Below are 288358 nucleotides of genomic sequence, written 5' to 3'. Positions count from 1 at the left end.
TGCTTAATGAGCCAGCCCTTGAAAATGGAGGACACCAGTTTCTTTCTTTAGCATCCTGTCTGGTCTGCATAGAACTCATTCAAGCCAAGCAGAGACCATCAAAAGTATTCACATTCAGGCCAGCAGTGGAGAAGCAACAAAGTAGCATTTCACAGTCTACGATGCTACTATTGTTCTGCATAAGATCTATAAATTAACTAAGTCTCAAAGCTTCTCAATAAATAAAGGCTTTTAAATAAGTGCATTAATAAAACTACGGCTTTAAAATGAGCAGTTTTCCATAAGAGTGCTACTGTATATTGGCGATGAAATGTATCTTTGTTTCTCATATTCCTGGGTTTCAGGTTGATTTTATTTGGAAACCTGTGACAAAAAAGCCTCTCTTTTTTCCAGAATGGATAGCAAAAAGGTAAATTTAGGAGGCGTCTTGAGCTTTTGAAGAAGGGAAAGCTCAAGACTTAAGAGGGCTATAGATTTTAAGCATTTTCCTGTGATATTTTTTGCAGATAAGCGCTGCTTGAGCCAGATTGTTACCTGAAAAAGATGGCAAATGTTGCAATGGATCCAGAATGACAGACTCGGCCCCTTCTTCTTTGATACCCAGGGTGGAGGTGGGGGAAGGCATGGATTGACAGCAGGGAAGGCTGATACAGCTGGCTTATATATCAAAGCTATGAGCCACACATTTTTGTTTTGTTTACTGATAACTCTTAGTTGTGAGAAGTTAAGAGCCAGGTTCTGATATCAGCTAAATCAGTCAGCTAAACTGGGAGTAAGTCTACAGACTACTCCTGTCTCAGCTTGGTGAAACTCAGATCAGAATCCTAAGTAAGATCATTCTGTTAGGAGGTACAGCCATGAGGGTGGGAAGGGCCCAGCTCTCATATCCCTAGATATGTTCAGACTACACTGATTTAGCTCTACATTCCTCAGAGGTAGGATATTTATTTGACAAGCCACACTTCACATTGTAGTGGTCATTGTCCCATGGCAAAAAGATGAATTATTAGCTTCCCCCCAACGCCTGCCGTCTCTCCACTCACAGGTTTGAACAGCTATCGTCTGTATAATTCAGACCAAACCACAAGGATTTGGAAAAGCTTGAGACTTCCTGTCAAAAGAATCTACTGAATTATGGCTATGGGAGCATCTTCTCTTTGATTCTTCAAACAGATCAAATACGCTGACTGACTGGGAGAAACTTTTCTCTTATTCTCACAGGTGATTTGTGGTAGCATTCCAGAGGCGCACCACTCCCCTATAACCCCATCAAAATGTTAATTGCTAAATGGGGTATCTCCATATGCATCCTCCCTGTCCCTCTAGGGGCATGTCGACACTAGGAAATAATTTTGGAATAACTAAATTCAAAACAATAACTCCCAAAGCAACAAAATTGAATTAGCATATCCCCACTATGGGGAAGCCTCAAAATTAGTCCAAGGCAGGCTCCATTTTTGTGGATGTGCTACCTCAACTTAGAGCCCCAGGAAGCACTGGGGAGTAATTACTTCAAATTACTCTGTGGAGTAGTTATTTCAAAATAGCAGCACTGGATCGGCCACACTAATGCTATTTCAAAATAACAATTTCAAAACTAGCATTATTTCCTGAGGAAAGCAGGAGTACAGATTTTGGCCTGTTATTTTGAAATTAAGGGGTTGGTAGTGTAGACGTGACACTTATTATTTCCAAAAAAGTGGGGTGTTATTTTGAAATAACTCCCTAGTGTAGAGCAGGGCTGGGTGGCCTTTCCTGCATCTCCTCCCCCTGCAGGCACTAGTTGCTAATGCTTACTTCACCCATTTTTACAAAGCTACTCCTGTGGTTTGCATACCCACGGCTTTTCCTCTCTGCAGCCCTCAAGTGTGGGGACAGATTAATGAACTGTCCACAATTAAACAAAACAGCTATCCTGCCCACACATACAGATTTGACTCCATATGCACAACTTTGCATTCCTTGGTAATTTCATTTCATGCATTAAAAAAAAAAATCAATTATTGCCCCTCCCCCCCAGCCTCCCTGGAAAGCCATTAGGTATGTGACATTTCCACCCAAACAATAACGTTTTCAAATGTTGCCAGTGAATGTTGGAGGGTTGAATCAAAGTGACAAAAGACAGATGTGAGCAAGTTAACAGCTTATTTCCCTAGCTCAAGGAAACCAAACCAAGTAGTATCTCCTTTCAAAGAAAGGGACTTGCAAATGAGTTTCTGAATGTCACAGTAAGCACTTATTGTTCTGTTTATTTATATATGTCTTAGTGAGTGTGTTTTCTGTCAACTGGCTTGTAGGCCTTATCTAATTCAGCAAAGTAAATTTAATTTAATTAGTAGTTTGCAATACTAGCAATGATGGAGAGATTTTTGATCATTAACGATGCTACAGAAATAGCTATAAATACATTTAAATGTTCACTCTTTTGTGTTCTACTTGTTACCCTGGAGCTCAGGCTTCTCAAAAAAGCCAGTCTGTTTGTTTGTGTGTTCCTAACCTCTCCCTATTATTACCCATTATTATTAACCATTTACACTATACTGGCACACAGATTCCCCGGGCAGATTGGGCCTCCATTATCTTGGGCTTTGTACAAACCCAGATAAGACCATGTTAACCCTGATAAGAGAAGGGAGCATCACAGTTGTAGCTCAATTGCCTTTTCAGGTCTTGCCTTGAAGGTGAAGACTTTTCTGGGGGCGTTGCAGACCTGGAGCTGATTTCCCCACAGCATGTTCTTTTGATATCAGAATTTGATCTTTTTTGGAATTTGGCCCATCCTCAGGCTGACAGAGCTATGCATACATCCAGCAAATACAGTTTGGCTATGGCTACACTCGCGGCTTCTTGCACAAGTAATATGCAAATGAGGCTAAGTGTGGAATATCGCCGAGCCTCATTTGCATACCTAATGAGCCACCATTTTTTTCAGAAGAGGCTCTTGCGCAAGAAGGAGCATCTACACTGCCCCTTCTTGCACAAGAAAAACCCTCTTGCGCAATGCCGTTCTTTCTGAAAAGTAATAAGTTTAACGGCATTGCGCAAGATGTTTTTTCTTGCACAAGAATGGGCAGTATAGACACTCCTTCTTGCACAAGAGCCTCTTCTGAAAAAAAATGGTGGCTCATTAGGTATGCAAATGAGGCTCGGCGATATTCCACGCTTAGCCTTATTTGAATATTACTTGTGCAAGAAGCTGCAAGTGTAGACATAGCCCTAGGGTTTGTTATCCCTATATATACATACATTTTTAAAGTCAGGCATTTGATCCCTTAATCTGACCTTCTGTAAGACACAGGTCACAGCACTGGTCATCAACCAGTAGTTTGGGATCTACCAGTGCATCTTGGAGCCTCTGACAGGTGATCCTAACCAGTTTGGCGAGGAAGCTATCAAGTGCTGGAACATCAGTTGTTCCTCCCCCCTGCTCTCATGCTGCTCCTGCCCTCTGCCTTGGACCCTCTCCCCTCCCCCCCCCGCCCGCCCACCTCCCCCCCAGGAGCCTCCTGCTTGCTGTGCAGGGTGTGGAAGGGAGAAGGGGGAGTGCTGATATAAATGTAGCTCTTCCTCCCCTACTTCTGTACCCTATTTCCACACAGACAGAAGGGGATGGAGGGAGCTTGGCAATGCAAATCTCTGTCACTCTCACACCCTGTGTGTGTCTCTGTCATTCTCACAAACGCACACTGTCCTTCACACTAATTTTTTTGACTGGTCTGTGCATTTCATGATTTTGATTTCTCTCTTATGATTAAATGTAATTCTTTGACTAGTGAGTTCTAAAATGCCTAACCTGCCGTGGCTGGAGGAATTATCCCTGTGGTAACTGCTGCTCCTGGAAGTGGCTGCCAGGTCCCTGTGTCCCTTGAGAAAGGCAGGGCAGGGGGTCTTCACATTGATCAATAACAGGACATTTTGGCCAGTAGAAGCTGTGGGCTTAGTGCCTGTAGATGAGGAACAGCACATGGCACCATGGAGCCATTACTGAACATGCCAGCTGCTTTCAGGAGTGGTGCAGGGCCAGGGCAGGAGTAAGCCTGTCTTAACCCCACTGCTCCATCACACGGAAGCCATCTCAGTTAAGTGGTGCCCAGCCAGAGCCTGCTTCCTGAACCCCTGTCCCAGCCCTGAACTTCCTCCTACACCCAACCTCCTGCCTCAAATGTGAGTCCCCCTGCAGCCCAACGCCTTGCCAGAGCTTGCACCCTAAAACCCCTCCTGGAACTTGATCCCCCACCCTTGTCTAAGCCCGGAGCCCCTCCCACAGTCTGAACCCTTTGGCCCAAGCCCAGAGCCTGCACCCCAACTCCCTACCCCAGCCTGGTGAAAGTGAATGAGGATGGGGGAGGAAGGGGAATGGAGCGAGAAGGGTGAGGCCTCGGAGAAGAGGCAGGGCCTCAAAGAAGGGGCGGGAAGAAAGTGGGGCAAGGGTATTTGGGTTTGAGGTAGGTCTTGCATTGCTCTTAAATTGAAAAAGTGATCTTGTGGTTAAAAAAGTTGGAGACCACTGGGTCACAGAATACCATCCTCCTGTATTAAGCTGAGTAACCTGTACTTGGCTAAGCCATTTCTTCTGCAAAGATTTCCAATCTTGATCTGAAGATGTGAGGAGATGGTGAATCCACCCCTGCCTTCAGTAGTTTGTTCCAGTGGCTAATCACCCTCACTGTTAAAAAATGTGTTTAATTTCTAATAAGCCTTATTTACCTGGATCCTCTGTTATCCTACGAGGTCATGTCCCCTGCTATCTTCTAAAGATGTTGAAAATTGCCCTTAATTACCATTGCTTATCTGAATGTATTCAATGGCCTGAATTATTCAGATAGTCAAAGATAAAATGTAGTGATAATAGCATTAGCATTTCAGAGGTGAATGACATTAATTCCCCAGCCTTTAATTAAAACCTTCCTCCTTAATTATAAATCTTTAAATCAGCCATGGTTTAGTTTAAGCTGTTTACCCAGATATGGAAAGGGGTATAAAGGAATGGGAGGCACAGATAAAGTAATTTGGACTAAGGCAGTGGTCACCAACCAGTAGATCAAGATTTTCTAGTGGATCTTGGAGTCTGACAGGTGATCCTGACTGATTTGGCTTGGAGGCTATCAAGTGCTGGCATTTCAGTTGCCCCTCACCCACTGTCATGCTGCTCCTACCCTCCTCTCTGCCTTGGAACTGTCCCCACTTGGAGCCTCCTGCTTGCTGTGCAGGGTGTAAAAGGGAGAAGAGGGGGCCACTGATGTAAGGGTGTCCCTCCCTCCCCCCATTTATGTACCCTATCTTCATTCTGAGAGAATGAGATGGAGGGGACTTGACAATGCACATCTCTGTTACACACACACTGTGTGTGTCTGTTATTCTCACAAACACACACTGTCCTTCACTCTCATCTCCCAACCCAACAGGTACATGGAGGGTTGTTGTTACTTCTTCTACTGCTTGCAAAGTGGGTTATTTTTGGTTTTTGACTGGTCTGTGCATTTTATAATTTTCATTTCTCATTTACGTTTAAATTTAATTCTTTGAGTAGTAAGTTCTAAAATGCCTAACCTGTCACAGCTGGAGTAATTATCCCAACGTGAAACGAGGCTTACAGGATCTGCCAACAAAGGGTTCTGGAGTTGGCAGATTCCCATCTAGACTGCCGCACTGTGCCGACAAACAGCTGATCACAGCACAGTGGCCATTTTGATTTAAATGAAGCGGCGATTATTTAAATCACAGCTTCATTTCCCTTTGTCGTCCTGCCTCATCTACATGGCTCCGTTGACGGAGCCATGTAGTCTAGACGTACCCCAAGAGATTAAATGACTGGTCCACATCTTCGTAGCCAGACTGTGGCAGAAATGTGAATAGAGCCCAGATTTTCTAAATCTAGATCCAGTGAACTCCTACAAGATCTTCCTTCATTCCCTTCTATATAGGTACTTATACCAAATTCATCTGCACAGTATTTGAGTGCCTCCCATTATTACATTAAGCTCATGATTAGTATACAGGAGGCCCCTGCTTTACGACGGCCCGATTTACGCCCCCCCCCCCACTTACGACCTTTTCCGTAAGTGGGGAAGGGGCTGAAATCCCCCCACTTAGGTCCTCAGCCCCTCATTTATGAAATGGTACGATGCCTGTCATAAATGTAGGCTTGAGTTATGATGCCCCTGACTTGCGACACTATCCTCGGAGACGATCGCGTTGCAAGTCAGGGACAGCCTGTATTTAATTGCATTGTTCTCTCATCTGATTCTCAGGGGAAGAAGAATGTAATGTAGAGTGTTGTGTTTTAGAAGGGCTTTTTAAAAAATATACATGTGTGACACCGTGCTGTCACAGAAGTTGCCTTGGGGTTGTTCCCTGGTCTGCTGATCATGCCACTGACATTGCCTTCCTGCTTTGTGGGGCTTCCTACCACTCTGTCCTGCTGGGAAAGCTCTTCTGGACTCCCCCAGACAAGGCACAGCATTGGGGTAACTGCTCCCCTCACCCCCCGCAGAGCAATACAGACACTGAATCACTTCATTTCTGGGAGGATGCAGTACTAGGGAATGCTAATCAGGAAATCAACCCCCCAAAGAGATCTAAACCGCAAATAAATCCATCTTTGTCTGTGTAAAATTTGTATATAGGGAATGAGGATGTTTGCCCTCTTTATCAATAAAAGAGAGATATGCACAATGGTGCATATCTCCCCCATACCAGTTATTTACACTGGCCATGATAGTAAACAAAAATGTTTTTCTTAAGTACAAACAAATAGTATGTAAGTGATTGCAAGTGAAAACATACAGTAAGTTACTAAATTAAAATGAAAAGAAAACGCATAGCTAGTTCCAATCCACAAAGAATTTTACTGCATGCAGATTCTTACCCTAAAGAATCATTTTTATTTCAGACATAATCTTCAAGTCAGAGACAAATTCTTTTTCTCTGACTTGGGTCTCCAATCCTCTTTGTATCCTTTTAGTGTGTCCAAGGTTGCTTTTCCAGGCCAGTCAAAGACAAAGGGCTGATAGCTTCCCATTGTTTAAATAGTCTTTCTCCCAGGGTGAGAATCTTATATTTTACATCCCCCTTCTGTGGAAAAATATCACCCCTCTCCAGCAGCTCAGCCCCTGTCCCAGGTCACAACCCTCTCCTGCACCCAAACAACCTCTCAGACCCTGCATTCTTTCTGCACTCCAACCTTCTACACCAGATCACAACCCCTTCCTGCACCCAAACTCCATCCAAGACCCCAACATCTCTCCATTAATATACAGTAGTAGAAAAGTGCAATCCTTGACCACTCACCAAATTTTTGGAATAGCCTCCCCTGATAAAATTATTACCCATCCCTGCTTTTATCTGCTCTTAAAAATCTCTAGTGATGGAGATTCCACAAGCTCCCTAGGCAATTTGTTCTAATGCTGCAAAATAAGCCCATTGCTTCTTGTCCTATAATTAGAGGTTAAGGAGAATAATTTTTCTCCCTTCTTCTTGTAACACCCTTTTAGGTACTTGAAAGCTGCTATCATGCCCCCTCTCAGTCTTCTCTTCTTGGGCACGTCTACACAGCAAGGCTAAAGCTGAAATAAGCTATGTAATTTGCTCTACGTCAATTGCGTAGTTTATGTTGAAATAGCTTATTTCAGCTTTTGGCGCTGTCTACACAGCAAAAAGTTCAAGGTACTCCTACTTCTCTCACTCCTTGTAAAATGAGGGCTACAGGAGTCAACGTAAGAAGTCCTCCATTCACCACTATTTGGACATTATGTCAAAATAATTGCTTGAAGTGTAGACATGGACTATGTTATTTTGGAATAATGTCAGTTATTCCGAAATAACACTTCTGTTTAGACAGTACCCTTCCAGATTAAAACCAAAACCATTTTTTTTCAATTTACCATCATAGGTCATGATTTCTAAATCTTTAATCATTTTCATTGTTCTTCTCTGGACTTGCTCCAATTTGCCTACATCTTTTCTGAAACGTGGTACCCAGGACCAGACATAATAATCCAGTTGAGGCCTAATCAGTGCTGGTGATAGCAATAGAATTACTTCTTGGGTCTTGCTTACATCCCAGAATGATGTTTGCCTCTTTTGCAACAATGTTACACTCATATTTAGTCAGAAGCAAGTTAGTCTTTTCTGATGTCTTGCTTTTTCAAGGCAGCAAGAAGGAAAAGCAAAAGGAAGGTCTGAGAGGAAAGCTACATTTCTTCTACAGAGAAGTGAGGCATATATCCTGAATAAGATCACTAACTCAGAATTACATGTCTTCAAGGTTTCCTTTGGCTTTATCAAGATAACATGAATATGATGATTGAGTCAGGAATCTGAACAAGTATTGGCAAGTCAGGGTACAGATTTTGGAAGGATAAACACAATAAAGCCAGAGGAGGGGAAACAACTAAGAGAAGCGGTGCAAATATTTTGGCTGACACAGAAGAGACCATGTAATGGAAGTTAAGGACAACAAAAGAATTCTGGGATTGTTCAGGTGGTTCTGGGATGATTTTATAGACCTCCAAAAGGTAATGAGAGGAAATAGGATAACAAATATTTACACAAGATCTAAATATTGAAGCGGTTTTTCTCTCTCTTGATGCACATGTGGAAGGAAGCTTCTGCCTACAGATCTCCCCACTTCCATGGAGAAGAGCACTCAGTCATCTCCATGGCATTGTTCCTCTTTTTCCTAGGCCCTGTGGCTGGAGGAAGTGGGAATTAGAGGGTTGGGTTGAGGAAGGAGAGGACAGCATTGGATACAACACACAGAGACTCCCTACTGACCGTATGGAGAGAGAATGGGATCCCTCAAAAGAAAAATAATATTGCCTGGGGCTGTGGTATAAATTCTGTGGATGCCCCTCTGTGGTGGGTATCCCTCCTTAAATGCAGTCCCTGGAACTGGGATGAATCTCTGGAGCTGCAATTGTAGGGGTCAGCGAGCGATCAAGAACCAGAGCTGCTTGTAGGGATAGAGGGCTGTTGTGCAGATGGCCATGGTTTCCTGCTGGACCTTGAGGATCTTTGGGGCCAGGGGCCAGGTCCACAGTCTGTTCTGTGCAGGGGCAAACTACAGCCCCGGGACAGAATCTTATGGGGTGGCCTCTGTGAGGAGATCTTTGCAGATAAATCTGCTACCTTAGGCCTCCTCCCACAGGTTTTAGGGTAGGAAGTGGTCATCTGGCACTTGTCATGGCAGTTCCGTACTCAAGTAGTGTCTGGAATAATAACTAAGCAAAAACTATAAGTCAGATTCTGCCTTGTGTAGCTGAATCTGCCAGCAAAATTTTCCCCTAAAGCTAGACATGAGAGGTAGCCACATATGTTGTAGGGGCTTTAACCATGGTTTCCTGGCTCAAATTTCAGCATGGATATTCTGCCTACTGAGATCTCCCCTTTAATTTCCATTGATATTCTTCTTCATTTACTTCCCTGAACAGTTGTGCAGAATTGCTCTACAGTATTAAATAGTGGGCATGATTTCTGTGGAAAGTGTGAACTGATCCTCGTGTTTTCTCCATTAACTCACCCCCCTCAACATTGCAAAACCGTTAAGTCTGCAAAAATGAAGCACTCAACATTAGGAAAGTTAAGTGTGCCTGCACAATCTTTACTGTGCCTTTTGCATATTCATAATGATGCAGTCATTCATTCTATAGTCACAAACCAATATTTCTCCAGGATATTCTAAACTTGAGCTTATAGGAAAATGAGAAAGTTTTGTGCAATTATTTTTAGGAAAAAATATTCCTTTTATCCCCACGGAATATTTTTTAAAGTAGAACATATTTTTTCTCAGATTTATTAAGACTGCACCCTGGATGAGATTCAATAGGGTAAGTGTCACAACTGTGTGAACAGTCCCATATGGCACACACGATACTCCTCACTAAAGCCTGACATGTTCCAAAATAGGCTTTAAGGGGTGGGGGGAAAGCTTTTTAGAAAGCTTTTTACAAAGCTTTTTGCTAAGGCATGAATTTCATCCTGAATTAGCAGCAGTTTGATGTTGATTTGTATCCACCCTCTTAAATGAATCTACCTTAATCATAGTCAGCTCTCCAACCAGCAGACTGAGGCAGAGATAGGGTTCACCCTCCAAGATCATATGGAATGGTGCTGAGCTCCAGTAAACACCTGAACCTCGAACAAGGCAGGGTTTTTTTTTTTTTTTTTTTTTTTGCAACTAATATGAATGATCTAAAACAAATGCTCTATCAATTTGGTCTGCTGGAGCCTACGGAGGAAGCAAGTTCAAGGCCTATGCACCATGTAAATCCCTCCTAGAGCTTATTTTGAGGCCTCCTTCTGTCACTCTGCACAGGGTGAATGTCACCCCCATTTATCAAGAAGTTTGTGGAAGAATATTCTGGTGGTCAGAGAGTCTTCTATAAATGTAATTCTAAGAAATGAGCCACGAGTCCAGTAAGTTGGAGTTTGATAGTGCATCAGGTGTTCACAATATTATTAGATTTCAGTGTCTGGGTGGGGAAGGATTGGAGAAAACATAAACATTGTGATGTTAGACAAGAAGCCTTTGAGGTAATATGAAATGGCTAATCATCTCAACTTGATTTGAGTAATGGGGGGAGAAGGGATGGGAGGTACTTTTAAAAAGTGTATTTGCCAGAAGGCTGCAATTTAAGTTCAGTTGTAAACAGGGGGAAGAGCAACAAAGGCCAATGTGGTTAGGTACAGATGTAAAGAGTAGTATCAGCAATAGCTTCAAGGCTTTTAAGAAATATAAACTATCTGGTAAGACAGAGCATTGGGAGAGCTATAAAAATAAGCAAAAGGGAGCTAAAAGGATATTATATTTAGAGGAGAAAGTGAAATATTGAACACTAAAATGTAGTGAATATTTTTACCAACTCTAATGGATTCTTCAAAAAATATTTGCATTAGACTACAGGGGAAAGAGAAAATTGGTTTTCCCCCTCTAAAGACAGCTGGGAAATGGAGAATAGGGTAAGAAAAGGAGATGTATTAAGTCATTCATTTTGGAACTTTATTTACATACAGAGTTGGAGAGCGGTGTATGATAGAAACTGGTATAAGCAAGGGGGAGATAGATGGTAGTGCATAAACCTAGATATGGGAATAAAAAAGTTCTGGGCCCCTCAGATGAGACAAAATCTTGTATCTAGTGTGTGTCTCAGATCCTTACAATACCCATATGTGAAGAATAGACATGAATCAGTTCTTCATAGAATGTTCGTCTCCTGATGTTACCTGCACAAATTTCCCTATCCCTTCCACACTGTAAGGTACGTCTACACTTGCTTCCTAGTTCGAACTAGGGATGCAAATGTAGCTGACAGAAATTGCTAATGAAGCGGGGATTTAAATATCTCGCGCTTCATTAGCATAATCTCGCCCACGCGCTATTCCACTCGCCAGCTGATTCGAATCAGGAAGTGCGCTCCGGGACGTGTTAGTTTGAATCAAACCCCTTGGTTCAAACTAACGTTACTCCTCATTTTTTGAGAAGTAAAAAATTAGGAGTAATGTTAGTTCAAACCAAGGAGTTAGTTCAAACCAAGTCCCGGAGTGCACTTCCTAGTTCGAATCAGCTGGCGATCAGAATAGTGTGTGGGCTAGATAATGCTCATGAAGTGAGGAATATTTAAATCCCTGCTTCATTAGCAATTTGGGTCTGGTCGGCTACATTTGCATCCCTAGTTCGAACTAGGGAGCAAGTGTAGATGTACCTGTAGGGGGACACACTTTTACACAGTTCCTAGGGCTCAAGGTGCAATCCTGTTAATTTACACACCCACCTGTACCTAATTCCTAGGGCTCAGGGCATAACTTCTGTTATGTCGTGTGGAGTTCCACAGTATAGGAAGAAATCAATGGAAATACAGAGAGCTTGAGTAGTTGCAAGTGTACATTTTATTACATAATACAGAACTAACTAAAACAAGCCCAAAACTGACCCCAGTAACCTAACTCAGTTACTATAACAACAAGATCTATATCTACAACCCAATATATAACATATTCCTCCCCCCATAATAAAACGTCCCTTTAAGAAAACAAATACTAACTATGAAATGAGGGTAGACTGCTTCAAGTTCCCAGCTAACCTTGGGGATTATTTTGCCCCATCTGTGAGTTAATCTTAACTCAAGGTCCAGCCGTTGAGGAGGACCGTCTTTCTATAGGTGGATTATGGCGGACGTCTGACTGGACGTTCTTCTACCCGAAGATGTTATGGGTGCGGGCCTGATACTGGGATGGGAACTTGAAGTGTGAACAGGTGAGGCTGTCAGATCAGCCTGCTCAGGGAAGGGGTTTATGTTAGCCGCAGGTGGTGATAGAGGAGGAGAGTCAGGAGCAGGTGATTCTTGACACGGTAGCTCACCAGCAGTGGGAAGGATGGGCAACTCAACTGGAGATGTGTCTTGGGGGCAGACATAATCTGTTAATAACTGATCTACAAGCTGCCACCAGATGAGATCCTTCTCAGTCCAGACAGCATAGGAAACAGGTCCTGCCTGAGCAATAATAGTGGCAGGGACCCATTTAGCTCCAGGAGCATAGTTCCAAGCCAAAATTGGCTGTCTAGGACTAAAGGTTTGATCTTTTGCTCTGGATGCACGCCTGATGACTTGACCTTGCTGCTGATGTTGCACAATTTGTCACGGTTCCAAAGGTTTCAGCAAATCAAAGCAAGTGAGCAGCTGACATCCCATCATTAGAAAAGCTGGGGACATTTTGGTTGTAGCATGAGGAGTGTTTTTGTAGGATAGTAAGAAGATGTCCAGATGCTTTTATATAATGTCCTCTAGCCAATTTCAAAGCTTGTTTCATTATCTGGACAAACTTTTCAGCCAATCCATTCGTGGGTGGGTGATATGGTGCTAAAGTGATGTGATGGATCCCATTTGCTTTCATAAAATTTCCAAACTCCTGAGAGACAAACTGTGGACTGTTGTCACTCACAAGTTGTTCTGGAAGACCAAAATGACAAAAGATTCCCCATAGTTTTTGGATAGTACTCTCAGCAGTAGTGCAAGGCATTATAAAGACTTCTGGCCATTTGGAATGAGCATCTACCACCACCAAGAACATGCTACAGCCGCTCCCCGAGTTGCGAACGGTCGAGTTATGACCGTTCGCACTTATGACCAAAGCTCCCATGGAGCAGTCGTAAAGGTGGTCCCCAAGTTACAAACACGACCCGCACTTACGAACAGCGCGGTCTCATGTAACTCAATTGGGTCTGAGTTACGAACAGATCGAGTTACAGCCAAGTGATTGGTCCGTAACTCATTCATAACTCAGAGAGAGGCTGTACTTTCAAATGAGCCAGCAAAATCAACGTGAATACATTGCTATGGTTTTTCAGGCCAGTCCCATGGGTGTAGAGGTGCCAGTTGAGGTGCATTCCTCACACCCTGGGAAGAAATACAAGCATAATGAATTTCCATTTCCTTTGGGTCAAGCTTTGATCTCCACTGTCCATTATCCAGTATATTGCCTTGACACAGAAAGGTCATTCAGGTGACCTCCCTCTTTCCAGCTTCTTTGAAAGCTTTTGGTTCCATCTGCTTCAGGTACCAGCACCTGATAACTCACTAATCTTTTGTAGCTGCCGTACCAAATCTGAAGGCGAACTGCAACATGTACATTTGGTTCTGTGTCAGCTCTGTTGTAATATAAGTCATCAGTCTGGCTGCCGCTGCATTTCCTTTGGTGCTCATGATTTGTTTGCTGGTTTTATTTCATTGTTCTATTATTCACTCGTATTGGCTTACTCCATGCACACAGTACATGGATGCAAATTGTTGCTTTGTACATGTTCAGATGAAGAATTGTTTTCTCTAGAAACATTTCTGTAATGGTGTATCTTTACTGCAATGTTTATTCCTGAGGTTACAGTATGCATCTCTCAAAGTAGCTTTTAGTATATGAAATAAGCAAAGTATCTTCCTTCAACTTTTTAAAAGGAAGCTAGAAAACCTCTGTGCTATTTTCTCTCCTTAGATGATCCTTTAGATTAGCTTTTAAGCCCTTCAGGCCAGTGCATCTGGGTGGTTTGGCAGATGTTACAGACAATGATTTGAGCCAAACATAAGCGTAGCTTGCATAACATAAACTTGTGTTAAGCAGCAGAGAGCTATAGGCCAACTGTCTATAGAGTGAGAATCCACTCTGATTTATTCAGAGCACTGCATATACTCATAACTTTTTCTCTGGTGATTTCTTAGTAGAGGTGCATCCATATCAAATCCTAGATCCAAACTTTGACACCAGGCCTCCATATTTTATGGAAATATTTTGAATATGAATATGCATATCTTGAATATGCTTTATTCAAAACAGGTCAAACAACTTAACATTCAAGAGCCTGTGATTCCCTTAATGTGTATATTCTATTTGCCTACTTTGTAATTTGTTTGTATTAATCCTTTGTCATTTGACCTAGTTTCTGCTGTTTGTAGGACTCTATTTATTTATTTATTTTGTAAAGATCTCCTGGGTAAACCAAGGGGGTCTCTTGCCATACTTCCTATTTTTCTTGTGCAACAGAATAGTTTGCTCTAGTGCCCTTAATAAATTCTCCTTGGAAAACTGCCAACTGTCATCATCAATTGTTTTTCCTCTGAGACTTGCTTCCATTGGTATCTTACCTATCAACTCCCTAAGTTTGCTAAAGTCTGCCTTCTTGAAATCCATTGTCTTTATTTTGCTGTTTTCCCTCCTACCATTCCTTAGATTCCTTAGAATCATTTCATTACACTTTCACCCAAGCCACTTTTCACATTCACATTTTTAAACATTTCCTCCTGATTTGTCAAAATCAAATTTAGAACAGCCATTCCCCTAACAAACTAATTATTTTGGAATATATCTCAGTGTAGAAAATAAAGGATGTTAAATGTTTAAAAATTCTTCCAAGTGAAACATTGTTACTGTAACCCACACGCCTACTAGGTGTGGTCACTGTCCCATGTAGTGGCACTTAGACCATTTACTGAGAAAGAGCTAAAGAATGAGTTTGCTCTTTAGCCTTACCTGAGACTCAGGTGACTTTTAGCTCAAGTGGTAGAGGCTCATGAATTTAGCGCCAGTGGTGTCAGGTTTGGTTCTACCTGTCAGTGTTATACTATGAATAAATACCTGGGGTTAAAGTGATCTTTAGTTTTAAATGGAGTTCCTGCAGAGATTAATTTTGAGTATATTTTTCATCAAATTGTGTTAATTCTAAGCATTAAAAAAATGCAAGCAAAAACCACCCCCAACAAATCCCCATTGTGTAATATAATTAGCATTCAATATTTTAGTATTTTACATAATACCTGAGCCAAAGTATTTCACAGGTATTGAAAAAGCAAACTCAGCCAGAACATGTGGCATTAAATTTGTCACCGGTGTAAGGAAGAGCAACTTGACTGAAATCAATGGAAATCTGATCTGGGATGAATTATGCCCAGCATGTTTATTACAAGAGCCACATTTAGGCTATTTCTAGACTGCGTGCTATTTTCAAAAGAGGATCCTTCTGATCTCACTTTAGAAAGCAGATCTTTCGAAAGTGAAAGTAATCTGGATGCTTTTTTTTTTCCGGAAAAAAAACCCTTATTCAAAAAAAATCACTCTTCCTTAAAAAATGAAGTTTGCACATTTTTTTCGAAAAAGGTTTTTTTCCCCAAAAAAACTGCGTCCAGACTGCTTTCACTTTCGAAAGATCCACTTTCGAAAGTGAGATCGGAAGAAGACATGCAAATTCCCCGGGAATTTGCATATCCTCTTTCAAAAATAGAAGGTAGTTTACGTACACTAAAATTCAACAATGATCCAGGGCACCTAAGCCTGTCCCTTGGAATTCATTAGCAAACATCCCATTGAGCTCAGTGGCAGCAGTCCTTAAGGATTTGGGCCAGATTTTCAGGGCCAGGATTTATTTCCTAGCCTCACTGAAGTCAATGGCAAAACTCCCATTGACTTCAGGTGAGCCAGGATTTCACCTCAGATTTTCAAAAGGGTTCATCATGTTGTGGGGACAACTTGAGTGGGGGCATGGTTGGTACCTATGGGCCACATCACACCTCTCTGAGCCTCCTCTGCTGCAGATAGACATGCAGAGACCCTTCCTTGGTCACTAGGTTCAGATCTAGGGCAGGGGTTTTGCAGCTCTTCTTTCTCCTGCCCCTGCCTACCTGCAGCTGGTATAGGCACTCCTCACAGCCTTACACCTTTTCCAAGGCTTCTGCAAGTTTGCGAGGGGACACAGGGTAAGGTGAGCCTGATGGAAGTTGGAGTACAAGGGAGAGAGCTTGGCAAAACAGGCATGGTGACCTAGTGTTGGAACAATTTTGGTTAGATGTTAGGGGAGTCTGTGCGGTTTGGGGAGTGAGAAGAGGTTGGCTGGAGCAGCATGTGGGGACAGTGCCGTGTCCCCTGGCTCTCTCAGGTCTCTGCATTTTAATCAGGCAGCTTTCTTCTTTGTACTGCCTCAGTGCCAAAGGGATTGTTTGGAGAGCACGGGAGACATGCTGACAGTTCTGAAGCCTTGTACCAGTCTGGATTGCAGTAGGCCAGATTTCCAGTAGCAAGGAAAGTCTTGCTCAGTCTCAGACCAGAGTATACCTAGAAATAGGGTGACTACCTAGCCCTAATTGGGCAGTACAGTTCCAAAATACGCATTTCAAGACTTGGTCCCATGTTAAGTAACTCCAGGACAGCATTTTTCTGGATTTTCTGCGGCACTTCCCCACAGCTGCCTGAGGATCAGGAGCGGTGCCAGCCTCCTCCTGTGGGGGCAGAAACACTGAGGTGGCCCTAGAACACAAGGTCCATAGTCCCACACCCTTCATCTACCCTGGGAAGCATGCTCCGAAGGATCGGAGGCACAGGCTGAGGGCTACTGTTGGCTTGCCCTGGCTCCCTTCCAGGCCTGGGTTCCTTGGACAGCTCTTATCATTGCCCAGCTTCTGGCCTGGCCAAGGGGCAGGGCCCAAGGAGGAAGAGGTGGAGCAGGGGTGCTACCACAGAAGGGGCAGGGCTCCAGCTCCGAAGCATGGGGACCTTAAACTCCTAAACATAAAGGTTGCCCAGTTTTTTCAGTATGGGTGAAGCTATGAAGCCATTTTGACTGATTTTTATCCCCCAAAAATTCAGCCTGAGTTCAATAATCAGAATAGAAAATTCAATCCAAGTTGTTAAAACTTGGCAAAATTATGAACAATAGAAAATAAGGTCTTATAATGGGACATTTCAGGCAACCTTAATAATTGGCAGTTCTACTAGCCCTGCCTGTAATTCATATACATAACACAATTTTATGATTGTATTGCTTGAATTGTTCTGTTTCACCACTCACAGCTCTTTAATGTATGTGTGAAGCATTTTAGATTAGATGGACTAGAAAGTGTAGAATGATTGTGGAAATTCCTAATCTGACTTTGATTCTCTAGTAGTTTGACTCTGAATCAGACAAGAACGGGCTTTGTGCTTTTAGGATTTCTATCTCAATAAAATATTTTCTAATGAAATATAAAAATCTTGGGAATCTTCCCAAGTTTGAATTTAATTACTAAAATGTGATTTTTGACTTGACATAAATTAATCCATGTTGTTGTCCTACAATTAATGTGTAAGATTTGGCAGTTACACAAACTAAAAAGAAAGCTATATTTATTTATTCTTTGATCTATAGCTTTGGAGAACCTAATCCATATTTGAACAAGGCTTTCTGGCATTAGTTTAATTTGTGGGGACCTTGAAGCAACATTATTTTCACAACATTTATAACTTTCACTTCATTCTTCCACATTCATTTTACCACATAAGCTGGTAATGTTTAGCAAAATAATTAGATGTGTGTTAGAGACCAAAGAAAAATATACATCAAATGCTTTCCTGATTTTTTTATAGGCATAAATGAAGAAATGTATTAACGGGAAAGTTACTCCACAATTAGAATGTTGTCATAATAGTACTTTATTTTATTTTGTTATTGCTAATGGTTGAGTGTTAACTAGAAATGGCTTTTGAAGCTGAAGTTCTTGCACATTATCTTCGTGAACTGTTCTTCCTATATTGAAAGGATATATCTACACTACGGGATAAGGTCAAATTAAGATACACAACTTCAGCTACATTAATTGCGTAGCTGAAGTCAAAGTAGTTTAACTTGACTTTTGGTGCTGTCCACACTGCAGGAAGTTGAAAGGAGAACACTCTCTCTTTGACTTCCCTTACTCCTCATGGAAGCAGGACTACCAGAAATTCCGTTGGGATTTCATCTGCTCCTGACTGATTGTGCTGAGGGCTTTGCTCTGTTCTGCTTATCTCCAACACTCTGGACCCCCAGCTACCAAACCATCTGGGAATCCTGATCAGTTCAAACTTCACAGAGTGGTGAGGTCTCTCTCTCTCTCTCATGCACACAAACCACCTCTCTCTAGATACAGCCTCCTGAGCTTGCGTTATGTGATCAGTTATGGTTTGCTAGCCCTCACATTTGTGATCACAGTTAAGTTAGATTTAATATTGTAATTGTTTTGTTTGTCTCCCTTCGTATGGTTACTACCTAGGAAAAAATAACTTTCATAGTTAAGCTGATTGCTTTTCCCACTTTTCCTCTCTTTCTCATTTGATCTCCCTCAGGGGTGTTGTTTTGGCTTCCACATTCCCTCTTCAACAGCGCTTCTTGTACCTAACCTAAATGTAAGTGGGGGAATGGTCCCGCTATTGTGGAGAACTTTCCTGGCTTCTATACCACCCCAGTGAAATGGACCAGCGAAAGGATCTGAGTCCCCGCTCCCACTTCCTTTACCCCACGGCTTCCCTGATCCTGAGGGCTCCCCCTCCACTCTCCTGAGTAGCAGAGTCCTCGAAACCCAAACAAGGCTGGGCCCAGGTTTCCTGGGGCTTAATCCCCGACCTTGTAGTCACTAGGGGCAGGAATTAGGGTGTCCCCACTCCGAGGTGCTCTCTTTACGCTGCAGGCCTTCTTGGCCCAGTGATCATTTCATTAGGTTCAAAGCAAATACAATTTATTAAACATCAACTGATTAAAGAGAAAAGAATAAGAAAAAAATGAGAATGGTTAAATGAGAACACACAGTCCTGCTCTGTAGCACAGGGACATCAAAACAGCAGTCTGCAGAGTGTAAGGACAGTCCACAGTTTCTTCCTTATAGGCCCCTTAAAGGCCCTGGATGTGCTGCGAGGGGGGGGGGGGGGGCGGCGGCTGCAGGCTGGACACGCCTGCTGTGGCAGTGACCACACAGCCTCAAGCTCTAAGTGTCCAGACCCCTCTCCCAGTCTGGCCTGCTGAGCCTCTTGGCTGGTGATATCTCCCTGCCCAGAGCCTCTCCCCACACTTTGCTGGTCCCAGCTGCTCACTACACCCAGCTGCAGGCTGTGCTGCCTTGCCAGTCTCCAGCTCCTTGCATTGCTTCTCTGTCCCTTTTGGCTCTCTGAGCACTGCCGGTCTGCTACTCAACACAGGGTCTGCGCTCCTTGAGCTGTGTGTGCCTGGCTCTGTTGCTGCAAAACTGCCCCTCAGCACAGCTTGCACTCCTTGGGCTGTGTGTGCCTGGCTCTGCTGCTGCAAAACTGCCCCTCAGCACTGCTTGGGCTGTCTGTGTCTGGCTCTGTTGCTGCAGGACATGTTCTCCACACAGCTTGCTCCTCTTAGCTGTCTCTCAGCTCTCTCCTTGCTCAGAGAGACCCAGAACAATCCCAGCTCACAGGGAGGACAGGGCCTGGCCTCTCACTTTCCTCACTGGCCTGTCCAACCTGTCAATCAGGCTGAGCTGGAGTGTTGGCTGCTTTCCATTGTCTCTGGGGTCTGTCAGTCTCATGAACCCTTCCCCTTTTGATACTGCCAGCTGGCAAACCAAAAACTCCCACAGTGTTTTAGTAAGGGGCTAACAGTCCCCTTACATAAAGATCCCTGGAGTGCCCAAAAATCCTGTGGTGTGTGCTCACCAAGTAGGTTACAAGCAGAATGATTGTGGTGTGAAAGTGGGGTAGGGAGGTGTTGAACCTGGGCCCATGTGCAGGTGGCAGCTTAAAGTGCTGTTTTACCCAGTCCTCTGAGTCCAAGGACACATGAGGGTCTCACAGCTTGGCATTACTGTACAACCCAGCCTATTGAGTCTTACTATCTTACAGAGTGCAGGGACACATAGAGGGTCAGCTTGTGAATGCTGATTAACCAGTTTGCTCATACATGCTCTGTTAAGGGATGTGAGTGTCTGCGTGTTGTCTGATTCTAGGGTGGGAAGAACCCAGTTCTGGGGAACATTGTTCCTGCAGGAGCGCTCCATGGGCGGGGAGGAAACTGGCAGAAGGGAGAAGTGAAGCTCCATATGAGAGCACAAGTAACACAAGTAGAACACTGATGTAATTTTTAACCTTCTCATCCACCAGTAGAGTAACCCTAATAAATGAGCATATGGGCAAATCTAGTAATACAGAGATACAGTAATTTGTTTTTAAGGTAGAAGGCCAGGTCCTCATTTGCTGTAAATCAACATATTTACCTGATTTATACTAGCTAAAGACCTACTCCAGAGTTTTTAAAGAACAAATACTAAAAATTACTACCCCTAATAGACTCAGTCTGTTAGACACATATTTGTTGCCCCCCTAAGAAACTTACTCAGTTTTATAGGGTGATGTTGTAGCTGTGTTGGTCCCAGGATACACACAAGATGGGGGAGGTAATATTTTGTATTGGACTAACTTGTGTTGGTGAGAGAGTGGAGCTTTTGATCTTACGCAGAGGTCTTTATCTAGTCTGGAAAACATAGTCAAAGTGTCAGGTGGAGCTGATTGTTTAGCATAAAATAGGTAACATGTTTTAAGGGATAATTCACAGTGAAGTGGCCGCTTAATAACCCTCTAGACAAAGAGGGGGGGGAAATGAAGTGGAAGGGAAAGGGATTGTTATTGGATTATAGAAAATTGTCATAATCCATAAATCCAGTGTCCCAGTTTAGACCTTGAGTTTTAGTGTCTGGCAAAGTTATGAATTTAAACTCCCAGGCTTATCTTCCTCCTGTGCTGCTTCGCCTCTTCCACATGTCAGACAGCAAATTCAAAATGCAGGGAGCCATTGCATAGGACTTGTCTCCATTTTGAGCAATCCTGGGCAAGTGTCTCCCAAGTGTCAACTTCAATGTTGCACTTCTTTAAATTATCCTTTAGCAAGTCCTTATAAAGCTTTTGTTGTCCTCCCACGTTACGGTATCCTTCTTTCACTTGAGAAAACGGGACCTGTTTGAGAGACAATGGTCTGGCATCCAAAAATGTGACCAGTCCAGTGAAGCTGTTGACAGATGATCATTGACTAGATACTAGTGGTCTTTCCTCTTCCAGAACACTGGTGTTAGTGCGCATGTTTTCCCATTTGATCTTCAAGATCTTGTGGCGGATGCATTGGTGATACCGTTCAAGGACTTTCAAGTGAAGTCTGTAGATTGTTCCAGTTTCAGACCCATACAGTAATGTTGGGAGAATGACAGCTTGATAGACAAGAAGTTTGGTGTCTGTTCAAATGTTGTGATCTTCAAAAACTCTGCTGTAAATGAGCAAAGGCTGCACTGCCATAGCTCAGACAGTGCTGGATTTCTACATCAATATCTGCCTTGGATGAAAGATAACTTCCAAGGTAGGGAAAATGATCGACATTCTCCAGTGCTTCTTCATTGATTTTAATAGATGGGGCGCATAGTACCTCATTTGGAGAGGGCTGATGGAGCACTTTGGTCTTCTTAATGTTGAATGAGAAACCAAGACATGCGTAAGCACTAGCAAACACATTCAAGATAGCCTGAATAGTCCCTCTAAGAGTTCCCATATGTGAGTGGAGTGAGGTTTGTCTTGTGCACTCATATTGACATCATGTGCACTTATTCAGATGTATGCCAAGGTTGCACCCACCAGTTATTAACACACACACACATATACACACAGAGAGGGTAAGGAACGGCTCAGGCCACAGGGCGAAGGATTTTGGGCAAGGGGGAACTCAGGATGGGGGGCTGAGAGGTTGGGGAGTTGGCAGCTCGTCACTGGGGGTGGAGGCTGGAGCTGGGTTGCCCATTCTTCTGGCAGTTCCTTGCCGGACTGGGCTGTTCGGTCCCCCCAGAAAGCTGCTTGTTGCGGGGGAAGGCGGAGCTGAGCGCTGTCTGATCCCTGGCCAGCTGGCAGCTATTTATGGGAGGAAGGACTGGGGCTGGACTGCCCAGTTCCCTCAACCCATAGGCGAGGGGGAAGCTAGGGCTTTGCTTCCCAGTGCTCCCAGTGCTCCCAGTGGCTGACTGGAAGCTCCTGGGGTAAGGAAGCCAGGGCTACTTGCTGCCCACCTGGACAGTGCTGCTGCTGCCGCCTGCCAATAGGCAGCTCCAGACCCATTTGGGGCTGCCCGAATAGCTGCCTCTGGCCACGTGGCTTCATCCCTAACCAGAGCTCCAGCCCCGGCCTCACAAGCAGCTGTCCCCAAGCCATGCGGCCCTGCCAGCCGGGCCACAGCATCTTGCCTGCCATAACTGTAATTGGAGCAAACAAGGCCAGCATAGCTTGCCCGCCATCACACGGCCCCCACCAGATCACCACCGCTACCACTCACCTTCCAGTCCTGCTGCGCAGCTCTGCAGGTGAGGTGCATGGGCTTAAAATCTATTGTGCGCAGCCAGGCAGGCCCGCAGCTTAGAGGGAGCCTTGGCCTGAAGATCTTTCTCAGAGTGGGCAAAAATGGCATTGTAATCAGCACACTGACGTGCCATGATAGATATGGTGGAAAACTTACTCTTAGTTTTCAGCCTGCTAAGCGTAAGCAGCTTTCTATCCATTCTGTAGATGATTTCAACACCAGCTGGGAGCTTCCCAGCAATTAGGTAAAAAATTACGGCAATAACGTCTACAAACATGGTTGGGGAAATGATACAGCCCTGTTTGTAATTTGAAAGGTTCACTTTGGGAGCCAGTGCTGCATGATTCCAGGCAGTGTTGCTCTGGGGGACACTGGAACACGCAAGCCTCTCTACCACTACCAGGTGATGGTCCATGGAGAGGACGGGTAACACTAGCGCCATTTGGGAGACTGGGAAGCTGAGACATGGAGGCTACGTCTAGACTGGCATGATTTTCTGGAAAACTTTTAACGGAAAAGTTTTCCATTAAAAACTTTTTCGGAAAAGAGCATCTAGATTGGCAGGACGCTTTTCCACAAAAGCACTTTTTGCGGAAAAGTGTCTGTGGCCAATCTAGACGCGCTTTTGCACAAAAAAGCCCCGATCGCCATTTTCGCGATCGGGGCTTTTTTGCGCAAAACAAATCTCAGCTGTCTGCACTGGCCCTTTCGCACAGAAGTCTTTTTCCAAATGGGAGCAGTATAGTATTTCCGCAAAAAGCACTGATTTCTTACAGTAGGAAGTCAGCGCTTTTGCGGAAATTCAAGCGGCCAGTGTAGACAGCTGGCAAGCTTTTCCGGAAAAGCGGCTGATTTTCCAGAAAAACTGGCCAGTCTAGACACAGCCGGAGAGATTAAGGCAAAAAAACATTTTTTAAGAAAGTGCTTAAAGATAGGAACCTAAATACATATTTAGGCACCTCCACCTAAATCCTAATTCTCTGAGGTACTGAGCATTTGCAAAACCTAGTGAATTCCTTATGAGTTATAAGGGCTCAGTACCTGTGAAAATCAGGTCCCTTGTAATTGGAGCAAACAGGGCCAGTACAGCTTGCCCGCCATCACACGGCCCCCACCAGATCACCACCGCTATCACTCACCTTCCAGTCCAGCTGGTATCATGACAGATTTAGGTGCCTAATTTTATTTAATCACCCAAGTTTTAAAATCTTGACTTTGATATCTGTCAGCCACAGTCCTGAGTTTTGGAAGAGCCACAATTAGAATCCAAGATTCTCCACTATGGCTGTGTCTATACTACATGCCTCTGTCGTCAGAGGCATGTAGATTAGACACATAGGCAAAGGTAAATGAAGCCGCGATTTAAATGATCGCAGCTTCATTTACATTTACATGGCTGCCGCGCTGAGCCGACAAACAGCTGATCAGCTGTTTGTCCGCTCAGCGTGCTAGTCTGGACGCTCCCCTGCCGACATCAAAGCCCTTTGTCGGCAGCCCCGTTATTCCTCGTGGGACGAGGTTTACCGGGGCTGCTGACGAAGGGCTTTGATGTCGGCAGGGGAGCGTCCAGACTAGCACGCTGAGTGGACAGACAGCTGATCAGCTCTTTGTTGGCTCAGCGCGGCAGCCATGTAAATGTAAATGAAGCCGCGATCATTTAAATCGCGGCTTCATTTACCTTTGCCAAAACAACAAATCTACATGGCTCCGTCGACGGAGCCATGTAGTTTAGAGTCTTGTGCCCTATTCACCAATTTAAGTCATCCTTAGCTGACAAATATGAAAAAATATAAAATTCAATGACACGTATTTATGATTTACCATAAAGTTCATATAGCAATGTTTTTGGCTTTTAAAATAGTTCTCCTTAGTCTTCACTGAACAGCCAACTCTCATGATGTTTCCCAGAGGCAGCTGCCCTAAGTTCCTGATTTAAATGTTAAACATCTGATTTATGGCATGTATTTCCTGAGCCTTACCATTTCTCAGACACACATACTGTAATGTATCCTCATTCTATTACATTACTACTCAAGTATATTTGGATAGCGGTGGACTAAAGTGAAAGTGGAGTATGTTGAGTTTGTTACGAAGGTCAAAACACATTTTTCTGGCTGTTAGTGTAGCTGCTGCAGCCCACAGCTCAGAGCAGCCTAATTAGCAAGTTTTGGGTATTATTGAAACTCAGTCAAGCTTACTGTCTTCACTAGCATTTGATCCTGCTTTGAAAATGTATGCATTCTGGACAACATCCTAATCTGAGTTGGAAACAGTTCCTTTTCTGGATGATTGAGTAAATTTAGCTATTCTTTTTCTCGGCACAAGAAAGATCAGTGCCACTACCAAACTTACAAAAAGTGTAACCATGAAAGCAAAAGCAGGTTGTTTCAAAATCCTTTTCTCTATCCTCCCATTGTCCATCCACGTTAATTGATCACCTTTGTACTTTGTTATAAATGGCTTTTAAGGGCCTAATGAAAAGGCCTTTGAAGTCAACACTCATTAATTGAAATGTGGTTTTCATCAGGCCATTGATGCACACATATAAACACAGTCAAGTGGTGAGTTAAAAAGCACAACCTGTGAGGATAGTGCATCTTTTTGATTGTTTTTATTCTATTTCTACAATAGTGGGCCACATTTAGACCTACCAGCTGTGAGTGCTATACCACTTAAGGCCACAGAGTTGCATTTTTCTTCTGTGAAGAATTGATCTTCTTTCTGCTGTTACCTATGTTTCGGAAATATTATCAAGGGTCACACAGATATAAAACAATAAATGCTGTGATTTGTAATACAGGGAATTATCCATTTCATACTCACTTTTAATTGTCTGCAGGCTGTCTACCACTGTCTGCACATATTACTTATAGCGTTGTGTGTGGTTGCACTGGATACAATTTGAGCTGAGTTTAACAGATCAGTCAGCGTTGGTCAGTGGTCAACAACCAGTAGATTGGAATTTACCAGTAGATCTTGGAGCCTCTGGGTATGTCTACACTAAGCTAATTCGAACTAGTGCAGCTAGACCTAAAAACTAGTTCAAATTAGCGTTTTGCTAATTCGAACTAGCATGTCCACATTGAGTGGACCCTGAACCGAGGTTAAGGATGGCCGGAAGCAGTGCCAGCAGGGCATCAGATTAGGACTTAGAGCGTGGAGCTGCTGTCTCAGGCTAGCCGAGGGCTGTGCTTAAAGGGACCCGACCCCCACCACGGACAGACAGTTCTCAGGGGTTCCCCGCTTGCTTGTCTACCTCGATGAGGGACAGCAAAGCAGTCCTGGCTTGGAGTGCCCTGAATGCCCACACTTGGCACATCACAGCACTCGGACATCAGCCCGGCTGCAGTTGATGAAGGCTGCCATCTGGGGGGGGGGTGTCAATCGGGGGGCTGCAGGAGAGCTTCCACCCCGAGGAGCCTGCAGAGCCACCCCAGTCCTCCCCATCGGGGGCTCGTACCCCATTCCTGCCTCACCTCCTTCCACTTACCCCTCCTTAGCCCCTCTTCCTGATGTACAAAATAAAGGACACGTGTTCAAAAATAGAAAGTCTCTTTATTGAACAAAACTCGGGGAGACTGGGAAAAGGAGGTGGGAGAGGGGAAGAGAGAGTGTGGGAGAGGGGAGGGCAACTAAAATGATCAGGGGTTTGGAACAGGTCCCATATGAAGAGATGCTAAAGAGACTGGGACTTTTCAGCTTAGAAAAGAGGAGACTGAGGGGGGATATGATAAAGGTCTATAAAAGCATGAGTAGTGTAGAAAGGGTGCATAAAGAAAAGTTCTTCATTAGTTCCCATAATAGAAGGACTAGAGGACACCAAAGCAAATGAATGGGTAGCAGGCTTCAAACTAATAACAGAAAGTTGTTCTTCACAAAGCAAAGAGTCAACCTGTAGAACTCCTTGCTGCAGGAGGCTGTGAAGGCTAGAACTATAACAGAGTTTAAAGAGAAGTTAGATAAATTCATGGAGGTTGGGTCCATGGAGTGGTATTAGCCAGGGGGTAGAAATGGTGTCCCTGGCCTCTGTTTGTGGAAGGCTGGAGATGGATGGCACGAGACAAATGGCTTGGTCATTGTCTTCAGTCCATCCCCTCCAGGGTAGCTGGTGCTGGCTGCTGTCGGCAGACAGGCTACTGGGCTAGATGGACCTTTGGACTGACCCAGTACGGATGTTCTAAGCTCAGGGCTCAGGGTCGGGGGTCTCAGTGGACCCCCTTGATTTTCATGCAAACCTGCTCCTGGGTGGCCAGGCTGGCAGCTATCCTGCCCTAGATGGCCACTTTCCTGTGTCTAGTGTGGATGTCGTGGATGAGGTCCACGATCTCCGCACTAGACCAGGCGGGCGCCCGCCTCTTGCGGACCTGGGCAGGCTCCTGGGAGCCGCCAGCCTGGTCCCGGGAAGAGGCGGAGGGCTGGGTGGCAGCGGGTGGCTGGCTCGTGCCGTGCCAGGTGCAGGGTCTGCTGGCTGGGTGCTGGCAGGCTTGTACCTGGCACGGGCACCGTAGCCAGACCGTGCCCCTTTAAGGGCTCCGGGGCCGGGAGGGGGGCAGACGAGTTTCCCTGGTGGTGCGCAGAGTGGCCACCAGGGCAAGCTGGGGAGGGCTAGCCTCCCACTAGTTCGAATTAAGTGGCTACACAGCCCTTAATTCGAACTGCTTAATTTGAACTAGGCGTTAGTCCTCGTGGAATGAGGTTTACTTAGTTCGAATTAAGCGCTCCACTAGTTTGAATTAAGTTTGAACTAGCGGTTTGTATGTGTAGCGCCTATCAAAGTTAATTCGAACTAAGGTCTGTTAGTTCGAATTAACTTTGTAGTGTAGACATACCCTCTGACAGGTGATCCTGACTGGTTTGGCCAGGAAGCTAACAAGCGCTGGCACTTCAGTTGCTCCTCCCCCCACTGTCATGCTACTTTTGCGGTCTACCTTGGAGCTGCCCCCCTTGGAGCCATCTGCTTGCTATCCTGGCTGTGGGGGAGAGAAAAGGAAGTGGCGTTGATGTCTCCCCCCACTACGGTACCCTACCTCCACACAGAGAAAAGGGGAAAGAGGGAGCTTGGCAATGCAAATCTCTGTCACTCTCACAGTGTGTATCTCTGCCATTCTCACAAACACACACTGTCCTTCACTCTCCTCTCCAGACCCAACACATACGTGGGGGGTCGTTGTTACTACTCCTACGGCTTGCAAAGTGGGTTATTTTGGTTTTTGACTGGTCTGTGCATTTCATAATTTTCATTTCTCGTTTACGCTTAAATGTAATTCTTTGAGTAGTGAGTTCTAAAATGCCTAACCTGCCGTGGCTGGAGGAATTCCCCCTGTGGTAATTGTTGCTCCTGGAAGTGGCTGGCAAGTCCCTGCAGCACCCTGAGAAAGGCAGGGGATTTCCACATACTGTCCTTGCCTGCAGACACCACTCCTGCAGTTCCCGTTAATCAGTCACAAGGAACAATGGCCAGTAGAAGCTGTGGGCTCAGCGCCTGTAGATGAAAGGCAGCATATGGTGCCCTGGAGCCACTGCTGTACGTGCCAGCTGCTTTCAGGAGTGGTGCAAGCCCAGGGCAGGAGTAAGCCTGTCTTAATCCCACTGCTCCACCAACTGGAAGCCATCTGAGTTAAGTGGTGCCCAACCAGAGCCTGCTTCCTCAACTCCTGTCCCAGCCCTGAACCCCCTTCTGCGCCCAACCTCCTGCCCCAGGCATGAGTTCCCCTGAACCCAAACTCCTTCCTAGAGCTTGTACCCTGAAGCCCCTCCTAGACCCCAATCCCCTGTCCTGGGCTAAACCCAGAGCCCCTCCCATACTCTGAACCCTTTGGCCCAAGACCAGAGACTGCATCCCAACTCCTTACTCCAGCCTGGTGAAAGTGAGTGAGGTTCAAGGAGGAAGGGGGGTGGAGTGAGCAGGCTGAGGCCACGGAGAAGGGGCGGGGAAGGAGATGGGGCAAGGGTATTTGGATTTGAGGTAGATCTTACATTGCACTTAAATTGAAAAAGTGATCTTGTGGCTTAAAAGGTTGGAGACCACTGGCGTAGGTCTACATTTCAAAATGTTACTTGCTCTCACATGCAACAAACTGTTCACAACAAGTTTCATGTATCCAACTGTCAAACAAAATCACTCTAACCCGATGTTCTGGGTGAGATGTTTCGTGCACCCTTAAAGGATTTCAGGGCAATTAGTTAATCCTGAGGTATAGGTGAGTATAGTTACACCCTGCCTAACTAAAGCTAGCAACCAAATGGTGTCTGGACCCTTGCATGTGGGAGCACATACAAGGAGAGAGAGCTAACCAATATAGTAGCTTTTTGACCAACACTAGTGATGATTATAGTCTCCCCTAAAAGGGAAGGTGGTGTCATGGATGTACCATAACCATGGAGTTGGTAGGCTACAGAGTAGAGCACAAGTCATGCCCTCCTTTAGCCATTAGAGGTGTGTCTAGACTGCAAAAGCTACACACAGAATTAATGTCCCCTCACATTTCTTTTCTCCACAGAATATATATTCTGCTGGAGAGGTGCTACAATTACATGTTTTGCCCACCATGTTTTGCTTTGGTGCCAGAAGACAAGGCAACCAGCTGCTGTAAGGGGCAGGGGAGAGGGGACAGGCAGAAGATGGGGAGAGGGGAAATCAGGATGGGAGGGGGAGGAGACCTTGAACTGGGAGGGGGAGGAGCTACTCCTGGGAGGGGTGGCCCCTGCGACTGCTTCTGCGGGGGCAGACCTGCATATGGGGGGCAGGCAGCATGGGGAGGAGGGCAGGAGGGACAGGACCAGGAGCAGGAGGGGCAGGGGCAAGAGGTACAGGAGCAGGAGGGGCCATTGAAGGAGGGGCAGGGACAGGAGCAGGAGGGGCCATTGCAGGAGGGGGCAGGGGCAGTGCTAGGGGAGGGATGACAGGGGCATGGGGCAAGGCCATGCCATAGTGGATGGCATGGCCAATGTGTGCAGTGAGGGTGGATATTGAATCCGCCATGAGGGTCTCGAGGCCAGAGTCCACCATGACGGGTGAGGAAGATGTTTCCCCACCTCCCAGGATCTGGTGGCGCTCCTGGTAATAGGGGCAGGTGTGGGGTCCTTCCCCTGAGTGTGAGTTGCATTCCCTGGCCCTGACATATCCCTGACGGAGCTCCTTTACCTTACTTTGGACCTGTTCCTAGGCCCGAGGTGGGTGTCCACGCTCCGCCAGGGACTCGGCCATGTTCAAAAGTCTCAGTGTTGAGGTGCCTGGAGCAGAGTTCCTGTAATGTCTCCTCCTTGCCCCATAGCTAGTGAAGAGACAGGATTTCCACTCTGGACCAGGAAGGTGCCTGCCTCTTGGTCCCCCGGGTGTGTCCTGGGAACCCTGGGGCTGCTCCCTGCGAGGGCCAGGAGGGTCGCGGGGGACTTGTGGCTCCGCCATGGGTGGCAAGGCCTGTGGCAGGGAGAGCTGTGTGGTCAGGGTGCTGCTTTCAGGCTGGCATCCTGCCACAAGGCTTGTCCAGGGTGCCTGCAGCTTTAAGAGCTGGCAGGAGACAGGAACTATAGAGTTATGATTAGTATGGACAGAGTGTCCACCAGGGCACCTGTGCTATTTCCTGGAAGCTTCTTCTTTAGAAAGAAAACCTTCCTCCCCATTCACACATGCCTTTTTCTGAAAAAGCTCTTTTGGAAAAAGGCTTCTTCCTCATAGAAAGAGGAGTACCAATGCCGGAACACCCCCCCCCCCCCACTCCCCGTTCTTTCAATTTACTTTTGAAAGAACGCGATTGCAGTGTGGATGTAATGCAGATTTTCTCAGAAAACAAAACTCTCTAGCGTAGACATACCCTAACACCTACCTTTTTGCTTTCTGGGGCTTCCCAACATCCTGCTGGGCCTGATCCTCTGGTTTCCCCCAGACAAGACACAAGGTTGTGATTACCACCCCCCGAAGAACAATGCAAACATGGAACCACTCCAGCCCTGGGAAGAAGCAGTTCTAGGGCACAGCACCCAGGAAATCAACCCTCAAAAGGGATTAAAATCCCAAATAAATCCATCTTTCTCTTTGTAAAAGTTTTACACAAGGAAAGCCCTTGAGGATGTTTGCTCTCTTTATCAATGAAAAAGAGATATGCACACTGGTGGTTTCCCCCAGTTAACAATTATTTATTCTGAGCCTGATAGTAAACAAAAGTGTTTTATTAAATATAAACAGTAGGATTTAAGTGGTTGCAAATGAAAACAGACAGATCAAAGTAAGTTACTAAGTTAAAATGAAAAGAAAACACATAGCTAGTTCTAAAAAAATACTGCAAGCAGATTCTTACCCTAAAGAGCTTATTTCAGTCATAGTCTTCAAGACAGAGACAAACTCTTTTACTCTGACTTTGGTCTCCCGCCCTCTTTGTGTCTTTTTGGTGTGTGCCAGGCTAGCCAAAGACAAAGGGCTGCTAGCTTCCCATTGTTTAAACAGACTTTTCCCCAGTGTTGGAATCTTTTGTGCTACATCTCCCCTTCCATAGAAAAATACAAAGGTCAAAATTGACTCCCAGCACCAGGTGGTATGGTCACATGTCTTACTAATCCAAACACCTTTCGACTTACAGGACAAACAAGATTATTTACAAGTCATTAAGCTGATTGCAAAGTTGTTCAGGCTTCCAGGGGGCACCAGTAATGGCTCTCATTGGAATATTTAAAACTATAAACAATCTCATAATTCATAGTTCTAACTTTACATACAAGAACAATATGTGCACCAAAACAGGATATAAAGAACCAGTAGACTATAACATTAAAATTGATAGGCTACATAAGATATTTTTTCCCAAACATCTGAGTTATGCATATTTATATTCATAAGACAATTTTCATAAAGCATGGATGAGAGGAACAATCACATGTGTCATGGGAAAAAATTTCAGGGCGGCATCCTTGACCCAGGCCTCAAAGCAGATCAGTGCTAGAGCCGGGAATAGAAGTCAGGTCTCCCGAATCTGTGTCCAGAGCCCTGCTGATTGGATCATACTGCGGTCTATCTCTATATATATCACCAGACATTAGATGGATGCATTTGAAGGGGTCTTGATCTTCCCCACTTGGATTTCTATTTAACTTTTTCAAACTAATCTGTTAAAGGGTTTAAAGTATTGCTCAAGGAATGGGAATTTGTTGGATACCTTTCCTTGGGAATATAATACTGTAACATGAGAAGAGGGCTTTCCATATCTTTAGTTAGAATCCCATGGGTCTTTTTGCTCTCATTTTATTTCATGGAAATTCCATGGAAATATCTTACTGTGGCTTATTTGCAATGACACACTGTCTTTCTCATTCCATGTACAGTAAGGCAGATAAGAATCTGATCTAATGATGTTCTTGATACAAACAAGACTAATATTAATGAGTAAGGTTTGAGCTACATGACTCAGTGTCTAAAACGACTCTTTCCCCTTCCAAATGCTGGCATTCTGTCATTTCCTCGCTGCTGCTGCTGCTGCTGCAGTTGCAGAGTTCTGTAAATTCTTTGTGGAACTCCCACGCTGCTGAATTGTGGACTTTGTATTAGCTTTAGGACTATTTGAAATACCATTTTGATGTCCTAGTGAAAGATTTTACTGTTTCTCTTTGGTCTCCTCTCTGTCATTTCCTCAAAATATTCTGCCAGATTTTCACTCAAGAGTTACCCTTTGTGAAGCCATGATGAGTAGGGTTTTTTTTAATCTGCTCTTATCCTCCAGATGTTTTGTGATCTCATTTCTTGTTAACGTAGGGAAGAACTTGCCTATTACAAAGATCAGATTTACTAGTCTATGGTTTCCTGACTCCTCTTCAGTTCCTTTCTTAAATATTTCCCAGAATGGATTGTGGTACTGAGTCTGGATTCTTGAGGCTTGCACTAAGCATGGGAATGAATGAGCGAAAGGCAATGGATCACTTGATGATTGCCTATTTCTTCTGGGGCACCTGGCAGTGGCCACTGTTGGAAGACAGGATACTGGGCTGGATGGACCTTTGCTCTGACCCAGTGTGTTTATGTTTTTAAGCACACATCAGGTCCGCTCAAGGGGGGAGCAAAACCAGGGCTGGCCTTACTATGAGATGAACTGAGACGGCCGCCTCAGGTGCCAGACTGTGTGTGTGTGGGGCGCCACTAGGACTTAGAGTGTAGAAAATTGTGTCTGCTGCTGGTGCGTATGTATTCTCTTTGCTCTAGATGCACAGAGATGGTGGAGTGCTATGCTAAAGGAAGGAGGGCACAAGAGACATAACAGACAGGCAGGAGAAAAAGGGGCATGGAGACGTCATTTGAGCTCCCTTCCTCAGGTGCCAAAATGTTGTGGGCCAGCCGTGAGCGAAAAGGTCAATTGCCCCAGTGCCCAGCAATGCAAAGAGGCCTAGGGCTCCTAGCCACCATTGCTGCTCCTAGTGATGTTCTTTTTCCCCCCCGGCCCTGCCCCTTCCTCCTGAGGTTCCACCCATTCTGGGAGCACACAGTCCCCATCTGGGTTACCAGATGGTTTCAAGAAAAAATTCTGTTGAGGGAGACCAAAGATATTCAGCCAAAAAAAAAAAAAAAAAAAAAAAAAAAAGGACCCCCAAGACACATTAAGCAAAGTAATAAATAAATAAAATAAAACATAATTAAAACAGCATGGCCCCTTTAATTGAGTGCAGAGACAAAACAGGGATAGGAAGAGGAGGGTTGAGCACTAAGACCCAGGGAAGGCATTGCTTCCCCGGCAGCCATCTTGTTTTCTTGGTTGAGCCACAAGGGAGCTTCCCTGTGGAATCAAGTAAGCAAGGGGCTGGGCCTAGGGTTGCCAGGTGTCCGGTATTTTCGCCTCCTGGCAGGGAAAAAAACAGAAAATACCGGACATTTTAGGCTATCCTCCCCCCAAACCTGGCCCAGAGGCCAAAGGAGGATATCAGCACTCCTGACACACATAGATTAAAAAAAAAAAACGATTCGCTAATTCTTTTTGTGTCCTTTTCTGAATAAAAGGGTATAACTTCCATAGAGAATAATTGTTCAAGTTCTGTGCCTAGGGAATCAGTATAGTCCTACTGAACTGGGGTCTCAGGGTATGTCTTCCCTGCAGTCAGACATGTCACTGCAGCAGCAGGTGTAGACATATGTGAGTGAGTTGAATCAAGCTACAAAGTTGCAGCAGCAGCTGGATGGGCTGTACAGCTGGACCATGATCTTGGGTTCTAACTTAGGTGGCTATTCTGGATTGGAGTCTGTGCTGCTGAAACTTCACTGTTTTTAGTACTCACGCTGGCTCTAGGTAAACTAGCTCGTAGATGTCCACATGTGCGCCAATCCCACCTCTTTTTGAGGTATAGGCACAAGTGGTGCATAGGCTTGCACAGGCTTTCTGCAGAAAGGTGAGTTCCACCCTAAATGCATTTTTCATCCATTGGACTGTATGTGCCAAAAACCAGAGGAAAGATGCATGCATATTCACTATAAATCAGTGTCCGTTTCAGCAGCCCTTGCTTGCACAATGAGCAGCACTTACCAGTGAAAGCTGTCTCATTGGCTGGGGACTAATCCTAGACATCAATGTACTGTGATTAAGAGTTGAAGAATGGAGCTCTCTTGGGTGCAGAAAGAAGCCTCTGCATTACTTAGATCTAGGCTTTTCCTTAGCTCCCCATCCAGGGAGGGATTTCAATCTTAGCGAATAAAAAAAGAAGACTCCTGAATGCTGTCACCATAAGGTGGCTACTACTATTCCAAAAATATCTGCAAAGGATTATATTCAAATGTTCCCTCTAGAAATGCTCCCCTATAACTGCTTTTGCTCTTCTTGTAAGAGATTGTGATTCTGCTAAAACCCTGCATTTATTTTCATGCTAGCTGCACTGAGAGTTTCTGCTGTGAGCGTGTTCAGTACCATATACCTCCATAGGAGACCTTCTTGTGCCTTGTACACTATCCGTGCTATTCACTCTTCATTTTAGCACCCAAACATTCCAAAAACTTTGCAGATCACTGCAAAGAGAGTTAGCCTAGACCCTCAAAATCAAACTCCAGAAGATTGATTGCCGTAGCATAGGTCTTCTCCCTAGTGAAGACATGGCCTTAGAGGTGCACAATGTTAGCACAGGGAAGGGAGTGCAGCTGAAGCATTCTGTTCAAGATGCCCACTAAGATGGGAAAGTGGTTTTCCAGCTCTCCCATCCCTTGGGAAGAGAATATAGTGTTTGTATAATTTTCTAGAATCAGCCTTTTCAAGCAAGGCTATCAAGCTGCTAGTAAGGAAGTTTGATTCTGGCAAAACAGTGGAACACATAAACCTATCATCTCTTCTCCTTGCTGTCAGAGGTATGACTATACTGACACTAAGTGGCACAAATCCTTCCAGATTCCCCCTCCCCACTTTCTACTGGCAACCTTGCTACACAATCTCAAATCTACCAAAACAGATGTCAGGAAATGTGCTCATTCCAATGTCTGGATGATTTCGGCATGGAGTTATGATACTGGCATCCTTCTTGTGGAACAAAATTTTACTTTTACAAATCCCAGTCAGGACGGCAAAAATCTCTTTAAAAATGACTGATTTACTCTTCTCTTTTGCAAAGTATTGCTGCTGTAGTCTTGTCTTTTTTTCGGGTCTTATATAGATTTTCCAAAGGAAGGAATGAGATCTGAGTAAAAAGGGTGTTAGCAGGTCATAACTTAAATAGCATCCCCCCCTACCCAAAGCATTTATTTTTATAGATTAAACCCAGTGGTTTGTGATTCGTCACATTATTCTTCTAATGTCATGACCTGTGTGTCAAAGCGAGAGGTTGCTTGTGGATTTTTCTTGTCTTTGAAAGCAATACTTTTTCCAGAGACAAAGAGGCTCTTTTTAGTACTCTCAGCTATTGCCACGAGGTGGGAGATACAAACCCAGCAAGCTTGGGCAGTATGCATGCTGACATTTTTCATTCCTAGTGTCCCACAAGTATTTCTCCTTCAACAGAGCTTCTGTGTCAGTGAAAAGGAACTTTTTTGTTTCTTTGATTTAGTTCCACTATGTTTGAAAATTCCTCCTAGACTCTCAGTTTGCCTCTGGAAGCTGTTCTGCTCACAATATTTTCTCTTACGCACCTTCAAAAAATAGCTAATTTGTGTTGTTCCTCCCTGCCCACCAACAACTGAGCAACAAATTTCCTCTTCTTAATTTGCATTTGCAAAAGCCTTGTAAGTGATTTTTCCACAGGAAATGACTCATTGCTGTGCACCTCAACAATGCTCAAATTGGCAGATTTGGCCTACCAAAGAACACATTTTTCACAAAGGGACACCAAAATACAGAAGAACGTGCCAAAGGCAGTAAGGAGAAATAAGTGGTGAAATACATTTGAGAGCAATCTAAACAGGTTTTGGGGGAAATGAGAGGATGCAAATAAACAAAGTCTAGGTCTAGTTAATCTTATGGTGAGAATAGGTAGGTTCCCTGAAAGAATATAGCTATTTCTACAGTAACCTTTCATCCCTGTAATTTCCTACTGTTGGTTTGTCTGTTTCAGGACACTAATGGTGCATATGGTGCCAGCAGCTGGTGATGTTTTAGGCCTCCATTGTGCAATGCAATGAGCACTCTCAATTCCTGTTGAAGACAGATGTTAGCCATGCCATTTAAGGTACTATTGGAAGGTGACCTGACACAATGGTGATGATAAGTATGGTCTAAGAACCTCAATAGAATAGAATAGTATCCGTGTGCGTTAAGGGTGTTCAGACCCTTTCATGATCATGCTCTAAACCTGGGAGCATGATTAATGACACAGTGCTCATAAAGAACCAGTGGTTAATAGAATCTTCTCTGCTAGTGCACCCATCATTGCTGTGGTGATAGAACTGGTGATAGAAATGGTGGAAAATTCCAGAGGGGGAACCCAGTGTTGACACAGCTTTGGGGGCTTTGAAAACACAGAAAAGGAGAAACTTTGACTCACTGATTAGATTTTTTTATATTGGGCCTGATTCAGCATTACCTTTAATCATTTATAGCCTGTGTCAAGAGAGGGCAAGTGCTAATGATTCATCACATGTCGGCAACTGGCTAATATGCATTATTACTTCAGTTTTATTTGTTGATGGACAGCACTATGCTCTGGCTAGCATAGGCCAAAGAGAAGGCAAGGAATTTGTCCTCAAGAGGTTGACAGGTTTTGAATAGATGAACAAGCAGTCTATGACTTCAGACCCTAAGGCTGCGTCTAGACTGGCATGGTTTTGCTCAAAAGCAGCCACTTTTGCGCAAAATCTTGCCGCCTGTCTACACTGGCCGTGAGTATTTGCGCAAGATCACTGACTTTGTAATATACAAAATCAGTGGTTCTTGCACAATTACTCCAACGCTCCCGCTCAGGGATAAGCCCTCTTGTGCAAGTATTCTTGCGCAAGAGGGCCAGTGTAGACAGCCACGTTAATTTCTTGCGCAAGAAAGCCCAATGGCTAAAATGGCCATCGGAGCTTTCTTGTGCAAGAGAGCATCTACACTGTCACGGAAGCTTTTGCGCAAAAGCAAATATTTTGCGCAAAGGCACATGCCAGTATAGACGCTCTTTTGTGCAAATACTTTTAATGGAAAAACTTTTCCGTTAAAAGTATTTGCGCAAAATCATGCCAGTCTAGATGCCGCCTAACAGGGAAGTAAAAGGCCAAACATGTCTACTACGTCTAATACTCAGTCTGGCTGCTCCTGGCTTGGTTTCCAACCCAGGCTGTCCCCTTAAGTAAAGCACATTTATATAGAGTTTGCTCACAAATTCAGCTTAATGGTGGATATTCCTTGTGCTGGCATAGGGTTGAATTTCACAGAGGTTCAGGGTTATCTCAAGTGGAAACGTTGCATGAGTAAGGTTTGCAAGATCAGTCCTATTCCTTAAGCAGTATGCTGGCTGGCATTGTAGCCTTGGTATAATAGTCCCAGGGTAGTATCTCTTATGGAAAAAAATCTAACCTGAAACCTTTTACATCAATTTTCTTTTTTTTTTCATTTGTGTCGCTGCTTTTCTTTATGATTTCACTTTTGCTCCATGCTACTAGCACATACCAGATGAGTGTGTCCTTCAGCATTGTGTGTGTGATTCACATTTATGAACATAATTCATGCGAATTGGACAGGGTTGCATTTCCGGATATGATGATTCAGCCCTAGAGAATTTACTTTTGGCTTTTCCAGCACTGAAATGTCATTCCTTACAAGTAGTGCTTTCTAAAGGATTCCTGCTGGGAATCATGTTGTAGGATAGGAAACTCCCCCTAAAAAAGTACCCTAATGTGGGGTACTGACACAATTTTACCTGTTTCTCTACCAGCCAGCCCAGCCAGCTTTCTATAGAAAAAGGTATTTTTGAGCCTTCGCTCAAAAAACAACTAAATCCCTATACTAATTTAAACCAAAGGTGACATTTACGATTTAGGGATGAAATAAATTATTTAAAGCCATAGCCTGCCATTCTGTTCTGCACCGAATTGGGTCAAGTGATGTGTGAGCTAAAGCAGACTTTTATGTTCAAGATCAAGGATGTCATATGATGGTTGATATCATGTGAGTCTGCCCAGAGGTCAGTAAAGACAATCCAATGATCTTAAGCAGTGCAGTGAGAGCATTTCTTTGTACACCAAAAGCTGGGAAGGAGGGGCAAATGTTCAATACCTATTTGGTAACCAATTCATGCTGAGTGATCAGTGTTTGCTTGGCTTTTTTCGAGTTCTTTGGGAGTAGGAGGGAAAAGAGTGGCAAAAGCAACCTTTGTGGTCCAGAAGTCTCTGATCCGGCAACATCCGTGGTCTGGCAGGATGTTGCTGGACTGGAGAGCCCCATCGGCAGATGTTGCGGGTAGCTCGCAGTGGATCCAGCTGAGGCAGAGCCAGCAGAGCACCAGCACCTGCAGCCAGCAGGGCAGGGAAGCTGACAGAGGGGCTGGAGCTCGCAGAGTTTCCAGGGCAGCCATGGCTCATAGGGCAGCTAAGTCCACTGCTGGAGGAACCGTGAGGCCAGCAGGGAGTTCCGACAGGGCTGCCACAGCTCACGCCCATGGGAGGCTGGGAAGAAGATGCTAGGGAGAGGAGCCCACCAGAGAGGCTGGCACCCTCCTTCCAGACCTCCCCTGGTCTGGCAATCACCCTTGTCCAGGTCTGGTCATGTCCTAAGGTGCCAGACCAGGGAGGTCCAACCTGTAGTCTTCTTTTATTTATATATCTCCAGCAAAATAAAAATTAAAATGAAGACTAAATCTGTAAAAAAAGGCATGAGAGTAATAATTCCTTGCAAACTCAAATATCAATATTTCCGAGACGCACAGGAAAAAACAACTAAAGAATAATAATTATTCTGTATCACAAACGGCGCTGTTGAACTGTACAATATTGATTTAATTTCTCTCACACTAATGTAAAATACATTATACAATGTATCACAGTTAACCTTTACTCTTTTATAATATATAACAGACATAAACTGTCTATTCTCTCTGTGTAAAGTGTGCATGTTAATACAGGTTGGACCTCCCAAAACTGGGACTCTCTGGTCTGGCAACATCCATGGTCCAGCAGGACCATGGATGTTCCTGGACCAGGGAATCCCTGGTTGGGAGTCCCAGTAGCAAGAGGGCTGGCAGCTCAGAGCCCAACGGGGTTGGAGCTGGGACTGGGGCCGTAGCCCCAGTAGTGCAGCCAGGCTGCAGCAGCCCCAGTAACAGGGTTAGGAACGCAGCAGCTGCAGTAACAGGGCTGGGGATGCGGTGCCATGACAGCCCTGGTAGCGGAGGCAGGGACGCAGCAGTCCAGGCTGCCAGGGCTGCAACAGCCAGCAGCCCAGCAGTGGGGTGGCTCAGGCCGGCAACAGGGAGGGAAGCTGGGGGCCAGTAACAGGGGACCTCTTCTGGTACAGCAAATTCCCTCGTTCAGGACCGGTCAGGTCCCGAGGGTGCCAGACCGGAGAGGTCCAACCTGTAGGGGTTTTAAACAATCTTAAGCACCGAACCCGGCTCTTCCGGGTTACAATCTACTCGCCATGGGCGAGTAGATTGTATAATTTGTCGAGCCCTGTGTGTGTGTGTGTGTGTGTGTGTGTGTGTGTGTGTGTGTGTAACAGGACTACTCATTTTAAAAAGTTGTTTCTAAACAATACTGGTCAACTTTAATATGACATATTTTTTTCCTAGCTACTGTCATTTTATAGGAGACAGATTCTGGAGACAAACCTTGAGGGTTCCAAAACCAGTTTTTAAAAGATGCTGGTAATAACCAGGTGCGAGGTATTTGAGGATAATCTATGTATCTTGTCTATTTTAATCCTCTTTGAATCACTTTTCTTGGATGCAGTACAATTTTCTTTCAGCTTTTGTCTGTCTGTTTTTGTCTTTTCAGAGTATAAACTCTTGGGAGTGAGGACTGTATCTTCTTTTGTGCTTGCAAAGTGCCTGGGCATTCTGGTTGCTGCTTGAAGCAAACAATAATACTAAATGGTCTTTGTTAACAAAATAATTGTTAATTATTGGATTTGAGCAAACTTGAACACATTGTTAGCACTTGCTAATAGAAAGCACTTTTTATCTCAGGGCAAGTCTACTCTACAAAATTACATCAACCTAAATTATACTAACGTACAGCCATTGCATTAATTGAATTGGTTTTACACCTCCATAAAATGCACCTTGTGCCAGGGATGTGTGTCCTCATTGATTTAACTGCTGGTGTGGAGCATTGTGGGAGACTTTCTAAAAGGCAGCAACAGTTGATGTCAGCAGCATAGTGTCTGCACTGACACTGCATCAACCTAACTACATCAACTTTAGCACTACACCTCTCATGGAAGTGGAATTATTAAGTTGGTAGGAGTGGACGAATTAATTTGTTGGGAACCACAACTTAGTGTAGTTAAGAGAGTTAGATCAACATAAGCTGCCTTACAATGAACTAACTCTCATGTAGACCAGGCCTCAAACAGTGAACCAAAAGGAGTAATGAGTCACATATAAGTACTTTATAGCTAGGCGATGATTTGTATTTATAAGTTATGGGTACAGCTTGAGCTATAACTTTGCTTTTTAGAGGGCCTTATTCTGGTCTAATTTAAATGACTGGAAGTTTTTGCCATTGGCCTTTGGTCAGTATTTGGCTCAAAATTGTTTATTGTGCTTAGTGTCAAATCCTAATTCCACTAAAGCCCATGGCAAATCTCCCATTGACTTAACGAAACCAGGATTTGGCCCTTAGTAAGCAGAAAAAACATTGTTAAGTAAGGGGGAGGATTCTCTCTATAAATCCTGAGGGACTGGTTTATGTGCCACAGATATTAGCTCATGCTCCACCCTTACACATCAGCTCCAACCATTAGATTTATAAGACTCTGAGGGGGGAGTGTTTGCAGAAATTATCAACATACTGCTACACGACAGATGTAAGCAGTAACGAACTTTTCATCATGTCGGGTAGGGACTTCAAAGTAAATAGTCTCATCACCATTACATGGATCAAAGGAGGTAATTAACCCCCTCAAACTGTTTCTTGCATATTGTTAAACATATACATGATGTCACATTTAAATTTATTTTAAGTTTCTCTTTGCAGAGATCACAATTTTCAAAGCTGGGTACCTAAAATTAGACTGTTAATTGAACATTTAGGCATATAAACAACTGCTGTTGACAGTCACGTGCTCGGTAGGTGAGGGTAGTTCAGGAAACAAGGACTTACTTCCTGTGTAAAATGTGCCTCTCAGGGCTTCACACAGATTTCTATTATTTTGAGCTCTGGATTGGGCTGCACATAGTACATGGGCAATATTCCTCACCAGAGATAACTAGTGCCTGTGGGGGGAGGAAGTACAGGGAAGGACATTCAGAGGAACAGGAAGTAGGCATGAGGAAGCACTCCATTTAGCAATTAAAATGTTGGCAGGGACACAGGACGTGGTGCATCTCCCGCCTGCTCCCACAAATCGCCTATGTTCCTCACACTGTTTTTGGCATGTCTGTTACTAAGTAAAATATTTTACTTAGTAATATAAGTGCTTCGCAGTCTTTAATGCATTTAACCACACAACACCCATGTGAGGTAGGGAAACACTTTTATCTCTATTTTACAACTGGGAGCTAAGGCACAGAAAGACTGAAGCCAGTTCTATATTACAGACTAATATTGGTATAAATGCATCACTAAAGGGGGTGAAAACTCCACACCCCCAGAGCAGTGTAGTTATATCGGCCCTTATGTAGAAAGCTCAGTGGCAATAGGAGAACTTTTTTACATCAACATAGATATTGCCTCTTGGGGAGGTGGTCTTATCATGCTGACCAGAGAAGAAGCTCTCTTATTGGCACTGTATTGCCTTTGCTGAAGCGGTGCAGCTGCACTGTTGTACATGAAGACAAGCCCTAAATGATTTCCTCAAGGTCACACAGGAAGCCTGCACTGAAACAAGGAAATTAAACCGATTCTCCTAAATCCCATGCTTACACGTTGACTACTGGCCCATTCTCCCGCTTGTTGCTTTCTATTTCTAGTAAGAGCTGAAAGGTGCGGAGAGGTTTAACGGGGATTTTGATTATTTTCCATTATTTGTTGACAGCAAAGCTGGTCAAAATATTTTCATCCAAACATATTTTGGATGGGATTTTGATTGTTTCTTTTTAAAATTCCACAGTAAATGTTAATTGTGGACAATTCTTTTCACTCTATTTAAAGAGAAATCAGAAACTGATTTTGGTAAATTTTTGGAGGGTTCTGTAGAATAGTTTGGGTTTTGGTTAAAATATTTATTTAGGGGGTTTTCTGTTACCAAAATCAGTGTTTTAAAATGAAAATATTCCAGTTTTAGTTCCAAGCTTTTATAAAGGCATGATGGGAAATTCATTTTAAAATTAAGCATTTTCAAAATTTTTCTTAGAAAAAAATTGGCAAATTTTTGCCTGGCTACAGCTGACAGTCAATACTACAGAGACATAAAGAAAGACTTTCCCAAGGATTTTACAATGTAAGGGACCACATTCAACTGGCACACTTGTGTAAATCCAAAGTAACAGCAGACTTTGGCTTGATCTTGCCTAGACTAAGCCTTGATGCCTTGTGACTATTAAGTTCAATGGATGCAAAATCAGGTTGTAAGTTGTGAATGTGATTTGATTTGCCAGGGGAATGTTTCAGTGGAGTTCTCATTTGATCTGAATCAGTTCACCCATCTTTAAATATGGAACCAAAAGAAATGGCCCTCATTGATTTCAGTGAACATTGGATCAGGCTGTGAATGCTGTTGGGTTTGATTACCTTTCTAGTCAATGCCTGGACTTAGCTTGGATCTGAGAGCCTAGCCTCCCAGTCTCATTAATTGCCTAGCTGCTATTCTTACATTTTCTTCATAAGGGCTTTTTAGTCTATAATGTTAAGCAATGATTCAACATTTTAATTATGTACTTTACAGCTTCTGAGATGGGAAAATATACATCACCCACCCCACTTGGACATATTTATACTATTTGTGGTTCAATTTAAGGAATTCTAATAGGTAATTGCTTATAACACAGTTTATGAAATACATATATTATTGTAGCACTTGATACATTTCACTGGAGTTAACATATCCAGACCTGTAAGGTGAAGAGATGCTAAATTCATAAACCTGCTGCAGGTACAATACTGTAAAAAACAAAACAAAACAAATGAAAGCCATGAACAGGCACTGAGGTAAAAAAATGCAAATTGTCTCAAATACTGTTCACGGTCCCTTTCCTTCTCTTCTCGTGATTATTTGCACTTGTGTAATTATTTGCCCTTGTGTAAGACTATTGATGGAAACAGAAGTGCTACATGGAAACACTGCTGCATGGAAATACATGATCTAATAGGTTTTTGCACAAGAATTCACAAGAGAAGTATTCAGTATTCATGCTGAAAGTGTTCCAGGGATTTGTCCACACAGGGACCTGTGATTTAGGTGAGGAGTTATAGACTGAATAGATACACTAAATACCTATAGCAACAGTTGGTAATTTGCAAGCAATGCACAAGCTTAAATATGTTCACAGAAACACTCATTAAATAATGAACACATTTTTAACAAAAGAAGGTTAGTCACAGATTATGTGCCAACATTCATCAAATGTATTCTTTGCTGTGCATAGGGTGCAGTTTACCTTGTTCTACTGCTGGCCATGAGAAAATGTTGCTTGTACCAAACAGATAAATCTGGGGTTTTCAAGGCAGTCTGAGGAGATATGGGGCTTGAATTCTATTGCATTTCAGTGGAAGCTGGGTGCCTGGATTCCATAAACCTATTGAAAATCACAGCCTAAGGAAACAGCATTTTGGAAATTTTCAAAGAAGCAAGGGAGTTTTGTGTCAGAATGATTTTGGCTACATTTGATCTGAGAGTAAAGAAATTATGATTTGTTATTTGGCTGGTAAATTTTAGTTCCTGTTCTGTTATTTTCTAGCCATTTTAGTCATGTGCAACAAGTGAGAAATTTGTATGTGTTCTGAAATGTTCCCTTTAGTACTTCAGGGATATTGTGTTTGCTTCAAACTTCAACACATTTGTCCTTTTATGTGAAAAGCTTTTATATAATCGGTGTAGAGACATACAGCTTGCACTGATTGAATTTTAATTGCCCAACACAAAGAGAAATCTAAGCTACTTGTGCTTTTCAACCAAAGGTTTTGCTCATTACTGGTGAATAATCTCTTTGACATGAAACTCTTCATTGCTTTCAATGCACCTGGATGGAAAAGTAGCAAAAGGTAAAGGTGCTGGCAAATTACTGTGGTCTCACTGCAACAGAAATTAATAAGGCTCAGGTTATGGGTGATAGTAGATATGTCTCTAAACACAAGTATGATGATCAGATTATTCCAGCAGAAATCAATTGATCCAATTGTTCTGCAGCTTGCAATGTCACACAAGCAACCTTAGAGACAAAACAAGTTTATTCACAGCTGTGTAAAACTTTGGCTGTTGCATGGAGGCAGAGGAAGTCTGCTTAGATTCCAACCATCTGGAAATATTAGAGCCTAAAGCAAAACATCTTTCCAGTTTCACTTGTGGAACAAGTAGCATGTCTTTTCAGTAACTCAGATCTGCAGGGAGAAAACAGATGGCCTGGTAACAATTGTCAGGCGTACGCAAACGTCACCTTTCAACATTTCTTGAGAGACAAGAGTGAGCTTAAAAATGAATACTGAATGTAGTGCTGAATATATGATATGCAAAGATGTCCCTCTTTGTGGGGTTTAACACTGAAATAGAACAAGTCATTTTCTCATGGGCTGTGTCTAGACTGGCCAGTTTTTCCGGAAATTCAGCCGCTTTTCCGGAAAAACTTGCCAGCTGTCTACACTAGCCGCTTGAATTTCCGCAAAAGCACTGACTTCCTGCTGTAAGAAATCAGTGCTTTTTGCGGAAATACTATGCTGCTCCCGTTCGGGCAAAAGTCCCTTTTGCGCAAAACTTTTGCGCAAAAGGGCCAGTGCAGACAGCTGAGGCGATCGGGGCTTTTTTGCGCAAAAGCGCCTCTAGATTGGCCCCGGACGCTTTTCCACAAAAAGTGCTTTTGCGGAAAAGCATCCGTGCCAATCTAGATGCTCTTTTCCGAAAATGCTTTTAACGGAAAACTTTTCCGTTAAAAGCATTTCCAGAAAATCATGCCAGTCTAGACGTAGCCATGTTGTCTAATCCAGGAAGCAGGGCATCCAGTAACTCTCTTGTCTGCATGGAGCCACCATGGTCTGTTGGGCAGTTGCACACAACAAAGATAAGCTGCTGTATGTTCTTGCGAAGGTGGGCAATCAGGAAAAGGTATTTTAAAAATACATCAGACTTTTAAGTGAGTGATCAGGCTTCTAGTCTTTGCAATCCCTGGGCAGTGGGATTGAAAATTGTGACCAGAGAGATCACTGTCATAGGGAAGGGGCATTGTGGAACAGTGACTGGAGGACTGTTAGAATCATCACAGTTCGTGCTTATGCTCCAATACATCTGTTAGTCTATAAGGTGCCACAGGACTCCTTGTCGCTTTTGTAGCTCCAGACTTACACGGCTACCCCTCTGATACTTGACAGTTCATACAGGTCTACACTCTCACTACAATGACCAAAATACGGCAACCATGGCTCTATTCTACACTGTTCAAGGAGGTGGTCTTACTGTTTTTCAATAATGGAGCTTACATCAGCCAGAGACAAATCCGAGTCTAGACACATGCATAAATAAATGCCAGGTGACTTACATTAACGAGCTTTGTAATGTAGAATAGGCCTTAGGCAATGCGCATTCAAATTAAAAATCTGAATGAATATTCAAGGATATTTTTTCTAGCATTTGCTTGGCTCATTCATGGATAAATATTTACACTTTTAATTCACAAACTCTCAAGATGAATCCCCAGCTGTATATGTTTTAGCTGGGTTTGGTTGTGAATTAATGTTAGTCCTATAAGACACTGATTAATGGTTGTTTATGGAAGAAGTATATTCAAAGACTTTGAGCGAAGTGGGCAGTGTTATCCAGTTATTTACTTCGTTAATGTCAGTGAGTCACTTTAAGGAAGCATTTTTAAAAACTTTTTCTGCATTAGATTTTCTCTTAGCTGGATTCAGTACAACTCTGTAGAACAAGCTTGGTCTTCTCAAAGTCTCAAGGGACACAGAACCTTTGGAGAACTACTGATTCAGCTAAATATGGAGGCTTTTAAAAATCTGATCAGTGTCTCCAAACCATGTGTACACTCCTCAAAGGCAGATAGACAATACTCTTGTGTACATATATGGGCTCATCTAGACTACGCTGAAGTTTCGAAAGAGGATATGCAAATTTCGTGGGAATTTGTGTATCTTCTTCTGATCTCACTTTCGGAAGTGGAGCTTTCAAAAAATGAGGTTTATGCAGCTTTTTGAAAAAGGGGAGGGGTGCCAAAAAAACCCACAGAGCTTTTGAAAGTGAGATCCGATGAAGATATGCAAATTTCCATGGAATTTGCATATCCTCTTTCAAAACTTCAGCATAGTCTAGACATAGCCACAGCCTTCTTCCAGCTCTTCCCCACCCAACGTATTCCCAATTCCTACAATCCCTTTCTCCCTTCTGTGCTCCAGGAATTCACTGTTGATTATAGTGGAGTAGGAAAGTTTTCCCAGCATGTGTAATTTTTGGAGGTTTAAAAAAAATAATGTGCATGTTCTGCATTGCAATGAAATTGAGCCTTTGGAAAGTTTTCATGAACAATCAGAGTCAGGGCAGCCTAGACTAACCCATAACCCAGTGGTTTAGGGCATTTAGATAAGATAGTGAAAAACTATGCTCCAGAACAAGACTGCGGGGGACTCAGATCCCTACACTGCCTAATTTGGAGCAGCAGCTTGAAGCTGGATCTCTCCCAATCCAAACCACTGGGCTGCTGGGGGTCTTTCCAGTCTGGAGCTGGGAAACCCTGACTAAAGTTTCATAGAAATGGATTCTTTCCCATGAAATGCTTTTGTCTAGACTGTCACAGATCCACAAGATGAGTGCAGTGCCCCAGCTTTTAAACAGTCTCTTGGAGGAGCCTCTTCAGGATGGCAGGTCTCCCCTTCCCCAGCATTCCACTTTTCCTTCAGGTTAGGCCCCACCACTTCCCAGACTGAGTCCCTGAGCTCCAGCACTCCTGTTTCACACCACGCGCTCTGCCCATCAAGTCCTATGGAAACAGACGCCTGGTTAGAGACTTGTACCCAGTTGTGCTTGTCATCCATTCTGTGTCATCTGTTAGTTCCCTGCATCTTGTCCATCCATGGCCTTCTTTCTTCTCCTTGAGATTCCTTCCTAAACCACCAGCCTTAGAGGAATTGATCCTAGCTCAGTCTCTTCACTCAGCCCCATACTAAAGAGTTATACTATGAGATGTTTTCTCCTTCACTCACTTAATATTCACATGATCTGATTAGGAGAGGGAACTTGTCTTACTCTAAGGCTGTATCTACACTAGGAAATTAGGTGGGTATAATTGTTACTCAGGGATGTAAAAAAATTACCCCTCCTTGTCGCGAGAATCACAGGTCCAATGATGAATACCCAAGGGGGGAAAGATAGAACCAGGTGGACAGTTTTATCAAATAAAAATTATTTATTTATGACAGTGGTGAATTTATAGTATTTATTCTAAGATTTTTAATAGACAATGTTAATAATGAATTTACAGTATTTATTTATATTTATTCTATGGCTTCTAGTAAAACGTGTCAGAGATATAAGGATGGGAATGGCAAGGGGAATAGTCTCTAATCTTAAAATATCCAGCTACAGTAATTAAATAACAGTGATAACTACAAACTCTTATGTACTACCCAAAAACAACTACAACACTAAGTTTATACAATAGGAAAAAATCAAATCATACATACCAACTTACACAGCACATGGAACATTTCACAGATATTGGTTCGGTTGCGAAGGCCTTGGTTACGCCCGAGAGTCGGGGGAGGTGGCTGGTCAGTTGATCAGGCCGGCAGCACTTTGGAAGTATACGAGAAGGCACACGCACGGTGGTACGTGTATTGTGAAGACCTCCTAGAGCGAACTGTGCCATGGTTATTTATCCCCAAATCTGCACATCGCTTTCCTGCGCTTGCATATTACCATATATGGCCCAATGGTCACCAAGTGGGGGGTCTGTGTCCCAGGGGTTGGGCCGAAACTGTGCAGGTTTTATGCGACTAGGTAAGCCCCGCAGTTCTCACACCAAGGTGACAGGTGGGAGAGTCTGAGGCTATTTTCCCCTTTTCACACCTTCCCTTTTTCTAAAGGCAATGGTATGCAGGAAGGGTGCGGCCGGTTTCTCTCAAGGAGTACTGCAGCCCACTATAGCAAGAGCGGCCCGGCCAAACTATTTTACTGGGGGAGCAGTTTTTTTTCTCTAACACTCCTAAGTGATTCAGTTAAACCAACCTACTCCCTAATGTAGACAGCACTAGGTTGACAGGCAAATTTTCCCATCAATCTAGCCATCACCTCTCTGGGAGGTGGATTACCGATGCCTATGGGACAACCCTTTCCCTTGGCACAAGTAGTCTCTTTGTGGCATAATTTTAAATGTAGACAAACTAAGAGGCTGTGTCTACACTGGCCTCCCTTTCGGAAAAGGGATGCTAATGTAGCACTTTGGAATAGGCAAATCCGCGGGGGATTTAAATATCCCCCGCGGTATTTGCATTAACATGGCTGCCGCTTTTTTCCGGCTTGGAGATAAGCCGGAGAAAAGTGCCAGTCTAGACGTGATTCTCCGGAAAATAAAGCCTTTTCCGGAGGATCTCTTATTCCTTCTTTCAAGTAGGAAATTTCATGAAAATTATGGAAGTAAATGTTTTAAATGTAAGGTTCTATGTACATAATCTTATTACTAACGTACGCACATTGAAGAAGTGGGCTGTGCCCACGAAAGCTCATGATACCATCTACATGTTTTGTTAGTGTATAAAGTGCTACCAGACCATTTGTTGTTGTTTTTTCTATAACAGACTAACTCGGCTGCCCCCTGAAGCTCATTAACTTTAATGAGAACTAACTCAAACCCTTAGTTCATAAAGAGATCATCTCCGGCCAGCCCATTCAATAGGACAAAAGCTAAAACACTTTAACTAAGCAGTGGGTCTCAAACACCATAGTGCAGCTGAGCTGTTTGGCCTTGGGGAAACTAGATGACTCCATTACCCAAGCCTCCCTTTAAAGGAAGCGAATGTAACCCTGTTTCAGATAATGGGATTTCTGATAGCAGAGGGTGCATTGTACGTCGTTTGTAGGATTGTATGCAGAACAGGACGTTCATTACATAAAAGAGATAGAAATCACAATGTAAGAACTTATAATCTAAATTATTTGGACATGTCCTAGAACATGATTCAGTTGTTTTAATTCCCTATCATTGTCATATTTCTTATATATAAAACATTAGGTTCTCTTTCACTCTGATCATAGGTTTAGTTTGGTTTTCCTGCACAAATGGCACAATCACACCACATGAAAGCTCCTTGAACCATTTTGCAACCAATTAATTTTTTTCCATTACTAATACTTTCCATATTCTCTCTAGAGAGTCTTTTAGTCTTGGGGATTTTCTTTTTTATACAATCTTATGGGCCACAACTAGTAATAGGGAGTGTTTGTGAATTTTATAGGTTTTCCTTCATATTTTCCTCTGACTGGGAGTACAAGAGGAAGGATTGTCCAGTGAATCAGGCACTAGCTTGAGATTCAGGAGATCTGGATTCACTTCCCTTATCTGGCACAGTCTGCCTCTGTGATCTTAGGCAAGTTATTTAGACCCAGATCCACCCAAGAATTTAGGCATCAAAATGGAAGATTCCAATGGAAGTTAGGAACCTGAATACCTTTGTAGACCTAGGCCGCGTCTCTCTCTGCCTTGTGTGAGTACCTCCCTACCCCTCAGGACTGTTGTGGGGATAAATACCTTAAAGATGGCGAGGTGCTGTCATGGAGTGTGTGGGAGTCACCGGGCTCTGCACCCCCGTCCATAATCAGATGTGATTCTCTGCTAGCAAGTAGAACAGAAGGTGTATTAATTGACAGGGACACAGGGTAGCACAGGTTTGTTGTTAACTCAGGAACCAGGAGCATTCATAATAATCCATCTTGTGGATAGGGGGGCCCCGAGCCCTGGCCCCTGCCCTCCCCCCCCAAGCCAGCTAGACTCTCCTCTCCCTAAGCCAGACCAAAAACTAACTCACACACCCAGCAACGGGTCACAGCCCTCTCGGCAGCCCCGCCCTCTCCTTTGTCTTGCTTCTCGGGCGTAAGGTGTTATCTGACTATCACTGGTTGCATCTTCCCCCTAAGATCAGGTGACAGGACAGCCTTGGCCATTTCCTATGTGCCTTCCCTCAGGAGTTCTCACCCAAAGATCCCATCGCCCGCTGCGCACTACACACACACTTACACACACAGTTACTACAGAGCAGCACAGGACAGTGGGAATCAAATACAGCATAACAAACAAACAGCATAACAAACAAACAGTGAACACAGTCCCCATCTGTCACAGGTGCACAGATACTATGTTGATGAGGAATTTTCTATATACCTTAGACAGATAGTAGTTTTTCAGGCAGATCATAAAAAAAATCAGTTTTTGTAATCATTTTTCAACATTGACACTTTCCCCAACCCATTTTTCAGGCCCTTGGGTTATATGTAAAGGCACCCTTTCTCTATGAGGTGTTTAGCACACCACACTTCTAAACATTTTTTTAACCACCCTGGCATGCAATGTTGGTGGAATAAAACTCAAATACATCTTCAATATTCAATTTTAATTTACTTTTTATATAGCCATGGGAAGATCCTTGTGTTACTTAAATTGCAAATAGCTTCCTTGTACTGGACTACTTGCATTTTATTTGCAAGTAATGGAGGCTAGAAATGTTAGGGAGTGGAAGCTGTCTTTATAATGGCTAACCATTACCTTGTGGAATACTGTGCTTGTCTGAAGTGGGTGCTGCTGTATCAGAGCTTGAACTCTCTAGTACGATTGCCACAGGCAGTGTCTGGATTCCCCTTTATTGAGGCACATCAGAGCAGCAAAGGCAATGCCCATTGTCTGATCCAACCCCCTGGGGTTCAGTCTTGCATGAAAGTGGGCATGGATCTGTGAAGGTCTTCTCTTTTAAACAATATATGTTGCTGCTATGAGTAGAATTTTCTTTTGCAGGGACTCAGGCTAGGAAAAATCCTGTTGTCCAGACATCCATTGTCCCTATTCTGGGGACAACAAAAAGCCTTTTCTGGTCCAATGTTATTCATTACTTACTGTCCACCAGACAAGCTGATGCTCTGCACTTAAACATCTTGGTGTATTGTCTGACTCGTACATTTGACCTGAGGCTGAAAATGAAAATTGGTCTCCTCTGCTCAGTGCCCTTGGAAATGGCGTCCATCCTCCTTGTTAAATGTGGAGGGAGCACATTGCCCACATTCCAGATGTGCCCTTATCTCTTTAAAAAGAGGAATGTAATTCAACTCCTGTACAGTCAGTTCTTGCAGCCTGAAATGTTACTTCATATTCAATCCTTACCCAGCAGAATCCCATTGATTTCAACAACATTGATCATAAGCAATGAAGAGTGCTAAGACAAAAAGACCCATGATAGAGTTTGCACCATGAGGCTTGTATTGCCTGTAAGAGCTGGGTGAGCTATTTGTAATGGGCCATTTGCTGCGAACTCAATCCAGCAAAACACAAATTGCGATAGTCAGATTTGAGTGAACTCTGCTCCTGCAGAAATGAATGGGAGTTGTATCACTGTTGTGGTGGTATGCACCAACTCCGCAGTGGGCTGCTGGGATCAGACCAATCATGGTGGGCCTAGGAGGCTATCCTCCCTTTCCCTGATTGTGTGTGCTCCAGGCGGAGAACCCAGATGACAGGCAGCTCAGTCAGGGCAGGAGGTGGAGAAGGAAGGACATACACTGCTGGTTTCTGCAGAGGTACCAGTGACATTCCTGGAGGTAGAGCCTGAAGGCCCAAACTACATGCCAGGCAACTTGCTGACTATGGAGATCGCTGGGGATACCAAACTGCTGCCTGCTGAGGATGTTGCTGCCCATCTTGCAGCCCTGCCCAGAGGTAAGTAAGGTATATAGACCACTTACTTACTTTGCCCTGCCCCGGGACTGCAGCCTGCTTGCTGTTTTGCCCTACCTAAGGGGCTAATTCCCTTAGTGCAGCCACATGTCCCAGCCAGGAAGCTGCTGGGTACTAGACTATTTGTTTGCTCTGCCCAGGGTCTGCAGTCTGATTATTGCTAAGTACTATTGCCTGCCCCAGCCAGGAGGCTGCTGGGCTCCAAACTAGTTGTTTATTTTGCTGTCCAAAGCCCATGGACTATACGTTTAAGTTACCTCTGACCCACTTGGCTGAAATCATCTGCTTAATGGGGAATCCTGATGATTGGGTGATGGCATATACCAACTCCATACTTGGCCAATGAGTGTGCCCCAGCATGACACACAGGTCCCTCATCGCAGCTATCCTTAAGCATGGGGAAAGTATGATTGAAGTCAGTGGCAATACTGACATAATTAAGTTAAGTTAAGGCCTAAGCACTTTCCTGGATAAGGGGCCTGATGCATTTAACTGCTTTTCTGTTTGTGAGCTTTTTGCATACACAGTGAGTCTTATTCATGTGTTTGCCGTTCAGAGTGAGTCTGGGATTGGTTAATGCAAACATATTTCCAATTATGGCTGTTTGTGGATTGTTCATGGTATCTATTGCTTCACGTGTCAGCTATTCGTATCTCACTGTTCACACTGTGTGATTGGTCTCTTGAGATATGTGGTATTAGTTTGGTTCCCTGGTTGGATGACCCACAAAGAGTGTTCAAGATGGCCATGGGAACATTTCTAGTGTGAAAACTCATGCAAAGAAATCTTCATGAGTATTTAATTGCACAAATATGCATAGAAAGAAAATGAAAGGGGTTGTGACTATTTTGTGCACAGACTTTTGGCAGGATTCAAATAGCAACTGTAATGACCGTAATGTTTTACAGGCTTTTATGATACTGTTTATTGGTTTGGGGCTTGACCAGGCTGTCTTTGATGTCAAAAGTAAAATTTCTATTGTTTTAAATGGGAGTAGAATTTGATCTGTAATTCTGTGTACACTTTATATTGAGCTTTGAATTTGTAATGATATATTGGTCCTATTTGTGCAGTCACATTAAGATGACCTATAGAGTCCTGCATGGATACAAAATTTGTATATGCTTCTGTATCCACACAAATGAGCTGCAGGTATCTGGATGAAGATACCTTCAAAATAAAATAGATATCCACTGATTTTCAAGGATCTAATGACTTGGAGAGAAGCAACTATAAACTATAATGCTTCCTGGTTTGAATTTTCTCTTCAGTCACTTATGTAGCATATATGTGTGTAGAAGTATAAGTGTTAGAAATTCTACCACAAAAGTGGTCATTCAGGAACAGCTTATTGAAGGCTGGATCTTGATTTTCTTCAAACCCAATGAGTTACACCTACCAAAGGGCATAAAGGCCTATATGAAAAGGTTCTAGACTTTCTCTTAATATTAGTATATTTAATCTACTTAGTGGGGAAGGAAATCTAATAATGGATGAAATGAAGAAGGCTGAGGTTTCATGCCTATTTTGCTCCAGTCTTCACTATACAGGTAAATTGTGACCATATACTTAACACAATTAATATTAACAAGAAAGAAGGAACAGAAGCCAAAATAGGGGGGATACAAATGTAAGGAATATATAGGTAAGTTAGAAGTTTTCAAGTCATCAGAGCCTGATGAAATTCACACAAGGGTACTTAAAGAAATAGTTGAAACAATCTTGAAACCATCTTTGAGAACTCAAAGGGTACATCTACATAGGGGCACTATTTCAGGATAACATTTGTTATCCCAAAATAGCATTCTGCATGTCTCAACAGCACACCCGTTATTTTAAATAACGGGCTTCTTATTCCAGCTTTCTGTAAACCTCATTGCGTGAGGATTAAGGAAGATGCTGGAATAGTGATTTATTTCAAATTGGGTGCTGTGTAGACAATTTCGAAATAAGCTAAGCAATTTGCATAGCTCAAATTACATAGCTTATTTTGAGGCATGCACTACTGTGTAGAGGTACCCATAGAGGGCAGGTGAGGTTCAGGAGGCCTGGAGAAGGGAAAACATGATTCCTGTCTTTAAAAAGAGGAACAAACAAAACCTGATGAATAATAGACCAGTCAGCCTGACTTTAATGTAAGGAAAGATACTGGGACAAATTATTAAAAAATTGGTTTGTAAACATCCAGAGGATAATAGGCTTGTCAACATGGATTTATCCTTCGTAGTTCCTCTCCGTGGACAGACACCTCGAAAAAAATCATAATTATTATGGGCCTTCCCCAGCCTATGCAACACCTCAAATTGATAGGGCTGTAATGATAAATACCACCTCATAAGCTGGGGATTAGTATCCTTCATAGTATGTATCCACCTCAGTGGCGCATGGTCAGTTACCAGTTGGAAGGCGTTCCCTAACAAATAATAACAAAGAGCCTCCACCACCCACTTGACAGCCTGGGCTTCTTTTTCTATGGTGGCATAATGCTGTTCCCGAGGTAGTAACTTTCAGCTTAAATACAGGTGCTCGGCCCCTTCCCACTCCTGGGACAACACTGCCCCCAAACCTACGTCTGAGGCATCAGTTTGTACGATGAATGTCTTCGAAAAGTCGGGCTGGGAGAGGATGGGGGCTTGTGTCAATTGGTGCTTTAGTGCTTGGAATGTTTGTTGGCATTGATCGGTCCAGTGGATCTCTTGTGGTTGGGTATTCCTAGTTAAGTCAGTCACAGGTGCAGCGATGATGGCAAAGTTGAGGACGAACCACCGATAATACCTGGCCAGCCCCAGGAACTATCGGACCTGTTTTTTTTTGTAGTGGGGACCATGTAGTTTTTCAACACCTCTATTTTATCCACCAGCGGCTTCAACTTTCCCCATCCCACCACGTAGCCCAGATATGAAACCTCCCTCTGTCCGAAGGAGCACTTACGCGGGTTGGCTGTCAGTTTTGCATCCACCAGGGCCCTTAAAACAGCCATTAGGTGTTGTAGATGTTCCGGCCAGGTATTGCTGTAGATGACGATGATCGCAATGTTCGTACAGTACCTTATCCATCAACTGCTGGAACGTGGTGGCAGCCCCAATCAATCTGAAAGGCATGGTGAAAAAATTAAACAGATCAAAAGATTGGTGAAAGCAGTCTTTTCTTGGGGGGCTAGGGTCAACGGGATCTGTCAGTATCCTTTGGTGAAATCAAGCGTGGAGATGTACTGAGCTCTGCCTAGCCTTTCCAGCAATTTGTCCACTCTAGGCACGGGATATGTGTCAAAAGTGTGAGATTGCATTTATTTTGTGAAAATCTATACAGAACCGTATAGACCCATCGGGCTTAGGGACCAGGACTATTGGACTACGCCAGGACTCCTTGATCACCCCCATCTGGAGCATCCATTGTACCTCCTCCCGCATGGGCTCCCACATTATCCTAGGGAGGGGTCGCAAGTGGTCTCCTACCTTTTGTCCCGGGGGGTCCTGATATGGTGGCTTATCAACGGAGTCTTACTGGGTTGTGTAGATAAGACGTGTGTGCATTCTCGTAGGAGGTCTCCCAACTCGTTCTTTTGGCGATCTGTCAAATCAGCTCCTAGGGTCGCTGAGCCATCCTCTTCCAGGTCACCTCCCCAGGGCACCAACTCTGACTCTGATGGCTGTAATGTAATCAACATGCTTTCCTGTGGCTTATCCTGTGATATATCTGGGTATTTTTATGTTTACCTGTTAGTCTCACCTCATAATCCACTGGTCCCACTTGTTGTAGGACCTTGAAGGGTTCTTGCCATTTGGCCAATAGTTTTGAATCTGTCGATGGTAGGAAAAGAAGCACCCTGTCTCCAGGTTGGAATGTTTGGGTCTTGACATCCCAGTTATAATATTGGGCCTGTTTTACTTGGGCCCGGTGTAGGTTCTCCCTAGCTATCTCCCCTACTGTCTGCAATTTCTTCCTTATGTCTATGATATAAGGGACTATACCCTTCACTCTGGAGTCCTGCTCTTCTCTGGTCTCTCACATAATAAGTCTAATATCCCCCATGGTTGTCTCCCAGAGTATGTCTACACTATCACCCTAGTTCGAACTAGGGTGGTTAATGTAGGCAACCGGAGTTGCAAATGAAGCCTGGGATTTGAATTTCCCAGGCTTCATTTGCATATTGCCGGGTGCCGCCATTTTTAAATGTCCGCTAGTTCAGACTCCATGCCCGCGGCTACACATGGCATGAACTAGGTAGTTCGGATTAGGCTTCCTATTCCGAACTACCGGTATACCTCGAGGAGTAATGGTAGTTCGGAATAGGAAGCCTAATCCGAACTACCTAGTTCGTGCCGCGTGTAGCCGCGGGCACGGAGTCCGAACTAGCTTCATTTGCAACTCTGGTTGCCTACATTAACCACCCTAGTTCGAACGAGGGTGGTAGTGTAGACATACCCCCATATAGTAACTCAGAGGGGGAGAACCCTGTTGATGCATGGGGAACCTCCCTGATTGCAAATAACAATGCTAGCAATAACGTATTCCAGTCCTTCGGGTCTAGTTTGATGAACCACCGAAGCATTCCTTTTAAGGTCTTATTAAAATGTTCAACTAACCCATCAGTCTGTGGGTGATATACTGAGGTCTGCAAGGACTTAATGTTCAAAAGGCGGCATAACTCCGCCATTAACTTAGATGACACATTGGTTCCTTGGTCAGTTAACAGCTCCCTTGGGATCCCCAGTCGGGAAAAGATTTTCACTAACTCTGTAGCCAACTTGTTGGCTGTAGAAGTTCTAAGCAGGACTGCCTCAGGGTAGTGGGTGGCATAATCTATAAGTACCAGAATATACCTCGCCGGGATTTTTCCAGTGATCTCACCAGGCCTATAGCTACTCGATCAAAAGGGAGGTCCACCATGGGGAGTGGAACCAGAGGGGCTCTTGTCACTGTCCCCGGACTGGCCTTTTGGCACTCAGGGCAGGATTCACAAAAGTTCCTGACCTCTTTATAAATGCCTGGCCAAAAAAACCCTCTTTGTTATCCGTTGGAGTGTTTTCTCTCGCCCCAGGTGTCCAGCCCAAGGATTGGCATGGGCCAGGTCTAATACCTGCCTCCGAAAGTGGATTGGGACTATCAATTGTCTGACCTCTCCCTGATTCTCAGACAGGCCTCGAGGGGCCTAGGTGAGCTGGTTGCCGGATGGAGTTTCAGCTTGCTCCTAGGCGTGTGTCAAGGAGGGGTACTCCCACTGCTCCTGGAGGAAATCTTCACCTACTCCTATCTCCTTGGAGCTTAGAGACGTCTTCGGCTCAAAGCTGACTCCATGACTCCAAGAGGCCTCCTCCTTCTGGGCATCCAGTGTAGCCCTTTGAGACGGGTTCTGCTCTTTCCAGCCCCAGTCCCGTCCCAGCAGCACTGGGTATATGAGCTTCGGGGTCAACGCTACCCTACAAATGGCCTCATCCACTCTGTCAGATAGGTGGACCCACACTGTCAGGTAAGTTCTGATATCTCCATGAATTCATTGCATCAGAACTGGTGCCCCTGCTGCCTCCTCCTCAGGGACCAACTCCATCTAGACCAGGGTCTGGCTACAGCCTGAGTCCATGAGAGCGATCACGGGCTTTCTCTTCAGTCTTACCTGAATCGTAATCTTCATCTGGTCCCTTGGTCTTGCCTGGAGGTTGGCTGCCATGACTTGGGCATAGGAGCAGTCCATAATGGCCACCAGATTTGGCCCCACCGCGATGGAGCATGCGTGACAAAATCTCCAGGATGGCAGGCTCTGTCCCCAGAGAGCCGAGTCAGAGTGCTCATCAGTGCGGGGGGGCAACACCCCATCCCAGGGCACCAAATGAAATTAATAGGTAGCAGGTTTAAAGCAAACAAAAGGAAGTACTACTTCATGCCATGCACAGTCAACTGGTAGAACTCCTTGCCAGATGATATTGTGAAGGCCAGGAATTTAACAGGGTTCAAAAAAGAGCTAGATAAATTCATGTAGGATAGGTCCATCAATGGCTTGGGCTGTTAGCTAGGATGAGTAGGAATGATGTCCCTAGCCTTTGTTTGTCATAGGCTGGGAATGGATGACAGGGGTGGGATTAGCTGCTCTGTTCATTCCCTGTGGGGGTACCTAGCGTTGGCCACTGTCAGAAGACAGAATACTGGGCTAGATGGACCTTTAGTATGGCTGTTCTTTTGTTCTTATTTTTTCGGGAGAGGTTAATGGGAGCTTTTGAGACATTCACTATGAACAAGTAGTTTTACGGAGGTTTTTTTATTTGTATCCAGGGAAATTGATTTCCTATTCACACACTTGAGCTAATGTACAAGCTATATAGCTATTCAAGAAATACCAAGAACACTTCAAACGGTTAGTGAATTTCTACAGGAAAGTAACTCAAGGCCAGCACCACTCTTATACTGGGTCCCTAAACTAGAACTTGGATGTCAGATTTTAGCTTTGAATAAAAAATCAGTGTGGCCACTTTCTCATTATATCCTCGGTCCTGCAAAGACTTTCAGATATCCTTACAGTAAAACATACAAGTAGTGTCATTGGCTTCAATGAGTCATGCACTTAAACTGTAAGTAATTTGTGGGATCAGGGCCTTGCTGCAAATGACTGGGCTTTTGGGGTCAAATACTCCAATTGCATGTACATGTCCCAACAATTTCTTTAAATGTAATGCATAGTCATCATTTTAGGGTCTGAAGCTGCCAGCCCTTACTTACGCAAGCACTCCTTACTTACATGAGTATCCACATGGACACCAGTGGATAAGGATTTGTGGGATGAAGGCCTATGGCCGCAGTCAGACAGACTCTGCTTTTATATGTACGGTTAAAATGAGTCTATTTAAGATTATGGGCAGGGTGTTGGCCTGAGCTCTGGAGCAAAACATGCCAAGAACCAAACAACCCAAACGTAATAGTCAAATACACAGCGATTTAAAACAACCAAATGTATTTTCAGAAACAGAGCACTCGGACTCCGTGTCGTTTGAAATGACACAGGTGATTACAGGCAGAATTCTTTGCTAAATTGTAACAGTTGGTGGTGTTGTGGAGTAGCATTTATAAGACCGAGAGTTTGTCTTCACTACCATGCTAAAGCAATGCCATTGCATCGAAGCCGTATCACCGATGCAGCACGTCCGATGTAGACACATTACACGCCAGGAGAGCAAACACCTGTTTATATACAAGTTGGGCCTCTCTGGCCTGGCATTCTCGGGACCTGAATGGTCCCAAAGGAGGAAGTTTGCCAGACCAGGGGAGGTCAGTGCCTGACTCCCAGCCAGTGGCCAGGCTTCACTCCCAGCTGCCGCATTGCTCTGGCTGGTGGGGCTCCCTTCCCCCAGCCAGCAGAGGCTTCCCTGCCCCTGGCTGCTGGCGGCTCTGTGTCACCAACCAGGAGAGGCGTCCCTGTCCCTAGCCACTGGCAGTTCCACGTCTCTTGCTGGTGTGGGCTTCCACACCCCCACTAGTAGGGTGGTGGATCCACACCCCCAGCCAGCAGGGGCTCCATGTCCCCACTAGTGGAGCTCCGCTCTCAGCTGGCAGGGCTCCTGCCCAGTCTTACTCCAGCTGCTGGCTAGGCTTCCTGCCCCTAGGCCATTGGTCTTCCAGGCTGCTTGCCAGATGAGCTCCTTGCTGCTGGCAACCGCTGTGGCTGGGGCTGTCTGGTCAAGCAACATCCACGGTTCCACCGGGCCACGGATATTGCCTGAGCAGAGAATCCCAGACCACAGAGTTTCAGCCTGTATTTACTCTGCCCCAGTAAGAGGCAGAAACTGTGCTGGCAGGATAGCCTTGCCTGCTGACAAAGCATGGCATAGACACTGCTCTAAGTTAATGTTTCATTGCTCGGGGCACAGTTTCTTCACACCTCTGAGCGACATACCTTACATCAGTGGTCACCAACCAGTAGATGGGGATCTACCGGTAGCTTCTGACAGGTGATCCTGACTGGTTTGGCTGGGAAGCTACCAGAGCCTTAGAGCTGCCCCTGGGAGCCTCCTCCTTGTTGTGTAAGGTGGGGGAGACAGAGGCAGGGGGGCACTGATGTCTCTCTATCCCCTTCTCCTGTATCCCATCTTCACAGAGTGAGGAGGGTGGGACCTCAGGAAAGGAGTGGAGCAGGGGTATTTGGGTTTGAAGTAGATTCTGGACTGACTTAAATTCAAAAAGTGACCTTGTGCTTAAAAAGGTTGGAGCTCACTGCCTTACATCAACTTAGCCAGTAGAATAGACAAGCCTTAAGGGTTTATCAACTAACATAATCATAATAGAAAGATTCATCTGGAAGAAAACGATCTCTGCTCTGAAAGCAATCATTAGAAATGCTGTATGTGAAACAATTTTAAGGACAGAGTTAGCTCCCCTCATAAAGGCATTTATAAACCCTTAGTTTAAAAACCAAACCAAGATTGATTCTTCTTTATGGCTACGTTTAGACTACACCCACACCATGGCCATACAGCCCAGGGAAGTGGCCAGCCACAGTGGGTCACCAGATGTAGGACAGGGGCCTGGAGCAGCTTGGGTCTCCTAGGGCCCCCGCCCACCCACTGCTTGCCCGTGGCAGCACTGCCTGTAGGAGCGATTCTAGTGTTGCATGTGCATACATGGCCGAGTGCTGTGTGTGACACTTGCGATAGTCTGTGTGGTGTTGTGCGTATGCCCTTGTGACCAGCCTGCTTCCTGCAAAGAGCTGAGGGAAGAAAGTTGTTGAGCAAATACTCTGCCCCTTTAAGAGTGCAGGAGCCGCAGTTTTTTCTTTGATGAGCCACATGTGGCTCATGAGCCACGGGTTGTCCACCCCTAATCTAGACAGTGCTTGGTCCTGCCATGAGGGCAGGATACTGGATTCAATGACTTCTTGAGGTCCCTTCCAGTTCTATGATTCTATGATTGGCAAAAACTTCCATTGGTGAAAGAAACATCCCCAGACCTGAGAAAAGAACTGTGTGGCTCTGTGATGGTTTGTGTCTTTGACAGAAGCTGGTCCCATAAAACAAATTACCTACCTACCTTGTCTCTTGCAAGCTCTTTGTCAGAATTAGTTCATGCATGTTCTCAGACCAGGAAGGTTCAGATTTGCCTAAACCAGATGTTCCAATGGTTTAATCTTATTGCAAACGTGGACAAGTTTCAGATGTATACGATTTGTATGAGATCACATAGATTTATATGGATTTGTACGATGTTACTAGTCCTTTGGAACTCCACATGCAATGGACTAAAAGGCAGACCTTACCCAGCCAACAAGTTTGAACTTGAAATGTGCCATAAACAATAACCTTAGACTACAAGTAGGTAGAGCAGAAAAAATAAAAATAAAAATGTGCAAAAAGAGTTCAAAAGATACAAAAAGAAGTTCCAATGATCTCTGCTCATTTATAGAAGTTCCAATGATCTCTGCTCATTTATCAATGGAGGGTGAACTCACACCAAGTCTAATTCCAAGTACTTTTGCAGTTGAAGTAAAACATTTGAAAGTGCTCTTGGAATTATTGCTGGAAATGAGGAGGAATTTCCCAGGAATGAAGCAGATAGGTTTCAAGGTAAAGACTGATAAATTTAAGTTAAAATACAGCAGTTTGAAGATTAAAACATGGTTTGGTTAAAATAAGTTTTGGGATAATGTTTCACTTGCGAACAGAGAAAGGGTAAATGGGTAATTCTATAATGGATTATTTATAATTATTTATATTGACTCAAGTACTATGATTATGGGATCTAGTGAGAATGATTTGTGTCACAGAATTGTGGACTGTCTGGTTCTTTGAAACATATATGGTAGAGCTGGCTAAACCGGGAAAGACAGTGGGCAGACTCTTAGGGCTTGTTTATACAAACATTTAGTTTGTGGCAAACTGGGGAGTTAAATCTACCCTGCTACCCACCTAGGGCTGGTCTACACTGAAGCAGAAGGTTGACCTAAGATACGCAACTTCATCTATGTTAATTGTGTAGCTGGAATCGATGTCTCTTAAATCACCGTTCACACAGCGGGAGGTCGACAGGAGCAAATGCTCCAGTCAGCTTCCCTTATACCTCGTGAGGAACAGGAATAGATAGGCACTGCTCCTGCCTCAGAGTCCAAGATAACAGCCCAATGGCTGTATTGTTCAAGGCATCAGCCCTCTTGCACAGGAAGTTACAGAAATCCAGACAAAGTGTGAGTATGCTTCTTCAGCTGCAAAAACAGTCAAAGGGGAGCAGGGTAGAGAGAGAAGTGCCAGCCCTTTTCCTTATTGAAAGGACCTGAGCAGCTAAGGTTCTCAAGATGCTTCTGTGGTCAGGAATCCCTGCTCCCATAAGACAATGAGCTCTGATTTGCAGACAATGAGCTCTGATTTCCACCTGCAGGTTTAACAGCTCTCACAGGCTGATCATGCCCAGAGATGATCTTTAACCTTTTCCTGACTGAGATGGAGAGCTGCCTCAATATAGCATAGACAAATCCATAGCTGCCCACATAGTCAAATTACATAAGAACATAAGAACATCCATACTGGATCAGACGAAAGGTTCATCTAGCCCAGCATCCTGTCTGCCGAGAGTGGCCAATACCAGATGCTCCAAAGAGAGGGAACACAGCAGGTTCAGAATGTCACCCAATGAAATTAATAGGCAACAAGTTTTAAACAAACAAAAGGAAGAACCTCTTCACATAATGCACAATCAACCTGTGGAACATGTGAGGGGATGTTGTGAAGGCCAAAAGTATAACTAGGTTCAAAAGGGAATTAGGTATGTTCATGGAGAACATAAGAATGGCCATACTGGGTCAGACCAACAGTCCATCCAGCCCAGTATCCTGTCTGCCAACAGTGGCCAATACCAGATGCCCCAGAGGGAGTGAACACAGCAGGTAATCATCACATGATCCCTCTCCTGTCATCCATTTCCAGACAAACAGAGGCTAGGGACACCATTCCTACTCATCCTGGCTAATAGCTATTGATGGACCTAACCTCCATGAATTTATCTAGCTCTTTTTTTAACCCTGTTAAAGTCCTAATTTTCACAACATCCTTTGACAAGGAGTTCCGCAGGCTGACTGTGCACTGCATGAGAAAAACTTCCTTTTGTTTGTTTTAAACCTGCTGCTTATTAATTTCATTTGATGACCCCTAGTTCTTAATAAAGTTAGTCTGCATAGTCAACAAATTTGTGCAAACCAATATGCAATATAAAGCTTAGCAACATTTGCTGGTTTCTATTTCAACCCAAGAAAAGAAACCCAAGTGGTAAGTTAAATAGAAAGGTGCAAAAATAAAAAGAAAATGAAATGGTTGAAGACATTTATTGACATCCATGCAAATTTAAATGGGCACAATTCTATGGGGAGAAGCAGAGAACAGGAGGTAGTGATAACTCTGTATTATGTAGGAATGAATAACTGATTTTGTTTTCATTTAAACGTTTCAAAAATAATTTTGACTGGAACTATTCACCAAATAGGACCTGAATTCACACATTGTTTTGGTGCCCTGCAATATACTTTTTTTTTTGGCCAATTAACTATTCATCAAAATTATTTTACCTAGTTCCACACTTTAATGTAGTGGTTAGTGTATATGAATGTTACCCTCTGGAGTTTGGCTGCAGACTAAAGACAGGTTAAAAGTGCTAATAGAAACAGGACTCAGTTTAAAAGCCAAGCTAGAGAATGGAGATTCTCCATTAGCTCAGGAAGTAAAGGCCTCTGATTCTGTAACTAAAGTTCTTGGGCATAATTCCCAATTTTTTCATGAGGGCAGTTTAGCTAACAATGCCTAATTTGTGCATAAACATGCATTTTGATTGTTCCAACTATGGATAGAATGGTACCAAATTGCTCCAAAATAAGCTCCATCCAATCCTTCTCAGCTAGAAAGATCATCATTATCATGATGCAGGGGCTTTAAAATGGGGTAAAAAGTAGAGAATAAGTATGGGGGTCATTTTGGCAAAGATCATGTAGAGGACCCAAGAAAAAATTATTCTTCCCAAAATATTCCTGAAATATTAACATAATAATTCTTTTTATTGATATACAGAAGCAAAGCTATGCAGTAGATTGCTACTCATGGCATTCAAGAAGATAAATTAGCTACAATATTTGGATAAAACAAGAAGGAACCATTATAATATTTCATACAATGAGCAAAACCCTGCATTTTCTAATTAAGGCCACGGCTTGGCTTTACAATGAACTATTTGTTGAACTTGAAAAATATAATTTGGGCTCTTTGAATAAATTACTTTCTGCTATGTAATAAAAACAGAGAAACACATGGAACATATTATATCCCCAAATGCTTACAGATTCTTAGAATGGCTGCTGCCTGGCAACTTTTGTACCAGCTGGGAGAGCAAGGACCCAGCTGGCTTGGCAGTAACCACCATATTGTACCATGTCTGGCAGACGGCCACTTGACTCTCTTGCAAGATCTGTATTCTTCCTTTCATATGTCTAAGCCAATGGCAGCTCAAGAGTGAGTTTAGAAATAGTGGCAGATCTTTCTCAGTAATGTCAATCACTTTTGCAAATAACAGCGACGTGAGAGATGTGAGGAATTAACATCCCATGAAAAGCCAAACCAGGGCTCAAGGGGAGCTCTGGCGGCAACTTATCAGTTACATTTAGAACTCATGGAATGGCGGTCAGAAATTGGCCTGCCTTTTCAGTTTCAAGTGCTGCAGTTAGGGGTAAAGAATAAACTCTTAAGCTTTCTGTTTGCAATACAAGGTGCAGGGCATGTGTATCAATTCCAACATGTAGGAAAACAAAATATATATATATGTGAACTAACTAAGTATTGTTGTAGCCATTCTATAGAGGTTCCAATGAGGAAACTGAGGCAAAAAGGCTAAGGGTATGTCTACACTACCCCGCTAGTTCAAACTAGCGGGGTAATGTAGGCATACCGCACTTGCAAATGAAGCCCGGGATTTGAATTTCCCGGGCTTCATTTGCATAAGTGGGGAGCCGCCATTTTTAAAACCCCGCTGGTTCGAACCCCGTGCAGCGCGGCTATACGGGGCTCGAACTAGGTAGTTCGCACTAGGATTCCTATTCTGAACTACCGGTACACCTCGTTCCACGCGCTGCACGGGGTTTGAACCAGCGGGGTTTTAAAAATGGCGGCTCCCCGCTTATGCAAATGAAGCCCGGGAAATTCAAATCCCGGGCTTCATTTGCAAGTGCGGTATGCCTATATTACCCTCGTAGTTCGAACTAGGGGGGTAGTGTAGACATACCCTAAGGGATTTGTCCAAGGTTACATATCAAAGTAATGGTACAGCTGGAAATAGAATTCAGGAGACCCCAGTTCCCTAATTTAATCTTGAAAGGCAGTTGCAATACAGGAGAAAAAGGAAATGTACAATTTGAGTTTATTCAGCCATCCATTCAGAAATGTAAAGCAGCAGGACTGAGCTGTTTGAAGTAATGACCTAATTCTCCTTCTTTCCTCATCAAAGCCCACATCACTAACTTCAATGATTCTGTGCAACAGCCATACATTGAAGTGTATACTGCATACACAGGTATGGACAAACATACCATTTGTAAAAGTCCATCTGTCTGGAAAGTTTTTTAAACATAGAACTCACTGGCTTTTAAAAATACATCTTTATACATGCCTAATAACACCTCCTGCTGAGAGAATGCTGAGTTCTCAGGAATCAAATACAAAGAGGGTAAGACTAACCATATTGGATCAGACCAATGGTCCATCTAGTCCAGTCATCCTATCTCATGAGAGTGGCCAATGCCAGGTGCCCCAGAAAGGAATGAACGGAACCGGCAAGTGATCCTTCCCCAGTTGTACACTCCCAGCTTCTGGCGAAGCTGGGGACTCTCAGAGCACGGTGTTGCATCCCTGCCCATCCTCGCTAATAGCTTCTGATGGGCCTATTCTCCGTGGACTTATCTAATTCTTTTTTGAACTCTGTTATGGGGTCACAGAGGCCATCACAAAGAGCCAGTCTGAAGAACCCATTGCTCTGATCCCTTTGTTGCTTATCTTCTTTACTTCATGTACCTGATACCTATGTTCAAGAGCAAAGTTCCCTGTAACCTGCGCAGCTGTGTGACTGTGCAGCTGTTTTCCAAGTTCCACTCAGAAGTTCAAAGCTTCCATGCAGGCAGGGAGCTCAGCTGACCAGTGTGGGGGCAGGGCATTGTTTCACTGAGCAGGCAGCTAAATGGGGTTGCTCTGTGATTGAGATAAGGAGACAATAAGTGGCCAGGGGTGGGAGGGAGGGAAGGAAGGAGTGAGTGAGTGAGTAAGTAACTGGTTGAGGCAGAGTGAGTGAGTAACTGGTTGAGGCAGAGTCAGAGGAGAAGGGAGTTTGGAGAGTCCCATCTGCACCAGGAGAGAAAGGCAGAATCTACTCAGCACTCAATCTTCCTGGGAAGGGAGATAAAGAGCTGACTAAATGGGGAAGGTGGGGGGAATGAGGAGGTGGGTGGCTGGCTGGGTGCTAGCATTGGGGCAAGGTAGAGGCAGGAGGAAGTTTGTGCTGTAAGGTAGGTGAGGTGTGGATAATTTGTTTGTACTTTAGCTGGAAGTTAGGACAGGACAGATTGCTGGTGCCTGCTAATCTGAGAAGCAGGATTTTATCCCAGCCCCCACTTAGGCTGCACGGAGCAAATTGTATAAGGGTAGGTGACAGAAAGAGGGGATGGGTGGGTGCTAGCATCTGTGCAGTGAGGGGAAGGCAGGGGGCAGTTTGTTCGGGGCGTCCCTGACTCGCTGCAGTCCTCTCTCTTTGACTGGGTTGGAGGGAGGAAGGGGGGTGGGGGAAGCAGGCTGAATGGGGTGTCTGTTTGAGAGGAGGACATTTGCATGATTGCATTTCAAACAAAGTTTACATAGGTGTTAATAGCTTAAGGTAAGAAAGAAAAGAATTCTTTTCTAACAGAATTTTTTGTAGTGTTGCAATTATCTAAAACTCTAATCTTAATGATTTTTTAAAAATCCTGTGTTACTAATTAATACATGGTATATTGTATTGCATTCAGGCTGGGTCTTTTCTATGTGGTAGAGTTCTGGCTCTTATGGGTCAGAAGTAGCAAGTACTAGGTATGATGCAAGTTGTTTTGCAGGATGAAACCTTATTTACAAGCTCTCTGAAACATGTATCTGTCTACAAACCCTGAAGCCATGTGTTAATTTGTTTTGGGGCTTCTGCATTATATCTATATCTATATCTATATCTATATCTATATCTATATCTATATCTATATCTATATCTATATCTATATCTATATCTATATATGTAACAAGGCAATCAAAAAAGCTCCTGTGCATCCTTTACTGAATGAGCCAGCAATGCACAGTCATCGGCAAACAGAAGGTCATGAATAGTTGTAGTAACCACTTTAGTGTGAGCCTGGAGTCTCCAGATATTGAAAATACAGCCATCTGTTCAAAACTGAATAGGTATGCCCAATGTGCAGTCCTTAAAAGCAACTAACAGCATAATTGAAAAGTGGATTTTGAACAGGCGAGGAGCAAGGACACGTACTTGCTTTCTATTGTTTGATATTTCAAAAGGTGCTGATGTGTCTCCATTGTCAAGGATGCAACCTAGCGTGCCATCATGGAGAGACTGAACAATGTTGATAAATTTTTCAGGACAACCAATTTGTCCAGGTATTTTCCAGAGCCCATTTCTGTTGACTGTGTTGAACACCTTGGTCAAATCGATGAAAATCACATAGAGATCCTGATGTTGCTCTCTACATTTCTCTTGTATCTGTCTGTCTGTAAATATCATATTGGCAGTGCCTCGACCAGCATGAAATGCTCACTGGCTTTCAGGAATAATACCATTTTTAAACACATGTAGTGAGAGCCAATTGTAAAGGATGTAGGCCAGGATCTTACCAGCTAGAGAGAGCAGAGAGATGCCCCGATGCTCATCACAACACACGTGGTCACCTTTCCTCTTATATATATGTATAATCACAGTGAGCCTCACAGTGAGCCTCAAGAAGACAGAAGTTATGCCTCCGCCTGTCTGGAAAGAGCCCAACACTCCAGTGATTACTGCCGCTGCTACAGTCCTTAAGGCTGTTGACAAGTTCTGCTATCTGGGAAGTGTACTGTCCTTTAGCATAAATGTGGATCATGATGTATCTGCTCGACTAGCCAAAGCCAGCGCTGCCTTTGGAAAACTGACGAAACGCCTATGGAATGACCATGGTATTAAACTGCTATCTTGGTATGGAGTTTATCAGGCAGTTGTCCTGAATGTCCTGCTGTATGGCTCGGAGTCATGGACAATATATCATCGCCATTGAAGCTCAATCAGTTCCATATGGGTATGTCTAGACTACATGCCTCTGTTGCCAGAGGCATGTAAATTAGACATACCGACATAGTCAATGAAGCGGGGATTTAAATATGCCCTGCTTCATTAGAATAAAAATGGCCACTGCGTTGTGCCGGCTCAGCTGTTTGTCGGCACAAACCGGCAGTCAAGACGGGGATCGGTCGGCAAGGAAAGCCTTTGCTGACCACTCCCTTATGCCTCGTGCATATCCCCGTCTTGACTGCTGGTTCGTGCCGACAAACAGCTGAGTTGGCACAATGCAGCGGCCATTTTTATTCTAATGAAGCGGGGGATATTTAAATCCCTGCTTCATTGACTATGTCGGTATGCCTAATTTACATGCCTCTGGTGACAGAGGCATGTAGTCTAGACATACCCTATGTGTCGTGTGAGAAAGATTGTCCATGTGAACTGGTGGGGCAAAATTCCTAATACAGAGGTTCTTAAGCTGTGTGGTGTCATGGGCATGGAAGCAATGCTTATGAACAAACAGTTTTGCTGGATTGGTCATGTTATGAGGATGGATGATACACAGATATCAAAGATGGTCTTCTAGGGCCAGCTTGCTCATGGAAAGCACTCTATTGGTGGTCAATATAAGCGCTATAAAGACATCTTAAAGGCCAATATGAAGTTATGCAGCATATCTCCCAATGATCTGGAAACTCTAGTGCAGGACAGATTGTCCTGGTGACAAATCATTGTACAGGCTCTTAATTGCTTTGAGAGTCAGCGTATCCAGGCATTGCAGGAAAAGTGGAGGATCCAAAAAGAACATACAGTGCCTGCAGTTGGAAGCTTTTTATGTGACATCTGTAATTGGCTCTGCCAATCAAGGATTGGTTTAGTTGCCCACCAAAGGCATCATAGAAGATGAGATCCATCAATGAACGGCTCAGTCCAAGATATATATATATATATATATATATATATAATATAGTGTGTGCGTTTTTTTGTTTGTATTGGTGGTGCACACATTACCTCAATATTGGTGTTGCACATAAGAAATTTCAACCTGACTCAAAGAAAATTCAACCCGCACAAGGATAGAACATGTTAGAGGGAGCACTGTTCAAGAGAGACAAATTCAAACTGGAATAGGCACACAGAAGGGCTGCAAGGAAGCTCAAGGGAATAGAATTCCTATTTTACCAAAAGAGATTAAGGATTTGTCTACGCTTTAAGCTGTGGAGGAAGGGGGAATTTGCAGCTGGAGGAGACACGCTCACACTAGATCTCATTGAGCAGAGTGCAAAATGTAGACTGCAGCTGTGGGAGACCTCTCAGAGACCCTAGAGCATGACTGGGGCAGCTAGCACATCCAGCTGCTCACACTGCCAAGGCTATACCCTACATTGAGTGCACTAGCTCAGTCAGAACTAGAGTGAATATGCCTCCTTCAGATGGGACTCACACCCCCAGCTGAAAACCTAGATATACCCTTAAAGAACCTGCCTTGTTTAGCTTGGCTAAATGAGGCTAAGAGGAGACACAGTTGCTTTCTGTAACTACACAGGGCGAGTAAACACTACAGAAGGAGAAGAGCTCTTTACATGAAAGGGTAATGTTGGTAGAAAAAAATGGCTATGAACAGGCCATGAATAAATTTAGGCTGGAAATTAGAAGAAGTTTTCTAACCATCAGAGGAGTGAGTTTCTGGAACAGCCTCCCAATAGAGTAGTGGGGGCAAACAATCAAACTAGTTTCAAGAAGAAGCTTTAAGAGTTTGTGAACAGGACCATATGATGGAGTGTCTGCTATAGCAGGGGACTGGACTGGGTTACCAAGGAAGTCCCCTCCACTCCTATGTTACATTCAACAGAAGTCAAATGGTTAAGATAGAAGCTTTTGTTGGCTGTTTCTCACAGAGCTTCGTGGCAATTCAAGAAGCTTTGAAATTACCCACAATCAATGGATGTTTTACTTCTGCCCACAAGAGTGATGGGGTCCTTATACCCACCAGAGCAGCAGCTGGGTTCCCACTTCCTTGCTTTTCAATAAGGCAAACAACATATCCTCTTCAAGTAGGCAAGCATCTGAATCACGTACTTCCTTTGGAAAACCCACAAAGCCACTGAAAGAGAGAACTGCTCCACTCTCATGTTCAAAGCTTTTGTGGTTTTCTAACTGAAGTAAGCACACAGATTCCATCTCTCTGTGCTTGTAGGAGTAGCACAATAGCAGGTGCTGAGAGATTAGATTTAACCTTCGTTCCTTTTCCCACACACAGAAGGGAGGTTTGAAAACCACGTGGTGATTCATTTTCTGGAATATTTACTGAAGACATTTCCCTCCTTCCCTGAGCACTAATCAACACATAGGGTCAGATCTTTTCCTGGGGTAAATCAACATACTGTAGTTCCAGTGATCATAGGTTTTCAGGCCAGGAAGGAATATTATCAAACAAGACCTCAGCTGGTATAAAACAGTGTAGTTCCTTTGACTAGCTCGAGAATGCCGGGGGGTTATCAGGAAGGCGAAAGTGCAAATGGAATTGCGACTGACTAAGGATGTGAAGGATAACAAGAAAGGTTTCTACAGGCATGTTAACAAAAAGAAGGTGATGAGAGAGGGTATGCGGCCCCTAATGGATGAAGGAGGTAACCTAGTGACAGATGATGTGGGGAAAGCTGAAGTACTCAATGCTTTCTTTGCCTCTGTAGTCACGGACAAGGTCGGCTCCTGGACTCCTGCGCTAAGTGATGCAAGATGGGATGAAGATGGACAGCCCGTGGTGGGTAAAGAACAAGTTAGGAACTATTTAGAAAAGCTAAACGTACACAAATCCATGGGCCCAGATTTAATGCATCCGAGGGTACTGAGGGATTTGGCAAATGTCATTGCGGAGCCTTTGGCTATTATCTTTGAAAAGTCGTGGAGATCGGGAGAAATCCCAGATGACTGGAAAAAGGCAAATGTAGTGCCCATCTTCAAAAAAGGGAAGAAGGACGATCCAGGGAACTATAGGTCGGTCAGTCTTACCTCGGTTCCTAGAAAAATCATGGAAGGGATCCTTAAGGAATCCATATTGAGACACTTGGATGAGAGGAAAGTGATTAGGAATAGTCAGCATGGATTCACAAAGGGCAAGTCGTGCCTGACCAATCTGATTAGCTTCTATGATGAGGTAACTGGCTCGGTAGACATGGGAAAGTCAGTGGACGTTATATACCTTGACTTTAGCAAGGCTTTTGATACGGTCTCCCACAATATTCTTGTCAGCAAGTTAAGGGAATGTGGATTGGATAAATGGACGGTAAGATGGATAGAAAGATGGCTAGAAGGCCGGGCCCAGCGGGAGTGATCAACGGCTCGATGTCAGGATGGTGGTCGTTTTCTAGTGGAGTGTCCCAAGGTTCGGTTCTAGGACCGGTTTTGTTCAATATCTTTATTAATGACCTGGATGAGGGGATGGATTGCACCCTCAGCAAGTTTGTGGATGACACTAAGCTGGGGGGAGAGGTAGATACTCTTAAGGGCAGAGATAGGGTCCAGAATGACTTAGACAAATTGGAGGATTGGGCCACAAGAAATCTGATGAGGTTCAACAAGGACAAGTGTAGAGTCCTGCACTTGGGACGGAAGAATCCCAAGCATAGTTACAAGCTGGGGACCAACCAGTTAAGTAGTAGTTCTGCAGAAAAGGACCTGGAGGTTACAGTGGATGAGAAGCTGGATATGAGTCAACAGTGTGCCCTTATAGCCAAGAAGGCTAATGGAATATTAGGCTGCATTAAGAGGAGCATTGCCAGCAGATCCAGAGATGTCATTATTCCCCTTTATTCGTCTTTGGTGAGGCCACATCTGGAGTATTGTGTCCAGTTCTGGGCCCCCCACTACAAAAAGGATGTGGACGCATTGGAGAGGGTCCAGCGGAGGGCAACCAAAATGATTAAGGGGCTGGAACATATGACTTATGAGGAGATGCTGAGGGACTTGGGTCTGTTTAGTCTGCAGAAGCGAAGAGTGAGGGGGGATTTGAGAGCAACCTTCAACTTCCTGAAGGAAGGTTCCAAAGAGGATGGAGAGAGGCTGTTCTCAGTGGTGACAGGTGGCAGAACAAGGAGCAATGGTCTCATGTTGTGGTGGGAGAGGTCCAGGTTGGATATTAGGAAAAAGTATTTCACTAGGAGGGTGGTGAAGCACTGGAATGGGTTACCTAGGGAAATAGTGGAGTCTCCATCTCTAGAGGTGTTTAAGTCTCGGCTTGACAAAGCCCTGGCCGGGTTGATTTAGTTGGAATTGGTCCTGCCTAGAGCAGGAGGCTGGACTTGATGACCTTCTGAGGTCTCTTCCAGTTCTATGGTTCTATGATTCTATGACTTTTGTAAAGCTATTCTGGCAGGGCCGACCCGAGCCATTCATGCACCCTGGGCCCTGGGAGTCTGGCGCCACCTCCAGGAGTGTGGCGCATGTGCAGCCCTGCTCCTGCCCAGTCCAGCAGCCCCGTGTGGCGCCCCCTACAATGGGGCGCCCCGCGTGATAGCCCGGTCAGCCCATAGCTTTGGCCGACTCTGTATGCTGACTTATACCACCTGAGAATTTGTTTTCAAGCCAGGAAGGCACACTATGATCATCTCCTCTGACTGCCCTCATAATGCAAACCATAGCATAGCCACCCAATAATTCCTACAGTGGAGGGAATTTGTTCTTCTTTACTATGTACGTGCACACTTTCCAACCCAAGAACTAGAATGAGGTTGAAGTAATGTGACAGTAGTAACCTTCCCAAGGATGTTTGGGTGCAATTTTCAAAAGCACCCAAGTCCCACCTTCGAAAGTGACTTAGGTGTATAAGTCCCAGTGGTTTTTCAATGATCCCCACTCTGGCACTCTTGAATGCAGAAGGGGGGAGCCCAGAAAAGACCTTAAAATACCTTTTAAGGTATTTTTTACCTTAAAAGGTAGCCACAGGACTTCTCATTGTTCTTAAAAATACCTTGAATCTGCTTATAAAAACTTCCCAGTCATAGATTACTGGTCTTGGGAGGTAGGCTGCCACCATCATGTGAATTAAATAAAACTCTGAAAAGCAGGAAGGAACACTTGAACTTCTTCCCAAGGGGTAGCCAAGATTTTTTGCCACAAGAGAGCTTGAAAAAAGAAATGACAACAACAACAAAAACCCACAAAAAACAAACTGTGTCTCTGATACCTGACCTCTCAGGCTAGGCGGACACACACACAGACTTCCTGTTACCTTCCAGAACACAAGAATCAACTCATTGCCTTAAAAAGGGGATTTTATTAACAAAATAAAAAGTTATACTTGATAAAGCAAACTTGGTTGCTAGGTGTTAAAGAGTAACTAAGAAAAAAACAGATCAAAACACAAAGATCCTTTGGGCTGCAGCTTAGATATGGGGAAGGGAAGACACATGGAATTCACAGAGAGAAGTTTAACCAAACAGCAAAATAAAGAAAAATACCCTGATCATGAGTAAACATACATTTCTGTATCTAGTCACAATCCGTACGGATCCGTACTTCAAGGCCCAGACCATTCCCATGCTCAGTATTCCTTATAGGCATGATAATTCCATCTGATTACTTCATCTTGCTTCCTCGGTTCCTCCTTTTAACCTAGTACTCACACAAAGGAACAGCAGCTAGGTATCTATATGCAATTTAAATTGTATTAGTAATTCCCATTGGCTTTCCTGACTTTCTGCCAACACCCTTAGCTACCTGAGTTTAACCCTTTAGTCACTGAGTGCTGGCCAGCACTCCTCCTATCCATCACAAGATGCTTTTGAAAATTTTACTCTGTATGTATTGGGGAATATCTCTTTCAGAGCCTCTACTTTACAAATATTAACTGAAGTGGAAGTTACAGAGGCATGGGGTATATATATTGTGTTTAGGAGGTTAATAACTTCAGGGTAGAAGTGGCTAATTAACAGCATTTGGTGTGGAGATGTGAATATGAAAAGAGGGGAAGATGCCTTTGTAATGCGTTAACCAGTTAAGATCCGTATTCAATCCTTTTCAGACGCTCTCTGTGTGTGTTAGGCTTTCACTATTGCACTTCTCCGAAGAATTAAATTGTAAGCACAGATTGCCTGCATGAATGATATTCTGGGAAAGGTTGTGCTAAGGTGTAGGGGACTCTATGAAGTCAGAACTTACTGCAGAGGCTGGACAGTTGGACTGTGGAGGTTTAGCTCTCAGAGAGGTGCTAGAAAGAGGATCTGCACCTTGGGAATGTGCCAAGATTAGAGGTTCCAAATGTGGGCATTACTGAAATCATGTGGCTGTGGTGGCTAAACAAAAATCACATGGAATCCAGTGAGGTGGGCCCCACATACAACAGTGACAATTCATCCTTCTATCAATCGTGTTGTTGGAAGGTTATGTTGCAGTGTCGTAGGTGAACAATGACATGCCTCGTTTTCTTCCTGTTGCAGCCAGCAATTCAGCAGACAAAGGATCAAGCCCCATGTTATATAAATAGTAATGTAACCTCTAACTCAGATGGCATTGCAACATAATTACAATATATTTTTTAGAATTGATTGGAAGCCTTCGCAGTTACAGATACCTTACAGCTAAGATCCGGAGGGCCTGATTCTCCTCTCACATTCATTTTTATTTATACCAGCATTAGAAGGAGAATTAGTCCAACAGATTGTACTAACACTCCAACAGCTAAAATGAATAAGTGCTCCATACACTTTTAAAATGACCCAGAGAAGTGAAAAGGGCCTGATTTTCAGATGTATTTAGGAACCTATCATTGCAGACAGGTGCTGAGCAGGATTTTCAGAAAGCACCTAAGCAAATTAGGGGCCTAACTTCAATTATTTCAATGGGCTTTAGTTGCCTACTTTATTTATATGCTTTGTAAGTATTTTTCTGAACATTTGTGCCAGAAAGTGCACTTGTCACTGGTTAAATCCTGCACTTTTATTGCTTGTCATCCAGTCAGTGAGGAGAAACAAAGCTGTGTGACTTAGTGATCAAATGACACAAGTGAACTGTGAATAAATCCAATTATAAATTGTCCCAAAAGGATCTGACAAACTATTCCTCTAATAGACAAGAGCAGAGTTGGCCAGGAATGTCTCAGCTAATTGGGGGAAAGGTGGTTATGGAAATACAGGTTTTGCAAAATTTATAATTTTTCTTCTGGCTGAACTACCATAGTACATCACCAGAGTTTCATGACTGTGGTGCTCAGTGGGTTATACGGTCTGGCCACAGAGCTCTGAAGGAGATTGGGGAAAGAAGGCACTGAGATTGGTTGATCAGTCAACTTAATGGTCTAAGTCTTCAACTCCAGTTCTATGAATTCAAGGTCCCTTAGCCCTCCAAAGGTCAGGCAGGACTGGTTTCTTTGCTGATAACCTCTAGCTAGGCCCTTTGACAAGGTGAGGTGGGGGGAGGGGGATGGTCAAAGGGAACAGCTTTCCTGGAGCCCAGCAATTCAAAAGGATCTGGGACCTCTGGGCACTGCCGCTGCTGTCCGCAGCCCTTTGAATGATGGCCAGAGCCCCGGGCAGTGCGAAGGGCTGGCTGGGGGAAAGTGAACTGGATGCCCTAATCCCACTCCTCCACCCAAGGCTTTACGTCTTCCAGGAATGCAGAGCTGCCCCTTCCCCCCCGCACCTTGACCAGGGGCCAGTCAATTCTGTTGACTTGCCTGCCCCTAGGCTCTGTCTTCCATGGGAGCAGGAGCTGTAGCTCCAGGATGGGTAAAGGGCCCAGGCCCTCTCTCTTCATGGGGTCCCAACCAGTGTTCCCTACAAACTGTGCACTTGTGCAGCCGCTGAGGAGAGATTCAGATGCCATGCAGCTGATCAGCAGAGTGCCCACAGATAGATTTTGGGTCTACTGGTGGTGCAGATTTGCACATACCTCAGTGCACATGAAAACATTATTCTACATAGGAATGGAGTGTGGTCCTAGATGAATTTAAATCTCTACTTCAGAATCCCCACTGCCTACAGCAATGACTGCAGCCCTCTTGTGTCCTTGGTTATGGTTCTCCCTGCTTCTTAGGGTGTGCCTGAGTAGGAGACTCACAGCTGCTTCTCTAGGGAATGGCCTTTCTTCTCTCCTCACCCCTCCCCCCCCAGGAGACTGGAGCTCCCGATATACCAGGGGTCTCCAAACTTTTCTGCCCGAGGGCCGCATTAACTATCAAACAGCAGTTCGGGGGCCGACTACACACTTGAGGTCCAAATAAAAAACAATCAAAACATGGATGTTGTTTTTAATTATTTATTTAATATTATTTTATTCAGTTATTATTTAATAACACATTGATACACTACACATGAACACCTGTATTAGTGTGAATGGTGAAATTGTTTCCTGGATGCCAAAATAGAACCCAGCCCACTAGTGACCTCATGAGAGAGCTAGCCAATAGGATAAGAACGCACTGGCCAATAGGGAGCAATTGTCCACGCCAAGTCCCAACCCCTCTTGCTGTGAGGGACGCGCAGAGCCCGGGCTCGGCCGTCGGTCCGCAGGGCGTGTGGCCGTCCGTTGGCGGCTCCGATCCCCCGCAACCCCGGCCGGGGAGTCTCGCTGCCCAGGGCAAGGGCTGCGCGGGTCCAGAGTCCCTCCTCCGTCCCGCTGGCTCCTCCGGCTTCCCTCTCCTGGCTGCCTGCCCAAAAGAAAGTGAGTGCCGGCCGCCCCTGTCCTTCCGGCCCCTCCCCCTTTTGAGCCGGCACGCACGGGGCGTGCCGCTCACCCTGGCGTCCCTGCCCCTTCTCCTCCTGGGTCCTGCCGCCTTCCTCGCCTGCCGCGCCTGCGGCTGTGCGCCCTCGCTCCCCTCTCCGTGGGCTTTCCCCTGGGCTCCGCTGCGCTGCGCCGCTCGGCGCTTCTCCGGGGGAGGGGCTGTCAGTGTGGGGAGTTTCTTCCCCGCCCCAGCTCTGCGGCGCTGCGCCGCTCGGCGCTTCTCCAGGGGAGGGGCTGTTAGTGCGGGGAGTTTCTTCCCTGTCACAGTCTCCACGGGCCGGATGAGAGGGCCTCGCGGGCCGCATCCGGCCCGTGGGCCGTAGTTTGGAGACCCCTGCGATATACCAATGATCTCCTCAAGAGCATGCTCAGCAGTGCCTAAGGAGCTGTGCCTCCCAGGCCTTGAACTGCTCTTACCCTTCCCCAGGTTGGCTGTGTAAACTCTCTCACAGCCACCTAACTACAGCTCCCACAAGGCACTACAACAGCTCTGGCTGATACGGTTCAGTGTAAAACTGAGCCAAAGCAAATGTTTCAATTCTACCTTCTCTCCCTCAGTCTTCACGCTGGTCACTGCAGCTGCTTTGGATACTCAACAAAGAGTATGTGACGGCATCTTAAGTGTGGATTATTTGCATTCACCATGCATGCCAGAGAGCAAACCGAGGGGTTGTGTTTTAGCCATGAAATCAGTCCTAGAAATTAAAAGCTGAAATATAATTAGAGAAGTCACAGCTGTAAGAGCTGGAAGAGATCTATTAGGTACTTTGGCAGAAGGGTGGACTAACGTGGGCAGGGTTGGCTCTGTGCTTTACACACCTCATCTTGCTCAGTACAAGGCTAGCCTAGTACCAGGGAGAGATTGAGCCAAATCATGAGTTGTGAGTCTATCCTGGTTATTTGTGTCACTTTTTTGTATAAACCCTGTTCTGAATCAGCATTATTCACTACAGTATATTGTCTAGTACTTTATCAAATCCAGTTTTAAATGATGCAAATAGTCCCTTTTTAGTGCATAACTGTGGGTTTGTAGCGTGGCCATAGGAGATGTTGCTTGTCAGCCATGTAGGACAGAGAATGCAAGGAGACTGTAAATTCTGGGGGAGAAGAGACTGCATTTCTCTGTGTATACAGCATCTCGCACAACGATGCCCTAATCTCCAGGAATTGCTATAGTACAAGCACTGATTAATAAGAATGATAGGAAAGATCATTTGGCAATAGCAGAGGAATTGACCTTTACAAGACTGACGAAAATGTGTATCTTTGTCTTAGGCCAATGAGGGTTATCACTGTGACTAAAAAAAATAAAAATGGCAAAAAAAACCCAGCAGGACTGACATCAAGGCCTTTGATTTTACTAATCAAAGAATTTCATGGGGAACTTTATGATCAGTCAGTACTTGGTACTTAATGCAAATGGTTTGAGAATGACTTTACTGGAAAGATCTAAGCAGCAGCCATTGAGGGAAGCCTGCCAGGTATTAGGTAACTCAAGACTGCTTAGGAAATCAAAACAAAGTTACAGCTCCATTAGCTCAGTATAATGTTTTTGGAGGGAGAAGGGGTTGTGGTGAAGGGGCCCCAGACATCCAAGCACGGACTTTTTCCTGCCTCATCAATCCTGGCAGGGACACATGCTAAGTAGACTTTATTCCCCCAAAGCCCTAAAAATATAATCAAGTCAGTCTTTGTGGGGGTCCAAGAATTTTACCTACACTGTCATTCTGGGATACTTTTACCTCAGATAATTCCACGTGCTTCTTCTCTCTGGAAGCCGCACCCTCTTACCCCTGCAACTTTGGCAGGCAGTAGCTCCAACACTGGTCTCTGATGAGTCAGTAGGGGTATGAAGATTCAAAGCATGCTGATCATCCCTCAGTTCCCCCCCTTTTGTCCCTACTGAAGCTACAGTTCATCTCTGAGATACAGTCTCTCCACTGGTGCCAATGTAACACTTTCAAACTGCTGTGCACATGAAGCTTATAAATTAAAGGAAGGGAAGAATTTGCTATTGAGCATATAATGTCTGTCTCTCTCTGGCTCTCCATGGGAGCATTCTGCCAATTGTAGCTATGCTAGCTATAAAGAAGCAGAATCTATTAACTGTATTAAACATTCTTTTGGTGTCCTAAAGTAGGCTAACAAAACAGTGAAGAGTTTATCATTAAACCTATAGTATTACCTCTTACTATAGCGACTCTGTTCCATTGTTTTGATAAGTGATTATATTTATGTCTCTTCGTAGTCATACAGCGCAAAGCCACCCTTTAGAAAACACCATTTTGATTGCAAAAGACTGAAGAGATGTGAACCAAAAGACTTAGCTATAATTTAAAACAATAGTCTCTTCTGTTTTTTGTGGCAGATATTCTGAATGGACAGGGTGTGCGTATGTTTGAGTGCTGGTGTAGTGTTGGTATGGTTGCCAACGATTTCCTGCTGTGTTCAGTTTTGTTCTACTGAGATTGGACCACCAAATTATAACCCCAGTTTCTGAATTTTGGGAGAATGACAAGACTGGATTTGGATCCAAACTTTGTGGTTAAAGGCCTTCTCTGCAAAGAAGGCTCACTTTACCTCACAAATAGTACTGAGTCACAGTGGAGCTGTGCTGGTTTACATTAAGGATCTGGCCCACAGCACAGACATCTCATTTGCACAAGATACACCTCACTTTGCTGTTGCTATTACTCAGTTTTGGAGTTGATATGGCCCAGCCTCCTATTGCCTTACAGCCATAAAGTTTCCTCTAATTCTACAAGTTGGAGAAAGTTTGTTAGGTCTGGCAGCAGCAGGAAGCTGTTGTTAAACTCGATTCTGTTTTTTTGTGTGTAACACATCTTGCAAGCTGCCTAACCCAGCTATTCAGCCCCTATATGCCTATTAGCCGTTCTTCAGAGAACACAGGCAGTTGAATATGTGAAGAAACGGGAGCAATCATCAAGTAAGCAGCTTTCTCCAAACTAGTTAGGAATCAGCTGCACTTCTCCCTGAAACATCTGAACATGAATTTGATGTTTCTGTATTGATTCTATTGAACCATTTGATTGGGGTTATTATTATTTAAATAGGGGTAGTACAATGATCTAAATCTAGGCACTCTTAGAACATGTGAGACATAGTCTATGACCCAAAGAGCAATTCTGAGCCAGTATCCATTCATTGACAAGAAGCAGGCATATTGACACAGGGCATAAGGCTGTGTCCAAGGCAGGATGATGTGTGGGCAGGATGATGTGTCCAGACATATTCTGATCAGATCATTTGTGCAGTTCCAGGAGTGTCATCAGTCTGCTGTGTAAAACTGTCCCACACACTGATCAACAGAACTGGGGATTATTACTGCTGCTTTGAAACAAAAGTTACTCATTGTGTCTTTTGGGAAAACTGGGTGAAGTTTGTGCCTGTGCTGAAGTCCTACAAAAGACCAAGATGTAACTTAAGCACTCAAATTAGGACCTCAGTGGTTCTTAAGCTTCTTGCTGATCCTTTGCAAAGAGGTCTATATTGCAGCAAAAATGAACAGTAGTTTTGACTGGTGATCCAGGTCATTCTATGTTCATATAAATATACTGTTAAACCAAATTCTGATTGGGTCACATTCTGTTCTTACTTTTGCCTATAACAGATCAGAAGTAACTCCAGTAAAGTTGTTTGAGTTTCTCCACACCACTGGGGACAGAACCTGTCCTACTGATTTTATAATTTTAGGTCTGGCCAAAACCATTTATTGTGTTTTGTGAAAAAAAAAATTGAGGTGTCAATATTTGTTTTGTTGGTGTGTGGAAGATTTTTCACCTAAAAGAAAGGAAGGAGGAAAGAAAGAGGCTATCCCCAGAATAAAAGGATACTCATCTGCAGGACTCATAAAAGGGACATGAGCCTTGGTCTCGCACCACCTAGATGAATGCTCTAACCATCAGGCTATACAGTCAGTTGTGCTTGTGTGCTCACTCATCCAACAAATATTTTATTATTTATACAAAATGAAGCAGCTCCAATGAGAGTGAGACCCTGACTCCTGAGAGTTATGGACCCGTCTTTTATATTTCCGGTGAGTGTCCTAAACACCAAACTACAGGCTGTTTCAGGGTCGTCTTCTCTTTCTCTTGCTAAAAAGTCCATCTTGGACCTTAGTAACCTTCCCAGTGAAATTTTCATCAATATGGATATTTTTCTGTAATTTTTTTTCTTTGCTTGTTTTTACCAAACAGAATTTTTCAATCAAAACAAGTTTTTTGATCAGCACTATTTGTATGTACTGTGACCATTAAAATAGCAACATCCACCATATTGTGGTACTTGACATTATTATGGTATTTGCAGTATTTCCTCTTCTATATAAGAAACTACAAATGGCAGAGTAAAGTCAAGTACCATAGCAAAGTAGTTCTTGACACTAAGCATAAATGATTAGTAAAAAGATATGGTGGGTGAGGTAATTATGTTTTATTGGATCAATCTCTGCTGGTTGAAAGACAAGCTTTCCAGATGACACAGAACTCTCCTTTAGGACCTCACCCAGTTGGTCTCTAGCATCTTGGGACTAGCACAGCTATAACAACACTGCAAACGTAAGTGATTCTTGACTCTTGAGACATTTAACTGCCAAAGAGTAAGTACATAAGTAAGTTCATGAGGCTAAATGGGGACAGTAGTGAGTTATCAGTATGGGACATATTTTATAATCTTTCCAGTTCAGCATATGTACTTAGGAAGTTGAGAGGGCTATTCCTTTCTGCCTTACAGGGCAGCAGCTGGACCCATTGAGTGCCATTGTGAGCATCCGTGTGGACTGAAGTAGCTCTCACAAATCTCCACAGCTGAAGAAAGAAGGCATTTTCCCAGCCCACTGAGAAACTGAAAGGCAAGAAGTAATAGGAGATTCTGGTTAGATAATAGGGAAAACTTTCTAACTTTAATAGTAGTTAAGCTCTGGAACAGGCTTCCAAGGGAGGTCATGGAGTCCCCATCATTGGGAGCTTTTAAAAACAAATTGAGCAAACACCGGTCAGGGTTGGTCTAGATTTACTGGGCCTTGCCGCAGAGCAGGAAGGCTGGATATGATGACTTCTTGAGGACTCTCCCAAGCCCTACATTTCTCTGATTCTATGACTCTTGCTAAGGGCTCTGGAAGGAGCAGTCTGGCGTAAGGAGGTTTCCCATGGATGTGTCATTGTGAGAATGGGCCACTGTTATTTGCCCAGAACAAGAAGAATCCTGTGTCCTCAGGAAGGTTTTCAAGGCTGATGTTTATTTGGAGGGATCATAGTGGGGTAACAGGCATATATGGAAAACTAGCCTGGTCTGAACAGCAAGCTGAGAGAAAGTTTCTCTTGAGCAGGGGATAGTGCCAGATCTTCTTACCACTTCTCTTGTGCCCTATTTTGAGGGCTTAAGTAGATCATAAGTGCTGAATAGATCTTGCGCTGACCCCCTGTGCATGGTAACTTTCACAAACTGCAGCTGTCAGGCAATGTATTACATAATGTGAGCCTAGCATGGGTGACTTAATTCGGCTTTGAATCTGCTGCTGTAATGACATCAGAAAGGAGAAGAATCTGCGGCAGAGTGGTCTGTTATGTTTCCTCATAGGCACTCGAAGGTTTTGCGTGTCCCTAGAAGCTGATGATATTGTCAGTTGTTTAATTCCTGCCTGACCTCTTTATTTTGCTTGAGGTTAATGGTTGCTATGTGGGGGCCTTTACACCATGCATGGTTGCTACAGCAGCAGCAGCAGTCACCTGATTTAAAAATGTACAAATATGTGCATGTCTTCACTTGACACTCTACAGTGGCACAGCTGCCAGGACCCTACCTGCGTGGATAGCAGGGGTTTTCCTGTCAGCACTGTAGTCCATTACCCCAAGAAGCAGTAGCTAGGTCAAGGAAGGAATTATTTTTTTGACTTAGTGCTGGCTACTTATGGGGTTAGCTCAGCTTAATTCCATCTCTCAAGAGTGTGGATTTTTCACACCCCTGAGCCCTGTAGCTAGGTTAACTTAATAGTTTTGTGTAGACAAGCACTAAGTGAATAGTCAGACTGCTCGCTAAGAATGCTCTTGGCTCCTGCTCCTTACTTAGCATGATGTCATGTATAATGGTAATTTTTTCCAATTGACCTGTATGTGGTATGGCATGATGAAGCTGGTGACAGCATTTATAGCATAATATAAAAGGCACACACAAGAGCCAGGAATGGGGAAATGTTTGATATAAAGTCAGATGTTGTAAGATTAAACATTTGAAATGTCAGGCCTAACCCTGCAGTCCTTGGTCAAGCAAAACTCTCTGTACCGTTAGTGGGCGTTTTAGCTGGGAAAAGGCTGCAGGATTGGGACCTATCATCAGATTTCTGTAGGTTGGAATTCAAATAAAATGGTTTATATTTATAAATGAAAAGCTTTCTCTATTGTAGAAGTGAACACGTCCTCTCGGATGTTTGACATTTCCAGACAAATCCCACTCTGACATTTCTTGCTTATACAGAATGGATTATAGCTAGTCCCAGGCCAGTTTCCCTGTGGGAATGGAATAATTTACCATTACATTGTTAAATTCTGCAAGATCAAACCATCAGAGAGACCTTTTCTACAGGCACCTCCAAAAGGTTGATAGGTAATTGCACAAGCAGATAGGCATACAGTCATAGAAATCAGAAAGGAAAAAGTTTCCTTAAATCATCATGTACAAACCCATAGGGTACGTCCAGACTGGCATGATTTTCCGCAAATGCTTTTAACGGAAAAGTTTTTCCGTTAAAAGCATTTGTAGAAAAGAGCATCTAGATTGGCACAGATGCTTTTGCGCAAAAACACTTTTTACGGAAAAGTGTCCGTGCTAATCTAGACGCGGTTTTGCACAAGAAAGCCCCAATCACCATTTTTGCCATTGGGGCTTTTTTGCGCAAAACGGTTCTCAGCTGTCTACACTGGCCTTGCGCAAAAGCATTTGCGCATGAGGGCTTTTTCCCAAAGGGGAGAGTCATTGTATTTGCGGAAGAACACTAACAATCTTACATTAGATTGTGAGTGTTCTTGCGCAAATTCAAAGTGGCCAGTGTAGACAGCTGGCACTGAAAAAAATTGCAACTAGTTTAAAAAAAATCAGTCACATGGGAAAATGTTTATTGTTCCTTAATTCAGCCAAGCTAGAAAAGAAAAGCAATGATTAAGAATGGACCTCAAGCAGTTAAATCCCATTCTAGCAATGCACTGATGTACATGCTTAACTTTAAGCAGGTGACTAGCTGCACTGAAGTAATTCAGGCTATCTTTGCTCAAATTTAAGCATGTGCTTAAATGCATTGCGTGATCGGGACATACACAAGTATGACACTCTTCACATTATATTAGTATTCTGTTTATCATCTGGCACAAGTATGAGCAATTTGCACCGTACTTTAATATACATATAGTAATATGATTGTATCATTCTCTCTTGTGATGAAGCAATAACTGATGATACAATTATTAATCTGCAGTAGGAAATGTGTGCTCCAGGCTTTCCAAGCAGAGTGGGCAGGTATCTTATGAGATATTTGTCAGAAAATGCAGTTTTGTCTAAACTGTAACTTTCATAGAAATACTGCTTTTGACAAAGCTTTTACTGTGAGTTTCCAGGATGGCATTGCAATTGAGAGAGACACTAAGAATACTTGGTGGCCCAGGAGTTAGGGCAGATAGTACATGGGGGAGGCCCAAGTTCAAGTCCTTTCTCTGCCTGCTTCAGTGCAGAGACTTGAATCTAGGTCTCCCATGTCCCAGGTGAGTGCTGACACCACTGGGCTGGTAGCTATTCCAGGCAAGTTAAAGGGGCCAGCAGGGGGCATTCTGTAGGGGAGGTGCAAACGCTCCCAGCCAGGCTACGGGGAGATGCTGGCAGCAGCCCCTATTTGGCTATAGTGGCCTGGCCTCAGCCCCACTCCTTCCATGGTGAGGGGAGAGGGTGAAAATCAGCCTTTGTACGGCTGTGGCATCCCAGCCCCAATACTGGGGCAGACCCTGTGGTCTACCACAGGATGGGATGGCGGTGGCTCCATCTGTCCACGGTAGCCTGGCCCCAGCCCCACTCCTGTCATGGTGGGGATAGGAGGGAAGGTGGAATCAGCCACAGCGATCCTAGCATGGCCCTAGTCCAGTAGCGACAGTCCCAATCCAGGCCCAGCCCCTTCTCCAGCGATGGTGGCCCTGCTGCCGCAGCTGGGTCCCAGCCAAGTAAGTTAACCCAGCCCTGGGACCCCCCACACACTCTTCCCCCATGCTTCTAGTCCCTTCCCTGCCTCTTGCACCACCCACCCCTTCCCTCTGTCCTGAGCCTTCCACTCCACAGGAGAGCAGGTTGTGATAAGACAGTACCTGTTAGAATTTTAAGTTATTTTCACTTCTTGTTTCTTTCTGGTTTTTTTTTATGAAAAATTTTGAAAGCTGTCATTTGTGTCATTTGCTACACCTAGGAACAAAAACGAGGCTCAAAACTTTGAAATATTTTACAAAATTAAATTCTTGTTTTCTGGGCCAGCAGTGCTTTGCAATCAACAGTACATGCTTCCTGGGAACAGAGTCATTTGGGAACACTGTTTGGAGCACAGTTGTCACACAAAATTCACCGGCTGAGCTTTGACAAATAGCTAATTGCCTGAAAAGTGGTCCACCAGCAATATGGGATTTCTACTCTTTAATTTTTAACAATCTTTGTAATAGCTCTACTAAAAGAATTCAGGAGGTATGGGCAGGGGAGCTGAGACATTGCTGAATATGGAACACACACAAACCAAAAACCCAGGCAAAAAGGAAATGTCCATTTAATTGATGTGTTGTCTTGGGAGTGCTTTGTAATGTGGCAAACGAAAATTACTAAACAGTGAGTGCAGCAGACGAAGGTCTTTTTTTGTTTTCCTTCCCACCCTCTGCTCTCACACCCATCTCACTGGTGCCCTATGGAGGATGAGTCGAAGCTTCCAGTCATCAACATGATATCCAGATGCCAAATCCCCAATAAGGAATACTGCATCCAGACTGCATGCATTGCCAAGAGAAAACCTCCCATATCAGTTCTGCAATCAAGCCTAAGTCATAGCTTTGTGACAGAAAGGCTGCTCTATAATAACTCATGAATGGTGTATGTGATCTGGCAATTAGGATGTTTATTGTATTAATGTATTGATTTTTAATGGATACAAAAATCGAGGAAGAACAGCTCTTGTACAAAAGGGGTTTTTTGCACAAAAAGGAGCCATCTACACAATGCTTTATTGCGCAGAAACCTCTTGTGCAAATGGGATCCGAGGAGGAAATGCAAATGAGAGTGCGACATATGCAAATAAGTACTCCATTTGCATTTCCTCTTGCGGAAGAGGCTCGTAGTGTAGACATAGCATAAATGTTTTGTTCCTACTAAAAAATACTTTGGTTTTAAGAAGGCTGCTTTGCCACTGGGCTCAGACTTCCAAAGAGAAGCAATGAAGCTGTCTGACCTCAGTCAGACCTGCTGGGTGAGAGCAACCGGCACACAGGTGTTAAAGCCCAAGGCTTGGAATTCTGCTTTAGGAAAGCTAACGGCACAAGGGCGAAAACTGAGGGGATAGCTCAGAGAAACCAGTATGGAACAGAAGTGCAGCTAGCCCTGTAACTGTGTTGGATTGGTGGCAAGCTGTTTCAAAGATTGTCATTTAATTTTTCTAGCCATCCACTTTTCTCAGTTGAATCATACAGTTCGAGTCTGCTTAAGGATGACATAAATGTTTCCCTAAAATTAAAAGTGAGTAAGAAATAATCAAGCCTTACCAGCCTTGCTTATGAGTGACCCTTTTTTCTTACAAGGAGTTAAACAGAGGTGGTAAACAATTAATTCCACATATAAATGTGTCCAAGCATCTCAAGTCTTAATCCTTCCTAGAGTCAAAAAACCCCAAAACTTTATTTGATAGTTTCCAACACTAATATTCATGGCATCTGTCTAACAAAGCAGCACCTGTATGGCCCATGGTTATACATGTATCTGTGATACTTCCAAATGATTGGTGCACAACAAGTTTTATCTAGTCCATCGGTGTACATAATGTATGACCCTCAAAAGAGAAAAGAGGATGTTATAGATCTGGGTCTGGGTAAGAGGAACTATATTGTGCATACTAATATCGAACGAATAGGTTAAGACATTGAAACAGCAGTAAATCTCTGTTGTCAAAAGCTATAGTTTGGTGCGCGCATGTGTGTATGTATGATTTTCTAATGCAGGGGTGGGGAACCTCAAACCTAGGGGCCAGATGTAGCCCCCGGCTTTCTTGGCTCCGGCCCCTGAGGCTCATGGCCCCCCTCCAGCATTGGGGAACCCATGCTGGTACTCCAGCCTCCCCCACCACTACAGGTCTGGAGCACAATAAATCTACTAGGCTGGCCCCCCAGGCTCTGGCGTGCAAGGGGAATGTGGGGAGTGTCTTTCTCCTCAGTTGGGGGCCACTTCAGTGAGGGTTTGGTTTTTGGTTTTGCCTCTCACTTGTGTATGGCCCCCAACTGATTTTTCTTTGGGTTAGTGGCCCCCGTCCTAAAAAAGGTTCCCCACCCCTGTTCTAATGCCAGACTTGATCAGTGTGCAATCATACCTGCATGAGAGAGATTAATACCTTGTTCTCTGGTGGCTAAACACAATTACTCTACACAAATGGCAAATTGCTATCAGCATTCAGATGCTAGTTGGAGCTTAGCTACTATTCTTATGGTGACATTGAGATTGTGATTGATAGATATTAGTATCTTGAAAGTGTGTGCAGGAGAGGAAGTTTGAGTGATTGAGCATATCACACTCTAGTCTAGTGGTTGTAGCCTACAGAGGCAATATGCAGTTTGTCAGACAAGTGATATTGTTAATAATACTTAATGCACCTCACAAAGGAGTTGTGCCTGATTATGCACTTTCAGGATTAACCTTTTATATATTTTGTTATGTTCAGCTACATAGACTTTATTATTTTTGGAGAGATCTGTGGTTTGGAAATCCTACACTCATTTGAAAAAACATATTAACAATTTATCTTATAGCTCAGTCTTAAAAATGGCAAGTCATCAAAACATTTTCTTTAAAACAGGAAACAAAAACTTATTTTAAAAAACATCCTCATAGAATACCATCACATCAAATTATCTTGCATAAAGCTTTCCCCCCTCTTCTTTGAAGAATGCATTTCTATTACATGTACGACAGATGTTGTGAATTAGGGTGATGTGTCAATTCAAAAAGAGTCGTAAAGAATAAAGCAACTGGTCTGGATTTATAGCTAGAGATTATTCAGACAGAGAGCCAGACCAATAGACTAGAGAGGCAGCCAAAACCAATTGACATTTCTTTCTTTCTTTCTTTCTTTCTTTCTTTCTTTCTTTCTTTCTTTCTTTCTTTCTTTCTTTCTTTCTTTCTTTCTTTCTTTCTTTCTTTCTTTCTTTCTTTCTTTCTTTCTTTCTTTCTTTCTTTCTTGTCTCCCTCTCCCTTCCTCCTGCCCTAGAGCTGCTGTGGTGGGGTCAGGCACCTTTCTCCCAGCCCAAGCCTCAGAGCTGCTGCATAGGAGTATGCCCCCCAACCCTCTCTCCCCACTGCAGCCTGCACCCCAAACTCCGCAGTCCTGGCTCCACTGCAGAGTCCCTCAAGCCCAGCTGGAGCTCATGCAGCTGCCTTCCCATATGCACACCACAACCCTCTGCTTCAGCCCTAAGCCGCACCCCCATACTCCAAAGCCCTTGGCCCCACCCTCACCACACATCACCTCTATATTGGTGCACATAACAGAATTAATGGATGGAAAAAATTAGAGGGAACACTGATTTTGCCATCTTTCTACACTGCTGCTGGCAGGGTGCTGCCTTCAGAGCTGGGCACTCAGCCAACAGCCACCATTTTCCAGCCACCCAGCTCTGAAGGCAGTGCAGAAGTAAGGGAGGCCATACCAATATTCCCCTCCCCCCAGTAACCCAGTGATCCCCCTGCAACTGCCTTTTGGATCAAGACCTCTGATTAGAGAAACACTGTTCTCCTCCATGAAATGTGTATAGCATAGGGTAAAAGCTCACAAAAGACCAGATTCCATGAGGACGGAGAGACCAGATGTCAGTTTTACGTTTCACAGATTTACATTTTTCATGACTGCGACCTGGGTGGGGCTCTAATGCGCTATAGCAGCCAAAGCACTTTGCTAGGGTCTGTGCTAGGGCTTTTTGCAATAGAGAAATATCTTTTAAAAAAATCACCCTGACCAATATTCCTTTACTGTCAAAAGTTAAGTGTAGACCTAACCAAAGTAAGGCAAAAATCGCATCTGTAGTTACAAGAACTGTGTAACATTTTAAAGGAGGCTCTGGTCAATCTCTGTAAATATATAGGGAAAATAGGCCAGATTCTTTGGTGGTGTAGTGTTTTTACTCTGTGCTTGACTTTGATGTTTGTCGGCACTATAAAGTAATAAATACCAGAGCAGGCGGAAAAATGTTACCAAAAAAAAAGAGTCACATTGTTGCAATTTCACCCTTCCCCCCTCATTTTTCAGCATGCTCTAATAATTGCTTTAAAATACATGTGCTATGTTTATTAATTATAAAAAGTATATCCAGGTTCTAGGTTTACAGGTTCTCTCCAGTTGAATTTTTCATTCAAGTGGATTCAGAATGCAAAAAAAAAAAAAAAATCTGATAAATGTTGACTATTCATTTCTGAAATATTGACTTTGTTTAACCCATTATTGTACTTGTCCCTAAAATGAAATTGCCGATTATTGAATCTTATTTTCCTTTCTGGGCTTTATTGGTTGGCAGCCAGGAAGAACAGGTGTACTTTGGAGAAGCCAGAAATCACAATCTCCGAGGTTGTATCCTTTCCCTTAAATAGATATGAAAATGGAAATACAGTATAGAAAAGCAATATTGTGGCCATATTCCTATGTAACAAGTCTAACAGTGTGTAGATAAGACCCTGGTGATTTGCAGAATCACTATTTGTGGGTCTCCTGTTTTGGCCTGGGGGGTGGCAGGGACTGGGAGGAGCTCCCAGCCCTTGCAGTGAATTCCCCGCAGCTGCCCAGAGCCGCAGTGAATTCCATGCAACTCCTGGCACCTGTGGTGAGTTCCCCGTGGCTCCCAGCCCCCACGGTGAGTTTGGAGGCTGCAGGGAGCTCACCATTGGGGCTGGGAGCCATGGCTCCCAATATTCATTAATTTTACCATTTGCAGTAGATGTGGTGGATGCATAGCTTATTTCGAGCTATGGATGCAGTGTAGACGCACCCTTCATGTTTTTCACATCAATGAAAGGTCCAGTTTGTTTCTGTCCAAACCCCTTTGCCTACTTTAGCTTTAGAACTATAGTTTTGTATTAAATGAGATCTATGTTTGAAAAGGATGTGAGACTTGCCGTATGATTGGCCTACAGGTACAGGAGACAAGTAGTTTTGGAAACAACTAAACTGATGGTTTTTCTTTTTTGATTTTGCTTCTCCCGGGAGACATTTTAACAGCTAGTAAACCAGAATCTTGGTACAAGTGGAGACAAAGGTCTTAGAAAAAGAGAACATGCACAAGGAGATGGGGTTTGCTAGCAAGTATTATGACCATTTGTCATTTACCACAAAATACTGCAGCCAACCATATTCCATTTCCCATTTCATAAAAATGATCTGGTAATCAGTACTGTGAAAATGTTTAAAGGAATTGTGTTGTGTCAAATTTAAAAAATACTTAATTCTTATCTTTTTGCTATGAAAAACATGAGGTGTGACTAATCCTGGAAACTATGTCGTCATTCATAGTTCTCAAATTCTCAACAGTTTAAATCAGGGATCTGCATGCACTTCGTTTTTAATTTGGGCTGAGACTCAGAAATCAGTGAATCTTTCTGATTTATGCTGAGTGATTTACTGACATGACCCCATGTTTGCCACTTTGATCATTCAATCAGATAAGCTTTTGTGTCTGAAATGTCTACTTTTTGCTCTTAAAAGCTTTGTCATATTCTATCTAATGTCCCAATCCTACCACTCCTACTCACACTGAGTAATTCAGTTAACGACAGAAAAAGGCTGAACTTTATGTTAGATTGCTTATCCTATAAGGCTGTGTCTAGACTACATGCCTCTGTCGGCAAAGGCATGTAGATTATGGTTGTAGGCAAAGGGAAATGAAGCCGCGATTTAAATGATCGCGGCTTCATTTACATTTGCATGGCTGCCGCGCTGAGCCGACAAACAGCTGATCAGCTGTTTGTCGGCTCAGCGCGGCAGCCATGTAAATGTAAATGAAGCCGCGATCATTTAAATCGCGGCTTCATTTCCCTTTTCCAAAACAACAAATCTACATGGCTCCGTCGACGGAGCCATGTAGTCTAGACGTACCCTAAGTGTCCCTGGTTTTGAAACCCTATGATGAACTAATGGAAACCTGTAAGGCAGGGTGCTAAAGAACAATTCACTGTGTGCTTAATTCTGCTCGGTCTTGGTCACCTGAGTTCAGGGTCCCTAATTAAGGCACACAAATTAGACTGCCAGCCCCCCAATTCATCAGCTGTAATTCCATTGAATCCAGAGCTTGCTTGCATCACAGGTGAGTTTGGACCCTGTACTGAAAATAGTAATGAGTGAATATCAGGGTATGTCTACACTACAAAGTTAGTTCGAACTAACGGACGTTAGTTCGAACTAACTTTCCTAGGCGCTACACTAGCGCTCTGTTAGTTCGAACTTAATTCGAACTAACGGAGCGCTTAGTTCGAACTAGGTAAACCTCATTTTACGAGGACTAACGCCTAGTTCGAACTAGCTAGTTCGAACTAAGGGCTGTGTAGCCCTTTAGTTCGAACTAGTGGGAGGCTAGCCCTTCCCAGGTTCCCCCTGGTGGCCTCTCTGGGCACAACCAGGAAAACTCTTCTCCTCTCCCCCAGCCCCGGGCCCTTAAAGGGGTAGACTCTGGCCAGACTGCACTAGAGTCAGCCAGCCCTGCCAGGAGTCTCTGCCCCGAACCAGTGGCCCCACCATGAGCCAGGCGGCCAGTGCGAGTGACACGTCCCCTGCCCAGTCCCCCAGCACCCAGGGGCCAGCCAGGGGCTGTAGACGGCGCGCGGCCTCCTGGACTAGTGCGGAGGTCATGGACCTCATTGAGGTTTGGGGGCAGGCCCCCAACGTCCATGATCTCCGCACTAGGAGGAGGAATGCGGCCGTCTATGGGCGCATAGCAGCCGCCATGGCCACCAGGGGACACAGGCGCACCCAGGAGCAGGTGAGCATTAAAATTAAAAAGCTGCGCCAGGCGTACGCCAGGGCCACAAGAGGCGGCGCCACTGCAGGGGCTGCCACCTGCCCCTACTTCACTGCCCTCCACCAAGTCTTGGGGGGCAGGGCGGTCCGTGCCAGCCCGGGGGACATCGAGCCGGGACCAGAGGGCCCTGAGCTGGGCACACCAGAAGGGTCACCGCCAGCAGCGTCGTCCAGGGAGACCGTACCAGGTAAGTAGTTTGAATTAAGTAGTTCGGGGGGGAGGTGGGAGGGAGACCAGAGACCGCGCGCGTGGGCCATGTCTTCCACGGATCACGCAGACACCTGTGCACGTGCGAGCACGTGCCATGCCACCCTTGGGCAGGTGGCTCCAGCTGCGTGACACCCAGGGGCCATTGCCCAATAGTCACATGCTTGTGCAAAGAGACGTGACATGCTCCCGACCCCGGGGCAGGACCCAGCAGGATGATTTCCCTTCACATGTCCCCTCTACACGGAGGCAGGGGATATCTCCTCTTCCCCCCCGCCGCCCCGGCCACACTATACATGGCACAGGGACATGGGTGCGGTCTTGGGGCAGCTCCCAGTCCCGGGGAGAGCCAGACATCCTGACCATGGCCTCTGTACAAGCACAGCGGCTGTGACGGTGCAGGACATGGTCACCCTCACGTTGCGGAGTTGGGGAGGGGGCTGGGCATCATCCTCTGCGTCCCCAGGGAGAACTGACCCCTTCTCTTCTTTCTCTACAGCTGCACCAGCTGCTTGTGCAGGGCGCACCACCCCGCCCGGGACATGCTACCGCACCCGCAGCCTGCTCCGGACCGCCAGCACGGAGCAGGAATACTGGGACCAGCACCTTGGGGCCCTGCAAGCCGTGCACCGCACACTACGGTCGTGGATGCGGGAAGACCTGCAGGTCCGCCACGAGCTGCTGTCTGAGCTCTGAGGGCTGAGCACCAACCTGCAGCTCCTGCTGCAGAGCATGGTGCCCCGTGCTGATCCTGCACCAGCTGTCCCCCCAACTGCTGTCCCTCCTCCCACTCCTGCTCCCCTTCCCACCTCTCCCTCCTCAACCCCCACAACCTCTTCCTCAATGTCCACACCCCCCACCTCAACCTCCGCACCCTCCACCCCATCCCCCCGGGGACGCCGAGGCCCCCTCCCTCGCCGTACTGGGAGGCGGTCGGCCCGGTGAGACCCCCACCCCTGATCCTTCAGTTTCCCCACCCCCTCCTTTCCCTTGCTTCCCCCTTTCAGCTCCCTCCTCCCAGTTTTCCCCCTCCCCTCTCCCAGCCTCTCTGTTCCCCTCTCCCACCTCCTTTTCCCAGTTTCCCCGAGTTTTGTTAAATAAACAGAATTTCTATTTTTGAACACACGTGTCCTTTATTTTGTACATCAATAAGAAGGGGGGCTAGGGAAGGGTAAGTGGAAGGAGGTGAGGGAGGAATGGGGCACGAGCCCCCGATGGGGAGGACTGGGCTGGCTCTGTGGGCTTCTGGGGGTGGAAGCTCTCCTGCAGCCCCCCGATTGCCCCCTCTCCCCAGATGGCAGCCTGCGGCAAGTGCAGCCGGTCTGATGGCCGAGTGCTGTGATGTGCCCAGTGTGCGTACTTCGGGCACTCCAAGCCAGGACTGGTTTGTAAGCGGGGAACCCCTGAGAACTGTCTGTCCAGGGTGGGGGTCGGGACCCTTTAAGCGCAGCCCTCGGCTAGCCTGAGACAGCATCTCCACGCTCTACGTCCTCCTCTGATGCCCTGCCGGCACTGCTTCTGGCCATCCTTAAGCCCTGTTCAGAGTCCACTCAATGTGGACTTGCTAGTTCGAATTAGCAAAACGCTAATTCGAACTAGTTTTTAGTTCTAGACGCGTTAGTTCGAATTAGCTTAGTTCGAATTAACTAATTCGAACTAAGTTAGTTCGAACTAGCGCTGTAGTGTAGACGTACCCTTAGTGAGCAGCTCTTATTTTAATCAAATGGGTTCATGCACTGCTATCATCAAATCCAATAGTGTACATGACAAAATACCATTTATACTGTTGAAGGGGTGCCTTTAGATGTACATTTGTGTGTGTGATGCAGTGACCTTTGCAGCTGGAAGGCTGAACAGAGTTTGTTTAAAAAGTTACAGGACCACAGTCAATAAATGAACTAATTAGGCTACTCCTAGCCTTCTCTCCCTAGAACTCCCACAGTCTGGCTGAGAAATAGCTGGGAGCAGCTATGGCTCCTCTCTTCTCTTCCTCCCATGTGACGCATCAGGCTGCTAACAGAAGACTTTTTGCGGAGCAGCTGCAAGCAAGGAATGGAAGGCAGCTGTCGATACGCTCCTGGTTCATGCCAGAGCTGCTACCAGGGCTGCAAGGGAAGTAGTGGGAGGGAGGTAGTAAATCTAATGTCAGCTTTCTTCCCAACACATGGGAAAGCCACAGTTTAGAGCCTTGGGCTATATCTACACCGCAGCTCGGAGAGAGCATGACATCCCAGCTAGACAGACTTATGCTAATTCTGAGTAAGCTTCTGTGCTGAAAGTAGCAGCATGTGGACATTGCTACACAGGCAGTGGCTTGGGCTAGTTGCCCAAGTCTGAATCCATCTGATGCCCTGGGTCTGAGTTTTGGTGGCTAACCCAAACTGGCACGTGCTGCTGCGTCCACACAACTATTTTAGCATGTTCCCTTGAATAGAGCTAGGTCAAGTCTGTCTACCCTGGACTATAGACATACTCTAGTGGGTCACACGTGGCTTCTGGACATGAAGACTTTAAAGCAAGCTTGAGGCTGGAAAACACTGCATGGCATATCAGAAGTAACGAGTGCAAGTTACAGCTGTCCTCCGATGAGATATGGGCCAAATCTGAGTCCCTTACTCCAGGTGGATTGTTCCCCTCCATGTACTCACAAGGTCTCTGCCCTCTGTCTAACCTTACATCTCCCCCGTGCAGAGGTGGGAGGAGCACCACAGTCTGAAATAGCAGAGACAACGGTTTTGTCCAGCCTGCACTGTCACATACACCATCTCCAGTCTCCACTCAGGGGAAGTTTTGGAAAAAACAATTTTCAGCAACCACTAATCCTCTCACCACAGACAGGCTTGTGTGATGAAAGGCTCAGTTTTCAGGGGGATTTCCTGAAGTTAAGGCAAGCAACGTTTTGGACAAAGCATTAAAAAATTCTTAAAACACAAAAACAATGGGTAGTCGTTTAGACTATCCAAGGGAGGTGGTCACAATCAAGGCCATTTAAGACAATTAAGTCATCAATAGAAATGAGGAAGGGAGTAGTCCATCAAAATAAAGGGGTCACCAACACTGGATGACCTGAATGTGATGGTGTTTTATTTCCTCTGGCCACAGGCTCTGTGCTTCTATGACTATAGTCTTCAATAATGAAAATATGTGCTCATGCTCTCGCATCACACTGGTTATAAATTTATTTTAAATAAGTAAGCCTGGGAGTTGTTTCCATGTACAATTTGCAATGTTAATGATTTATGATCTATCCTGCAAGATCATTATTGGGTGACTAAAAACATGCTGTTCTCAGCCAAAGTAACCTGGGCGTTTCAGTCTTGGCTGAATTCTGAGTGAAGCTCTAGGCACATGAAGCTAAGGGGTACCACAGTGGATGGGCCCAAATCAATCTGTGTAGCCTTGTTTGGGTCTTCAGACACACATGTATAGCTGATGCTGCTTCTCCTTTTTGCTGCTGCCTCAGTCTTGTGAGTAATGTCTTGCTGTACCACTGGTCTTGCATTTTGTCAGGTGGCAGTATTTTTGTTTTATCTGCCTTTCTTATTCAGAACACAATAATAAAATAGGAACTTCCCCACTTGCTTAGAGCTGTATTTCTGTTGTATGCTTCCACTTTGCCATCCCCCCATTTGCTATTATGTACCTGTGAATACATTAAAAAGGACTGTATTGTAACATGTGCTTTGTAGTTATAGTAGTGTTGGTCCCAGGATGACAGAGAGACAAAAGAAGAATCTGGGACCTTAAATTTATAACTTTCTAGATACTAAAAAATCAGACTGAACAGAGATACTGGATTTATGACTTATTGTGATGGGTTCATTAGGTCATAGAGATCGCCTTGGGCTGTCACTCGGTGTGCTGATCATACGACCCAGCCTGCCTACCTGCCCTCTGGAGTGCTTGACCACCCTGCCTTGATAGGCCAGAAGCTCTGGTCTCACCTAGCAAAGGCACAGAGGTAACAGCCTCCCAGCAGAAAAACAGCAGACGCTGGGTTAGCTCAGCTCTGGAAAGGCTCAGTTATAGGGACTTGCCAGCACTCAAGAGTACAGCTCTCAAAAGGGATCAAAACTCCAAAGAAATCCATCTTACTTTGTATAAAAGTTTTACACAGAGAAAGCCCATAAAGATATTCACCCCCTTTATTAATGAAAGAGAGATGCACAACTGTGGCTTTCTCTCCTTCCCCAGTAACAATTATTTACACTTGGTTTGATAATAAACAAAAGTATTTTATTAAGTATCAAAGGGTATGTCTACACTAAAACGTTAATTCGAACTAACTTAGTTCGAATTAGTTAATTCGAACTAAGCTAATTCGAACTAACGGATCCAGACTAAAAAACTAGTTTGAATTAGCGTTTTGCTAATTCGAACTAGCATGTCCACATTAAGTGGACCCTGAAGCGGGGTTAAGGATGGCCGGAAGCAGTGCCGGCAGGGCATCAGAGGAGGACTTAGAGCGTGGAGATGCTGTCTCAGGCTAGCCGAGGGCTGTGCTTAAAGGGTCCCGACCCCCATCCCCACCCCGGACAGACAGTTCTCAGGGGTGCCCCACTTGCAAAGCAGTCCTGGCTTGGATTGCCCGGACTACCCACACTGGGCACATCACACCACTCGGCCATCAGCCTGGCTGCACTTGCCACAGGCTGCCATCTGGGGAGAGGGGGTAATTGGGGGGCTGCAGGAGAGCGTCCACCCCCAGAAGCCCGCAGAGCCAGCCCAGTCCTCCCCATCGGGGGCTCGTGCCCCATTCCTCCCTCACCTCCTTCCACTTACCCTTCCCTAGCCCCTCTTCTTGATGTACAAAATAAAGATAACGTGTCTTCCAACATAGAATCTGTCTTTATTGAACAAAACTGGGGGAGACTGGGAAAAGGAGGTGGGAGAGGGGAAGAGAGAGGCTGGGACAGGGGAGGGCAACTAAAATGATCAGGGGTTGGGAACAGGTCCCATATGAAGAGAGGCTAAAGAGACTGGGACTTTTCAGCTTAGAAAAGAGGAGACGGAGGGCGGACAGGATAGAGGTCTCTAAAAGCAGGAGTTGGGTGGAGAGGGTGCATACAGAAAAGTTCTTCATTAGTTCCCATAAAGAAGGGCTAGAGGACACCAAAGGAAAAGAATGGGTAGCAGGCTTCAAACTAGTAAGAAAGTTCTTCTTCACAAAGCAAAGAGTCAACCTGTGGAACTCCTTGCTGCAGGAGGCTGTGAAGGCTACAACTAGAACAGAGTTGAAAGGGAAGTGAGATCAAGTCATGGAGGTTGGGTCCATGGAGTGCTATTAGCCAGGGGGTAGGAGTGGTGTCCCTGCCCAAGGTTTGTGGAAGGCTGGAGAGGGATGGCACGAGACAAATGGCTTGGTCACTGTCTTCGGTCCATCCCCTCCAGGGTCCCTAGGGTTGGCCGCTGTCGGAAGACAGGCTACTGGGCTAGATGGACCTTTGGTCTGACCCAGGACGGCCATTGTAAGCTCAGGGCTCAGGGTCGGGGGTCTCACTGGACCCCCTTGATTTTCATGCACACCTGCTCCTGGGTGGCCAGGCTGGCAGCTCTCCTGCCCTAGCCGGCCACTTTCCTGTGCCTAGTGCGGAGATCGTAGATGAGGTCCACGATGTCTGCACTAGCCCAGGCGGGTGCCCGCCTCTTGTGGTCCCGGGCAAGCTCCCGGGAGCTGCCAGCCTGGTCCCAGGAAGAGGGTGAGGGCTGGGGGGCATCGGGTGGGTGGCTCGATCCGTGCCAGGTGCAGGGTCTGCTGGCTGGGTGCTGGCAGGCTTGCACCTGGCACGGGCACCGTAGCCAGCCCGTGCCCCTTTAAGGGGTCCAGGGCCGGGAGGGGGGCATAGAGTTTCCCTGGTGTTGGCCAGAGTGGCCACCAGGGAAACCTGGGGAGGGCTAGCCTCCCACTACTTCGAATTAAGGGGCTACACACCCCTTAATTCGAACTAGCTAGTTCGAACTAGGCTTAATCCTCGTGGAATGTGGTTTTCCTAGTTCGAATTTAGCGCTCCGCTAGTTCGATTTAAATTGGAACTAGCGGAGCGCTAGTGTAGCGGCTATTAAAGTTAATTCGAACTAACGTCTGTTAGTTTGAATTAACTTTGTAGTATAGACATACCCAAAGGATTTACCGTATATACTTGTTCATAAGCCAACTTTTTTTGGAAAAATCCCTCTGTGAAGAGCCAGGGTCGGCTTTTGAAAGGGTTCTTTATATTTTTCCATTGAGGAGAGGGATCGGCAAACTTCCTGCAGCTCTCATTGGCTAATGGGCCCCTGCCCACTGGTCTGCTACCTTGGCTGCATGTAGGTCAGCCATACAGTCTGCCCTGCCCACCTGCCACTGTGATCCTCGTGGTAGTTGCACAGCTTGGAAAGCACCATTGGCTGAGGTATGTGCTGGCTGCCAGCAGGGAGCATCTCAGCTCCCATTGGGTGGGAGCTTAGAGGCTCCGTGCCTGCAGCTTCTACTAGGATCACAGTGGCAGGCAGGCAGGGGCCCATTAGCCAATGGGAGCTGCAGGAAGCCGCACATGCTGATGGACGTTCTGACTGCAGGCACAGAGCTTCTCAGCTTCCCTTGGCTGGGAGTAGCGAACATCAGCCAATGGGAGCTGAAAGGCTCTGTGTCTGCAGCCAGCATGTCCCTCAGCTGGTGCTGATGCTGACCAGCTGGGACTGCAAGTCTGTACACTGAAGTTGGCTTATAAACGGGTCATTAATTTATAACATTTTTTTCCTGTAAGTTTGGGGACTGGCTTATGAACAAACAGGCTTATGTTCGAGTATATGCAAGTGAAAACAGACAGATCAAAGCAAGTTATTAATCTAAAACAAAACACATCAGCTAAACCTAATACAGTAAGAATGATCATTGCCGATCATAATTCTCACCTTAGTGCAAGTCTTTGACCCAGGCAAAATCCTTCAAAATAGTGCTGATCTTTTTTCTGGCTTGAGAACAGCTCCTCACATCCTTAGGGTTTTTTGTTTACAGGTTTCTTCTTTTATCTTCTTTTAGAGGGGGCGGTCCCAACCGTCCCCTAAAGATGCAGCTAAGGGAAGAGTCATGTTGCTCCACTGCTGTGGGTGCTAGGCCCTGCACTATATTCCTGGGCTGCCAAAAGGCATTGTCACCTTGTCCCTCCCACCCACAGGATGTTTTGGGGCACCTGGCCCTTTGGCACTTCCTCATGCACTGCCATTTAAGGATCAGAGTTCTACCACTGGAGTTTGCTGGATTCAGTGGTCTCGTGGCCTCTTTAGAAGAGATGCTGTTACTCCTCTTCATAGTCTGAAATTGAAAACATAGGAGTGCATTGTTCTAGCACCACAGTCTACCCTTGGATTGAAGGGGGAATTCCATCTTGGCTGCTTGTACAACGCCAACAGGTTCCAGTAAGAGTAAATGTACCATGGAAAGACAGTAAGCCATGCCATACACAGTATCAATGAAACTAGAACACACAAACACCCTTCACCGAGGCTATGTCTAGACTGCAAGCCTCTTTCGAAAGAGGCTCTTTCGAAAGATACTTTCGAAAGAGCCTCTTTCGAAAGAGCGCGTCTAGACTGCACGTTGAACTTTCGAAAAAGCGGCTTGCTTTTTCGAAAGAAAGCATCCAGTGAGTCTGGATGCTCTCTTTCGAAGAAGCCCTATTTACATTCAAGAACGCCTTCTTTCGAAAGAGGAACTTTCGAAAGAAGGCGTTCTTCCTCGTAAATTGAGGTTTACCGCCATTGAAAGAAAAGCCGCGTTCTTTCGATTTAATTTCGAAAGAACGCGGCTGCAGTCTAGACGCAGGTGAGGTTTTTTCGAAAAAAGGATACTTTTTTTGAAAAAACCCCTGAGTCTGGACACAGCCCTAGCCTCAACAGAAACCTGAGGGCTAGGAAGTGCAAACCCACTTGGACTGAAACAGTGCTTAATTTGTGCTGGCCTTGCCAGGGCTAAGCCTCTGGCATCCCCAGGCTTGGCAGTTCATAGCCCCATCACCTCTAGGTTTGCTGAATCTGTTATGAAAATAAAAGAATTTCTCAAGCCCCAGCACCTCTTTCAGTACAAATTAAACACTGGGCTGAAACCACTCACAATAATCCCTTCGGAAATGGAACCACTGCTTTTTCCAACTAGCACAAATGGGAAGTTTGGGAAGTTTTAAGCACATATTCACCAGAACCAGCATGGAAACTGATGCTTCTGCTCAGCATTTTCAGTGAGGATGTCATAGTTTGCAGGTGGGGAAGTGTTTTGGGCTCTTTTCCTCTGCTAATGGTAAGAACTCTGCAAGAAGAAATAGAAACTGCATTTAGGAGCTAACATTATGAAGTGCTGAACATCCTTAACGCCCATTGAAGTCAATGGAGATTGAGGGCATTCAACACCCCTCAGGAAGTTCCTGTTGCCTCACAGGATTAGGCCATAAAACAGGTGCAGGGTTGTTACAGCTATTGACCCATAGAGGTAACTGTCACAAATCCCATAAAGTAGTAGCTTTTGGCAGATCCCGTTATTAATTATGCTCCGTTTTCCAACAAAGTAAAGCAATACCACGTGTGAGTAAAATATTAAGTCATATGAAGATTTTCCTGCATTCTGTCCAAAGAATTCTGCTAAGCCTTTATAACAGGCTGACACATCAGAGATCCCTTTTGTCCCCAGAGCAAAGGAAGATAACTTTCCCACTACTGCACTGTGAGAAATGTATGCAAAAATCCAACCCAGTTGTCATCACTATCCACTCTTTAAAGCAGACTCTGCCACCGGAAACCAAAATGAAGAGTCCAAGGCAGCCTAAGTTCTACTTGGAAGGGGCCTCCAACTGCTCAAGGTAGCCCCAGTTCCTATCCTTCACTTGGGGATCACATAAAATGGTGGCCAGGAAGGAAGTGAGGACAGTACAACCTGGGGTACATGGATTCGGTGCATCCTCTGGCTAGACCTTACCAGTGATGCTCCTAGCAAACCTTAGGCATAATTTAAATTCTGTCCTATTCTGTCCTAGCAGAACTGCTCAGTGAAGGCGGGGTGCAAACAGATTGATTTATTTAATCAAAGCGTGTAACCTTTGAAAATACCATTTGACTGACCAGACTGCCTAATATAGTCATGATCAGGGCTCGCCGAACCGCGGCGAGCCCCGCTTGCCAGCTGCACTGTCCGGCGATCTGCACATATGCAGATCGTTCTGCACATGCACAGATCGCCCGAACCCGGCTCTTCCGGGTTGCAATCTACTTGCCACAGGCGAGTAGATTGCATTATTTGTCGAGGCCTGGTCATGATTATTTATCCTCAAATTATCCTTTTGTCCTACCTCCATCTTCTCCCACTGACCCATCTTCCTTTTCCCATATGCCTCTTCCTTCCTCCAGCTCCATCTTGGATCCCTAGCAATTTGGCTTCTGCTTTCTTTGTACTACTGAAACATCTCTCTTAATGATCTTTTCCTGGCCACACCCAAGACCTCAAGTCCATCCACATTGATCCCTTCCTTGCTTTCAATATTATTGATCACACACTCTCCTGACTGTAATTTTTTCCTTGCTTGGTTTTGTCCACCCCTCCACTTGTTCCATTAAGAAGTTCCAACTTTTTCTGTTTGGTCTTTCTCTTCCCACTCTCAGAGGTGGTTCCACATATCTTTGTCACAGGCCACTTCTTTCTCTCTGTGTGATTCTATCCACTCACTTGGCTTTCACAACCAACTCACAAACGTAATGCTAATAACTCACAAATCTGCCTCTTAACTTCTGACCTGCTTTCTTTTATCCTGTCCAAAATCCTGCCCTGTCTTTCTGACATCTCCTCTTGAGGTCTTGCTGTCAAACCAACTTAGAGTGGCCCAAAGCGGAACTCTTGATCTTTCCTCACAAGCCCCTGCATCCTCTCCCCCAGTTCTCTGTCATTATTGGTAGTACAATCATCCTACCTCACATTCAAAACATCTCTGATTCCTCACGCTTTCTTCAGACATCAAGGCCATGTTTAAATCATGCTTTTTGCCCTATACAACACTTCAGAGACCCAATATTTTCTTCCTGTCCACACAGCAAAGGACTGCTCTACATAGAGACTGAGTGTAAGGCAAGCCGGGATATGACTTTACACTGCATTAGATTGCTGCCTGCAAACGGACCACGTGGACCTTGCTATCGTACACTAAAAATGCTGTAGTTTGCTTTGAGGTACTGCTGCAGTGTGCACTCTGGGATTTTTAATGTGCAATAGCAGGTTCCACACAGACAGTCAGAGGGCAGCAAACTAGTGCACTGTAGATTCAGATTCCAAATTGCTGCATACTAAGCCACCCCAAGGTCAAGCCCTGAAATTCTCTCCAGTCTTTATTACTATGACCACCGAAACTCATCTCAGCTCTCTCCAGTCTACACAAAATCCATCTCCGAAGATCTTGTATCCTTCATACCATGGCACTGCTCTCTGAATCCCTCCACTGACTCCCCTTTTGTGCTGTAGGAGGGTCAAGTTTTTAGGGAGCCTGCAGTTCTGCTTCTTTCCATATACACATGCTCCCCTCTGCTCACACCCCTCACCAATGCATTCTACTCCAACATTTGTGTTGATGTCCACAATCTGAGACAATCATTTTTCTCATTCTCCTACAGCCATCCCTGCACTTTCTCCCATGCTGCTGCCTACACCTGGAAATTGTTTGTGATTTCTAGTCTACAGTTAAAATAGGGCAACCTAACTACAGTACTCAGGGATGTGAAAAATGTTACCTTCTGTGCAACAAAATTAGGCTCATCTATCCCCCAGTGTAGATATAGACTGATGGAATAATTCTTCTTTTGACCTAGCCTACTGCCTCTCAGGGAGGCAGATTTATTACAGCAATGGAAAAATTCCTTCCATCGCTATAGCAAGTGTCTACACTACAGGCTACAGTGGCATAGCTACTACCCATTTCTCATGAAAATCCTTACTTCAGACTTTCCACAACACCTTCAGGAGGGTTGCCAACTAAGTCAACTTGTTCTATATCTCACTCATTTGTCTTGGGAATTGATGGCTTGTTTGCATGGCAGGAATGGGGGGAATGTTGAGGGGGGCAAAGGTTATAAGATCACTGGAAATGAAGCTGTGGAAAGAGGACTGTATGATCGGGTGGAGGGGAGAATGGTAATTTCATGAGAAAAGATTTAAGTGCTTATGTTTAACAACAAGACATCTATGTATCTAAAGGTCTTTATACCTATCAATCAGCCTTGTCCTAGGATCACTTTGCTTATATGACGTATCTCCATCCTTGTTACATTACACACTGTTTAGGACTGGAACTGCATCACATGTGTTTGGAAAGCATCTTGCATTGGATACTTTAAAATTCTAAATATTCACAGTGCTAACACTCAGTTCCTATCATTCAGGTAGCAGAATGTCAATTGACCAGTATGCTTTAGTTTCTGGGTTTGCTTATTTTCATGGCTCATTTGTATTTTTCAGTCTCCCTGCTAATATCAGCCATGCTTTCGGAGTGATGATAGGCTTACTTTAAAAAATATCTGGATTTGAGTAATGAGACTTGCACCGTGGCGATAATGGGCTGTTACACCTGGGCTGACCCACATGTGCTTGCACTCTGTTTTCTTCTCTGTGGAATAGGACTTAAAGTTTTGTCTGATTCTTATTTAAAATCTGATCATTCTAGGAAACACTTGTTTTGTAAGTAAATCTGCAGTGGCACTACATATTGTCTTGTTATTTGGGGGCATATTTCCCCAGACATCTGTAATTTTTATATCTAAATGATCATTCATAGCTTAAATCCAGATTTAGTTACCTTTTTAAGTATTTATTTTATCTTAATACCCGTTCATTCTGTCTAATGCTGGGATAAGCAGCATGCTTTCTGAATCCAGTTTATTAATAAATAGACCATTAAATCTATGTGCATGAGTGATTTATGAGTTTCCATGTGTGAAAAACTCTATACAATACAATTACTTTGGTTTGAATGCAATGGAGTCATTCCCTGTCCCCGTGTGTGTAGTTAATATGGGCCCATTCTCCAATAGGGAAAACATCTTTATGTGAGAAAAGCACTTCCTATGCTGCTTCTACTTTGAGAATGAAAGATTGAGGCAAAATTGGGAAAAGGAAAACGGTATGATTCACGTTTTAAAGCTGCAAGGTCATTTAGACAGTGTACTCTTATAAATCACTCCTAGAGACATGTATACACTCACTGGTGAAGTTCTTAGACAAAATCTCGTTGACTTTAAGAGGAATTTTGACTACATAAGTACTTAATTTTACAGGCCCTGCATAAATAGGTATAATAAAAACTGATTTTTGGAAGTGTTTGTACTGTAGCCTGTCACTGTTTCAGAGCCATCATAACCATGGGTCAGGCTGGTATCTCTGTCAGTGGCCTCAGTGTTCTCAAGAGATCTTTTAGGTGAGTTTCTGTGTTAAACACAAACTCCCCTCTCTTTATACAAAATGCAAAAAATGCATTTTAAACCAGTTTAGAAAATACCATATAATCCTTCATATCAATATGGAGCCAGATTTTTAAAAGCTGGCTTCACTTTATGCCTTTAGACACATTGGGAGAAAATTAATCCACGAGTGGCTGAGTTCATGATTTTCAGGTGGAATCAGGTATTTAGAGGTCCAAATGATATTAGCTGTGTTGACAAATAATGTAGGGATGCAAAATTGTGCCTCCATTATTTATAATTTAAAATGTTAGGGTGCAAAAAAGGAGGGATAGCTCAGGCAGACATTCAGTCCCTTTACTTTTTGAATTACCATCAGTGCATCTTGTATGGGAAAAAAGAAGAGACTGAGATATGCCTAAGCCTAAAATCAAGGATATAAGAGCATATAGTTCAGCTTCTATTATGATTTTCTATGGTAAAGATCATAACAAAAGAAATTCTTCCCAGGAGAAATTGCTCAAAACATAGGGCCTGGTATTACCATATATATTGTTCCTAAGCCAACTTTTTTGGGAAAAAAAATCCCCTGCGAAGACTCAGGACTGGCTTACAAATGGGTTCTTCCCACAGCTCAAGGAGCAATGTGGGCTGAAGGACTTGCAGGCTGCCAGCACAGATCCTCTCAGCTCCCATTGGCTGGGAATAGTGAACAGCAGCCAATGGGAACTGAGAGGCTCCATGCCTGTAGCTTGCACATCCCTCAACTGGTGCTGATGAGCTGGGACTGGAAGTCCGTACTCTGGAATCGGCTTATAAACCAGTCAGTGACTTTTTACCATTTTTTCTCTGTAAGGTTGGGGGGTCGGCTTATAAAGGAATGGGCTTATGTTCGAGCATATACTGTAAGTGATCTGGTCTCTGTTCCCAGCTCTGCTACAGACATTTTAAGAGTGCATTTTGTTATCAAGAAAAGTGTCGTCGCATATAAGCATAAACTTAAAAACACCCTCATATAAATACTGACTATTCCAATTCTCATTACCTGGAATTTGGAATCATAGGACTGGAAGGGACTTTGAGAGGTTTCCTGTACTCATGGCTTCGCTTCTTAAGAATAAATCCAAATTGGCTGATATTTCTGAGAAGAACATTCTAACTTCAGAAAAATGATTTTGATTAGTCCTTGAGAAGTTTCTGAGAAGGGCTTTCAGTTAAGTCTAAACATATTGTTGGCTAATTAAAGAAACCAGATGTTTTAGTGGTTTAAGGAAGACCATTGTCTGGATAATTCTTGTCACTGGAAATTGACAGACTGCTCTGTGCCAGAAACAGCAGAGAATGGGAACTCTATGAAACAGGAAGAGGGATGAGACAGTTCTGCAAATCCGAAGCTTGTTTCAAAAGCAACTTACTCAACATTGGTTAAACTTGTTTATTTTTTATACAAACTAACCCTAAACCACAAGTTATTCTCCATCTGTATATCAGGCTGAAAAGAACTTGATTGAGACAAAAACTTTAGATGTGTTTAAATTTTACTATCAATGCATATATTTTCTTATGGCATGATGGGATTCACCACTTACTAGGGTACCGTCACCTGGGAACTAGCTCACAACCAGTCTGACATCCCTGCTTTCAGTTTCTCACCGTGTGTGTGTGTGTGTGTGTGTGTGTGTCTCTCTCTCTCTCTCTCTCTCTCTCTGGATTCAGGTTACTCAGTCTTCAGAAATTGGCCTTCCAATCAAATCCCCTTGTTTTCTCCTTCTGAGGTATTAAAGTATCTCTGGACTATCTAAGGGTATGTCTACACTAGCTCATTAATTTGAGCTAGGTAGGCAAATGAGGCGACCGGAGTTGCAAATGAAGCCCGGGATTTAAATATCCTGGGCTTTATTTGCATGTTCCCATCTGGTCGCCATTTTGAAATTTCACTAGCCCGAACTCACTGCCACGTGTAGCTCGTGGAATGAGAAGTAACAGTGAATTCGAACTAAGGACTTAGTTCAAATTAACGTCTCACTGCCGCGTGTAGCCTTGGAACAGTAACACAGTTACATGACTGGAAATTTGGAGCAATTTCATGTACTTAAGAGTAGTTATCCCCAGATTTCCAGTGATGTAACCGAGAGGAATTTGATCATATTTGCATTATATGAAATTGACTTTGTATAATTGGCATCAATTTGAATTTTCTCATTTGTGATCATGTTTAAAGTTCTCATGCTGTGTAGGAACTGATGACTAGCTGCATTTCTTTTGAGCAGCTTTACATCTATCTAACATGAATATGTAATACTACACAAGTTCATCATTACATTAGATTCCATTAAACTACCCATTGCATTACTCCATTCACATGAGCCTCCAGGAGACTGAAGTTGGCTAAGCTCCTAAAACTATATTCATTACACCAGTAACTTAATTGATTTAATTGGAGTTACGCTAGTATGGCTTTGACCCAGGGTCTCAGAATACTCAGGAAGTGAGGTTTTGGAGCTTTTACACCCATAGTTTCCATGACTAGTAATTTATTGGAGGTGGGGGGCATTCATTTTAATATTTTACATGTTTTGCTATTTTTAATATTTTTATTATTTAGTATTTTAAAATAGCATATGAAGTGGGAGGAAGAAAAGGTAAATACAAGTTTGTCTGGAACCTTTAAAATGAACTTCTACACCTTTAAGCCCTATTGCAATCTTTTGCATGATTTCTATTCTCTACAGTTGTGGGGGTCCATTCCCGCCCCCTTCCCTCCCTCTTGTCTTTTACGCTTCTTAGCTGCTGATTGGCAGCTGCTTTCAAAGTTTGTTCCGCTGGGTGTGCGGGGTGGGGGGTCTGGGCCCACCCTCACTCCCAGACCCCAGCCCAGGGCCCTAAAGACAGAGTCTCCTGGACCTGTCCCACCGGAGGGGGTATGTCCCCGTAACCCACTGGTGCGCCGGCTCCTTGCCCTGCCCTGGGCTGCTTCCACCCCGCCTCCTGCTTCTGGCTCCCCCCCCCCCCTTGCCTCCTCCGTCTCCTGCCTCTTCCGGGGCTTTTATCCTCCTCCCCTTTCCCTTCCTCCTGGGCGTCTCACGTCACTTCCCCCCCTGCCGTCACTTCCGGCCGCCCTTATCCTGCAGCCCTGCACCCCGTGTTGCTCAGCAACGGTTGCTGGCCCGCCGCTCAGCTGGTGTGCGGCGACGCTACACCGTCCGCACGTGAGCAACCCCCGTGGTGTTGCCCCCACCAGCGAGAGGGCAATCGCAGGGTCAGTACGGAGTGGGCCCGTTTCGGTGGGGTAGGCGGGCCTCACCCCGTCACAACAGTATATAAGCCTAACAGCACTGCTGCTGAATCCATCTCACTACACACGCCGTCTCCTGCAGTACTTTGGAGACAAAGCAAATGAAGGACCCATTTGAAACTTAAGATTGTAACTTATTTGTGTATGAATGTTTACGTGCTTTACCTTTGCAAATAACTATATTTCCTTTTGTTTTTGGTATGGTCAAGATTGACCTGTGGTAAGTAACTGGCCTTTTGGGACTAGGAGTAACCTAAATATTGTTGAATAGTGATAGAAATGTAGCCAGCCGTGTTAGTCTGGTGTAGCTGAAGCAAAAAACAGGACTATGTAGCACTTTAAAGACTAACAAGATGGTTTATTAGGTGATGAGCTTTTGTGGGCCAGACCCACTTCCTCAGATCAAATAGTGGAAGAAAATTGGCACAACCATATATACCAAAGGATACAATCAAAAAAATGAACACATATGAAAAGGACAAATCAAATTTCAGAACAGAAGGGGGATGAGGGGGGGAGGTAAATGTCTGTGAGCTAATGATATTAGAGGTGATAATTGGGGAAGCTATCTTTGTAATGAGTAAGATAATTAATGTCTTTGTTTAGACCTAGGTGAAAAGTGTCAAATTTAAGTATGAATGACAGTTCAGAGGATTCTCTTTCAAGTCTGGTGTGAAAAGGTCTTTGAAGCAGGATGCAGGTAATCAAGTCGTTGAGAAAATGCCCTTTCTGGTTGAAATGGCAAGAAACTGTTTTTTCTTTGTGATCCTGTCTAATATCTGTTTTGTGGGCATTGATTCTTTGGCAAAGGGTCAGAGACGTTTGTCCAAGGTACATAGCAGACGGACAGTTTCGGCACATGATAGCATAAATTATATTTCTGGATGCGCAGGAATATGTGTTCTTGATCTTATAATTCACTTGGTTAGGTCCAATAATGGTATCAGCAGAGTGAATATGTGGACAAAGCTGGCAACGGGGTTTGTTGCAAGGGAAGGTACCAGGGTTGGCATTAGTGTGGTATGTCCTGTGGTTGTTGGTAAGAATCATCTTGAGGTTAGGTAGTTGTCTATAGGAGACTATGGGTCTGTCTCCCAGAGCCTCTCGGAGTTTAGTATTCTATTCTAGTATAGGTTATAGTTTATTGATAATGTGTTGGACAGGTTTAAGTTGGGGGCTATAGGTGATGACAAGTGGTAGTCTATTGTTGGTTTTCTTGGGTCTGTCTTGAAGTGATTCTTGATGTAAGGGACCATCTGTCTCAGGCTACATCTAGACTGCATCCCTCTATCGACAGAGGGATGCAGATTAGGCACATCAAAATTGCTAATGAAGCAGCGATTTAATCATCCCGTGCTTCATTAGCATAAACATGGCTGCTGCTTTTTTTCAGCATGGAGCTTTGTCGACAAAAAGCAGCAGTCTAGATGCAGATCTGTCGAAAATAAACCCTTTTTCGACAGATCCTGTAAATCTCATTTTTTGAGGAATACAGGATCTGTTGAAAAAGGGTTTATTTTCAACAGATCCGCATCTAGACTGCCACTTTTTGTCAACAAAGCTCTGTGTAAAAAAAAAAAGTGGCGGCCATATTTATGCTAACAAAGCACGGGATATTTAAATCCCTGCTTCATTAGCAATTTCAACGTGCCTAATTTGCAAGGGGATTGGTTCCAACTAATGCATCCCAGCGTGCACTTTCACTTTCGGAACAGCTGTTGAGCGGAGTAACATGCCGGCGAGATCATGCTAATGAAGTGTGGGATATTTAAATCCCCGCTTCATTAGCAATTTCTGTCATCTACATGTGCATCCCTAGTTCGAACTAGGGTGCAAGTGTAGATGTACCCATACTTAGTTGGAGAAATACAGTACTTGCAACTAATTTGGGCTTGTGCCCTGGTTTTCTGTAGCCTGCCATGTGGTTGATACTCATATTTTTGAGTCACTGCAGGGCAAAGCTGTTAGGTGAATTTTTGAGGAGACATGGGTATGGTGTGGTCAGTAGACTGACTCTAACTGAACTGGGTGAATAATTGATTTATTGAAGTTCAGCTAGCAAACAGAAAAATCAGAGGAAATATCAGGAAGAGGTCGTAAGACCCCTCAAGAATAGCCACACATTATGCACACTAAGGAGGCAGAACATTAGAGTTTAAATCCCAGCTCCACATTGGGGATTCAAACCTAGGTCTCATCTCTACTAGACCAGACAGATGCACCATTCATCTACATGAAATGCATATCTGAATTCAGCTTACCTTAAGCCAAGTTGCCATGTTGTCTACACTACAGGAAACCAATAAGAGCACCCGCATCCACTAGCTTCCCTTACTCCTCATAGAAGGAGGAGTACCGGACACCAGAAGGGGCTGCCCTCAGCATTTGATTTAGGGTTCTACATTACACCTGCTAAATTGAATGCTAGAAGATCGACCTCCAGAGGGACAATCTTCTTTATAGTATAGATATATCCCTGTAGTCTAGGCAAAGACTCTTAACTAATAGAGGTAGGTTACATAGGGGTTTTGAAGCTGAGTGTGGAAAGTTTTTACCTAGCTTAGTCAGTTCAAATTCATGAATAGTTTCAGCTTGACTGAAACCGCATTTTTCGGCAAATAAATTAGTCAATTGAAAAAAAAATTGCCCTGTTCTACTGATGAGACCTGTAAGAGAAAGTCTATGGCTTGATCACATCAGATCTGGCTTGTGTACTGTGATCTATATCCATATGAATGAGAGCTAGCAAGCTGACACTAGGTCCAGACAAACCTAATGTTGGTGGATTGAAGGAGTGAGTGGAAGAGCTAAGAGTAATGCCAGCATCCATGAGCAAAGAAATGACTGCCATCTGGAAAACAGGTTCATAGTCTTGGATTTTTGTAGGTTGTGTTTGCTTTAGTGTGTGATCTTTTCTTTTGGCTGCAGATTTCTCTGCCATCTTTTTCACATCAAGGTTAGGCCACTAGAGTGTGCTCTGTTTGGGGCTACACATTGGGACATTTATGTTAATGGGCCCTAGGTATGTATCTAAAATTTAACATGCTCATGGGTGGCGAGTTATATGGGCTCGTGGTGCCCATGCTCCAGCAATATCCAGAGCCAGGGGCCCTGCTCCAGCAATATTTGGAGCTAGGTCTCTCCAGCCCTGCTTGGAGCATGTCTTCCCACCCAGGCCCTAGATCGTCTCTCCCCCGGCCCCGACCCCGGACCGTCCCAGCCATGCGCAACTTTCACTCAGCTCCCCCTTGCTGGCTGCTGCTGCTATGCAAGGTGTGCGCAAACAGGTGGGCGGGGAGACGCCGGGCGTGATGTGACGTCACGGCCCGTGACTTTAAAAATGCTCGGCAGAGCGTTGCACCGCATGGCTGAATTGAGGGTTCAGAGTTCAGGGAGTTCTGGGGTGGAGCGCAGGCTCTGACCCTGCAAAGTGGAAGGCAGAAGGTAGAGGAGTGGGAAGGGCTGGGAGAGGAAGGGGCTTGTGTGGAGGGGGAGGGGGAAGAAAGGGGAAGGAGTGAAAGAGGAAGGGACTTGTGCAGAGGGTGAGGGGGAGGGAGAAAACTAGGGGAAGGGCTGGGAGAGGAAGGGGCTTGTGCAGAGGGGGAGGAGAGAGGGGGAAGAGCAGGGAAGGCACCAAAGGGACAGGGTGGAGGAGAGACAGATGCCAGGGGGCCAAGTGCAGACAATGAGGAAAAGGGCAGGAGGGAAGGTGTCAGTGGGAGGGGGACAGGGTGATGCTGGGAGGGGAGAGGATAAGGGCATTGGGGGCCGGAGGGGGGGGGGTGCTGGGAGAAGGCTTGAAAAAAGGGGTGGGCATGAGGAAGGCAGAGATGGAGCAAGTCATGTGTGAGGGCACAGGGGCATGAGGGGAACTGGGGCAGAGGATGGTGAGAGGGTAGGCAGCAGGGAAAAAGAGGGCAAAGGGGACAGGGGCAGTGAGGGAAGGGGGAGGCACCAGGAGGATGCTGGGGTAAGGGAAGGGGCAGGTGCCAGGGGATTCTGGGGGTGAAGCAGAAGTGCAGACACCTGCAGGGGAGGGACCAGCACCAGAGGAGAGAGGCAGGGCAGGTGTGTAGAGGGAGGTCTTAGGAGTGGGGATGAGGAGGGGTAGCTCACATGATCAGAGTGGGGCTACTGGAGGAGTGGGCACAAAGGGGAGAGAAGGGCTGGTGGAGGGGGGCAGGTCGCAGGAGGGCTGAGGGCAGTGAGAAGGGCAGGAGTCAGGACAGCAGATGAGGGTGAGGAGTTGGGGGGCAGCAGGCATCAGGGGACCTGATGGAACAAGGGGAGGAGACATGGCAGCAGAGAGAAAAGGTAAAGGTTTAAAAATATTTATTAATAACTTGGGCGCCACAGTGGCACATCCAAACAAGTCACATGAACTCAGTACTGGTGCACAACACAAAATTCATACTGCTCACGGGAGGAAACTCTTAGGCTATGTCTACACTGGCAGTTTTCTTGCGCAAGGGTTCTTGTGCAAGAAGTCTTGCGCAAGAACACGTCCACGCTGCCAAGTGCAAGCTGTGCTTTTGCACAAGAGCATTGATGGCAGTGTGGATGCTCTCTTGCCCAAGAACGCTCCGATGGCCATTTTAGCCATAGGGGTTTCTTGAGCAAGAAATCCCTGTTGAGCATCCACACTTCCCTCTCGCGCAAGAGGGCTTACACCTGTTAGAAAAGAGCATAGCTCTTGCGCAAGATGCCCTCTCTTACCACGCCATACAGTAAATTTCCTTGCGCAAGAGCAGGCGGACAGTGTGGATGCTCTGTGGGTTCTTGCGCAAAAACGGTTGTACTTGCGCAAGAAGCTGCGAGTGTAGACATAACCTCAGAGGGAACACTTCCCCAGCCTCTCTGCCCCCGAGTTAATGTCACATACATTGAGTTAATGCAACTGCAGGATAGTTAAATAAGGGGGTTTGGTCTGGGCCAAAGTAATCCGTGTTGGTAGGAGGATGGTGGGAAAAGCCCTTCTAGGCCGTGTCCAGACTCAGGGGTTTTTTCGGGAAAAGTAGCCTTTTCCCGAAAAAACTTCCCCTGCGTCCAGACTCAAGCCGCGTTCTTTCGAAATTATTTCGAAAGAACGCGGCTTTTCTTTCGATGGCGGTAAACCTCGTTTCACGAGGAAGAACGCTTTCCTTCGAAAGTTCCTCTTTCGAAGGAAGGCGTTCTTCAATGTAAAGAGGCCGTCTTCGAAAGAGAGCATCCAGACTCACTGGGTGCTCTCTTTCGAAAAAGCGGATTTTTCTTTCGAAAGATCCGCCTGCAGTCTAGACGCGATCTTTCGAAAGATGCTCTTTCGAAAGATGCTTTCGAAAGAGCATCTTTCGAAAGAAGCCTGCAGTCTAGACATAGCCCTAGAGGGGTGACATGATACCTTTTACTTCTGGTCATGTGTCCATCTTGCCCTGAGCGTGTTACCTCCAGAGGTGTGGCTAACAGGGGGCGGGGGAGCAGGGGGCACCACCAAAAATTATACAAACCTGCCGCCCATGCACATGCTTACATGCGTTGCTGTATAGGGATTATCCACGGAAGCAGGGTATGAAAGCAGCTACATATGGCTGCTCCTGTTGAGGTATACTTGAAGATGAGCCTAAATTTAAAACAAAATATATGTAAATGTTGTACAGACCTGGTGGGGAAGGAGAGCTGTAACAGCACTCCTTACCATGCCTGCTGGGAACTGATAATACAGACCTCTGAGACGGGAGCCCCCTGAAGGCAATAAATCCCCTCTTCCTGTCTGTAGAAACAAAATCTGATGGGGTTCACTAAGACTAAAGGGCTGTGTCTACATTGGCACCCTTTTCCAGAAAATTTAAATTTAAATATCCCCCGCAGTATTTGCATGAACATGGCTGCCGCTTTTTTCCAGCTCGGGGTTTTGCCGGAGAAAAGCGCCAGTCTAGATGGGATCTTTCGGAAAATAAAGCCTTTTCCGGAAGATCTGGAAGATATTTAAATCCCCCGCGGCATTTGCAATTCCGACTGATCTCATTAGCATCCCTTTTCCGGAAAAGGGTGCCAATGTAGACACAGCCAAGGAGTAATGGAGCAAGCCCCTGCCATTCATTAATGGCAAAGCAGTTTCCAAACGGAGGGGCTGTGCAATGGAGCAACTGCCCCTCACTGTCAGAAAAGGGGTAAAAAGCAGCCCTACAGAGGCTGTGCAAGAGGCAGCTCACCACAGAAGGGCTGACAGGGACAGCCAGTCAGGATCAGGCAGGCCCATTTAAGGCAGAGCAGCTTCAGCAGTTGACTGGAGTTTGAGGGGAGAAGCCCAGGCTCCTATGAGGAGGAAGGACTGCCAGCACCTGAGACCAAGCAATGCTGCAAGCAGAGTCCAGAGGAGTTAGAGAAAGGCTACGGCCTACAGTCTTAGGCCCTGAGGTGAGGGCAGAAGAGGGTGCCGAAGCCCCATAGCAAGCTGCCCTGGGACTATGGACTCCAGTTGCCACTGTGGGAGTGGCTGGACTCAGAGTGGGGGGGACACAGAGTATTGCACAGCTGAAGGACAGTGTCACTTCAGAGGATGCCACAGTCCCAAGAGCGGTGTGGATGGTGGAATAAAATGATGGTGGCAAAGCACCACCAGAGAGGGTGCCTGGGTGAGCTGAGCTAACTCCTATGACATCTGGCAGGAGGCAATACAGTAGTGAGTCTCACCCTGTCACAGCCTGCTTCACAGGAGACTCTGGAAGGCAAACCAGAAGAGTCTCAGAGAGTAGCAGTAAGTAGGCAGCCAAGCTGTAGTTTCTGGGACAGAGGGAGTTACAGGAGCAGAATCTAGACTATGGGTCAGAGCTAGCTGGGAGGCTCAGGGCCTGACCTTCTTTTTCTCCCTACTCAACCTTTCTTCCTGACACAGGGGAGCAAGTGGATATGAGCCGGAAAGACCTTGAGATCTATTGAGATTGTGGAAGCAATCTCTGCTGAGAGGGAAGATGAGTGCCACACCCCAAACCATAGAGAAAGCAGGAGGAGCTATGAAGTGTCCCTGGGGAGGCTAGTTGTGAGGAGAGTGTCTATCCTCTCTCCCTTCCCTCTTGGGCCCAGGACCAAGACCTGGGAGGGGGGTGTGCCTTAGGTCCCCTGACCTTTCCCTTCCCCCACCCAATTGGGGGATCCTGGGGAGCTCCAGGGACTGATAACTGTAACTTGGCTATTAGGCCTTCAGGTAACCTGGTGAGGTTACCCAAGGCACTTGACAGATTGTCAAGCCACACCCTTCCAGCTGGCCTCAAGTGAGCCCTGTTTCACAAAACAGACAAAAAATAATAATAAGCCTAAAATACCAAGTACTAGACCTATGCTGGGCTTAAAAAAATATGAGATATCTTATATTTAGAATCTCTCATTTGTGCTAGAATAGTTAGATGAACAATTTTCCAGGGTACGTATTCTAGATGTTGTTAAATTGGGATTGGATTAATTTCTCATCCCATATCTCTGGATGCTTCACTAGACCAAAGGAAATGAAGCAACTCTAGAAAACCCAAAAGACAGCTAAAACAACAGTCAGATTCACTTTTGACACCCAGCCATGAAGACCCACCCCTGCTGCAGCACTGAACACATTAATGTCCTAGCTAACAATGACCTAATTAAATATACAAGGACATTGACCCTGATACACTACAGAACAGTTGCACAATTATAATCTGGTTTCTGAAGTTTCTCTAAAATGCATAGCTACAGAATTTGCACAGTTCTTTATATAGATACTTTTCTATGTCTGTCAAACTTACTGTGCTAAGTCCTATAGTTATATAATTAGCCACTTCTGTTTTCATATTTTGTTAGTGAAAAATGTAATAACCTCAATAAGTATTTCACATAATGATCAAATGATTTGGCTACAAAAGTCAAATGCTTTGGGTTCCTTCAATGTAAAAAGGGATAATTATTAATAATCAATTAGTTACATAATGTGCTAGTATTGCACATATGTAAGTCTGAAATCCAGAATGAAAGCCCTTATAAAAATCAGCCTGTCTTAATATCAGAAAGGATATAACTCTTGAGATCTGTTTTTTTTATTTTTTAAGCTAGCATCTGTCAGGTGTCTTCTGTTACAAAATAAACAGATCTTTACCAGCAAAGCAAAAGAAATTTCAATTACCTTTGCAATGCTATGCTCAAGTGCTGAATAAGCAATCTTATTGGCAGGAGATGGGATCAAAATACTCTATGTAGAGTATGGTTCACCTAAGGATATACTTTGTAGGAAAAGGCCTGTAAATGCTGAATGATCGGACTCTGAAGACAATAGGCCCAATACAGCAAAACTCTCATTGATTTCAATAGGAGTGATGTGAGGTCCGCTAGGTCAATTTACCACTTAGAGGTGCATTAGAGAAATCTGAAATCATTTGAGCAGACAGACTTCTAAACACAAGTGAGGTTTTAACTTCCCCTGGCTCCCGAATTAAGATTGGTAAATATTCTCATGACATCATAAAATGCATGACAGAATCCATTTGTGTTTAACTTTCCAAAAAGTTTCCTGCAGCTTTCCGGTAATTTCAGAGAGGCAAACATTTGTATGTTTTTTTAGGAGTGAAGTTTTAAAAATACTGACAAATGGCTTTTAGAAAGGGACCAGAACTCAGGAGCAGCACTAAAAGTAGCTGAGAGTTCTGGGGACACAAGGCCTTTGTTGTGCTGATGCATCATTGCAAAGTATTCCTGAGCGTTCACATTACTCACTTGCAGGGATATTTTAAGATGATTTGTGTTTTTCCCCCACTAGAAATATCCTACAGTTTGTAGCCAATTAGACTGAAAAAAACAATAGTTACATACTAAGGGAGAAAAACGTTGGAATTGTGAAGTCCAGTAATATGACAGACCAGCCTGTTTTGTGTCTCACATATATTGACTTAGGACAAAGGTCTAAACAAATCATTGGCATCAGCTATTTCTCTTGAGGAGAAATTAATCAAATGGATTATTTTAGCCATAACATTGGGCTCTTTAAGAGCATGAATCATGAGCATTTGTTGCAGTATGAAAAATCAGAGAGGTTAAAGATGGGAAAGACCTGGCCCATCTATTCCTAATTAACCCATCCTAGGGAAGGGGAGCTTTTTACACAATATCCTTTCTAAATGCTGTGGCCTACATTTTCAGAAGTGAATGGAGCCAATTTGAAATAGGGGTGTAGGAGCAAAGAGGAGAGGCTCAGTGGTGGATGTGAAGCACAGACACATGCCAGCCAGGGGTCAGAACTGCTAATATCATTAACTCACAGACATTTACCTTCCTTTCCCCCCTCCCCCTGCATCCTCCTTCTGTTCTGAAATGTGATTTGTCCTTTTCATATGTGTTCACTTTTTTTTAATTGTATCCTTTGGTATATATGGTTGAGACTATTTTCTGCCACTATTTGATCTGAGGAAGTGGGTCTGGCCCATGAAAGCTCATCATCTAATAAACCATCTTGTTAGTCTTTAAAGTGCTACATAGTCCTGCATTTTGCTTCAGCTACACCAGACTAACATGGCTACATTTCTATTACTATTTATCTAAGGACACGGTTATATTACAGAGCTTACTGTGGCTTAACTGGACTGATGGAGCTGCACTGCTGTAAATTTGCTAATGTAGCCGCTGTAAGTCAAGGGGATAAATCTCTCCCGGTGGCTTCACTGCTCCAGCCCCTGCAAGCAGCAGTAGCTATTTTGTGAGCAGAAGCTCTTTCCGAGTAGCACTTTCCACACCTGCACTTATGTTGGTGTAACTTACATTTTCAAGGGGATGATATATTCACCCCCGAGTGACATAAGTTATGTTGACATCAGCTGTGGTGTAGACATAACCTTAACCTTTTGGGGAGGATTAGAAGCTGTGGGAGGGGCCAGTTTTCAAACTGCAGAAGATGGTAGGAGTGTGGGAAAGGAGGAGGACAGTTTGCAACATGCAGAGGAGGCTGGGTATGTCAAGTCTTGGCTTGTAACCTGCAGGCCCAACAATTTTTCAGAACAAGTGGTCACTGCTTAAGGCCTTGCTGGGCTACCCGTGTGCCACATACTGTGATTTGCTACACAGACTTTTATGGGAGGCTAATGTAAGCAATTGAGTTAAAATCCCCCACAATAAACTTGCTTCCTGGGAAATCTTTCGACACTTCATCTTGTCCATAACACAAGTTTAGCCTCACCAATCAAAGGGAGGATGTGAATAGTGGCAGTAAAAAGTTAACTACCTCTGTGATCTGACTGCCTTGGATGAAGCTGCTAATGAGTGTGAACAGTTTCTCATCTGGCCATAAACAAGCCAGGGTGACTGCCAACTCTACCTGTGTAAACTTCCAATTAATGCAAGCTTTTATGTGTCTCTAGATCAGTGCAGTTTTTTAGTAAAAGACAGATCTAGTGTTTCCAATTTGCAATTTTATTTCTTTCTTAAAGCCTCAGCTCCTGGATGCATGATAATAAGAGAACCTTAGTCAGCCTTGGTGTTAGGTTGCACAGAAAAGCTTTAAAATGTGAACAGAAAGTACCATGACAACTCAAGAAACCAGATCACAAATAAAAAGGAACTCTTTTTTTTTAAGTCTTTCTTAAGCCCACTTTTAAGGATCTCACAGTTGATTCTTTTAATCTACTAGGTTGGCAATATTGATTTAAAAAAAAACAAGTCACCAAGAGGAAAGGGGCCTCTCTTATCCTTGTGCCAAATGGGACCCTAAAGTGTTATGGAAACTTTATCATGGTTTAACAGGAAGGCAAACAATGACCAGTGATCATAAAGAGTCATAAAGTGGACCCTGCTAGCTATTTGCATTGCAAAAAGTTGCTCCACCTGTTTATCATGAAGCTGAATTAGCGCATTCAGATCCTCTGGTCAGTAGATACAATCAGCTAAAGTGACCTCATGCTATATCTTTTGTAACCTATCAGCAATATCTGGAAAACTAGTATGATCTCTCTAAATTGAAAAGAGAATAATAGAAACAGAATTCCAGACTTATTTAGCCCAGTGGGCAGTTGTGTTAAAAAATGTGATCAGATTCTTGATTAGAGAGCTTGTAAATATAATCCAAAACTCAGCCTATGACTGAGGGTGTGAGCACACTGCAGGGGAGGGGCAGAAGGAAGATTTCCCTGGTGTAGCTATCCCAGTGATGTTTTACTGTCAGTTCCAGGCACTTGCTTCTCAGTAGTGTAAATCCATGTAACTCCACTGAAGCCAACAGAGATTTGCTGATTTACACTGGCAGCACTGATGTAAAAAGTGGCATGCATGAGTGCAGTTTACTGCAAGCAAGTCATTCTTCACACCAGTGCTACATGTAACATTATAGGAGCGAGGGGATGACAACATCAGTCTAAGGTTTATGGTCCATCTCTTCCAGTATCTTGTCTCTGATAATGGGCAGTCTCACAGGAAAGTCACTTTTTCTACTGATGCATCATGTCTACAGATGGATTTGAACTGTTACAGCTGCACTGCTATAATTACACCAGTGCAAGAAATCCCACATGGTATGGACAAGCCGTAATGAGCATGGAGTGGTATTTTCGTTACATTAGTGTGTGTTTTGAGAATGTGCAAGATCACAGTCAGGACAGATGAGATGTTTGGGTCTAACTATATGAAACTCTACATTCACACTGTATGAAATTCGGTGTCTGAAATAAAGATTTTTCAGGCCAAAATGTACGGAGTAAACTTTACAAGACATTTTAAAATGAATGAATGTGCATGAATGCAGGATTTTATTTTGGTTTATTGAGTTGATTGATTTATTCATTGTGGTAATCCTTGTATTTTGGCTGGCAACAGGGACAAGCTTGCCTGTGGCAGACAGTTACAGGCACAGGGAGGAATAAAGGAGCTGCATTATTAACTAAAGATGTCTGAACCAAAATATCCCTAATCATTAGGGAAATTTGGATTTGTCTCAAGCCTTCACACCTTTCTTTTATCTCAATAGTGAACCAAACTGAACACTCAGATCTAAATTCCCTCAGACTAGGGAAATTTGGGTTCAAATTCCTAATCAGCAGTTTACAGTTGTCACCGAGTAAAATATATAAACATTAACTAAAAGCCCTGGGCCGTTCCTATCATGGGTTACAAATATTTCCACTGAAGTGCTTATTTCCATCTTTTGGGTAGGTGTCAGTTGTCAGTAGTCACTTGTCAGGAATTAATTCATTGCTCTGGGGGAAATGTTAGTTCAGAAGCAGTAGCCTTCTCCCAGTTCAACAGAGGTCAGCCCCATCAAAGAGTAGATGTGCATGCACTCTGAGTGGGTGGGAATGCTTACTGCTCTTGAAGTTGCCAGTTTTCCTTTGCTGTGCAGTTCAAGAAGTGGCAGGGGATATGTTTGAAGATAGAAATATGGTGAAAACCTGGGGTCTCATCTGGGAAACAGCTAAGGAAAAAAAATATTTCAGAAACTCAAACGGTTTCACATTTTATATTTAGACTTACTGCAAATCATTTAAATTAGTAGAAAAGAATACTACATAGCAGTCAGATTTCACACTGGTTTTACACCAACATAACACAATTTACCTCAGATGAGTTTCTCTCCTGATTTACACCAAAGTAAGAGAGAACAGAATCAGGTTAGTTGACATTTTAAAAAACAATATTCAAGGAGTACACACTGTGTTCCCAGAGGCTGTATGTACTTTGCTAGGAATATGTCTTTTCTACTGCATACATATTATAGGGTAATATGGGAAAGAAAACAGTGGGAAAGAAAACAGCTTACTGAACATTTTCTTTTTGAAGAAAAAGTTCCTAGGTGTGCAATGCTAAATGAGCTTTATTAAACTGTGATTGTAAAGAGATTGGAAGAGATAGAATGGTCAGGAAAAAAACAATGGTCAAGGGAGATTAGAGAGACATGGAATGGCTGAAACAAAAGAAAAAACTATGTAGCACTTCAAAGACTAACAAGATGGTCTAATAGGTGATGAGCTTTCGTGGGCCAGACCCACTTCCTCAATTCTGAGGAAGTGGGTCTGGCCCACGAAAGCTCATCACCTATTAGACCATTGTGTTAATCTTTAAATTGCTACATAGTTTTTCCTTTTGTTTTAGCAAGATCAGACTAACACGGCTACCTCTCTATTACTATGGAATGACTGAGTGAGGGAATGGTCAGAAAAACTGAAGGTTAAAGGGTGGCTTTTTTGTTTGTTTGTTTGTTTTTGGTTTAGCGCTGTTACTGTTTCAGACTGATTTATAGCAGGAAAAGCAAATTCTATTTCCTCTCCTACAACTGTTTATTAAATTTTATAAACAAGAAAAAGCCTACTTAAAAATTTACCTCATTCTTGTTCAAGTCTGTCTGTACTGCATTCATCACTATCCTGTCTTGCTGTTGTGTGAACAAGCTAGACAAAAAGAGGCTTCTGTCCCCAGAATGCTCATGCTGCATGGGGCAGATTATAGCCCGCCCTTTGGACAGAAGAAAAAAGGGAAGTAATTAGAGAGGAAACATTTCATATAAATGCAGTGTGGTCTGCATGTTATTTACAAGGCAATTTTTCATTTCAGGCTATTATTTTATTTGTGTATTTATATCGGCAAAAAGTGCTTTATAGGAGCTAAGGATTATTAATGTTAGGCTCTAGGTGACAGATACTTGACATACAATCCCTGTCAACAACTAATCCATCAATTTTGTCTCAACCTCCTCTGAGCTACAAATTACCGACCAATAAAAAGAAAACAAGGAAATTCCTTCCTGCCTCTCACCTGCAGACACATCTGATAACAATCTCCAATCCTTCTCAAAATCTATAGGACCATAGATGGGATTGGTACCATGCCCCAAATTTCAAGAGAATTGAGGTATTTTAGATCAAAATCCAGAAAACCTGCCTCTACCTTCAATGGGATACACCTTAGGCTGTTCAGGCATTTGTTCTGGTTATTGGCAGTGTTGTCTTCAAGTCATCATTGTCAAGTCCAAGTCAAGCCTCAAGTCACTACAGTTCAAGTCCCAAATCGAGTCTCAAGTCTTAATTTAAAAAATGTCAAGTCACTTTTGTACAAGCCATCAATATCGGCATTTTCGGACAATTTCTTCACTAAGTCGATTTAACAGAATTAGCAAGTCTCAAGACGAGTCTCAAGTCACAAACAATGAACCCGAGTCGAGTCTCAATTCGAGTCATCTAGGCAACTTAAGTCGGACTCAAGTTCAAGTCGTGGGACTTGAGTCAACAATTCTGGTTATTGGAATATATTTGAAACAGGACATGGATCATCCTCAACATGTCATCACTGGGCCTTTAAATTAACATCCCTTTCTAAATGTAAGATGACTCCCATTTCTCAGGGCTTACTGTTTCATGCTTTTTGCAAACTCCGGCTGACATTTGCTTTTGAAATACTTGCTTCCTATTTTGAAGGGTTTTGTTTTTCCACAATCATGATACCTTAGGGTGATAAATAGCATGAGTGAAAACCTGGGACTTTTTTTGGGGAGATGAGTATGGGGTATATAGCTATATACATAAGTCAAAGCTCTTTCAGGATAGTCCCAATATCGGAATTTCTGGTCACCCTATAAAAGCTGGAGTCATATTTTTTAATGAAAACTGAGGTTCTGGAGAACAAAATGACAACCTGAAAAAATAAAAAAGTCTCACTGAACTGGTACAATCCAGTCCAACGTGCAAAGGAATTCCATGGGGCAACATTCCAAGATCTGAGTATGCAAATAGAATATTAAGTGAAATTTAGTAGCACATATGAAATGAGTTTATGGGTTCAATCCATTTCTTAATGGGCAAGTGTCCACATCACAAAACTACCCCGCTTTAACTGGCATCTTTGTTGAAAGCCAGACTAAGGATGAACATGAAAGTGGAACTATCTTGTTCCTGCTAGATGTGGTCTCTTGGGGTATGTCTAGACTACATGGCTCCGTCAACGGAGCCATGTAAACTAGTTTACCCGGCATAGGCAAAGAAGCGGGGATTTAAATAATCCCTGCTTCATTAAAATAAACATGGCAGCTGCACTGTGCCGCCGATCAGCTGATCCGGCACAGCGCGGTAGTCTATACGTGGATCGGTTGGCTGGGAAAGCCTTTGCTGACAGATCCCGTAAGCCTCATTTCACGAGGCATAAGAGATTGGTCGGCAAAGGCTTCCCCAGCCGACCGATCTGCGTCTAGACTACCGCGCTGTGCCGGATCAGCTGATCGTCGGCACAGAGCAGCAGCCATATTTATTTTAATGAAACTGGGATTATTTAAATCCCCGCTTCTTTGCCTATGCCAGGTAAACTAGTTTACATGGCTCCATCGACAGAGCCATGTAGTCTAGACATACCCTTGGTGTCAGCATTGAGGAGTCTGATGAGGACAATTGTACTGCTACTGCTTACGCTTACCTGTCAGAGAGATAGAGGCCTTTAATCTTCTGCAGGAAAGCTGCCTTCTGGCTCCAATCAAGAAAACAAGATGGCTGCCGGCAAAAAGCCTAAAGACTTTTCTTAAAGGGGCCATGCTGTTTTAATGCTGCTTTATTTTTTGTATTTTTTTTGCTCAACAACTTTGGTCTCCCCTTTTTTCCTCGGTGTTTTGTTTTGCGGGAGGGTTTGGTATTTTTGGGTAAACCATCTGGCAACCCTATCTGCATAGGGTCGTTTGCTGAAATACGTAGGACTCTGGAGTGCAGCTCAGCAGGCAGGAATTTTGTGTTTCTGTGAAATCTGCCTCCCCAACAGTAGCAATAGCAAATGTTAATAATCTAAAAGCCATGTTTATGACCTTTCTTGTGTCTTACAGCAATATCTGGATTTAAATTAGATGAGCAGGACCCACTAGAAGAAAAAGTACTGCGTAAATCACACAGATCTGAAGCAAAGTCCCCTACAGAAATACTGGATGTCTTGGCAAAAAGTCTTACAGCCCATGGTGCGCTAGTTAGAGTATATAGATAAAATACAAATATTAAAAGCAGTAAATGTTTCATACAATATCTGCATATTACAACAAACACCACATTAGAAAAATGATTTGATTTCCCATATAAATTTACTCTAACAAAACAAAGGGACAGTTCCTTCATTCCTTACTAAGGCAAAACTCCCATTGAAGCCAATCCTGTTTATGTTCAAGGGTGATTTGCAAGGACCTCATAGTGAATCTTGGAAATGTTTTTCCAGATAATTACATATGCAAACTGTGCTGCACATGCACCACTAATTGAAACATCAAACCAACTGTTAGCCTGGTTTATTAAAATATGGTTTTTTTTAACTGAATTTTATTATGTGTGCACGTGTGAATTGGGGAGGGGGAAGAAAAGGGGAATGTTTCAGTGTATTTCTTAGATGGGTAGCCATGTTAGTCTGTAACTTAAAAAACAATGAGTGGTCTTGTAAGGTGTCACAAGACTGCTCAATGTGTTTCTTGTTATCTGTGTCCCTTTTGACCTAGCACATGTAAATTTAATGTCCTGTTGGTCCTCCATAACTGTAAAATGAATTTAAGAGAATCATCTCTTCTAATTTCCAGTTAAACAAAAGCACTGATTCAATGTAAACAAGGTTTAATGACACTACAGTCCTAACTGCCAGTTGGAGTTGCTGCATGATGCAGCTGGATGGTGGAGGAAAAGCCCTTCTGAGCTACAATAAGATGCCTTTTGGTAAATGCTATTTAAAAAAAAATTAAAAAATTGACCTTTCACTTAAGTCCTAATAGATCAAATGTTGGAAGAAATAATGGAAACATTTCTGAGGGAAGAGCTGAAATTAAAGGTTCAGATAGCCACCGTCTCACAAAAGAAGTAAAGGGCCAGATTGGAGCCAGCTGCTGTACAGAAGATCAAAGAGAAGAGACAGAGATAGGATCTTCTTTCCTTTTTGTCTCCCCACCCAGAAGGGCTGGAACAATTATAGTTCCTGTGCTCTCTTGAGTGATAGCCTGTCTACATGTGACTATTCAGGAAAATTAATTCAAATTAATTTTAAAGTAAATTATGCTTGTCTACACTGGAACATGCAGGAAAAATAATCTGAATTAAAGTTTTCAATTAAAATTGGGTTAATTAAACTGCATTAAATCCTTGTGTGAAAACCCTCATTTAGAATTAACATAACCTTAATTCAGTTTAGCTTAAAGCTCTTTGAACATGATTTAAACTAAACTGAATTCAGAACGCTTTAGGAGTGACGACATGGGGGGTTAATACAATTTAACTAATCCACTTTAAAAGTTAATTCAGAATAACTTTCTTGAATATCTCCCTAAAGACTGCTCCCTGAGCACTAGTCAACCTAAAGGGGAAGGAAGAAGTGTCTGGTCAGCAGAGGTATGGAGGGGAGCACAGGGGCATCCATTGCTACAGAGCTAATCTGCTCCAGATTGACAGGCCATGTGGAAAACAAATTCCACAGATTTACCACAAACAATCTCCATTTTGGCAATATCTTTTTACTTCCTTTTGACCTTTCACTCAACATCTTGTAGAAAACGTGGACAGAAGGAATAACACAAATATTTGAAAGTAAATTATTATTGTGCATTATTTGTATTGTCACAGTTCCAAGTAGACCCAGTCATAGATGAGGATCCCATTTTGCTAGGTAAACACTGAACAAAAAGATAGTCCCTGACCCAAGGAGCTTAACATCTAAGCGGAGTTTCATATTAAAAGGTAAAAGCCCTTTTTACTCTCTCGAATTTAAAATCCCATTTTCCAAAATGCAGGATGAGTTGTGCATGATTAGCCACACCTCCCTTCCATAGTCAACCTTCACAGCTACTTGACACAGATTCCTCTGCAGTAGAAGCTAGTTCCTAGGTCTAAACTTTTTAGCACACACTTTTTCCAGAACGTTTTTGGGCAAAGTAACGAAAGATTTGTGAGATTCACTAGTAATCACAAAACATTTGTGGAAGATCTGAGGGAATCTACCAGGACAAGATTAAAAGGGAGCTGAGGTAAATGATTAGCATAAGAAAAACAAAAGCAGCCTGGCTAAACCATCAAGTAGATTACTATGCAAACAGAGACATAAGAAGCAATGTTTAGATATCTGGGCTGCCAGAGGGAGGTAATTTTGAATTTCCAAGTTGTCTAGAGTGTTTGTTCTTTCTGAGAAAGCTAAAGTACTCTTTGTTCTCCACTCTGCCCTTGGCAATTGATATATATTTACAAACCTTAACTCTAATTGCGTCTTTGTCTACACTACCAACTTTTGTAGTCAAAAACTTCCTATTGTTAACCAAACAGTGAGAGCATTCAGGTTGCGTTGCAATGTGACTTTTGTTGGGAAAAACAACTAGTTTTGGTGACAAAAACATCCACCCCTACCAGAGACTTTTTTCTTTTCCCTTACTTTTATTGTCATCAAAGAGTCAGACTCTGCTGTTTGTCTTGTCGACAGAACTGGCTTCTGCCAGTATGCCATAATGCCTGCTTTGGTGGCTGTGCTCAGTGTTTTGTGATCTCTGCTGCCCTGCAGACATGCACCCTTCCTCTTTCAAAGCTCCAGGAAGTATTTGACAGCTGAGTGAGCCGCTCCCTTTGGGTAACAAAGAACAAATCATTGGACTACTCCTGTTCTGATCTGCACTAGGAACACAATGGCAGGCAGACTGCTGCTGTAGGAGAGGGGGGCAGATGCTGTGCTGCTTTGACATTCTTCAGCAAGAAGAGCTTACTGAGCTGTTCATGCCCCTGGAAGCTTGGGATTTCCTCTGAGTTCTCCTACAGCCTCCTATGAAGCACAGAGATCAGCTCGGCCTTCTCACAACACTGCACTCTGACATACATACCCGTAGTGAATTACTTACACTGTTGATTATGGTGTCCCTGATTTGAACATGATCTGTTGACAGAGAGCAAGTGTGCACATAACCCATGTGCCTAATAGGGAGATCTCTCCTGTGATTTTTGTTTTGTCAACTTTTGGGTGTCGACATAAGATTTATCAACAAAACTCCGTAGTGTAGATATACCCTGAGTCAGCAAAGCTTTTTGCCATATGCAGCCAGAGACCTGGACATTCTGTGATATTAATGGTTAAGTGGATTTAGACAAGGTAACTCTTCAGTTTGTTCTGCAGGAGAAATTCAGAATAATTGATTCACTATCGCTGTCTAACACCACAGTGTTTTGACATCAGATGTCATTGTGTGATGCTAAAGTTGCCAGACCTTCCCAGTGTAGATGTAGCCTTGGACAGCCTCTTCAGTACTGCAAAATGCTTTCCAGAGAGAAGATCATAAAGTGTAGGGACCACAAATGTTTTGGAATTTAAGTCATAGAATCATAGCATTATGATATGAGGGAGACTCGAACCGGGGAGGGGTGGGGGGGAGATGACATGCTGGACACCTGGGTAAAGGGGCTGCTCCATGCTGCTGGAAGGGGCAAGGCCTCAAGTGGAAAGGATGGTCCTGGGGCAGCCAGCCCTCTTCGCCACCTGGACTGTACTGCGACTTGTCCCCCTGGCAGCCCTCAGAGCTGCAAAGAGCGTGCCGCATAGGACTCCAGTGGCAATTTAAAGGGTCCAGGGTTCCAGCCGCCACTGTTGTAATAGCAGCCACAATTGCAGGGCCTCAGGGCACTTGTCCCCTTTGCCTCCCCCCATCTGTGGGCCTGACTAGAACATTCTCTATTCCTCCCCCTTGCAAGTGTTGCCTGGTGCACTCTAGTTTGAAATGACTAAGGTTAGGTGTACACTACAGCCTTCTGATGGCATAGCTATGTCTGGTAGGTGTGTGAAGAGGAGTGATCTTGGCTGACGTAACTGTGTTGGCAGAAGAAACCCCTAATATAGACCTAGGGTACGTCTAGACTACATGCCTCTGGTGACAGAGGCATGTAGATTAGGCTACCCGACACAGTAAAATGAAGCGGCGATTTAAATAATCGCCGCTTCATTTAAATTTACATGGCTGCCGCGCTGAGCCGACAAACAGCTGATCAGCTGTTTGTCGGCTCAGCGCGGCAGCCATGTAAATTTAAATGAAGCGGCGATTATTTAAATCGCCGCTTCATTTTACTGTGTCGGGTAGCCTAATCTACATGCCTCTGTCGCCAGAGGCATGTAGTCTAGACGTACCCTCAGTTACAGTGGCAAAGCCCAGGTTTTTCTAGTATAGCTTATTTTACTCATAGGGCACAGTTTTACTCTATCAATACAGTGCAGCTTTGCTCGTATACGGTGCATTCACACTAGGGAAAGTTTTCCTTCTGTAGTATTCCTAGCCCAGTAAAACACTTGTCCTGGGGCTTGTCTACATGGCAGAGATTTACCAGTTACACCATAGAGTATAACCTGCTGGGGGTCACTCTTACTCGGGCAGAAGAGTGTCTTTTTCTGGATTAGCTTTCCTGTGCAACATGCGGCTAAACCATAAACAGGGAAAAGAAAAGGCCTCACCACTTACACAACTATGACTGTCACCACATTGAGGTTTACTGATGTAACTTTATCAGTTTAAAGTCTCATTTTAGCATATATGGAATAAAATTTATGGTGTAGAAGAAGCTTTAAGCCCCTTTCTCTCCGTGGTTTGGTGGCATGCGGGGAAATGGTACGTTAATTAAGATAGGACTCTGTGCGTAAGAGTTCATCTACCTTCTAGTCTTTTATAATACAGTCTTTCCAGAGCCATATTGTTTTATGGTTCACCCAGACCATGTTGGGGCACAGGCTCCCAATATTGCATATTTTGCAGTCTGACTGGATCAAAGAGTCACCTGTCTCCATCCACACACACACATATACATACCACCTTCCACTGCTTTTAGTTGACTTGTTCCATAGAGTGTTCATTTCTTAGCAACAGACAGAAGGTTTTAATTCACCCCCAAGGAGAGGGGCAGACAGAGCTGCCACCACCTTCTGCCAAGGTAGGCAGCTGTAAGTTCTGTTTGTGTTCTCTAGGAGCCCCACTAGCACAGGTTTCCAAAGTGGCATGTTGCTACCCACTCTGGGCTACACTGACTGACTTCCAGCAGATTTCATGGTGGTACCTCAGCCACAGGCTTGGCAAACTGTTCAGGCCTAGTCATGTTATGCTTTAGGTGAACAATTTAATGGGTATTCAATTTCAACAGTGACATGTCTTTATCAGGCTTTCCTAATCCTGCATCTAGTTAAAATACTGCTGACTGTAGAGCAGGCCTACTCAACACGAGGTCCATGGGCCACATGCGTTTGTTTGCAGTCTGCAGTGCAGTTTGGGTTTACGCGGGGCTCAATGCACAGCCTGCAGGTGGGATACTTTGAACATGGCTTCCACTGTGTGATGGGGCGCCGCAGCCCCACACTTCAAGTTCCCGGCGCAGGCCATGTATGGGGCACGGCAGGATGCAGGGAGAGTAGGTGCGAGACACCCGTGTGCCACCCTGGGTGGAACTCCGCCACGCCACGCTTTAAACTCCCCGGCCCTGGCCAAGAGGGAGTGGGGGTGGAGCGCAGACGGAGCGTGCGTGGTGTGCTCTTGCGCTGCACAACAGCTGGGAGAGGAGGTGCCCTGGCACAACGCCAGGGTGCCAGGATTCAAAAGGAGCCAGCATTCACAGAGAACAGGGGGGACGGCAAGACCGGAGAAGGGGAGGAGGCACCGTGGGGTTGCACCTCCCGGAGGACTCCCCGAAGTAACCCCGGCAAGACCCAGAAGGGACTAGGGCAAGGCAGGCCCCCCAGCATGGTCCAGTCGATGGACCAGGTAAGGGGAGAGGAAGCAGCCCAGGGCAGGGCATTATGGCCCACAAGCTGGCACATTTTGGTGGGAAGCCCCGCCAGCCGGACTGGACCTAACTAGGTCCACATCCTTAGGGCCCTGTGCTGGGGTCTGTGAGTGAGGGTGGGCCCGGACCCCCCTCTCCCTGCTGCCAGAGGCAGTATGAGAAGCCCTGGGTGCATTTGGGTCAGGCTGGCCCATGAAGTGGAACACGAGAGAGGACTAAGACGAGGAGACTTGGCATGGGTCGGACTCTTGTACCTGCTTGGGTGACGGAAGGTAAATAAAGGCACAAGTAGGCTAACTGGGGTCTGCACTTGTACACACTGGGAACACGCTCCACAATGGCGAGTCAATATAATCGTCTTCTGTTGAGATGTGTTTTAATGGTTAAATTCCTGGACTGCTCATTAAAAGTGCTGTCATATGGGTGGAAGTTGTGTAAACATTGCATTTTATTAATACAGCTGGTCCCCAACTTACGAATGAGTTACGTACCAAACACTAGATCATAACTCTATCTGTTCATAAGTCGGATTACATTCACTGATGTATGGCCACGCTGTTCATAGGTGCGGATTTCATTTGTAACTCAGGTTCCGGCTGTATAGGAGGTTGGTTGTAAATACGAACGTTTGTAAGTCGATGCGTTAATAACTTGGGGACCAGCTGTATCAGCAGAACTGACTTAAATGGGGCCTGCATCTTGTGTAGTCTTCCTTTAATCTTTGTATTCATTCCTGACAGTGTGAAAGAAGCTATTTGCATATATATGCAACCACACTTAAGTTGCAGCCCTCGGCGTGTGCTGTGAGTATCATTGTGGCTCCCGGGGCTTCCAAAGTTGAGTAGCCCTTCTGTAGAGGATCCTTTACAGTTAGTTTAGGATGCTGAAGTACCTGACATGATCATTCCAGCCCCCTTTTGCTATCAACATCTAAGACATTAGGGGTAGCTGTGGAGGAAGATGATTTAATACCAGGAATCTCAATAGATTCCAGGAAAAGCATTTCACAAACGTTAGTTGATTGACATGGCTGCTTCTCTGGGATTGGTCTATAGCTTTAAAAACAACAAGTCATCCTGTGGCACCTTAGAAACTATCAAATATATAAATATAGTATCATGAGCTTTTGTGGGCAGAACCCACTTCTTCAGATGAGTTGAGTTTGGGATTATCTTCATTAACACTAGCAACTTCTTCCTTATATATACCCTTGCTTCCATCATTTCTACTCCAGTTCAGCTGATGAACTGGGTTTTGCCCTAACAAGTCTGCTAGTCTTTAAGATGCTACAGGATGTCTCATTTTTACAAATGCAGGCATCATTTCAGCAGCTGCTGAAATGGAGCCATTTCTCAGGTGGAACACAGCTGTTTACTGTTGGTACTATGGTAGAAAAGAGTTTGAGCAGGGAATGAAAGTTAACAATTCCAGTGAAACTGCAGGGCCAATTCAGGTAGGTAGAATGTAATTACTGGTGCTGGGATCTATGTAGGACATCCTGCCGACTCTTACAAAATATAATCTTTAATTACAACAAGCAGTTAAGACTAGTTTTACACTTGGCAGGTAGCACGGATGGAAACAAATAGGTTCAAGAAGGTGAATAGAAAACAGAGATGCAGGTGCCCTAGGGCATGTTGACAGTATCTGCCTAATTGCTCAGAGTAGCACCTGATGACACACTTTGACATCAGAGTCAAATAAAAGTTGCAGGCAGGAAAAAAATTGCAGAGATAATTATTTTTATTCTGCCTATAGGACTGAGAAAATTAGATACAATTCTCACTCATTGAAGCTGACAAAGAATATGGTCTAAAGTGGTCTAAAATTGTTCCTGTCATCAGTGAATTCTTTCAAAAGCCAAAAGAAAGATATTTCGGAGTGCAGAGAAAGGGGTTTCATTAATCACTAGTTCATAACATGCATTCCCAGACTAGTGCTTTTGTCAACTTTTACAAACACACCACAGCGTGGTATTGATGATAGATTGTTTCCACAACAATTACGGAAATAATCATTCCTGCAAACAACATCCATATTTCCATAGAAACTTTGAAATCTATCTGTTTAATTTATTTATTTATATAGCCCACACTGTGTCTTAGATTCTACAGTGATAGCGTGATATAGACTTCAAAGCAGCAAAAGAAATATGAATATTGGTTTCCAGCCATTATTAGCATGACCAGAGCAGTACAAAGATTACTCAAAAGGCACAGGGAAAATGACAGCTTACAGATTTTCCATCCAGTCCAATCCATACATACATCTCAACCCTGACCTGGCACACTTGCTTAAAGGAGTAAGAGGAAAGTTTATTCTCCACATCTCTTCACTTTATGGTCTCTTCTACTTATAACACCAATAAGGGAGACCATGTGAATGGTAGTGGTGGTGTTTTTTAGTCCTGGAACAGGTCTGAACCAACTATATGTAGGAGCAGCTGCAGAAGCAGCCAAATCAGGGATGTGAATGGGTAAGCAGTTAAGCATTTATCTGGTTAGCATCATCCTTATTGGATGATGCTTACTGGGCACTGGTTAACTGGTACCCAGGAGCAGCACCTGCCAATGGCCTGCCAAGGGTAGAGGGCTGCTCCAGCCCCGCAGGGGTCAGAATCCAGAAGGCCCCCCATGTGGGGGGAAGGAGGGTGAGCTGGGAATAGAAGCCAGCCACCAATGTGCAAGGGAGGTGAAAACAGGAGTTGGATAGGGCCGGGAGCAGAAGCTGCCCCCCTGAATTGCTGGTCCCCCCATGTGTGGGGCAGGAGTAGAACCCTGCTTAGCCAGTTAAACCTACCGTATTTTCCGGTGTATAGGGCGACTGGGCGTATAAGACGACCCCCTATCTTTTTAATTAAAAGATAGGGTTTCATCTTATACCCCAGCGCCCTTCCGCCTCCTTTGCTCCCGGTGTCCCTGGTCTGCTGGAGATGGTCCCCAGCAGACCAGAGGCACCGGGAGCAAAGCCGCCAGGAGCGCCTGGGCTCCCCCCCGCCGGAGCCCCTCCGCGGCTTTGAAAGCCTCGGGGGAAGCCGGCGGGGGGGGCATCCCAGGCGCGCATGGGCTGCCCGCCCGCCGGAGCCCCTCCGCGGCTTTGAAAGCCTCGGGGGAAGCCGGCGGGGGGGCATCCCAGGCGCGCATGGGCTGCCCGCCCGCCGGAGCCCCTCCGCGGCTTTGAAAGCCTCCGGGGAAGCCGGCGGGGGGGGGGCATCCCAGGCGCGCATGGGCTGCCCGCCCGCCGGAGCCCCTCCGCGGCTTTGAAAGCCTCGGGGGAAGCCGGCGGGGGGGCATCCCAGGCGCGCATGGGCTGCCCCCCCTCCGGAGCCCCTCCGCGGCGGCGCGGAGGGGCTCCGGAGGGGGGGCAGCCCATGCGCGCCTGGGATGCCCCCCCGCCGGCTTCCCCCGAGACTTTCAAAGCCGCGGAGGGGCTCCGGCGGGCGGGCAGTCCATGCGCGCCTGGGATGCCCCCCCCGCCGGCTTCCCCCGAGGCTTTCAAAGCCGCGGAGGGGCTCCGGCGGGCGGGCAGCCCATGCGCGCCTGGGATGCCCCCCCGCCGGCTTCCCCCGAGGCTTTCAAAGCCGCGGAGGGGCTCCGGCGGGCGGGCAGCCCATGCGCGCCTGGGATGCCCCCCCCCCCCCCCGCCGGCTTCCCCCGAGGCTTTCAAAGCCGCGGAGGGGCTCCGGCGGGCGGGCAGCCCATGCGCGCCTGGGATGCCTCCCCGCCGGCTTCCCCCGAGGCTTTCAAAGCCGCGGAGGGGCTCCGGCGGCGGGGCATCCGGCGTACAAGACGACCCCCGATTTTTGGGGGATGTTTTTTAACTTCAGAGGTCGTCTTGTACGCCGGAATATACGGTAAGCTTTAACCGATTAACTGGGATTTTATATCACTAGATGAGAGAGAGAGTAAAATGGCTGCCAGGTAGGTTGACCCTCACCCGTGCACCTCTCTGGACCTAGGACTGGGCTCAGGGGACTCCTCTACTCTGGGGAAATTAAAATCCAGTTGATGCCTCCTTTCCACTGTCATGTGGTCTTGGAGAAAAATTGTGGGGAGTCAGCTAAAGACTGGAGCTAGGAGGACTAGAAGCAGCTAACAGATTTCTGGACATTCAGAGAACTATCTAGAGGTCTGACTGAACTTTTTCTCTGCTGTGCTTATTAGCTGTGGACTAGAGTAGTTTGGGAAAGCGGTTTTGTTTGGTCAGGCTGGGTTTACATCAAATTTAGGTGTAGACACATGAAAACCAGCACTGCCAAAAGATGACAGAGCTCCTTAATATACATCAGGATTTATTTTGATTTAGCTTTTTCCTAATCAACTTAAGCTAAACTGAAGTGAATCTTGCTGCAAGATTCAACTTGAAATTAGTGTTTATTCAGCTTTTGCACAGGTTTAATGAAATCAGTTTAAAATCACACTTTAAGTGCAACCAAAGTTTATAGACAAACCCTTAGATTTGGTACACCCCGAAATCCCCTTAGCCTAATGAAAAGCATGATTTAGAACCAATTTAGCTAACCTGATGCAGGGGAGCTGACAGCCATGCTAGGCAGGGGAGGGGAAACCAGCTCCGTACTCCCGGACAGGGCAGGGCTGGAGTCAACCATCTCTTAGCACTGCCTGGAGCACATCATATTGGCCCCCCACAGTCCCAAGAGCCACCCGAAGTGCACTGTGAGGCACTCTGGCAGTGAATTAAAGGGTCTGGGGCCAACTGGGGGAGGCAAAGGAAGCAACTGCCCCGGGGCCTGGTGCTTCAAAGGGGCCTGGGCCTCCCAGTGCTACCACAGCAACAGCAGTAGCCAGAGCCCCTGGCTTTTAAAATCATTGCCTAAGTGCTGAGGGCTGCCTGGGGGCCAATGTGTTGGGCTCTGAGCAGTGCTCAGGACATGCTGCCCAAGTCCCCTTCTGCCCAAGACTCCACCCCTTCAGGGGTCTCACCTCACCCAGGGGCCCACGCAGGCTGTCAGTGCTCCTGCAGTAGCAGCATAGTGACCAGGGAAGCCCGGGCTCTTTTGAATTGTCGGGTCCCGGGGCAATGGCTCCCTTTGCTCCCTCCCACATTGGCGGGCTTTCTGATGCAACATCTCTGTATTTCAAGACGTGAAGTTACTCATGATTTCATGCAGGGTGCTACTCCCCACAAGAGCTGGCTCGGCCCAATCTTACAAGTTGCTGAGGAGACTGTTTCTAGTGACATGAATGGAAACTGAAGGCATTAGCACTCTGTGAAGGTACATGGCACTTTGCAGGATCAGGGCTCCAGGGATTAAATACAAACTGTGAACCCAAGCCAGCTCCTGTGGAAATTAGTGAAAAAATTGCTATTGATTTCAGTGGAAGCAGAATCAATTCCTGTGGCATGGTTCCAATTCTGCTTTCAAGTAAGTCCAGCGGAAATCTACATTCCATGAAAAGACAAAGAGAACTGGGTCTTATATTGCAAATGTGACCTGCATATCCATCCAGAACACACTCAGGCTACGTCTAGACTGGCATGATTTTTCGGAAAAGAGCGTCTAGATTGGCACGGACGCTTTTCCGCAAAAGCACTTTTTGCGTGAAAGTGTCCGTGGCCAATCTAGATGCGCTTTTGCGCAAAACAAATCTCAGCTGTCTACACTGGCCCTTTTGCGCAAAAGTTTTGCGCAAAAGGGACTTTTGCCCGAACAGGAGCAGCATAGTATTTCCGCAAAAAGCACTGATTTCTTACAGTAGGAAATCAGTGTTTTTGCAGAAATTCAAGCAGCCAGTGTAGACAGCTGGCAAGTTTTTCCGGAAAAGACACAGCCTCAGTGAAATTAATGGAAACAAATAAAGGCCACAATCCTACAGAAAGCTGAAAATGAGCTGCCACCCTGAATTCATGCCTAGCAGCACTGAAGTTATTCAGTGCTCCTGAGCATGCTGGGGTCCAGATGCATGGCACATATGGCAGGAACTGGGCAAGTTTCCCCCAGAAAACTATCCACCCCGCTCTTTCCACTGATAATCCTAAAAGAAATTGCAATATGCTGACTTGCCATAGCTCAAACAGTGGAACTCCTTTTGAGCAGAAAATGCCTGGCAATTGTTTTCTTGTTTAGAAAGTTGTGCTAAATAAGATATTCTCTTCTGAAATAATCCTGATTTCTGGCCAAAACTAAGTGCACTATAGGCCCATACAGAGGGGGCGTGCAAAGGGTGTGAAAGCACTCCCCATTGCCCCCTAAGTAAGCATGCTGCCCAAGCCTCCTCCCCGCTCCCCCCGTCCCCCTATGCTCTGACCAGTCCGGGGAAGGCTGTTTACTTGGGGGAGCCATGAAGGGTACGTTCACTCCCTTGCAGTCCTCATTTACAAAAAAGAAAGCACCCGCCCTAGAAATTCCTGCATACAGGCCTGCAGCAATTACAACATGAAGGCTTCTTCTTCCATGTTACCACTGAGATCTCCTAGGTCTTAGAATCATAGGGATGGAAGCAAATGCTTGTTCTAGAGCGAACTGGGTTCAGCTCTGGGAATGGCTTGTAGGCACAATAGATTGGACAGGACAGACTAGTTTATACTATATATACATGATCTGTATCTGTCTAGCCAGTCCATGTGATTTCAAGAGACTTTAATTGTATTGTACAGAAGGGTTTTTTTAAATGGAATTCATAGAATCTAGATATCTCACAACAGAGCTGGTAAAAATTCAATTTTTTCACAAGCAATTTAAAACCAAAAACTTGTTTTAACTGCAGTGTTCCATAGAAATATACATTTTGCCTGAAAAACTGAAACTAGGATGTATTTGGTTTTCAAATATATTTTTGGTAAAAAAGAATTATGGGTGTCAGGACAACTGACTTTTGCCGATACCCAATCATTTTTACAGAAAACTTCATTTCTGGTCCTAATAGCAGTTGAAAATTATAATTTTCCATGAACATTTTCAAAAGATCTTTAAATATTTTTTTGATCAGTTCTACCTCAAACATTAAATTGTCTTGTAACTTTCCTGTTATGATGGGGAAACTGAGGCACAGAGAGGTGCACCCTGATTTGCAAAGGTGGTAAGCTCCAGCTCTTCCCAGAGCTCTGAAAGGTACAACTGCCCAAGGTCACACAAGAGTAGATTTTGGAATAGATTACAGACATGAGTGCCAGCATAAGAATGAGTACCTGTCCTAGAAAGCAATCTTTAATACTTGTCTGTGGAGTACCTAATAACTAGCTATTCTATAGTATTGCTCATCTGTAAATCTCAAATCATCTAAAGAGGGAAATATCATAGGACTTTCCTCATCTAGGGGGTGTCTAGATTACATCCCTCTTTCCACAGAGGTATGTAAATTAGGCACTTCGAAATTGCAAATGAAGCCAGGATTTGAATTGCCCGTGCTTCATTTGCATAATCATGTCATGGCACGCTTTCAAAAAAGCACTCTTTCAAAAGTAAAACCACAGTCTAGACGCTGTTCTTTCGAAAATAGACTTTTTCGAAAGATCCTGTACTCTTCAAAAAATGAGTATAGGATCTTTCGAAAAAGGGTTTTATTTTCTATAGATATCCGTCTAAATGGCAGTTTGTCTTTCGAAAAGCCCCTTTTTGAAAAAAACCGTGGCTGCCATTATGCAAATGAAGTGTGGGAAATTTAAATCCCAGCTTAATTTGCAGTTTCAAAGTGTCTAATAAGGGATGTAGTTTAGACATACCCAGAGACCTTACCCATAACTACCTTACCCATTACAAAGATAGCTTCCCCAATTATCACCAATTATCACCCCTAATGTTATCTCAGACACTAACCTCTCCCCCTCATGCTCTCCACCCTCTGTTCTAAAATCTGATTTGTCAATTTTATATGTGTTCACTTTTTTTGATTATATCCCTTTGGTATATATGGTCATGCCAATTTTCTTCCACAATTTGATCGAAAGCTCATCACCTAATAAACCATCTTGTTAAGTCTTTAAAGTGATGCATAGTCCTGTCTTTTCAGAGAAACTGAGGCAGTAAGAGGCCAAGTGACTTTCTACCAGACCATTTGTTTTTTTTCTCAGATCATAAGGTCAGTGATATTTTCCTAAATTCTAGTTCAGTATTCTACCTGCACTGTCACTGCTCCCATCAATTGTACCTAGATCAATGGGGACCTAATCAAGAATTATGGTCCTAGATGCTATCCTAATACAAGCAATCAAATTCATGTCTGTTGTTTCCTTTCCAGTACCTTAAGCAGCAGGACAAATCTTGCGCTCTTCAAGGTTTGAAATTACCAAAAGTGAGCTGCTTTATTTACATGTCAAATTTCAACCTGGAAGTCAGGTAAATTTGCTACTATTATGTAACAGGACATACCTGCAAAAACACTATAAAAAACAACATAAATTAGTCATGATCTTATCAAAAATATTTTATTTATGAAAGTAACAATTATACTATACCACCTATACTGGAAGTATGTTGAATAATTGCTAGAATAAATACAGGCAATTAATTCAGTCTCTTATAGAATGAGAGGATTTATTTGACATTTGAATGTTACTCAAGCTTTAACTTACAACATAAATAGTTAAAAGGCAAACTCAAGTTTTTTTAAAATGTTTCTTTTGCTTGTTTTTAATACTGCTTGTTCTATTTTGTAACCAACAAAGATCAACTCTTCAATCATGAACATATTAGTATGACATTCAAGGAACCATGTACCTTAACATCAGACAAATAAGGCTGTGTGCACGCGCCATTCATTCTACAGCAGAAAATATTCACATCTGCATAGAAAGGTGAAAATGCTACGAGGTTGCAAAAATATCACATGATGGTTTCTGCTTTACCACAGTCCTTTTTATGCCAGAATCCAAAAGGACATATATTTGTATGCAGCCAATGTTCTATCATTCTTTATATAGTACATTAAGGCTCAATGCTGCATTCATTTGGCTACAGTCCTGGTTCAGGATGGTAGAATTTAGTTCTAAAAATTACTTTTCCAAAGCTTTGAAATCCAGTGTCCTAAAATTATATTTAGGTCAGAGATTCTCCATCTCTTGAAATGTAGACCAGAGATCTTTCTGGAAAATATGCACTAATCTGACACATGTCATTGGGGTCAGAACAGGGGTAACTAACTGAATGAAATTGTACGGATTGTGCTATACAGGAAGTCAGAGTAGATGATCTGGTGGTTTCTTCTGGCCTTTAAAAGAAAGATATATGGATGTCAGTGTACAAGTCTTATTTTAGGCACCCAGATTTTGACATTTTTGGCCATTTTGGCATTCAATGCATATACTTTTTATCCTAGAAAATGTGCATTCTCTGGCTGATCCTAAGCAGCGCTGAGCATCTACAAATGTTCGTGGTAGTTGTGGGTGCTCAGTGATTCCTAGGATCCAAACCTGTAAGTCAAATCCTTCTGCAGTCCAAACCAATGGGAGTTTCACCATTAATTTCAATTGTATCAAGAACAGTTTTATACCGAAGGCAGTATGCAGAGAGTAGTGTTCTCTTAAGAGAATAAGGGTGCCCACTTATGTCTTCCCATAAAATTGCACATATGTACCCTTTGGCCTTTTGGTGCATACAAATATGTTTGTATTAAAAAACTGACAACAATGTTGGCCTTTTCAAATACAATTTAAGTCAAAAGTTCAAGAGAACAGTTTAAATACTTTTCACAGAAATAACCATTCAGCAATTTTAAAAAATGTAGAGAGACACTTTATTATTTTTGTGAACAATATCAATATTAACAAGTTTTCACATTGTGGGCAGCTTTTTGTGGGGAGGGAGTGTGAATTCTTTCAAAGTGTATTTAAAAGGATAGAGAGCAAAGTGTTGGAGGTGTTTTTTGGCAGATAAGTAATATATAAAATATGCAAAATTTAAAAAAAAAGTTGTGTAAAAATATACACAAATAAGACAATATAAAAATACAGCTCAGCCAATGGCCTCTTTGGAATTACATTTGGCAGCCTAACAAAAAGACCCTTCCTATAAAACAAAACTATAAAAAAGTTCATAAATTAGGTTGCAAGATCCTTTGTTTGATTCACTAAACTCCTTTCCTTCCTGTCCACCCACATAAGCATGACTAGTGAGGTATATAGAACGTAACACTGTCAGGCATATGCACAATAGAAAAAAGTGCACAAAGAAATCCTCCCATTTTCCTGTGAACAGGTTGAATCTTTCCCTTCCCCCCTCAGAAAAAATGGTGGTTTTTTTCCTTTGGCAGGAGGTAAATGAGCCCATAGAAACACGAATGTTTCAAGTCTCAGCAGCAGTGATCCATTTCTCATGGTGACAATAATTCGATGCAACAAATACTATCAAGTTGTTGGGTTGCTTTAAAATTTTCTGTGTAACATTCTGCAGAAACATCATACATCAAGCACCATATCGTACTGTTGCTCTTTCTTCCGCCTGCCACATTTGGTGATAAGAACCACATACAAAGTCAAAAGCATAACCCAGTAGCATCCATAGAGTACTGTACCAATGATGAGAACTGTCTGTTTTGAATCTGAAAATGGCTTTTTTGATTCCTTGTATATAGTGAAAATCACACCGCCTAGAAGGATTGTAAACCAAACAGATACTGGAATAAGTCCAATGAAATTGACGACAATGGTTTTTCTTCCTGATGTGCCCCATCCTGCTTTGTTTATTGTGGCTATTGCAAACATCTTCGCTGGAAGTAAACTTGACATGTACAATACTGAGTAGAGCGACATGAACACCATGACAATGTTCCCCCTAAGGCAGCTGGCAAAGGAAGACTTTACAAGGCCCACTAACTGAACTGTCAACAAGAAAAGGAGGATGTTCCAGATTTTCCCCCGGTAGAAAAGCTGAATGACTGTGGCAATGAGGAAGAAAGGAAAGAATCCAGTGATTACAGCTTCATAAGTCATCCACAAATGATGCTTGTGGAACCACATTGCATTATAAAGCCACTCTCTAAAGTATGATTTACTCCAACGGGTCTGCTGATTCAACCACCTTAGGTATTCTATAGGTGTTTCAGTAAGGCACTTGGATCTAGCTGTATACTTTGTTGCATAACCCAGACTCAGTACTCGGTTAGTAAGATGTCTGTCATCTCCAAAACTACACTGGGAGCCCATAAATTCTTGATTGTACCAATCTTCCACAAATTCATGCAGTAAGGAGTTCCTGTACATTCCCAAAGGTCCACTGATGCACTGTACACAGCCAAAGTAGGACTGGCAGGCTCTTTCTATATTAAATGCCATCCAGTATCTCACGCTGCTGAGAAAGGAGATCCAGGAATCATACTTGTTCAAAATCTGCAAGTAAAAGGAAATTTAAAAATTAGCTTTTCAGAAACACAAATATTTCTGGGTCAAAAACTAGCTCCCATGACATGAATGATACTAACCAAAATATTAGACAATGAATTCAAAGAGTTATTAAAACTCCAGCACATTTAACCAAGGATTAGACTATCAGGGCTCGTCTAGACTACATTCCTCTGTTGAAAGAGGAATGTAAATGAACCCGATTGAAATCTCAATATCCCGTGCTTCATTTGCATATTTGTGTCCCAATCACTGTTTTTTGAAAGTGAAACTGCAGTCTAGATGGGGTTCTTTTGGGGATAAAAAAACCCTTTTTCTAAAGAACCTGTACTCCTGAAAAAATTAGGAGTATGGGTTCTTGCAAAAAAAGGTTGTTTTTTTCCAAAAGAACCCCATCTAGACTGCAGTTTCACTTTAGAAAAACCCTTTTTCGAAACTGCGATTGGATGTGAATATGCAAATGAAGCATGGGATATTTAAATCTCCGCTTCATTTGCATTTTCGATCAGGCTTATTTACATTCCTCTTTCGACAGAGGAATGTAGTCTAGACAAGCCCTGAGTTCCTACACCAGGATGAACGGTCTCTTCCAGAAGCCATGTTTCCTCACTTACAGTGACTGTTAAAACAACAACTTTTTTGCTGAAGCAGACTGTTATCTCTCTGAAGAATGATTAAGAGTCCTAGCCATGCCTATTCACAAACACATTGCTAGGGAAGTCAAAACAAACATTAAATAGCATCCTCCTCCACCAAAACTTCTCTCCCTTTTATCCAAAAATAACATGAACCTTCCCCTCACTCCCACAAAGAATCACCCTCTTGATTCATTGAGCTTCCTTTCCATCCCATGTACTGACTCAGTTTCTTTCTGCCCATCCCCACTTAGCAGACCAGAAAGATTCATGGGGCCAGGCTCCCCGTTTTACTCAGTTTTTGCTGAGTGCAACAGAGCAGAAGAGCCGCCTTTTTCCATGGTGGCTGCTTGGGAACCATTCAACCTCCCACTCTGACCTCATATGTCTCCCACCTCCTCAACTCTCACGCTCAGGATAAGGGCAATGCCTGATTTGTTCTGAGCAGAGTGCAGAAGCCGGGGATGTGGAACGCAAGCTTAGACAGGGACTCAGGCCCAGATCCTGAAAGGTGCCTAACTTCCAGGCCATGGGCCTCAAGAGTAAAAATGTTTCTTCTTCAACCCATATTAAAAGTACTGAGTGGAGAGGGGAAAGTAGTAAGTAGGGACGTTAAGAGGTGGGTAAATGACTTATGTAGTTGGCACAATTTGAGGGAAGGTGCTCTGTCCCGTCTAGTGCTAGTCCAGGAGCTACCCCCCACTGCGGCTCTGCAGTTTAAATGTAGTAAGAGCCGGCTCTTACTAGATTTAAACTGCAGAGGTGCAGTAGAGGGAGGTCCCAGACTAATGTGAGCCAGGACAGAGCCGGGACTGCTGTGCCTCTGCATTTTAAAAAACCCTCTTTTGAAAGCCCCTGTAAACCTCATTTTACGAGGAAGAAGGGGGCTTTCAAAAGAGGGGGAGTTTCCGACATCTGGTCCTCTGTAGACGGGGCCAAATGGTAAAAAAGCTTTCCAGGGGGAAAAATGGAAGAAGGTATGCAAATGTGAGTGCTATTTGCATACCTCTTCCAAAAAATAAAACACAGTGTAGCTGTACCCTTGGTCCAGTGGGGGCAGAGTCTACTTCATGGCAGCCTCCCCTGCCAGGTAGCAGCGCTAAGGGGAAGAAGAAGGTCGGTGGTACAGTGGAGATGGTGATGGGGAGAGCAGGCTTTTAAGCCAGCTCCCCCAAGCAGAAGCTCCTGTTTCTCTCTCCGACCCTTACTGCCTCTGATAGAAAACCAGAACTTTTAATAGTGGGAGATTTCAACTATCTCCATTTTGACCGGGAAGGAGGGACCTCAGGATGGGATGCAAAGATAAAATTTCAAGGTACCATTAATGACTACTCCCTAGAGTAGCTAAGCCTGGAACACACAAGATTGGAGGCCATTCTCAATTTGTTCTAAATGGCACACAGAATCTAGTCCAAGAGATAAATATAGCTGAATTGCTTGGTAATAGCAACTATAATATAATTAATTTTTTAAAACATCTTGTAGGGAAGGAAATACCAAAGAAACCTATCACCATAGTATTTAACTACAGAAAGTGCAATGGCACAATAAGGAGGCTAGCGAAATGAACATTAAAAGCAACAGTCAAAAGGGTAAAATGCCTGAAAGCTGCATGGAAGCTGTTTAAAAATATCCTAAGAGACACTCATTTGTGTACCTCAAATACAACAATACAGTAAGAGGACCAAAAGTCCCAATGGCTGAACTACAATGTAAAGTGGCAGATAGCAACCAAAAAGACAACCTTTTAAAATTGGAAGTCAAATCCAGTTGACAAAAATAGAAAGGAATTGAAACAGTTTGGTAAATCAAGTTTAAAAGTGTAATGAGTCTGGCAAAAAAAAAAAGAATTTGAAGAACAACTAGTAATAAAGACACAAAAACATTAATCAGAGGCAGGATGTCTTCCAGACAGTTGTTGGGACCACTTGATGATTGAAGCACTGAAGGAGCACTCAAGGAAGACAAGATTTGTTACAGAAACACTAAATTAATTCTTTGTATCAGTCCTCACTGCAGAGGATATGAGGGCAACTGCCACACCCAAGCAGTGTTCCTCTAGTGGTGCAGTAGCAGGGCTTCACAGGTGATTATCAGCCCTGCTCAGTCAGAGGCTCAGGGCTTTTAAGCCATGCACTAACTGGCTGATTGTGCGGGGCAGATTCATCACCTGGGAAGCTGTGAGGGAACACTGCAGACCTGAGGAACTGTCCCAGTTTGAAGTGTCAAGGGAAGTGGTTTTGGAACAAACTGGTAACATTAAAAAGTCACCAGGACTTGAGAGTAGTCACCCAAGCGTTTTGAAGGAACTCAAAACATGGACATGTGGGATGTAATGTACTGAAATCAGCTTCTGTATCAGAGGACTAGAAGGTAGCTAATGTAACAACATCTTTAAAAAAGGCTCTGGAGGTAATCCTAGCAATTACAAGCCAGAAAGACTAACTTCAGTACAAGGCAAACTGATTGAACAAAGGGAAATCATGCCCCACCGATCTATTTAGAATTCTTTGAGGGATTAACAAACACGGAGCAAATTGATTCAATGGAATAAGTGTACATGATCTTTCAGAAAGCGTTTCAAGGTCCCTCACAAACAGCTCTTAAGCAAAAGTGGGCTGTCAAAGCCCTCTCATAGGCCAGTAATTGGTTAAAAGACCATAGATCAGGAACTGGTTAAAAGGTAAGAAACAAAGGGGAGAAATAACTTGTCAGTCTTCACAATAGACATGTACAGGAACAAGTGCTGTTCAACATACTCATGAATGATCTGGGAAAAAAAGGTAAAGTGAGGTTGCAAAGTTTGCAGCCAATATAAAATTATTCAAAGTTAAGTCCAAAGTTAAAGAATTACAAAGGGATGCCACAAAACTGGGTACCTGGGCAACAAAATGGCAGATTAAATTCAATGTTGATAAATACAGAGTAATGCACACTGGAAAACATAAGTCCTACTATCCATTCCAAATGATGGGGTCTAAATTAGCTGTTACCACTCATGAAAGATAGGGAGTCTTCCTGGATAGTTCTCTGAAAACATCTGCTCAATGGGCAGCAGCAGTCAAGAAAGCAAACGAAATGTTGGGAAGCATTAGGAAAGGGACAGCTAAGAAGACAGTAAATAGCTGCCACATGAGGTCAGACTAAAAAGCCTGGGACTGTTCAGTTTAGAAAGAAATGTCTAAGGGTGTGTCTAGACAGTGGTGCTATTTCAGGGTACTTCCGGTAGCCCAAATAGTATTTCCCATGTCTTGACAGTGTGCATTTCAGAATAGTGCTCTATTTTGAAATTTGACACGGTGTAGATAGCACCAAATTTCAAAATAAGCTATTTTGAAATACACTTGAAGTTATGCAATTTGCATAGCTCAAATTGCGTAGCTTATTTTGAGCTAAGGGTGCAGTATAGATGCACCCTAAGAAAATACATGATAAAGCTCTCTAAAATTATAGATAGTATGGAGAAAGTGAAGAAGGAAGTGTTATTTATCCCTTCACACAACACGAGAACTAGTAGTCACATGCTGAAATTAATAGGCGGCAGGTTTACAACAAACGCTAGTAAGTACTTCTTCACAACGCACAATCGACGGCACTGCCAGTGGATGTTGTGAGGTCCAAAAGTATAACTGGGATCAAAAAGAATTAGTTAAGTTCCTGGAAGATAGGTCTATCAATAGCTATTAGCCAAAATGGTCAGAGACTCATCCCATGCTCTGAATGTCTCTAAACTTCTGACATTCTGAAGCTAGGACTGGATTGACAGGGGATAGAACACTTGATAAATTGCCATATTCGGTTCACTCCCTCTGCAGCACCTGGCACTGGCCACTATTGGGAGACAAGATACTTGTCTAGCTGGAACATTTGTCTGAGTCAGTATGGCTATTCTTACGTCTTATGAAAATGTTACGGAATGTAACTAGAAACAAAAGTGAAACTGATGCACTGATGTTCACTGTCCTAGCTAGCTCAGAGAAATACAGAAGTAAAACAGCAAACAGTGAATAATGTATGGGATTTCAAAAAATACTTTGTTTCATTAAGCTGGAAATGGTAAAGTAATGACTGCATAGTCCTGTCTTTTGTTTCAGCTAGACTAGATTAACACGGCTACATCTCTATTACTATGGAGACAAAGGGTACCCTGTTGTTTCCAGTGCTAATGTAACAGCCAGGAGAGCCAGGTTCAGCTCCCTATTTTACCGCAGACTTCCTTGTAACTTTGGGCAAATCTTTTGGGCCTAGTCTTTACTACATCCCTCCCTGCATCAATCTAGGGGTATAGTTTGTATGGCACTCCTAGGGAGGAGTTATTTCAAAATGGCAGCAGTGGAGCATACACACTACAGCTATTTCAAAATAGCTATTTTGGAATAGGTATAATTCCATACCTAAGTCAGAATAAGCCATCTTTTATTTTGAATTTATTTAAAAAAACCAGAATTGCTGAGTAGATGCTTGCATTGTTATTTTGAAATCATAGCCGTTATTCCGAAATAACTGCTATGTAGATGCACCCGAAAATACAAAATTTCACCTACATGAATAGCATTGCTGAAGTTGACTTACTAAGAACTATTTATCACAGGCTACGTCTAGACTACAGCACTTTCGGAAAAGCAATGCTGCATCTAAGGAACACTTTCAAAAAAGTGGATGTGTTCTTTCGCCATCTCTGTAAACCTCATTTTACAAAGAAGGGATGGCTCAAAAGAGCAGGTTTTTCTGAAATTTGGTGCCGTGTAGACGTGCCATTTGCAATTTGCGTATCTTTTTCTGACTTTTCTTTGTAGTCTAGACATAGCCCCAATGTCTTCCACTGATGCTCTCCTGTCAACTCTGCCTACTCTTCCCATCCTGGTGGAGTACCAAAGTCAATGGTAAGAGTGCTCCAAGGTCAATTTACTGCGCCTAAGCAGAAGCTATAACTAGCCCGCCAGTGAATCAATTGCTGAAACGTCAGTCTACTGTGTAGTGGAGACAAGCCCTTAGGCCCAGATCCTCAAAGGCATTTAACTCCTATTGAAATCATTTAAAATACTATGAGGATCTGGGCATTTGCCTCAGGTCCCCATCTGTGAAATGGGTATATTAGCATTCCTCCACCTCCCAGAGGTGTTGGGAAGCTAAACATTAAAGTCTGTAAGGTGTTTAGATACCACAATAGTTATGAATAAGATAGCCAGTCTTGTAATAAACAGGAGTCTATAATATTGCTAAAAAAAAAACCCTAACTCTTTGGGTTAATTCCAGTCTGGAGATAATTTTAGTTTTAGAAATATTTACTGCTAAAGTGGCTCAGTTAATCTGAAGTTCACAATATCCACCTGTACATCACCCCCAACTCCGCCAACCATTGGATCTTCTTCTAAAACCTTTACCATCTCCACCGACGAGGCTGGATCAAGCATTGTATCTGAATCACAAACCTATAAGTAACACAAAGAAAAAAAAGTTAGAGAGTTAACTAGACAAGAAAAAAAAATAAAAGTGAATATAGTGACTCAGTTCACTTATTATAGTAAATGTAATAAAATCTGTTTGGAATTTGCATTGTTACTTCTGTTAAAAGCATTGGTGTCATCCAGAGTATTTGGCTGTGGTAACATCACAAAGACTTTCATTTTCCATATTTTTTATATTTTGTATATTGGGACACTGGATCAACTAATCCGAACAAGAGAGATTACTTTGAGAGAGTGCACTAAGAACCATATGAATTGGAAGAAAACTTATGGGTGGTCTGCAGTTTCTTTGCTGAGCTTTGACATAGGAAAGCATGTTTCTTATGCTCATAAGATCATCTGGGAAGATCACTCAGAAAAGGGTTAACAATTCATGTGAAAGTATGTTCTGTGGATTATAGGACAAATTCACTTCAATTTACTTGCATGGTGCATTACACATAGACATTTGATATGGAAACTATTTGATATTGTCTCCAGTACAGGTTGAATCCCCCTGCTGCAGCATCCTTAGGATATGATTGGCCCCAAACCAGGAAATTTGCTGGACATAGGGAGGTAAATGCTGGCCCCAGAGCAGGGCTGGCTTTACTATGAGGCAAACTGAGGTGGTCGCCTCAGGTTCCAGTCTGGGGGGTGCCACTAGGACCCAGAGTGTAGAAAATTGTGTCTGCTGCTGGTGCATATGTATTCTCTCTGCTTTAGATGCACGGAGATAGTGGAGTGCTGTGCTGGAGGAAGGAGGGCACAAGAGACGTAACAGGCAGGCAGGAGAAAAAGTGGCATGGGGGCATCATTTGAGGTCCCCACCTCACATGCCAAAATGTGGGCTGGCCCTGCCCCTAAGATTCTGGGGCTCTGTTCCCAGTTGCTGGCCCCCAGAGTACTGGGGCTCCACTCCTGGCCACCAGACCCCAGGGTGCTCGCACTCTGCTTTTCCCTAGTCATTGTTCCAGCCTACCAGTTTTTCCCTGTGAGTACTCCAGCCCTGGGGTGGCTGATGGCGGAACAGGGGTGGGGTGTTCCAGGACTAGGGAAGTCCATATTACAGAGGTTCAACCTGTATTTTTATATAAAAAAGGAAAGGCGAAAAGCAGTAGGACACCAAAACAGGAGATATTGGCACAGAAATGTATGAGACACTCAGGATGGCTTGTTTTTTTGTACCCCACTTGAAGACAGGACCTGATTTTCAGAAGATGCTCAAATGCTCTCTGAAAATCAGACCTTTCTAAAATGCCTTAAGTTTGTCTCCCTAAAACTGAGGCACCCAGAGTCTAGGAGCCACTATTGAAAATCTTGCCTTCATTTGCAAAACAGAGCTATGCTTTCACTGCATTTTGGGAAGCAAGACCAAGTCCACTGCATAATTGCATTTGTAGTGGAGATGTGACCTCAGTTGACTTCATCACTGGCTCTGAAGTTTCTAAGACACTGGTCAGGCTTTTTGAGTCAATGCCTATCTTGGAGTCAGTCAGGTGCTACCACTGGACAGGTGCTGACTAGACCTAGCAAAGACTGGCAGCATCTTTGTGGGTAGACACTTTATTCATAAATTCCAAAGCCAAAAGGAACTGCTGTGATAATCTAATGCAGGGGTGGGAAACCTCAGGCTCGGGGGGCCCGCTTGCCTGGATCTGGCCCCCAAAGCTCAGGGCTCCCCACCAGCATTGAAAAGTCTGTGCTAGTGCTCCAGCTCCCCCACTACCCTACCACATGGCTGGAACACACAAAATCTACTAGCCGTGGGCTCCCTAGGCTTTGCTGTGAGAGGAATATGAGGCGTTCTGTGGGTCAGCAGCCCCCTTTCCAAAAAAAGGTTCCCCATCCTTAATTTATTGCACTCTCCTGTATAAGTGTAGGCCACAGAACTGTGCCCAAATTACTCGTAAATGCAATCTTCTAGATTTAAAAATTGTCACTGATGGAGAATCAACCTCAACCCTTGGGAAAATGTTTCAGTGGTTAATTATTCCCACCTATGTGCCCCTTATTTCCAGTTTGAATTTGCTTTGCTTCAACTTCCAGCCATTGGATTGTTATACCCATTACTAAATATTTGTTTCCCATGTGGCTATTAATACATTTGGCTATTGTTTCTTTAGCAGAAATGGAAGATCCTGGACCAGCAAACCAGGGGCTATGGCAGGTGTGATTCTTCACTATGCTCCTTGTGTAGACATTTTTACCAATGTAAAATGCTTGAAAATTAGAATAGCAGCATATTTATATCCACTTTGCATCCTGGTTGCACTACACATGGTATGATGAGACCACAGAGGATTAAGACCATTGCTATTTGATTTTTCTGAGATGGATTGGGAAAAGGCGATGTATATATTGTTCATTCATTCATTCTCTGCCCTGTCCATCAACTGTTCGCCTACATATATTCTGCTAAAAAACTCCTTCCTGCAGCCTTCCAGTTCCATGGTCTTTGAAGATCCCCCAAAGTGCTGATCCAGATCCTCTGGTACTCCCTTTGCAAGGTCCCAGATTGCATGGTGTTCAAATCTTGCCCACTTTGTCATGCAGTATATTCTGGAGTAGCCCAGGGTATGTCATCCTATTTTAGAATAGGGCTGCAAATGTAGGCATTCGGAATTGCAAATCAAGCCCAGGATTTAAATATCTTGCGTTTGATTTGCATCTTCCCGACTGGGTGCCATTTTTTGAAATTTACAAGCCCGGAATAACTGCCCACGTCTACACACGGCAGTGAAACGGGAGTTCGAAATAAAGCCCTATTTTGAACTACCTGTTATTCCTCCTGCAATGAGGTTTAACAGGTAGTCCAAAATAGGGTTTTATTTCGAACGCCCGTTTCACTGCCGCGTCTAGACACGGGCAGTTATTCCAGGCTTGTAAATTTCAAAAATGGCGGCCGGCCGGGAAGATGCAAATCAAGTGCAGGATATTTAAATCCTGGGCTTGATTTGCAATTCCGAATGCCTACATTTGCAGCCCTATTCAGAAATAGGCTGCGCAAGTGTAGACATACCCCCAGAGTGTGAGCAACTAGAACACTGGCCCTTCCAGAACCCAGCATAGAGGCTCCATAATAGGTGACCATCAATATAGGATTTGTAAAGGTGAAGCCCATGGCAACTGACTTTGAGGTTCACAGGGAAGAAGAGAGAGTGTCTTAACAAAAGCCTCAATTGCTTGGAGAATCATCACAACTTCTCAAAATCAAACCCTAGATGTTGACAGGTTTACCCATTGCAAGCAGTGCTCACTGCAAACCATACTCCTGAGAGTTATTTTTTTCAGGAGGCAATAGGAACCATTTCTAGAAGTAACTTCAAAGGATCACAGAATCAGACCTAAAAATGTGTACATAAGGACAGCTTGAGAGCAATCAGTCCGGGCAGCTTTGGAAATGGGACTAGACCCTACCTAATTCGTTGCTAAGTGAACTGTGTCATACAGACTTTAAGGTCAAGTTGTGGTAAGTGAGGTAATGCAGCTGTAAAAAGATAAAAGCAAAAACTACTCCTGGCTTTAGCTGAAGAATTTCTCATCTGTATTTTTAAGAACTTCATTCCCTCTCTGTTCCCTTTATTGAATAATCTTAGCAGGCTTTGAAGGCTTAAAAATGTCTCCTCTTTACAGACCCTTTCAAGGCTTTGAGATATTCCTGAAGATATTCCCTCTTGGTTATTGCATGATTGTATACAGGGTATCCAGCTCTGCTTCTCCCAGAGTGAAAAATTACCTCAGATCTTTGATTTATGTTGACAAAGTCAATCTTTTTTAAAAAAAATGTAACCATTTTGATAAGGGAGTAGTGCTGTAAGCATCAGGAAATGCCTCAGACTTCTCAAATAGCAGTGCACAGATTTAGCATACTCACAGAAAGTCTAACTATTTTAAAGGGTTACAAAATCTGCTTTCAATGGTCATGCTGTTTTCAAATAGACTGAAAGGAGCACTGTGTTCATAAGGGACTAGGATGGGCTAAAGCACGTTGCATGAAATATACAAAAGCCGCTTTATGTCAAGGGTGTGTTTGAATTGGCAGAGGCCTGCAGCTTTAATACCTACCTGTACATAATCCACACTTCTTCCCAGTGCTTTGAATGCTGTGTACATTACTTCTCTTTTTCCACCCCATTTCTGCATGATGCAAATACTTTTGTTGGATAGGACCAGTTGAGTTACATGTTGGATACTCTCTTTATGTGACTCCTCTGTCTCACCTGGACCCTTCTCGTGAAAGTTATTCCTCCATATGTAATTGACAGATTTGTCCCTGCCCATGATTTCACTAAAAATGTCCATCATGTATAGGTCATCTTCGGAATTCCCATCAATGACCATGATAACTTTAATTCCAGGGTAGGTCAATCTTTTCACTGAAAGTAAACATTTTCTTAAGTAGTCAGGATCCTCTTGATAGGCAGCAATACAAAGGGCAACTGTTTTGTTCAACTTTATTGGAGTCTCAAGTGATCTTTTCATTTTCCTGTGTTCTAAAAAGGCAAATAGGCTTTGGATGATGAGATGTGATGCCAAAATAGCACCATAGAGTCCAAAAGAGAAATAGTAATTGTCTGTTTGGATAAACTGGTAGCCAACAATGTAAGCAGCTGTGATTCCGAGCAGGAGGGAGACCCCAAAGAGCGTGGTTCCAAGTATTCTCAGGATACATATAAATCTCTCACAATACATCTGCAACAAAACCAGAAAAATAATTAAGGAAATTGCCATTTCCAGCTACAGATTGTAACCTGGGTGTTCTCATGGCTAAAACACAAGATGGAGAGTCAGGAGATATAGAATCTGTTTTTGCATCACCTTGATCAAACACCTCTATGTTGTACTGTTCCTCACTTACAAAGTGGAGATACTTATGATACTTCCTTATCTCACTGAAGTGTTAAAAATTTGTTAACATCCTGATCCTAGTAACCTGGGCTTGTTGGATGAGACCTTACGTGTAGTTTGAAATTTTTTAAATAGAGCTGAGATTTCACCCAGTTATCTATGTATTAGTCAACTGGGTGAAATCCCAGCTAAGTGAAATCCTAGCTATATTTTAAATCCCAGTTCTGTTGAAGTCATGGTCATTTTTGCCATCGATTTCAATGGGATCAGGAATTTACCCATTGAAATCAATGGTGAAATACCCATCAATTGTAAAATAGCTGGGATTTCACCCAGTTTCTTTCCAATTCTACAAAACTGCCTCTGATAACTTTCTACGTTCTTAGCTTAGCTGCCTCTGGTTTCCCCTTTACTAAACTCTAGGGCTGCTTCTAGACTGGCATGATTTTGCGGAAATACTTTTAACGGAAAAGTTTTTCCATTAAAAGTATTTCCGCAAAAGCGTGTCTAGATTGGCACGGATGCTTTTGCGCAAAAAGTGCTTTTGTGCAAAAGCATCCATGGCCAGTCTAGACACGATTTTGCGCAAGAAAGCCTTGATTGCCATTTTACCCAAGTATTCTTGCGCAAGAGGGCTTTTTCCTGAGAGGGAGCGTGAAAGTATTTGCGCAAGAAGCACTGATTTTGTACGTTACAAAGTCAGTGCTCTTGCGCAAATTCAAGCGGCCAGTGTAGACAGCAGCCGCTTTTGCTCAAAATCTTGCCAGTCTAGACGCACCCTAGGTATGCAAGATCTAACAAGTATGTAAGGTGCTAAGTTAATCTAGTGATAAATGGTATGCAGAAAAGTATGCAGGCAGACAGATTAGTGATAAGACATATTCCTGAATTTTTCATTCACAATCAAATCAACCATTTTATGCAATAATGTTCTTAAAAACCAGCTTAATACACATCAAAGTCCTAATTCAGATTCTTAACTTCAGCTGCAAGCTTTGAGTTCTCTGGGACTTAAATACATGCTTAAGTGCTTTGCGGAATTAGGGCCTCTTTGTATTTTGCTCTCTTTCCTTTTCCATTATTAATATTTTCTCTACTGTCCTCAGCCAGTGTGTACGTTGATAATATTCATCACACCATCTGTTGGAAACAAGCTGAATTTGAAATACAACCCTTTTACATTATATATGCCTGCAGACCATCCCTTTGAAATATAGGGCAAAATCACTACTAAACTGTAGCAATGCAGCTGTACTCCACTGTTTACATTTCAGTCTGGAAAGTTACAGCCTTGGGGAAAAAAATCTTTCAACAGAAAATAATAAACCACAGAACTTTTAGGTTCAGAAAAAACGTACATTTTCCTTTCAGCTATTTTAGAATGATATATTTCAATATGGGAGGAAGACTCCAAAATTTACATTTCGAGACAATAGTTAAGTCAAGTAGCATAGTTTGGATTCTATAACTAAAACTTGCTTGAATACCTAAAGCCAAATTTTGGCAGGTGTTATAGGCACCCACTAGCAAATGTATGACCAGCAGTAAAACCTGTTGATTGTAAATTGATAGTTCCTATTCTGACATGTTTGAAATGTTGCACAGATCCCTCCAAAAGCTTTCCATGACAGGGCTTTCCATGACAGGAGTCTTAGATAAGTGTTATAGAACATGACTGTGAATGCCAAATAGGCACATTAGAAACAAATGTATAGAATAAATTCTGTAAGCAATCTCATCTAGATTAGCAAAATCAGAATTTGTGGTCCATGTGCTTATTCATCTTTCATGTAAACAGATTCTCTAACTCCTGAAGTGAAAACATATTATTCTGTCACTTATACCTGGTCTGAATTTCTCCCCCTAATGACTCTTATAGTTAGCATGTTTATTCATTTTGCATCCATCTGTTCTCTGGCCCATGCCAGAATACTCCTGTTAGTAAGCAGGGGCCAAATTGTGTTCAGATTAGTCATCAGATCAAATATGCCATTGAAATCAAATGGTACTGAAGCAGTTACTTAACTTGTTACAGTACCAGTCGTGTCATATTAATTCTCTCTTCTGATGAAATATATCTAATTTCCCCTCCAAATATTTTCACAAGATCACAAAGTGAGTTTCTAAAACAACAGTTTTATTTATTTCATTAAAAACAATAATGCATATTTTGATCTAAATATGTGACTTTATAGGTATAAAAGGGGAAAAAAGAGTTCACTAAACTCCAGCTTCACAATTAAAGACATGTAACTGACTGACTCTCTGTGAGAGTCTGGAAAAAAAGCTGTTTAAGGACTGTTCTCAAGCTTTAGCATGTGGACTCTTGATGTTTTGCCCAGTAGACCTGATCTTTATCGGTTTGAATATACACAGAGAGAGGCGAGCCAAAAAATCTCCACCCAGCTTTAAACATTTTGCCAAGGATCTTACAGGAAACTCACATTTTTACATGTCTGGGGTCAAAAAAGAGAGCTGAGTCAAACAGCATAGCACCATCCAGAATTGGCTATTGCTATCAGAGACTCTAAGGCCACCGGGAACTATTATGAGCGTGGTCTGGTCTCCTATGTAACTCTTAGCCACATCCTTAGTTACGCTCTGAATGTGATTTTTCTGAATTGCACTTTGAGCACAACTCCAATAACCATTAGAGAAGACAAAGACCTGACTCAGGAATGTGTTATTCCAGTTTTACATGGATGTCACACCGTTGGTAAAACAGGCTTTTGGGGGCAAAAATATTGTGATAGTTAAATGCCAGAGTTAACTTTGGAGATCACTTTATTTTTTCCAGTGACTTCTTTAATATCACCACTTTCTAAATTGTGCCCTTAGGCCTAAATCCTGCACACTACCATTAACTTCAAAGGGAGGTCTGCCCAAAGAAGACTGTGTTCAAAGGTGTCCAGATTTAGCCCTTTGTTTTGAATGAATTAAACAGAAATTCCAGCCCTGCTCCCATTGAAGTCAATTGGGGTTTTCCGTTGACTTCAAAGAGAACAAGATTAGCTCTATAAAAAGATCTATACATTACTAAGGTCATTAAGAGCTTCAGCCAGAGCCTACTGAAGCCAGAGGATCTTTGACTTCAGTGGGGTTTAGATCACTAAGGGTTCATCTAGACAGCGGCGCTTTTTCAGGATACTTCTGGTATCCCAAAATAGCTATTCTGCATCTTTTAAGCAAGCCCGTTATTTCAAAATATAATGGGTTTGCTATTCTGACATCCCTGTAAACCTCATTCCACAAGGATTAAGGGACGTTTCGGAATAGCGGCAATGGTAGTTACGAGCCTAAATATATATGAAGGGTCCACGTGCCTAATCATGCACCATTAAAATCAATGGGTACATCTACACAGCCTATAAGAAAGCTGGTCTTACCAACAGAAGCTGGTCCAATACAAAATATCGCCTCATGTGCCTTCTCACTCTAATACCCTGGGTTTCACACATCTTCAACAATGCTGCAAATATCAAGCATAATGTCCATATAAGGACATGAAAGGTAGTGCTTCTTACTATTCTGTGGAGATTACATAGATCTTTCTCTACCTGGCAGTATAACTGGAACCTGAAACTCTAAAGGGCTTTTCATAAAAGCTTCTGGATAAGAATATTGGAAGGACATAGAAAATGGAGCTGCAGCAACTACTTTATAATGAAACCCCACTTAGGTCATCTTTACTTTGTCACTTCTGAATCAGGAAAACACTTCATTGTGGCTACGTCTACACTGGCCCCTTTTCCGGAAGGGGCATGTAAATTTCACTAGTCGTCGTAGGGAAATCCGCGGGGGATTTAAATATCCCCCGCGGCATTTAAATAAAAATGTCCGCCGCTTTTTTCCGGCTTTTAAAAAAGCCGGAAAAGAGCGTCTACACTGGCCCCGATCCTCCGGAAAAAGTGCCCTTTTCCAGAGGGTCTTATTCCTACTTCAAAGTAGGAATAAGACCCTCCGGAAAAGGGCACTTTTTCCGGAGGATCGGGGCCAGTGTAGACGCTCTTTTCCGGCTTTTTTAAAAGCCGGAAAAAAGCGGCGGACATTTTTATTTAAATGCCGCGGGGGATATTTAAATCCCCCGCGGATTTCCCTACGACGACTAGTGAAATTTACATGCCCCTTCCGGAAAAGGGGCCAGTGTAGACGTAGCCTGTGTGTTTAAGTTCAGCCATATCCAGGACAATTCTTGAGTTAGGCACTTGCTTAAAGTTAAGCATGCCCTTAAGTGCTTTCCTGGCTAGAGATACTTTCCAGAATCAGGGCGTAATTCTCCAATTTGTCCCATTGAAATTGATGGAACTAGTTGTGGCATAAGGAGTGAGTAAGGCTGGCACACACTGGCCTTGGGAGTATAAATCAGTTTCCATAGATGTGGAGAGGGTATCCCTCCCAAAGACCAATAGGAGGGATACATGCACAGTGCATTTGAAAAACAGAAAGGCCAGAGATGAGGGTTTGATGTAACAATTAGAATAATAAATAGAACTGAGGAATGAAATACCAGAAACACATTTTGGTATAAGAACACTTCAGCATTCACTACCATATACCCCTTAGACGTGTTTAGCTGTTTTCTCAAGTATTGACAGCTTTCAGGTGGTCCTCTCCATCTGCTAATATGGGATTTGGAACTGGTGACTAATAGAGGTCAAATTAAAGTCAGACTTGTTTGCAACACATGGGATGTCTCACTACATCAGCGGTAAGAGGAGGTCCCTAACATGTAATGCTCACACCCGCTTGTCAGAGGAAGTCCTGAGCCACTTTTTCTCCAGAAAGATTGAAAACAAGAAAAGTGAGAGAGAAAGTCACAAATACAAAGCAAATTATGCAGGGAAAAGGTTGTTCATTTTTAATCACTTATCTATTTTAATTTTTCTGGGATAAACTTTTAAAAGGATGATTAACTTTACACACAACTAATGAAACTATTTTAGGAAAGGCTGTAATTAGGTTAGGATGCTTTGGCATTTAAAGTTTGGTCAAAATGTGGATCTGAACTTTAAATAAGATTACAGATACCTCAGGCCATAGTATTCCATTGCTTTTTCTGATAAACATCACACGTGAAATAGTTAAAATAGTTAAAACGTTACAGTACAAAATGGTCCTGATCTAGGAACACATCTTAAAATTAAACTCTCTTTATGATGCAGAATTGTTTCCAGTTTTGCCCTACTAAAAATGCATCCAAGTTGTAGGATACTTTAACTTTCATAATTATATTATTCCGAATAATCTATTTCCTAGAAATGTAAGGAACACAGCATTTGTTGGCTACCAAATTTATGGCCTAGTGACTAACACACTAGCCTGTGCCTGTAAAGACCTGAGTACCAGTCCTCTGTATTACTGTCATGTTGGGCAATCTGTTTCACCTTAAATTTCAGTTTCCTATGTGTAAAGGAAGGCTAATGATACTGACCTTCTTTGTAAAGAACTGAAGTGTTTTAAGATCTGCTTATGAACAGTGCTATAGAAAAGCTAAGGATGTTATTTGTATCCCTTCTTGGATGTCCTTTAAAATCCGCCAGTTTTGCAATTTAATCTCTCTCTCTACTCTCTGTCTTCCCCCTCGCCCACAGGGCTGCAGGCCAGGTCCCTAGGGCAAGCTGAGGGGAGCTGGCTCTGGGGCTAGCTTCCCCCGTCAAATTTCCAGTGCTGCATGGCAGCAGTTTGGGTCTGGGGCTCCAGCTGCCGCCACTGTAGCAGCAGACAGAGGTCCAGGCCCTTTAAAATCACCAGGCCCCAGGAACAGCTACCCCTTTTGCCCCCCTCCATCAGGAGCCCTGTCTGCACAGGGATCAGTCCAAACTTTGCTCACCTTATTCACTAGAATAAGTCAATTGATTTGAACATAATTATTCAGATGAAATCCTATTCCCATTGGTATCAGTGAGATATAATCATGGGGGCTATATCTAGACTGCCCCCTCTTGTGCAAAAAATATGCAAATGAGGTGAGGCTCCCTGTGCTTCATTTGCATCATTAATGAGGGTTTTTGCACAAAACCCCCCTCTTGCGCAAGAGCTGTTCTAAAGAGGAAGAACGGCTCTTGTACAAAAGCCTCTTGTGCAAAAATGGAGCCTCATTAATTATGCAAATGAAGCATAGGATATTCCATGCTTTGCTTCATTTGCGTATTTTTTGTGCAAGAGGGGGCAGTCTAGACATAGCCTAAAGGTTTGGGGATCAAGTCCATTATAAAATGTCACACACAAGTATATAAACAGATCTCCAACTGCTGTCAGTGAGAGTTGTATGCATACAGACAAGGGAAGAATTTAGCCCTTTCTAAGCCAAAACTCAATTTCCTTGTTCATGTGACTAGTTGGCTTTGGCTTCACAGTAAACAACTAGATCTGACCGGGTGTGTGTGTGGGTGTATTTAATAGTGTAATGTATATACACACAAATACTGTATACACATATAGTGTAAACATCTGATTATGAATTGGCATTCAACTTAAAGAAATTCAGATGTATTTTGGCAGCAAAATAAATATTTTAACTCTGAAGTGCAAATGATTCCATAAACCAATTATAAGCATCAAACAACTGTCCACACTCCCTCTCCCAGTTTACAGCCTGCAGAGAGGAAACAAATGTTATCTTCCAGCTGCACATCTTTACATCAGAGGAGTTCCCGTATCTGTTGTTTAGAATTATTTGTCACTTCCAGATTTTACATACTATTTATCTTCTTGAAAGGGTTCATAGAAGACTAAAGATAAGCATTCTCATAGGTGATATAGAAGAATGGAATAGCATATCAGATGGGGTTCTCAAACTCTGGGCTGTGAACCAACAGCAGGTCATGTGAATAAATTGTAATGAAGTCACCAAGACTGGTGTGAGACTTGTTGGGGATCAGAGCCAAAGCCAAAGCCTGGGTTTTGCCCTGAACTTCTGCCCTGGACAGAGGGGCTAAGGTTACATGCTCCCCTCCCAGGACACAGACTTTGGGCAGCTTTGGTGCCCCCTGCAACTCTCCCTCCCTTCCTGGGGTCATGTAATAACTTTTGTTGTCAGATGGAGGCCATGGTACAATGAAGTTTGAGATCTGCTGCCATAATGAGAATGACAACAACCTTTAGAAGTTCATGAATACTGGACCAATAATTTTCTCTTTGTACTCACTATTCCATGTTAGCAAGGTCTCTATTGTTTGTTAGTTTTGTCCCAGATGTAAACAATGATGAAAAACTTATAGGGTTATGCAAATTAAACCATGCTTGCACAAGACATATTTTATCATTTCCAGTTTACCTGTCATGAAGTTTAGGTAAGTATTTGGAACGAAACTAATTCTGTGGTTCTCAAACTGTGGGTTGGGACCCCAAAGTGGGTTGGATCCAATTTTAATGGGACTGCAAGGCTAGCTTAGATTGGTTGGGGCCTGAGGCTGAAGTCCGGGGACACAGGGCTCAGGTTACAGGTCCCTCGCCTGTGGCTTTGACCCTTCTACTAGGGGTCCTCTGGATAGTATGAGTTGGAGGGAGGGGCTCAGGCATCACCCCCTCCTGCAGCCATGTGCATTGCAGAGCAATGAAGCGTGAGAACCCCATAACAAATTACAATGGAATGCGCTCACTTTAAATAAATGTGTTTGGTGTTTATATCTTTGTTTATGATCTTGTAATTTATTTACTGCTCATTCATATGTCCTAGGCCATATCCTGCTGGACTTACTCATCTGAGTGGTTCCACTACCTTCAATATAGGGATCATTTGGCCCTGTGTATACAAATCTAGAGAAGACAAAATAATTTTGTTTGCGCCAATGCAATGAATATACAAGGGCAAGTTCTCTGCTAGTGTAAATGTCTGAAATTTCATTGAAATCAGTGGTACTGCGTCTTTGTGCACTAGCAGAGAATTTGGCCCATGGGGTATTGAGGAGAGAAGATATACTGGCTTGTCATGAAATCCTGGCTCTACTGAACTCAGTGACAAAACTTTCATTGACTTCGTTTTGCAGTAGGTTTCATCCATGGTCCTTTAATATTTATACATTACCATCATGTGTAATTTTTGAAGGAGAGATGGTAGCTTGAATCTAATAATGTAATGTTAATATGGTCATTTTAAAGTGCCCAAAGCTCCAAAAGACTAAGAAATGGATCCTGCAAACTCTTATGCCTGCTGGTTGTATGAGGCATCCCATGAGATTACCTATGCAAGTATGTGTGTGTAATCACACACATTTGCAATAGCCTACCATTCCCCCCTGGAACAAGTACCAAGGCACTCTTGATGTGTGCCTCAACTTGTCCTAGTGAAAACGTTTGGTGACAGGTATTATTTTAAAGTAAGCAAGTACTGAGTTTGTAGGGCTACCAACAGGTAACAAGGAAACCTTTGATCTCTGCTTTGTCAATAGAAGACAACTGAAATTGAACCGGTCCCATGTTCTCTGCTATTTTTGCTGGACCATAATGCATCAAATTAAATTCAAAATCAAATCAGCATAAGTCCTTTCATGGTAGGAGCGACATGCTGTCAATACTCCACAATTGCATCCACATCGGTTCTGTTGCTTTGTGTTGGTTGCGTGGTGCCTCTCCTCCAGCAACTCCCCGCTCCCCCCCCCCCCCTCCGGCCAGGGGGAACCCTGGGCTCGAGCAGCGCCACTTCCTGGGGAACCCCCTTCCCGCAGGCCTTAGCCAATCAGCGAGAGGCGCGCTCTTGCATCACAGGGGGCGGCCCCAATGCAATGACCTCAAAGGTATTCCCCGCTCTGGCACGTGTGTTGCAGCCGCTTGTACATTTCTTCCCCGGGCGGCGCTGGCTTGGCGGCTGAGGGCTGGACCAGCAGGCCGGGAAGCGGAGCCGGGGCTTTGGCTCGGCTCCTCGGGACAGGCGTTTCTGGAGCCTGGGCTGCAGCTCTCCCTGCCCTGCTGCCTGTGTGTGCTCCGTGCACAGATACGGACCGCAGGCGGGGGGCGCAGCCGTAGCCCCTGAGTCTGCCGGCTTGGACGCGCCTCCTGCCGGCGCTGAGTGGGACGGGCTCCCGCTGCCCGTGACAGCTGGACTCCGCGTAACCTGACACTGGGGTTCTCTCCCTGCAGCCCGCCCGCCTCCCAGCACCGCCGCCTGGGCCAGACCCCTCCTGCTGCCAACACACTTTTTTTGGGGGGGGAGCTCAATGAAGGGGTGTCGGGCCAGTGATCCAGAGCCCGCCTGCCAATAGCCTCTCCCCGGGCTTTGCTCTGAATAAAGCACGTGTCTGGCATGCCACGTCTTCCCTAGCGCACACAGGCGCAAACCCATTCAAACTGCCCTGGTCAAGGGCTAGGGAGTGTCTAGAGCATCGGAGCCAACAGGGCTGCTCCAAGTAACACTCTGTGCTCATCAAACTCTCAGCCGGGCGCCTTAGGGGAGGTGCCAGACGTTTCCCTGGTAGCGGGAGATTTCTTCCCCGCTCCCCCCCGCTTACGTCCCCCCGGAAACTTCCTCTCTCCACTTTGGATTTCAGCAAGACATCTTGGTCGCGTTTGCGCTCGCAGAGGTGGGGCTGGATTGGAACAACCCCCCCCCCTTCCGAACCCCCTCCCTACACACACCCCTCCCAGCCTTTTCCTGCAACCCCATCCCTCCCTCCGCTCCTGTCACGTCCCCCACCTCCTGGACAGGGAGGGGATCACGGTGATGTTTGCACAAGTGTATAAAGGACTACACTGTGTGCCGTCCAAAAACCCCGGCAGCCTGCCTGGTGCGTCCGGCCGAGGCGGCTCCAGTCCCAACGCACCTCCGCCGCTTAGGTGAATCACTTCACACCATCCCCCCTTATTCCCCGCGGCTAAACGGCGTGAAATCGACAAGATGTAAAGCGGGGGCTTTTATTTGTTTGTTTGTTTTGTTTGTTTAAGGCGAGGAGTTAGTATAAAAACGCTTCGGGTCACCCTGCGTGCTAGTGTCTTGCCAAAATAGGTGTGTGGGGGGGGAGAGTAAATCCCTCCCATAACAGCCCCCCTCAGAAACACCCCCCCCTCCCCATGCCACTCTTCCCTGCGACCACTTTCATGCATGTAAATCTTAACCATTCCCACGAGGGCTGGTTCCCCTCTGGGTGCAAGGAGTAAGCCCCTCAGCCCCCTACCTTGTTTGTCCTTTGCTCATAAAGGGCGCTCGGCTCGCTGGGTGGTCTGGTGGCGCGCAGCTCCCGCGGGACAGCTCCCGATATTGAGGTAATCGATCAAGGACTTGGCGTCCCGGAGAAAGGCCAATAATCATTCGAACTGGCTCGCTCGCCCCCCTCTCCCCCACGTGCCGGCCTCCCCGCCCCCCTTGCCCCGGCTCCGCTTCGGCTTCTCGCGCAAACGCTGCCCTCCCGGCTTCGGAGAAGTCGCGTCGAACGAAGCGCTCGGAGGCGCTTGGCAAGGCGAGTGGCCGGGAGCCCCGAGCCGTCGCGGGGCAGGCGCGGAGCGTGGCGAGATGGGCAGCATCAATAGCGCGGCGCTTTGGGGGATGCCTCGCAGCTCGAGCGCCGGGTCAGCGGAGCGCTGCCGCGGCTAATATTTTCCAGACGTCTCGCCTTTTCCCCCCCTTTCCCCGCTGTTGCTTCGCTGCCTCCTGCACGTTATGGGGTCTTCTCACAAGTGAGACTTGGAGGTGGTTTTAATAAGGACGGAGGATGGGGACAGGGAGGAGGGAGGGAGGTCCTGTGGGGAAGGGGGGGGGGGGGGGGCTGGGAGGAAGAACTGCCCATTCAAACGAACTTGGGTCTACAACCCGTTTGAATGAGAATTCAATTAGCCTAATTGCAAACATTTGCCGAAAAATGCTACACATATGTTGTCACCACCTGATTTCCTCTGCACGAGCAGCAAGCAGTTGGGAACGGAGAGCCTGGCTGGGCTGCATGTCTGTGCTCGGCGGACAGACGTTTCCCTGCAACCACACTTCACACGGGACTGGTCTTTTAGGCGAACTCCTTCCAGGAGTTAGGAATTCATGTTCTTTCCTTGATACGAATTAACTGCCGGTCTACCTAGCTCCCGGGATTCTCACTTTCTCAATACTTGCACTAAGAAATAACTTTCCCACTAGCGTGACGGACTTGTGCAGACGCGGTTTCCAGAAACTCAGAAATAAACCACATCGGTTAAATAGAGAGTCTCAAATCCTCATACGAGTTTTGCCCAAGAAACTTCGTCTCTCTCTCTCTCACTTTCCCTCCCTCTGTCTCCATGTAAGATTGCAGCTGACCGTGTAAATAGATTATTAGAGGTAACTGCAACACTTCCATCGGCTTCCAAAATCACAGTGCCCTGTAAATATTATTAGCTCTGATATAGGAGGAGATCGTTATCTTTATGTCCCTTTGCTACTTCATTGTAAATTTTCCCAGATCCGGAAAGGAGTTTTCCTGGGGAAGCACAGAAGTTATTTAAAAGGACCACCAGGTGGCACTGTTTGGGAAATAATAAGAGACTAACAAAAATAATATAGACTCATGAGCTTTTGTGTGTAAAACCCACTCCATCAGATGAATTGGAGTGGAAAGAACAGAAAACATAATGAAGTACCTGTCAATTGTAGGACCTCTGTTAATGTAAGGTACACATGCTGAGTGGAGAATCACTAGTTTGTTAAAATAGACATGTAAACATGGGTATGTGTGTGTGTGTATAGACAGCACACATACACACATACAATCTAACAGATCCTGGTGTGCATTTAGCCGTGGGATCTTTAGAAGGCAGGGATCATTTATCTTCCACCATGTTGTTTTCTTTAGTCTTAACTAGAAGATTTACCCAGCATTGCTCATGTCCTTAACTCAATTAATTTTTTTTTTTCAGAAACGAAAATAAAAATGTACATGCTTCATTTGAACATGCCCTAGTCTGGGGTGAGGCTCCCATTGCTTCATTGGTCTGGGGTGGGGCTAGGAATAAGGGGGCTCAGCATGCAAGCTGCCCCTGTGAGAGAGGACTACCCCAGCCTTCTCTCACGCAGCAGCTTGGGGTATGTCTACATTACAGAGTTTTATCGGAAAAAGGCTGTTTTCCCAACAAAACCGGAGTTACATCCACACTGCAATTGCGTTCTTCCGAAAGTAAATTGAAAGAACAGAGGGGGTTTTCCAGCGTTGGTAAGCTTCTTTCTACGAGGAAGAGGCCTTTTTCCGAAAGAGCTCTTTTGGAAAAAGGCGTGTGTGGATGGGAATGAGGGAGTTCTTTCGAAAGAAGAGGGAAGAGGAAAAAGCACAGATGCCCTGGTGGCCACTCTGTTCATAGCAATCACAGCTTAAATATGAGATAGCGTCCATTCAGTGTGACGCTATCTTTCGAAAAACCAGATCACTTTTTCAATGTGCTTTTGTGTGTGGATGTTCTTTTTCAGAAGAAGTTTTTTCGGAAGATCTCTTCTGAAAAAAGGTTCTTCTGAAAGAAGCATGCAGTCTAGACATAGCCTTGGGAGCCAGGTGAGAAGCACTGATCCATGGCTACTGCAGCTCCAGTGGGCACAGTTGGGAGAAGGATGTATGTCCACCAGCTGGGGCAGGTCCAGGTTCTTCTACCCCCTGTGCTCCCCAGCCAAAGTGAGGAATGCAGCAAACTTCACTTTTTCCTGGCTCCCTGATGAAAGGGAAATGTACCAGTATGAATGGGGATGAGGGGAAGGGGAACAGCAGCTTCTCTGACCCCTCCCCCCAAAGAGGGCACCTGGGGGATGTGAGGCTTGGGGCTGGGGCAGTCCTGGACTGGAGGAGTGGGCAGCCAGCCCCTTTCACCTGCCTGGTAACGCTGTCTCTTTTCTGTATTGTTTTATGAGAAGCAATCCTATTCCAGGCACATCTCATTTTTTCCTGGCACAACAGAAACCTTACCTCACTTTAAGTTATGATAAAAGGAAGCTGTGTACTGAATTTGGTGGTCCTAGCTCTTATTGTTTAGGAGGAGTTCTTGAACACACAGTCAGACAGACAGACCGATAGTAGATAAGGTAGTTCCGGTACTTCACATTCTTTCAAGTGTACAGACTGGTCATGTTTAGACATAGTTGTGAAACATGATTGTGACTCTTCACTGAGTTATGATCACATAGGTCATGTCAGCTAGTATGGGGGAGAAATAACACAGTATGGTCTGATTATGCCAGGAAACTGTTTTAAGTCTGGTGGGAATATTGAAATACCAAAAATTATCCTGGGTGAACCAGCATAGCCCTTGCTCCCATAGCTATGAAGCCATGTATCAGCCACCTCAGCAGCAGCAAGGAGCATTTCAGCCACAGGTTCAGCACGTGCAGAATGATAGTTGAATACACCCTTGGTTGTTTGAAGGACCGCTAGTTGTTGACTTATAAGATTGGATCTGAGTGACAAAAATGATTATGGCTTCCTGCTGTATCCTGAACAATATCTATGAAGCCAAGAGAGAAAAGTTTCTTCCAATATGGAAGGCAAAGGTGGTGCATTTAGCTGCTGAATTTGGTTTGTGAATGTTATTATGTGGGTTCTGTGACACAGCACAGTGACAGGAAACTGATTTCTGTCAGACCTGCCCATCACCAGCCAGCAAATATTGTGAAGTAATAGGCTGTCTCTACATTGGCAAGATTTTGCGCAAAAGCACCCACTTTGGCGCAAAATCTTGCCACCTGTCTACACTGGCTGCGAATACTTTTGTAAGAACACTGACGTTTTAATGTATAAAGTCAGTGCTTCTTGCGCAAATACTCTGATGCTCCTACTCAGGAATAAGCCCTCCTGCGTAACTGTTCTTGCACAAGAGGCCAGTGTAGACAGGCAATGTTAATTTCTTGCGCAAGAAAGCCCAATGGCTAAAATGGCCATCGGAGCTTTCTTGTGCAAGAGAGAGTCTACACTGGCACGGATGCTTTTGTGCAAAAGCACATCTCTTGTGCAAAAGCACATGCCAGTGTAGACACTCTCTTGTGCAAATACTTTAAAGCAAAAACTCTTGTGTTAAAAGTATTTGCGCAAAATCTTGCCAATGTAGACGTAGCCATACAGCTGAATAATGTTCCAAAGAATACAGTTGTATTCTGTAACATGAGCCAGCCAATGAAAACATATAGAATTGAATAAAACTTAATAAATTAAGGGGAAAGAATTTATGAAGGGGAAAGCACAGTTATTTCCACTTCAACTACAAATACAATGGTTTTCACAGGTCAGTGTATGCAAGTCTGTTTTCTTGAATGTTCCCCCAGGTGGAGTGCTAAGGGTAGTGCACCAAACCCTGATGTTATGTGGAATGTTGACATGGGTATAGGAAGGTCCTGAGGTGGAGTTCTCTGTGGGATGCAGTGGGAAGAGAGCACAGAATTGTTGAATGTGCAGGCTCACCACAGACTGCTGCCCCATCTCTGTTTGCTGTCTGAGGAGCACAAGCATTTCCTGCTGCACATCCCTCTCCTGTCTCCTCTCCACTCTATCCTTGTGCATGCTGTCTGCAAGCATGATTCTTCAAGCCCTGATCTTCTTTTCTGATGCAGCACTGGCTTGCAGGATCTCCTGGGACATTGCATCCCGAGTCCTCTTCTTTCCCCTCCTTATGTGGTTCAGGCATTTCACAGCTGTGGGGAAGGCCCTGAAGAGTGCAGTGGCAGCCACTGCAAATACAACACACAGAGGTATGATTGTTGGTGTATTCATGATGGAGATTAAAACATAAGGGTTTGGACAGACTTCCCTTGCTCCACCCAAGTTTTGAGCCTATGTTCTCACTTCTGTTCAGGACTGATAAAGCACGATACCAGTCACAGCATCAGCCATGGTGAGTATGGCCTTCTGAGGGCTTGGGACATGAGGCAGGAATAGCTTGTGTGCATCATTCTAGTTGATTAGGGCAAAGGAACTGAATACTGGCACCATTCCCCACAGGGGGTGGTGATTTTAGTTGATCTCTCACTCCTGAGAGTTGTAGCTGATCAAGTTACTTTCCTATCATGCTTATAATATGTTTGTGTTAATTTAGATTAATTCAGTAATGGTTAAAAACTCTAATGCAAGAAATCTTCTAAAAGCTGCCCTCAGCATTCCTGTAGGCCCTTTTGTGTTAGCTTGACTGATGTCTGGGTTCAGGTATAATACACTAGGCCTTATGTCTACCCAAGTTTTGGAAAGCTGCTAATACTAACACAGCAGCACTCAACTCCTTGGGGGAGAGCTCTGCCATTAACCCATCTGGGTACAGTACAGCCCAGTCCTAGGCTGCCTGGTGAGTCGGGTTCCCCTGCAGTGCAGTGGCTCCTGCTCTAGAGTATAACAAGATGGTACAGCCTCTGAATGCACTTTCCAATGAGTGCCATGTCTGCATTACAATCAGCTAAAGGACAGGCTGTATTGGTATAAATAATTCTAAACTAAATATTAGTCCCAGACCTGTATTCTCTGTACACCCTAAATATATGATAGCATCAAGAGAGGTGGCCCAATCATGCAAAAATCCTTGTCTCCCATGTATATTACCATCTGTAAAAAGCATTTCTTAAAATAAACCAAAGCTTTGTGATTGGGCATGATTCTCTTCTTATTTACTCTGTATTAGCAGCTTTCCAAAACTTGGGTAGACATAAGGCCTAGTGTACTATACCTGAACCCAGACATCAGCCAGTGCTAATGTTGCATCAGGCAAAATAATGGAAGAACTGATATGGCATCCAGTTACAGGGTTGGACCTCCCTGGTCCAACACCCTTGGGACCTGCATTGTCCCGGATCAGGGAGTTTGCCATACCAGCCAGGCCCGTATGCAGGAATTTCAGGGGCATGTGTGTGTGCGCTTTTTTAAATAAATGTTGACCTCAATTTTTTTAAAATATAAAGGAGTTCAAAATAATCATGCAATGAATGTGTATAAGAGAGGTTAATGAAAAAATTGAGTGGAAGCAGTGACTGGTAAAAGGATTTTGTTATAACATGCTAAAAATGTACACAGTAATAAAGGCTTTATAGAGATTACCTTGCTGTAATATTGTAAGTGAAAAACAATATTCCAGTCTTCATTGCTGTGAAATTATGGCTTGGCACTAGTATATGCATGATTAGCTTTTTTATCTTGGTGACATTAGTTGCCAATTCAGGATAATGTATCTTGTATCTCCATCTTGTGTTTAAAACTGATTGGAGCTCTGGGGTACGATAATCAGGATGGAAGTCTCGTAACTCATTGCTATTCATTTCTTTTGTTTGCAAACAGCCATTTGGAAACTACTAACCCACTTCATCTAAACTGGGACCAATCAGCACTGCCTGATTTAGGGTACAAGGTACTCTTTGACCTATTAGCTCTGTTTAGGAAGAGAACTTTCCTATGCAGTACTTGTTTCTTGTGAAAGGTAGACCACTTAAAATACAACCCTCAGACTCATGAGAGGAGGTTCATGTGGTGTTTCCAGTGGTGTGTGCAAGATGGAAATATACAGTTGGCATGTTTGATGTAGACATATCCACTGGGAAGTGAACTGAGACCACCATCTGATTCCACAAAAATGCATGACTGAACAACAATCAGATCATAATGCATTTTTAGCCATTTGATCTTGACTCCAGCTAAGGAATTAGACCATGAAACTCCATAGCTCAAAGCTGGTTTTATCCCCATCAGTATTTTTTAAATGAATATTCTGCAGCATTTCATAGTGAGAGGAATTCTGAAGATCATCAAGACATGTACAAATATTAGGAAGAAACTTATAGCTTTCCTCATTAAGATGTCTGCCACTCTGGTTACAAACCTATTTTTAAATAATTTGCTATAGTAAAGTTAGATTTACTTTTCAAGTGTGAAAATACTTCTACTAAGTAAGGGTGGGCCCTGGAAAAGTTTGACTGTAGTAGAGCTTAGTTTCTTTATTGAAATTTGCCAAATTAAAATGCATTTTTCAGGCCCGGGTGAAACATACCCAAAACGACTAGAAGAAAATAAAAAACATGAAGAAAATTAGTTTTGGTTTTACTGAAACATTTTGTTCAAATTTTGAAGAAAAAAAACCTCATAGATTTCTTAGGTTCAAAACAACCTTCTTTCCCCGCTTCAGGTTTGGGGGCCAAAGAAGTTTGGGCTGCTTGTGGGGGAGGGGAGGGGAGCTGGCATAGAACTCTTCTTGGCTGGGGGGTGGGGCAGGGAGCCATTATGTGGCTCAGCTGGGCTGCTGGAGCCGGTGCAAGGTTCAGCTGGGCTGTGAGGGGGCAGGGGGCAGGGAGCCAGTGTGCAACTCAGCTGGGCTGCAGGAGATGGCAGGGAGCTGACTCATGGCTCAGCTAGGCTGCAGGAGAGTGGGGAATAGAGCAGGCTGGGAAGGGTCCAGCAGATGGCACATGGCTCAGCTGGGCCAACCTGGGGGTGTGTATTCACACCCTTCGCACCCCCACCCTACATATATGGGCCTGCCAGGAGAGGACAGTGCTCCCCGCTGGCTGTCCCATGCCCGGGCTCCTTTCTTTGGGGCTCCCCATCCTGCCACTGCCCTCTGCAACACGGGCTCAACATGGCTCCCCACCCTGCTGCCCACCTGCTGCCCCGGTGTTCCCAATGGGGACTGCTTGATGGTTTCTGGACTGCTGCCACAGAGTTTTCCCCGGGCGTCCCGGCTGGGGCCACCTGGCCACCCCACCCTGCCTGCTATGGCCCGCCCCGCTGTTGCTGTGGATTCCAGCTGCCTGCCTCTGCCAGCTCCACTTCAGCCTGGGAGTTCTTGGCAGAGGCTGCCCCATCATCCCAGCCCCGCTGCCATCAGGGGTTTGCTGCTGACAGCCCCACAGCAACGGGAGGTTTCCCGCCAGGATGAGAGCTCTCTGGCTAATACCTGGCCCCGCTAATGCCGGGGGTTCCCTGGCCAGGGTGGGGACTCCCCCGATGCCGCTCTTCAGCCCCTGCGTTGCTCTCCCCTCTGGGGCTCTTTGGTCTGCTGGACCACGGATGTTGCTGGACCAGAGAGTCCCAGATTTGGGAGGATCAACCTTACTAGAGGATTAAAGGATGGGAATATAAAAAATGTCCATCAGCACAGCCTGCTTTCATTTGTTGATGAAATAATGAGTTTGTCTGATCATATAACTGCGTACGTTCAATACACTTTGTTTCAATGGAAGTTAGGTATCTAAATGCCCAGGGGGATCTGAGCCTTAGACTTTTGTAAAGCTGAATGACATTCTGATTAAAAAATTAGCACTACAATATCAGTAGAGCACATATTAAATGCATTATGAATTGGCTAACTGACAGATCTCCAAAAGTAGTCATCCCTAGAGAATCAGCAGCAGCCAGGGGTGTTTGTAGGAGGGTTCCACAGGGAATGGTTCTAGGTTGGCTGCTATTCAATATTTTTATCAGCCATCAGGAAATAAATATAAAATCACTGCTGAGAAAATTTGTGGAGGCAACCAAGTTTGACAGAATGATGAATAATGATGAGAACAGGCAAACGTACATACTGAGTGAGGTGGCTCACTTGATAAACTGGGCCAATTCCAACACATTGGATTTTAGTATAGAGAAATGCAAGGTCATACATCTCGGAACAAAGAATGCAGGCTGGACCTACAGAAGGGGGCTCTGCATGTTCCCCTCACTAGCTGAGAGTCAGAGGAAGCAGGAGGGAAGAAAAGCAAAACACAGGGCAGGGACTGGTATGTATGGCTGATGCCCTCCCACCCCTCAAAATGGTGAGGGAGAGGAGAGAAGCTGGGAGACTCTGGGATAGGGGACACCTCCCACCCAGCCCTCTAACCTACCTGGCTGACTGCTGCTGAGCACGACAGCCAGCAGGAAGCCCTGGAGCCAGGCAGGGAGTGCGCCACCCCTCCCACTGCAACTCAGTACCCCAGCTGTCCAGCTTCTTGCCGGAACGCCACGCTGGAGTACACTGGCTTACTTTCACCTCTGCTTCTGAGATTATTTTCATTGTATACAGTCAGTCAGTCAGTGATCCATACATTTAAATGTCTACTGATTTACTGAAGATGCTTTATAGGATTTGCAGAAAACCATCTATTTTTAAAAGCAAACTGCTCTTAAAAAGTTGAAACTTTCCAGCAATTTATGGAAGTGAATATACCCAAATCCCTTGGCCAGCACTGCCTGTGTTGTCAACATAAAGCATACTTGGAAGGTAGCTGGCAGCCTAATTTGCAATTTATTCCATGTGAGATGGTCTTGTCCCTCTCCTCCCCCCCCCCCCATTTTATGAAGTTTGGCTTATGATATAAATATGCATAACTCAAAGATGCTTTAAACAAAATACCTTATTTTGGGGAGGGATAGCTCAGTGGTTTGAGCATTGGCCTGCTAATCCCAGGGTTGTGAGTTCAGTCCTTGAGGGGGCCATTTAGGGATCTGGGGCAAATCTGTCAGGGATGGTACTTGGTCCTGCTGTGAGGCCAGGGGACTGGACTTGATAACCTCTCAAGGTCTCTTCCAGTTCTGCAAGATGGTATATCTCCATAAAAAAATTACCAGTTTTAATGTTACAGTCTGCTGGATCTGTATATCCTATGTTTGGTGAATGTACCATTCTTAAACGTGAAGTATGAAGTATGAGACTGTTTATAGTTTTAAATGTGCTAATGAGAGCCCTTGCTGCCTCCCCAATGTCTTAACAACTTTGTGATTAGCTTAATGTCTTATAAACAGCCTTGTTTGTCCTGTAGCACCAAAGGTGACTGAATTAGCAAGACATTTGACCATACCACCTGGTACTGGGATTCCATTTTGACCACTGTAGTAGTTTCACATAAAAGTGGGGAGGTAGAACAAAAGGTCCCCACCATGGGGAAAAGACTATTTAAAAGCAAAGGGACATGATCAGCCCTTTGTCTCTGCTTGCACTGATGTACTCCGAAGAAGGTTGGGGACCCAAGTCAAGGTAAAAGAGTCTCTGAACCTGAAGATTACGCCTAGCAAAAGATCAGCTCATTAGGGTGAGAATCTCAGTTTTTTAGTGAGTTAGAACTAGCTATACATTTACTTTTCATTTTAACTTAGCAACTTACTTTGATCTGTCTGTTTTCACTTGCAACCACTTAAATCCTACTGTTTGTACTGAATAAAAAACACTTTTATTTACTAGCAGGCCTAGTGTAAATAATTGTTACCATGAGGGGAGGGGGAAAGACCAGTGTACATATCTTTCACAACATCATCATGACTTTTTCTTGTGTAACACTTACTCAAAGACAGATGGATTTATATGGCGTTTTGATCCCTTTCGAGGGTTGGTTTCCTGGTTGCTGAGCCCTAGAACTTCATTCTCCCAGAGCTGAAGTGGTTCAGTGTCTGCATTTGATCTTTAGGAGGGTGGTTCCCAGTGTTCCCTCTAAGATTTTTCCATCCTGGAGCAGGTTGAAATTTCTTTTGTGCAACACCAATATTGACGTAGTGTGTGGATGTGCACTCACCAGTACAAACAAAAACCATAGCTATAATTATATATTTTAAATAGTTTATAGGTATGGAAGAAAATATATTGAAACAAGGGATAATTAACAAGGAGCAATGCTTATGATTATTTAATATGACATTAAATAAAAAGAAAATTAACAGTGCCGTTGGCCGGGGAAGAGAGCTGTGCCCAGAAAATCTCATGATGCTATTTATATATTTTTGTTAGCCTAAGGTGCTACTGGACCATTGTTGTGTTAATTTTTTTTAGTTCCATACTGACACGGCTACTCCTCTGAGACCTTGGAGTACCTAATACTTGCTACATCTGTCTCATAAGAGCCAGAACTCCACCACATAGCAAAGACCTGGCCTTAATGCAATACAGTTTACTGTGTATTAATTAGAAACACAGGATTTAAAAAAAATTAAGATCAGACTTTTAGATATATGCAACACTCAAAAAATCTGTTAAAAGAATCTTTTTCTTTCTTACTTTAAGCCATTAACACAGGGGTGGGCGATAATTTTTGATGCGGGGAGGCACTCCAAGAATTCGTAAAATGGTCAAAATCTGCACTCTTCTATTATATTAATGGAGGAGGTGTGGGGGTCCGGGATGGAGGTTGGTGGAGAAGGGGGATTGGGGTATGGGATCTGGGAGGGAGTTTGGGTGAAGTAGGGGATCGTGACCTGGAGCAACGGAGTGGAGTGAGGAGTAGGTGTAGGGCCTGGGAGGAGGTTATGACCTGGGGCAGGAGTGCAGGAGGGGGTGCAGGGATTTGGACTGTGACCAGGATAGCAGATTGGTGTGCAAGCTCTGAGAGGGGGTTGTAACCTGAGGAGGCGTGCAAGCGGGGATGCAGTGTCTGGGAAGATGTATGAAGCAGGGGTGCAGAAGGTTTGGGCTACATGTGGAAGAGGGCAGAGGGTTGGGGCAGGGAGAGAGAGGCTGTGGTGCCAGACAGAGGCTCTGGCTGGGAGACCTTACCTGGCTCCAAGCCAGTATCCCAGCAGTTTCCTTAGCCAGGATTCCTGCCTTTCAGCACCTGTACATGCGCAGAGGAGTTGCAGGATCCATGCTTATTGTTCTAACGTGAATGCTGTGAGCTCAAGGGAGGAAGGAGGAGGGGCACTTTGCATGCTGCCTGTCCTGCAAACAGGCAGCTGCTATTGTCCCAAACCAGGCAATAGGAGCTACGTGGGGGTGGGGTCCACATGAGAAGCTTGTCTCCACTCACTCCAGGCTCTCAGCGATCAGAAACACACGTGTGGCCCTGCACCTGGCTTTTCGGAGTGCTGCTGCTTCTGCTCCTCCGAGAGGGCAAGTCCTCTGCCTCCACTTCCCTAGCCGATCAGCCATGCTCCTGCTTGCACAGGGAGCTCTGAATCTCTGGGTGTGGCTCAGAAAAGGGCTGTGCACCCATATGGGCATTCAGCTAACAGGGAACCTTAGTAGTTACCCCAACTCTGTGCCATGTCTGGGGGAGACCAGAGGATCTGATCCAGCAGAACAGGGTGGTAGGGGGCCCAGAGAGCAAGAAGGCAGGTGTCAGTGTCATGATTAGCACATCCAGGAACAATCCCAGGGGATCTTGATACTTGATATCTAATTTTGATACTTTGGGTTACTTCTTCCAGATGGTATTAAGAACTGTCAATAGAAAATGAAAACAACTTTATTTGCTTGCACCCAAAACTATCTGAAAAAACTCTCTGTCATGTCCTGGGACCTGAAGGGGAAAGGGGCTCCTACATCTGCTGGGACTAACCAGTCCAGAAGGGGGACAGCCCAGGATACCAGGGACATGGAGGGAAGTCTTGGCCATGCTGCAGAGGAATCCCAGGCACTGCTCAGAGGATGGGGAGGCCATGTTAATGAGCTTTTTCAGCTGCATCCAAATGGGGCTGGAGAGAAAGCTGAGCTGGGTTGAGTTACTCTGCTCCCTATATTCTGTCAGAAGAAGTTCAAAGTAATGGGTAATATAGACATTAAAAGCTGCTCACAGACACGGAGCTAGCGAACAGGAACTGCACAGGGAAAACACTGCAGCCTGTTGGCTCGGTAAGGCGGCTTTTTAAAGCTATTCAGGTGCAGAACGATGCTAATAGGCAAGTAAATACCTTTGAGGATCTGGACCAGAGAGCCTAAGGGTCAGATTTGTAAAGGAATTTGGACACCTAAAATACCTTTAAAAATCTGCCCAGGGACACGCAAGGTGTCAGGTGTGGAGCAGGTGTTGGCGCAAGTCTCAGACGGGGGGCTAACTGCTGGACCACACTCCTCCTTCGGGCTGGAACCCTGTTGCCTATCGAACAGGCCAGTGGTTCTGCTCTGAACCCAGTATTTCTCCTAGAAGCAGCACTCGCTTGTGACAGGCCATGCATTGGAAGAATAGCCAAGAAAGATCTTGACAGCGAAGCTGTGATGCCTAATACTTAAGAGGACAGATTACAATGTTATGTGTGAGACTGCTGATAGAAATGCAAGCCCCAGGGCCAGAAGGCTTAAACTAGAAGGCTTAAACTAGGAAAAGTGGGGGAGGGAATTCCATTCATACCAATTGCCATTTTTTGCCCCTGTGCAGATAGTTAGGTATGGTATTTTGCTGTTGTGTTGCTTTATGTCCCATTTTTTGCAAGGACTTTAAATGGCGCATACAAATATACAGGCTACATATACACTGCCAGTTTTTGTGGCAGAAAATATGCTAATGAGGGACTCAATAGCATAAGTCGCGATCTCATTAGCATATTTTCTGCTGTTTCTTTTTGCGCAAAGGGTTTTTGTGCAAAAAGAAGCAGTGTGGAGAGGAGGTTTTTTTGCACAAACCCCCTGTTTTGCACAAAATCCTTATGCCTCTCTGGGACAGTCATAAAGATCTTATGCAAAACAGGGTTTTTGTACACAAAAAAAATGTCCACGCTGCTTCTTTTTGCTCAAAAACACCTTGTGCAAAAAGAAACAGCAGAAAATATACTAATGAGATTGTGACTTATGCTAATGAGTCCGTCATTACCATATTTTCTGCCACAAAAACTGGCAGTGTAGACAAAGCCACAGAGATGGAAAGGTGAAGCTACTGCAAGAGATACACCTTGGGAAAATTGGACCACCCTGAATTTACAGGTGAGGGACTGCGACTGGGGAGTGAGCCTAAATTAAATGGAAAGGGGGGGGATTTTGCTTGGGGCCAGTGTTTATTTTTAGGGTTTTTGCTTTGCTCTGGGTTTTCCATCCAGAGATTTTAAGCCCCCAAGTGGAGCTGATTTTGTAAGTTTAGACCTGCAGGAGTTGTGGCCCTGCTTTGTGGAAGCAAACATGGCAGCTGCAAATGAGAGCAGGGCATGGTGCTGTAGTTTTCACAGGACAAGAGGAGCAGGAAGTCTAGGAAAAAGCCATCTCAAGGCATCCACTTGACTACCCCAACATGATTTGGATTTGTAAGATTTAGGTGGAACTCTCGTGTGACTAGCACTTTGGGCCCCAACAAGCCATCCAATTAATATCAGGGTCTGTAGGCTTGGTCATGCCTCTAATAGACTCTTTGGGCTCGTCTATGCAGCAGGGCTGAAGCTGAAATAAGCTAGGCAACTAGAGCTACGTCAATTGCGTAGCTTAAGTCAGAATAGCTTATTTCGGCTTTTGGCGCTATCTACACCGCAGGAAGTCTGAGAAAGCACTTTTCCTCCGACTTCCCTTACCCCTTGTACAATGAGAGTTACAGGAATTGGAGTAAGAAGTCCTACTGCTTGGCATTATTTTGACATTATGTCGAATTAACTGTCTGTAGTGTAGACACAGACTAAGTTGTTTTGGAATAATACTGCTATCTAGACATTCCCTTTGAATCTTGATCATTTCATTTTATTAGTCTGGAACAGGAAAAACTTAAAAAATAACAAATCGTCTAGAAGCACCTTAAAGATTAACAAAACATGTAGATGGTATGATGAGCTTTTGTGGGCAAAACTCACTTCAATTGATGGTTTGTCTCTTTTTCCACAATAAAAAGCATTTATGGTTTCCTAGTCAAAGGCTTCTGAATACGTGCCAGTTGGGAAGAGACACCAGTGAACGTAGCAAGGCTATTACAGTTCTAAATTCTTAAACCAAGGACTGGGCAAATCTTTAGTGTGGGCTTGAGCCAATCCTTTAAGTTATTTAAAACAGAGCCCAAGACTGTGATGCATTGAGAACTGTATTGCAAGATATAACTTTAAGATTCACTTGCTGCTCCTTCCACCTGCCTGGTTTCCTGGTCCAGCTGGGAGCCTAGAGAGCTCTGAAAGAAAGTGTAGGTGCAATTAGCTGGGGAGAACATTAAAACAGCCATTCTGGGTTAGACCAGAGGTCCATCTAGCCCTGTATCCTGTCTGCCAATGTCAGGTGCCCCAGAGGGAGTGAGCAGAACAGGTGATCATCAAGTGATCCCTCTCCTGTCATCCGTTTCCAGTCCCTGACAAACAGAGGCTAGGGGCACCTTTCCTATGCATTCTGAGAATTGAGTGGCTGGGCTCTGGACAATGTCGGAGGCTGAATTAGCTGGCAGAGCAGCTTGTGTTCTGTTATGTGGCTTGAATTGTTTGATTTCTTTGGTCGCTATTTTGCTAATTATCATATTTATTTTATGTATTACATGTACAATGTTATGAGAGCCCCAGTCCTACTGTGATGGGTGCAGTACACAAACTTGAAGAGAATAAGCATTACTTTCTCAATAAGACATTGTCAAGGTGATTATTTTGAATGTAACTGTTAAGCCTCCCATTCATCATTTTTACAAATAATTTAGGGCCCCTTCCTGAGGAAATCCAACAGAGTTTCTTATTGTCAGCGTTTGATTAGGTAAGTGGATTGTACAGTTTTGTTAGAGACACACTGCAAACATAGTTAAATGTACAGGCTAGTGACAACAAATCCATGGGTAAGGGTAGTCCACAGATCCTCAGTTTTTTGCTTTTCTAATCTAATCTAATCTAATCTAATCTAATCTAATCTAATCTTTAGAAAAAATGTGGCTTGCCATTCTGCTTGTATAGATGGACTTCAGAAACATTCTAATCAGACTTTTTGAGGCCTTGCTTATGGTGAGGTTTTTCCCTGACTACAGTCAAGAGTGGACTAGCATAGACAGGGAAGCTGCTGTAATTAAAAATTTGCATAGATCCAGCATTCAGGGAAGGAGGCTTTAAATCATAGCCCATGACCCCATTGTACTAGGCACTGTTTAAACACAGAGCAAAAAGATAGACTGTGTTTTAAGAACCTTTTTAGAATCTCAAGGGCATATCTACACTGCCCTGCAGTTCAGACTACGGGTCTGTGAATGGCAGTGCCCACCAAAGTGCTGGGCTCTGGCTCTCCCCACCCACACCCTCCAACCCCCATGGATGCTGTGGGCACTAATATACATCAATGCAAACGAGGCACTTTTTACTTGGTGCGGACCACATACACATGGGGCTAGGGATGTTAAATATTGGTTAATTGAATTGTTGAGTAACCTCATGAATTCTTATCGATTAGTCGACTATTCTATAGTTCCCAGGGGTGGTGCCGGCAGCCAGTGTACTCTAGCCTCACTCCTGCGGAGTCCCCTGCCACTCTGCATGGCTGCCTTTGTACCAGAGGCAGCCGTGCAGGGTGCCAGGCAGGAGCTGGTCAATGAGGGGAGCCAGTTTAAAAACCATCTCTCCTTGTGGACCAGCTGCTTGTTGTCCTGTGCTGCTACCTCTGATAAAGAGCTAAGGGGGGGTCTGAGCTCCCGGACCTCGGGTGAGCTGGAATTGAGCCAGGCTGCCTGCCCACCCAGCTCCTAATACATTTTAAATGCAGAGCTGTAGTAGGGGTAGGTCCCGGACCCATTTCAAGCCAGGACTGAGCTGGGTTGCTGGACAGCCTGCTAAAAAATTTACTGGCAAGTGGGGGGGGGGGGGGGGGGGAGGGATGCATGTAGTCAATAGCATTGACCTATAAGCTTTTGCTTACCCGTTAATCAGTTAATTGACTACACTGCTTGGGGCAGCACTTTGGTGGGCACTGCTATTCATACACCTCCATAGCCTGAGTTGTGGGGCAGTGTAGACATGTTTTCGGTATGAAACAAGGGACACCGGGTGTATACAGACAATACACAAGCGGACAATATTCAGCTTACCCTGGTTTGCTGCAGAGCCAAACGGGTTGGTGCTCACTGCAGTCTGTAGTGGTTTTTACTCATCTACCCTAGGGCTTGTCTACAGTGGGAATTAAGAAAAATTAGTAAATTGAAAGGCTGCTTTACTTCTCAATGAGACAGGGTCCAAACAGCACTTTAATGAGCTTTAACTTATGCACATTAGCTTGGATACTTCTAGTTAAATTGTCTTGACTTTCCTGAGTATAAACAAAAGCCCCAAAGATTTGACCTGGTGCAGCTTTCCCTTTGCCTGGCCACTGATGCCTGATATCCTTAGTGTGGAAAAAGATTTGGAAACAATGAAACAAAGAGAAGTGAGAACTTCTCCAATTCATCTGTGAGAGGTGTCAGACACGAAGCTCCTTTAACCCCGTTTCCATTGAAGTTGAAAGGCTGACTTGTGTAATCGGGTCACTTCTGAATTCCCTGTCTGGGAACCGTAAGATAAGGTATAAGGTGTTTCCCCACTAGCTACAATGGAGATTGGATCAGTTCCTTTCCCAGCATGTCTGGATGAGTTTGTCCTAGCCTACGGGTTTTCAGACTGGGAAATATGTACCCCGACATGTACCATCTACATTTTTTGTTTGCTATAGGACCTAACTGTTTACATTTTTTCAGTTAGGGTACATCTATATAGCAGCATTATTCAAATACATAGTGGCTGTGTCTACATTGGAACCCCTTTCCAGAAAAGGGATGCTAATGTAGACTTTGGAATAGGCAAATCCGTGGGGGATTTAAATATCCCCCGCAGCATTTGCATTAACATGGCTGCCACTTTTTTCCGGCTTGGGAAAAGCCAGAGAAAAGCGCCAGTCTAGACGTTATTCTCCAGAAAATAAAGCCTTTTCCGGAGGATTTCTTTATTCCTACTTGAAAGAAATCCTCCGGAAAAGGAGGCTTTATTTTCCAGAGAATAACGTCTAGACTGGCGCTTTTCTACGGCTTTTCCCCAAGCCGGAAAAAAGCAGCAGCCATGTTAATGCAAATGCTGCTGGGGATATTTAAATCCCCCACGGATTTGCCTATTCCAACGTGCTACATTAGCATCCCTTTTCTGGAAGGGATGCCAGTGTAGACGTAGCCCCTGTGAGTCTACACTACAAGCCTTTATTTCGAAATAATGTCCAGCTGGAGGACTTCATACTCAGACTCATAGTAAGCCTCATTTCATGAGGAGTAAGGGACGTTGAAGGAAGAGTGTTCTTTCTTCAACTTCCTGCAGTGCCAAAAGCCAAATAAAGTTATTTCAACTTAAACTAAGCAATTGACGTAGCTGAAGTTGCATAGCTTAATTCAACTTTAGCCCTGCTGTGTAGACGTATCCTTACAGACTAACACAGCTATCCCTCTAAAAGTTTTGTACCCCTAGAGGTATGCAAGCTGTCATTAGGGGGCACACAAGAAAAATCCTATAAAGGTGCACAATGCATTTTTTTTTAGTAATCTAATCACGGGTCCATCTCAGATGGCGATAGGTGATAGGGGGTATCTACCCTAAAAAGTTTGAAGCCCACTGTCCAAGTTTTATATTTTATTCATTTAAGGATTCTGCAGAGGACAAAATTCCCTGCTGTGACTATGGAGATAGTTACTTGTCCTGAATAACGTATCAGTCATTTAGTTTAAAAGACTTTTATTATCAAACTACTGATACTTTGTTTAATAAAATATTTTACATGCTTTCTACTGTCCTGATAGGTTTAGTTAAGTGTCAGTTACAGAACGCTGGGGTGTAATGCGTGCTCTGCTGGGGTTTTTTTTTCTATATCCAGACAATCAACTGGTCTCTCATCTTATTAACATTTTGGGATGACTTTTTGTATCACACACCATCATTTGTCCATTATACCATTCAGCACAATGCTGCACTGGTGATATTTGAACAAAGGGTTCCTCAAACATTCATTCTGTAACCAGTGATAGACTATCCCTCTGTGAGGGCTGGGGAATCCCTTGCTCTATTTATTTTCCCGTTTAAATAACAATGCTTTTTCAGAACAATAATACCAGGAAAGAATCAACACTGACCAGGACCTAGTGCGTTGTAAATGAGTCACTTTGGCCATGTTATAACTTTGCACCACACTCACCTCTCACTAAGGTTGCCAGATAGTTGAAACAAAAATACCGAACACCCCCCGCCCCCCCCAAAAAAACAGGAAAAAATTCTGTTGAAGGGAAATAAAGGGGGGGAAACCAAAGTTGTTGAGCAAGGACTTATTAAGCCAAAAAAATTAAAATAAAACAGCATTAAAACAACATGTCCCCTTTAAGAGTGAGTGCCGGGATAGGAATTGGGGAGCTGTTGAGCACTAAGACCCAGGGGAAGATGTAGGTCTTTTGGCCGGCAGCCCTTCTGTGCCAACAGCCTTGAGGAACCAGGTAAGCATGGGGGCTGGGGTCGGGAGACTGGGGGCCAGAGGAGGCGGTTCACCGTGGGGAGGGGGATGCTGGGCGCTGAATGTTTGTAGGGTTGCCAGGTGCCTGGCATTTTTGCCTCCTGGCCGGGGAAAAATTCAGAAAATACTGGCCATCTCAGGTGTCCGGTATTCTCTGATTCTTTTTACCAGACAGGAGCCGAAAATACTGGACTGTCCGGATGAATACTGGACACCACTACGTAACCATTCCAGGTGAAATGCAAGGTCCCATTGACAACCTGCCTTTACTCATCTCCATCCTTGTTGGGGATGGGCAGCATTGAGATTCTAATTTATTTATGCCCATCTTGCCCCACTACCCCATCCTACTGTGAATTTGCTAGGCATTGGTGCCTGCCCTCCATTACCTCTGCCACGGAAACAGCCAGGACAGTGCACAGTTTGTGCTCACCTGTGTACAGGCTCACTGATGAGCAGGGGCAAATGGGGCAACCACCCCAGGGCCACACAATTCAATAAAGCCCAGGACTCCTGGTTGCTGCTAGAGCAGCAGTAGCAGCATCCCCAAGTGCTTTAAACTGCTGATGGAGCACCAAACTGCGCTCTCCAGGCAGCTGCGGGGACTGGCTGGGGAGGCAGAATGGCGAGCTGGCTGCCTAGCCCCGCCCCTTCCACCCACAACCATGCACCTTCAGGGAGGGAGGAGCCTCTCCCTCTCTTTCACACCAGGCCTCAGCCCTCCTTCCTATGTACTGTTGGGAGCACCGGGAGGAGGGTGTGTGTGGAGTGTTACAGGCTTGATTGGTCACCACCTTTCACCCAGAGGCCTCAAATTGTGACTCAGACTGGCAGTATCTTAGACTCCTTTTGCATAGGCGTGATTGCCTAGGGTTGCCAGGTGTCCGGTTTTCTACCGGACAGTCTGGTTTTTGGGCCCTCTGCCCAGTAAAAAAATCCAGAAAATACCAGACATGTGCAATGTCTGGTATTTCCTGGTTTTCTGGCTGGGCGCTGGATGGAAGCCTGCGCGGTATGGGGGGGAGAGACTAGGAGCTGGGGCGTGATCGGCGCTGGAAACACTGGTGCGTGTGAGGAGGAGGAGGGGCAGCCCGGTCCATGTTCCTGCACGCTGGTCAAGCGCATGGTGGAGCTGCAGCCGGACTGACTGGTGCGGGCTGGGAGTGCCCTAAGATCTGCACAGCCCGAGTCAGTCCTGCTCCCCGCCGGCTGATTCAATCCCCCGCCCCCTCCTAGCCGGCCAGTTGGTTGATTCTCTCCGACTTCTCCTCCAGGTCTTCCTCAGCCAGTCCCTCCCTCCTTCTCCTCCCCCTCCCCCCTGCCGCCAGCTCTGCCTCATGCTGGCCGGTTCCTGCTCTGGATCTTCCCCGGCTAGCCCCGCTGCACCCCCCCGCCACCCCTGCTTCCGGCAGCCAGTTCTCCCCTCCTCCTGAGCTCCCCTGGCCAACCCTTCCCCCCCCCCGATATCCCGCAGCCAGCCCCATCCTGCCTGATCCTGCCCCCACTGCCCAGCCCTACTTCCCGTCTGCCCCCCCCCCCATTCGCTCTGTTTCCCGCCCCCCCCCCTCGCTCCTCCTGGCCAGCACTGCTCCTCTCCCGACTGGTCCCTCTCCCTCCTCCCCCCATGAAGCGTGTCTGGTATTTTTTTTTATGACTACCTGGTAACTCTATGATTGACAACATGAGTGCATGGCCTATGTCAGGTCTATCAATGTACAAGGGGCCCTGAATAGCATGTGTTAAACCAGGCAGCCAATGTTAACGTATCTTAATCAATATGATATAGGGGAGTTAAAAAAATAACCCAGCAGGATGTAAAGAGGTAGTGATTTAATTAACTTTTCAGAGTTTTTGTTTTTTAAACACTTGAAAGAAATAACATGGGATTAGTTTTCCCACCTGTGGATAAAACTACTGACCTCCTTAGTAAAACGCTTTGTGATCTGTTGATAAGCATTAGATAAGGGTTGGGTCACATGTGGTATTATTATTTTAAGAAATGCATCCATGTTATTTCCAGCTCCTCAGCTGCATACAAGCTGGGCAATGAAACATGTACATGCACTTATTTGGATCGGGTAGCTTGAGCACTCATGGTACTAGTGAGTTACAACATAGTAAACATTTCCTTTTACAAGTTTTCCTTTTACTTTTGTGCTCACCCAACTTATATGGGCTGCATCTGATGCAGTTTCAAAACTGGAACTGCTCAAAGGTTGACTTTCTTGTCATGTCTCTTCCTTTATTTTCTCCTTTTTTTCAGAAATCAATCAATCTTCTTTCCTGAAGCTGCTTAGTCGGTGTGTGGGTCAGCTGAACTGGCCACATCTGGGAAGACAGCAATTGGAGGTATTCTTATCTTCTGTTTGCCACTGGCAATCTTCGTTTCCTCCGGTCTCATTTGTTCCCGTCACTGGCTGTGTAGAAGATCAAACTACAATTGTGGGTAACTTATTTGGTAACTGCTAATCAATTACATTCAGGGACTGGTCTGGGCCAGCGCTCAATCACATTTTTCTGGTGGGGTAGTTCAATTGGAAAAGATTTTAAACTAGGGGTGCGGAACCTAAGGTCCGGGGGCCGTATGCAGCCCCTGGCTTGTCTAGATCTGGGCCCTGAGGATCAGGGCTCTCCCCCTCAAGTTCCCATGTGGGTGCTCCAGCCTGCCCCACTGCTTTCCCCCTACCGCAGTGCTGGAGCACACAATCTACTAACCTGAGCCCCACTACAGTCTGGTGTGTGAGGGGAATGGGGAGAATGTCTTTCTCCTTCTCCGTCAGGGGCCACCTCAGTGAGGAATTTTTTATTATTATTATTATTTCTTCTTAGCAGCCCCTGACCCCAAAACAATTCCCCACCGCTAGATTAAACTTTCATTAAAGCAAAAATAAAAGTTGGGATGTTCAAAACCATGTAGCTTTGCCCTAACTGCTCTGGGGGAAGTCAGACGTCCTTGTGGACAGCAGTGGGAACAGAGTTAGTCCAAAGTTGAGTGCTTTTGAAAAGCCCCACCCTATGATTTAAACCATCAGATTCTGAAATACAACCCAGGCCAGTGCTGTCTGAGGGTATGTCTACACAGCAAAGTTATTTCGAAATAACTATCCTAGCGTCTACACAACCATTCCGTTATTTTGAAATTAATTCGAAATAGTGGAGGGCTTATTTTGAAATTAGTAAACCTCATTCCAGGAGGAATAGCGCCAATTTCGAAATTGCTATTTCGAAATAAGTGCTGTGTAGATGCTTATTTCGAAATAGGGGGCCTCCAGAACTTCCCAGGGTGCCCTGCTGGCCACCCTGGTCACAAGGTAACTCCTGACCTGATGCCCTGCTGGAACGTGTTCTGGTTGGCCTTAAATATGATTCAGCATCCAATCAGCATGGATGCGCTATTTCGAAATGCATTTTGTGTGTAAACGCATTATTTCAAAATAAGCTATTTTGAAATAACTATTTCAAAATTAGATATTTCGAAATAACGCTGTAGAGTAGACATACCTTGAGGCTTCAGCTATACTTCAAACATTATCATGTCAGAGTCCAGTAGCACTCCGTCCTTGGTAGAGCACAAATTTAGTCTTGCCTGTGTTGACGTGACCAAACCATGTTATAACCATGTTACCAGACGGGTAAACTTCTGTAGCCAGCTTGGGCCCAATTTTGAGCTGACTTATGTTTGGTGGAACGCCACTGACTTGCCCTGCAAGTCAGCCCAGAACTTGGCCCGTCACATGTAAGCTGTTGGCAGGACATCCAAGGGGGTTATGAAAGAAGCAGGTAGAGCCAAGGGACCAGTAAGCGATCAAGGTCAGGGACTGTGTAACTGATGTAACAAGAAACATCAACATTGCTTTACATTTCAATGCATGCACAGCCCTGCTGCTAGAGCTTATTTGACCTACCAAAATAAATGTTGCCTTTTGGAGGGGCCCATTAAAACATTCAAATACTGGTAATAACAAAAGAGAAGAATCTGTTTCTTGCCATTTACTGTTGGTGTGACTGTGCAAATGAGACCTCCAAATCTGCAGTCCTGTCTGCTCTAGACATTAAGGACCCCATGGTCTTTCATCAGAAAAATGATTTGCCTCAGTTTCCTCTGCCAAACCCCTCCCCGACAGTGGGCTGCCTGCCATTTGTCAGCTTGACTGTTGCACTTCTATGCCAGAGACAGCTGCTTTGCAGTGGTTGGTAACTGTAGTTTCTCATCTATGGAGAATTTAACGTTGCCTTTAAGGCACAGCCAGATGTGTGGGACTGTGCATAGCTACACCGTACATTCAAGGGGAATACAGCCCCATGCCTCCTTTTGGTGGGTCAGTTCTGGGGAAAACTAGGTTCTTCTTGCCTTCCTCTGAGAAGTTTAGCAGCACAGGAAATGTAGAAAGAACTAAAAGAGTCTTTCTGTGGCTGAAAAAGGAGCCTGTTTAGCAGCATCACTAATAGATTCATCATCCTTGAGTTCAGGGAAAGACAAGGGCCATGGTTGTGCCCACTGTCGGGTGTGGAGAAACTTGTGGAAGAGTAGGAACAATCAGGCCAGATCTTGGCTCTGAGCATTGCTCTCTGTGGATCTTTCACATGGGGCAAAGGGAGTGAGAAGCAGCTGCCAGTTCTCTGGGTTGGTGAGCCCTTAATCAGCTCCCTTGTGCAACCCCCACACTGTGCAGAGTTCTGGGCTTCTTGGTGAGGGAAGGAACTGTCTCATGTACAAATTAAAGGCTCTACAAAGCTAATGCAATGTGAGGTCTGGCAAATCTGGCACTGTAATTGAGGTTCACCATTAACTCTAGTTAGAATTTGTGAACCTTATATTCATTTAAACCCAAGCATTTTTTTTCCTGGGGTAATTCTAATTAACCCTTCCCTTAATATCCTTTTTTAGCTATGGGGAAGTCTATGCAATATGCTTGGGCATAGAAGGAGCTCTCTGTTCACTATCTCTCTCTGTCAAAACTACTGTAGGCTACCACTAGTGGGTGCTTCCAATTTCGAGTACATCCACTATGAATTTTTAAAAGATTTTTCATGCTCTTTCTCTGCTTTTTGTCATGTTCTCCTTCTGTATTTTTCCTTCTCTGCTTTACTTTTCATCTTATTTTTTCCCTTTCCTTTTGTCCTCTCATCTCGGCTCCTATTTTCCGAGTTTCAGAATGCAAACCAGGTAATATTTGAACTCCACCATGTTTGAATGGATTCAAAATCAGACAAAATAGACTCATGCTTTCCCTATTATTCAGTACAGGCAGTCCCGAACTTACGCGGATCCGACTTAAGTCGGATCCGCACTTACGAACGGGGCTTTCTCGCCCCGGAGCTCGCAGGCAGCGGTCCCACCACCTTGACCTCCGGAGTGAGAAAAGCTGCTCCCGGTGCCCCTCATCTGCTGGGGACCGTCTCCAGCAGACCAGGGACACCGGGAGCAAAGCCGCAGCGGTGGCGGGGTCCCGCGCCTCTGAGGCTTTGCCAGAGCAAAGCCTCAGAGGCGCGGCACCCCGCTGCCGCTGCGGCTTTGCTCCCCGTGTCCCTGGTCTGCTGGGGGGGGGGGGGCGCAGCTAGTGTGCCCCCCCCCCCCAGCAGACCAGACTTTTGTTGTGGACCCTGGGGCAGAGCAGCTGGGGCACTGCCGGTTGGTCCAGTAGCGCCGAGGAGCGGTGCTACTGGAGTAACCCAGCAGCACCCCAGCTGCTCTGCCCCAGGCGTCCCCAAGTCAGCCGCTGCTGAAACTGACCAGCGCTGACTAGAGAAAGCCCGAAGCAGAGTTGCTCTGCCCAGGGCTTCCTGGAATCAGCCGCTGATCAGTTTCAGCAGCAGCTGACTTGGGAACGCTTGGGGTTCTTAAGTTGAATCTGTATGTAAGTCAGAACTGGCGGTCAGTTTCAGCAGCGGCTGAATCGGGACGCCAGTTCCGACTTACATACAGATTCAACTTAAGAACAAACCTACAGTCCCTATCTTGTACGTAACCCGGGGACTGCCTGTATTGCTGATTAACACTGATGGTTACAAATAATATCTTATAAATCAAAGGAAATAAAAATGGAGTGATCAGATGCTGGTCTAGACCTTGAGGCAACATTAATGTATGCCTTGTCCATAGAAAGACAATCTGTCCATTCGTGGATTCTCCCAGCATTGCCCAAGCACTGGTATAACTGCCTCAGAGCCAAAAATGGCAGGAACACTAGGGCAGAAGAGGCACTTGAGTTTGCACCCTTGTGCTAGCTAGATCTGCTCTGAGCATGGCTAGGTGACACTGGGGTTAAAACCCCATTGACCAATAAACACAAGGCCTCCCCAAGCTAAGACCAGCAGGTCTGCACTGTGCTAGATCCAGGGTGAGATTTCTGAGCCTTGCCTTTTAGTTTGTGTAAAGATTACAGTGGTCTTATCTTCTCCATCTTCTAACACAAGTCCCCTCAGACTCAGGAATGAGCCGTCAAGTGGGTTAGCATATTTTTCTAACTCGATATGTACTGGTAAAGGATACTGGCAACATTTCTTCCTATAGCTATGCTTTTCAGCTCCTTCCTGGCTCTCCCCCCATCTACCCCAGCTCTGTAGTGTTCCACTCACCCCTCCCCAGCCCAGAGTGTCAGTGAGAAAAGAAACTGCTGAAATCTGAGCTCTGTGTGTGTCTGGCTAAAGAAGATGAGGGATGAGAAGAGAGGTGGTAATTTAACCCTCCCCCATAGTTACTTCTGCAGGGGAATGGTCTTTGAACAGCACTTCAGCCTGGGAGACTTTCAAAGTTCAAAGCAAATTCAGAGTTGGTGTCACTCTGGTGCTTTAATCTAATCACAGTGTCCCCCTTTGATTTCCAAATCCACTTGGGAGGTAGCAAATAGCAAACAGGCCCCTTTCCCAGCCACAGAAAGACACTTTTAGTTATTTCTACATTTTCCATATTGAAGTGCAGAATTTTAGGCCCATGAAGAACATTGCGACAGAAAATGATTGAACCCAGAAACATCTTGAAAACAATCCCAGTTCCCAAAAGAACAGGGAAGAAGCCTAATTTTTGTTTAAACTTCTCTTTTTTAAAAAATGGTTTTAACCTGTCCTTCTGGCCTTGTCCACACTGACGCTCAGTCTGCCCTATGGATTTGGGGGAGAAGCTTTTGCCAATGCTGCAGAGGCTTTGGAAAGCAGCTCTTTCCAGACTAAAGCGTGAGTCAAGAATATGATCAAAACATGGCTACCATCCCATGTACTCCAAAAACAAAACAAGCTGGGTTCTCACTAGAGTTGGTCCAAACTTTTGTGCCAGAACTGTTTTTTGTTTGAAAATGCCAGTTCAATGAAATCAAAGAATTCTGCAGAAACATGCCAAGTTAAGTTAAAATTGAAATGAAGAATTCAAAGTTTTATTTCAAAACAACTTTTCATTTCAAATACTATTAGATTCGCAATTATATTAGAACAAACCAGGATCTGACATGCCTACTAAATGAGATTGAAGTGCTTAAATTGGCTGATTCTGAGCAAGGACTACTGAAAAATGAAGGTGAAATGAATTCCTGTTGTTGTTCTGCTAGAAAGAACATGTGATCGTTGTACATAAAGCCTTCAAAGGAACAGGGCAACTGGGAGATAATATGCAAGGGAATTTGCCCTTTAGTTACAAATTGGAAAAATATAACAACATATAAGCTAGTGTATATAGAATCCCATGGAAGTTGACACAAAATGGAAGTTGACAGAGGATTATGAAAACAGCAACTTGGTTTTTATCCACACTGGCCTTTCATAGAGGCTATTTCATCTTTCACTGTGACATGCCCCATCTCTGGCAAAGTGCAGTGAGCTTCTTCTATTGTATTTTTACTATCTGAATGAAAGTAATTGGCTTTTCCAAAACAGATGTTTGTTCAGTGCTCGAGGTTATCAACAAGGCTAAAGTGTTGGCAACCAGGAAATAAACAAACCAGACAGTCCCATGAAACATCACCAGTTTCTATGAAACTTAGCATGTTATTACAATCATGACTTCTACTTTTGGTCAACTATAAGAATTTTCATTTGGCATGGGGCTTGTTTTGGTTTGTTTTTGTGTTTTTGCATAATCTTTAACCGAGAAGGCACACAAGGAACAATTAAGTGCCATCTCGAATCCCTTTGTATAGGTCAGTTTACAGACCCATGAGATGTTATGATCTACTGAATAACCTCCAATTACATACTAGTGCCTCAATATCTGAAACAGTGCAAGTTAGTATTGGTCATAGAATAGGAGCCTATATGACTGAGTCTCTTTCCAGTCAGAAAAGCCAAATGAATGAACAAGGTTAGGTTATCAAGACGGTCTCTGAGTCACAATATATAAAGCCTAAGGAACAGATGCAAATTTGGCTGGATTTAAATTTGGCTGGTCTCTATGATGCCAGGTCCAAGTTGTGGGCCCTATTCCCTAAAATGACCAGCAAAACTATGATCTGCAATTACAGCCGAAGATTAGGCAATCCTCTGATGTTTAATGTAGCTTGTGTCTGTGGCGCATGATCAAGGAAAACTAACTCAAGGCTTTTTAACAGCCCAGTTTTTCTGTTAAAAGTTAAAATATTTTTAAGAGGAAATATAGTTTTATAGACGCATGTTGGAAAATATCTCATACCCTCTTCAGTATTTTATATTATTTTCAAGAATATACTTTATTAAAAGCTAATTCCTGTTCCCATATACACTGATACGTATCTGAAGAACTCCAGTGTACCAATTCCTTTGGAGTTGCTCTGGTTTTACAGTGATGCTCAAGAAGTTAGAATTTGGCCCTAAAGCATTGGGAAGAGCACGACTGCCCAGTGACTGCAAAAGGCGACATGTTTCTGTTGCCAGATCAGCCATTAATTCAGTGTGACAAGTCGCTTTGAATTAAATGGAGGGTGCTCAACTATAATGACCAGTCCCTTAACCTCTTTGGCTCAGATCCACCAAGGGCAAAGGTATTTAAGCACTTAACTCCCTTTGTGCCTCTATTTGCTGTTCATAAAATGAGTAGCTTAATACTTTAACCAGTATTTGCAAACTGCTTTAGGATTTTGTGATGAAAGGTGGTCTAGAAATAAAATGCGTTATGTTATTAATGTTTATTAGATAATGAGTCAATGTTCTGGTTACCAGTCCCTTAGCCTCTATCATTATTAACAATATAACCGTTCCAGCCCCAACCTGCTGGTCATCTTTAGCTCCGTCTTCCATCCCTGCTTTCCCCAGCCAAAGATCAAATCCTGCTGCTTCTTCCTGAAGAACATTTCAACACTCCAACTTTCTTTCTATCCATCTGGACTTCAACCTTCAGAAACCAACCAGGTAGCCATAGTAGAGGGCTGAAACTACTTCCAGAAATGTTCTACATTCATCATGCACACATGACACCAAAATCTTTTCTCTCCATGGGGAAACTTGCCCAATACTGTATTCTCTAGCAATTCTATTCTCTAGTCCTGGGAAGTCTCTGATGGCGCTGCTGCTATTTTTTGCTTTTTAACTACACTTCAAGGAGAACAGGGTTTCCTCAGACCTCACTAAGATTCATAGCAGAGATGTGCAAATTTCAGCCATTTTGTTCACTCAGAGTAGATAATTTTCACTTACAACCTTGTTCTCCTGGATTTCACTTGGTGAGCATTAGTTTGAGTTATGCATTCAAATGAAGAGCCAACTACACACAGAGCAGAGGGTGTGTAAAGCCTCTATAATCTTCCTACTGTAAATTTACTAAGTGACTGTTCCAAAAGTATGGTCCATAGAACACGGGGTGGTCCGTGAAACTTTTTTTTTAGGAGTGCAAAGACAGCTGAAAGGTCATGTTGCTCTGTCATGTTGCCAGCTTTCTGCTGGCTCTATGGCAATGTCTAGACTACAGACTTCTTTCAGAAGAAGCTTTTTTCAGAAGAGATCTTCCGAAAAAACTTCTTCCGAAAGAGAGCCTCCACTGCAAAAGTGCATCAAAAAAGCGATCTACTTTTTTGAAAGAGAGCATTCAGACTGAATGGATGCTCTCTCACATATAAGCTGTGATTGCTATGGATGGAATGGCCACCAAGGCACCTGTGCTTCATCCTCTTTCCTCTTCTTCTGAAAGAACTCCCTCTTACCTGTCCACACTCTGCTTTTTGTGAAAGAGCTCCTTCGCAAAAAGGCTTCTTCCTCATAGAATGAGGATTACCAATGCTGGAAAAACCCCTCTGTCCTGTCAATTTTCTTACAGAAGAATGCAATTGCAGTGTGGACATTCCTCAAATTTTGCTGGAAAAACAGCCGTTTTTCTGACAAAACTCTGTAGTAGACATACCCTACGGCTACATCTAGACTGGCATGATATTCCGGAAATGCTTTTAACGGAAAACTTTTCTGTTAAAAGAATTTTCGGAAAAGCGCGTCTAGATTGGCAGGATGCTTTTCTGCAAAAGCAGTTTTTGCGGAAAAGTGTCCGTGGCCAATCTAGACACGCTTTTCCACAAAAAAAGCCCCGATCGCCATTTTCGCGATCAGGGCTTTTTTGCGGAAAACGAATCTCTGCTGTCTACACTGGCCCTTTTGCGCAAAAGTTTTTTGGAAAAAGAATTTTGCCCGAACGGGAGCAGAATAGTATTTCTGCAAAAACACTGACAATCTTACATGAGATTGTCAGTGCTTTTGCAGAAATTCAAGCGGCCAGTGTAGACAGCTGGCAAGTTTTTCTGGAAAAGCAGCTGCTTTTCCAGAAAAAGTGGCCAGTCTAGACACAGCCTACAAGTCTTCAGACTCTTTCTTGCAAAATCTCAAAATTGTATATAGTCAAAGGAACATTTTCTAGATGGTTTGACTATCTATATAGTTTATTTTAGATATCTGCAGTGCCGTTTCATGTGACAGGAGCATCACCAGGGTCAACCACATACAGCCGTAACTCAACAATTTTGTGTAAGTACAGTAGGTAAATGTTTGAGCTACCAGAGCTGTGAAATTAACAATGTTAGCATATGCGGTGATAATTGGACTTCAGAGCTAACCTCTCATTCAGAGAGGGGAAGGTGTCATGTCTTTGAGGGGCTAGTGTTTCAGACTGTCTGGCTGCAGACTCAGTTGGGTAACAGGGAGCATCAGTTCACATCCGGCAGTTTGCCTTCAAAACCACAAGGGGCAAACATTTCTGTCTTGCATTCTGGAGAAAATCTATAAGCAGAGCCTAAATTATTGAAATTTGGCAATTCTGTGCACCAGTACATTTGTATTGTCCCCATTTCTCTCAGATTCCTGACGCCAATTGTCTTCCTTCCCAGCTGGTTTCTTTATCTGAGGAATATGGAAACTCTTCTGTAGGAAAGCCAGCTATCAGGCGATTCCTTGATTAAACTTGGTTTGCTTTTTCCTGGGCATTTATTTACATCGACTAACTTCTATAAAAATGAAACAAACATCCATCTGGCCAGAGGTGCCCATCCTGTGCCTTGGGGCAGCAGTTCTCAACGAAAGATCCGGGGCTCTCTGGGGGACTACGAGCAGGTTTCAGGAGGGCCACCAAAATAAAGCAGAATCCAGGGCTGGCCTTAGAATCACCGGGGTTCAAGGCAGAAAACTGAAGACTGAGACACACTGCCTGGGACTAAAGCCAAAGCCCTAGCAACTTCACAGGGCCCCTGTAGTGTGGGGCCCTGGGCAACTGCCCTGTTTGCTACCCCTAATCCCAGAGTTCCTTGCTTTTAATCTACTGGGTGTACAGAAAAACAGTCGTTGTGGCCAGAGGAGCTGACAGCCTCCATGGCCCCATGGGCAAGGAGAGGCAGCTCTGCCCTCCCAGAAGGGGTAGAGACTCAGGCAGAAAAGGCAGGGTGGGAGGCAGCCCTGTCGTCGAGCACCAGTCTCCTTTGAATCGCAGTGCCCAAGGGCTACTGTCTCCTTTCCTCCCCCTGGTTGTGCTTCAGGTGGGCTGTGGAGATTTTGTAGCACGGTGGGGGCGGGGTTCAGAAAGGGAAAGGTTGGCAAATCCTGTGCTAGAGGCCATTCTATACATGAACATACACAGTAGAACCTACATGAAAGGTCAGGTCATCTACCTAGACACATATATCCATCAGCTAATATGAAGATAATACAATAAACTCAAACCTCTTCCCAAAAAACTGGGAATAAAGATGCTGTTTGCAGCCTACCCAGAAATTTAACACACCCAGGTTCTCATGCACAAACGGGTTGAGTGTGTCTTAGGTCTACAGTGCAAAAAACAGGTGTGTTCTTAACTCAGGACCATGAATGCTGGGTAACATAGCACGGAAATGCTTGCTGCCCTACAGGCTTGAACTCAAACTGCTCACCTGAGTTAAAAGCTTCACTGCTGTTTTATCCCAAGTAAGCTATTGTCAATTGATAATAGATTTTTGTTTTGCACTGTGGACATGCCCTAACATCCAGAAACTCCTCCCAGAGAATGAGAACTCTCCAGTTTGAGCACCATTGCCTATCACAGCAATGGTAGAAAAGACAAACTGAATCTATGATGCAGAAAGATTAATTGTGTTTAATTTATATTAAGTGTGGGATGCTAAGGGAAAGGGCGGGACTTAAGGGTAACTGCCCAGCTCCCTCAATGTGGGTCTCTGCTAATTTTGTCCTTTGCTTCAGCGGGCACAGAACTGTATGCAAAGCATCTAGCCAGCAGAGCTGCATTTAAAGCAATGGGCAATGATTTAGATGACATTAGAAGAGTAATCACAGCTGCTGTGGATGAGAAATTTGCACATTCTCAACAAAGCAATTCATCTGAGGGCTCAGCTTCCTAGCAGGAAAGACATGTATTTTCCCCAAGTAGCTTACTGTTCTCTTTTTCGCTCCTATTTTTTTGCCTTCTTGATTGCTTGCCAAGGAGAGCATCATCAAGTCAATAATGCTAGAATACCAACCTCTTACCCAGCCCTTTTCACAGTAGATCTCAAAGCACTTTACAAAGGAGGTGGGTATTGTTGTTCCCATTTTAAGGCTAGGATCACTGAGCCATGAAGGGATGGGTCCTAGATCACTCAGCAGGCTAATGGCCTGGAAAAGAACCCAGCTCTCCCAAGTTATCTCACAGTGAACTACCTACTAGGCCACACTGCTTTGAAGCAGGCCCCTGAGTCTTACATTTTTCTGAAATTTCCTGCTGTTGCTACCTCTGGTGCAGCTCCCCCAGGGTATGTCTAAACAGATTAGGCAGGTTGACATTAGAAATGAGGCAGGGATTTAAATATCCCATGCCTAATTTGCATAAAAATGGCTGCTGCGTTTTGCCGACTCAGCACTTTGTCGGCAAAAAGTGGCAGTCTAGAGGGGGATCTGTCAAGAAAGAAAGCCTTTTTCAATGGGATCTGTTGAAAAAGACTTTCTTTCTCAACGGATCCCCCTCGACTTTTGCTTTTTGCCGACAAAGTGCTGAGTCAGCAACACGCAGCAGCCATTTTTATGCAAATTAGGCACGGGACATTTAAATCCCTGCCTCATTTGTAATGTCGACCTGCCTAATCTGCATCCCTCTGCTGACAGAGGAATGCAGTCTAAACATACCCCCAGTGATAGGAGTGGTGTGGAAGCACTAATGTAGATTAGGCATCAGCAGTTGCCCATGATGTAAGTGCCATGTTTCCTGGACCTGCTGCAGGCGGGTTCAATTACATAAATGTTAAAACACTGGTGACTCATGCTAGTATTCTCCCCTTGGAGGGAGCAGCACCAAATGTAGCAATAGGGACAAAAGGGTCTTGTGGAGACACAACCATTGGGAGTTTTGCCTACGTGAGGATTTCAGGGTGCCATCACCATTGACTTCAGTGCGAACTAGAAGTATTTAATCTAGTGCCTTGTCTAGACTTGGAAATTAAACGGTTTCAGTTGGAGTAGCCTTGTCTGCATGTGGACATGCTGCTGTGATGGCAATAGACCACCTGGAATGTACAGAGAAGGACTTTCAGTGATATAGAGACATTCCCACCACTCCTGAGGCTTCTCGGGGCAAGCCTATGCATGGTGTCAACCACCACCAAATCCCTCTGCTCCACTGCAAAGCCAGGGAAGCTAGCGAGCACTTCAGGAATAGCTGCAATGGTTTCATTAGCCATAGACTATAAGGCCAGAAGGGACCATTAAATCATCTAGTTTGACAGCTTGGATGCCACAGGCCACAGAATTTCATCCAGGTACCTCTTTAGGGACCCAATCACTTTCATTTGACTCGCCCAGCTCTTAAGAACATTAAAAGCATAGGATCGGCAAACTGAGGTCCATCTTGCCCAGTAGCCTGTCTGCTGACAGCGAACAATGCCAGATTCACCAGAGGCAGTGAACAAAACAGGTAATCATCAAGTAATCCCTCCCCTGTCACCCATTTCCAGCCTCTGACAAACAAAGCCCAGGGACACCATCCTGCCAATCCTGGCTAACAAGTATTGATGGACTTAACCTCCATGAATTTCTCTAGTTCTTTTTTGAACCCTGTTAAAGTCCTGGTCTTCACAACATCCTCTGGCAAGGAGTTCCACAGGTTGCCTATGCACTGTGTGAAGAAATACTTTCTTTTGTTTGTTTTAATCCTGCCACTATTAATTTTATTTGGTGATTCCTAGTTCTTATGTTATAGGAACAAATTTGTAACTTTTCCTTATTTACTTTTTCCATACCTGTCATGATTTTATAGATCTCTATTATTACCCTCCCTCGTCTCCTCTTTTCCTCCAGACAAAGCATCCAGTCTTGAACTGAAGACTTCAAGAAATGGAGACTCCACCCCTTCCATTAGTAATTTGTCCCAGGAAGAAAGGTCATGCTGGGTCAGACCAAAGGTCCATCTGCCCATTATCCCAGCTTCCAACAGTGGCCAATATCCTCAGAGTTACACATTTGTGCCTTGTTTCTAATGTGTATTTGTTTGGTTTTACCTTCCAGCCATTACTTCTTGTAGTGCCTTTCTCTGCTACACTGAAGAGCCCTTTGGTACCTGACATTTTTTCTCCTGGAAATGGTTCTTGTACACTAAGCCAGAAAACCTCATGAAAGTTAGTGAGGGTAAGGGATTCTATTTCATTTCACACTGTATAGGGCCATATCCTAGAAGTCAACACCTGGGCTATGTCTAGACAGCAGTGATATTTCAAAATAGAGCACTCTTCCTCCAACTTCCTTTCCTATTATCAGCATGGGAGAGTTTAAGCTACAGGGATTTTTTAATGTACTGGAGGGGAACCCAAAAGCCTCCAGCAGCATGTGTGGCATCTAGTGTTTAGAGTCAATATATAATTAGAGAGTGTAAGGATGGCAGGGGAAAATAGTCTCATGTGTTAACACCTAATCATCTTAACTCACATTGGATTGACTAAGTTAGACAGGAATCTCATTAAGGCACAAGAAACTGATGGAGTCGGAGTAAGAAGTCCTCCAGCTTGACAGTACTTTGACACTATTTCAAAATAACTGTGGACTAAGTTATTTTGGAATGGCGCTAGTTATTTTGAAACAGTGTTGCAGTGTAGACGTACCCTTAGTTTGTAATCTCCTTGGGGCTTGTCTTTCACTGTTTTATGTACAGCACCTAGTACAGGGCTGTTATCTTTGCTATCATCAAACCCCCCCCCCCATGATGGACGATAGATCAGGAGTGGGGAAACTTTTTTGGGTCAGGAGCCGCTGACCCACAGAAAAATCAGTCAGGGGCCCGGAGCTGGGGGGAAGTGTTGTTGGGAAGGGGCTGAGCATGGGCTTCTCAATTCTGGGGGAGACCCTAAGCCTCAGAGGTCAGATCCAGGCAACACAGGAGCTGCATCTGATCCCGGTGCCTAAGGTTCCCCACCCCTGCTTTAGATGCTATTGGAATACCAAAAAATGGTAATAATAGTCATTTCAGGGAGTCAAGTGCTTTTGCTAAATCATTTCCAAATTTCTTTTCCCAAAATGTAATGAAATCAAACCCTCTCAGCCTCTCACCATCCAGCTCATGATAAATGCTACTTACACATAAATCCTATATTCCTGAACGTGATATTATTAAGTACCCAATCCTGCCTCCTAATTAGATTTCACAAATTTTGCTCGTCTTGTTGAGAGTGAGGCTGTCCTTAACCAAACACTCCATCAGTTTCTTGTGCCTTAATGAGATTCCCGTCTAACTTAGTCAATCCAATGTGAATTAAGATGATTAGGTGTTAACACGTGAGACTATTTTCCCCTGCCATCCTTACACTCTCTAATTATATATTGACTCTAAACACTAGATGCCACACATGCTGCTGGAGGCTTTTGGGTTCCCCTCCAGTACATTAAAAAATCCCCGTAGCTTAAACTCTCCCATGCTGATAATAGACACATCACTTTTCTGTCTGGGAATTAGAAGCTGGTTATTTCCAGACCCTGCCTCATTCCTCTCCCATGGCAGATGCTTCCTTTCCTCTCCGATGGCAGATTGTGCAACCCTTATTTGTGCTAGTGAGCATTTACTCAGACAAATTGTCTCATTGGCGTCAAATAAATTTACTCACATGAGTAACTGCTCATGAGTGTTAGGAGGGTTACACAATCAGACCCAATGTCCATTTATGAAAAATGGGTCCTTTTGGAGGGTTGGTAAATGGTCTTGAGTAACCCGCTACAGTGATTGATTACTTAACTTCTGTTCTATTAATGTGGTTAAAATATCTCATTGCAGCAAAGAGAATTCACAGACAAGAGCTACTGTAAATGCTAATTTATAAAGTAAAGACCAGCTCAGGATGAATAAACAGAAAGATATTTCATCTTTCTAATCTGGTTAACCTTTGACAGGAAAAGAGGAAAGATTAATTCATCCTATGACTGGAGGATTGCTAATACATTTCCTACTTTTAAGAAAGAGGGTGGGGGATGGGCTGCAGGAAACTACAGGCCTGGTAATTTGACCTCAGTTGTATGCAAGGTCTTGGAACAAATTTTGAAAGGGAAAGTAATTAAGACCAGAGAGATGAATGGTAATTGGGATAAAATGCAACATGCAAGCTTACAAAAGTTTGTGGCAGATCCATATGATCTCCTTCTTTGAGATGGTAACTGATTTTTCACACAAAGGAAGTGCAGTAGATCTAATTTACCTGGGTTTCAGAAAGGCATTTGCTACAGTTCCACATGGGAATTATTAAAAAAATTGGAGAAGATGGGGATTAATAGGAGAACGGAAAGGTGGATAAGGAACTGGTTAAAAGGGAGATAACAATAAGAGGCCATAGTGAAAGGTGAATTATCAGTCTGGAGGGAGGTTAACAGCTGACTTCCTTCGGGATCAGTCTTGGGACTGATTTAACATTTTCATTTGTGATCTTGGTACAAAAAGTGGGATTGTGCTAATAAAATTTGCAAGTGACACAAAGTTTGGAGGTATTGACAATACGGAGGAGGACCTGAATATTATATGAGATCTGCATGACCTTGTAAACTGGAGTAATAGAAACTGAATGATATTTAATAAGACAAAGCACAAGATCACGCTTTTAGAGACTAACAGCAAGAATTTTTGCTATAAGCTGGAAATAATAGAGGAGAAGAAATATCTGGATGTATTGGTTGATCACAGGACAACTAAAAGCCACCAATATGATACAGCTGTGACAATGCAGCCCTCGGATGCATCAAAGGAGGTATTCCCAGGAAAGACAGGGAAGAATTAATACCTTTCTATCTACAGCCAGGGGCTATGTCTACACTGGCATGATTTTCTGAAAATGCTTTTAACAGAAAACTTTTTCGTTAAAAGCATTTTCGGAAAAGCGCGTCTAGATTGGCAGGATGCTTTTCCGCAAAAGCACTTTTTGCGGAAAAGCGACCGTGGCCAATATAGACGCGCTTTTCCGCAAAAAAGCCCCAATCACCATTTTCACGATCGGGGCTTTTTTGCGGAAAGCAGTACTGGGCTGACTACACTGGCCCTTTTGCGCAAAAGTCTTTCGGAAAAAGACTTTTGCCCGAACGGGAGCAGCATAGTATTTCCGGGAAAGCACTGATGATCTTACATAAGATCGTCAGTGCTTTTCCAGAAATTCAAGCGGCCAGGATAGACAGCTGGCAAGTTTTTCCAGAAAAGCAGCTGATTTTCCGGAAAAACTTGCCAGTCTAGACACAGCCAGGGTGGGTTAGCCCCTTTCTTCAGCCTGAAACCAGGCCAGGACCCTCCGTGGCCTGTGGATGGACATCCCTCCCGCATCCCAAACTCAGCCCTGGCCCAGAACTGCTACGGCTGGAGGAGGGGCACCTATTCCATGTCCCCAGCCCAAGAACTGATATGATAGGGGGAGGTGCCTCTCCTTCCTCCCCAACCTCCCAGGGGAGAAAGAGCTGGGGTGATGGTAGAGGAGCCTTCTCTCCCTGAAGTAGCCCTGAGGCAGCCTGAATCCCAACCCCCTCACCTCCAGTCCCACCTCAGATCCCTCACCTCCAACTGGAGCTCTCATACCCGTGTACCCCAGCCCTTTGCCAATTTAATTTTGGCAAATTACTACCAAATTTATTTTGTTATGTGCACCTATATAGATGTGATGTGTCACCTCTATATTGGTGCACAGAACAAAATTTATTCTGCTCAGGAGTGGGAAAAATTACAGGGAACACTGGCCAGGGCAGACTAAGCCTCCCATAGTGCAACTTCAGTCACCAGACACCAGGTGTGAAGTTTTCAGGGGACTTTTTGCTTAATATTAGGCACCAAGCAGGTTCCAATAGTCGAGGAGGTGGAATGAGCTACTCAGCTTTCTAGCTTCATCAGCAATCTTCATGGAGAGACAACTGAGGAACCCAGGAAGCTGAGCAGCAGATACCCCTTCCTCAGCCCCCCTAGAATCTGCATGGGCCATATCAAAAGTTCAGGTTCTTTGGGAAGAGACTCGCTTTTCCTGTGGGACAGTTTGGGATCTCAGTAGGGGAGATGTAGCATGGAGGGTTGGGGGTGGTGCTGCTCAGGCCACCCCAGAGCTCCTCTGGATGTATGTGGGGAGTGGGGCTTGGAACTTCTCAGGGGGCAGGGATTGGTGCTTTGGCCATGGGGGTGGGCATATCTCGAGGGGCTGGGGCCCCAAACTCCACAAAGCAGGGCTCTGCCTGCCACCCATAGTCAGGAAGGAATCCCCCCCCTTCCCCCGGCCAAATTGGCAGAGACACTTTTTTTTTCTTCACTTTCCTCTGCAGCATGGGGGCCTGGGTCACTTGCAGGTTTAAACTAGTGTGAATGGTGGATTCTCTGTAACTTGACGTCTATAAAGTATGATTTGAGGACTTCAGTAACCCACCCAGAATTTAGGTGTTGAGTACAGGAGTGGATGGATGAGGTTCAGTGGCCTGCAATGTGCAGGATGTCAGACTCAATGATCATGATGGTCCCTTCTGACTTTAAAATCAGTGCCAAGCCCTGGCTCACATTGCTCAGGGGAGGGGATAAGGAGATGGAGTGGGGGCACAAGTGGAGCAGGGGTAGAGCTTGAGGGAAAGGATGGAGGTAGAGCAGAGGCAGGTGTGAAGGCAGGACCTGAGGTGGGGGTGTTGGCCCTAGGGATGGCCCTGTTCTCAGCAAAATATACCATCAGGCCTGTCAGACCCCGAAGGAGGCATTCAGAATGGAAACAAGGCATGAAAATGAGGTGGCACAGATGGGATGAAACTGAGGCAGCTCACAGAATGATTCTGTGGGGCAAAGGCAAGGCATGAATGAGTTGACAGAGCATCAGGGGAAGCAGGGGTGGCCTGTGCATATAGGCCGACTCGGCTGTCGCCTAGGGCGCCGCGTTAAACAGGGTGCTCAATGATGACACCACACCATTGAAGGCTGTGGAGGCGGGGGTGCCGATCACGCATTCCGCCTGGCAGCCTGCCTCGGGCCGCCCCTGATGGGAAGACTAAGGGATTGGGTGACTTTATCAAACTGCTTTTCATAGAAGCATAGAACCCCAAGAGCACTTTCCATTTATGAGGGCTGTAAAACCAAGGCCCATCTCAAAGGGAAATCTGGAAGGGACCTCAAGAAGTCATTGAGTCCAGTCTCCTGCCCTTATGGCAGGACCCAGTACCATCTAGACCATCCCTGACAGGTATCTGTCTCACCTGCTCTTAAATATCTCCAGAGAGGGAGATTCTACAACCTCCCTAGGCAACTTATTCCAGCGTTTAACCACCGTGTTAGGAAGATTTTCCCAATGTCCAACTTAAACCTCCCTTGCTGCAGTTTAAGCCCATTGCTTCTTGTCCTATCATCAGAGGCCAAGGAGAACAATTTATTTCCCACCTCCTTGTGACACCCTTGTGGGATCTCCATTACTGGAAATATTTAAGAGTAAGTTGGATAGACATCTATCAAGGATGATGGAGATGGTGCTTGGTCCTGCCATGAGGGCAGGAGACTAGACTTGATAATCTCTTGAAGTCCTTTCCAATTGTAGGATTCTATTATTCTAAATGGTGGAAAGGGAAAAGCAGAGTTTGGTCTGATGATGGTAGTTAGTGAGAGGACAGAGAAGTCTCCCATCTGAACACTGAAAGAGGTTCCATCCAAGATTCTTAATGGTATTTAGATGCTTAACTTCTATTGATTTCCTTTTGATGAGCTGGCCCTTGGTGTCACAACACTAGCAAACTGAAAGTGCTCTTGGGTTTGATTCGGCACTGTTTAAGTCAATGGGAGTTTTTCCTTTTGCTTGAATGGTTGCTGGATTTAGCCTTTATAAATGAATGTACTATTCGCTACTGTTTGTCAGCTAGACACTAATTCTTTCTGAAGCCGTTAACATGTTCAGACAAGCAAGTTTAGGTTCATGGACATATAATCATTAATTACAATTTTTAAATATTTAGTCTACTGCATTGGGATCTTTTGCTCTCACTGAAAGTTTCAATGTACAATAATCAGAGTCACTTAAGAGGCATGCACGCTCACTGCCTTCAAGATTGCTGTGCAAATGTGGAGAATCTGATCACACATAATCACACTCGTCATTCACAGTGACCAGAACCTGTCTGAATGACAAGCAGCCTCTCTGTTATTTCTGTGAGTTCATTGATGGGACTGGACAACTTCTTTTTCTTTAAGGGAGAAAAAGACAACAGGATTTTTTCCCTACAAGATGGGTTACAAATATTAATCTAAATTCAATAGCCGTTAATTTATATTATCACAAATTAACAATGAAAAAGAAAACAAATTCAAGATGAGGAAATTAGATAGAAAAATACATCCCCTGATAAAACACAATGTACTGTAGGAAAATGTTACTACTGTCAGATCATCTGGCGAATCGTGATGGCATTCTTTGGGCTGGGACAGCCATTTCACTCCTTGTGGTTTGTCTAAACCAGGGCTACTCAAGTTTGGAAGCCCTTGGGGCCACAATGATACTCACAGCACATGCTGAGGGCCGCAACTTAAGTGTGGTTGCATATACATGCAAATATATATGCAAATATATGCAAATAGCTTCATTCAGACTGACAGGCATGAATACAAAGATTAAGACAAGACTACACAACACACAGGCCCCATTTAAGTCAGTTCTGCTGATATTAATAAAATGCAATATTTATCTGGTTTCCACCCATATGACAGCACCTTTAATGAGCAATGACAGTCCAGGAATTTGACTACTAAAATGCATATCAACAAAAGACCATTATATTGACTCGCTGTCGTGGAGCGTGTTCCCAGTGGAGGCCATGCTCAAAGGATCCCACCCATGGGCTGCATGTTGAGCACCTCATAAACCCAAATTGCACTGCGGGCTGCAAACAGACAACATGTTAAGTAGCTCTGGTCTACACAGTGGCTAGCAAAGCTGTGTATAATCTGTAAAGTGCTCTAATATGCTGCCCTTTAGCTGTCCTGTGTAGATGCTAAAAAGTACATAGTTCATATTACGGTAGTCGTCTTGGAGACAGTTTGACACTGGATTCATTTCATAATCCTTAAACCACCTCTGATAGACAAGAGAGAGACAAGGACGGTGAGGTAATAACTTTTACTGGACTAAGGTCTGTTGGTGAAAGACACAAGCTTTCAAGGGTACACAAAGTTTTCAGGTCACCTCTAGATGATGTCTATCAAGTCTAGTCTTGAGAATCTGCAGCAAAGGTGATTTCACATCTTCCCTTGATATCCTCCCTCCCCACACACACACACTGAATAAATCCTCTAAATAGATTAAAATCTTTCCTTTAAATGTAAGTGGAATGACCCAGGTAACTATAGACTGGTTAACCAGACCTCAAACCTCAGTCAAATTAATGGCAAATCAGGGAGTGTATTCAATCAGGAAAGAATTAAAGAGTAAGAAAATAATGAAAGCCAATCAATATGGTCTATGAATAATAGCTCTTGTCATAGAAACCTACTTTCATTTTTTTTAATGAGATTACAACCTTATCTGATAAAGGTAACTGTGTAGATGTAATATATGAAGACTCTTGTAAGGCATTTTATTCAGTATCACATGATATTGTAATGAGAAAGAATAAGCACAACACAATATTATAAAGCACTGGGTGACAGTGGGGTATGTCTACACTACAGGATTCTTTCAGTGGTACATACTTGCATATCTCTGTCTGCTTATAAACAGCTATGTAGGTGGTGAGTCCATGTCTCAAGGTTGTGGGCATATAGGCACGTACATGTCCTACTTGCTCTCTGTTTGCCCAAGTCATGCCCTCCCTGACTACATGGCTATTTTTAGGCTCATCCAGTGGGGAAAGGCTCTTTCTACTCCCTGCCTGGTTTGGCTTGCTGCTGGGGTTGGGAGCACCTGTCTATCTGCCTTTTCATCCTTCACAGAAATGGAGGATGATGTCATTGCAATGAGGTAAAACAGTTTTTAGCCTGTTTCATTTGGGGCCAGCTTTTATGAATTCAGGAGGAGGGTGAAAGTAACTTACATTCCTCATAGGTACTGTCTATTGAGCGGATGATGAGACCGCAAGTGTGAACAGTCTGGACAGGGGATGGGGGATAATAAGTGCATATATAAGACAAATCCCTGAAGATTGGGAAGGTCCTTATAAAATCAGGACATCTGGTCACTAAATTAGTATAGTACTACCTATTTAAAATGTAGTTGCCTAAAATCACATGTTGAGCTATCAGCAAAACCAAGATAGAACCTAGCAGTCTGGGCTCTGAATTTCTCATAACAACAATGCCCCCCCACGTCTGATATGAAACCAGAGCCTTCCTGAATTTTTTTAGTAATTTACATTTGAAAAATTAACTAAAGTAATGCTAGGGAAGGCAATTCTACGAATACTTAAACATGTGAGTAATTTTATTCCCATCACTTAGTCTCATTGAAGGCAACAGGACTACTCACTTAAAGTTACTCATGTGCTTAAGGAGCAGTCCTAGGACAGAGCTGTACAAAAGTGTACTAATAGTAACACATATGCTACCTACCTCCCAGAATGTCGTGATTCCTTATCTGGGGTTTTGCGCCTTTGAAAATTGCACCCTTCATCAATTATGATTATTCGTATTTAGCATGCTGGGTTGAGGGCACTAGCTAAGTACTGATTTATTAATATTAACAGGTAATATTTCAATTTGTGACATTTTTCTTTGTAGGTCAGGAAGACTGGGGTAAAGCTCAAGCACATTTGTTATGGAACATTAGTTGGAATATATAGATTGCCCTAAAAGGAAAGTGCAACTCACTGAGGGTACGTCTACACTACAGCGCTAGTTCGAACTAACTTAGTTCGAATTAGTTAATTCGAACTAAGCTAGTTCGAACTAACGCATCTAGAACTAAAAACTAGTTCGAACTAGCGTTTTGCTAGTTCGAACTAGTAAGTCCACATTGAGTGGACTCTGAACAGGGCTTAATGATGGCCGGAAGCAGTGCCGGCAGGGCATAAAAGGAGGACTTAGAGCATGGAGATACTGTCTCAGGCTAGCCGAGGGCTGCGCTTAAAGGGTCCCGACCCCCTCCCCGGACACACAGTTCTAAGGGGTGCCCCGCTTGAAAAGAAGTTCTGGCTTGGAGTGCCCTGAGTGCCCACACTGGGCACATCACACCACTCGGCCATCAGCCCGGCTGCACTTGCCGCAGGCTGCCATCTGGGGAGAGGGAGTAATTGGGGGGCTGCAGGAGAGCTTCCACCCCCAGAAGCCCGCAGAGCCAGCCCAGTCCTCCCCATCGGGGGCTCGTACCCCATTCCTCCCTCACCTCCTTCCACTTGCCCTTCCCTAGCCCCCCTTCTTATTGATGTACAAAATAAAGATAACGTTTCTTCCAACATTGACTCTGTCTTTATTGAACAAAACTGGGGGAGACTGGGAAAAGGAGGTGGGAGAGGGGAAGAGAAAGGCTGGGAGAGGGGAGGGCAACTAACATGATCAGGGGTTGGGAACAGGTCCCAGATGAAGAGAGGCTACAGAGACTGGGACTGTTCAGCTTAGAAAAGAGGAGACGGAGGGGGGACAGGATAGAGGTCTCTAAAAGCAGGGGTTGGGTGGAGAGGGTGCATTCAGAAAAGTTCTTCCTGAGTTCCCATAAAGAAGGACTAGAGGACACCAAAGGAAAGGAATGGGTAGCAGGCTTGAAACTAGTAAGAGAAAGTTGTTCTTCTTGACAAAGCAAATAGTTAACCTGTGGAACTCCTTGCTGCAGGAGGCTGTGAAGGCTACAACTAGAACAGAGTTTAAAGGGAAGTGAGATCAAGTCATGGAGGTTGGGTCCATGGAGTCCTATTAGCCAGAGGGTAGGAGTGGTGTCCCTGCCCAAAGTTTGTGGAAGGCTGGAGAGGGATGGCACGAGACAAATGGCTTGGTCATTGTCTTCGGTCCATCCCCTCCAGGGTCCCTAGGGTTGGCCGCTGTGGGCAGACAGGCTACTGGCCTAGATGGACCTTTGGTCTGACCCAGGACGGCCATTGTAAGCTCAGGGCTCAGTGTCGGGGGTCTCAGTGGACCCCCTTGATTTTCATGCACACCTGGTCCTGGGTGGCCAGGCTGGCAGCTCTCCTGCCCTAGACGGCCACTTTCCTGTGCCTAGTGCGGAGATCGTGGACGAGGTCCACGATGTCCGCACTAGCCCAGGAAGGTGCCCGCCTCTTGCGGTCCAGGGCAAGCTCCCGGGAGCCGCCAGCCTGGTCCCGGCAAGAGGGGGTGGGCTGGGGGGCATCGGGTGGGTGGCTCTGTGCCGTGCCAGGTGCAGGGTCTGCTAGCTGGGTGCTGGCAGGCTTGCACCTGGCACGGGCACCGTAGCCAGCCCGTGCCCCTTTAAGGGGTCCGGGGCCGGGAGGGGGGCATAGAGTTTCCCTGGTGTTGGCCAGAGTGGCCACCAGGGAAACCTGGGGAGGGCTAGCCTCCCACTAGTTCGAACTAAAGGGCTACACAGCCCTTAGTTCGAACTAGCTAGTTCGAACTAGGCGTTAGTCCTCGTAAAATGAGGTTTACCTAGTTCGAACTAAGCGCTCCGCTAGTTCGATTCAAATTCGAACTAGCGGAGCGCTAGTGTAGCGCATAGGAAAGTTAGTTCGAACTAACGTCCGTTAGTTCGAACTAACTTTCTAGTGTAGACATACCCTGAGGGTTTGACAGCCTTAACTGTATCCTACATACATAACTGAATACAAAATCATTTTGGATCCCTTCGCTACTCCAGTTTGGTTCTAATTCCATTATTTGTACATTGTTTGCCAATAATTAGCAGCTGTTACAAAACTTTGTCTTGTGAATACAAAGAAACAGTAAAGAACTATAGATCACATAACTGTCAGGTGACTTGGATGAGATCCTAAATGGGCTAAAGGGCAGCAGATCCAAAAACAACAGAACTACTCCACCCACTACTTGGGACGCCAGCCATACCCAAAGCATTATAATTATAAGCAGAACGGAGGATTAATAACAAGTATGCAGGCATCCTTTAGGTTTGTCTACATTTAAGATGGTGTATTTTCAGCTGTTCCAGTCAAGAGAACTTGGGCCAGATTCTGCCACTTTTACTCATGTTGGGTACCACCTTTTTCCATCAGTATCGCCACTGAGTTCAATTGAACTACAGGCTGAACCTCTCTGTCCCAGCACCTTTGGGACCTGAGTGGTCCCGAACCATGGAGTTTGCTGGACGAGGGGAGGTCAGGCTCTGCTCCACGCCATACCACCTTCCCCACTGCCTCCAGGCCCAGCCTGGGCTGTGCTAATAGAGCTAAATCCATCTCAGAAATATCTTTCTTCCTGGTAGTCTTTCATCATGTGTGCTCTTGGGGCTAGACTAAAAGAACTGTTGAGTAACAGCAAACAAAGCTGTTTTCCTCTGACTGGCACTTTACTAGCAATGGTGAGCTACATACAGCAATATATTCTAATCTAAAGTACACAAAAAATTAGCACACAAGACAGACAGTCACTCCCACAGGGTGGGATCGGTTGTCTCCCACTTTGATGGAACAGATTTCAGTATGAAAACCACATTTTGGTATTAATTATGCTCTTTGTAACTAAAGTCACAAACAATAAGGTAAAATTACAAAACAAAAAGACATCTTAAATGCATCTAATGTGCTTACTGTTGCAGTAGAAACCACTTCTTGGCTATCTGAGCATTTCGCACACTCACCTCATGGCTGTCTGATAAAGTAAGAGAGCAATAGATTATTGATCTTTTTTTATATATCTCAGCAACATATCTTGGGACGATGAATGGGGCCAGAATCAAAAACATTATGTTGCAACTACAGTCATTCACTTGGTCTGTCCCTTCCAACTCACTGAACAGCAAAAGAGGGTGCAAAAAGGAAAAAAAAGTGGAAAATGCTACTTTGTTAAAAGCTTCCAAGTTATTTTAGAATAATGCTACAGAAATAAAGGATAGGATAAAAAATTAGTCAGCAGGCACACATGCGTGAAGACACACACACACACACACACACACACACACACTACAAGCTGTTCTCTTCGTGTAGTTACTTTAGTGGGAGATGTCTGGGCATGTATTGCATCTACGGCAAAATGTTGTCCCACACTCCTTAAGCATGGTGTACTCTCCTGAGTTAGGTGGATACATGGCAGCTTGCATGGATCTAACTACAGAAGTGTCCATGATAAAGTGTTGCTGCCGCTGACAGAACTGCTCAGCTACGCTGACTTAATATCTCTATCCTCATAAGAGGACTGAAGTCAGTGTTGATGCAGTGTCAGTATAGATTCTGCGCGGCTTACATGGACTGTTCCTGGCTTTCAGAAGCCATCTCACAATGTCGCACACTTACAGTACGATTGATACAAGTGCTCTTGGTGAGGATACACACTGCTGACACAAGGAGCAAAGTGTAGACATGCACAGCAATGTAATTACTACAACCACAGCTCTATGCCGATGTAAGTTAGGTCAACTTAGTTTTGTAGTGTAGACACAACCTGAGTGCTGAGAAAAAGAGCAAGAGCTATTGTTAGGTAAGATGCTAAGCAAAGTTGCCCTCTTTGCTTCTAGTGGCTGAATTGCACTAGCCATTGTGAAGAGCTGGATGATACATAGAAAAAGAGCAGATGATCCTGTGGTGAGCAACAGAAGGGCAAAGCATTGCAATTAATAATATCATCAACCAACTTTTACTCAAAGCCTGAAATAACCTTGAACTCAAATGTTTGTGCTTGAGGCATTTGTTTGGTAGGTTACTGTGCATTTCAATTTCGACCAGAACCAAGGCTACCAAAATAAACTCCAGGAATGGCCTGATAAATCAGCCAGGATTAGGGATGACTGGCAGTGCTGTGAAAGAGCCTGTTCTCATGAGATTTCCATCCAGATACCTAACCCAAAGAGGTTTCTCACTGTGAATTTACAGAACACTTTTCAGCACCCATTGATGTAATCTCCTTGCTTCCTGTAAAAGAAAGAAAAGGCCTTTCTGCATTGTATCTATGCAAATTATGGTAAAGAAGGCAATATAAACTCACCTTTTAAGACTCATTTGATCTGCTAACACCTGAAGGACAAGGCCTTTTAGGCCTCAAAGCTGGGGTATTAGTTTGTTTGTTGGTCTAGGAAAAGCTATCCTATTACCTACACTTTCCGGACAATGCAATAAGCACAGGAGGTGCAGCAGATTTTTTTTTTAACCCACAAAAGCCAGGAAATACATAGTTAAAGTTCAAACTCTATCCCAAATGCACCATGTTTTCTTTATGCAACTACTGGGGGTCTCCAATCAGTAGGGGGAATCTCACGTGCCACAGTTGCTGCACTGACACAATAGATTTAAGGATGGAGTTTCCAGCTTTAACTTGAGAGAGTCTTTGTGTTTGTGGATTCAGGGCAGACAGTTAATGTTACCTGGATAGAACTGCAGTTTGTTTTTACTTTATATTGTGTTCTAAAAAGGGGTCTGGGGAAGGGAGAAGCCTGGGAAAAACAAACTGTGCTGGAGATCACGACAGCTTCAAAAGCAATGTTAGGGGTCGCCCACCTCACAGACCAAATAAAATATGCCCTCTGAATCCCTCCCTGGCTTCCACATTGGCAATGTCTACACTGAAGGCTTCTTGCGCAAGAACAATCGTTCTTGCGCAAAAACTTGTGGAGTGTTCACACTACAAGCCCGTTCTTGTGCAAGAAAGTTTACAGTAGATCATCAGAAGAGAGGGCTTTTTGCGCAAGAGTTACTCCTCGTCCACACTGCCCATGGAAGCTCTTGTGCAAAAGCACATCTCTTGCGCAACAGCACATGGCTGTGTGGACGCGCTCTTGCACAAGAACTTTTTGCACACAAACTCTTGCTCAAAAAGTTATTGCGCAAGAAGCCTGCAGTGCAGACATAGACATTATGTTTAATCACCTTGCACTAACCCTTGCACACGGTTCTGTGCCTGGCATCATCTCTGTTCCTCCTGCTCCAGCTCTCGTTGCCCATCTTTCTCCTCCCAGTCCTTGCATTTGAACACGCCAGGCCTGATTCTGTCCTCACTCGCAGGCACTCTTGTATCTGTCTCCTGTGTTTGTTTGTGTACCGTTTGGTGAGCACTAACCATGTACCCCTTTTGCTTGGCCCTTCTACCCCTTGCTTGTGACTTTCTCCTAATTCCAGCCCTTCCTTAAAAACAGAGTCCATGGGACATGAGTTCCTAAACTCTATACACTTCTGAAAAAATGTCCCCAACTTGGTCACCGCAGGTCTTCCCCTATATTTGTATAGAACTATGCTTATCGTTAGCACCAATCAGTTCAATGGTATGATAATGGATTTATGCATCACAATATGTTTGCATTTTCTATATGTATTCACAATATACATTACAGTGGCCTCTTTTGAATATTTTAATGGAGACTTTCTGAATAAGTATTAAAAACACGGTTGATCTGTGCACTCTGTATCCCCATTACAGACTATCCTTAGTGATCTATATACTGTTCTTGGCTTCACAGACTTCTTAATATTCAGAGGAGTAGCAGAGTTTGTCTGTAACAGGAAAAACTTAAAAAAACAACAAATAGTTTAGTAGCATCTTAAAGGCTAACAAAACATGTAGATAGTATCATGAGCAGGGCCGGGAGGAGGCATGGGCGAGCCGGGCAGCTGCCCGGGGCGCCAACTGATGAGGGGCACCTGATGGCAGCTGTAAGGGGCGCGCAGCGTTCCTTACAGCTGCCATCAGGTGCTGCGCGCCCGGCTCCCAAAGTGCCGGCCCTCTGGCGCTGGCCATCAGCGCTCGTCAGGCCAGGCTGGGAAGTGCATGTGCCGTGCGCCCCGGGGGGATGGCCCCGGGCTGCGCGCAAGCGGCTGTGGCCGGGGCGCGCATGCGCCGTGCGCCCTGGGGGCAGGCCCACGCACCCTGGGGGGGGGCGAGCCTGCACCCCATGGGCGGGCCCGCGCATGCGCCGCGAGCCCAGGAGTGGCGCCGTGCACCCGGGCTCAGGGCAGCAAAAGGGCTCGGGCCGGCCCTGATCATGAGCTTTTGTGGGCACAACCCACAAAGCCTGTCGTCTGAAGAAGTGGGTTGTGCCCACAACAGCTCATGATACCATCTACATGTTTTGTTAGTCTTTAAGGTGCTACTAGACCAGTGGTCCCCAACCATAAGGGGCTGCCGGGCGTCCGGGGGCGGTGCTGCTCATGCGCTGGGCGTCTGGGGGCGGGGCCGCACATGCGCCCAGGGGCGGGGCTGCCCACACGCTCGGGGCCGGCACCGCGCATGTGCCATGCGCCCAGAGCAGGGGCCACCCACGTGCCTTGCGCACCGGGCCGGCTCCACGTATGTGCCGTGTGCTGGGATGGGGCCGGGTCAGATGATTTGGCGGGTGCACATAAACGCCCCAGCGGGCACCATGGCACCCGCGGGCACCATGTTGGGGACCACTGTACTAGACTATTTGTTGTTTTTTAAGACTTCATAATAGTGCTTCTTTTGACCTGAAGTTTGAAAACCTGTCTCTTTCACAGAGGGTACGTCTAGACTACAGGCTTTTGTCGACAGATACTGTCGACAAAGCTTCTGTCGACAAAGAGCGTCTAGACTACATCCAGTTCTGTCAACAAAGCAAGTCGCTTTGTCGACATGAGAGTGTAGACGCAAAGGACAGTGTAGATGCAATAGCGCCTTCTGTCGACAGAACTCTGTTGACAAAAGACGTTATTCCTCGTAGAATGAGGTTTACAGCCGTTGACAAAACTGCTGAGTTCTGTCGACGTTGTGTCGACGGAACTCAGCGGCAGTGTAGACGCAGGTATAGTTTTGTCGACAAAAGTCCACTTTTGTCGACAAAACCCTGTAGTCTAGACACACCCTAAGAGTAGTAGTTGGTCACATAAAAGATATTACCTCGCCCCTTGTCTCTCAGAACTTTTTACTGCATTTGTAAGACAAACGCCCTATCCTCCACCTGCTGATCAAGGACACATGTAAATTTACAATAGAAACATTGCTGGGAATTGAGGTAATGTGGCTAGATTACAGGATGTAAAACAATTTGAAATATATAATGTCTTTAAAAGTACGGTATGGGTGAATATTTAACAATATTATATAATAACAGTGGCCATGTTTCTCAAAAGCAGCTACCTAAAGGTAGGCTGCTAATTCCATAATTAGACATGCCCATAAGTAGTCTGATTTTCAAAATTGCCAGGCACTTAGCAGCTCTTAAAATGAAGATGCTGGGAACTCCCCAATTTTGAAAATCAGGTCACTTAACTAAGCATGATTGTAAAGCTCTTATTTTTGAAAATTTTGACCAATACAATACATTTACATTGCAATATTATCAGACAAGTTCTCCTCTTTCTCCACTCCAAATCATTGGGCTCAAGTCTTATTTATGCCAGCTTTGCCCTGGTATAGCTCCATTGATTCCTCCTTATTTATTCCACTGTAAATCAGAGGAGTGCAGACCCAGATTACTTGAATGAAATTACTCTGGATTTTCATGGGAGTGAATAAGAATGGAATTTGGTCCTAGGTTTTTTTTAATAGTTTACTTTATCTGTGCCTTATCCAAATCCCATTGACACCAAAACTCCCATTGACATTAGTGGAGTTTTGATGGGACCTATTATTTGCAGTGCAGTTATACATTACCATTTTGTCCTAGTTATCTATAGTTGTATCTAAATAAGAAGCTCTTGATTACAGGCAGTCCCCGACTTACGCGGATCCGACTTATGTCGGATCCGCACTTACGAACGGGGCTTTTCTCGCTCTGGAGCTCGCGGGTGGCGGGACCGCCCAGAGCGCAGCGGTCCCGCCACCGCGTCCTCCGGGGCGAGAAAAGCTGCTCCGGGTCTCCCTGGTGTGCTGGGGGGGACTTCCCAGCACAGCAGGGAGACCCGAGCAAAGCCGCACAGGCGGCGGGACCACGCTGCCCGTGCGGCTTTGCTCCTTTGCCCCGGAGCAAAGCCGCAGAGGAGGCGGGACCTCTGCGCCTCCGTGGCTTTGCTCATGTCTCCCTGGTCTGCTGGGGGGGGAGGGGGCGCAGCTAGTGCGCCCCCCCCCCCAGCAGACCAGGCTTTTGTTGCGGGACACCTGGGGTAGAGCAGCTGGGGTGCTGCCGGGTTGGTCCTGCGGGGACCTACCCGGCAGCGCCCCAGCCGTTCTGTCCCAGGAGTCCAGATTCAGCCGCTGTTGAAACTGATCAGCGGCTGATTCCAGGAAGCCGGGGGCAGAGCAACTCTGCCTAGGGCTTCCTGTAGTCAGCCACTGATCAGTTTCAGCAACGGCTGAATCTGGAGCCAGTTCCGACTTACATACAAATTCAACTTAAGAACAAACCTATAGTCCCTATCTTGTACGTAACCCGGGGACTGCCTGTATTGGATGGTGTAAGTCTTCTTCTTCTCATTGTCTCCGATCCTTTTTTCCAACGCACACAGTCAATTTTTCAAGCAGAATTATATCCAATTTTATCCCTTAAATGCTGCAGTTGGTTTCCCTAGTCATTCTAGGCACCTTTCCAATTAAATACAGACTAAACAGAGGTTATTAATTTTAATTTAGCATATATGCATTGCTCAAAGCAGTGATGCTTGCGGGTTTCAGTTCCAAAAACTACAATAAAAGAGTTGTGCAATCCCTCAGTTTCAAACGTCAGTGATAACTTTCTGAGGGAATTAGTGGCACTAAAGAAGCTGCCCTTTCAGACTCATTTAAAAATTAATAAATACCATAATAATGTGGGTGGTGAGGCATTATTCCCTTACCCACAGAAGTGGGTAATATGAAATTAACCACCTGGTTAATATTGTTATGTACTCTATTGTAGTCTCCCAGTGTGGATCACTGGAAAATACTGAGCTATGTCTCAAGGGTGCATGACAGTCTTGTAACAATGGGAAGGAGGAATCCAGCAACTAAAATCTAAATCATGCTTCCATCATGCTGTGCATCTTTTGAAAAACTAGGGAAAGTATATTGGGAAGAATGGTGCACAAATTACCACTTTGGGCCAGACCCTCACTTAGTATGCAGGGCCGAACTAAGGGGTGGGCGTGCCGGGCAGCTGCTCGGGGTGCCAACCGAAGGAGGACGCCTGATGGCAGCTGTAAGGGGCGCGCGGCACCCCTTATAGCTGCCATCAGGCACCGCGTGCCCGGCTCCCGGAGGGCTGCAGTGGCCACCCGGGGCAGGGGCCGCATTAACCCCCGCAGTTCCCTTCCTCCCACGGCCACGGGGCCCTGCACGGCCAGGCGCGGTCCGCCCGGGCGGCCCTGGGCTTTGCACCAGCAGCGGTGGCCAGGCAGCGCATGCGCTGTGCACCCACCCACGCGCCTTGGGGGTGGGCCTGCACATGCGCTGTGTGCCCGGAATTGGGCCTGCGCACCCCGGGGGCAGGCTCACGCATGCGCTGTGCACCCAGGGGCGGGCCTACGTGCCCTGGGGGCAGTCCCGCGCATGTGCTGTGCACTTGGGGCGCCAAAATGGCTCGGGCTGGCCCTGTTACTATCTATCGTCTTAAAGTCAATGAAACCAGCCAGAGTATGTCCACATTGCAAACCTCTCCCCCAAAGTCATAGTAGAGAGTCTAAGAGTCCAGGTCTATAGTCTGGGCTCACAGGGCATGGTACTAGAAGTACCAGGCCCCCCCCACACCTATCTCTAATGGGTTTCAAAGACCAAGTGCCAGTCCAAATGGGAACATCAAAGCTGCTATTTTCGGTTTTGTAGCATGAGCCCAAATCTATAGACCAGGGCTCTGAGACTCACTCCTGCAACTGCTTTTTTGCAGTGTAGATGTAACGCAGTTTAGCAGAAAGACTGGTCTAGTATTAAAAAGTGTGAAGGGCTTGTCCTCTTGAACTAAATGTGTGCAGTTTGATGTACTGGAAAATTAATCTGCATGGGTGTAAGACCCACATTGCACTGGTGCAGTAGATTGGGGTTTGCATATGTGTAACTTTAGCAATTTCAGTTACCCCAATAAATACTTACTTTAGTACAAACAAGTCTTAAAGAAACCATTTGACCTGTATGTTGGTTTGAATAGATTCATGATAATTATTTCCAGACTCCTAACCAAAAGAAGTCTTGCACCTAGTGTTTGGGTAACTGATTGGGTTTCTGTAAGTGTTCTGAGACTTTATCATTGATGCTCAGCACAATCTGTTTGGACTTTATCTCTAGCAAACTTGTGAGAAACACAGTCACAGCCAGCTACAACTCATTGCCAATGTGTTATCAGCTGATTAACAGTAAGCCCGTAGAAGTAACAAATCCTCAGTCCAAAAATCAAGGCAGGAGAGAATGAGTTAACTATCACTGAGCTGATTCTGCTGTGATGTTATGTAGAGACTGACACAATCCAGCCTAAAGATTTGTATCTGAAGTAAAATCATTAAAGAGTATTTGCTTCCTTGAAGATGAAATCGTCATGTCCCAGACATGATTCCATAGGCCTGTAAACGCACATCTGTTGATACATATGGAGAGCTGTGCTGGCTTAACTAACCAGCTGTACAGGAAATATATTTAGGCTTTTTTTTTCTTTTTTTGAGAAAACTTGTGCCATGTGTAAGATTGATTCCAACTTACAAAAATCTCACAGGCTCTATTCCGGTGCTCTCGCCATGGGTGCAATGTTCTGGGAAGCCCGTCTACTGAGGGTTATGCAAGTCCAAACTCTGAAGTGAGAGAGAGAGAACCACATGTAGTTGATTTGTAAGTTCTTGGAACAGGTTCTATAAAATCTGAAGAGCCAAATCCTCCCTTGGCTCGCCTAGCGGGGAGGGGGAAGGAGGGACAGAGTGTGGCTGCTGTCAGGAACCTCGCCAATCTGGGGCATGATTCTTGAGTGGGGGCACTCCTTGGAGCAGCAGTGTGTTCTTTCACCACTGGCAGGCAAGTGCCTGAGGCTATTGGCAGCAGATGTGCTCACTGGCTAGTTAAGGAACTGGACAGGCCTCCTGAAACTACAGGCCAGGACTTCTTGGAAACGTGGCATATGGACACATGTTCTAACTGGTTAGATTTTCCAGGCATACTGTGAATGGGGCGGGTACACCCCGAATACCATGGTCAGTAGTAACAGGCCCTGGACAAGATTTGGAAGCAAGATTCTTCCATCTGCATTTTCTTTCCCAAGTCCTGGTCACCATAATCAATGGCCCTAGTCAGCCCTGCCTCTTCAATCATTCATTCTCTCTCTCGTTTTAATTTTAACTCCCCCCTTTCATTTCTCCTCCCTCATGGATGGACAGGAATGGTGTCCCTTGCCTCTGTTTCTCTGGAGGTGGGAGACGGGGAGGGATCACGTGAGGATTACCTGTTGTGATCTCTCCCTCTGGGGCACCTGGCATTGGCCACTGTCGGCAGACAGGATACTGGGCTGGATGGACCTTTGGTCTGACCCAGTATGGCCGTTCTTATGTTTTTCTTTTCCTCACCCCCTTCTCCCTTTTTTTGTCACCCTCTCTCATTGCCTATTTTTGTCACTTGGACAAGAACTGGTCCTTAGGTTGGCCAAGGATCACCCAGTGCTGATCTTGCCTTCTCCTCACCAGCGTTAACCACCCTGCTGACTGTACCAGTGTGGCTCACTATTTTACACAGAGCAACTGTTGGACCCAGACTTTTCTCAGATCCAGGCCTGGAAGAACTGCTCCTGCTGGTCACTCCCCACCCCCTCCCTCCACTTCCTTGTAGTAGTTGTGCTCAAGCTGTCACTGAGTATAAAGCAGGGTTGGGCAAGATGTGGCCAACATGCCACATTGGACCCACCACGCTGCTGGATCTGGCCTGTGGGCCGCCCTGCTGGGTCCTTAGACGGAGAGCAGCTCCATGCTGCTTTAAGTGGTTGGCTGCCCCCCTGTAGCACTCTGCTCCGGGCACTAGGATGGGGGAGGCTTTGCAGAAACTCAGTTGGAGCTGAGAGATTTTGCAAGGGGCCACAGGCAGTGTGTGAAGCCTTCTCCTCCCCACAGTGCCCGGAGCAGGGAGCCATTTTGAGCAGCCTGGAAATGGGGTCCTGCAGGGCTCTGGGTGGGAGCCATCTAGATAAGCACCTCTCGGGCAGAGCCTACCTCTGGCTCCCAAGCCCTTTCCTCCTCCTTGCCCCAGGTCACCATCCCTTCCTGCCTCACGTCACCACCCAGACCCTCTGCACCCTTCTCTCCCCGTTCACAACTCCCTCCCAAACCCTGCACTCCCTCATGTCCCTCCCCAAGGCCAGAATCCTCTCCAGCACCCATGCCCTCTCCTGGACTCCAAGCCCTTGCTCCATGTCACAATCCTCTCCTTCACCCAAAATCCCTCTCAGATCCCACACCCTCTCCTGCACCCCAGTCCCATACCTTGAGCTCCACTCTGCACCCAGCCTTCATCCCAGACCCCGCACCCTCTCCATAGAAATGTCCACTTTTCAAACTATTGGAGTGCCCTGCCCCAAAATTATAAAGGGGCTTCTCAAAGCTCCACATCATTGCTTGCAATCTCAACTCAGATGCTTGAAAATTAAGATTTTTTTCTCTTAGCTGATGTTGTTCTTTTCCATCTGGCAAACCCTAACTTCCCCTCAGTGTGACCAAAGAAACACAAACCAGGGTGGGTCTGTTTAGTTTGCTTATCCATATCACTTGTTTACTAGTCTCAAGTCAGATCTAAGGCTCTAGGAAAGGGTTTATTAGTTCAAATTCAATCCTCCTGCTGGATTTGCCCAGGCAAAACACAAAGAGCGTTAGCTCTACAGAAATAATAGTGGTTGTTTATGTTTAGTTTTAGTTGCTTGGTGATAGATTGGTGGATTTGTTAAAAAAATAAAGATTAGAATTTGGAGATTTCCTTTCGGATTAAAGTTCCGTAGTTCAGTTAGGACTTGAAGAGACTTTTTGTGGATGACATTGGTCAACACAGACTGTGTTCAGTCAACCTGGGATCTGGAAAGCCAAAGAGAAATGATGAATCTTGTCTATGTCCAGTAGCCTCAATAAAGAATCACCAGCATTTTCATTATAGCCCCCAAATCGTCTCTCTTATTTATGGTAAGAGACTGGTGGAGTCTGCACTAGACTTTTTCCCTAAAAATTCCCATTGTTGTTATCAGTGTAGTGTGCCCCCCAGCTGGTATTTTAAGTACAATATCACCAAACGCTTACATGGCAAATACTTACAGCATCTCCACATGTACAACCACCTGTACCAAAGGTGAAGAGTTTAAAAAAACCATTGAGTGTAGGGGAAATACTTGATTCACGAATGCATTGCTGCAGTTACACCAGAGTAACCGCACTGAAATCCCTGGAGTTCTATGGTGCCAAACTGAAGGAAGGCAATGGTGAATCAGGTCCAAGCCTAGAGGGGAACTGAGATGCTCAACACACTGGTGTTGTCCCTTTAACCCAGGAGACAGACACCTGACTGCCTCCGCGGATGCTTCCCCTGCAATGAATTGCTTTTGCTTAACATTCCAGGTGCTGATCTGCATCAGAGTCTACTAGCTCCACACGCCTGCATCTGCACAAAGTCCCACTGAATGAGTGGTCTCTGCTTTGGGAACAGGGGGTAGCCTCACAAAAGACATCCTTGCGCAGCTCTTCACAGAGGGGCCACGGACCAAGACACAACAACAGGCTGTATCCTTATTACAGCTACCCCAAATATCCCCCCCCCCTTGCCACCCTCTTACAACATTTTGACTTTCCAGCAAAATAGCAAAACCTGGAAACGTTAAGGCGAAAACTGCACATTTCAGAAATGGTGCCTTGTAGGAATTGCAGCTAGGACGCTTTGTGTGCCCATGCTCCTCTATAAGCCAGTCTCCCTGGCTGGATTATCTCTATCATATCTCTCAGGATGTACATACCATGGTCTCCCCTCTTGCTCAGCTTCTAGGGTGCTGGCCATCCTCAGTCTGGGAGGCCTATTGAATGAGGCCTATTAAATACCAGAAGTATACCGCCCCCAAGGCACTGCTGGGACATTGCCTAATCATATTTATTTTTTACTTTCAGTCTTCAGCCAAACTCCCAGGACTTTTCCTTTGCTGGGTGTTTAGTTTTTCGACAAGAAGGAAGGCTGTTGTGCAGACATTTTTATTCTGTTTAGTCGAAAACGCTGTGTTGGATCAAAAAAGATTTTGAATGGAAAATTTTCAAACTACCCTAATTCTTAGGCCTTTTTCTTGAACAAACACTGTGGAAAAGCCCACTGTGTGTTTTGATTCACTGTGTTTCTCTGAGAGTCCCATCCAGCCTCATAGAACACCTGGCAATGTCTGGAGAACGTCTACTGCTCTGTTTTTGGAACAGGGCCTGATATTTTTCTCTCATTCTCAGCCAGGCATGAATCTAACATTTTAATATTTGGTCTCCTCTTGCCATTACAGGTGGCATGTCCATCTCTTTTTCAAAAAGATCATAGGGATAATGCCCTGGAACTGTTCTGTGAAAACACATGGCATTTGGTGAATTCCAAGGGTAGCATGACACATTTACGTGTCGGAAGTATCTTTATGACCGGCCACGGTTCTTAGCCAGTTGTTCTTAGCAGGGATGGTTTAGCAATACACAGTGAGAGGGTATGAATACCACTCTATCAGTTAAATCCCTGCTATGACTCCTGTCAGTTTCAACATGTTTTTTATCGATGAAAATGTGATCATTAACAAATCTACTCTTTATTATTTTGCAGATTGTTTAATCCCTTCTGGCCCGATTAAGCACAAATCTGCTATATTCAGAAAAAGTCTGAGAGAGGCGTTAAAGTCTCCCTTTGACCTTCTCACACCCATAAAAAGAAAAGGAGACCAAGAAATGCAAATCACAGCACAGCAAAAACTCAAGCTCCTTGCTGCCACCAGGTGGCAGCACTTGGCATAACAGACCTGGAGTAGATCTGGCTGTGGCTCAAGGGGGAGGAAAATGATATCTCTCCATCTTGGCATCTCTAATATCAATGTTGAGGATATACTAAGGATTAGCCCTTGATCTTCATAACTCATATGCAGCTCCTTGTATAGGATGGAAACATGTATTGGAACAAATCCAAAATAGGAACAGATGCAAATATATGTTACACACTATTGATATAATGCATAAGAACATAAGAACGGCTGTACTGGGTCAGACCAAAGGTCTATCTAGCCCAGTAGCCTGTCTGCCGACAGTGGCCAGCACCAGGTGCCCCAGAGAGGGTGGACCGAAGACAATGATCAAGCGATTTGTCTCCTCCCATCCTTCTCCAGCCTCTGACAAACAGAGGCCGGGGACACCATATCTATCCCCTGGCTAATAGCCTTTTATTGACCCAACCTCCATGAAATTATCTAGTTTCTCTTTAAACTCTGTTATAGTCCTAGCCTTCACAGCCTCCTCTGGCAAGGAGTTCCACAGGTTGACTACACGCTGTGTGAAGAAGAACTTTCTTTTATTAGTTTTAAACCTGCTACCCATTAACTTAATTTGATGTCCTCCAGTTCTTCTATTATGGGAACTAATAAATAATTTTTTTTTATTCGCCCTCTCCACACCACTCATGATTTTATATACCTCTATCATATCCCCCCTCAGTCTGCTCTTTTCTAAACTGAAAAGCCCCAGTCGTTTTAACCTCTCTTCATATGAGACCCATTCCAAACCCCTAATCATTGTAGTTGCCCTTTTCTGAACCCTTTCCAAGGCCAAAATATCTTTTTGGAGGTGAGGAGACCACATCTGTACACAGTATTCAAGATGTGGGTGTACCATAGTTTTATACAGGGGCAGTAAGATATTCTGTGTCTTATTTTCTATCCCTTTCTTAATAATTCTTAGCATCCTATTTGTCTTTTTGACTGCCGCTGCACACTGTGTGGAAGTTTTCAGAGAACTATCCACAATAACTCCAAGATCTCTTTCCTGATTTGTCATAGCCAAATTAGCCCTCATCATACTGTACGTATAGTTGGGGTTATTTTTCCCGATGTGCATTACTTTACACTTATCCACAATAAATTTCATTTGCTGCCCAATCTCTCAGTTTGGTGAGATCTTTTTGGAGTCCCTCACAGTTTGCTTCTGTCTTGACTATCCTAAACAGTTTAGTATCATCTGCAAACTTTACTACCTCACTGCTTACCCCTTTCTCCAGATCATTTATGAATAAGTTGAACAGGCTTGGCCCCAGGACTGACCCTTGGGGAACACCACTAGTTACCCCTCTCCATTCTGAAAAGTTACCATTTATTCCTACCCTTTGTTTCCTGTCTTTTAACCAGTTCTCAATCCATGAAAGGACCTTCCCTCTTATCCCATGGCAATGTAATTTACACAAGAGCTTTTGGTGAGGGACCTTGTCAAAGGCTTTCTGAAAATCTAAGTATACTATATCTACTGGATCCCCCTTGTCTGCGTTTAACCCCTTCAAAGAACTCTGGGTATGTCTACACTACAAAGTTAATTCGAACTAACGGACGTTAGTTCAAATTAACTTTGATAGGTGCTACACTAGCGCTCCGCTAGTTCGAACTTAATTCGAACTAGCGGAGCGCTTAGTTCGAACTAGGAAAACCTCATTGTACGAGGACTAAGCCTAGTTCGAACTTACTAGTTCGAATTAAGGGGTGTGTAGCCCCTTAATTTGAACTAGTGGGAGGCTAGCCCTCCCCAGCTTTCCCTGGTGGCCACTCTGGCCAACACCAGGGAAACTCGTCTGCCCCCCTCCCAGCCCCCTTAAAGGGGCACGGGCTGGCTACGGTGCCCGTGCCAGGTGCAAGCCTGCCAGCACCCAGCTACCAGACCCTGCACCTAGCACGGCTCGAGCCAGCCACCCGATGCCCCCCAGCCCTCCCCCTCTTCCTGGGACCAGGCTGGCAGCCCCCGGGAGCCTGCCCAGGACCGCAAGAGGCGGGTACCCGCCTGGTCTACTGCGGACATCGTGGACCTCGTTCACAACCGCCGCACTAGGCACAGGAAAGTGGCCGTCTAGGGCAGGAGAGCTGCCAGCCTGGCCACCCAGAAGCAGGTGTGCATGAAAATCAAGGTGGTCCACTGAGACCCCCGACCCTGAGCCCTGAGCTTACAATGGCCGTACTGTGTCAGGCCAAAGGTCCATCTAGCCCAGTAGCCTGTCTGCCGACAGCGGCCAACCCTAGGGACCCTGGAGGGGTGGACTGAAGACAGTGACCAAGCCATTTGTCTCACGCCATCCCTCTCCAGCCTTCCACAAACCTTGGGCAGGGACACCACTCCTACCCCCTGGCTAATACCACTCCATGGACCCAACCTCCATCATTTTATCTCACTTCTCTTTAAACTCTGTTCTAGGTCTAGCCTTCACAGCCTCCTGCAGCAAGGAGTTCCACAGGCTGACTCTTTGCTTTGTGAAGAAGAACTTTCTGTTACTAGTTTGAAGCCTGCTACCCATTCCTTTCCTTTGGTGTCCTCTAGTCCTTCTATTATGGGAACTAATGAAGAACTTTTCTTGATGCACCCTCTCCACCCCACTCATGCTTTTATAGACCTCTATCTTATCCCCCCTCAGTCTCCTCTTTTCTAAACTGAGAAGTTCCAGTCTCTTTAGCCTCTCTTCATATGGGACCTGTTCCAAACCCCTCATCATTGTAGTTGCCCTCCCATCTCCCACCCTCTCTCTTCCCCTCTCCCACCTCCTTTTCCCAGTCTCCCTGAGTTTTGTTCAATAAAGAGAGATTCTATTTTTGACCACACGTTTTCTTTATTTTGTACATCAGGAAGGGGGGCTAGGGAAGGGTAAGTGGAAGGAGGTGAGGGAGGAATGGGGTACGAGCCCCCGATGGGGACGACTGGGCTGGCTCTGCGGGCTTCTGGGGGTGGAAGCTCTCCTGCAGCCCCCCAATTGTCCCCTCTCCCCAGATGGCAGCCTGCGGCAAGTGCAGCCGGTCTGATGGCCAAGTGCTGTGATGTGCCCAGTGTGGGCACTCAGGGCACTCCAAGCCAGGACTGCTTTGCAAGTGGGGCACCCCTGAGAACTGTCTGTCTGGGGTGGGGGTCGGGTCCCTTTAAGCACAGCCCTCGGCTAGCCTGAGGCAGCAGCTCCACGCTCTAAGTCCTCATCTGATGCCCTGCCAGCACGGCTTCCGGCCATCCTTAACCCCGGTTCAGGGTCCACTTAATGTGGACATGCTAGTTCGAATTAGCAAAATGCTGATTCGAACTAGTTTTTTAGTCTGGATCCGTTAGTTTGAATTAGCTTAGTTCGAATTAACTAATTCGAACTAAGTTAGTTCGAATTAGCGCTGTAGCGTAGACATACCTTATAATAGATTAGTAAGACATGATGTCCCTTTATAGAAACCATATTGACTTTTGTCCAACAAATTATGTTCTTCTACGTGCCTCACAATTTTATTCTTTACTAATGTTTCGACTAATTTGCCCGGTACTGAAGTTAGACTTACCAGTCTGTAATTGCCAGGATCGCCTCTAGAGCCCTTTTTAAATATTGGTGTCACGTTAGCTACCTTCCCGTCATTAGGTACGGAAGCCGATTTAAAGGATGGTTACAAACCACAGATAATAGTTCAGCAATTTCCCATTTGAGTTCTTTTAGAACCCTTGGATGAATGCCATCCGGTCCCGGAGATTTGTTAACATTAAGTTTTTCTATTTCTTCCAGAACCTCCTCTAATGACACTTCAATCTTGGACAATTCCTCAGATTCATCACCCACAAAGGACGGTGCAGATTTGGGAATCTCCCTAACGTCCTCAGCCGTGAAGACTGAAGCAAAGAAATCATTTTGTTTATCCGCAATGGCTTTATCATCCTTGATTGCTCCTTTTATATTTCGATCGTCTAGGGGACCCACAGGTTTTTTAGCAGGCTTCCTGCTTCTTATGTACTTAAAAAACGTTTTGCTATTTCTTTTTGAGTTTTTGGCTAGCTATTCCTCAAAATCTTTTTTGCTTTTCTTATTACATTTTTACACTTGATTTGATGGTGTTTATGTTCCTTTCTATTTATCTCACTAGTATTGGACTTCCACTTCTTAGAAGATGCCTTTTTGTCCCTCAGTGCTTCTTTTACATGGTGGTTAAGCCACGGTGACTCTTTTTTAGGTCTCTTGTTATGATTTTTAATTTGGTGTATACATTTAAGTTGGGCCTCTATTATGGTGTCTTTAAAAAGCTTCCATGCAGCTTGCAGGGATTTGGCTCTAGTCACTGTGTCTTTTAATTTCTGTTTAACTAACCTCCTCATTTTTTTGTAATTCCTCTTTTTGAAATTAAATGCCAGAGTGCTGGACTGATGAGGTGTTCTTCCCACCACAGGAATGTTAGATGTTATTATATTATGGTCACTATTTCCAAGCGGTCCTGTAACGGTTATCTCCTGGACCTGATCCTGGACTCCACTCAGGACTAACTCGAGAATTGCTTCTCCCCTTGTGGGTTCCTGTACCAGCTGCTCCAAGAAGCAGTCATTTAAGCTACTGAGAAATTTTATCTCTGCTTCTCTTCCTGAGGTGACATGTATCCAGTCAATATGGGGATAATTAAAATCCCCCATTATTATAGAGTTCTTTATTTTGGTAGCCTCTCTAATTTCCTCAGCATTTCAATGTCAGTATCGCTGTCCTGGTCAGGTGGTCGATAATATATCCCTACTGCTAATTTCTTATTATTGGAGCATGGAATTACTATCCATAGCAATTCTATTGAACATGTTAATTCATTTAATATTTTTATTTCATTTGATTCTACATTCTCTTTCACGTACAGTGCCACTCCACCATCCACCGGCCTGCTCTATCCTTCCGATATATTTTATACCCCGGTATGATTGTGTCCCACAGATTTTCCTCATTCCACCAGGTTTTAGTGATGCCTATTATGTCAATCTCCTCCTTTAATATGAGGTACTCTAGTTCACCCATCTTATTAGTCAGACTCCTAGCATTTGTGTAGAGGCACTTTTAAAAATTGCCAATGTTTATTTGTCTGCCCTTCGCTGTTGCATTGGATTCCTTTATATGCAGTTGTTTGTCTGCTCTGGCCCATGGTTTGTCCTCTCCCCTCCTGTCTTTCTGACTACAGCTTAGAGAATCTCTATCAGTGGATTCTCCTCTAACAGAAGTCTCCATTCGATTTATGTGCATCTCCGCACCAATCAGCTTTCCTCCATCTCTTAGTTTAAAAACTGCTCTATGGCCTTTTAATGTATAGTGCCAGCAATCTGGTTCCACCCTGGTTTAGGTGGAGCCCATCCTTCCTGAATAGGCTTCCCCTCTCCCAAAAGTGTCCCCAATTCCTAATAAATCCAAACCCCTCTTCCCTACACCATCGTCTTATCCACGCATTGAAACTCTGAAGCTCTGCCTGCCTACCTGGCCCTGCGCGTAGAACTGGAAGCATTACCAAGAATGCCACCATAGAGGTCCTGGATTTCAGTCTCTTTCCTAGCAACCTAAATTTGGCCTCCAGGACATCTCTCCTACCCTTCCCTACGTCATTGGTACCTACATGTACCACGACCACCAGCTCCTCCCCAGCACTACACATAAGTCTATCTAGATGCCTCGAGAGATCTGCAACCTTCGCACCAGGCAGGCAAGTGACCATACGGTTCTCCCGGTCATCACAAACCCAACTATCTATGTTTCTAATGATCAAATCACCCACTACTAACACCTGCCTCTTCCTAACTGGCATTCCCTCCCCCTCAGAGGTATCCTCAGTACGAGAGGATACCGCAACATCCTCTGGAAGGAGGATCCCAGCTACAGGATGGTTTCCCTCTGTTCCCATTGAATGCTCTGTTCCCTTGAGACTTTCATCCTCTTTAAGAGCACTGGGTCTCTCAGACTGGAAGTGGGACAGTACTACAGTGTCCCGGAAAGTATCATCAACATAGCTCTCTACCTCCCTTAGCTCCTCCCATTCAGCCACCCTGGCCTCCAAAGCCCGAACTCGGTCTCTGAGGGTCAGGAGCTCCTTGAAACGGGTGCACACATATGCCACCTGCCCACAGGGCAGGTAATCATACATGTTACACTCAACACAATAAACAGGATAGCCCCCACTCTGCTGCTGGGATTCTGTCTCCATTTTTCTTATGAATAAGTTTAAGTATAAACTGGGCTTCTTATTAAATGTCTGGAATATAGATTATTACAGGCAGTTCCTGAGTTACGTGGATCCGACTTATGTCAGATCCACAGTTACGAACGGGGCTTTCCTCCCCAGGAGAAAAGCCTGGTCTGCTGGAGGGGGGGCGCACTAGCTGCGGGCCCCCCCCCGCAGACCAGGGAGACGGGGGTGGCGGGACCGCCGAGACGCGCGCGGTCCCGCCCGCATCCTCCGCGGCTTTGCTCCGTGTCTCCCTGGTCTGCTGGGGGGGGGGAGCAAAGCCTCGGAGGACACCCGCAGCGGGACAGCCGTGGTGCGTCTGGGCTGTCCTGCTGCCCGCATCCTCCACGGCTTTGCTCCGCGTCTCCCTGGTCTGCTGGGGGGAGCCCCCCCCCAGCAGACCAGGGAGACGCGGAGCAAAGCCGCAGAGGATGCAGGCGGGACCGCGGTGCTTCTTGGCGGTCCCGCCACCCCTGTCTTCCTGGTCTGCTGGGGGGAGGGGCGCAGCTAGTGCGCTCCTCCCCCCCCCAGCAGACCAGGCTTTTCTCCCCGACGACGCCTGGGGTAGAGCAGCTGGGGCGCTGCCGGGTTGGTCCCGCAGCGCCGCTCCTCAGCGCTACTGGACCAACCCGGCAGCACCCCAGCTGCTCTGCCCCAGGCGTCCCCAAGTCAGCCACTGCTGAAACTGACCAGCAGCTGACTACAGGAAGCCCGAGGCAGAGTTGCTCTGCCCCGGGCTTCCTGGAATCAGCCGCTGATCAGTTTCAGCAGCGGCTGACTTGGGTACACCTGGGGTAGAGCAGCTGGGGTGGTGCCAGATTGGTCCCCGCAGCGCTGAGGTGCGGCACTGCGGGGACCTACCCGGCAGCGCCCCAGCTGCTCTGTCCCAGGCATCCAAATTCAGCCGCTGTTGAAACTGATCAGTGGCTGATTCCAGGAAGCCCAGGGCAGAGCAACTCTGCCTCAGGCTTCCTGTAGTCAGCCGCTGGTCAGTTTCAGTAGCGGCTGAATCTGGACGCCAGTTCCAACTTACATACAAATTCAACTTAAGAACAACCCTACAGTCCCTATCTTGTACGTAACCCAGGGACTGCCTGTATAAAAGTTATGTTTAAAGAAGGTCAGAAGTCACTAGCGCCCTCTAACCTCCACCTGGAGAACTCCCTCTCCAAACTCCCTGTTAGCTGCTCCTGTTCACAAACTCCCTGGTCGCTGACTCACAGCTTATAAAGCCCTGGTAGCCCCTCCCCCTGACTGAGGCTCAGCCAATTAATAGAGGCTTCTAGATTTCAAACCTTTTAGAAGCACCTTCAAACAAACAAACAAAACAAAACCAGACAAACACAAGCTCAGCATACAGCAAATAACACACCCACACCCACACACAAACACTCACTACAGACAGCCACTTAACACAAGGGTCCTGTATTTACTTCTCCTTTACCTGGAGAACTCCCTCTCCAAACTCCCTGTTAGCTGTTCCTGGTCGAAAGCCTTCTGCAGGAAGCTGTGCTAGTCATCGGGGGAAAGATGCAACAATCTATAAGGTATCCAATGTTCACAAGAACGGCAGTGTGTATGTAGCCCACACACCTCCTGGGTGTGGTGTACTATCCTATCTAGAGGCACTGAGCCCACTTACAGAGAGAATGAGTCTGTTTTACAGCCTTAGCCAACAGTAAGTTGGGTTTTAGCTCATGCAATAGAGAAGGGCTACTCAACTTTGGAAGCCCTGGGGACCATAATTATATTCACGGCACATGCTGAGGTCTGCAACTTAAGTGTGGTTGCATATACATGCAAATATATATGCAAATATATGCAAATAGCTTCTTTCACACAGCACTCCCGGCACCTCCTCCCTGGGGGCTAGAAATGCTGATACCCTGTACCCATCTGTTCCAGCAAGCCCATCCGCTTGTGTCTTTCAATGCTCACTCTGCCTGGGAGATGCCTCACCATTGTGGAACGTGATCCCAGTGGAGGCCATGCTCTAAGGATCCCACCCACGGGCCCTGTGTTGAGCCCCGTATAAACCCAAACCTCACCGTAGACCACAAACAAATAGGCCACAGGCTGCATGTGGCCCATGGGCTGCATTTTGAGAAGCCCTGCAGTAGAGGCTCATGTTCTAAGGACCCAGATTTGATTCTGCCTGTCAGTGTTACATGTGGACATAATGCAATGTGTGCAAATGAAACAGGAAGGCAAACATTGATGTTCTTAGGTGTTTTCTAGGTTCCAATTCGGTCGCAGCATTGCAAATGGCCATAGTGCCATTCTTCAGTGTAGGCAAAGGTTAACTCTGCTCCTTGTTTCAAAGTGCTCTGGGGTTGGGGCCATGTGCTGTCTGTTCAGGAGGGGGTGGAGGGGAGAGAAGTGAGCTGGGAGGCTGCCCCTACAGTGGCTTGGCTTCCATGGAAGGCCTCGGGCAGCAGGGGTGGGGCCTTGGGTAGAAAGGTCAGGGCTGGGAGCTTGTTTCTTGCAGCCCTAAGTTCGCCCACCACCCATGGACTGCAAGTTACTTCTACAAATGGCTGTTTGGTGATATAGTTTATGATGAATGGGATTTCCACAGTGGTTTAGGTGAATTAAGCACTCCATTCCCATTGAATTTCAGTGGGGATTTGGGCATTTAATTCAATCCTAGTCTAATTGTGTACATGATCTCAGTCCAGGTGCCCATTTGCATTGGCAAAACATCCTTATGCCTGATACCCTTTTTAGTCTATCCCAGAACTGCCCCTCACCCCCCTGCCAAATGACCCTTCCAGATTAGCCCTGGGCAGTGTGGTGGTGTGGGGAAGATTACTTTCCTGCTGCCTGATCTGTAGCCAATCTCTGGACTGCATGTTTCTAGTGGCATTTGTCCAGAAACTTTCTGCAACACAGAAATGTAATAAAGTTAAGAAAGGCGGGACGTGGACTTGAAAGGGAATCTCTGTGACGATATTTGTAATATGCATGAAAGTCTGTGGTTTGGCAAACCTTGCTGATATGCTATTGCACAACTATGAATGTCAGAGATTAGGTTTGTGGAATACCATGAAACCAGCCAGTGTGCGTATCCTACTGTTTAGGTGGTCCCAAGTGAAATCAGGCTTGAGAAATCAAATATTTCCAATGTCAAAGAATAACCGTCTCCATTTCATTCAAGAAATACCACTACAAATGAATCCTCAGCTATCAGCTATGAAGTAGGCCGTACTTGCTCAATGAGTGTCACTACCCTGGGAAGCAGTGAAAACAGATTTGAGGCACGAGGTGGATAAACTGCTAAACATGAGCTCTCCAAGCAACGCTGTGGCTAATGCAGTCCCGGGATGCATAAACAGGGGAGTCTCAAGTAGGAGTAGAATGGTTATTTTACTTCTCTGTTTGGCATTGGTGTACCCACTGTTGACAGTGTCCTCAGATCTGGAGTCCTCAGTTCAAGAAGTACATTTATACATTACAGAGGTTTCAAAGATGATTAGAAGAAAAAAAAGCAAAACCTTACAGTGATAGACTCAAGCAGCTCTTTAGCTTAATAAAGAGGAGGCTCTGGGGTGACTTAATTAGCGTTTATAAGTACCACATGGCGAAGAAATATTTAACAATCGGCTCTTCCATTGACCAGTGAAAGGCAGGGGTGACTAGTACAGGAGGGGATGGGGCTACTGCTGGGACAACAACCTTTATCTGTCCCAGATTCCACCCTTCCCTGCCCCTGCCCCAGCTGTTCCCCCATGCCCTCTCCTATGCATCCCAGGGGACTAGCAGGGCTACAGGTCCAGCACCGGCAGCGGGATCTCCACCCCCACCTGTACTCACTGGCAGCATCAGGGGAAGCAGAGCAACGTGGCTCCAGCTTACCCCCGGTGAGTGCGGGAGTGCTCCCACCCCACATCCCAAGTGATGTGCCAGGGAAGCAGAACAAGCTGGGACCATGTTGCTCCGCTTGCCCCACTGCTGCTGGTGCGTGCGGGGGGAGTGGCACCAGCCATACCTAGGATTTCTTCCAGAGGCCTGGAAGCTCTGGCCCGTCCAGCTGCCAGCTGGCCCCTTACCTCTGGGGCACATACCTCCTGAAGCCCCCCGCACATGTCATCCCTGGGGAAAGGTGTAACATGATGCAATGGCTAGAAGCTGAAGCTAGACCAGGGTGAAAGTAAGGGGATGCGCCCCAGTGCACCACTCCAAGAAAGGCCGGCCCAGGGCGCTCTGTTTAAAAAGCCGGGCCGGGGAGAGGGCAGGCGGAATCAGCTCTTGTCTGACTGACGCTGCAGTGGTCAAGCCCCAGTCCCAATCCTGGGGCAGGCCCTGTGATCTGGCCCCCTCTGGCTGCAAGAGGGTCTGGCCCTAACCCCACTCCTGCTGCAGTGGAAGAAGGCGGGGAGGCGGAATTGACCATGGCAATCCTGTCTTGGCCCCTTCTGTCTGTGGCTTTCCAGCTGCAATGGCCCAGTCCTGGCCAGGTAAGTTAACCCAGTCCCCAAGCTCCCCACCACCACACACAATCCCCTCCCAACCCCCACCCCTCTGCCTTGCCTCCTGCACCCACTCCAGACCACCGCAATAGAAAGGCACTAAGTCAGTGGCAGTAAATGGCTACTCCTTTGAACAAAGCAACAAATAACATTTTTACACTTTTCACATTTCTGATGTACTTTGCTCTCCCATTCTTGGGAACAGATGTGACATCCACCCTGCTTCCAATAAAAGCTTTGTTAGGTGGCATGTTGGATGAATGGGAGTGCCGGTTAATCGAATATTCTGTTTAAGAGTTATTCTTTACCAATGGAATACCACCCTTTTCAAAGAATAAGAATACAACAGAATGAAGTATAGTATGGTAACAGGTGCTCACCAATCCAGTAGTTGTATTGCACTGCAGAGTGGTTGATTTCTTGAAGCACTTAGGTGTAACACAGGGTAAATGTCCTATACAGTAGGTTATCTTATGACAGACATTACATAGCACTGTGGGCAGTGCATGGCTTATGCTCAGATCAGTAAAGCTACACTGAACATAATTTAATCCTTCTTTGATGAGTCACAACGCACTTCCTGATCTTGCAGAGCCACAGGGTGATCCTTATCAACACCAATTATCATTGTAGATGTAGAAGATGTAGGGAATTGGGTTGAATCTCTAATAACACTATGACATCCTGAAAACTGCTTTTTTGAACACATCTCTGATTTCAGTTTGCTTACTTGTTTTCTGCCTCTTTTGCATAAAAGTAGAGTGCAGCTCCGGCAATTGCATACCAAGCTGGGCAGTATACTAGTTCTGGTGTACTGTACTAAAGATTTGTATTTGGAGATATCAGAAATGCTGGTTAATTGAGCTGTCTGGTTAACTAAGTGCCAGATAATAAAGCTTTTACTGCTGCTACTTCCCTAGAAGCCTGAAGCAAGACTGCAATGATCTTTTCCTGCCCTTATGGTTTCATCATTTCTGTACCCAGATCCCTAAGAAACTTCCATCTCTTACTCACAGATTTATTATGCCATGGGCAAGTCAATGCAATCCAAACAATATATGCATTCAGGATTGCAGTGTGTATGTGCAATGCAACAGTGAGGCTTTGCTTCAGCAATAGCATTTGTCAGCTGTAGGGCTTGCCAGAACATGTATCTGACAATTGTGGGTTCTATAGAAACTTTCTGGCAAGTGAAGATTTCCCAGAAAAAATCAATATGATTTCAAAGAAATTTCATTTGCTGGAAAAGTCTGACGGTACACGAGGTAAACATTATCCAGAGGCCTCATGCAGCGGGGAACAGATGGGGGGTGGGTGGGGCACACAGGGTCACATGTCCCCAGATTTATTTTGTTGCCATCTCCCAATACAGACAGGCTGGATTGCCCATTGAGGTGAATGAAGGGGTGGATGTAATGCTCCCTCTCTGAGCCCCACCACATGGATCTGGCCTCATTTTTCTACCCTGTAACTGCACTCTGGGGCTATGTCAAGACTACAGAGTTTTGTCAGAAAAACAGCTGTTTTTCCTATAAAACTTGAATTACGTCCCCACTGCAAGCGCATTCTTTCAACAGTAAATCAAAAGAACAGAGGGCTTTTTGTGCAATTGGTATTCTTCATTCTACGAAGAAGAAGCCTTTTTGCGAAAAAGCTCTTTTGCAAAAAGGAGTGTATGAGTGGGAAGAAGGAGTTTTTTCGGAACAAGAGGGAAGAGGAAAAAGCACAGGTGCCCTGGTGGCCATTCTGTCCATAGCAATCACTGCTTACATGCGAGAGAGCGTCCAGGGAGTCTTGATGCTATCTTTCAAAAAAGCGCATTGCTTTTTCGATGAACTTTTGCAGTGCGGACACTCTCTTGTGCAAGAAACCTGTAGTCTAGACGTAACCTGGGTTGTACCATCCTCTCATGAAATTGATCCACAATTCACTTCAACAAGGCACACAGCCTGTCTGCATTGTGGGGGCACACACAAAAATCAGCAGGAAAGGATGCGATCCTATATGCTCCCAGAGATGATGCATGACACTCAAGGCCCTTTGTGTGCAATCTTTTGAAACACAAAACCCACTGAAAATAGGATGATAAAAACAATGCTAAAAGATTTTCAGCCCAGTGGTTTCATCTCTTGGTGCACATGGTCTCTCTCTGTTTCATGCACTCAGCTTTCTAAGGCTTACCTTCCTTAACCGACCAGTAGGAGCATGCTCTCTAGAGAAGATTACACTGTTCTCCTGTGCCATCCACAAAGCCCCAGTGAGGGACTGTGACATTCAGGATGAGCTGCTCACATCACAATTGCGGCTTCAAAAGGAAAACAACTGGCACATCAATACTTGCATAATTAATTTGGTGTCTAACCAACTCCAATACCCATTGAATGACTTTTTTTTTCTTTTTTGCTACCCTAGTATCACAACAGGAAAGCAGACAAAACCGAAGCTAACATGCTGCCCCAATCATCATTTGAGAATACATAAAGAAAGAAGAGGCAGTGGTTTGCCTATCATGTTTTATTTACATTTATGGGATCCAAGAGACCCCCCCCCCCTCAAAAAAAACCCATTGGAACTGTTGTACTTGCATTTTGCCATGGACTAACTTTGTGGAGTCTAACTGACCTCTTTGCCTTTTTTTGCTACACAAAAAGTGGGATGTTAAAACCAGTTGTAGTCTGAGAATATCTAATGTAGGAAAAGGCATAGGCTTGGCACAAAACATTTTATTTACATTTTTGTGCATGTTGGGGTCAGATAAAACACAGAATATTACTGGGTAACAGAGAGGACAATCTGGCCATTAGGCCCAGATTTTTAAGGGGATTAAAACACTTTAACAGGAAGATCTGCATTTATATCCACCATTTAAATGCCACTGATTTTTTCCAAATCACAGCTCAGGCACCTGCTAGCACCCTTGGCATCTCAGTTTCTGCCCCTCAGTGTTCTCTCTAATGGTTTCCATACATGTGCGGAATATATTTTTGTATGTGCATCAAGTCTTGTGCAGATGTGCACCACCAATAGAAACACATGTTGCTGGTTGGGGAGACTGCTCTGTTAATCAGCTAGGCAGCATTTGAATCTCTCCAGGGTGGCCACCCAAACACTCAGCTTATAGGTAACACTGCTGCCCATTGGCATTTTCAAAATAATCTAAATGCTGCTACCAATGCACAGCTCATGTGCTACTTGGTGCTCTAGCTCAAGCCAAAGATCTTGAGGCCCTGAAGTAGGATTTTTAAATTGGACAGGGGAACACCCAATCCCATCAGACCCCACAGCAGGATGGCCATACTTTTGGGGGTGGAGCAATGTCACAGTACATGCGCAAAAAGCAGCTGTGGGCACAAAGCATACTCAGGACAAGACCCAGAGAGAGACGGCTTTGGGGGGGAGGACATGGGTTATCTAAGCCGCTCACCTGCCTTAGGTGCAGAATTCCTGAAGCAGGTCTGTAGCTGTGGATTCCAAGCAGAAGCAGGTACTATCTCTGGCCCATCAGCCAGGCACACCAGCCCAGCCCCTGCTTAGGTTATGTTAACACCCCCCCTCGGAAGCAGACCTCCCAGCTCCCACTAGAGTGCCATAGACTTGAGTCTGTCAACTTCCATGGAGGGGGTAGATACCCTCCGCCAGCTCAGCCCCTCTTCTCTCCTCACACCTTTTCTCAGTTTGCACTCCTAGCTACCTCAGGCAGCTCCCTGCTCAGGTGGAGGACTTCTGAAAATCCCTTTCTGAATTACCTTGGCTTATTTATCCCCAGGCACAGGAGCAGAGGTGATCCAGTTATGCCTGTCTCAGGGCTGAAAATTCCACAAGGAAGCAGCCTCCCAGGAGCTAGGCACTGCTCCGCTCAACCAAGCTATGCCTAAATCCCTCTCAAAATCTGGCCCGTAGTTCTTATCTCAGTTTTCTTGATGAAGAGGAGCAGATAAGGAAGGCACTGATGTTGCTTTTGATGCAGAATGTGGGAAAGACAAAGAATTCTCTCTGCTTTACATAACCCTTCCCATTCGGAATTGCTTTGAACAGGTCCTTGACTTGCTTTGATATCAGTTTGCTTTGACCCCGCAACTGTCAATTGACTGTTCTTCTCAGAAGATATAAAAGACGAGACTTCAGAGAAAGAAGCGTGACAATTTTAAATAACTGATATTGGATGTGTTGATGTCTGACCCTCGTGCAAGGGAGCCAAATTCTGACAGTCCTGAAAGGGATTATACAGGATGTGAGTCAGGGCAGAATTTGTCCCTAAAGATTTATATTTGCTATTGGTGATACTGCAGTAGTAGCTTTACTACCTGAAGCAAAAGGGAACCTCTGTTTGCTATTGTAGATATTGCAGCAGGAGCCAACCTGGGAAACTTTTATTCCATGTTTGTCTCTAGGGAACACATTTTTAATTTTTTTTTTTTTTGCTATCACATTCACTTCACTGACAGCCTTGCTGGAGTATAGTCTTCAGGACTGTGGTCATAATCTGTGCCTTCTCTTGGGCTAAAAATCACTTCTGTGCATCAGATCCATGCATCACTTAACTTCCTCTTAACCCTTGTGCTGATCCACAGGGTGAATTTCACAACATCAGTTACATCAGTGGTCTCCAACCTTTTTAAGCACAAGATCACTTTTTGAATTTAAGTGCAACCCAAGATCTACCTCAAACCCAAATACCCTTGCCCCACCTCCTTTGTGCCCCTTTTCCAAGGCTTCACCCTTGCTCACTCCATCCTCCTTCCCTCCTCCATCTTCCCTCACTTTCACCAGGTTGGGGCAGAGTTGGGGTGCAGGCTCTGATCTTGGATTAAGGGATTTGGAGTGCGAGAGGGGTTCGGAGCTGAGCTTGGGGGAGGAAGTTGGGGTGCCAGAAGGAGTTCTAGGTGCAGGCTCTGGGAGTGTGTTTGGATACAGGGGTGCCCGGGGTTAGGGCAGATGCTTGGAGTACAGGAGGGGGTTCATGACTGCGGTAGGGTTTCAGAATGTGGGCTCCAACTGGGCACTGTTTACCTCAGGTGGCTCCTGGGTGGTGGTGCAGTGGGGCTAAGGCAGGCTCACTCCTGCCCTAGCCCTGCACCATGCCCAAAAGCAGCCAGAAAACTCCCTCCATCCCAAGCCCTGTTATTTCCCCTCTCTGCTCTGTGGAGATAGAATACAGGGTGGGAAGGGGGGCACCCTGACATCAGTACACCTCTTCTCTCCCTCCCCTGCCCTGCACAGAAATCTGGAGGCTCCTGAGGGGACAGTTCCACGGCAAAGGGCAGGAGATGTGCAGCAGTAGGGGCAGGGGCAGATGAAGTGTCTGCACTTGATATCCTCTTGGCCAAACCAGTCAGGATCACCTGTCAGAGGCTCCAAGATCTTCCAGTAGATCGAGATCTACTGGTTGGTGAGCACTGAGTTATTTTATACCTGCATGCGGCTACATCTACACTGGCAGCTTCTTGCGCAAGAACTCTTTTGCGGAAGAGTTCTTGTGCAAAAACTCTTCCACAAGAGAGCGTCTACACTGGCATGTGCTTTTGTGCAAGAGATGTGCTTTTGCACAAGAGCATTCATGCCAGTGTAGACGCTCTCTTCCGCAAGAAAGCTCTGATGGCCATTTTAACCATGGGGCTTCTTGCACAAGAAATTCATGTTGCCTGTCTACACTGGCCTCTTGTGGAAGAGCTCTTGCGCAAGAGGGCTTATTCCTCATGGGGAGAGGAATAACTCTTCCGGAAGAAGCCCTGTTTTACAATGCTAATACTGTATATTTACTTCTGGGAGAACACTCGTGCAGTGTAGACAGCCAGCAAGTTTTTCCGGAAACGGCTGTTCTTCCGGAAGAAGCTGCCAGTGTAGATGTAGCCGCAGATACTAGTTGAGGTGCTGGCTGTCAAGGAAAACAAGAGAGGGTTGAATTGAAAAGTGCTTCATGAAAGGGAAAAAAAAACCTTCTGAACTTTGTCCACAGATAACATTAAAAGCCTGTTGAAATGAAGGGAAGCTTTTTAAAAGAAAGACTTGGAGACTGAGCTGGAATGAGTCTGAAGCTTTGTCTACACTAACAAGTTTTGTTGCCAAAACCTGCCTTTTGGCAACAAACCGAGAGTGCGTTCACACTGCGAGGTGACTTTTGTGGGGGGAAAAGGCCCGGTTTTGGCAACAAAATGCTTCCATCCTTGAGAGGTTTTTTTTCTTTTCCTTTCACTTTATTATCATTGAAGAGCCAGTGTAGACACCACATCTGCTTTAATCACTTTATTTGGACTTCAGGAAGAGTCCCACAGTGGTCAGCAGATTGAAGTCCGCTGCCCTGCAGCCAGGTAAACAACAATTCACCCCTCCCACTTGCAAGCCCTGGGATTTTAAATTCCATTTCCTGCTTACTGGCCCGGTGTGGGCAGATCTCATTGTATTTTCCCAGCTGACCATGGCTGGCTTTCACACCTAACGATCCCTTACTTGGACCACCACAGAGCTATTGGTACTGATCAGAATAAGGGGAGAGGAGTCTGTGGAGCCCCAGCTGGGCTTGACCCACAGAAATTGGGGTACCTATGAGCACATTAATCAAGGCTTGTGTGAAGAGGGCTATGAGTTGGGACATGCTGCAGTGCAGATCAAAGATAAAGGAGCTGAGGCTGGCGTACCATAGGGAACCAAACTGTCACTCCAGTGCTACACCTAAGACCTGCCATTTCTATAAGAAGCTGGACACTAACCTCAGAGGCGAATCTCTGTCTGAGGGAGACTAGTACCCAGCTCTTCCCCTACCAACCGAGCCCCTCCTTCCATGCCCCTGAAGCCCAGCACCTCCAGCCTCCCACTCTGGCCCTGGAGCACCAGGTGGCTGGGCAGAAGGACCACATTCTCCCCATCATCGGAGCGCTGGAGAGCTGAGCAGCATGGCCTTAGCTTTCCTCCCAGTCCTGTAGAACTGGGCAGCACGGTCCAGCCTCCCTGGGCCGTGCCACCTGGCCCGAATCTGGCTGGCATACTTTCCACCCTTTAAGCACCTCCCCCCCCGAGCCACCCATCAACCCCAGCACTGGGCAGGTGCCCTGGCCATAGTGACCCCAGCTCCAGAACAGGGCAGGGAGTGGCACAGCCCCCACGCTTCCTCGTCTGCTGAAAGATCTTAATTCTCTGGGCATCTTTCAAAGATGCCACCATGTGTCAAAGGATCTGTCCAAGTACTGATTGGATAATCTGGGAAGCTATTGGACAGTGCCCACACTAAGGAATGCTTCTGTCTGGGTAAGAATTGCTAGTGCCCTTTAAGTAACAGCAGTTTCTTTGCTGTTGCCTCTTTAATGCATAGGATTCTGGTTACATAGTTTCACAGGACAAGCCAGAATATCTGCTTTACTTTGTGTTATACTGTTATTCTCCAGTAAAATTATTTAAAATATTAAACAAATATGAAAATATTATCTTTTTGTTTAGGCTACATAAAAGGGAAAAATGGCAAGAGATAAGTCAATGATATTCTTTTGTAAAATTAAAACTTGTAACAATATCTAGATTGTGGGTAATGAAGGCAAATGCATTTTCCTAAGATATTTCCTGAGTAAAGTAGAAAGAATTTACATTGCTGATCTCTTTTACCAATCTTAACTTGCTTGAAATCACAACGAACTTGATACCTATTTTTAGAATCATGATGCATAGTAACTGATTCAGACCCCAAAGTTTGCGATTGCAGTTGGCCAATATAATACTAGACAGCGGGTGCTATTTTGGGATACGTCTGGTATCTTGAAATAGCATTTTCCACATCTTCAAGGCACACCCATTATTTCAGAATGAAATCGAAATAACAGGCTTGCTATGCCAATGTCCCAGTAAACCTTGTTTGATAAGGATTAATAGATTTATCGGAATAGTGCTGTATTTCAAAATTTGGCACTGTGTGGCCAGAGCCAAATTTCAAAACAGACTACCTTGAAATAAGCTCAAAATAAGCTATGCAATTTGCATGGCTCAAAACTGAGTAGCTTATTTCGAGCTAGCACCACTGTGTAGATGCACCCTTACAGACTTAGGGAAGGGGACTAGTGCTTAGCAAGAGTTTGCTTTCCTTTCTACACTAAGGCTATGTATAGATTGCATCCCTCTGTCGACGAAGGTATGCAAATCAAGCACATCGAAATTGCTAATGAAAGCCAGGATTTAAATATCCCACACTTCATTAGCATAAATATGGCCACCGCTTTTTTTCAAAACGGAGTTTTTTTGACAAAAAACGACAGTCTAGATGCGGATCTGTCGAAAATAAACCCTTTTTCGACAGATCCTGTATTCCTCAAAAAAAGAGGTTTACAGAATCTGTCGAAAAAGGGATAATTTTCGACAGATCCGCGTCTAGACTGCCATTTTTTTTCAAAAAACCTCCATTTCGAAAAAAAGCAGCGGCCACATTTATGCTAATGAAGTGCAGGATATTTCAATCCCAGCTTCATTAGCAATTTCGACGTCCCTAATCTATGTCTCTCTCTGGAGACAGAGAGGTGTAGTCTAAACACACCCTAACACTACACGTAGCCTGATGAATCAAAAGGATTAGATTTTAACTTTTTTTTTAAAGGATTGGTTTTAACTTTAAGATTATTCTGGTAAAGCAATTTGCTTTGTCCACTTCCTTTTTTTCCCATAATGCTCAAATGCATTTCCCCTATAGGGTCATTTGCTCTATCTATCTAATTGCGATTTGTTAGCTGCTAGTCAAAGATACAGGGATCTCTTGCTTCCTTTGAATCATAAATTAAATGCATAGTATGTGTCAATCTGACAGAGTATGGAATTTGGATTATAGTATCTATGACTTAGTAGGGCCTGAATCTTTGGTACCTTTTGGTAAGTAACATTTTCTTTTGAATAGTTTGTTTATCCATTTTATGCAGTTTAATTTCCTGGGTTGTTAACACCCTGCTTTTAGTGGAAGAGCCGTGGCTTAAACAATAGCACTTTGGCAGCTTTCATTTCTTCTCTTTACCCAAATAAGTACAGAAAACTGTATTTTGTACTGCTCTCTATATTTCTATACTTTCTCTGACTATATTATTAAACATTTTAAACATTACATTAAACATAGGATCCTGTGATCACCGCCTAGCTGACCACCTGGCTACGCCTTTATTCATACTTACTCTACTAAACCTCCTGAACTCCATTCACCTTCAACTTCTATTTTACATGAGCTCAATTAATAGATTACTAGCTAGTCTAATTAGTGTTATACATAGGTGTATAGAACCCCTGCCCCTTACTCATTTCAACAATTATTTAAATAAGTCCCCCAAAACAGCAAAGAGTAGAGAGGGTTGCATTTGAGCAGCATTGTTCTTACTGAGAAGTCCAATAGAAAAGACACCTCAGCCATTAGATGGTGATCATATTGACAGTGACACTTCCAGTTCTGATGATGAAAACTTTGTACCCACAAATGACATTTCAATGTCACTGCCTCAAAATGAGAAGGTCATTAATCAAGACACAGAAATGCCAACAGTAGCAATAGATGCAGAATCTACACTCGATTTAGAGACTGTGCAGGCAGAAAATGAGGGTCTTGGAGATGCTGCGCAGCAAGAGCAAGAACTCATGACTAGCACAGGACCCAGTGTAACAACAGTGGCATCAGAACCTGATACTGGACTTCTCGATAAGAACACTGCTGCTCAAATGCAGTCATTTCTCAAAGTTAGCTTTTTACAAGTACTACACCGAAAGATGCTGAAAATCATGCTTTTCCCACTTGTGTGCTGACAAAAACTCTTCCAAATGGAGAGATCTACACAAGAGACTGACTCTGCTGGTGCATGGAAAAGCAGGCTCTGTATTGTGTACCCTGTTTCATTTTTAACAGTAATACTTCAAATGCATCCGTACTGTCTGATCCATCTGGTTAGAGCATCAGTAGAGGTTGGAGGAAGTTGAAAGACCGAATACCTGCACATGAAACTTCAGTATCACATAAAGATAACTATGTTACATAGAAATCAGCTAGTAGAGCAGCACTAGCTGATAGGTCAGTTGAAAACTTACTCCTCAGTGAAATAAATACAGAAACTGATAACTGGAAAAAAATCCTTGAGCGCTTATTGAATGCCATTCCTTTTCTTTCTGAACAGGGATTGGCTTTGTTTGGTCCCAGTCAACGTATCAGTGAACCTACAAATGGAAACTTACTTGGTATATTTGAACTTCTTAGCAAGTTTGACCCACTTTTATCAGGAAATATTAAGCATGTTCATGAATCACAAGAGAGTGGAAAATGCATGCAGGTCCATTATCTGTCTACCAAAATACAAAAAGAGTTTATTGAGCTATGTGGAACATTTGTGCAAACAACAATTCTTGAAGAGATACAACATGAGAAATATGTTTCAATTATTATTGATGCAACTCTAGATTGTTGTCATAAAGAACAGATGACCTTGGTTGTACAATATGCTAAAATTGCAGGAAGTTCAAAGGTTTCAATTGAAGAACGATTCATTTTGTTCAATAATTTAATGAAAAAAATTGCCGCTCTTGTATTAGAAATTCTGGAAGGCTTCAAATAAAATTTTCAAGTCTGCATTGGCTAAGCCTATGACAATGGATCCAATATGGTTGGGAAGTACAATGGAGAATAAACAGTCCTTCTGAGCAAAATCCAAACTGTATTTTCTACAGTTGTGGAAACCATACACTAAAACTTGTCGGCGTTGATTGTGCTGAATCACGCAAAGAAGCAATCACATACTTTGGAACAGTCTAGCAATTGTATAATCTCTTCAGTAGCACTCCTTGAAAGTGGGAAATTCTGAAGCAGCATCTGCCTGTTTCTCCTCACGGCATGTTGACAATTGATGGCACGAATTGATGGCATTAAACCAGTTGCACAGCATTTGGACTCTGTGAGAAAGGCTTTAAGTGAGCTTGAATCTCTTATTCTCACAGCACAGGCTCGCACTGAGATTAGTCAATTCAGAAGAACACATCCAAATTTGAATGCCCTTTAATGTTGTCCATGTGGATGAAGCTACTAAAAATGATCCATGAAACTAATCTTGTAGTTGAAGCACACAATGCTACATTAGATGTTGAGAGGCATAACACTGAATGACTTCTTAAAGATATTCAAAAGATACATGATCAACGAGATGCAATCCTCTCTGAGTACAAATCAGTAGTGCAGGATATTGACATTTCATCTGAGTTTTCCACCAATCACAGCCTAACATCTCAATCTGCTGCAGAAAGGCACTATCAAGTCAATGTTTTTTTTGTTATTATTGACACCACCAAATTTAGTCTTACTCATCGATTTGAGTCACTGTGACAAATTCGTACCCTTTTTGGATTCCTTTGAGTAGAGCTACTCGACATGTAGCCCGTGAGCTGCATGTGGCCCGCGGCCTGTTTGTTTGTGCCCCATGGTGCAGTTTGGGTTTCTGAGGGGCTCAACACATAGCATGTGGGTGGAAGCCAAAACAAAAAAGAAGTCAATATAATCATCTTCTGTTGATATGCATTTTAGGAGTTAAATTCCTGGACTGTCATTGCTCATTAAAAGTGCTGTCATATGGGTAGAAAATGGGTAAAAACTGCATTTTATTCGTATCAGTAGAACTGACTTAAATGGGGCCTGTGTGTTGTGTAGTCTTGCCTTAAACTTTGTATTCATGCCCGTCAATGTGAAAGAAGCTATTTGCATCTATTTGCATATATATTTGCATTGAACCACACTTAAGTTGAGGTCTTCGGCATGTGCTGTGCGTATCATTGTGGCCCCCAGGCCTTTCAAAGTTGAGTAATGCTACCTTGAGAGTACAGAGAACTGAGTGATGAAGGTCTATATTCAGTGGCTGAATAGTTTCAACAAAAGTACGATGAAATTTCAAGAGATCTCCATGACAAGATTGTCTTTCTGAAACATATACATTCCACCAACTTTAAATCAGACTGCAGACCCAAAAAGCTGCGTCAAGGAATATTTGATCATGGTCTGTCAACTGTATTTCCTAATACCATGATTGCATTACATAATTTTGTCAGTCTCCCTGCATCAGTGGCTTCAAGTGAATGCACATTCAACGTGTTAAAACAAGTCAAGAACTATCCACATTCTACAATGGGACAAGGGTAGTTGAATGGGCTCACAATGTTTAACATTAACAGTGATGTTGCACATAAATTATATTTTTCTTCAAATATAAATGAGTTTGCACACAATAAAGCCAGAACAGCATTCCTAAAATGAAGAGTTTTGCTTCCGGTGGAAACCCACAAAGTTGCATTTTTAACATACATGCTATTGGTATAATGACTTAATTGTTAATAAATATGTCTCAAGTGTTCATTTTCATATATTCTTTCGGTTTTAGTGGATGAGAAATGAGATACATTGGGGGCCTGAGGCTGGGCCGGAGCTGGGGCCTCTACACTCAAAGTGGTCTGGGCCTCTGTCATTCTCTGAGAGGGCCTTAGCCATCATTTTCCTCATTACCGGCACCTGCCCCATCGTCACGAGTGGCCATCATTCTTGCACCTCCCACAGACTACATCTCCTTCTCTTACCACCCCTGGGCTGGAATGCCACTTTTATCATATGCTATGCTGTTGTTGTTTGATCCATACTCAGTAGGGGATGTTTCCTTTTCTCCTTATTTGTATTTCCTCACCTTACTCATGGTGAAATGTCTTTTTCCAATAGGTCAGTATATCAGTGAGCTCAACTTATTATCATATGCATCAATTCGTTGACCAGCCTTTTGTGGTTGTTTATCACATGTATTATTTCTGTCCTACCCGCCTATTCAGTCAGGTCTCAGTGGATCATTTGGGTTTTTCTAGGTAATGATGTATTTGCTAAGTTTGAGGGTACTCGTGGAAGCACCTATACCATGGAAAGTCTTTCTATGTTACTACCATCTGTCTAGGTTAAAGGTCCTGAACATATGTAAACTAAGGGCTCATCTAGACTACGCTAGAGTGTTGAAAGAGGCTATGCAAATTCCACGGGAATTTGCATATCTTCTTCCAATCTCACTTTCCAAAGCAAAGCTTTTGAAAGTGAAAGTAGCTTAGATGCGGCTTTTTCGGCAAACCCTCCCCCCCACTTTGTCAAAAAAACGGGTAAACCTCATTTTTTGAGGAAGAATGGCTTTTCGTCAAAGGGGGAGGGATTCGCCTAAAAAGCCGTGTCTAAACTACTTTCACTTTCGAAAGCTCTACACTCCAGCATAGTCTAGATGAGCCCTAACTGTACTATGGGGATAAAAGGTCCCAGACAAAAATACTAACATTGCCTTAACTCACTATACAGGACATGGCCTGTAAGTCTCTTGTGTTACAGCCAAAGTGCCAATATAAATCTACCGTAACTTATTATAAGAAACATATAATCAAAATCATAAGGAAATAATACATTAATATATCTATAGGCAAGCAAGCAGGTTAGCCCTATAGGCTATAGAATTCTCCAGAGAGATGTCCAGGAAAGTTTCCTGGAGGTACTTAATAATCTTCTGTCATAGGTTGTGTGGTAGTGCTGCTTTGTTCCTTCCCCCACTATAGAACACTGTCCCACACCACTGATTCTTCAATAATTTGTGCAGAGACCAAAGCAGTGCATAGGTGAGCTGCATATAGAGCAGGGCAGAATCTGCAAGCATGCAGTAGATATACCCTGGTTTTCTGCTTACCCTCAGCTATAATGTTCCCTGCCTGTAGAAAAGGGTAAGCTAATTTTAGGAATTCCCTTAAAGCTACACTGCAAGCCTAGCAAAAACTGTATGTTCCTTTGTCCAGGAGCAGTCCCCCTTTCCCAGTTAACACTCACCAGCCTTTTGGTGCGTACAGAGATGTGTGCCTGGCAAGGGTCAGCGAGAAAGTGATTGGTAAGTTTCCAAAGGTGCATATAAGTGAAATGTGTCAATGCTGTGGTTGAATTTAACAATCCGGCTTCTGTGTATTGTCCTTGTGCTTCACCAGATGTGCCTTGAGGAACACCCCTCACATCCCTGCAGACTGTCTCCACCAGATAAGAAAGAAAGAGGCCAAAACACAACAAAGGAGACATGTTCATGGAGCTACAGCCATGCTACAATAGAAAAAAGGGAACGAAAGAAGTGCTGGGAAACCAAAAGGCAGGACAGAAAAAAGACTTGAGCATTTGCTAGGGTTGCAGCTGAGCAGATGATAAAAGTAATGAAGATGCAAACAGAGATGCTCAAAGAGTGAGCAGCTCTGGGCTTGACTTCCATACACCATTATTTACTCCCCCTCCCAATGCTGCCTGCACATTCCTTTCCACTTTTGGGGAATCCTCAGTTTCCCCTTTACTCCATCTTGTCGCACAACTTTCATAATGACATCTACACACAGTTGTGAGGTTTTGCCCTTTCCCAGAAAGCATCTGTGTTTTGGTGACTGTCACTGTGTTTTTTCTTGATCAATAAAGACGAAGTATTATAATGGTAAATCAATTTTATTTTGTTTTCTACAAATTCACTTTGCAATCACTATGAGTACATGTACAGGCATTTTAATAATTTCTTACTGGGATATGCGGCCCCATATGTTCACATAGTCTCCTAGGGAAAAAAACATGGAATGCCCCCGGAGGCAACTCTAACAAAGATACATGTTACTTTTGCTCATTGTTCAAGTGCTTCCTCAAAGCCTCCCTTATTTCTATTGCTGGCTTGTGGGCTCCTCTGACAGCCCTAGTATCTGGCTGCGCAAACTCAGCAGCCATGCACTCTGCTGCCGTTCCCCACTGCCGAGCAAACATTTCATTCTTAAATTCCCAGATTATTCAAAGTGCAGCACACATCAATGACAGTGGGGATATTCTCCTCATTAAGGTTTAACCTGACATAAAGGCAATGCTAGTGCTCCTTTAATCTGCCAAAGGCATCTACTCAGCTTGTTGTTGAAATGCTCCTTAGTGTTGTCCAGGTGTCCTGTGTAAGATTTCATGAGCCAGGAGTGAAAGGGATAAGCTTGATCCACCAGAATCATTATGGGCACATCCACATTCCCACTGGGATCTAGAAAAATAAGTCCTTGTTTGTACAGGCTGGTGTTCCTGAAGATTGCATGCCTCATGCACTTTTCCAGACTGCCCCACATTGTCTAAAATGCCTATGGTAGTCCATAAGCACCTGTAACACATGCAAAAGTTCCCCTTACTATTGTTATACTCTGTTTCAAAGGAGTCTGGTGCTAAATTTGGAATATATGTGTCATCTCTCACCCCTTCACAGTTAGGGAAACCATCTCTGCAAAGTTGTCCACTATTTCCTGCACATTTCCCCGAGTCACAGTCCTTCATAGCAGGATGTATTTTATTGCCCTGAACACTTGCGTTAATGCAGCCCCAACTTCCCCTTACAAACTGTTCTGTGACCAACCAGCAGCAGTCTGGAGTCACCAGCTTCCAGTGATTGCCATAAGCTTCTCTACCGAGAGAGCAGCTCTCATTCTAGCATCCCTGTGCTGCAGGTCTGAGGCTAGTTCAGCACATAGCTCCCAGAACTGGCTTTATTCATCTGAAAGTTCTGTAGCCGCTGCTCTTCATCCCACACATTGCATGACGATGTGATTCCATCACTGTGCTGGTTTCCCTAATCCAAAAGCAACTGTCTACCCTGTACAGCTGCTTTGTGAATGCCAAAAGCAATGTAAAGTTGCTCCTCTCCTTATGATGCAGAACGTCAGGCACCTGTGAGCCTTCCTTTATCAGTAAATTCACTGCACTGCCATGTGCGCTGTCCTCATGACACTTAACAGAGCATAGCAGAGAAATGCAGGATCCAGCCTTTCTTACTACAGATGCCAGACTGCACAGTAAAGAATGACAGTTTAAAAAAATGGCATGAAAGAAAGCCGTAAGCCAGTGGAGGGCTGGGACAAGCAATGCATAATGAGACATTTAGGCTAGGTCTACACTGCAGAGCTTTTCCAGGATTCCAGAGGTATCCTGGAAAAGCTCTATCACATCCAGAAACGCATCCATTTTTTTGGAACAGTTTCCGAAAAAGTGGACACGTTCTCTCGGCATCCCTGTATTCCTCACTGTATGAGGAATAAGGGATGTTCCAAAAGAGGAGGTTTTTCTGAAATTTGGCCCCATGTCGACGGGCCAAATTTGGGGAAAACTTCTTCAAAAAAAAAAAAAGCAAAGCAGAAAAAGATACACAAATTGCAGTTCACAATTTGTGTATCTTTTGCCGATATAACTCTGCAGTCTAGACATAGCCTTAGTATTGGGATCTCAAGCTGCACTGTGATCCACTCCACCTTCTCAAGAAGCGACAAGGAGTCCTGTAGCACCTTATAGACTAACAGATGTATTGGAGCATAAGCTTTCGTGCGCAAAGACCCACTTTCTCAGATATGCATGTCACATGCATCTGATGCAGTGGGTCTTTGCTCACAAAAGCTTATGCTCCAATATATCTGTTAGTCTATAAGGTGCTACAGGACTCCTTGTTGCTTTTGCAGATCCAGACTAACACGGCTACCCCTCTGATACTTGCCTCCGTCCAGCCCTGGTTCTGAGAAGGTGGAATGGGCGAACTGGGCAGCTGCCCAGGGCGCCAACCCACGGGGGGCGCCTGATGGCAGCTATAAGGGGTGTACGGCATCCCTTACAGTTGCCATCAAGAGCCGTGTGCCCGGCTCCCACAGTGCCAGCCCCGCGGTGCTGGACAGCAGTGCCCTTGCCCCCATTCGTGCCAGCGGCCATGGCCGGCGCATGCATGTGCCGTGTGCCCCAGGGGCAGGCCTGCATACTTTGGGGGAGGGGGGGCGGGCCTGCGCATGCGTCCGGGGGTGGCGCCACGCGCCCGGGCCCAGGGCGCCAAAAGGGCTCGGGCCAGCCCTGCTCAGAACCCCTAAGGACTGATAGAATACACTGTGGGATACATACTCACAATGCATTGCGCACACTGCTGATGATGGGGCCCCCAATACGGACATATTCTGTCACCAAAGGGGACTAGTGTGAACAAGCTTTTCCAGTTTTTATTCTGTCAACTTTCAGGTGTCGATATAAGTTTAGTCAACAAAATGAGGTAGTGCAGACAAAGCCCAAGTCTCGACAAAGAAACCAAACACTCAAAAAAGGAGACTCAGACATAGATGTACTGCATTTGTATACAGGTGTACTCCGCTGGTAAGGCAGCTGTGCTCCAGTTACCAGATGAGACACCATTGCCCACTTGTAGTCATAGGTTGGATTAGCATTCTTATAGATCACAGAAAACGCTGTCAGGGCACTGTGTGGTTGACATTTGGTCAAAGACATAAGCTAAAGTCATCAGACTGTGGAGAATACTTCTCTTTATAGCTGCTTAGGGATTTGCTTATTTACTTATTTTACAATGCTGAATGAGACATTGTAAAACAGAGACATACATATTTCTTTTCTTCTATGAGGCATGAGGGCTTTCCTGCATTTACATGGCATACTGCAGAAAAAGTGGGCTTTGCCCATTATGAGGGGAGAACCATAAGCTAAGGACCTGATTCTGCAGTCCTGACTCACATGGAACAGCAGTTACTCCTAGCAGGAATCCAACACTTTTACCGGGACCACTTGTCCAAGAGAGCCCTGAGCAGCGTGAGGAAGGGCTGCAGAAGACAGCTTAACAAAGGTTACGTCTACACTGTAGGCTTTTTGCACAAGAACAAGTGTTCTTGTGCAAAAAATTGCAGAGCATCTACACGGCATGTGTGTTCTTGTGCAAGTAAATTTACAGTACAGCATCTGAAAAGAGGGCTTCTTGAACAAGAGTTATTCCTCTCCCCATGAGGAATAAGCCCTCTTGTGCAAGAGCTCTTGCTCAAGAAGGCAGTGTGGATGGGAAACAGGGATTTCTTGTGCAAGAAACCCCTATGGCTAAAATGGCAATCAGAGCTATCTTGTGCAAGAGAGCATCCACACTGCCATGGATGCTCTTGCTCAAAAGCACATGGCAGTGTGGATGTGCTCTTGTGTAAGACCTTTTGCGCAAGCACTCTTACGCAAAACAGTTGTTGTGCAAGAAGCCTGCAGTGTAGATGTAGCCTTAGTGTCTTTATCTCAAATGTCTTTATCTATAGCACAACAATATCAGCCTCTCCCAGGCAGCCCTCACCACTGCCGAGAACATGCTGAGTGGAACTCTGGTGGTGATTTAAAGGGAGCAGGACTCTGGTTACTATAATAGTGGTGACATCTAGAAGTCCCGAGCCCTTTTGGGTACGTCTACACTACAACACTATTTTGAAATAACTAGCACTATTCCGAAATAACTTAGTCTGCATCTACAAAGTAGGCAGTTATTTCGAAATAGTGTTAAAATACTGTCAAGCTGGAGGACTTCTTACTCCGACTCCTGTAACCCTTAGGCTGCATCTAAACTGGCATGATTTTGCACAAAAGAGCTTGCTTTTGCGCAAAATCTTGCCGCCTGTCTACACTGGCCATGAGTATTTGCGCAAGAACACTGACTTTGTAATGTATAAAATCAGTGGCTCTTGCGCAAATACTCTGACGCTCCCGCTCAGAGATAAGTCCTCTTGCGCAAGTGTTCTTGCACAAGAGGGCCAGTGTAGACAGCCACGTTAATTTCTTGCACAAGAGAGTGTCTACACTGGCATGGATGCTTTTGCGCAAAAGCAAATCTTTTGTGCAAAGGCACATGCCAGTATAGATGCTCTCTTGCGCAAATACTGTTAACTGAAACACTTTTCCGTTAAAAGTATTTGCGCAAAATCATGCCAGTCTAGACACAGCCTTACTGTATGAGGAGTAAGGGAAGTCGGAGGAAGACTGATCTATTTCAAAATAAGTGCTGTGTAGACGCTCCCTATTTCAAAATAAGATACGCAATTGATGTAGCTCAGTTTGCGTAGCTTATTTCGAGTTAAGCTCTGAAGTATAGACACAGCCTTTGAAACACTAGGCCCCAGGGCAAAGGCCCTGTTTGCCCACCTCCACCCCACATTGGCAGGCCTGTGGATAGCTATACTAGTCAGTACTTTCTCTTTTCTTTTCATTTGGAAGGTGGAAATTTGGCTAGATTATGCTACATGACTAAAATACATTGTGTTGATGTAGTAAAACACGGGTTCTAGGGCTGCTTCTGTAAAATATTATAATAGTTTGTAAAAAGAAGACTGTATTATTAGAGGTGACATTGTATTCATGGAACTGAGAAGTGGCTTGGTGTGGCATATTTGGGAACAGATATGTGCAATGTAGTACTCCTGATACTTGGAGCCAAAAACATTATCTTTGAAAAGTTTCTACCTTCCTGTGTGGGCTTGTACAAAGTGACTATTACGAAGTCAAGGGAAAGACTCTTATTGATGTCAGTAAGTTTTGTAACAAGCCCTTAGTGCTAGAAAATGGATTGAAAGCCCTTGATTCAGAAGTCATGTATTTACTCACAGACCATTGGACAAACATCTCAGACACTTCGCCAAATGATTAATGCCCACAAAACAGATATCAGACAAGATCACAAAGAGAAAACAGTTTCTTGCCACTTTAACCAGAAAGGACACTCTCTAAATGACTTAGCCACCTGCATTCTGCTACAAAGACCTTTTACATCTGCACTTGAAAGGGAATCCTCTGAACTGTCATTCATGTTAAAATTCGACACTTGCCAACAAGGACTTAACAAGACTTTGAACTTTCTCACCCATTACCAAGACAGTTTCCCCAATTATCACCTGTAATACCATTAACTCACAAACATCCCACTCTCCCTACCTTTAATATCAACAATTCACAGACACTTACCTTCCTTCCTCCCCCTTCCCACCCCCCCGCATCCCCCTTCTGTTCTGCAATGTGATTTGTCCTTTTCATATTTGTTCATTTTTTTTAATTGTTTCCTTTGGTATATATGGTTGTGACTACTTTCTTCCACTATTTGATCTGAGGAAGTGGGTCTGGCCCACGAAAGCTCATCATCTAATAAACCATCTTGTTAGTCTTTAAAGTGCTACATTGTCCTGCTTTTAGACCAAACAATGTTTACCACATAGGATCCTCTACCATCCTATCTCTCCAATATGCAACACTGACCCAGAGAGATCATCTCTGTGGTGAAATGGGTGGCTGAGACATCATGCTCGGACTAGCCACCCTCCTGGATGAGACTGCCAACTCTAATGATGACTGTAGTGGTGCCCACAGGTCTAAATAACAAACCAGGAAAACCTGAGGCAAACCTCAAACTCCTAGCAAACCCAAAGCAGTGCAAATCCACATGCTCTGAAAATAAAGAAGGTTAATGCTTCTAGTTGGAAATTAAAACTAATGTGTTTTTGCATTGCACTAATTGGAGCACTAATAATATAAAAAATCACACCTTACTTATATGCTCCTCAGCTACCTGACCATGAAGGGAAGTGCTGAGACATGGGTTTTAGCCATTCCTTGGAGCAGCGCTGATTGAACAGGACAAAAAGTGATTTGTGAATAATGTAATGATAAGGATTGGGCTTATTTAGTCTTTAGTATAATGGCTTAAGAGAAGAGTAAGGGGGGATTTGACATCAGCCTTCAACCCTGAAGGGGGATCCAAAAAGGATGGAGAGGCTGTTCTCAGTAGTATCAGATGACAGAATGAGAAGCAATAGTCTCCAGTTGCTGTGAGGGTGGTCCAGGTTGGATATTAGGAAAAACTATTTCACTAGGCGGGTGGTGAAGCAGTGGAATGGGTTACCTAGGGAGGTGGTGGAATCTCCATCCCTAGAAGTTTGTAAGTCCTGGTGTGACAAAGCCCTGGCTGGGATGATTTAGTTGGGATTGGTCCTGCTTTTGGCAGGGGGTTGAGCTCGATGACCTCCTGAGATTTCTTCCAACCCTATGATTCTATGAATTCTCTCTCAGTGTTCTTGGAGCTAATTATAATTGGTCACAAGTAGTCACATGCCTGCTGATTTCTGCTGGAAAATGCTCATAAATCCTGAAAGCTTAACTGATCATAGTGCAAATGATTCATCTGAAAATTCATTTTCAGGTTTTTTTTCATTACACATGGAACTCTCCCTTTCACAGGGGCCCATAGGCTATTAAAACTGTAATTTTGTTTTGTGACCTTACATAGTACATTTTATTTATACAGGCTATGAGTGAATTTCCCAACTCAGAAGTTTCAGTTAAACAATAACTTTGTTTCTTAAGCCACAACGAGATTGCTTTGTGATGGTCACCGTATAAGAACAGCAGACTGATAAATAGAAGTCATGTAGGTGACAAAACACACACCAGTAATGATTAATGAATGGGAAGTTAATCAAAGCAATCAAAGCAACTGTCTGCACAAACTACTCCGCAGTCACAACCAGCACACACATTAATGAAAATCAGGATTGGTTCTTGAATGAGATGAAACCAGAAGAAGAGCTACATTTGCCAGGTAATTCATTTACAATAAATGAATTGAGCAGCTCCACATCTGAATTTCCTGGCTTTGTTCAGTGTGAGACAGCTGTCCTGGCTGTTTTAACAGAGGGTTATGTATTCATATTCTGTTTCTTTTAGGTGTGTCATGCATGAATTCTTCATCAAACTTGCATTGTTGGCAGGCAAAATATGAGTATGGCCTAGGGATTTTTTTTAATGTAAAGTTTCACATTTCCAAGTATTGTTTTAAAAGTCTATGGCTGTGTCTACATTGGCACCCTTTTCCGTAAAAGGGATGCTAATGAGACACTTCGGAATTGCAAATGCCGCGGGGGATTTAAATATCCCCCGCGGCATTTGCATGAATATGGCTGCCGCTTTTTTCCGGCTCGGGGTTTTGCTGGAGAAAAGCGCCAGTCTAGATGGGATCTTGCAGAAAATAAACCCTTTTCCAGAAGATCCCTTATTCCTAGTATTATTATACTACTTGTAGACACAGCCTATAAGTCCACGGTTTCTGAGAAGGAAAAATGAAATAAACAAATACACCTGGCAACTTCTAGTGTGTGGTTATAATGTAAAATGTCTGTGATGTTTGTGACAACTAATGTACATGCAGGGAACCTGAAGCAGTTGACTTTTGCATAATTTAATCCACAAGATGTAGCAAATCTCCAGCTCATTTAATAAAGATGTCATCAAAGGTTTTTACAGCGGACCAGAGCACTTCATGTTGTAACAGCATTCAGAGCTGTGGGAAAGGGTTTATTGGGAGAGGACTTGGGTTTGTCACTCTCCAGATCAGTTAAGAACTCCACTAAGGAGTTGCCAGCACTTGTGAAAAGTATAGAAAACTATAGACTAGAAATGGATAACAGGATGTAAAATAGAAACTTTAGAAATCCGTTAAGAATCTTCGTATTTGCTGTTTGATTTCATGGTGTGATATCTGCATTTAGCCTACATAAGGGAATGCTCAGATGGCACTTGACTAGGACTGATCACCAAATTTGGTTTACTGGCTTTAGTTTCCCTGGCTCAGGCCAGGTACTAATAGGGAGTGTGATATGAACACTTATCCATGCCCTCTGGAGTTTTAATTTTAGCCCATCTACAATGTGAATACAATTTACTGAAGACATTCTGTTTATTGGTCAGAATGTAGAATATTGGGCTATGTCTACACTGCAGTTATTTTGGAATAACTTTGAAAATAGCATGTCTGCACTACAGGGAAGCCTCAAAATTAGTCCGAGGAGGCTTCTCTAATGTAGATGTGCTATCTCGATTTAGAGCTCCAGGAGGAATAACTTAGAATGGCCCTGGTGAGGGGCTACTTCGAAATAGCAGAAGTGGAGCATCTACACATGCCTTATTTAAAAATATCTATTTTGGAATAGGAGTTATTCTTCGTAGAATGAGATTTATAGAAGTCAGAATAAGTTTTCCGTTATTTCAAAATTATTCCAAAATAACTTTGCTATGTAGACACACTTTGGATGTGTAAATTTATCTGTCACCATCTCTTCATGAACCATTAACACCGAGTGAAATCCTGGGTCCACAGAACTCAACAGACGTTTTTCCACATATTACAATGGTGCCAGGAGTTTACTTTTTGTAGCCTACTTCTGCAAATTGGGAGAGTTTGTTCATAGTGCTTTGCTCATTTTGTTTCCATGGTTAATTTAGTTGTTTCTGATTTTTAAGAAGTAAAACAAGAAAAATGTATGGGGTTTGATTTGCCTTGTGGAGCTGCTGGCATCTCCTAGCAGTGTAAGTGCCAAGCTGGTTATTTTGCTGACAGCTACATACAGTCCAGAGGCTCCAGCTACATTCTGTTTCTGTTGTGTGTATCCTTTTATGATTTCATTTTGACTGAAAGAATTACAGGGATGGCAGCCTGTGGAGTAGCAAGCTAGGCACTGTCTCTGTGGAAGGCCTACCATCTTCTTTAGCAAATACAGTTCCACTGTGTCTTCATTTTTCCCCTTTAGTAGGTCTTTGCTATCTTCATGGTTCTGTACAAATCTGTGATGTACTATCCCAAAGATAAGGGGCCTTCTTTGCCTCCATTCACCTCTCTGAATCTCTTTGTTGCTGCTGGTACTACCACAGTGCTTCTGTTGCCACTTCTTGCACAACCTGGCTTGTTTGTGACCATCTGCCACTCAAGTTCTGGTTTGAATTTTTCTGTTAGGTACTTTTATACCCCCCCCCCTTATCAGAGTATCCAAGCACCTCACAATATATAAGGCATTTACTCTGACAGCGACCCTTTGAGGTAAGGAAGGAAAGCTGGGGGATATTTCTCACTGTCAACAAGGTCAATACTATGTCAACACTAGGGAGTTTACTGTGGCACAGCCACTCTATGCCAATGGGAGAGAGGTTTCCCGTTGACATAATTAATCCATTCCCAATGAACAGCTCTCCTGCCAACAAGTGCTGTCCACACTGGCACTTCTGTCAGTGTAACTTAGGTCACTCAAAGGGGTGTTTTTTTAACACCCCCGTGCAACATAAGTTACACTGACATAAATGGCAGTGCAGACATAGCCTTGTATATAAAGCCAGTGAAGGCAGGCCTGAGTACCTGCTGGATGCCAATGGAAACTGCTCTCTTAGCTGAGGTACACAAAGATAAATGCCTATGTTTTCACCTCCTGGTGGCAGGGATCATAGCATCAGTGTAATTGAATATGGAATTTATTTTAGGTTAGTTTACCCACTTCTTTTTTTTTTTAACTAATGGCCCACTGTGTGCTAGCAAGATAGTCTGATTACTTGTTGTCAGACAACCTCAGAGGTAGCCAGGGACTGTCTGTAGAATAATGAGAACAGGATTTAATAAACAACTTTTAAAGTCACAGATTGAGGTTATACAGCCATTTAAAATCTTATTTGGTTTCCAACCTCATGAACATTTTTTACTCTAGTTTCCTCCAATTAGCTCTCTAGAATTTTATTCAGCCTACAGACTAGACCCTCTCCCCAATTTGACGTTTATTTTTTCCGAGCACTATCTCAGGTGTTAGTGGTAGGAGTGAGGTTAGCACTGGTGTACTTAATACTTTATCTTGCTTGTGGATCAGTTACCCCGAGGGACGGTAACCTTGACTCGAAAAAGTACTGGGAAAGACCTCTGTGTAGCTGTGGATGGAAGTAAGTAGGAAAGGAAGAGCTACCTGGAATGAGGAGGGTCATTGTAGATTACAACCAGAATGGACAGAGCTGTGTAGTGGACTTTGTCCCACTCTTGGTTTTGGTTTTCATTCAAGCAGTCAGTTTCCTACTAGTGAAGATTTGCACCTAGTTCTGGAGTTTTTTTAAGAGGAACTCTGTGGTGTTACATTTTTTCTAAAACATGTTTTCAATTTGGGATTTCTGTTTCCAGATCAAGCCACTAACATCCAATGGAGATGAAATGCCAGCCCAACAACATTGTCCTCAACAGCACATAAGTGGTGACATGCAGAACGACTAGTTTCGCATAACTAAATGGTATGATGCCGATGAAAGACCAATCCCAATACATAGTCAATATGAATGCAGGACGAGGAGGGGGAAAATCCCAAAATGAAAAATGTCAGAACACAGGAACACTTCTAGGTTATGGTACATTGTATCAAGGGATGTGAAGGGCAACTTTTGTGTAGACCTGCCATTGCTTGCTGTACTCTAGCTAAAAATAGCAATGAGAATGCCACAGCAAGAGCTTTTGCACTAGCTGCACAAGCCCTCCGGGGCTCTCTGGGTACAGATGGGTACAGATGTACTTGTGCAGCCAGCATGGAAGCTTACACCATGGTGTCCTCGCTTCTGCTTTTAACAAGCTAACTAGAGTACAGCTAGTGTGAGTACATCTACCTAAGCTACATAGCACACCCTTGGCTGCAAAGTCAATGTACCCCAAGATATTGAAAGAGTGTGGCTATGAGAGGCCAAAGCAAAACTCTTGGTCTCACTTTCTTTGGAATCAATAGAAAGATTCCCATTACATTCCGTGGGAGTTGGATCAGGCTGGAAGATTTAAATGCCTGGTGACCGGGATACTGTACATAATTCTTTTTTAAAGGCAGAGGAAGACGAAATTCCCTCTAAATGGAGCAAAGCAAAGGAGCTGAAAAGAGAGAATCTCCATGTACAGTAATTATTCTTGCCAGTCTTCATCTGGCTGACATTTATTATTACTTATTATTAACAGAACCCCTGCCCTGTAGCGCCTAACATTTTAAAGTCATGAGAGGGTATAATGCAGAACACACACACACATTTGTCATCAGACCATAGAACTGTAGGAATGCAATTAACAAAGAAATAGCATTTGGTCGGGAGTCAGGAATGGAACATTCTGTTTCCCACTAACAGAGCTCAGCAGGCAGGAGGCCATTGAACTGAGAACGTGACTCTGCTGGCCACAGAAAGATGGGTGGCAGCCATTAGCGCTCTAGCCTGTCTCCATTTTCTGAATCAGCTGGAGCCCAGAAGCGAGCCATGTAAACCAACAAAGACACAACCAATGTGCCAAGTGAAGGCCCAATCCTGCATGTATTCAAGGCAGACACAGTGGAAAATGATCACCAGGGCGTTCTCTGCATCTGTGGTGCTGAGGTGGGTGTCGATAGTACAGTGCAAAATTACTATTGTGATACAGAGACCCTTTCTTTATCTTTCTTTCTTTCCAGCATTTATGTGGCATTCATCACCTCACAAACATAAATGTATTACCAACACCACATCCGGGATGTTATCTTCATTTTACAGTTGGGGAAACTGAGCTATGGGGGAGTTAAATGACTTGCCCAAGATCACACTGGATGTCTGTGGCGGAACTATGAACAGACTCTATCTCTTTTGACTCAGGCCTCCAAGTCTTATTGAGAAGTTCCTATAGAATGGATAAAATCTATATAAACAATTGAATGGGGTCCCATGGACATTCCTTTAAAATTTTTTAGAATTTAACAGAGACTGATATTTTCTGTAGCTTTTGTGTAACCATTGTATATAATTTTCTATTGACTTCTATAGGATTTATTCACAATATTATTATCTTATCATGGTAGTGATATGATAGGAATTTTTCCAGTTATTAATGAGACGCAGTCGCTGTCCCATGGTGCTGTTATTCTAACAAAGATCACACAACCTGAGAAGGATGATTTTAAAAATCCCTTGAAAAAATACTCTTCTGTAGGATGGGAAGGTATCTATGAAGGAACTGGTCATCACTTAACGTTTGATCTGACTGGAATATTTTAAACTACATGAAATTTCATCTAAATATGGTGTGTTAAAGCCAACACATTTCATAAAGATGTATCAGATTTGACAAAATTTCTGTGTGGAAGGTTTTTGAGATCTGGCAGGCCCGTACCCAGGAATTTTGGGGTGGGGGACGGGACTTTTTTTGTAAATGTGGACTGCAATTTTTTAAATATAAAGGAGTTCAAAATAGTCATATAATATGAGAGTGGAAACATAAAAAATGTGAATGGAAACAATAACTGGTAAAATGATTTTGTTATAACATACTAAACATTTATACTATAACATTTATGCCATATATTTATATTAATAATTTATACTATACATTTATACTATAAAATTTATTTCTATACAGGTTTTATAGAAATTACCTTCTGGAAATTTCCCCTTCGCATTCAGCCACCTCTGCCTGCTGCTGCCGTACCTGCTCAGCAAGGCCAGTGCCGGATGAGTGCAGGTGGGACTTCTGCCCAGTGCGGCCACGCCCGGACTGCTCCTCGCAGGTTGGGGGTGCCATTCCCCCTGCCCTGCCGCACTGTGACCAGCCCTACTCCCCAATCCCCCCACAACACAGCACTCTTCCCTCCCCCTTACACAGTGAGTGGTTCTCAAACTTTTTGGCTCATCTGGCTCAATGCAAACCTTCCTCTGGACCACCACATTAATTACATGATTATGCCCGTGCCATTTTGCTAGTGCTGCAGCTAGGGAGAACAGTTTAATTCAACCAGTAAGAAAGGAGATATTAATTTAAATTATTCAACAGACTAAGACGAGGTGCTTTAACTTTTTCATGTTAGTTTATCAAACTTCATTTTAAACCTCTCTTATATAAAACCATTTTTCCTGCGGAATGACTCAATGACATCATCACATCGTCTGCGTCCTTATGCTGACATCCACCTCCTGCTCCACCTCCACCCTGAGTTGTTTGCTGTGGCCAGTCTTGGTGCTGTCTCCTCCGGCCATGGGCTGCTCCAGCTCTGGCTGCCACTTCACGCCCCGGGGGTGCTGTACCGTTGGGGAGGATCTGCTGAGGCTGGGTCCTCTCCACCATCCAAGCCCTCCCCCTCCTCCTCCCCCAGGGCCGTGCCAGGTCCCCTATGCCATCTGAGCCCGACCTCTCCCCCTGGGCCAAGCCAGGTCCACTCTGCCATTCAAGCCTGACTGCTCCCCTTGTAGGCTGCACTGGGTCCTCCCCACCATCCGAGCCTGAACACCCTGCAGGCCACCCCACATCCCCTCTGCTATCTGAGCTTGACTCCCACCCCCAACCCCTTCCAATGAGACCCCACACCTCCAGCCCGCTCCTGACCCCTCCCCTCTGGCCAGACACCTACCCCCAGCCTACTCCTGCTCCCTCACCTCCCCCAGCCAGATACCTACCCTCAACCCGTTCCTGCCCACTCTCCCATCACCAGACACCTACCCCCAGTGAGTGGGGGAGGGGAGGGAAGGGTTGGTGAGTGTAGCAAGCAGAGGGCAGAGCCCCCTAATAAACTAAAATATTAATTTATGTCCAACATAAAAGGGTCCCATATTTTCAACCTCCAAACCCCACATCCTTCACTGATGTCGATCCAACTGAGACACTGAGGGAGGTGGAGGGACAGGTAGGACAGAGGTTTAGGGCTTCCCATTAGCCAGATTTACTCTTCTGGGGCACCAGGGTTAGTGGATTTTGTAGACCCCCTTAAGCTCTGGGGTTGGGATAAAAATGGGGAAGAGGGTTCAGTGTGCAGGATTGGGCTGCCGGCAAGAGGAATGAGGGAGCAGGATCTGGATGGGAGATGGGGTGCAGAAAGGGGTGAGGGTGCTAGGTCTGGGAGGGAGGTGGAGTGCAGGAGGAGATGGGGGTACAAGGTCTGGATGGGAAGTAGGGTGCAGTAGCAGGCTGGGAGTAGGGAGTCTGGAAGTGGGCAAAAGCAAGGAAAGGTGCAGTGTGTAGCCAGGAGGGAGGGTGCAGGAGTGGGCTGGTGGTAGGGGGGAGGTGCAGGAGCAGGGTGGGGAAGGGTGTCTGGCCAGGAGGGAGGGTGCAGGAGCAGGGTGGGGGGTGCAGGGTTTCAGGGTTTCTGTGTGTGAGGGGTTGAGGGTCCAGGGGTCTGGCCATGAGGGGGTAGGGGGCACTTAATTGTCTTTGGGCTGTGTGCTGCTCCCAGGCACCACTTCCCACTGCTCACATTGGCTGGATTCTGGCCAATGGGAGCAGCAGGGAAAGCCTCCAGGCAACATGCTGGTGCATTGCTGTTCCCTCAGCAAGGGGAGGGGTGGAGAAAGGGGAGCACTTCTTCCCTGCAAGCCATATCACCCAGCAAGGCTTGGGGCTTTCTCTCCCACCGCATCCCACAGTGGGAAGGCGACGCTGGTGCTCCAGTCTCGCAGGAGAGGGTGAGGCTGTAGCGCTAGCACGGGATCCCCACTGTGAGGGGAAGAAGGGGGGCTGAACTCGAGCTGTGGACCATCTGGAAAATGGCCACGGAGCCCCCTCTTGCTGGCTTGGGGGACTTTAGAGGGTGCATTCGCAGGCCCAAAGGCCTGTGCTGAGTATTCTGGTCACTTCTGGAGAGAAAGGGGGAAAAAAAAAAGAGATGGAGGGGAGGGATGTGAATTGAAAACCTGAGGTTTCTTTGATCCAAAAACATCTGTTTCAATACAAATTCATTTTGTGAAAATGTTCAAAAAGATTTTGATTTGGTTCCAGTGAGGAGCAAAAACAATGTTTGAAACCCTGAACATTGTCACCAAATAGAATTGTCATTCTCTGGACTGCTCAGGGGGGCAGGATTGGTCTCAACATGGCCACTCCTTGACCTGCTGTCAAACACAAAATCAAACACCTGTGTGTCAGATACATAAAGCGGTATGTGTGCCATTGTTGATCCATCTGCAATATATTACATCCTAATTTATTACTGAGGGTGGTTTTCAAAGGGGATTCATTAGACAGACAGAATCTATTGCACAGTTAAGAAACTGTTTTTCTTCCCACCACTCTAATTTTCTCTTCTTCTCGGGTTTCTGTTTCCCTTCATGCTATGGCAGGGATATTAAATGTTGGTGAGATAATATTTGGTCCAACACCAGCCAGTCTGTTCTGGACAATTAATGGGGGTGGTGAGCAATTCCTGACCCAAGTTTTGCTGGTTGGGTAAACCATGAGAGGTGGTTAATTATCTTCTACAGCCCAATATCTGCTTAACAAGGGGTGGAATTTCTCATTTATACACCGTAAATCTGAGTTCTGGCTGTGTCTTAAAGGAAACAAAAAGATATAATCGTCTCTCAAGGGAGTAACATTTGTCATGTTGCTGTCTATGGGCTGGATTACAGCCTGGCAAACTTGACAATGTGGGGTCATTAATATATTTTGTGAGGCTTCCCCACATCTTCACTGCAGGCACATGGGGATGGTGGAAAAATAGGGGATACACACATGTGGCTGTGTCTACACTGGCAAGTTATTCTGGAAAATCAGCCACTTTTCCGGAAAAACTTGCCAGCTGTCTACACTGGCCACTTGAATTTCCGGAAAAGCACTGACGATCTAATGTAAAATCATCAGTGCTTTTCCGGAAAAAATATGCTGCTCCCGTTCAGGCAAAAGTCTTTTTCCGGAAAACTGTTCCGGAAAAGGGCCAGTGTAGACAGCACAGTAGTGTTTTCTGCAAAAAAGCCCTGATCGCGAAAATGACGATCGGGGCTTTTTTGCGGAAAAGCACGTCTAGATTGACCATGGACACTTTTCTGGAAAAAGTTTTTTTCCGGAAAAGCGTCCTGCCAATCTAGACGCGCTTTTCCGGAAATACTTTTAACGGAAAACCTTTTCCGTTAAAAGCATTTCCGGAAAATCATGCCAGTCTAGACGTAGCCACAAGGTATTTCCCCACACCATGCCACGCCACGTATGGAGTGGCCAGAAGGGGGAGGAAATGAGGGCAGTTGGCTATGCCTCCCCCCAGCTGGCTAACCAGCACAGCTAATGGTCCACAGGCAGGGGTTAGTAATCTGTTACTGGCCTGGATCACTAGCAGACTACTCCCTAAACTCCCCTTGTCGCCCACCCAGAGATGAAAGGAGGAGCAGGGAAAGAACAAATACTCAGAGAGTCAGCTGGCCTCCCCCTCCAAGGTCTGGCCCACCCCATTCTCTAGTAAAAAGTCAGTCTAATCCCTCCATTTGCATTATCAGCAATGGCAGCAATTTTTGATCCTCCTTGTTTAGCAGTTTTGTCTTCGCAACATATCAAGCCACACACAAAGAATGCCCAGTGAATTACATCGGCTTTCACAAATCCCTCCAAAACTCAGAACCGTCTCACCAGGTCGGCCTTTATGTGGAAATAACGACTCAGCATAAGTCTTTCCCTAGGCTGGAAATGACTGACTATATTAAACCATATTTATGAATTGAGTTGCACATCTCACATCCTCTACCCCATGCTACGTTACTGTGCCCTTTTGCTTTACTATAAAGAAAGGCACAAATGCTGCATCTGAGCTCCACAGATTCTCAGAGTTTATGAAGAAATCCAGTGGCTGAATTATGAGCCATGTGGGTTTGAGGCTCCGTAGAGCTGATTATGACATGACCTTCTGAAACACTTGCCCCTCCCTGATGCATTAAAGACAATTTCTTTCATTTTTCAGCATAATAGAAAACGTACACTGCCTGGCTCAAGTTGTTTCTGAGGTTTTTATGACTAATTTCTTTTCTGACATCTGGTAACGAGTTGCAGCTCCTTTCTGAAGAAGTCCCTCAGAGGTTAAAGGCTAATGATATCAAAAACGAGGTTGCCTGGTTTATTGTAAGAGTGTTTGGGTTAGATCAAGCTTTTTGATATGAATGAAACTGCCTCGCCTGGGAAAGGAAATGACTTAAAAGTGATGTGGCAGTATTTAGAATGAATCAGTGGGAGACGCATAGAGCTTGGATGTCTTGCATGTTGGATTTAATTGGTTTTGCCATTAATTCCTCAGACAGTACAAAGAGAAGCAATATTTCATATTTTTTCATTGTACAGTTTGCTGAAGATGGGGGTAAATAACATAGCTCTGTAGAAAGCAAGCCCTGCTGGAAGAATGCAGTGATGAACTAAAGACCTAAAGTAAATGAAGAATCATCTCTTTATTGCATTAGTCAGCAAGTTATGGTGAATGATCCCCATTCTGCCCTGGTGAGGGGAGAGAGAGAGAGGGGGTATGTCTACACTAGCCACCCTAGTTCGAACTAGGGTGGCTAATGTAGTCATTCGAACTTGCAAATGAAGCCCGGGATTAAAATATCCCGGGCTTTATTTGCATGTTCCCAGGCATCGCCATTTTTAAATGCCCAGTAGTTCGGACTCCCTGCCTGCGGCTACACACGGCACGGGCTAGGTAGTTCGAACTAAAGCCCCTAATTTAGGCTACCGTTACTCCTCATTGCAGGAGGAGTAACAGTAGTCCAAATTAGGGGCTTTAGTTCGAACTACCTAGCCTGTGCCACGTGAAGGGAGTTCGAACTACCAGGCATTTAAAAATAGTGGCGCTCGGGAACATGCAAATAAAGCCTGGGATATTTTAATCCCAGGCTTCATTTGCAAGTTCGAATGACCACATTAGCCACCCTAGTTCAAACTAGGGTGGCTAGTGTAGACGTACCCAGAGAGAGAGAGAGAGAATGAACTTCTAATGCTTCCATTCAAGAGGCAGAGTTTTTCTCATGCAGAAAAAGTAGGAGGATTGGCACTCTCAAACCATAAAGGATCTGCCTGAAGTAGGGGGTCATCTCATACTAGAGGCTCCTTGTCTACAGGTCACCATCTTACCAAATCTTTACCCAAATTCATGATGCCCCTTGGCATACCCTCCCGGAGATGTTCCAAAGCACAGAGAGGGAAAGAGTATAAGGGCTTGCTTACACTTGGAAATCTATCAAAATAGCTATTTTGGAATAATGCTCGAGGTGGATTTCCCATAATAAGAATGCCTTTTTCCCATTCAACTTAATCCAGTGCAGTGGATTCATTGGATAATTTCCAAACTACTTTAATTCACATCCAGAGTGGAATAAGATACATGAGAAAAAAGGCACTCTTCTTCCAGATTAAAGGTTTTTCTACCTGGAGAGTTAGTGCTTGGCAAGCCAGGGTGTAAATCTACAGCACACTAGTTTGCAGTGCCGGAACTGGCTGTTTGGAACCTGATACAGTGCCCTAAAAGTTCTGTACAGGTTGAAACTCTCTTAACTGGGATCTTCTGGGCTGGCAACATCCATGGTCTGGCATGGATGTTGCAGGACCAGAGTCCCAGTGGCAACGATCCCTGAGGGGCCAGAGTTGACAGCAGGACACCCAGCGCATGGCAGTGGGGCTGCCCAGTGACATTGGCTGACCTGGCACATAGCTGCCCAATGGGGCTAGGAGCTGCGGTAGGTCAGTGGGGCGTGGCTGTCCCACGGGTCCCAGAGCTCCAGGGCAGTGTGCACAGCTGTCCCTCAGGTCCTGGACCTTCAGGGAGACATGCACTGCTGGTCCCGCGGGTCCCGGAGCCATAGCAGGAATGGCTGCCCAGCGGGGTCAGCAGGAGGTAGGGAGCAGCAGTAGTCACGTGGGGTGTTACCGTGCAGCAGGCTGGCGCATTGTAGAGTCATACTCTGCTTTATCGCACACTAACTTACCATATAAAGAAGTCCGGAGAGCATCTGCCGACAGACTTGCACTGAGTTATGCTGGAATCGTTTTTGTGGAACGTTTGTAACTAGTATAGACAAGCCCATAGCCACCTGAGCAAGTTAGTGCTTTCCCTTTGGTTTTGTTCAAGGAAGAAAAATAAAGAAAAGGCTTACCTGGCCTCTCCAACTCTCCTCACCAGTGGAGCTGCTGGAGCAGTATCTATGGGGCTGGAAAGAAGGGGAACATGCTGTTGAGATAGCAGAGATCCATCAATTCAGGCTCTCCTCTTGTAGATCCGCTCTTGTGAACATAGGGGGAAGCATGGAACAGGAGCATGAAGTGAACAAAGAAAATCTAGATATTTCTCCATAAAATAAATTTTATCCACTCAGTTGACAATTGTAGTTCAGTTCAGCTTGTTTATGGTAAGACCTCTTCATGCACTAGTCAATGCATTGTGGTATAACCTATAGTATTATTAGTATTACCGTATCATGTTCCAGTGGTACCTAAAGGCCACAGCTGAAATCTAAGTGCTGGACAAAACTATAGTAGGGGAGAGAGTTGACAGTCTCTGGACAGTGAGGAGGAAATAGAGACACTGAGAGGAAATAACTCATCTGATGTGACACAGCAAGGCAGTGGTACAGCCAAGAATATAACCCAGATCTCTGGGGTTCCATCTGCTGTCCTTGTGGCCATAATAGCATGAAACCATTTTACTCTATTATTGCATCTTTGCTGGGAGGAGACACACCTACACACACGAGAAAGAGATCATATTTTTTCTTATGTATGATAACCCAACTATTGAATCTCTCCTGAGTGGCCACACAAGCACACAGCAACCAGGGAACATTGTACTCTACTGAGGGAGAGCCACGCTATTAGTGGCTAGGAGGAAACTGTCCTGTTGTGGGGGACCTCCCTACCAGCAACAGACTACTGCAGCCATCTGCCTCCCTCAACTCTGCTGGAGAGGCCGCATCAAAGGAATAGTGTGTGGGAAGAGAGCTTTTTAGAGATCCTACATCAGTGGCGTAAGTTAGAGGAACCGGCTCACTGTTGCAATACTAACTGTTGCAATACTAACTGGAACCGAAACCACACATCCCTATTGAAATAGGGATAAGGGATCTTTCGGGAAAGGCTTTATTTTTCAAAAGATCAGCGTCTAGACTGGCGCTTTTCTCCGACAAAGCTCTGTGCCGGAAAAAAACGGCAGCCATTTTTATGCTAATGAAGTGCGGGAGATTTAAATCCCTGCTTCATTAGCGATTGCAATACGTCTAATTTACATCCCTTTTCCGAAAAAGGGATGTAGTCTAGACGTAGCCTACCTGATAAGATCTCTGAAGAGCAACTGTGCCTTGTGATAATTTTTCTCATCAGAATTTCTGACAAAAGAGCCCATACCAAATGTGATGTGATCAAAGTCCTGTGTGTTATAAAATTATTCGCTGAGGCAGAGCCTGATTGTGATCTGACTTGTATTGTTGTAAACCAGGACTAATCTCCTGTTTAGAGCTGCCCACAACCCTGAATTTCTGGTTCTGGGACAGCTCTGCTCTGTGGATTGCACTGGGATAGGGACTTGAGTGTTTCCAGACTCTCAGACCAGCTGTACTCTGGAACCCCTGGAGTCCCTGGCTTGAGGCAGGCACATGGTAGAGCTTCCCACAGAATTAGAGACTCGTCTACATTCCTGGTTTTGCCGGCAGTGAGTATGCAAACGAGGTGTGGATTAGCATACCATAGTGCTTCATTTGCATAATTTATGCAAGCTGTTTTGGCAGGGAGGGGGATGGAAAGTAGTGTGGCTGGGGTTTTTTGTGTGCAAAAACCCCGTTTTGTGCAAGATCCTTATGCCTCTCCAGGCAGCCTGGGAGCACAACTTTGTGTCAAGAAGCTTAGAAGTCCTGAGAGCCCACCTCAGACTGGGGTCTCAGGGCCTCCAGATTCCTCGCTTTGAGAGCCAATTCCAATTCAGAGATGGAATCACCAGAGCTTTCAGATTTCTGGTTCCAAAGTGGTGAGCTTGGAAGCCCTACTGCAGCTGACTGCCCCAGAGGAATAGATCCTGGAGCACTAGGGTCCCCTGGCACCTTAGGAGTTCTGCATGCTGTGGCTACCCCAGAGCTTTGGACCCTGGAACTCAGCAGCCAGGTGAGTTGACCAGTTTTCCATAGAGCCCTGCCTTTGGTTCATGAAAAACTCACTGAACCTAAGATGTTTCCTTTTGTCCATTTTGGCCAAAGCGGTTAGCAAATATTAGAGCCTTGCTGGATTGTTTCTGTTAGAAAGTGTAACTGATGATACAAGTCAGGCATATTCTTTGGTGCAAGCCTGTTAATTGTCAATGAATCCACAGAGTCCTGTATCCCTGAACACAGAAGAAACTAACAACAGTAAGCAGTTTCCTTGTTCAGTAATCCAAGTCTCTGTGCAGTACTATGCTCAAAAGGAGCTCCACCTCTTGGCTTATTCAAATGGCCATGCTCACCACTGCTTCTCTGACTTTTTCTTCCCTTTCTCTTCCCTTTCTTTCTCAGACACACTCGGCTACAACCAATCAATGCCCAGGCTCTTGCATTTGCCATCAGCCTTCATGGCACATGACTTGGCTTCTACTCAGGCCTTGTCCAATTGGCCAGTGCCTAGGGCAGCAATTTCTGTTGTGTCAGCTATCACTCAACAGGGTGGTATTCAATTGCTGTTTCCTGAATAAACAATGCTTAATACACACATTAGCTTCATCCAGGTCTGTGATTTATGGCACCTATTTACACTTTCCAGAATAACACACCTTTTGAAATCATTGGAGTAAATCCAGTCTCCAGGTGATTAGATCAGGCCCATGTATGTATTTTTAAAATCAAAGTATTGACTGGTTATTTTGCCCCAATCCAGCATGAGCATAAATAGTGCCTTTCACTTCAGTGGGACTACTCACAAGCTTAAAATAAGTGTTTGCTGGATCGGGTCCTACAGCATTAGTGAAATCAAAGACACACAGAAATTTGAGATGTAAAAATCCTTAATGATCTCTCTGCCACTACAGGATTGTTCATTATGGTATAGTCTTGAGTGTTTTATCAGTCTGGCTTTACATGATTTAAGCAATGGGGCCTCAAACATTTCCTTGGGAAAAGGATTCCAGAGTCTAAAGGGCTTGTCTACACTTGAAATGCTAGGGTATGTCTACACTACCCCGCTAGTTTGAACTAGCGGGGTAATGTATGCATACCGAACTTGCTAATGAAGCCCGGGATTTGAATTTCCCGGGCTTCATTAGCATAAAGCCGGCGCCGCCATTTTTAAAAGCCCGCTAGTGCGAACCCCGTGCCGCGCGGCTACACGCGGCACGGGCTAGATAGTTCGAACTAGCTAGCTATTCTGAACTATCTGTACACCTCATTCCACGAGGTGTACAGATAGTTCGGAATAGCTAGCTAGTTCGAACTATCTAGCCCGTGCCGCGTGTAGCCGCGCGACACGGGGTTCGCACTAGCCGGCTTTTAAAAATGGCGGTGCCGGCTTTATGCTAATGAAGCCCGGGAAATTCAAATCCCGGGCTTCATTAGCAAGTTCGGTATGCATACATTACCCCCCTAGTTCGAACTAGCGGGGTAGTGTAGACATACCCCTAGTCAGTGTAAACACTCACTACAGCAACTGGGGAGGTTCTCCCATCACTGCATTAATCCATCTCCTAGAGAAATAGTAGGTGAGTTGACAGAAGAATTCTTCGGTTGACCTAACATTGTCTACATTGCGGAGTTAGGCTGACTTATCTACATCACTCAGGAGTCTGTATTTTTCACACCCCTAAGCAATGTAGCTAGGATTGGCTTAACCCTGAACTTCCCTTTGCCTAATTTTCTCCAGTCACATCTGATTTTGTCTCTCCTAAAAATGGTGAGTCATCTTTGTCCTTGGTGCTTGACTTCAGAGAACTGCAGATATTTATCATATTCCTGACAACTGCTTTTTACAGGCAGACTTTAGTTATTCCAGTCTTCTCTGATAGGTTAACAGCCCACTCCCCCTTGACCCTTAAATCATGTTCCTGTTCTTCTACAAAATCATTTCCATTTGTTAATACATGACTTGTAATATGGCAGCTAGTAGGGCATGCTAGGTAATGTTATAGCCTTACAGATGCGTATGATCTCCAACGACCTTCCTGAGGCCATCCCACTCCACTGCCCCAGGTGCAGAGCCCAGGGCACCTCTCCCCCGCCACTGCAGGCCCTGCCCCTCCTCCGCCCCCAGTCCATCCTTTCCCCAAGCCCCAACTGTCCCTGCCCCTTACTTCCCCGGAGCAATGCAGCTGGGAGATTATGAAGGCACGGTGGTAGCAGGATTCACTTACCCCTCATTCACCAGGCAGGCAGCAGGAGCCAGAGTAGCCTGGCAGCCTGCTATGCCCTGTCATGCTACTCTTTGCACCTGCAGTGCCTTGCTTGTCCAGGGTGGAGGGAACCTGGCAGGGCACTTTGCTTCCTGCCACTGCCAAGAAGTGAGACACAGAGGGCTGGGAGCATGTGGTGAGCTGGGGTGGAGCAGGCTGGCTGGGCTGCTCTGGCTCCTGCTATCTGGGTGGTGAGTACAGGGGGCAATCCTAGCTGCTACCATGCCAGACCCCATAATCTCCTGGACTCCTCCTGTCCATAGGTTGGTTGGCATAGCTGTTGCAGGGCCCCCAAAAGTGCGGGGCCTGGGGAGGCCACCTTGATTTGTCCTATGGCCAGGATGGCTCTGTGTTCCCCTCTGGATCTTTAATGTTAATGTAAGACAAGATCAGCTTGAACTGCCCATGAAATCCTCCCCCCCTTTTGATTTTAGTGGACTGACTCCTTCCTGGTTTATGGGAGCCTCTTAACTTACTCAGCAGAATTGCCAATGGTTCCTTTATGGAATGGATGCCTCCAGCTACAGGTCCCATGCCTCCCCTTGTGGGTTAAGATATGTCTACCCAGCAGCCAATCTGGGCACTAGACCCAACCATCTAGGTCAGGGTCCGGGTGAGGGAGAGATGGAGACCAGAGGAACAAAAACAGATAGAGTGAGAAACTGGAGGAAAAGAGAAGAGAATAAGCAATGGAAGATCCAGAGCAGAAAATGGAGATGGGAAATAGATGGAAAGATGGCGGGCAGGAGGATGGAGAAAGAGTGATATGTGGGTGTTCAAGTCCCGGGGGAAGAAATAAGAGGCTTTTAAAAGAATTAGGTAACTTTGACCTCTATGTGAGCTCCCCACCACAAAGTCAGAAGCCTAGGTGAGGTCTATAGCAGTGATATGTACCTATGGCACTGTCCCACTCCAAAACATGAGAAAATGAAATCAGAATAATTATCTTCCTCCCAAATCTATACATAGTTCACAGCAGTAAACATAAAGGGATTGCTCCGCCTGCTAATGGCTCCCCCAGGGGCAGCTGCACTTGATGTCCTACACTGGATAGTCCCCATGTGAAAATTCCTGCGGGGGTGCCAATGCTACAGCCCTGCTTTAGCAGGCACAGCAGAGCCTTGGTACTGAAGCACTTTAAATATAAGCTCACAGCTAACTTGAACCAGGAAAGCCCTATCAATAATTCTGATCTAGAGCCCTGATACAGTAAACACAGCAGCAGTGAGCCAGACAGCTGGAGTAGCAAGTCCGTAGGCAGTGAAAGATGAGCCAGCTGCAGTGTGAGCTGAGCACTTGGGCAGCCACCCAAAAGAGATTCAGGTACCCCTCCCCCCAGCTGAATAACAGAGCACCAACAGCTGGCAGCATGTGTTTCTACATCTGCACATGCCTTAGTGCACATAACAAAATGTATTCCACTCACAAATGGAAAAAATATTAGAGGGAACACTGGCCAGCAAGTCTGGGCATAATATGAAAAAGATCTACTCCTCTGACATTTAGAAACTTTGATTGGCAGAAGTTCCCATCCCAACATTGCACCTCCATTCCTTTGTGTAGTAGCTTGTAATCTTCACTGCAGTTCTAGCCATAATTGCACTCTTTCAGCTTAGAGAGTTTATATTCCACATACTGCTTGGTCTGGGCAGCTCTTTTGGGTCACAAAGAGCTTAAAAAACCTACAATGTCAGAGACCACTGGCTCCGAAATCAGGGACACTAAGCATCTGATAAGATCTGCAAGACCAAGGTGTCAGCCTCTGACATTTCAGATGATCCTAGACAATAAACATGATCTACAGGCTACAGAGCATCCAACTTAGTGAGTCTTTTTTCCTACAGGACTTAGAAGCACCAGTATGCCTCAGGAATTTGCTACCGTTTGGTGAGCTCTATTAGGTTAGAAAACAAACATGGCAATCAATAGGAGCAAATTAACCTACCAAACATTCTAAAAGCAGTCGAAGGAACTAGTGTGCTTTGAAAACAATAGAAAAAAAACCACATCTATACTTGCACGGAAATCAGTGCTGTGGCGGTTGATTTTTTGGTATTTGCTTTAGTGGGTCTAATAAAGACCTGCTAAATCAAATACTGAGGGTGTCCCCATTGACCGCTGTATTCCTCCTTTGGTGCTATTGCAAGGAGTGAGGAAAGTCGACAAAAGCATTTCTCCCTTTGACTTCCTGCTGCGAGAATGGCACCAAAGTTTGGCTTAAGATACATCAATTCCAGCTATGTTATTTACATAGCTGGGATTGTGTACCTTAGGCCAACCTTACCCTGTAGTAGAAATCTGGCCTAAATGAGGTTTGCATTTTCTGTGTCAAAACCGGAGCTAGTAAAAAAAGGAGAGTTGGAGTGGGGTGATGGAGAACAGGGATCATTCAATTAAAAGCTCACCTCCACATTATTTTGAGAACTCCCCGGGCTACATCAGATCAAATTTTTAGAAGAAAGGAAGGCTAGTTGTTTCCTACCCCTGGCACCAGATTCTCAAAGGTGTCCATTGGAACACTATGACTAGAGTTCAGTATTTAGGTCCTACACTCAATGATACTTAGGTACCTGGCTCTCACAGCAATCAACAGAAGTTAGGTGCCTAAATATCTTTGAGGAGCAGGACCCTATTGTGTGGAGTACTATTGATATTCTGGCCACTTCTGCCCAATGGAAGTGGAGAACTTTTGAAAATTTGATGCTAATTGTGTGTGTTGAGCTATTTTGAAAATTCTGGCCATGAGAAGGAAAAGAGTTTTTTTTTTCCACAGCATGTATATGTGTTGTGATCATTTACCTCAGCTTATATTACTGGCCCCCTCTGTGGGAGAGAAACGGGAAGGAGTCTGGATGAAGTCCACATGGTTTTGATCACTAAGGAAACTCTTTTCTTCAAGAACACAGATTTTTGTCCTCAGTTCATAGCTGAGTCTGGAAGGAGGAAATACACCATTAAAAATAAAATCAAACAGAAGCAAAAAGCAGCTCAAAGTGTACTTTAAATGGGGACTACCTTAACTGGGAAAACCTTTGGAACTAAAGCGCTGTATAGAAAGTGACTTTCTTTTTGCTTATTGCAAGTGAATATGGAGTTTTAAAGTTCCAGTTCTCAACTCCAAATTTTACCCATTTAAAGAAACAGATGTGTAAGCAGGATCTGAAGGAATGCCCTCATATAGCTGGATGGAATGGGAAAGAAACCCTGGGTGTGTACAAACAGTTTGCTCCTGCTTTGTTAGATTTGTTAGTAGACAAAAGGACATTTTTCTCATTGTAATCAACTTAATTTGTGACCCAGCAACAGCTGTTTGTATTAAATGCAGGGATAGCTAAAATATGGTTACTATTGTTTGTAAGTTTGTGAGAATACAGAAAAGTAGGACTGTGCTAAATGAAAAGGGCTCACAGTTAGCAGACGGAATCTTGCTAAGCAGGGGCTCGACTATGAAAAGGATGAGGGAACGTTATTCTGGTTAGGAGACTAGATCCCCTCCCCTATGTGGACTGGTTTGACCTGTTCTCTCCACTGTTCAAATAACAGAGCTAAATAGGCATCAGTAGATGTCTCTTTTTTTTGTTAATGGTGTTGGCGTTGTGTTTTTTCTACCCTGCTTGCTAAGAGTTCAAATCACTGGGGGCTAAACTTATTTGAGACTAATGGCCAGACGTCACATCCTAAAGTGGATGGCAGCACATGGTGACTAAAAGCCAATGAGGTGGTAGCAAAAAGATGTAACCAGTGGCCAGCAGAGCAGCGGCAGCATGACAATCAGCCAGCAGGGAAATGGCAACGAGGTACAATGAGTGGCCAGCAGAGCAGTGGCAGAAATAAGATGAATGGCCAGCAGGGCGGCAGCCAAATGCAGCGAGCAGGCGAATAGCGAGTAACCACCGAAATAACATGCTTCCCTTACTCAGAATGAAAGGTGAACTGTGCAAAGGCACCTCTGATTTCTGGGTCTGTTCTAATAAAAGGCAGCGACTATGAGTGGGGTGCAAAGAAGTGTTGGGCATGTGAAGGGAACATTTAGATTGCTGAAGTTAAGAACTTTAAAAAAAAAAAAGATGCTGCTTGGGGTGGGACTTTTACTTTTACGCATGGTTGATGATTATGAACCCTAGTTTGTGGCATTTTCCCAAATTAATGCCAAGTTACTTCCCTCCCTTTTATTAAAAGTCTCTTTTCTACACTCAGACTCTGTGCTTGCACGTGGGGAAGCGTTGCCTCCCAGAGACACTCAGTGATGGTGTGTAAATTTCCCAGGTTACTGGGTGAGGGCTTGAGACAGTTTGTATTGTATGAATGAAAAATATTGAATCTGGTCCTGGCTGCTGCTGGCTCCACCTGGCAGAAAAGTTACATTTTGTCTTAACTAGGAAAATGTTCAGTCTTATAACACCCTATTGAAAGTTGCTCCCTTTTTGTTTATTGCTAGCGAACATGGGGATTTAAAGTTCCAGTTCTCAGCTCCAAATTTTACCTATTTAAATAAACAAATGCATAAAACTTCCAGAAGCTATTAAATTAAAATATATTTAAAGAACCCTATTCTTTCTTTACCCTATAATCAACCCCTATGTGTTCCACAGCCATAGGACAAGCTGGCATATTTTGAGATGTCCCATTAGGATAATGCTTGATAACAGAACAGGGTTGTATTATTCTTTGAGACTCCATGGTTTTGCCTATCCATATCTGTTTGTGTGGAACTATTTCCCTCTGCCTCTTCCGTGCTATCTACTTCTGTTATATCTGATAAGTGTTTGAAATGAACCAGGACTCCCAAAGCCCTCTCGATCCATCTCTAAAAATAAAAACACGCTTCTCCTGAGCTTGGTTGGTTAATTTAATATTTGCTGCTTTTTTGTGTCAACAAGCTGTTAGTATTTTACTTATGTTTCACTAAATTATTTCTTATTATTCATCTTATGCCTATTTATATGTGTTTTTGTGCATAGGCGCCCTGCTGACCAGGCCCAGATGGTAGTGTTTTGCCAGGCCTATGAAACAATTTGCCACACCATCCCTAACTTCAGCCTACAAACAGAATTACTGATTCCTTTAATGTGAATGAACAACACAATCTCAGTTGGTCAGTTGCCAGATAACTCAGGTCTTTGTCTCCATGACAACCAGAACCAGCCCTGTTTTGGGGCTGGCTTTTGCTGGTTTGTCGGTGAACAAAGTTTGCTTCTGTTTTTTTTTGTAAACCACACTAGAGTGACTCCTTGAGGATATGTCTACACTGCACCACTATTTCGCGATAGCAGAGTATCCGGAAATAGCTATCCCACATCTTCACAGCAAGCCCATTATTTTGGGCTCGCTATTCTGATGTCACTGTAAATCTCATTCTATGAGGAGTAAAACAAACAAAAAAGAAGTTTTTCTTTACTCAGTGCACAGTCAACCTATGGAACGCCTGTCAGAGGAGGCAGTGGAGGCTAGAACTTTAACAGGGTTCAAAAACGAACTAGATAGATTCATGGAGGTTAGGTCCATCAAAGGCTATTAGCCAGGATGGGTAGGAATGGTGACCCTGGCCTCTGGTTCTTTGCAAGTGGGAGACGGGAGGGATCAAGTGAGGATTACTTGTTATGAGCCCTCTCTCAGGGGCATCTGGTATCCTGTCGGCAGACAGGACACTGGGCTAGATGGACCTTTGGTCTGACCCAGTATGGCCGGTCTTATGTTCTTAAGGTACATTTCAAAATAGCACTTTATTTCGAAATTTGGACAGCGCCAAATGACGAAATAGGTTATTTCGAAATAGCATCGAAAGAAGATGCGCAATTTGTGTATCTTATTTCAAGTTACGGTACAGTGTAGATGCACCCTGACAGAGCTGCAAAGCAACTAAACTTGTGGAACTGGCAGCAGACTGAGTGAACACATGTGAACCTCAGAGGCCACTCCCAGCTCTAGCAGTTGCCATCTGTGCTCCAGGAATCCCTTCACGTAAAAATGTAGAAACCCAGGGCTGCAGTGTGTGCTGGGCCTAGCAGGATGCTCTACTCCTGAGGCACTGCTGGGGACTGGGGGAGGAGCTGAGGAAACAGAAGCTCTGCTCTGCCTGATAACCCAGGGGTTGCTCTAACTTTACACTGCCTGTAACACTCTCTATGGAACTGTCCCATAACCCAGGACAGATGCAGTGTAGAGCACTCTATCCACAACTCCTCCAACCTGCCTCTGGGCCACTACACACCAGCCATCAGGCAGCTCTTCTGCCTTCCAGCCACCTGGGGAACCCCTCCTTGCAGCAGGGGAATTACTGAGGTGTGGCAGGGGCGGGGGAAAAGTGACCAGGAATTTTTGGCAAGTTTAGGTACTCATCTTGAGAAACTTTAAAAGAGGGAGCAGCCCTTTGTGAAAATCAGGTGGCTCATGTTAAAATAAGATGTCTTCTATTAGGCACCCCAAAATGGAGGCACCCAATATCACTAGTAACTTCTGAAAATGTAAACCATTCTCCTCCAATATAAATAATGGACAAGAGATTGGTCATACTAGGTCAGACCAATGGTCTATCCAGACCTGTATCCTGCCTTTTCTCATTGGTTAGTGCCAAATGCTTCAAAATGGGGATGAACAAAATGAGGCAAAATGATCCATCCCTTGTCAAGCAGTTCCAGCTTCTGGAAGTTGGAGATTTGTAGACACTCAGAGCACAGAATGGTTTGCCTGGGCATCATGGACCCATCTTTCATGTAAATATGCTTTTGTCTGAGGGTATGTCTACAGTGCATTCCTCTTTCAAGAGAGGAATGAAAATGCAGATGAGTGAAATTGCAAATGAAGCGCGGATTTGAATTTCCCACGCTTCATTTGCATAATCATCTCTGGCTGCTATTTCAAAATATCCTATTTCGAGATAAAAAACGCTGTGTAGACGCAGTTATTTCAAAAGAAACCCCTTCTTTCAAAATAACGATTAAACCTCATTTTTTTAAGGAGTAAGGGTCATTTCAAAAGAAGGGGTTTCTTTGGAAATAACCGCATCTACATGGCGTTTTTTATCTCAAAATAAGGTATTTTGAAATAGCGGCCGGACACGATTATGCAAACGAAGCATGGGAAATTCAAATCCATGCTTCATTTGCAATTTTGCTCGGCTGCATTTGCATTCCTCTCTCGAAAGAGGAATGCAGTGTAGACATACCCTTAGATCCCAAGAGCATATTTATTTAGCATGCACAAATTTAAGATGTACAGATCTGCTGAGGGCATTCAGAAACAGAAGTGGCTGCAATGCATATGAGATTGGTGGGAAGCTTGCAGAAGGTGGTCTCCTAAACCCCACTGCAGCTGTCTACACCTGATTTGTGCCTCCTTCTCTTCCCTGCATGGCAGAAAGCAGTATCCAACAGAACAGCTGTAGAAAAAGTGAGTATCCCCATCCCATTACTGCCAATATCAAGCATTTGAATCAAGCAACCCTATTTGCAATAGAGTTAATTTGGATGGGATGCAAATTTTGAGTACTGTATTCATTTAGGTTGTATTATTGTGCTTAGAAAATTAAACAACAGTGCTAAGCTAAAATCCATACTTCCTGGAGAGCAGGCCCTCAAATGTTATGTGGCTCCACTGCTTAGTTGTATAGATTCAGCTGACCGGGAGGCTGGAAAACTTCTCAAATGTCTTATGCTATGTGACTTCTGGCAAGAAATTATGCAACAAAGTCAAGCTGAAACTGCAAAATTCAACCTACAAGTGCATGCTATTATATTTTACAGGAAAACCCTGAAGTCCTTCTTGCAACCAAAGGGGAACAGATCCAAAAATGCAATGGCAACATCAAATAGTTTTGTTTCAATGGCCAAACACCAAACTAGCAGAACTTCTAGTGGTTCTGGGTTTCTATGAAAAGACTGAAGGGTCTAGCAGCACATTGGCTTCTGCTGAATGGAATTGGTTTTGTTCAAAGGTAACTGTCCATTAGATTACCAGATACAGACTATAAAACTCACAACTCTAATTAATATTTTTCAGTTTAAGTTTTTTCTCCCACTCAGTATTGCTCATAATTTCCCTCAGCATTGGGAAATTAGCCCTTTTGAATCACCTTACATGATTGATTGGGACTGTTCTCTGTTTGCTTATATTGAATAATCAGGTCAAGATCACTGGATCCTAGGCAACCATTAACTTCCAATCCAGCCATTAATTCATTTTTATCCATCATAATAAATTCCAAATTAGTGTTACCTCATATTCAGAGCATGTCTGTTATTTCCTAACAAATTATTAATGGAAGATGTTAGAAAGCTTTAGTCACTTTTTAAAAATTAAGTGATGGAGTAGAATAAATCTGCCTTCTGAATATATCAAATAAAAAGCCAGGGATAGCATGCTGGATCATTTCTTTACTAATGAATTTTAAATGTGTCATTCTTAATCATGTCTGAATTGGAGAGGATGCTCTGCTCCAGCATTTTTGCTGAAGTCTCAGTTTTTATTCATATATAAACTGGGCATTTAGCCAAGCCCATAAATATCAGAGATTAAGCCAACTAATTGACTATAGGGTGGACCAAACACCCTCTGGTAGCTGGCTGGACTAATAGCTAGTTAATAACTAATTCTACAAAAATATTTTTATTGTACAAAATGAATTCACCAACTGATTTGAATTGAAATGTATTCCCTCTTATTATTACAATATAACTATACAATTCCTAACACATTATGTCTGTATATCGTTTTGAGATCTGATGTCATTGGCTGTCTACTTTTGAGATTATAGCACCAATGATGGAGTCACAGAACTTTAAGCATGGAAAAGTTGCCTGCAATGGAGACTAATGCAGATAAACAGAATTTTTTCCATGCAGATTTCAAGGTCCAGAAGCAGACACTCAGGATGCCAACGTTGTATTGCTCCCCCAAAGATAAGTCACTTGATCTGTCTCTTTTATTCATCCTCCCACCATAGAAACCACCTGGCTTCTTCATCTTCTACTTCATAATCTGGGTGGTAGGTAAGGTTATCTGAGGAACAGGCCAAAACAGAGACAGATGTATGTTTAATGAAAAGTAAAGGTTTCTACTTTCCTAATAAAGCCCACAAGCATCTAATAATAACTGATGATAATAACAACCGTACTTAGCATTTATCTTAGAATCATAGAAATGCAGGGCTGGAAGAGAGCTGAAGAGTGTTAGTCCAGACTCCTTCTCTGAAGCAGGATCAAATATATCTAGATCTGCCAGGTTTTATCTAATTTATTCTTAAAAACCCCTAGTGAAAGGGATTTTACAACCTCCCTTGGAAGACTAGTCAAGCACTTAACTATCCTTATATAATTAAAAAGTTTTCCATAGAATCTACACTAAATCTACCTTATTCACTACTGAAGCTCATTACTTCTTATCCTTTCAGAGGGCATGCAGAGGAATTGATCACCCTCTTCTTTATAATAGCCCTTAACTCAGTTGAAGACTTATCAGGTTGCCTAATTGTCTTACTTTCCCCAGACTAAACATGCCCAATTTTTTTAAACCTTTCTTTGTAGGTTTAGAAAACCAGACTTTTTTTCCTTCTTCATTTTTGTTGCTCTCTTCTGACATCTTTTGTAAAATGTAGTGCCCAGAACTGGATACAGTACTCCAGGTGAAGCCTCACTAGTGCTGAGCAGAGTGAGACAATTACTTCCTGGTTTTGCATAAACACTTCTATTAATAAACTCCAGAATTAGATTGGCCATTTTTGCAACTGTATTACACTGTTGACTTGTATTGTATTTATGATCTGCTATAATCCCTCAATTGTTTTCAGTAGTATGACTACCTAATCAATTATTTCTCATGTGGTAGCTGTGAATTTGATTTTTCCTTCCTAAACAAAGTACTTTGCACTTGTGTCTATTGAATGTCATCTGGTGGATATGTTCCAGACTTAGGTGTCACAATAAGGATGTGGAGGTAGGTCACCAAAATGTGTCATTTCCTTAGGCAAAATTACCAGCCCAATCTGCCACACAATAGTTAAGGGCAATACATAAAGTATACCTTCGATTTGAAACTGCAGGGGGAATTGAGGCAGCATGCCACTGCCTGCTTTGGAGTTTGGCCAAGATACGGAACAGTGCTCATGGAAGTTTTCTTAACAAAATACGGTAGGGCTTCAGTTTTCCATACCATGTTGTGAGCCCATATTTAAACAAATAAATGAAGGAAGGATAGTCCTGTGGTTAAGGCCCTGGACCAAGTCTCTGGAGAATTGGAGTCAGTTCAAACATCTGTCATAGATTTCCTCTATGACCTTGGCAGGTCACTCAATATTGCCTGGCTTTTATTCAGCAAAGTACTTCAGCACATGCTTAACCTTAAGCATCTGAATAGCCCAATTATATTCAGCGGGGAGAGAATAAAATTATATCTATTTGCATGAGAACTATTTTGAAAACGATATTGTCTTTCCTGTGGAAAAATAATTTTTCTCCATTTTTTATGGATTACGCTAGGTTTTTTAAACTTGCAAGTGCTGAACTGAAAGCCAGATATTTGCAGCCAAAACCTAAAAAAAGTCATCTAAAAAAAGTTTGGTTTAAAACTTTAAAAAAAATACTTCTGTAGTGCCTCTTGGGAATTGTTATACTGGTGCCTCATGTTACTCTGCTACATTATGGACAACTCCCTGGCCTAGTAGACTGCATTATAGGAGTCTCTGCCTATGGGACATCATAGGAGAAGTAGTCCACTTGGGACACGTGTCAGCTGAACTATAACTCTTCTGAGGCATGGTAGCTTCATTTCCAAATGGAAATTTGGGGGAGGATTCAGTCTTAGTTTTATTCAGAGAAAGGCTGACGTTTTCTGTAGAAAGCCAATACTTTTGCAAAATACGTATGTAACCCCCTTTTTCCTCTCTGGGTTACTCAGGGCGCCTGATGGTCTTGACATAAAAGGAGATCCTGAGCACCCCAGTGGTGATGTTGTTTGGTTGGGGAAAACCTATCCACCCTCTTGCTGCAGTCCCTTGCTTATGAAGAATGTAAAATGGTTGTGCCTCCACCTGGCTGGCCTTGTACACACTTACTGGTGTGCCTTGAGAGCCTCCAGGAATATACTAATTCCAGGTATAATCTGGATCTAATTCCAGAACAACTGCAAATCATATACATCTAATAGATTACATTAAAATAAACAATCTTTACTTAACTTAAACAGGGTTTAACAGATTAACAATGAATAGCATTAACAAAGTGCACGACCATAATTGGAACATATATATCTGGCATTTACACTACCAATATTGATCCCACCCCAGAGTGTGCATACCCCTGGACTCAGAGTCCCAGACACTTGCTTGCGTGGGCGCACCTGAAGAACTGCAGCTGTAGAAGAGATTCTCTGTAGAAAGTGTGTATGAGGATCCAAGCTAGGCAGCAGCTCTGTCCCAGGCACCACTTCTCCCAAAGGCCCAGTTACTTACAGCCTCATGCTGTGCCTATCAGAAGCAGCCTGCTAGATCCCAGTTCCAAAAGCCTCTAGTCCCAGTCTGTAGCTGCACTCCAACAGCCCCTGAACTGGATCAAACTCCTCCACAGCAGCCTGGCTCCCCTTCTGTTCCAAAATCCAAGGGCAGAGTCCCAGACTGCTAAGCCTCTCCTCTCACCCACGTGGAGAGAGCCTTGATCTCCCACACAAGAGTAACTTCCTTCCTGATTTTCCCAAGGGTTCATGGGAATTGTAGTATGTGAGTTTGGACTGCAGACCACAGGATCTTTCCAGAAAATAAGTAGAGGCACCTTTAGTAAAGGGACTACACATATATTGGTGGGTTTTATTGTTTTCTGTTTGTTTGTTTACCCTCCCAAAACACACACAGCCTACATTACTCCCATGATGCCAACTTGGGTCACCTGCTTTTCCAACAAGCACTGTCACAACATCTGTAATGTTGCCCCTCCTGAGTGGGAAAGGCTCCAAACCAAAATCCAAAGCCATCTCCTTGCCCGCCTTCAAATCCTTCTCAGAGAGCGCAAAGGGAACTGCCACCTGATAAGAGCTGAGTCACTAGTGAGTGCTGTCTGTTGCTACTGAATAGCTAAGGTCTTGTCTATACATTAAAATTGTACCCCAGTGAGCTGACTCAATATATGCTGCCTTCTGGTATAAAGGTGCTTTGGCTGATATAACTTATTCCAATTAAGACACTTTTATACTGGTAAAACTGCATCCATACTGGGTTGTACCATAGTAACTGCTTTGGTGTGGGTAAAAAAAATTAGACCTCCACCCCCATCCCTATTCCACTCCCTGGCAACTCCCTCCTGCATAGAGACCCTCATTTTGGCCTCACCCCAGAGTTTTGGGGGGTGGGGAGACTCACAAAATCTACTAAACCTGAGACCTCAGAAGAGTTAATCTGGCCTGAGAGAAGACCTGAAGCTTGGTCCTCACTGCCTCTTCTCCTCTCCCTCCTCTCCATAAAGCTGAAGCACCAGGGGAGTCAGGTATCTCAGCTGGGGGCTACATCAGCGAGGGTTCAGTTTTTGTTGTTTTTTTTTGGGATGGGGGAGGTTGCTTCTCACTTGTGTGGCCCCTGACTGATTTTTCTGTAGATCAGTGGCCCCCAACCAAATAATGGTGCCCTATGATAATTTGCAGATTAACCACAGATTTCTGTAGGACAGCTACTTTTTACTTCTGGATACTCGAGTACAATTAAGATGCAGTATTTTTGTACTTTTTCTCAAGTCATTTTCCAGAAGGATACTTTAACTTTTATTTAATTACATTTTTTCAGAGTGGCAGGTCTCAAGTAACTTTTTTGGGTACTTTTTCCACGACTGCTGCCTATATACTTTGCCTACAAGCCCGGAAAGTCTTTCTGCTTCCTTGTGGCTTGTCTTTCAAATCTGTAAGCAATTTGCGGGCAAGTATTGTCCTGTATTATGCATTTGTACAGCTCAGAGCACAATGGGATCCAACCTGGAAATGATCATTAGGCATTATTACCATAGAAATGTTATAAATAAACAACAACAGCGATGGTTACAAATATCTAATGAGTTAGTGCTTCCTGTTGTGAATTTTTCATTTCCTAATCAGAACTCATCTACCAGGATTTTGAACTGCCCATACCCATGCTTTCAAGTGCTTCTTCCAAAGTCACAATTTACTGTTTGAAGTGTCTGATGTAATGCTATGTAATCCTTCCCAGGGCACTTTGCAAAAGAAGCTTTCAACTCAGTGGAAAATGCATCTCTGTAAAATAAAATAAAAACCACTTGTAGACTGAAATGGACTAGCAGTCAATAGCACTCTCTTATGTTATAGAACAAGGGCCAGACCCTGCATCATTAAAGGGAACGTGGTATCAAGCCTCAGGTTCTATGTTGGACTTTCTTTGTGTTATAAAAGGTTGGTGATCAGGAGGAGGTCAAACCATAAAGATTAAGACACATTTTACAATATTATTGAATCTTTTGCTCTCTTTCTCTGGTGGTTATAGACATTAGAGAGCCTACATGTAGGTAACTAATAAGTCTTTCACCTGGTAGCAATCACTATTCTGCATTATGCAGCCATTTCCCAATATCATATATAAGCAGATGGGGCCTTTTTTCCCCCAAGAGTTCTTATTTATCCATGTTCCTGAATGCAAATTATCATTGTGATCTTAAACCACTTTTATTAGAATCTGTCTTCAATCAGGAGAGGAGTTTTGTCATGGAGTGAACAAACTGGTGGGTAAAATGAGCCACTTTAGAGAATAAAATAAACAAACAGGAATTTCCTCAATGCTCCGCTTAATCTTCCTCTTTTTTCCTGATTAGGCTATGTCTACACTTCGGAGTTTTTTCCAGGCTATCACTGGAAAAACTCCGCCGCGTCCAGGGAACCCGTCTGCCCTTCCAAATTTTTTTCTGGAAAAGCAGATGCGCTCTTTCAGAAGCCCTGTATTCCACATTTTATGAGGAATAAAGGCTCTTCCGAAAGAGGAGGTTTTTCTCACATTTGGCTCTATATAGACAGGCCAAATGTCAGAAAAGGCTCTTCTGAAAAAAGAATCAGAAAAAGGTACGCAAATTGCAGTTTGGAATTTGCGTAATTTTTTCCGAAAGAACCCCACAGTGTAGACATCGCCTCAAATAAAATTTGCCATAATCTTGTTCTTATAAGCACTCTCAGTAAAGTATATAGGTATTCATTTTAAATAAAAAAATATGAAGAATCCCTTCAAGAAGATATTTAGCAACTCATGGTAAGAACACTAATAATTAGCAAAAACTGTGGGAAGTTTCACCATTTCACTTTCGTACTTCCTATTAATATGAGTTATCAAACTAAATTTAAAAAGCCATATTGTGATGCTCAATGTGCTGAAGTCTACATTTATAAACATATCACTATTTATGTGATGACAACAATTAGAGGCCACAGCTGAGAGTGAGGCCTTGCATGCATACAAATTGACTTTGTCTAGATTATGGTCTAATTAGAACACTAGGTCGGTTTCACTTTTTGTGGTGAAAAATCCATATCCTTGAGCAATGTTGTTAAGATAACATAAGTCCCCATGTAGACAGTGCAAGGTTGACAGAAGAATTGTTCCATCAGCTTAGCCACAGGGGCTGATTACCTCTGGGCCCCAAGTGTGCACAACCCACACTCTGCCCTGGCACTGCCCACCCTCTTCTTTCTTCCTCCAAACTCTCACCCTGCCCTGCCTGTTCCAGCCCTACACTCACCCCTTTGCACTCATTTCCACCCCCTCCTCCAAGCATGCTCTATCTCCTCTCCTCTCCACACCTCGCCCCCAGTGCCTCCTTACACCCAAACCAATGGATAGCATCAGGAAGCAGGCTCTGGGACTCCATGGGGAGTAGCTGATCAGTGGGGCCATTCCAAGGCAGGAGGTGCTGATTGGGGAAAGCGGAGCAGGCTGCTGGTAATAAGTACCCACTAATTTTTTTCTGTGCATGCTCCAGCTTTGTAGCATCCATGGAGTAAGCACCTACAATCCACTACCTATGTCAATGGAACAATCTCCTGTCAGCAGAGGTAGTGTTTACACTGAAGTGCTGTCACAGTGCAGCATTTCAAGTGTAAACAAGCCCTAAGAGACAGATCCTGCAATTGGGTACACATGGGATCCACCTAAGTTACACTCCTTCTAGGGCAATTGCACAATCCAGATAGCAGGAATCATTTCTTAAAAATACTGAAAAATGTTTTGCTAATACACAGGAAACTCTAGAGTAGATAAAGGCCAAAAGATTTGGGTGTCTAGTTGCTGCTGGTGTCCTGTATATATATATATATATCTTAATCTTCAACGAAAAGTCCCACACGCTTAAATTATGGCCTTTCCTTGTCTTAAAGACTCAGGGTATGTCTACACTTGACCCCTAGTTCAAACTAGGGAGGCAAATGAAGCATAGCGAAGTTGCTAATGAAGCGCGGAATTTAAATATCCCACGCTTGATTAGCATATTCGCGGCCGGTCGCCATTTTAAAAAGCTGGTAACCCGAATTAACTTGCCCCGTGTAGACGTGGTAGTCCGATCCAAAACCCTTCCCTTGAATTAACCGTTACTCCTCATTGCACAAGGAGTAACAGTTAATTCAAGGGAAGGGTTTTGGATCGGACTACCACGTCTACACGCGGCGAGTTAATTCGGGCTACCAGCTTTTTAAAATGGCGACCGAACGCGAATATGCTAATCAAGTGTGGGATATTTAAATCCCATGCTTCATTAGCAACTTTGGTATGCTTCATTTGCCTCCCTAGTTCGAACTAGGGGGCAAGTGTAGACATACCCTCAGAGACCAAACAGGTTTGTTCTGTTGGAGGCCCAATTTATCCAGGAGAAAAGATCATTTCAGTGCAGAAGACGCTTATCCTCCGGCTTTGTGCCAGCAAGTAGCAGATCATGTAAACTTTGCCACCCACTGTATAGAGCTGGTCCAAAAATACTGAACATTTTTCAAAGATTTTCCATTGAAATTTAAAAAAAAAAGTTACCATCTCTCTCCCCTATTGCCTATATTCACTGAAAGCTCTGTAAGTGTGCTGTCAGGAAATACTGCCATCTGTAGCTTATAACTCCAAAATGACAATGTTTTAAACCTGGGAAGTTCTCATTTAAAAAGTCTCCTTTCCTATCCCTGTAAAGAACTGTTCACACACAACTAGGAGCCACTCCTCTCATAAACCAACAACACACTATATCTACTAAGCTAGGTCAATGCCTACTGGGCATAATCAGTGACTAAAACAATAAATCACAAATGTTACCAGGGGTGTATGGCCTCAGAATAGAAATGGATGAACTGTTCTTGGGAAAAGTAACAACTTGAATTGTCACCCTAAACTTGAATTGAACCCAAAGATTATTTTTTGAGGTGAAAAAAGTCACTCATGTTTAAAAATAATTTATATTTATTCTAACCTCCCGATTTCAGCTGGAAGTCAAGGCTAGAAATAATCCAACAGTATGTCAAACCTAACTCAATAAAAGAGGAAGAAGAACAGACACTGATGAGATTAACAGCCAAAACTCTGTGCCAAAGAAATTAAGATTCTCCCACTATTGTCCTAGGCTCTTCCTTACTAAAACCTCTTGGCCAGATCTTCAGCTGGTATACATTAGCATAGCTTTAGTAAGTGGAGCTATAGTGATTTACATCAGCCGAGAGTCTGGTCCCCTGATTTTTGTTCGAACCCATATTCGATTTTGTCTCAGCTTGCACGCACAAAACTTAACATTTATTTAGAGGTCATCATTTTAAGTCCTATATCCAGCACTCCACAAACAAGGCCTGTTTCTGTTACAAATCAGTTGTCTGAGCCTCCTCCATAATTTTCCCAAAAGCAAGACTGTATCCATTCTCTGACTCTCAAATTTGCATTTATGTCAGTCCATTTAAACTAGCATTGTAATACAATAAGCTTCTTTAGAATGAAGCTGCTTTGGTTTCATTTGTGATCTGTGTGAACACTACAGTAGAAGGATTATGCTAAATTAGTTTGTCATAGAACAGTTGGACAAAACAGTGGTTTTAAATGCATGGAATAAGCATTTTGCAGTGATCACTTTGTAACTGACTTCAGAATGAGTAGTTAGCCTAAATGATTTCTATTTACATATGTTTGCATGCAGGCCTTACACCTTACAGAGACTCTCTTGTTTGCTATTACTGTAGTAAATCCTTGTTCACAGGCTGCTTAAAATCAAGCAAGGAGGTCAAGCTGGGATCTCATCCAAAGCTGATAGAATATTCAGTTTAGGCACACAGACTCTCATCCTCTACCATTGGAATTAGTTTTTCCATTGGCTTGAGGGGGAGCAAGATCAGGCCCCAAATGTGTTGGTCTAATACAGAGATTCTCCAGTGTTTTCATCCTGGGGACCACTGGTTAAACTAGACACCTTCATGTGGGCTAACTTCCCCTTACTGCCCGCCCATCCCTGATCCCTGTCTTTTAAGCAGCCACTATACTGTTTGAGTCATGTCTGGCAAGGTAGAAGGGAACCTTATCATTAGGTAGAAGCTCAACACTTCAATATCACATAGAGGCTGCTTCTTTAGATCCCTTAATAGTGTCCTCATTTCTTAAACTTGGGTGTACTGCTTACTGATTGTTAACAACAAACCACTCACTGCCTGCATCCCCATTTACACTTCACTTCTGTTCTGCTGGGTGTTTACTACCCATTCAGTTTTGATCATTGCATACATTCATTTATTCAGCCTTCCAGCATCTCCTGAGCAAATGAAGACAAAGATGTTGACTCATTCTATCAAACTGCAAGTTAGTCAAAGAGCCATAAACAGAGCCGGGGGTTCCGAGCCCACTGCTTCATGTGTCAAAATGTAGCCAGACATAATGGAGTTGAGATGTGAATACAGATGTGGTCCCACTTCTTTAAGGTGGCAAATTCTCTCAGAAAGATAGCTATGTAGTGGATTATATGGCACTCAGAGGAAGGGTTAGTGGGACACATACTCGCTTCAGACAAGCTCATCCCAATTACCAGACATCTACAGGAGTTTGGTTTAGGCTGTTGGTGCTCTTTGGAGGTAGCTGAAAGTAGGCTGTGAACCAACCTGAAGCATGTAGCACTAGGCAAATCATGTGTTGAAAATAGAGGCTTGTTTCTGTAACACTGTTCTTTCCTTGGTATTTTCTTACACTGCTGGAGCTTGGCAATGCTATTATGTTATGTGGTTTTGTCCTTGATCTTTGACTATGTGATCCATTTTGCCTGTTGTCTTTGTTGCTCTGTTTTGTTTTGTTGCTTTAAGGTTTTCACCTTATTCTTTCTATCTAATCAGCATTCTGCAAATGACTTAGTCATATTATCTGTTTCCTTTTCCATTTCCTCTTCTTTCTGACATACTTGTCCTGTATTGTGCATATCATGCACAGGCTAAAACCATGGTGAAAAACTTAATGGCCTGCCTGCTAGACAGTTAAGAAATTGGTTGGGTATATTAGCAACTCAGGATGAGATTAGCTATGCAGTTGCTATGTGAAATCTGAAAAGGAAACCCTGTAAATCTTTCTGAAATGCATAGTGACATGGAACAGTGCTATAGTAAACGTGGGAAACACTGTAGAATACTGTATTGCAATTCATATAATTTCTAAACACAAAGAGCAGAAGCAGGGATTTCATTAGTGAGGATTCAGATTGCAGAGGTAACCAGGTTCCAATGCAAGTATGTAAATTACTGAATTAAATTCAATAGTGTACTATTGACTTCTCTATGTACTATGTGAGAACTCATGACGGTGAGATAATAATACTTCACATTTATTTTATATATTGTCTCCAGCTAAAGAGTTGAAAGTACATGAAAGCACCCTGAATTAATTTAGCCTCACAACACTTTTGTGCATTAGGTAAATATTACCACAGAGCTTCTTACTTTTAAGAGCCTTCACAGCTTAGTCAACCCCCAGTTCTACTTTTCCAGCTATGCTAGCTTTTGTGATCATTAAGTCCAGGGTTTCTTTATAACGTTTGTGCTTCCTCTTATGCTCTTAAGCATGATACAATTCCTCAGAAAATGCACAATGCCACGTCACTGTCCTCCTTCAGTCCTTCCTTAAAAAAATTACCTTGGATATGATATCTGTAACACAGTTGACAGTGGTCAGGCTCATTGACAGCTGTGAAAGTGTTTCCCTGGGATCGAGCCCTGTGTGATCATCCAGGAATATAATACTGAAAAACTTTGACAACCACCAAAAATTATCAGACCCTAAATAATGTAGTGACTTGAAGGTATTTACTTCTATAATTGTTTATTAAGCCCAAGTTATAATAAAACATTAACATGCTACATCAAACAGTACTTATTTGGGATCAGGTTAAATATTCAGAGAACCTGGCTAAAGATTCTGGCTTGCTGAAATTAAAAGAAAAACTAGTGAACTAGAACAGAAAAGGACAATTATGAAGACGAAACAAGTTACATGAGTATTTGTAATTCCTCATATACCAACTTTCTTCATTTACCTTGTTCCCCCTTGGAGACACCAAGATATTGAATGATGGGTAAGTTGCTAGTGGCTTACTGCTCCTTCGGGCACCACCTTGACTCACTCTCCAAAATGCTTCCCCGCCCCAGCAACACACACTCCTGTTGCATCTGTCCCCCTTTTCATACTCCTATTATGTGCTCCCACCTCAACGATATCAAACAAAAATTGCCTCATTTTCAAGTTTGTTGCTCTTGCCGAAGGTCTTTTCCACAGCCAATATTATTTGCAAAAACCAGTGCTGATCTATTTATTTATTACCTCTCTAGAGAGGTCTGTCCTATGACCTCGTGACCCTTTTCACATCAGTGTGAACTGCATCTGAAGCAGTAGCCAAATCACAGATGTCATCTGTCGTAAACAGAGTGCCTGCCCCCACCCATGCTGCCTGCCACCC

The 288358-nt window shown here is 44.5% G+C and overlaps 2 protein-coding genes and 1 long non-coding RNA gene across 5 annotated transcripts; 2 read left to right on the top strand and 1 right to left on the bottom strand.

Moving 5' to 3' along the window:
* The first annotated feature begins 76646 nt into the window (after positions 1-76646).
* On the top strand, positions 76647-258149 carry LOC112543774 (uncharacterized). Of its 3 annotated transcripts, XR_012901238.1 has the most exons (9): positions 76647-77164; positions 81977-82094; positions 124194-124322; positions 138093-138161; positions 138321-138418; positions 183567-183652; positions 255509-255615; positions 256483-256725; positions 257738-258149. It is a non-coding gene; the product is annotated as an uncharacterized LOC112543774 (long non-coding RNA). The 3 variants fall into 3 exon arrangements; XR_012901236.1 differs by lacking the exons at positions 183567-183652; positions 255509-255615; positions 256483-256725; positions 257738-258149 and adding an exon at positions 140652-141066 and having other exon boundaries at positions 76653-77164; XR_012901237.1 differs by lacking the exons at positions 124194-124322; positions 183567-183652; positions 255509-255615; positions 256483-256725; positions 257738-258149 and adding an exon at positions 140652-141066 and having other exon boundaries at positions 76654-77164.
* Positions 92185-93818, top strand: LOC142826696 (uncharacterized). Its single transcript, XM_075919790.1, has 2 exons — positions 92185-92701; positions 93221-93818. The coding sequence occupies exons 1-2, from the start codon at positions 92233-92235 to the stop codon at positions 93415-93417; spliced, it is 666 nt and encodes a 221-aa protein (XP_075775905.1). The 5' UTR covers positions 92185-92232; the 3' UTR covers positions 93418-93818.
* Positions 138486-162966, bottom strand: HAS2 (hyaluronan synthase 2). Its single transcript, XM_006137506.4, has 4 exons — positions 162460-162966; positions 151568-152194; positions 147383-147484; positions 138486-141405 (listed from the first exon to the last, which is right to left on the bottom strand). Exons 2-4 carry the CDS (start codon positions 152192-152194, stop codon positions 140476-140478), a joined length of 1659 nt encoding a protein of 552 aa, XP_006137568.1. The 5' UTR covers positions 162460-162966; the 3' UTR covers positions 138486-140475.
* Positions 258150-288358: the final 30209 nt, after the last annotated feature.

Source organism: Pelodiscus sinensis, chromosome 2 (assembly GCF_049634645.1).
Source record: "Pelodiscus sinensis isolate JC-2024 chromosome 2, ASM4963464v1, whole genome shotgun sequence".
In the NCBI taxonomy this organism is placed as follows: Eukaryota; Metazoa; Chordata; order Testudines; family Trionychidae; genus Pelodiscus; species Pelodiscus sinensis.
Note: the sequence above shows the minus strand (reverse complement) of the source record. Positions and strands in the feature narration are given on the sequence as shown.

Excerpts from the sequence above, each read along its gene's own strand:
- LOC142826696 (XM_075919790.1), top strand. The coding sequence starts at position 92,233 with ATGAGCCAGGCGGCCAGTGCGAGTGACACGTCCCCTGCCCAGTCCCCC. Across the intron at positions 92,702-93,220 it reads GTCCAGGGAGACCGTACCAG|CTGCACCAGCTGCTTGTGCA; the intron begins GTAAGTAGTTTG and ends CTTTCTCTACAG.
- HAS2 (XM_006137506.4), bottom strand. The coding sequence starts at position 152,194 with ATGTATTGTGAGAGATTTATATGTATCCTGAGAATACTTGGAACCACG. Across the intron at positions 147,485-151,567 it reads GAAGTGTGGATTATGTACAG|GTTTGTGATTCAGATACAAT; the intron begins GTAGGTATTAAA and ends TGTTACTTATAG. Across the intron at positions 141,406-147,382 it reads GAGTTGGGGGTGATGTACAG|ATTTTGAACAAGTATGATTC; the intron begins GTGGATATTGTG and ends TTTTACTTGCAG.